This window comes from Triturus cristatus, chromosome 7 (assembly GCF_964204655.1).
Source record: "Triturus cristatus chromosome 7, aTriCri1.1, whole genome shotgun sequence".
NCBI lineage: Eukaryota > Metazoa > Chordata > Amphibia > Caudata > Salamandridae > Triturus > Triturus cristatus.
In genome coordinates this window covers 1,557,469,967-1,557,758,324 of record NC_140590.1, presented here as the reverse complement: position 1 = coordinate 1,557,758,324, position 288,358 = coordinate 1,557,469,967, and the positions used below count along the sequence as shown (strand labels likewise).

Below are 288,358 nucleotides of genomic sequence, written 5' to 3'. Positions count from 1 at the left end.
CAAAAACTTCGCAGACAAAACAACTGTTATGGGAGTCTGATGAAGAAGCTACAAAGCAATGATAATGTCATAATACGGCAATCAGACAAGGGCGGTAACATTGTTCTGTGGTCCAGGTCTTTGTACATGGAAGAGGCTTTACAGCATTTGAATGATCGGCAATGTTACAAGCGCAGTGACTGGCAAACAGTAAAATCAGCCTGGAACAGCTTCAACACCAAATTACTGTCTTGGAAAAGTCTAGGATTGTTGAGCAGTGATGAATTTAAATTCTTGAAAATCAATCACCCAGTTATTCCTGTTTTCTATCTAATACCCAAGGTGCACAAAAACCCTGAAAAACCTCCGGGTAGACCTATTATTTCCGCTAAGAACAGTATCATGGAGAATACTTCTAGGTACATAGACTTTTTTCTCCAGGAACATGTAAAGAAACTACCATCCTATTTACAGGATACGGGGGACTTCTTAAGGAAAATTGAATCAATTTCTTGGCAGGATGATTTTTTGTTGGTGACGTTAGATGTCACAGCTCTATATACCAGCATACACCACCTTGATGGTATTAGAGCTGTGGAATACTTTCTGCGTTCAAGACCCGTCAAAATGATGGAACACAACAAAATGTTGGTAGATATGATTCACACTTGTCTTTACCACAATTATTTTCTGTTTCAAAGACAGGTGTTTCAGCAGATGCGAGGTGTGGCTATGGGGGCTTGCTTCTCCCCCAGTTATGCCTGTCTGCATATGGGGCTGTGGGAGGAGCAGGTCCTCAAAGTTCAATTTCGCCACATCCTCAGCGATCATATTGTAGCATGGCATCGCTATATTGACGACCTATTCTTTATCTGGCGGGGATCAGAATCGTCAGTCAACCTGTTTATCGAGGGTATAAATAAGAACAAACTTAATCTCGAGTTCACAGGCCATGTGAGTAGGACCGCTGTGAATTTTTTGGACGTAGAAGTATATATGGACAATAACAATCTGGAAACTCGATTGCACCGTAAAACTACGGCAGGCAATACGGTTCTGCACGCCACTAGTCACCACCCTGACCATCTGATACGCAGCATCCCCTACGGGGAGATGCTGCGGATCAGACGGATCTGCAGTGTAGAATCAGAATGTACAGAGGCACAGTTGGCTAGTAAAATGAGGTTCTTGGCCAGAGGATATGCTGTGGAAACAATTGACACAGCAATCAGAAAAGCCAATTCAGTTTCCCGTCATGTAACATTGGCAAAAGCCAATGTGCATACTAGCACATCAGAGGAACCCTCAACAAGTACAGAACCTCCCAGATTGATAACCGCCTATAATCGCCAACACAGAGCATTACGCATCATTTTTAATAAAAACTGGCCAATTGTTCAAAATGACCCAATCATCGGTCATCTCCTTAAGAAAAACCCTGAGATTACTTTTCGGAGGGCTAGATCCATGAGTGATATGCTTGTTAAAAGCAGTCCTGAAATTTGCGCCAATAACACCTGGTTGCAATCCACCAAAGGCTTCATTAAATGTGCCTCATGCAAAGCCTGTAAATTTGGTAGGAACAAGACTTGCTATACAACACCATTTAGCAATATCACTGTGACCATCTGTAAAAAATTGACATGTAAATCTGACTTTGCGGTGTATGTGCTGGAGTGTACGTGTGGCCTGCAATACGTTGGCAGCACCAAGTTGCAGGTTCACAAACGTATACTCCAGCACATGCGGGCCATCAGCAACAACGATGCAACATACCCGGTCACAAGACATTTTCAAGAGGCACATGGGAGTTGTCTAGATTCTCTCAGTTATTTTGTGGTGGACATGGTTCCACCATTACGCCGAGGGGGAGACCGTGAGGTACAGCTTAGGCAACTCGAAACAAAATACATTCTCGAGTTGGATACCAAAACGCCAAACGGCTTGAACTCTAGTGAAGACCTCTTTACATGCCTCCATTAAATAGCACCACGATACTCAGTGATGGCAGATGAACAATCAAAATAAAGTAACATACATATATTGCATTATACATTTTTCTAATATATTGGTATTTAAGACAACTTAGACAATACTGCAGATATGTTATGAATTCTGGAACACTTTTTTAAAATCGTAATTTGCTTTTCCCCTTCACCATACCCCTCCCTGCACCATACACTTTATACAGGTGATCCTGTGAGCAGATTAGTCATATATGCTGGTAACAACATATGTATAAATAGTATTTTTCCTAGTGATAATATTATTATTGTGGATTGCAACTGGTCAGGGAGGCCAATTTGATTCGCAATATGTAAGAGAGCTAGCGAACTGTATAACAGTCGAAATCAGACATTTTATCTCAGCAGGTAACAGTCAAACAGTAGCTCATCTATCCCACAGCCATACTAGTCAGTGGAGCAAGTCGGCTCACTTGAGCAGTGACACAGCCTGTGTAAATCAGGTTCTTTGAGGGTCCAAATGGAGTATTAGACAAATAAATAAGCAGTGGTGATTTTATTGACACCAGTTTATCAATCTAAGGGGGTTACATGTATTTAACCTGCACTCGCGTTATTTGCACATATACAACCGCCATTTGCACATGCATAAATTTTGCACATTTTGGTCTATATCCGGCAACTGTAGTATATTATACATACAAACGAGCTGTGGTGACATTATTGAGACCACAGTATCAACCTCAGGGGGTTACATGTATGCAACTTGCACTTGCGATTTTTTGCACATATGTATCCGTCATTTGCACTTGCTCCTTTTGCACATTCAGAACTATACTGAACAATAGAAGTGTGGGTATTTCAGTAGAATCCCTTTGCATGGTACTCATTGTTCCTGAAACAATCAATTACGACCTATGATGATCATTCTGTAATCTGACTGGCTGGTGAACATTTGTTTCCCCTTTGCTCTCGCTTTTTCCATGAAAAAATCATTAATTGTGTTTTTCGATTGTATCATTAGCCATTGGTGCATCTGACCTCGTATATTGCTAAATGTGATGTTTTAATACCAGCATTTGATGTATTGATACAATGTATGTTTTTTATGTCTATTGGCTCAATGATCACCTGACTTGCACCTAAGCACTTTATAAACCTATGGGCTGCCTGAGTCAGCGTCATGTGATCAAGGCCTGTCTGAGGCCGAAACGCGTCATGGCGGTGCTTGTCGTACCTGTGGATTAAATTATTTGCACCGATAATACTGGGTCCGCTTCGTCCTTTTCCACCAGTTTGAATACTGCGGCGAAGTTCCTGTATATATATATATATATATATATATATATATATATTATCTACTGGCGGTCGCCAGTAGATAGTTATAGTTAGGACCGTGTTTCCATAGGAAATCTCAAAATTCTATTTTGAATAATTTTGGCGCCGGTTGACGAATTTTTGCGAAATTTTCAAAACTAATGGGGCGCTCCGCTCAGCTCCTACCCTGAAAGTCTCGGGGGATTCGTCAAGCGGGGGCCGAGAAAAAAGGGGGGTCCCAAAACGCATTTTCCCCATGCATTTTCCCATAGGACCTTTAGTCGAAGGTACAACCCGAACGGCTGAACAGAATTACTTGAAATTTGGCAGAGAGGTAGTCCTCAGGTCAGGGATGTGCCTTTTGCATATATGGAGTCAATCTGTTCAGTAGTTCCTGAGAAAATTGCAGTTAAAAGCACATACATATCTATAGCCGCGCACCGTGCGCGAACCGTGCGCGCACCGTGCACGCACCCTTACGTGCGCGAGCGTAATTCTGATTGGTTGTTACATGTCAGTCAACGTTCGAATCGGTCGAAATCAGGAAGTGTCGGCCGCCATTTTGTTTGTTTTCAGTGCGAGAGTGGAAAAGGAAGGTGGCGAACGTGAAAAGGGGGCAGGGTAGAGAGTTCCTGACCCCCTAGCCTTGGTCAGGGGGTCCCTGAAGGACCCCGAAGGCAGAAAAAAACATGAAAACATATTTTTTTTAAATCGCGGAGGTGCGCGTACGGTGCGCGCACGGTGAAAAACCATAACAAAAAAAAAAATGTTTTTAAAGTAGTTTATTGAAAAATAAATATATTAAAAAAATTATATTACATACATAACTTAGCATTTAAAAAAACTTACGAATTAACTGAAAAAACCATAGGTTTCACACACGTTATAGTTAGGAATTAGCATTTAAAAAACCTTGCAAATTCACTTAAAAAACCATAAGTTTCACACATGGTATAGTTAGGTGTATATTTCACTCGTAAAAAACCAATGAAATTCCCCCGTTATAGTTAGTTGAGATAACTATAACTCGCGCGACCGCCACTCTATCACAAGGATGATGTCATCAGTGATGTCATGAGTGATGCCACTGACCATGTCATGAGTGATTTAATATGTGACGTCATGAGCAGAGGATTGCGGGCGCGCGAGTTATAGTTATCTCAACTAACTATAACGGGGGAATTTCATTGGTTTTTTACGACTGAAATATCCACCTAACTATAACATGTGTGAAACCTATGGTTTTTTAAGTGAATATATATATATATATATATATATACATAGATATATATATATATATATATATATATATATCTATATATATATATATATATTTATACACACAAAGTATTTCAATTTCAGCTCCACTCGAAACAAGGTGAAGGTTACAAGCCTTTATTACAGGTACAGATGGATACGCGGGCCAGTGCCGTAAGCAGCTTTTCCTGTGCCTGACGCATTTCAGGACCATCCCTTCTTCAGAGGCATAGGGGAAAAGTTTGCGCTGCTAGTAGGCAACAACTTCCTTATTTAAAATGTCACGCCCCTTATTCACATCAATGTAATTATGGGAGTTGTAGTGCCTGCAATTCCTTCCTCAATTTCGGCGCGCTGATACCTGCTGCAGATAAGCTCCGACACGGGCCCCAGCCGTTGAGTCCATCTTACATCCTGGCACATTGCTCCACATTAGAAACGGTGAATCTGTTGCAGTGGCCCCCTCGGCATCATGGGGTGGTGCAGACTCGGCGGCTGAACAACCGCCCACAGATTTCTAAACACACGGTATTTCAATTTGAGCTGCACTCAAGACAAGGTGAAGGTTACCAGCCTTTATTACAGGTACAGATGGATATGCGGGCCAGTGCAGTAAGCAGCTTTTCCTGTGCCTGACGTGTTTCAGGACCATCCCTTCTTCAGAGGCATAGGGAAAAGTTTGCGCTGCTGGTAGGCAACAACTTCCTTATTTAATTTAAAATGTCACACCCCTTATTCACGTCAATGTAATTATGAGATTTGTAGTGCCTGCAATTCCTTCCTCAATTTCGGCGCGCTGATACCTGCCGTAGATAAGCCCCGACACGGGCCCCAGTTGTTGAGTCCAGCTTACATCTGGCACATTGCTCCACATTAGAAATGGCAAATCTACTGCAGTGGCCCCCTCGGCATCATGGGTAGGTGCTGACTCGGCAGCTGAACAACCGCTCACAGATTTCTAAACACACGGTATTTCAATTTGAGCTACACTCGAGACAAGGTGAAGGTTACCAGCCTTTATTACAGGTACAGATGGATATACAGGCCAGTGCAGTAAGCAGCATTTCCTGTGCCTGACGTGTTTCAGGACCATCCCTTCTACAGAGGCATAGGGGAAAAGTTCATGCTGCTGGAAGGCAACAACTTCCGTATTTAAAATGTCACGCCCCTTATTCACGTCAATGTAAGTATGGGAGTAGTAGTGTCTGCAATTCCTTCCTCAATTTCTGCGCGCTGATACCTGCCACAGATAAGCCCTGACACGAGCCCCAGCCGTTGAGTCCATCTTACATCCTGGCACATTGCGCCACATTAGAAACGGCAAATCCGTTGCAGTGACCCCCTCTGCATCATGGGGTGGTGCAGACTTGGTTGCTGAACAACCGCCCACAGATTTCTAAACACACGGTATTTCAATTTGAGTTGCACTCGCGACAAGGCACTACAACTCCCATAATTACATTGACGTGAATAAGGGGCGTGACATTTTAAATAAGGAAGTTGTTGCTTACCAGCAGTGCAAGCTTTTCCCCTATGCCTCTGCAGAAGGGATCGTCCTGAAACGCGTCAGGCACAGGAAAAGCTGCTTACTGCACTGGCCCGCGTATCCATCTGTACCTGTAATAAAGGTTGGTAACCTTCACCTTGTCTCGAGTGAGGGTCAAATTGAAATACCGTGTGTTTAGAAATATATATATATATATATTCTCACGAAAATGAAGGCACGGCACTCCTCTTGATGGTACGATCTTATTTATTTAAGTTGTGTCTATCTCCTACGCGTTTCGAACCGTAGTTCCTGATCACGGTAGTGTATTAACTTGGTCCTTCTTCAATTTTTACTTTTATATACTTCCAATACTGGTGCATTGTGGGTTATGTAGTAGATATTTTAGCCACATTATATATAACTTTATTCACCAGTTGGCTCGATTGGTTCTGGCATGGCCGGTGGCTGAGATGTCACATTGCAAGGGGTATGATCAGTATTACACCCATTATGCGCTCATCATTTAAATAAGAACAGCGTATAGATTCATTCTTGGCTAAGCCTCGAATTAAAGTGACCCATACTGCATATTTAAGCAGTCGATCTCCCTGGAGCGTAATTTATGGACTGAGTGTCCTATATTATAGTAGCGGGCTGAGTGCCCTTACCCCTTGCTGTGGCATCCCTATACACAGGACAGCCAGAAAGAAAAACATGCAGCAACACATTTATTCGATTGTTGTTAATTAGTGGGCTTCACCCGTTTGCAAATTTTCAAATCATTCAATGTCTATCTAATCTCATTTGAATGTTGTCTCATTTGCAACATGAGATTTTATCAAATGCGGTGATTTTATAATTGTTCCAACATATAGTTTGTTACATTTTGAAGAGTTGTATGCGAGGAGCAATGATATACCAATTGAATTCCATCAAATCAAAACCATTTCTTATCAGTTACAATTATAACCTTGTCTCCTGCATTCTGTTTGTTCTTTCAGTCTATAAATGAACGTACATTTCCTCATCTCCATTCAAACCCAGAGGATATTTGGTTTTGAATCTCATTATCATCCGAGATTCCAATCTTCGTAGCTTCTGAATACGATTCCCCCCTCGTTCATTTGGGGGGACTGATACCAATCCTGAGTATTTTATGTCCAACCAGGTTTTCCCACTATGGGTGGACATATGTTTCGCAATGGCAAATGTGTTATCCATATTTTAAATTGCACGTGTGTGTTCCAGTATACGCTTTTTTAGGGGGCATATCGTGCTTCCTATGTATTGCTTTCCGCAGAAGCATTGGAGCATGTACACCACAAATGTTGAATCACATGTTATGGTTTCTTTTATTTCAATCACTTTTCCGGTGGGGTCTATTATGTTCTTCAGATTTTTGCCAATTTTACAGGCCTTATATGTTGAACATTTTGTGAAGCCTTTGGATCTTAGCTGTAACCATGACTCTGTTTTTTTGGCTTCAAAGTGGCTCCTCACTAGATGGTCTGATAGATTCGGTGCTCTTCTGAATTATATCAAATGTCGATCTTCTATTAGTTTGCCTATTTCAGGATCTTTTTTAATACATTCCAATATTTAGTTACTGATTTTTGTATTTTGTAGCTTTCTTTACTGTAGGTAAGTATCAATCGTGGCTGACTGTCATCGGATTTTGTTGTTTCATTACTGTTTCCTATGTTGTGTTTTATACTTTTTTCTTCTTTCACTTTTCTTTCTTTATCTTTCTTGTTCACCAGTGTGTCTGCTCTGGTTTTCTGTCTCGCTTTGGTTTCCCCACGCTTGATGTCTGTATATTTGTATCCACGTTGTAGGAAGCGTGTTTTAGTTTCTTCGAATTTCCTTTCCATTTCTTGTTCTTCCGAGCAGTTTCTTTTCATCCGTAGCAGCTCTCCATACGGTATGCTTTTTTTGAGTGACTGCGGATGAAAACTTGATCCGTGAAGCAGACTATTGGTAGCTGTCTTCTTTCTATGCACTGTTGTGTGCATCTGATTGTCTTTGATATAGATCTTGGTTTCAAGAAATTCAATCTCTTTTGGACTAAGGTTGTATGTGAATTTCAGGCCAACATCATTATTGTTCAGCTCAGTGAAGAAGGCTTGGAATTCTATTTCAGTCCCCTTCCACAGCAGGAACAGATCGTCTATAAAACGCAGCCAAAGGGCTATGTTCATCATTGCGAGACCCTGTCCTGGTCTCGACGCGGGCACCGACTGGAAAGTGCTCCCACTGCCAATTGGGCGTATTGTGGAAAGATATATATCACTGAAAGTTTCTCGTCGATGCTGACACAGAAAGACGTTCCAGCCCAATTCCATATATGCAAAGAAATTTTATTCTGGCATGTAGCAAGTCAAACGCCCGACGCGTTTCGGTGCAGCCGCACCTTGGCTGCACCGAAACGCGTCGGGCGTTTGACTTGCTACATGCCAGAATAAAATTTCTTTGCGTATATGGAATTGGGCTGGAACGTCTTTGTGTGTCAGCATCGACGAGAAACTTTCAGTGATTTATGAGGACTCGCGCCCTCGTTTCAGCCCGCCGCCATTTGTGGTAGAGAGACCAGACCCGCGAATTTGCTTTTTGAAAAAAAAAAAAATATATATATATATATATATATATATATATATATATATATATATATATATATATATTACCTACTGGCGGTCGCCAGTAGGTAGTTATAGTTAGGACCACGTTTCCATAGGAAAACCTCAACATTCTATTTTGAATAACTTTGGCGCCGGTCGACGAATCCTCGCGAATTTCTCAAAATAGGTGGGGCGCTACGCTCCGCTCCTACCCTGAAAGTCTCGGGGGGATCTGTCAAGCGGGGGCTGAGATAAAAGGGGGGTCCCAAAACGCGTTTTTCCCATGCATTTTTCCATAGGACCTTTAGAACGAGCTACAGCCCGAACGGCTGAACAGAATTACTCAAAATTTGGCACAGAGGTAGTTCCTAGGTCAAGGAAGTGCCTTTTGTAGGTTTGGTGTAAATCTGTTCAGTAGATTCTGAGAAAATAGCCTTTAAATCAATATATATATCTGAGCCCGCTTACGGTACGCTTACCGTACGCTTACGGTAAGCGTACGGTGGCGAGCGCGATTCTGATTGGCTCTTAGATCTTAGTAAACATTCGAATCGGCCGAAACCAGGAAGCGGCGGCCGCCATTTTGTGTATTTCACTCTGAAAAAAAAGAGTGAAAACAAGGAAAGGGGGCAATGAGGAGAGTTACAGACCCCCTAACATTTGTAAGGGGGTCAAAGAAGGACAGAAAAGTACAAAAAAAACATTTATTGATTTTAAAAAAAATCACGGGGTACGCGTACGGTAAGCTTACGGTAAGCGTACGGTAGAAAAAAAAAAAAAAAAAATGAAAATCAGATTTAAGTGTTTAGATATTAGGGGGCTCTAAAAAGAGCCGTTGTGTTTATGAAATGATTTTTTAGTGGTACCTACAAGTAAGTACCGATGCAGAGTCTAAGGTTCAAGAGGAAGACTCTGTTCCCTTCATCATTGAAGTGCACACCATCTCCTCTATAAATGTCTTGCATGTCATAACGCAAGTTGTTGTGGTAAATGGCACCCATACCATAGTCACGGAGGAAAGCAGAAACAGATTTGTTGACGTGCTTTCTTGCTTTGTCATCGCACCGCGTGCCCACCGTGCGTGCACGGCACTAACTGCGTAAAGTGGGCGCGCGGTGCGCGAAGCGCACCGCGTGCTCACTGTGGCGCACGGAACGAACTGCGTTAAGTGGGCGCGCACGCCACGAATGGCGTAAAGTAACTTAGCATTTAAAAAACCGTACAAATTCACTGAAAAAACCATAGGTTTCACACACGTTATAGTTAGGAATTAGCATTTAAAAAACCTTGCAAATTCACTGAAAAAACCATAGGTTTCACACATGTTATAGTTAGTGGAAATTTTACTGATAAAAAACCAATGAAATTCCCCCGTTATAGTTAGTGCAGGCAACTATAACTCACGCGACCGCAATCTTCTGCTGATGACATATGTGTCTTTATGAAAAAAAAATATTTGTAATATATGTATAGCTAAAAATGTATGGAAGAAGACATGGGCAAATAAGTGTCTAAATACAGTATTAGCATCAGCAGAGGATTGCGGTCGCGTGAGTTATAGTTGCCTGCACTAACTATAACGGGGGAATTTCATTGGTTTTTTATCAGTAAAATTTCCACTAACTATAACATGTGTGAAACCTATGGTTTTTTCAGTGAATATATATATATATATATATATGGCACCTGCAAGAGATATATATATATATATATATATATATATTACCTACTGGCGGTCGCCAGTAGGTAGTTATAGATAGGACCACGTTTCCATAGGAAATCCGCAACATTCTATTTTGAATAACTTTTGCGCCGGTCGACGAATCCTTGCGAATTTTTCAAAATAGGTGGGGCGCTACGCTCCGCTCCTACCCTGAAAGTCTCGGGGGGATTCGTCAAGCGGGGGCTGAGATAAAAGGGGGGTCCCAAAACGCGTTTTTCCCATGCATTTTTCCATAGGACCTTTAGACACAGCTACAGCCCGAACGGCTGAACAGAATTACTTGAAATTTGGCAGAGAGGTAGTCCTCAGGTCAAGGAAGTGCCTTTTGTAGGTTTGGTGTAAATCTGTTCAGTAGATTCTGAGAAAATAGCCTTTAAATCAATATATATATCTGAGCCAGCTTACGGTGCGCTTACCGTACGCGTACGGTGGCGTGCGCGAGCGCGATTCTGATTGGCCCTTAGATCTTAGTAAACATTCGAATCGGTCGAAACCAGGAAGCGGCGGCCGCCATTTTCTCTCTTGCACTCTGAGGGGGGAGCTGATAAACAAATGCCAAAAACATATAAAGGGGCTGTTTAGACAGCGCCCATGCACATAACCATGTTAGTTGAGTCTTCAAAGATCCCCCAAGGCAAAAAACGGTAATTTTTTATTTTTTGAAAATTTCGCCGATTACGCTTACCGTACGCTTACCGTACGTGTACGGTAAATAATTATTAAAAAAAAAAAACCCCACTCTCTCCACCCCGTGTGCAAATGTTGGCCGAAGGCCACCATTTGTGCATGGCATATAAGAGCACAGCATTTCCCCAAAAAATTTTAACAGATTACCTATCACAAGGAAGCGCATAATATGTCCTCCATGTGCGCACGGTGCGCGAAGCGCATCGTGCGTACATGGCCCATCTAGCGTAACGTGGGCACGGCACGAACTGCGTAAAGTGGTCGCGCGGTGCGCGAAGCGCACCGCGTGCTCACTGTGCGCGCACGGTGCGCGAAGCGCACCGTGCGCACACGGAACGAACTGCGTTAAGTGGGCGCGCACGCCACGAATGGCGTAAAGTAACTTAGCATTTAAAAAAACGTACAAATTCACTGAAAAAACCATAGGTTTCACACACGTTATAGTTAGGAATTAGCATTTAAAAAACCTTGCAAATTCACTGAAAAAAACCATAGGTTTCACACATGTTATAGTTAGCGGAAATTTTACTGATAAAAAACCAATGAAATTCCCCCGTTATAGTTAGTGCAGGAAACTATAACTCACGCGACCGCAATCTTCTGCTGATGACATATGTGTCTTTATGAAAAAAAAATATTTGTAATATATGTATAGCTAAAAATTTATGGAAGAAGACATGGGCAAATAAGTGTCTAAATACAGTATTAGCATCAGCAGAGGATTGCGGTCGCGTGAGTTATAGTTTCCTACACTAACTATAACGGGGGAATTTCATTGGTTTTTTATCAGTAAAATTTCCGCTAACTATAACATGTGTGAAACCTATGGTTTTTTCAGTGAATATATATATATATATATATATATCTCTTGCAGGTGCCAGTAGGTAGTTCTAGTAAGGACCATGTTTCCATAGGAAAAGTGTTTTTTGACTTGCCTATATCTTTGGTGCTGTTTCTCTAATCTTCACAAACGTTTCCATAAAAAGTGTGCCAGTGATTCTATTCGTGCATGGAAAGTTTTGGGGTGATCTGTCAAGCAGGTACTGAGATAAAGGGGGTTTTCCATGGGCTTTGAACATGACTACAGCCCAATACGCTGGACTGAATTACACTGAATTTTGCAGAAAGGTAGCTTTTGGTTCACAGATGACGCTTTCAGTTATTTGGTGTAAATCCATTCAGTACTTTGTGAGAAATTAAAAGAAATTCCAATATTTACATCCACTACAGCGAAGCCTTTGCGAATAATAACGAGCGTGTGCAGAGATCTGCAGAGCTCTGGTTGGCTGCCAGCGCTTCAACAAGGAAGTGTTGGCAGCCATCTTGGGACTCGGCTTCAGCCGACTACCAAAATGAAAAACAACAAGCATTCAAAATGCAATAGGTCTCGCCTTTGATTAAGTTAAAGCCATTTGCTTTGCTAATGGTATTGTATAGCAAAGCAAATGGCTTTAACTTAATGAAAGGTGAGACCTAATGCATTTTTAATGCTTGTTAATATAGCACATTCTTTAGCACATGCGTGTTCGAAGCATCCTCTCTGTGTACCTCATAAAATGGATTATGTGGCAAGTCTCTGCGGCGTCACCTCGGATCTCTGCCCACTGCCCTGAAGCAGGCTCACTGAAGCCCACGCTCTCTACTGGGCTTCGGGGAGAGGGTCGGCGAAAGTTTAACCTCGACACCGCCGGCTAGTTTATGAAATGCCTGCTCATGGCCTGTGTGCGCCCTAATAGAGCAAACTTCTCTCTTCACATAGTTTTACGAACATTTAGCTGCAGCGCCATTACATTGTTTACGATATGCGCATTAAAAGCATTCTTTCTGTATACGTCAATGAATAGGCTGTTGGTAGGGTCTTTGCGTTTCTGGTTCGTGCCCTCCCTCCATTCCTCGTTCGCGGGAAGTTCGCGAACCTTCAGTCCTTTAACAAAAATTGTAATATTTTGACAGAGCTCGCTGTGCTGTGTCGTTCATCGAGTCACCTTCACTTTCGAGGTATACACCGGAAAGTTGTCAAACGTTGAGAACGTATATTTTTTAAAGAAGTGCCTCAGAAGAAGAAGTTAGTGTGACAATTAAACATGGGGTGGTGGATAAAACTACTCTGAAAGGGCGTTATTTTGATTTTTTATTTCAAATACCTAATCAAGTGGTACCTAGTAACACCAAGTGGCGAGTAGGTGCGAATATGACAAAGCTGTAGCCGGAAGATGCTCGTTATTTTCAATTAGGTGTTTTTGTATATACTGAGTGTGTGAGCACATTGTAGAAATCACGAAAATTAAAATAATGCTTTACAATTGTTCTGACGAGTGGAAGGGGATACAGGGCTATTGCAGTAATCATTCCGAACCTTCCATTTTTAGAGACAGCACTACTTGGTATTCGTTTACGTGGAATTAGCAGTACAACGCTCCGAAGGTCCGATTTAGATTTTTTTTTTCAAAGTATAGCTTAGAAAGTAAATGTTTTTGAGTTCTGTAAAAATGTCAATTTTCTCATTGCCTCAAGATGCCAAAACAGATGAAATGCCTTTGGACTGCTAAACTCCATTCAAACCCCAGAAGATTATTTTGTGAGTGGGTACGTAATAAATAATTTCACTAGTGAGGAAGCCAGGCTTGATGGTAACACAGAGAGAAGCTTTCAACCCTGAACGGCTGATCTGCACTGGTTAGGCAAATAGCGCCCTCTAGAGGCCAGTTACAGAGAACGAATTTGAGAACGAGCGGGACTTCACCGTCAGGAGACGTGCAGCCGAGCCACAAAAAAGTCCCCAGAGTATCACGCCACCAGTAATGCGTCCAGTCCCCAAGTGCACATCTTCTTTCCCACCGTATGCACGCTTGGAATCCGTATTGATTCCAAAAGGCCCTCGCCATAGCGAGATCAGCACATGCGCGCTGCTAACGCCAGGCGAGACCTAATAAAAAAAGAAAAGGGGCAGGTTACGAATACCCTAACCTCGTAGCCTTGGTTCGGGAGTCCCAGAAAGGCCCCGGCATGGCAAAAAAACATTTTTTTTTATTTACTTCAAAATTTGCTGAAAAAAAGCACGGTCTCCTGCGCTGCTTTTTAAAATTGCCCCCTAGTGGGCCAAGCCCAGGAGCATGTGGACTTTAAAGTGTAAGGAGGGGGTGCACGGGTCCCCCTCTTAGGGCTTATTTATGTCCCGGGGAACACCATCTTACTGGAGCTACATACAAAAACTCATATGTTAGAGCGTGTAGACCCCCCACAGCCCTAGGGACCACCACCTTCCCAGGTCTAAAATGCACCTTAAAAAGGGGGCCCTCATGGACCTCAAGCCCAGGGGACCACCACCTCCCCTGGGCTTTCTACTTTTTTTTTTTAGAAAGACTGTTGCCCCCCTCCCGGGCCATTCTTGACCCTGGGGACCAACATTCTCTGGGACAGGCCCTTGAAAATCAAAGGAGGGGAACAGCGCAGCACCCCTCCTGGAGGCCAGTCCCCTGCTATGTCCTGGTGTGACCACCCCTCGAACATAGCTGTTTGCTTTATCTTGGCGGGAGCTGGTCAAAGGTCTTCCTGCCTTTTTGGTGACGCATTCTTGATGCCGAGGAAGATGAGGACATCTCCACCAAAGAAAGAAGCACTTTATATAGTTGAGGATAAGGACCCAAATTTGGTGGAGATTTACCTCTTTGTAGTCTCATTGTCTTCTCTATAAAAGGATTCATGTTATCACAGATTTCAAGATAAAGACGCACCAGGAACAATCACATTGCCAAAATGCACACAAGGTCACTGCTCCATTTTCAGCTGTAGTGTAGAATATGTACTGGACATTTACCCAAGGAGGTAGCACTTAGTAATAAACCAGTAGAAAGTACTCCACTTGGGTAGCTATTTTGTGCGCAACTGTGGACGGTTGTTAGATAAAAGGGCATGTGTATTTCCTTTGTGGCTGAGTCACTGACACACCCACACGGACACTCAGACACCCAGTCAGGTACTCACATACCCACTCACAGTCGCATTCAGACATTCACTCAGACACTCATGTGCCCATTCACAGACCCATACACCCATTCGCACAGCTATTTACAGACCCATTCAGACACTCACGTACCCACACACAGATCCACTCAGACACATACACCCACTCACAGGCCCAATCAGAAACTCATGCACCTACTCACAGACCCATACAGTCACTCACAGATACACTCAGAGACTAACATACCCACTCACAGACCCACTCACACTCATGCACTCATTCACAGACTGCCTCACATACTCATAAAGGCACTCAGAAAACCAATTCAGACACTCTCACCCACTGAGAAACTGACCCAGACACTCATACACCCACTGAGACACCCATTCAGGCACTTATGCATCCCCTCACAGACCTAATCAGACACTCACGCACCCACTCACACACACAGTTAGACACCTATGCAGCTACTCTCAGACCCACACAGACACTTGTACACCCACTGAGACACTCATGCACTCACTCACACACCCACTGAGACACCCATTCAGACACTCATGAATCCACTCACAGACCTACCCACACATCCAGTTAGACACATATGCAGCCACTCCCAGACCCACACAGAAACTCACACACCCATTGACACTGACACACTCACTCACACACCCACCGAGACACTCATGCACTCACTCACTCACTCACTCTCAAATGTTATAGGCTATAGTTAGGAAATACAATTTTAAAAACCTTAGAAATTCACTTAAAAAACAAAGGTTACAGAGAAGTTATAGTTAGGAATCGACATTAAAAAAAAACTTAGAAATTCACTGAAAAGACCAATGGTTACAGGGATGTTATAGTAAGGAAATAGAATTAAAAAGAAATAGCAATTCACTGGAAAAACCAAAGGTTACATGTATGTTATAGTTATGCTCAAATCTCACTTGTACAAAACCAGTGAAATTCAGCAGTTATAGTTACCTGAACTAACAATAACTTACACCCCAGTAAAGCACTGCTCATAACCTCACATTACATCACTCTTGACATGTACTCACACAACCACTCACTCATCCATAGAGACACTCACACACCCAATCACTCACTTATCAACCACTTACACATTGAGTCACTCACCTGTACAGCTATTCATACAACCAGTCACTCACCCATACAACCAAATACGGACCACACTGCGCACAGACTTAAAGTTGCTCCTTCCAAAGTAATTTTTATTCCAAATCGTGAACCTCAGTGTTGATCAGGCTTAGTGCCCGCCATGACGTATTTCGATCGCACGAACGCGATCTTGATCACATGACTCGCCACATGACATTAGACCAATACATAGTGTGTGTGCCCAATTGGTTACAGAAACTTTCAGGCAAGTGCATCAAAATAGACAACAGACTGGATTTATAAATAATGACAGCGTCAAAATTCAAATTGATTCATATACATAGTGCAATATTATGTTTAACTACTAGGGGCCAGATGTAGGTAAATTCAATTTTTCGAGTCCTTAATAGCAATTTTTACCGAATCGCTATTAAGGACTCGCAAATTGAATGTAGGTAGGAATCGCAAAAATATTTGCGATTCCTTATGATTCTTTAACTGCGAATCGCAAATTGAGATTCGCAATCAAGGAATCCCATCCCATTCATTACTATGGGCCACGAGGCCCATAGGAATGAATAGGATTTGCGCCCGCAATTTGCGAGTCACCAAGAGACACTCGCAAATTGCGGGCGCAATTTCAAGGGTGCAAGGGTTCCAAAAGTACACCCTGTTGCACCCCTGAAATGTGCATGTGTGCACATGTGGCGCACATACATGTACTAAGGGCATTTATGTGTGCCACATGGCACTTTGTAAAAAGCCAAAAAGTGGTTTTTGAAATGAAATCACAAAATACCACCAACTTGAAGTTGGTGGTATTTTGCGATTCCTTACGGCAAAATCGCAATTTGCGATGCCTACCAGCATAGCATTTAGTGAATCACAAATTGCGATTCTCTAAATGCTTGAGCAAAATAAGGAATCGCAATTTTGCGATTCCTTATTTTGCGAGTAGGTTTAAACTTACCTACATTGCAAGCAGCCAAATAGCGATCGCAACAGGTGAGATTCTGGGGATTTCAGCGTTTGCACTCGCTATTTGGCTTCCTACATCTGGCCCTAGGTCACATAAAAACATTATTTAGTTTGTATACACAAGTTGAATCATTCTGTAAAATACGACCACTCTGTTCTAACCACAATAAGTACCCAAACTGTTGTCCAATGGAATACGCTCAATGTATTTCATCATTATGGGTGACGTTACATATTTATCCTTTCTTCTTCCAAATAAAGTGCTAGTGCTTATTTGAATTAATGTATTTGAATATTTAAAAGACTCCTATATGTACACTTCTATTAAATGGGGCGCGGTTCTGATGTATTATATAAACCTCTACGAACTAATTACTTGTCCTGATTCGTTCTAATGAACATTGGATTTCTTTTCATAAACCAATACAGTCTGTTATGTCAAAAAAGTGCAGTGCAAATGTGCAAATAGCAAACCTAGTGCAACCAAGAGTATTATAAATATAATACCCATAATTGATAAACAACCTAACAGTTGAGGCTGCCCAGAGGTGAGATCTAAATACCGTAATTGAATATAAATAAAGTGCAAGTGCAATGTAATCTGCAACAAAGATATTGATAGTATAGAGTTGTGGATACAGTTACTGATTCTATGGCAATAGCAGGCCAGTGTCCATATATCACCATATACACATAATTAGTGTGACTCAAAACGATGATAAGATGTAAACATAGGACTCCAATGTGCAAAATTGCTCGAAGAACCAATTTGATATTTACATACAACTATATATAGAAATAAATATTAGTCATCAATACAAAAGTAGCAGCCATCTAGAATTATCTGCACATGGATAAAGACTCTCAAGGTAAAACAACTAGTGAATTCAGATTATCTAGAGGAAATTTTGTAAATCTTCGCTCGTGTTTAGGCCATTGGGTATCTTAGTATCTAAGGCTAAAATGAAATGGGATTCGAGTTGGCGAGGACTTTTCTCTTGATTACCACCCCAACTTGCCACTGGGACAGCCCCCAATACAGAGTATTTTAGATCATTCAAATTGTTTTGATGCACCAACTTAAAGTGCCGGGCAACGGGATAGGTAGAATCTGAATTAGCTACAGCTCTCAAGTGCTGCAGAATTCTTTTATAAAGCGGGAGCTTCATACTTCCTATATATTTGAGCCCGCAAGTGCATTGTAAAACATATAAGGCGAACTCTGTACGACATGTCAAGTGGTCTTTAATAGGAATAGGTGTCAAACTGAAAGCTGTCAAATATTCAGGTACATTGGTGCCAAATTTACAGGCACGACAAGTGCTGCATTTGTAAAACCTGGTTTGGCTAACCAAGTAGGAGTCGCAGTGCATTCTGGACTTGTTTTCACTAGGGCATCCCTCATCAACGGAGCTCTCCTAAATGTTAACAAGGGTAATGGTGGCAGAATAGATTTGAGAATGATGTCAGTCAACACAATTGGCCCCTGAGAATATATGATGCGCCGAACCTTATGATGTTGTCTACTGAGTGCGTTTACCAATCTAACAACATGTGTGTCGTTCTTTTCAGCATCTACTGCCGATGTTAGAACCGCCATTTTGTCACTTTTAGGTATCAAGCATGCCTCTCCAGTGTGAACATTAGCTGTATTGAGGGCTTGATTTAACAAAGACCTCCTGCAACCCTGGCCAAGAAATCGATCAAATGTTTCCTGTTGGCATTGTATGGATATAGCTATATATATATATATATATATGTATGTATATATATATATATTCACTGAAAAAACCATAGGTTTCACACATGTTATAGTTAGCTGGACATTTTACTGATAAAAAACCAATGAAATTCTCCTGTTATAGTTACTGTAGGCAACTATAACTCACGCGACCGTAATCCTCTGCTGATGCTAATACTGTATTTAGACACTTATTTGCCCATGTCTTCTTCCATTAAATTTTAGCTATACATATATTACAAATATTTTTTTTTCATAAAGACACATATGTCATCAGCAGAGGATTACGGTCGCGTGAGTTATAGTTGCCTACAGTAACTATAACGGGGGAATTTCATTGGTTTTTTATCAGTAAAATGTCCAGCTAACTATAACATGTGTGAAACCTATGGTTTTTTCAGTGAATTTGCAAGGTTTTTTAAATGCTAATTCCTAACTATAACGTGTGTGAAACCTATGGTTTTTTCAGTGAATTTGTACGGTTTTTTAAATGCTAAGTTACTTTACGCCATTCGTGGCGTGCGCGCCCACTTAACGCAGTTCGTTCCGTGCGCGCACGGTGCGCTTCGCGCACCCTGCGCGCACAGTGATCACGCGGTGCGCTTCGCGCACCGCGTGCCCACGTTACGCTAGATGGGCCATGAACGCACGATGCGCTTCGCGCACCGTGCGCACATGGAGGACATATGATGAGCATCGTTGTGACAGGTAAAATATATGTTTTGCTTTAAAGTTATATGCCATGCACAAATGGTGCCATTCGGGCACCGTTTGCACATGGGGTGGTGAGAGTGTATATATTTTTTTATTTTTTTAATTATTTATTACCGTACGAGTACGGTAAGCGTAATCGGTGAAATTTTCGAAAAAAATAAAATTGCCTTTTTTCACTTGGGGGATCGTTGGGGACTCCCTCAATATGGCTAGGTGCTTGGGAGCTGTCTAAACAGCCCCTTTACATGTTTTTGCCCTTTGTTTTTCAATCCCCTGTCAGAGTGCGAGAGAGAAAATGGCGGCCGCCGCTTCCTGGTTTCGACCGATTCGAATGTTTACTAGGATCTATCAGCCAATCAGAATCGCGCTCGCGCACGTCACCGTACGCGTACGGTAAGCGCACCGTAAGCGCACCGTAAGCTGGCTCAGATATATATATTGATTTAAAGGCTATTTTCTCAGGAACTACTGAACAGATTTACACCAGACCTACAAAAGGCACTTCCTTGACCTGAGGACTACCTCTCTGCCAAATTTCAAGGAACTCTGTTCAGCCGTTCGGGCTGTAGCTGTTTCTAAAGGTCCTATGGAAAAATGCATAGGAAAAACGCGTTTTGGGACCCCCCTTTTATCTCAGCCCCCGCTTGACGAATCCCCCCGAGACTTTCAGGGTAGGAGCGGAGCTCAGCGCCCCACCTATTTTGAAAATTTGGCGAGGATTCGTCGACCGGCGCCAAAGTTATTCAAAATAGAATGTTGCGCTTTTCCTATGGAAACAGGGTCCTAACTATAACTACCTACTGGCGACCGCCAGTAGGTAATATATATATATATATATATATATATATTCAATGAAAAAACCATAGGTTTCACACATGTTATAGTTAGCGGAAATTTTACTGATAAAAACCAGTGAAATTCCCCCGTTATAGTTAGTGCAGGCAACTATAACTCACGCGACCGCAATCTTCTGCTGATGCTAATACTGTATTTAGACACTTATTTGCCCATGTCTTCTTCCATACATTTTTAGCTATACATATATTACAAATATTTTTTTTTCATAAAGACACATATGTCATCAGCAGAAGATTGCGGTCGCGTGAGTTATAGTTGCCTGCACTAACTATAACGGGGGAATTTCACTGGTTTTTTATCAGTAAAATTTCCTCTAACTATAACATGTGTGAAACCTATGGTTTTTTCATTGAATTTGCAAGGTTTTTTAAATGCTAATTCCTAACTATAACGTGTGTGAAACCTATGGTTTTTTCAGTGAATTTGTACGGTTTTTTAAATGCTAAGTTACTTTACGCCATTCGTGGCGTGCGCGCCCACTTAACGCAGTTCGTTTTGTGCGCGCACGGTGCGCTTCGTGCACCGTGCGCGCACAGTAAGCACGCGGTGCGCTTCGCGCACCGTGCGCCCACTTTACGCAGTTAGTGCCGTGCACGCACGGTGGGCACGCGGTGCGCTACGCGCACCGCGTGCCCACGTTACACTAGATGGGCCATATACGCACGATGCGCTTCGCGCACCGTGCGCACATGGAGGACATATGATGCACTTCGTTTTGAAAGGTAATATTTTAATTTTTCGTAATTTTTATAAGCCGTGCACAAATGGTGCCCTTCGGGCACCATTTGCACACGGGGTGGAGAGAGTGTGGATAATTTTTTCTTTTATTATTTTTTTGAAAAATATTATAGTTTATCACACTTCTTATAAGGCATGCACAATTGGTGGGCTTCGGCCACCAATTGCACACGGGGTGGGGAGAGTGTGGATATTTTTTTATTTTTTTATTTTTTACCGTACGCGTACGGTAAGCGTAATCGGCGAAATTAGCGAAAAAATAAAAATTACATTTTTGGCCTTGGGGGATCTTTGGGGACGCCCTCAACATGGCTATGTGTGTGGGAGCTGTCTAAACAGCCCCTTTACATGTTTTTGGGCTTTATTTTAAAACCTAACTCTCAGTGCGAGAGAGAAAATGGCGGCCGCCGCTTCCTGGTTTCGGCCGATTCGAATGTTTACTAAGATCTAAGAGCCAATCAGAATCGCGCTCGCGCACGCCACCGTACGCGTACGGTAAGCGTACCGTAAGAGCACCGTAAGCTGGCTCAGATATATATATTGATTTAAAGGCTATTTTCTCAGAATCTACTGAACAGATTTACACCAAACCTACAAAAGGCACTTCCTTGACCTGAGGACTACCTCTCTGCCAAATTTCTAGTAATTCCGTTCAGCCGTTCGGGCTGTAGCCCTGTCTAAAGGTCCTATGGAAAAATGCATGGGAAAAACGCGTTTTGGGACCCCCCTTTTATCTCAGCCCCCGCTTGACGAATCCCCCCGAGACTTTCAGGGTAGGAGCGGAGCATAGCGCCCCACCTATTTTGAAAAATTCGCGAGGATTCGTCGACCGGCGCCAAAGTTATTCAAAATAGAATGTTGAGGATTTCCTATGGAAACGTGGTCCTAACTATAACTACCTACTGGCGACCGCCAGTAGGTAATATGTATATATATATATATATCTATATATATATATATATATACATATATATATATATATTTAGAGAGAGAGAGAGAGAGAGCGAGAGAGAGAGAGAGAGAGAGAGCAAGAGGGAGAGAGAGATATTCACAGATAGAAACAAAGGTTAAAGCGGTGTTACAGTTTTTGGTGACAATGTCAATTGCAACATACCATTTTAAAGTAAATAAACTGCTGACATTCACCAATTATAGTTAACTGAAGTACCTATAACTTGAGGCTAAAGATGGAAAGATGGAAGCCTTAATGTTAGTTAAATTGAACTGGAGAAATGGAAAAAAAACTGTTGGATGTCGGGATTTCCAAACAGTCTGTTTGTTTTGTCCTATGGCTAGTGTGGATAGTACCAGAGAGTTGGTTTTTTGAGCATTCGGGTGGAGAGCGTTTCTGTTCATCCACTTGTGCAGGCAAGAGGCAGACAATTTCTGAGGAGGATGATGTCTGGAATATTTGAGGTTTTAGATAGACTGTATTGTCAGCATATTGGTGTAAATTGACTCCAGAATCTCTCATGATCAGGAAAAATGATTCCATATGGATTTTGAAGAATGTTAGAGCTAAAATCGACCCTTGATGTACTGCACAATTCTTTTTTACCACCTTTGATATGTGCTCACCAGTTTTTTGTTTTTTTTATTAGGAGCTGCATGTTAATTTGAAAGAAGTAAAGAACCTCTGTAAAATTCCCCTGAAGGCGATGTAGTGGTCAAGAACTGAGACGATCTGTCTGTGGTCGTGTCAAAGGACGCGGGTATGGCGATCAAAACTGCTATGCATGTGTCACCACTGTTCAGGATCTGATGTGCATAGCTCAATTTGTTTATGGCTGATTTCGAGATGAAACTGCCTGTATGCGAGATTGACAACAGGCTATCAAGATCTCCTTTTCAATTATAGTGTTTAACTGATTAGCAACAGAGCTTTTAATGGCTTTCCTGAATTAGACCAGTTTAGATATTGGCCAAGAATTGGCAAGGCCTGAAGAACACAGGTTATATTTATTGAATAGCAGTGAGGTCTGATTTGTTTTTAGTGAGGAAGGAAAGATTGCTTTGTTGAGGGATGTGTTTATTCACTTAGCCCGAATGTTCTGAAATATGGCAAAGTGTCCTACATATTCTTGGCAGGGAGGGTTTACTGTAATAACTGTTATGGGTGAAGGAAGGAAAATGTGCCTCAACTTTCACTCCACTAGGAGGATTCCGCTATGAAAGTAACAAGGACCAGAATATGATAGTTTGACCAACCTGACATGAGACGAAGTCAGGGACCAGGAGGTTGAGATGTTGTTCCTCTGTCTGTAATTTTGCAGAAAAGAGGTCACTAGGAACTAATATATACGACTCCATCTTAAATGTCCTTCCTACTTCCACCAATAAAGTAGGCTACAGAATTGGGCTGTCTGTTCAATTTGGGGCGGTTGAAGCCGTTCCTGTAGTGTCCAGATCCTGTGTTAGTCAATAAGTATATACGGTTTAGGGTTTATAGACAACAAATTGACCACACATAACCATGTCCTTTCTCCTGCAAAAGTGAGCTACTCTTGATGGAACAGGTACAGGTTGCAGTGTTTCCACCTATTTAGCATAGGGAGCAATATCCTATAAGGAAGGTGTCATTGCACTCAGATACCACATGAGAGAGTCCAAGGACTACACTTAATAACATCAGCTGTGGAATGGTGGTGAGGAATGTATACTCTCAAGTGGATTCTGGGGGCAGAGGAGACTGTTAGAATAGCTTTAAGTGTCTCTCAATATTTCATACTGGAACCCTTTTGGCTCCTAACGGACACCGTAGGGTTTTGAAGCAGGTGTCAAAGCGTAATGCCATGAAAGCTTGTTTTAGAAAGTTGAGTTTGCAGTTACATGCAGTAAAAAATAAAGATGTGTAATACTAAGCTCCATGTGTGGCATGGTCATTGGCAGGTACCTAGGCTGGGAAGAAGCTATATAGTTGACTCTTTATTTCAGAGAGAAGGAAGGCAATGTGTGGTGCACTGCACCTGAGCACTTACTCTGAACAAGGAACCTTTAATCATCAGTCCAGTGAGAATCAATAGGTAATTCTAGCCCTAGCTCCCCTGCACCTAAGAAAATTGTTGAGCAACTCCCGGCTTGCAACATCTTAGGAAAAAAATCTATTTATCCCTCTGGGGAAGAACATATCCATTCTTGTGGATATCATTTGTACCCTGTGAGCTTGTACTGGGGCTCTCACCATGAACATTGATGCAGCAGGTTTGCACTGTACTGATCTTTGGTGCAAACTCAAGCAAAAGCTGTACTCAAGCGGATGGACCTTTAGTCCTGGACTGAGGCGTGTCTCAACAAATCAAATACATTAAATACAATGCAGCAAATTGGCCTCTCCATTAAGGCAGAGAGTGGTAGATTTCCAAACCATGAAGGTTTATTGGCAGATAAGCAAAGTTCCCAACTCAAATCAGTCAATTAGTCATAATCAGTAATCAATAAATTAATGCATTAGTCAGTACTATTCATATCAATTCAAAATTGCAGATACATATACAAACTGTCGTCATTAAAGTTGTCAGAAATCAAATCAAAGCAAGGTCATTTTCCATGAAGGAAAGTTCTCCAATATGCTAGGTTACAGGAATTGGGAAGTTTGTGAGAAGCCAGATAGAAGGTGTCATCAATTTCAGTTTCACAATTGAGAATGGATTTGCCCAAGATGCTCTTTTGTGCATGAGCAAAGAAAGTGGATAGGGCATCCAAATCTAACCAACTAACACAGTAGTGCACAATTAAAGCATTTCTTCTACAATAAATACAATTCTCTATGATTCCCATTGTACAGAACCAATCAAAATCTAATATTTAGAGATAACACAGAGGATGTGTCACACAACCAAGGCAGTATGTTGCTTCTGAGGAGCTGTGAGGATGATTTGCAAGTACCTGCATTGCCCTCAAGTCTCTTGTCAACAAGAGGTTTGCGATGTGAGGGCCTGTATCACGGATGCATCGTGCAGCGGGGGTTCCAAGGTCCTTAGAGAGCCCTTGCGCTGGGAGAATCCTTGCAGCAGAGGAAATGCATTGGTTCTGCTGGATCCACAGATGGGCTGGCAGAGCACATGCAGGCCCACATTAAAAGGGTCTTGGACTGGGGTGGCAACACTCGGCAGGGTAGTACTCACAGTTGCAGAGTCCAGATGCTGAATACAAGAGTCTTCCCCTTGGAGTCACTCTGGTGGTCCTGAGTTCAGGTTGCAGGTCCAGTCGTTCTCACCCAGACAAGAAGGCAGCTGGAAGCAGATCAGCATAGCAGGCAGCAGTCCTTCATGGCAGCAGTCCAGCCGAGTGGCAGTCCTTTTAGCAGCACAGCAGTCCTTCTGCCTGGCAGAGTCTTCCACAGATCCAGAAGTGTACTGAAGAGTTGGTGCCAGAGGAGGTCCAATATTTATACAAGGTGTCTCCATTGAAGTGGGAGAACCTTATAGAGATTTCCCTTTGAAGTGTACAGTTTGCCTGCCTCCCCTACCCTGGTTGCAGACTAACTACAGGGGGTATGCATTACTTAGTGTGGAGACAAGACACTGCCTATTCAAGTGCACGAAGGGCTGCACACTGCTCCGCCCTCCCATACTGCCAGTGATGGCCCATCCAGGCACACCTAAGCTCTCTATTGTGAGTGGCTGTCTAGGAGTAATATACAAAGCACAACTGTCAGTTACACCCAGCCATGTGACCTAAAGACAGGCTACAGATACTAAATGGCTAAGGCAGGAAATTGCAAACACCAACCATTAACTGGTTACCTGTCCCTATTTGGAAAACACAGTTTATTAAAGGTAAAAAAGGTAACTCCAATGTTATCCTATGGGAGGGGTAGGCGTTGCAGTAGTGAAAAACAAATGCATTCGTTTTTTACTACCAGGCTATGTAAAATATTAAAGTACATGTCCATCTTTTTAAATATACTGCACTCTGCTCTCTGGGCTGTCCAAGGCCTAACCTAGGGATGACTTATTTGTATTAAAAAGGAAATTTTGGGCCTGGCAAAAGGTTTATTTTGCCAGGTCGACATGTAATTTACAAACACTGCACACACAGGCTGCAATGGAAGGTCTGAGACATGTTTAAAGGGTCTACTAAAGTAGGTGGCACAATAAGTGCTGCAGGCCCACTAGTCGCATTTCATTTACAGGCCCTGAGTACATGTAGTACCACTTTACTAGGGGCTTATAAGTAAATTAAATATGCCAATTGGGGGTAAGCCAGTGTTACCATGTTTTAAGGAGTGAGCACATGCACTTTAGCACTGGTTAGCAGTGGTAAAGAGCACAGAGTTCTAAGGACAGCAAAAACAAGATCTGCAAAAATAGAGGAGTAGGGCAAAACACAGAAGACCACACTAAGACTGGCAGGTCTAACAAATCTGATACATTTTAACGAACGTGGACATGAGCAGGTTTGCTCTTGAAATGGGAAAGAAGAAAACAGAGAAGCATTGCAACCTAGCATGAGGCATTTTAAATTGATGTCTACATAAACTACGGTCAACTTAACGTGAACATCACACCCAATATAAGAATTTGTTTTGCAGATTAATGTAAATGTTTGTGCAAAGCATAAAATAATGAAAAAGCACCATCCACATCTTTCACTCACAGTTGACATTCAATAAAATGCCTGAGCATTTATGGTAGGACCATGGGTGAATTTCTACTGCACTATTTCAATAGCTGCAACAAGCTTTCTCAACTCTTAAAAAACATGAGCCCAATTAATGCTTTATGGTAATGATGGAGCTTAGATTTCACCTATAAAATGTATGCATTATTATATGACAAAGAGCTGCAGACATGAGTTCTAAAATGGAACGCAGATTGTGGCGCAAGCAAGATGAAAACAGGCCTGATCAGAATGCTTCAGTTTGGAGGTGCTTTCATGTGAAAACATGCTTAATTAGTTGAACAGCCATGTTTATATGTGATTAATCCATATGTAATCTCACTATAGAATGCACATTAATTTAGAAAATGTATTTGTACTTTTAAAATGACATCATGTATTTTTGCAAGAGTCGAAATGTGCTGAATTGTGTTTCACAGTGTAGAAAACCACGTGATTTCAGTTTGCTTTAGTGGACTCAGCTAACTGCAGTTTTGTCCTTGGACACTCAGAATGGAATATACTCCTCTTTCCCTACCAACTTTCAATGAAAGGGCTTTGTTAAAAAATCCTGCCTCCGGTTTTCGTTCGACCTTCACTATGTTGCATATTTTTGTAGCCTGTTTAAACGTGGAGAGAAGAGCACACTTTTTTTTTCATAAATCACAAGACTGAAATTTGAACAAGAACACAACTGATTAATGACGTACCAGTCACCCCATGGGGAGATGATGTGTCTTGAAGTTCTGATTGGACCAGCTATGAGGATGGAGCACGTGAACTGTTACTTAAAATATGGCTTACAAGTGGGAGGAGTGCCTCTTCTTTTTTAGGTCTCGCCTGGCGAACACAGCGCGAAAGCGCTGTCGCCAGCGAGATCTATTGTTGCTGACTTGCCTCGGAAGTGGGACAGGAGATGGGCACGCGCAAGGCTTTTGGCGGATTTGAGCCGGTGTACGCGCACGTGAACACGCACGTCAACACACGCGATGTGCACATGTCCTGACCCCCTTCCGACCACATGCCAGCCCCGTTGGAGCGGCCCACTGCAAGACGGGGCGACTCAGAATGCCAAAAGGACACTTTGCACCAACAATAGCCCACACGGAGCCCCCTAGCCCTTCTTTACTCACCGGGCTGCTCTTCTGGGGGGGGGGGCTCCTTCTCGCGGCTGCAGCACTTCTCTTGCGAGGCTTCCCTGCACTCCTGGGAGCACTGCGCTGCTGTGGGCAGCCTCGGCCGCCGCACTCTTCACCCGGGCCCCCTCCTGGGACCCGGGGCTTCACTCCACTCCTGCCGCCACCGCAGGGCTCTCCCTTCAGTATGGGAGCCCCGCGTTAGCACGGCACGAAGGTTTCTGTTTTTGCCGGAGCAGGCCCCGCCCAAGTCCCGGGCAAGGGCGCCTGACTTCCGGCTTGTTTAAACTGTAGTTTACTGGAACGATTCAGGAGACAGTTGTTGAGAGAATCTGTCCACCATCTAAGTAGATCTTTGGGTTGTAGCTGTGTCTTAATAAAAGGAAATCATCCAGATGTCTTTTAATATAACGTTTTTAAAAAGTCCTTCGTTGAAAGTGAGCCCATTACATAACATTTATCCAATAATATCCTGGAGCCATCTGGAGCTCAAGATGCAGCAGATGAGCTCTTTCTACAGCTGACAACTTTGTACATATCTGGACAATAGACACATACTCCATGATAAACACGGCAAATTCGTTTAAAAGGATAGTACAGACGGGGTAAAAGCTGGAGCGTCTGGCTGCTTGCTGTCTCAGAGCTCACGCAATGACCGTCACCTACGTCTCACGCAATGACCGTCACCCACGTGAGAGTGACTAGGAAGCAGTGAGAAGGCGCAATAACCGTCACCCACGTGAGAGCGCCTCGGAAGCAGTGAGAAGGCGCAATGAAAGAAGAGTGGCCGTGCTATTCACGCGCATCCTTGTTATCCTCCGTAGTCCAGACACTTAAGGGCATCATCTATAAATAGCGCCTCAAACAAAGAGCGGCACAGTGTTCCTTTTGAGACGCTCCCTTGTGCCAGGACAAAGGGTCCCAGAAGGCAGTTGTTTATGAGAAGTGTGTCAGGGAAGGGGCCGGAGCCCGTAAATAACTCGCCTCATTAGCATCCAGACGCTTTCTGGAAAGGAATGTTGGCTTTTGCCTTTCCTCCCGGGCACCAATCTCTTCCCTGCGTGACCCGAAGCCTTGGGCAACCACGATAGCATGGGTGTTAATTCTGTGATGTCATCTGGGTCAAAGGGTGTTTGATTTCCCTTCTACTCCTTTGTGAATCGATGTTCATGTCTGCTCCAGCATCTCGTTGCTCTATCCTGTGACTAGCACCCGTCCGAAGGCACGATACTTTTTATAGTATTGATGCAAAGCACTAAGGGTATGTTTCCTTATAAAATGAGAAAGATTAAACTTAGGGGCATGTTTACTAGAAAATGACGTAGCGCGACGCTGCAAGCCATCTTGGTGCACCGAGCTGTGTCATTAGTAAAGTGCTGGGTTGCGTCATATTTACAGCAGTATGACGCATCCCTGTGCTCTCCTCTGCGCTGGCGCACAATTAGCTGCCATGCGCCAATGCAGGCACCCTTGCACCATGGCGCAAGTGCAAGGGTGTCGGTGCAGGGATAATTTTTTTTGTGCAGTAAGAGACACCTTCCAGCACAAAAACAGTAATTGATGTCGTTTTCCTCCTATGTGTGCTGCAATAGAAAAAACAACAAGCATTTGCAATGCAATAGGTCTCGCATTTGCGAGAGTTTGAGCAATTGGGATTGTAAATGACAATGCCTTTTATTTATGCATTTGAAAACCTGCAAGCTGTGCGTAAACAAGCACTTTGTACTTATAGTCCTTGCTTATGAGAAGCAAGGCTGGCAGTCTCTTTTACTGCCAGCCTTGCTTCTCATAAGCAAGGACTATACGTTCAAAGTGCGTGTTTATGCACCGCTTGCAGATTTTCAAAACAAAGGAATAAAAGGCATTGTCATTATCAATGCCAATAGCTCCTACTCTCGCAAATGCGAGACCTATTGCATTGCAAATGCTTGTCTTAGTATCCGTGCCACCTCAATCTACACCTTCAGACACTTCAATTCTCAGTTTCGCTCACCTTCGTTTTCCAAGATTGCCTCTCCTCTGAATACCTTCATTTCTTTCTCTTGCCTCAGTCTCTCAGTTTCCTTCTTATCGTCCCTATATTTTTGTTCCTTCTCACTACTTATCCACCTCTTTGCATATTTCTCTTTGCACTCTTATCTCAGTCTTTGCCATTTGCCTTGTCTTCTATTTTCATTCCCGTAGACCTCCTTCTCACTCTTCCTCCACCATCACTCCACTTCCCCACTTCTCAATATTGTTTCCCAATCCACCCTTCTCGGTATGCCCGGATGTCTACCTTGAATTATTTTCTGTTTTCTTTAATTTATTAGGTTCTCCAAACCTCCTTCTTTCTTTCCTTTTTTCCTTTCTCAACTTGCCTTTGTAATTTTCTCTTTTCTTTACTTCATTTTTTCTTTTTTCACCATTTGTTGATTCACAACACATCTTTCTCTCTGCCCTGCTCTTCCTCCTATCTATTCATTCTTTGTACATATATCTTAACTTCTTATGCTTGTCTTCTTCTTTTTTTCCTTTTCTGTCATCTTTTCTTCATTTCTACCCATTATGGTTCTTTCGTGTTTCTTACTTTATTTTTCTCTGGCTTTTCTTTCATTGTCTGTTTACTGTTTGACTGCGTCCCACTTTAAACTTTGTTTCCATACTCTTGTACTCTTTTCTCTTTGGTTTCTTTCTCTTTTATTCCTTTTTCCATATTTTACTTTTTGTTTGCCTCCTTTTTTTCCCTTTTACTTTACTTTTTCCTACTCTTCAGCCGTTTTCACCTTTTGTCTACTTGGTCGATGTGAGGGGAGTAAAGCTGTTATCATTGCCTTTATGAGGATATGATCTTGTATGAGGTCCACTTCAGTATATTGCATAGATGGAGGGGAGAGATAGCAATAGTTTATGGCAGAGTTAGATCAGGTCTTGCTGTGGGTAATAATTGATTGATGGCATTGCAGTTACAATTTGAGTGCAGTATTGTGAGGATCTGGGATCACATCCTTGCAATGCTCAGTGGTTTTGATGATTGCCTTGCTGACTATGAAGATGAAGCATAATGGTTGAGTTTTTTATAGGTTGCTTTAGCTGTGGACATGATATTTCTTTGTGTGGCGAAGCATTATTTCAGCCTTAGAGTTGGGTCTTTTTCTGTTTCTTTTCTCGCATGTGTTTGTCAGTGATCCCCTGGGTTCAGAATGATGTGCAGAGCTTTGTTTGTATATAGTTTCATTTTAGAGGACTGAGTGTCCATGTTGTCTTTTAGGATAATTGTGACTATGTTTTTTCATATCTAGGGGTGGTGTTTGCTGCAGCCCTGAATTGGCGCCCCGGGACTAGTCGAAAGAAAGGGGAGTTTGCAAGGGCTATTGCGTCCGTCCTTAATTTTGCCTCCAGACTGGGAAGTAGACCGATCTGGGCTCTTTTGCAGATTTACAAAGCTAAATGTATATCGAAGGACACCTATGGAATGACATTTGGGGTTATATCGAGCACAACATATTGCAATCTGTTGAAAACACTTTTCTGAGATGGATTCTCTGCTTACCCCAGTGTATTCATCGTTTATAGCCCACAAAGAACTTGGGCTGGCCTTTCTCGCAGATGTGCTGGCCTATAGTCCATTGTCATTATGGATGAAAATCTGGATGAAGAAGGGGGCCGACCTAAGTAATGAAATTCTGAGGGATTGTCTTTCCCTTGATTACTCTAACCATATTTGCTGGTTAAGGATTATCAGAGAAAGTCCTTCCAGCATGGTAAGTGCTGATCTATTTGAGAATCAAAAGGGAATATGTAGAAAGTATGTCTTGGGTAAAGAAGAACTTCTTCAAATGGGCACATGGGCCATGGAAGAAGAGGAGTTGAGGAAGCCCAGCATTCATAGGTATTCCCTGTTGAAGACAATGCCATTCACTGAGCCCTATCTCTTATGGTTCAAAAGTGCCCACGACCTCTTTTTACTGACTTGATTTCGTCTCGACCTTTTTCATTATCTCTTAGCTCATCCCTGTAGTGCATAGAGAGGGCAGTGTCTCTTACCCTGTGGCTGCGACGGAAAGTCTCCACAGGATATAATTCACTTTTTAATGTTCTGTAGTTTTTATGAGGTCTCAAAAAAGTCTTTTATCATTCCTATTCTTTAGAAAGTAAGTTTTAGGCAGGTTAGACCGGCTTTTATCTTTTTACAACTGCTTTCAAGCAACTATGTATTATACACTCTTAGATTTTTAAGGGCTGAAATTAAGCTTAGGTCCAGCTGCGATTAATTTTTATGGTTAATCTGGGTTACGATGGTAATATGAATTTGTTTTTATTATGGATCACTCAAAAGTGTTTGCTATTTAACTCAGTATTATGTACTGTTCGTGTTAAATTATTTGATGGAGTCTTTTTTTAAGGTGTTGTTTGACTTTTATGGTTTTCTTGTAAAAACATAATAAAGTTGATTATGATGATGAGTGTGACTGAGTGCAAAAGGGAATTCAGTTTGGCCTTGGAGTCAGTTGTGGGTGCAAGGGTGATGGGATCTTGCTTGAGAGTTTTTAGGATTAGGCCATGAAGGGGAGTACAGTGTTTTGGTGTGGGTGGTTGGTGTTGGAACGATGTTTATCAGCATGGCAGTACAGCCTGAGATTTTCTGTGTCAACTAGAAGACAGCCTAGCTGCAAAGTCCAGATCGACATGGTTGACTGTGGCATGGTATGCTTCAGGTGGTTGTTAGATGTTTGTGGTGTTCAGAAGGTCGAATAGTGCTTCTTTCAAAGGCATCCTGGAGTTATTGTGTTGGGGTCCGAAACCAAAGAAAAGGATATTGTTAGAAGATGAGGTGCTTCCTTGAAGGTTCTGCTGGGATCAGGTGTGCATATTTAGTAAGAAGTGGTGGTCTTGGAGTCTGAGAGTGAGAAATCATGGTGATGAGTTGCTCTACAGAGTTATTTGCAGTGGGCTCATAGAAAGTAGAAGGCCAGGATGATGTATGGAAGACCATGAGGTAATGATATCTAAATGTTCCAATTCACAATGAGGGCCCACAATGTACCTGGCCTCAGGGATCCCTTATAAAGGCCCTGACATTGATACTGGACACCCAGGAATGAAAAAGTTAATTAGTGCACAAACTATATCCATGACATTGAGTCATGTCCTTATTTGTTTTGGGGTCCAGTTGTTAATGTGTAGAAGTACTTGTTGTTCATGATGTGTGTTTCAGGTCAATTGCAATGGGAGGGAGGGTATCAGGTGGTGGCTCGGGCCATACTATCCCATTCCCTCTCAAGACAATGTTTATTTTGGTACTGAAGTGCTTTGTAAGACTTTATCTGCTTGAATAAATGCATTGCCAAGCTTTACGAAACCAAGTTATACTACTAGGTTTTACTCTGAGCTTAGAACCATGAACATTATGTAACTTTAGTTTGAGGCAGGGGCATACCTTCAAGGGTCGGAAGGGAGGTTGTTGTGTTCCACCCCCCTAAAAAATGTATTCTGTAACAAATAGTAGGGTACAAGATCTTTCAGTCGGGTATTGCAAGGTGTCTGTTGTATTTCACCTGATTGTTTTACATAAACACAGACAAAATCACACCCACTCACTCTCTCATCTCTTTTTTGAAGGCCTTAAAAAATGTTGGTTTGGTTGAAAATATTATTTAAGTACTCCCAGTAATATGCACTTCCCCTTAAGTCCCCACCATCACACCCTGATTCTCATATAATGTATTTTCACAAGCTATACCAGAGTGCTTGTTGGGAAATCTGAAGTTCACCCCCCCCCCCAATCATATTGACCACGCTACTCCCCTGGTTTGAGGTCCATGCTAACTGAAAATGTAATTACCTCTTAGCTGCAAATGTTAGTTGAAGAGCCCTGCACCACCCAACTTTCATCATGGAGAATCATTCTTGCCACTGCTATGGACGTTAGCTGTGGGTTTCAATATTGGACTGAAGACCGAAACGTCTTTGGTTGGAAAGAATCTCAGGAGAAGAATGAATGTGTGACTGAGTAACCTTGACAGTTCAAGTGCACCCTTTCCGATGGTGAGGGCAAGGGTGTCTTCGCCATCATGCAGGCAAGGAAAACTGGCACAGTAGCCACAGTTTGGTAGGAAAATACAGCTATAATTGGGGTCCAGAGGGAACTCTTAAAGAAGAGTTCACTAAGGTTATAGCCTGGCAGCTGCCTGGCAAGATATCCCCGCAAACTCTCCCTCCTCAAACTGCACAACTCCTCCATTGTCATGAACACCCACCTTTACCCTCTCCTTCATTAGGTTGAGCCTGGGCAGCGCATGTGATGCTCTGCGAGGCATGCTGTATTCTAGTATAGACTTGAAGCCCTGCCCACTCTCCACCCATATTTGTCATTGGCTTGTGTCAATGTCCTTCGTAAATGCTGGCTTCTGATTAGTTAATAGGCTTGTTTATCCCTTCTTAGTACCGCCTTGTCTATATTTGTAACCTCCCATGAGGACTGGCCCTTTTACTTCTGTTGTTATACAGTGCGTCTTATAAGCACTATTTTGTTTAATGAGTTTCTCCTACTGCAGGCACAACATGCTTTCCTGCAACATTCAGCGCGCCATGCGAGCTTTCACTTTCCAAACAGCCCTAGACAATGGCGGCTGCTTCTTTGAAATGAAATAGGTCTCGCATTTACAAGAGTTTGAGCTATTGGCATTGCAAATGACAATATCTTTTATTTATGTGTTAATTATCAAAACAAATAAATAAAAGGCATTGTCATTTACAATGCCAATAGCTTAAACTCTCTCAAATGCGAGACCTATTGCATTGCAAATGCTTGTTTTCATTTTTTCTGAGGGCCAGGCCCAGTTTCTGTGCTGGGCACAGAGACTGGGAGGGGCTGCATTCTGTTGGGGCTATTGCGCAGCTTGAGACAGAGACACAGACTAGCAGGCGAAGCAGAGAGAGAAAGAGCTGAAAGGATCAGAACACATTTAGATTTTAGGTGCTAAACTGCATTTATTTCTTTTTATGGGATATTTTTGCCATTATTAATTATTGATTAACCTTGTAAGACTTACTCTTTTTCTTAGAAACTCTTTAAGAGTTTTGACTGACAATTTGCACCACATTTCCCGTCCTATATGTGATGCTTATATGCAGACTGTAATATGTTCTGTATTAATGCTATTTTTCAATTCTGTAACCTGATTGATATTTGACTAATGAATAAAGAGCCAGAGAACCTTAACTTTTGACTTAAAATAAAACCATTTAAAATAACTTACCACTCTCATTATTGCCTCTAATATTGTTTGCATTTAATTTTCATATTTATGTAAAGTCTCCAGTTTGGTGAAACACGGTCATCAAAAGGACCATCAATTTCACCCTCTTCAGCGGTAAACCATAGGTAATGAGGTTTTGAATAAGGAAATTACCAGGTAATTACCGCTGGATCCGTTTTTGGTAGCAGAGTTAAGGTTAGTGCCATCACCAAAAGCAGCATAGTTAGGTTAATGCCTAGTGCAAGAAAATAATTGCCCAAGTTAGATAACGTCCTGATTCCTGATTCATGTGCTCAGAACCTGAAGACTGGCAAAGCAGTAATGGAAAGGTGATACAAGAAGGAGATTGCTGGAGTGGTGTAAGTATTAATAGGGTTGTGAAATGTTAATGTACTTGCAGGTATGTTTTTGTGGTGTTGAAAAATAGTAAGAGTTTTGACTGTGGATGAAAGTTTGCTCATTTTGACTTGATGTTTTTATTTTTTTATTGATTGAATTGGTAATTTCATAGGACAGATTTATTGATTATTGATTTATGTACTAATATTCTATGTTGAGTCGCGTCACGTTTTATGTTGTTTTGAAGACTTCTGGGATGTAGGAAGTCGGATGTTTGTAATGATTCCGTAGTAGGGCAGAGGTAAGCGCTGCTCTCGGAAAAGACGGAATTGTTGCCCTGTAGGTACACAGGGAAAACGTGTAACGATTGAAGTTGCACGACGCATTGTCTGGGTTCGATTGGTAACATCGTCGCGTGTTACTGTTAGGAACTTTTCTGTATGAAAGGGGTGTTTAGGTAGCGAAGGTCACCTGTGAAATTTTGGCCTTAGGTATCAGGAGTCCAAAAGGCACTCTGAATATGCTTATCACTGGAAAGGTAATAGGTGTTCCCTAAGCTTGTTAGAAGGATAAAGTAGAGGGAAGTGCTACTTTATTAACAAATGAAATAATTCTGTAGTAGGGCAGAGGTAAGCGCTGCTCTCGGGAAAGACAGGATTCTGTGTGAATGAACTACATTTTCCGTATGAATGTGTGTAAATGAAATAGCATTCAGGCTTATTGTGAAACTCTGGTTTTATTTCTCAGGAGCAGAGCGTCTCCAACAGGTGTCTTAATTCTAGAGAAATGGTTAGCTAATGCTTGTTAGAAGGGTAAGGTAGAGGGATGTGCTACTTTATCAACTGATGTAACGATTCCATAGTAGGGCAGAGGTAAGCGCTGCTCTCGGGAAAGACGGAATTCTTGTGAAAAGGTCATTAACTATACTTTGGTTAGCGAAACAGATAATGGTGGCGTTTTTATGTCGTTACTAACAGATTTTGAGTAAAAGAGAACGTAAGAAAAAGATTGCAGTAAGATTTTGTAAAGGGAGGGCTAGTAGCAGGAGGAAAACTGACGTCCCAAAGGGCCACGCTGGCACTGGACAAGACAGTGGGTGTGTAGTGAGCCCTGTCAGTAGCAGTAGTTAAACAGACTGAAACTGTCAATTGTGGCAGGATTGGTGAAAATAAATTGCATTAAAATACTGCAGAAATGGGATTGTTTAAAGGTTTAAAGAAGCTGTTTGGTGAAAAATGTGTTTTTTATTGGTGATGCTCCTGAAGGAACACCTGTGCATTTTATGTCTACCAATTTGGGACAAAATTCATGTATGTGGGTTCACCAATAGTGCAAGATTACTGAAAAAGAGGGTCCTTTGAGGTTTCCAAAAGATGGTACTTTTGAATTGCAAGTTATTGACAAATTAAGGGAAGTGTTATGTGAAAGAAAGACACCATCTAGAGCTGCACAATTTGAGGCCTTAAGCATCAGGGAAAAAGCAGCAGGAGACAAAGCAAGTGAGGATAAAAAGGTAAAGCACCAGATGCAAGAGAAGGCAATTAATGATGATAAAAAGCTTCAAATAAATAATGATGCAAGGAATGAAATAATGGATGCATTGTAAACGGAGTGTCCACCACTTTATGTGGTTCCCATTAAAAATACTGAAAATAGTGTACCAGTAAGTACTACAGTGGCTACTGCTTCTGTTGAACAGAGAGAACCACAGATTGAGAGAAATGTGCAGACATTTCATATTGACCCACTACCTGTTGATTCAGCACTGACAGTGATACCTCCAGGTGTTACTGCTTTAAATGTGATTGATTCAGTGAAAAAACTACAAGCTGCAGATGCACAGACAGTGCCTAGACAAATTGTGACTGTCCAAATTAATATGGACCCTACTCAAAAGGTTCAAAGGAATTGTAGAAGGAGTAAATATGTCAGGGTTTATTTCAGAAACTCAGAATACACAGATTATTGAACAGAAATTACCCCAGACAGTCCAAGCATTGAAAGATGGGGAAAAATGGTGTTTACAGCACCCACAGCCCAGGATAAAATGAATATATTTGAAGATGGGATTTTTCAAACCTGCTTTGAGGAAGCAGCAGTAATTAAAAAGATAGAAAGCATGGGGGAACAGATTAACCCAGACCCTGAAAAAGAGAAACAGCTTAGTGTTTTAAATTCAACTTTTGAGCATGAAGAAATTAACAGTCCTTGCTATTTAAATCATGAAAATATGAACCAGTGTGAGGAAAAATAATTAATTTCCCTGAGTAAGGAAATAAATACATGTGCAGTAACTACACATGGTAGACTGACCGATTTGGCTCAAAAATATGAAATTAATGTTTCAGGAAGTTTTCCATTTCAGAAAAGCTTCAGGGTACACATGAATGAAGAGGCAAATGAGACAATGTGTTCTTCAGGAATGCAATTGCACAGTGCAGAAACAAAATATATTTTTAAATGCAATGGGTTGGAGAAATTAGGAGACAAGTGCACAAGAAAACATGAGGAGAATAAGAAACCACCAGACCTAGCAAGGAAACTGGATAAGAAAAAGAAACCACCAGATTTAGTTGAGGAAAATAATAAGCAGAATGAGGGAGAAGCTTTTGCTTGCTCATTGAGAAAAATGGTGGGAGAAGTGCATGTTCATGTGCCACGGAACAAAAGTGAACTTGCAGAATTTCTGAACACCTTCCCGAAATTGAGAGACAAACTTATGCTGTGGTACCCACACGTTGATGGATTTATCGAAATTTTAAAGGAGTTGTGTATTAATTTGGAAATGATTTTTGACACTGTCATGCAAACTGAATTATGGTTTGAATCTAAAGTTGCAGTGCAAAGGCCAGGTGAGGAGACAGTGAAAAAAGTTTGCATGAATGCACCATCATTTTCTCTTGTTGTTGAGAAAAATGAAGCAGTGATTACTTTTCTGAAGGGCAGAGTGCCAGCAAAATATGTTAATTGAGTACAGACTTAAAGAACAAAACAGGAGCTAAAATTGTGTGTTTAATGTTTCAGCAACACAGTGGTAGAGTATGTCCAGATGCCACTAGCATAAGATCCTTTGTGACACAGTTGGTTATTGGTTTAATATTTTCTGATCAGATCAGTGTGCACAGACAGCAAAAGCTGATAAAATGGCATCTGAAGGATGAAGGTTACTATTGTGCGGGACAGGGAATGAAGCCAAAAGAGTTTGAAGAAAAACCTATGATGGTACAGAAAAGGTTTGCACAGAAACATTTTCAGAATAAGGTTTGCAGAGAATAAAATTGTGGTACAGGGTGATGTTTCACAAGCAGAGGTAAAAAGTGCTCAAGAAAGATTTGGTGTTCCACAGGATGGAAATAAAGGTGTTTTGGTTTTTTGCAAATTCAGGTATTGGGTGTTGTACTGCTGGAAAAAGTGTCCTTTTGCCATCTTTGTGACAGATTTGAGCACTGGAAGAAAACATTTAAATTTAAACATGATGCAGCAGTAGGAAATGTGCAAAAACAGAGAGAAATGCAGGTGCAAGAGGTGCCAGCTAAACAAATGCAAATGTCAGTTCAGAAACAGGTACCAATGGCAGGAATTTTTCAAGCTCAAATGGTCCCACAAAATATGGAAAATGCTAAAATGTATTTAAATAAGTTGTCCAGAGCAAATGTGAATTATTTCCAGAAACAAGGCCCGACAGGAAAACAATTGTTTTGCAAATTAAACAGCACAGATTACTGTACACCAGATAATGTTAATTTTCAGATTCCTGATGAGGATGTACATTTTAAAATGGCCCAACAAGAGACAGCTGTAGCATTGTTTTCAGAAAAGACAGTTGAAAAATGACCTTCTGATTTGAAAGCAATAATAAACACAGAAATAAGAGAGTTCACAGAGAAGGATGTGAGATTAATAAAATGTGGAGAGCTTGTCTTATTCAAATTAGAATCATATGACATGTATTCAAGAACCAATAAACAATACAGTTCAAAGCGAGGGGGTCTAAGGGAATTTTTTACCGACCACAACAAGATTTATTCCCCATAACATATATCAAAAAACAGTACGAAATCTTGGGGTCAATGAACAAAATATTATGACAAGTGTGTCCAAGCACTACTAAAGCTTAATCAGCCTCACAGCTCCGAACCAATGACTATACCTCACAGCATAAAACTGTGGGCATATCCCTATAGAGGACGAAATCCCTCACTCACCATAGGTGACATGCTTCATCATTTGGGAATCTCCTCCCAGAGGAAAAACCTAGTTCCTTTGGGGGCTACAACTTCCTCTCTACGAGGAAGGAGCTCAGGGATGTTTTTCAAATGTAGGTGGAGTTGACTAAGTCCACAAATGATGGGCAACGAAAATGTGAGGGAGGGTGCAGCGCAAAGCATAAATGAATGTGAAGAAAGTGCAATTAAAACTAGCTAGAGAGCGTAAATCATGTGCTTTATTCTAATACATTCTCTGCCAGAGTTAAAAAACAGTGCACCAGCGGTATAGATTTAAACCGCTTGGGTAGAGTGAAAAATAATGGTCGACATGTTTCAGCCTGCAGCCCAGTCGTGGGCAAAGCTTTCATCAGGACCTCTAATGGTGCTGCTGCATAAGTGTGTAAGTGATGTAAACAAAAAAGGATACAAGAACAGGAACTTGAGTCAGTCTATCTGTTCTTCTAGGAAACATTACCCGCAGTCAGCTGGGTAAGTAACCCACCTCAACCTGGCAACAGCTCAGGATGGGGCACCGCTCTCTCCGTCGGTACTCCGGGCTTGAAATGAGCTAGTTTTAATTGCACTTTCTTCACATTCATTTATGCTTTGCGCTGCGCCCTCCCTCACATTTTCGTTGCCCATCATTTGTGGACTTAGTCAACTCAACCTACATTTGAAAAACATCCCTGAGCTCCTTCCTCGTAGAGAGGAAGTTGTAGCCCCCAAAGGAACTAGGTTTTTCCTCTGGAAGGAGATTCCCAAATGATGAAGCATGTCACCTATGGTGAGTGAGGGATTTCGTCCTCTAAAGGGATATGCCCACAGTTTTATGCTGTGAGGTATAGTCATTGGTTCGGAGCTGTGAGGCTGATTAAGCTTTAGTAGTGCATGGATTCAAGAACAGCATCAGTTGCAGGAATGTTACCAATAAAAGGATTTTTCATGGAATTGATTGGAAGTTTATGTAAGTTTCTGATCACAGGTTCGCAGAAACTAAATGAAAAGAACAGATTAGAGCAGGAGATTAATAGCATAATTTTTCCATGTTGTCCTGTGGTACCAAATCCAGCCAATATATTTTTTCACATTCCATGTGCTGAAGAATGGCTTACTGTTATTGATTTTTGCCAAGTTCATGTCACAGTGCCATTGCATGAAACTAGTGAGGAGTACTGTCAGAAAGAAAATGAATGTCTGGGACACATAATGGGAAAGGGAGGTAGGAAGGTGTCACCAGAGAGAGTGCAAATAATTTACCAGATGAATCCACCTCAAATTCAGAAAGAAGTCAGGAAGTTTTTGGGAATGGTTAGCTGCGGTAGAGAGTGGTTGCTAAACCTTTCCCTAGTGGCTAAGCCTTTACTGAGGCTGACACACATGGATGTGTCTGATCCGCTTCCATTGGACAACAATTGCACAAAAACATTCCTAGAGTTGAAAGAGAAAAGGTATCGCACACCCCGGCACTAGGAATGCAAGTTTATTTAAAAGAAAATACACTGATGTGGAGTGAGAGGGAGGGCTGCGCTCTCTCAGTGCCTGTTTAAAAACATGAATTTGTTCAAAGGTCTGTGACGTATTTCCCAATGACCCTTAACCCCAACGTCACAGAAATGCCCAGCTGCCTTAATTTAGTAGCTGTGGTAGATGTCAGTCATAAAAAGAGTTAGTTTATAATAATGGCATTTCCAATTATTGTAATGGTCGCTTCCTTTGTGGAGTTGTTTTGGAAAAATACTGTGACCAAGAAATGTCTAAATTCAAATGTATTTAGCTTACTGCCAGCAAATGAAATTGTTTGTCATTAAACTGAACCTAAATGTTTAAATATCATGAATTTCTGCCTGAAACCAAAATTAGACTTTAATGATGAACAACTGATTCAGCCAAACCATTTTGTAGATGGACCATATTTGAAAGGTAACAATGACACATTAAGAGCAGCACAAGCTGTGCTTCCTATACATTATGTTGTCAAAGTTTCATGGCTGTCAGCAGTTACCTCAGCCCAAAATTCTGGATTGATTGCCCTTACCATAACATGCAATATAATTTCTCAATTGGGAGTCACTGTTGTCCTGGGAAAGAGAAATGCTAATTCAGTTGCACAATATTGTATCCTGTTAGTCTCAAATGTGTTATCGCAAAAGCTGATTCCCAGGTATAGATTGCCAGTTTCTCTGAAATCAGATCATAATGAGGTCTCAAAGATAATGAGTGCAGAACCACAGACTGGACAAGGAGTGGATTGTAGCTATCTGCCTGAAGTTTCAAGCATAATAAAGCAACACAAAGGCAGCACAGAGTTACACTTTGCAAAAGACTGTGTTTCAACATCACCAAAGTTACTTGAGTATTTACATGCAAATGCACTTGTGAAAAACACAGATGAAAAGACTAGCCATTGCTGTGAAGGTCTGACTGATGTGGAGTGTGCAGTTTCTCAACAGATTGCAGCTGCTACACAAGATCTACATAATGAATGGTGCCAAAACTTTGATCTGAGAGATGCTGTGAAATGGAAAGGCCTGTTCCAAATGGACACTGACTCAGATGAAAGCGGTTTCCAAAGGGTGAAAGAGTCAGATGCAGCCTCTGAAGAAGAAATTAGTGCTGTGGGCCTACGAGTGGAGGTAGGAAAAAGCTGGCTGAAAGGGAATCTAAAACGTTTGCAGTGGTCCCTTGAAAAATCATTTGCACCCATTGCTGAAACATCTGAATCGGATCAAAGTGAAAATAAAAGTGAAATGCTTGGATTGGAAAAGTGCAAGGATTTGATGGTGGTCTGTCAGAGTTTTTCAGCACCCGAGTGGTCAAAACGCATGGAAAAGGTACAGGATGCCACACTGTTTGAGCCACCCTGAAGACAAGCCAGGTGACAAGGAGCCAAAATTTGCTGAAACAATAAATGAGAACTGTCAAACTGTCCCAAGAAGCTACTTACAGAAATCTGCACAACAACTTTTGAGCTTGGCTATATATGATCTGCTTACAGACCAAATTTGTGTGGCCTTAGAAATAAAGGTAACATTGTTATATGCTCAACGAGTGATAAAGAACATACTAATTTAGTAGGGTTTTCTTTTAGACACCTGTGTACTAAAGATGAGTAGTAATATTTTAGGTAGAGAAAAACATATATTTGACTCAACTAATGATGTGTTGTTTTTTTAAAACAAATGTAACATGTGAAATTAAATAAGTGTGATAAATTTCGAAATCATTTGAGGTACAATGATTTGATATTTATCAAAAGGGTGAATTGATGGAGCTTAGATTTCACCTATAAAATGTATGCATTATTATATGACAAAGAGCTGCAGACATGAGTTCTAAAATGGCACGCAGATTGTGGCGCAAGCAAGATGAAAACATAGGCCTAATCAGAATGCTTCAGTTTGAAGGTGCTTTCATGTGAAAACATGCTTAATTAGTTGAACAGCCACGTTTATATGTGATTAATCCATATGTAATCTCACTATAGAATGCACATTAATTTAGAAAATGTATTTGTACTTTTAAAAATGGCATCATGTATTTTTGCAAGAGTAGAAATGTGCTGAATTGTGTTTCACAGTGTAGAAAACCACGTTATTTCAGTTTGCTTTAGTGGACTCAGCTAACTGCAGTTTTGCCCTTTGACACTCAGAATGGAATGTACTCCTCTTTCCCTACCAACTTTCAATGAAAGGGCTTTGTTAAAAAATCCTGCCTCCAGTTTCCGTTCGACCTTCACTATGTTGCATATTTTTGTAGCCTGTTTAAATGTGGAGAGAAGAGCACACTTTTTTTTTCATAAATCTCAAGACTGAAATTTGAACAAGAACACGCCTGATTAATGACGTACCAGTCACCCCATGGGGAGATGATGTGTCTTGAAGTTCTGATTGGACCAGCTATGAGGACCAAGCACGTGAACTTTTACTTGAAATATGGCTTACAAGTGGGAGGATTGCCTCTTCTTTTTTTTCATTTTTTCTGAGGGCCAGGCCCAGTTTCTGTGCTGGACCCAGAGACGGGGAGGGGCTGCATTCTGTGGGGGCTATTGTGCAGCTTGAGACAGAGACACAGACTAGCACAGCGAAGCAGAGAGAGAGAGAAAGAGCTGAAAGGATCAGAACAGATTTCGATTTTAGGTGCTAAACTGCATTTATTACTCTTTATGGGATATTTTTGCCGTTATTAATTATTGATTAACCTTGTAAGACTTACTCTTTTTCTTAGAAACTCTTTAAGAGTTTTGACTGACAATTTGTGACACATTTCCTTTCCTATATGTGATGCTTATATGCAGACTGTAATATGTTCTGTATTAATGCTATTTTTCCTATTTTTCAATTCTGTAACCTGATTGATATTTGACTAATGAATAAAGAGCCAGAGAACCTTAACTTTTGACTTAAAATAAAACCCTTTAAAATAACTCACCACTCTCATTATTGCCTCTAATATTGTTTGCATTTAATTTTCATATTTATGTAAAGTCTCCTGTTTGGTGAAACACGGTCATCAAAAGGTCCATCATTTTCACCCTTTACAGCGGTAAACCATAGGTAATGAGGTTTTGAATAGGGAAATTACCAGGTAATTACCGCTGGATCAGTAACATGGTCTCATCTCATGGGCCCAATGCTTTCCTACATGACTCCCTGACAGCAGCAGACAGGCATTCAGATTTCTATTCTTATTGCATGAGGTCCACCAGCGGAAAATGAATTGTACATCCCCTACAGAGGTATAAAGGTAGAATTCACAAACTTGTTGTTGAACCATTCTATTACCTGACTATGTAAGGAGGCCGAGGTTACCCATGTACACAAAAGGTGAGGTACATTATTACAGGACCACCTCTTTGCCTATTTCTGCTTCCTCTGCCACTACTGGACAGTTAAGCAGTTCAATGGCAAGAATATAATTTATTCAAACAAGTGTACATACCAACTTCTGATGCATTCTGAAAATATATTTCACTTGCCCCCCTTAGGTCATATGAAGATGTGATCCAAACGGAAGGAAGGAGAGAACAATCTCTAATGTTTTAGTAGAGAATAGATAATAATCTCCATCAATAGATAGAACCTAACACATTAGTATACCCAATGCCCATAGGCCATCTTTGTTACTACCAGGAACAATTTTTTAGTTTTTTTTAGACCCTCACACACTCTAATATTGTCATGTTTTATCCTCGGATCTTATCCTGGTCCCTGAAAACCATGATGGGCTTAAATATATTCCAGGAAGCAGTTTATGATATTGTAGAACGGGGATTAAAAAGATAAAAATACATTGAGATCTCCACTATTATTGGGTGTCTCAAGTAAGATTAAAACACATGAATTGTAGGTGCCTGAACTAATTTCCCTTTCAGATACCTATAATTCACATGTTTAAAAGAGGTACAATTCTTTTCTCTCTGTTTGTGTCTCCTCTTTTCCCATTCTTGCTCTGCCCTTCCATTTCTTGTCTCCTCACACTCTCTCCTCCACATTTCTACTCACTCTCACCATAGTCTTCCATTTTGCTCATCCCTTCTCCCATCCTTTTCACGCTTTTTCCCCTCCCGCTCATTCCTTTCATATTTTGTCCAGCTGTTGTGCTAGCTCAGTCAGTTAAGCACTCACTGCTGAGATCTGCTAGCAACCTGAAGGTCAGAAGATTGAATTCCAGCGCCATTACACCATTCTCCTCCTGTTGATAACTGAGTGCCATTATGTGGGTCACAGAAACACTTGCAAGGAATAGCCATGTGAAGTGAACAACTCTGATAGGACGTTTTACATTAAAAATAAATTATTCATTTTGCTACTTCAGTTTCTTCCTTTCCTCACTGACTTGCCCTCACCTCTCACCTTCTTTTCCATCCTTCGCCTCCCACCTCCTCATTAGGTTTTTATGTCGACTCCCCCTTTCCACCTCCCAATCTTTCCTACCTTCTGTTTTTTGTTTTTTTCTCAATCAGTTCATGGTATTCTTTCTTTTGCAACCCTTCTCCCCTTTCATTATCCATCGTTTCTAAAGAAAATTCCTTCTCATATGATACCCATTCCCTCCCTTCTCATGCTCCAATCCTTTATTCGTGCCCTCTTTTCCTTTTCTTGCCCCCACTCCTTAGTCATAATCTTCTACCCTTTCTTATGTTCTCACAATCTACATTTTCCTCTGTCTGAATCTCCTTTCCCATGCTCCTCTGTTAGTAATCCATATTGCATGCTCTCACTCGCATTGCCTACCTCCCAACTCTCTTGCCCCTTAATTTTCCATCCCATAATTATTGTCTCTCTTCCTCTCCTTCATTCTTCCACTGCCTGTTGCTCTTCTCCCATCTCGCACATTCCTCTTTGGTTCTTCTTGCTCCAAAAAGACCCTCACTGTTGCACTTTGCTTGCCTTACTCTGACATCCTGTCCAAGACCAAGAGGCCTATCTGGTGAATGTGTGCTTTGTAAGTACCTAACTCAACTCAACTCAACTCAACTCAGCTTAACCGGGCTCAACTCACCTCAATTCCCCTCAACTCAACGCAACTCCCCTCAACTCAACACAGCTCACCTCATCTCATCTCAACGCAACTCAACTCATAGCAACTCAACTCAAAGCAACTCAACTCAACTAAACTCAACGCAACTTAACGCAACCCATCCTCTTATATGCAGATTCTCTTTTGCTCCTCTGTGCATGATAGGGTACACAGAAGGGGATAGATCAGGCCTTGGACTCAATCATTATCTATATAACTGGTTCCCTGTGTCTGCCTCCTATGTGCCCTGTCTCAGACGTGCTTTTTTGATGGCTAAAATCAAGTTATGCCCACTTCAGGAGTCTACTTCATGACTATTATCTCTTATCAATTTACATGGTTATTAATTCTTATAGTTATTTGTCAGCCATGCCGGCCCACCAACAAACCATTTTATCTGACTCTAAAGTGCTCCATGGTAACCAACCGATTTATAATATTTTCCTTGCAGGGACAAGATTTTGCATTGCATTCTGAAAGTCTGCTGGCAAAATGACTGTTAAGTTAGATACCCACAAATACTAAATTCTGAGAGTATTACAGATGCCAACCCTTAATTGAATTTTTTTGTTAATTTTATTTTCTATAACACGTATCCCTAACCGTATTACGAGTCAGTAAGCCCAGAAGCACCAAATGCGATTTTCCAGAGGTCGCGATTTTGAATACCAGCAAGGCAAAGTAATCTTTTATCTTTCCAGGGTTGATAAATCGAGAAGTAGAAATTGGTGATTATAACATGGTATTTACAGAACTTAGAAATTAGTGCAATATAAAACATGCATTATTAATAGTAGTATTAAAAGAGGAGTACAAATGTACAAACACAATCAGGATACCTACAAATATTTTTTTTCAAGAATCAAGAATTGCTACATGAAGCAAATGTGATTGGACTTGAGTGGAGACTGAAAGAGATCCAGGGAAGGAGGGTACTACTGTGAACAGAGAGTTCCACGGTTTAAGAGCTGGAAAACTAAATCCAGCCTGCACCCATCTCCCGTGTTTACTGAGGAAACAGGGCCTTGGAGAATTAGGGAACATAATAAATGCAGTTCGTTGACTACTTTCATCCAGCTACACTTTTATTTTTTAAACCTTTATTTTTTAGTTTTACTAAACAACAGACAGCAACATTATGCATGATACACAGCAAGTCATGATGAAAAGTTTCATTGTTCAAATAACAAACGCTCAGGTGGCATTTCGCCATCTCTCCATGTTGCCATGCCACACACCGAAAAAGCAGCATAGCATTGTTGCGGTTAGACCTCCACCCAGTATCATCACCCACGCTTTCACTCATGTCATTGCTGTCAGCAGACTCTCTGTCTTAGCGCTGACCTAGAAAGGTGCCGCATGCATCCCTCCATACCAGGATGTCATTCATGAATGAATTAATCAATGAGTCAATCAGGGAATTGTAAGTGCGCTACTCACATGTAAAGGTCTCAAGGCGCTGAGGGGGTGGGGTCTGCAGATCTGTTTAGCCGAAGAGCCAGGTCTTGAGGGACTTCCTGAAGGTGTTCAGGGAGGGGGCGCATCTGCCGGTAGCTTGTTCCAGGTCTTGGCTGCAATGTTAGAGAAGGATCTTCCGCCGGCTCTGGCTCTGTGGATGCGCCGGTTTCGGCCAGTGCGAGGTTGGAAGATCGGAGGTTTATTTTGGGTACGTGGAAGTTGATTTTGTCTTTGAGGTATTTGGGTCGGTTGTTGTGTAGGCATTTGTACGCGTGAGTGAGGATTTTGAAAGTGACTCTTTTCTCGACGGGGAGCCAGTGGAGACTTCATAGGTGTTGGCTGATGTGTTTGGGTCGGGGGATGCCGAGGACGAGTCTGGCGGCAGTGTTCTGTATTGTCTGGAGTTTGCAGAGTAGGGACTTGTTGATGCCGGCGTAGAGTGAGTTTCCATAGTCCAGTCTGCTGGTGATGAGTGCGTGTCTTCCTTGACTCAGGGGGGAACCACTTGAAGGTCTTGCGGAGGATGTGGAGGGTGTTGAAGCAGCTGGAGGTGACGGCGTTGACATTTTGGTTCATGGTGAATAATGAGTTGAGCACGATGCCGAGGTTCTTGGCGTGGTCGAAGGGGGTAGGTGGGCTTCCGAGGGTGGTCGGCCACGAGGTGCTGCCCCATGCAGAAGGGGTGGTACAGAGGACGATGACTTCTGTCTTTCGGTGTTGAGCTTCAGGCAGCTGTTGGTCATCCAGACTGCGACGTCTTGCATTCCTTTCTGGAAGTTCAGTTTGGCAGTGGGGGGGTCTTTGGTGAGGGAGAGGATGAGCTGGGTGTTGTTGGCGTAGGATACGATGTTAAGGCCGTGTTGTCGGACGATGGCTGCGAGGGGGCCCATGTAGATGTTGAAGAGGGTGGGGGTTCAGTGATGAACCCTGTGGGACTCCGCAGGTGATTTTCGTGGGGTCGGAGAGGAAGGGTGGGAGTCTGATCTTTTGGCTTCTTCTGGTGAGGAATGATCGGATCCAGTGCAGGGCGGTTCCTTCTATGCCTGCGTCGTGTAGTCTGGTGAGTAGTGTGCAGTGGGAGACGGTGTCGAAGGCCGCTGATAGGTCGAGTAGGATGAGGGCTGTGGAGTGGCCTTGGTTCAGGAGGGTGCGGATGTCGTCTGTTGCGGCTAGTAGGGCGGTCTCTGTGCTGTGGTTGCTTTGGAATCCGGATTGGGACAGGTCGAGGATGGTGTTCTCTTCAATGAATCGTGTCAGTTTCCTGTTGACTGTTTTCTCTGCAACTTTGGCTGCGAAAGGGAAGAGCGAGATGGGCCAATAGTTCTTGAGGTCAGTGGGGTCAGCTATGGGCTTCTTGAGCAGGGGTCTGAGTTCTGTGCGCTTCCAGTCATCTGGGAAGGTGCCTGTTTTGAAGGTGGTGTTGATGGTGCGTTGTAGTTCGGGTACGATGGCGGCCGTGGCTCTGTGGTAGATGTGAGGGGGCAGGGGTCGGTGAAGGCCCCTGAGTGGATGCTTTTCAAGGCAAAGGCGGTGTCTTCGGCAGTGATCGGTGTCCAGTCGGAGATGGTGGGATGGCTGGTGTCTCTGGGGGGCGGGGAGCCGAAGTTGAATGATACAACTTATTAAGCGCACAACTACCCAGTGGCGTCTTGGTGCTATAAAGAGCAAAAAGGAGCAACCGAGAACCAAGTAATATCAGCTTAGATCATTGTTTAAATAACCAGGTTTTGAGGCTCTTCCTAAAAACTGTGAGTGAAGGTGCTGTTTTCAGTACAAGTGGCAAACGGAAGTCTTGCTATGGGTGGGTAATTGTTGGGGTCTAAAATTTTGAGAATGGGTTTCTTTGTAAGAGTAAGCATTAATGCTGCTTTCCAGGTGGTGGGGGAAATGCCAGTGTTGAACATGGTGAAACAAATAACATAAAAATGATGTGCTATGACTTCTGTGATAGTTATTATGTAATTTTAAATTTCGCATTATGGCATGATGATCAGCCCAGATTAATGGCAGAGCATGAGTAAAATTAATGTTGGGCTTATTAGTATAAATCCCATCTAGTAGATGGCCCGCAATATGAGTGGGCCCCTTCACAATCTGGGCTAGGCCAAAACCTGACAGTGTGTCTAAAAGATGTTCTGTTTCAGTGTCGGACCGATTTTCAAAATGGAAGTTAAAGTCCCCTATGAGAGTAAAATCAGTTTTCGGAAGAAGTGTTCCCGATACTTGGCTGATTTTTTCTGCAAACAATGCTTTTATCCCAGGCGGGCGATAAATAAGCAGGTAATTAGGTGATTGGGTCTTTGAGACTTCGATATTGAAAATCACGTCCTCTATGCCTTCAATGATGACTGGAGTGAACCGAGCTTACAAATATTCTTTATAAAATATCACCAGCCCCCACCCCTTTTAATGGGTCTATCAAGATGGAACACAATATAGCCAACAGGCTTCGCTGCAATGATTTCAGGGCCTGAATGGTCATCTGCCCATGTTTCTGTCACAAATAGCAGATCTACGTACTGATCAGAAATAAAGTCAGAAACCTCCACTTGGTGCTTTACTAGTGATCTGGAATTGATAAAGGCACAGAGAAAGGTTGAGTGATCAACTAAAGGGTCAAGGCTATTGGCAGAAGTTTTACAAATAGAGCATAACCTAGGTGAGTTCACCTTTTGTAAGATTTTGTTACAAGTAAAGCAAGAAATAGATTATGATTTTGATAGGTCTGAAAAGCTTAGTGGAGGACATGTGGCTAACTCATTCACGGTATTTAGGTTGAGTAAAACTTCTCGTGAGTATCTCAGCTGTTGAGGAAAATCTGGGCAAGAACAGCCACTGGGACCGGCACTGGGAACGGTCCAGGTGTGGATGGGCACAGATGGGTTTGCCTGTGGCACACCCACTGGCAACATCTGCTGTGTGACGGCACCATCATTGGGATTTTTTCCGAGAGGAAGTAGGTCACAGGAACAACTAGATCGCCGCCCTCCCAAGACGTTGTCGCTGGATCGAAGGACGGAAAAGATTAAAAATACTAACCCTACCTCCACTCAATCAGCACGCGAGTGCTGCAGTGGACCGGAGAGACTTTGTGTCTTCACGCTGGCCTAGAAAGGTGCCACAAGCATCCCTCCATAACAGGATGTCATTCTCCGGTTTATCATGCCTTTGATTCAGCTTCATATTCACCTCCACAGCCAATGCTGCCTCCTGTACATCCCTATGCCACTGTTCAACTAAGGGGGCACGCTGACCCATCCAAGTGATGGCCATTCTGCGCCTCGCCAGAACTAGCATCAGTTGCAGGAATTTGTAGATCATCTTACGACCCTTCGGTCTCCTAACATAGCCAGCAGACAGTGTAGTGGTATATGGTCAATACCTGTGCCCAGACGTCTTCCACCACACAGCATCTCCATGCCAGGTGCATGAAGTCTACCACACTGGTGATACAGCATGGGCAACTGTCTGAGCAGGTGGAAGATATATGGCGTAGACTCTTGGGGGTCATGTACGTCCTAAGAAAGAAATTGTGGTGCACCAGCTTGAAGCGGGTGTTGTAAGACATTGAGTGTGTAAGTTCACAGATACTTGTCCATGCACTGTCATCCAACTGAGTGTCCAGGTCAGACATCCATGCAGCTCGCTCCATGGGCAGTGGGCTAGTCGCGTCCTCCCTAATTTCCTTATAGAGATGTGTGATCAGATGTCTACCCACACCGCAGGAAAATAAGATGTCCAGAGTACAACTTGGACCAGGTCAGTTTGGCCATCTTTGCCAGTCCAGCGTAATGTAGGAAATGTCCCGGCCCTTGTGTAAAGTCTTCATAAGCTTGTTCTAATATGATGAAAGTGCTGGAGCAGAGTTTTCAGTTTGAAAATTCTGGGGCTTTTGAAGCTCTGGCATGTCTATTCGTTATACTAAAGTAATAATAATTAATAATTAATTATTTGTCTTGTGCAAGTGCGTTTATATTAATCAATCCGTTTGTTTTAACAAGAAAGAGTTACACGTGAATGTGCTTAAATGTGCTGACTGATAATAACACGTGTGTTAAATGTGTTTTCATGTTTAAACGTTGCAATGTGCTGTTTATTTTTGAGCACAAAACGCTTTTTGAATTAATGCTTTTCTATGTTGCAAATGCTAGATAAATGCATACACATAAGGGTATTAGTGGGGTTAACACTGTTTAATCATTATGCTGTAGTAACGTTGTTTTTATTTCTTTTAATTGAGATGGTCTATTGTGGCCTATGGAGGCCTAGTCCATGATGGCAGATTTTGTGAGCCTGGCCTCGAGTGAATATGTGAAAACTGAGACGAGGGAGACCCCTGCTGGAAATGGTCCTGAAGCTAACTGACCATGGTCCTTGTTGAGAAACTTTCCATGAGGACAGCAGCAGTTTTTGGGAGTTCTCCAAGAGAAGTGAAAGTGTCCTTGGCAATCTTGAAAAACAAAGGAGCCTTAGAGGGAAACTCTGAACTGTGGCTCGATAGCCGAGGAGAAGCCGGATTAATGTGATACATGTTTTATTTTCTTGGTTCCTGTTCCGTAGTTTTCGCTATGTGTATTTTTCCTGAGCGGAGATTCATAAATGTTGCAATGTTACATCCTTTCCTTCTCGCTCTGCTCAGCAAGTCCGGCGGACATTATGATTTTTCCTATGTTCCAATGTATCTTTCCTTTGTTCAATTTATTATAAGAACTGTTAGCTTAGAGAGGGTTTTTGCCACCCCATTTGCCACTTACCATTTTGCCTTTGCTGCGTGATGAACTTGCGTTGCTGAGGATTGATGCTGACGGGACTTCGTCTTGAGAGACATTTACCGGGAGACTTGTCCTGACCCGTTCTGACATTTAGCTAGAATAGGTAACTATGAGAAATGATTTACTCTGATTGATTTTCTTTGACTAATTTAAGATAAAGCAATATAATTTTAAACATGGAGTTGGATATTCATTTTTGTCAATTATTGGGTTTGCATTATTGATTATTGTTGTATATATTGTATAGACTATACTTAGGGACAGTCACAAAACCAGGTCTTATCGGCCTCGATATAGATGCAGGGTGTTTAGGAGTGTTTTCTTTCCACAGGTTTGTTGCTGGTAGAGTATTTGAGCGTATGTTAGTGAAATGGGCCCTAGCGTATGATGTATGCATGTGCGTGTAACTGTGAGATTACTCTATCCGTGGTAGTGGGAATATTATATACACTCTGATCTCTATCAATTTCCTGGTAGCAGAGGATGGTTTTGATGATTGTCTTGATTAGAGAAGATTGTTTTTATTGATTATTGATTATTGGTTCATGTTGGTATATGTACTAATACTATATGTTGAAGTCGTCATGTTGAGTTATATGTAGTGCTTCTGGAACTTGGAAGCTGTTGTAGCAGTTCCGTAGTAGGGCAGAGGGAAGTATATGCTGCTCTCGGGAAAGACGGAATTGTAAGGAATAACGTGTGACAATTGAAGTTGCGCGTCACATTGTCTGGGTTCGGAATCAGTGACATCGTCGTATGTTACTATTAGATATTTCTGGTATATAAGGAGTGTGTATGATAGTGAAGGTTATCTGTGAAACTCTGGTCTTAAGTCCCAGGGATCCGTAAGGATTTCCGTTAAAGCTTATCGCGGGAGGAGTAATAGGTATTCTCTGAGCTTGTTTGGGGAACTGGGCAAAGTTGCTTAGTTAATGTATGTTATAATTCTGTAGTGGGACAGATTGTGCGCTGTTCTCTGGAAGCAGGATTCTGTGTGCATGTACTATATTTTTCTTGCATGAATGTGCGTGAATGTATATACATTTATTGATTGTAAGACTCTTTGGATAAGTCCTAGAGGAAACAGTTATGAGATGTATGAAAGTTTGTTGACTCTTGAAAAATAGACTCTCTTTTACTATTCTGTGGTTGGCGAAGCAGACAATGGAGATGTTTTTATGTTGTAACTAATAGATTTTGTAGAAATCTTGACACGAAGTCTACTGAGAGATTTTGTAAAGGAGGGGTAGACGAGTGACAGAAGACAGGAGACAAGTGACTGCAACGACTGTTGACGTCAGAAAGTCCGCGCTCTGATTGGATAGTGGATCAGAATAGGGTTCGCGCTAGGATTGGTGCGTTAGTGTGAGTCGCGCAGGGATTGGAAGAGCTGTTTAGTGACGTAGACGCTCCAGGATTGGTGCGTTAGTGTGAGTCGCGCTGCTATTGGTTGAGAAGCTCGTATTGTATATTTATAATACGGAGAGAGTAGAGAGTTTTGGTAAGCGCCAAAATGTATTACCAAGAAGAGAAAAAGAAAAAAACATTCTTTGGGAAAGTTAAAAAGTGGTTTAGCAAGGATAAAGAGGTTAAAACGAGAGAGGGTGAGTTATTACCTCCAGCGAAAACACCTGCATCCTTCATGGCTGCGAAATATGGATTACATACCTGTATATGGTTGCAGAATTGGGTTAGGTATACTAAAGAAGATGGTGTTCTAGCATTTCCAGAACATGGTTCATTTAATTTGGCCGTGTTGAGAAATTTACGGGAAAAGATGGTATGTCTGGACCCGAAGCCAAGACCTACACAGTTCGAGGCTTTAGTGGAATGGGAAGAGGAAGTTCATGAGCGAGAAAAGCAAAGATCTGGAGGGTACTACAGGCATTTGTTTGGGAGGAGACATGATCGTGAAACACATCATGATCGGATGAAAAGATGGCGAGATGTTAATATGTCAGAGGGATTATATCCTATGAGAACAATTGAAGAAGGAGCAGTTGGAGTTAATGAGTATGATGATGAGGTCTTAAATGACATGATTTACAAGAGACCACCTCCATATAGACCAGAACCAGATGAGAGTACACCAGTTGTTTCTCCGATAAGAGATACAGTCTGTATTATTGAGAAAGAAAAAGTGACACCTGAATCAAGAAGTAGTAGTTCTTTCAGGGAGAGAGAGAATCGAAGTAGTGAGGAAAATGCCAGAAAATTAGCAAAAACGACAACAGAACTGACTGAGAAAATTAGGGAGTTAACGAAGAATCTAGAAGCTGTTACGGTGCCTGTAACAATAGGTCCAGTTATGCCTGTGTTTGACAAACAGAGAGCAGGTGAGAATGGACTAGTGATTCCATATGTTGGGAATAATCTGACAAATTCAGTTGGTCCTTCAGGAGATTCAGGCAAAAGAGCAGGAAGAAATGACCTGAGACAATCAAGACATGACACATGTAGTGAAATATTGGATGCTAGTGAAGCTAGTTGTTCAGGGATGCCGATTTTAGAACCGCAAAAGAGAGCGGTTCCAGTGAGAAAAACTGCTGAAATAACAGTTGATGATTTGAATGATTGGATGAAGGTTCTACAGAAAAAGGATAAAGATTCACAAGTAATTGATGTAGCTAAGTTACGTGTAGAACTAGAAGAGCTTGTTACAGGAACAGTTCCAACAGAGATTCTGAAGAGTCATCATGATGGTGAACTAATGTTTATGTGCAAGAGTGTTACCTGGAGAGCAAGGAATACACATGACAGGCTAAGAGCAATAGCAAATGAACAAGGAGTTGACATTGATAAAGTAAAGGCTTTACAGAAAACCTACAGGATGGATTTTACAGAGAAGGACATTGAAAATTTGAATGCTTCTGGTAGAACAGGACAGATTAAGGAAATGGTAGCATTATTGCGAAGATGGGGTGATGTTGAAAAGTGGAAGGATAGGTGGTATAAGAAAAGAGATGAGACTGAAGATAGAACAACTTATTCAGCATTTCCAGTGAGAGAAAAAGAGAAACCAGTGGATAATTATCCTATGAGAGAAATACCTGGAGGAGGATATGTACATGTTCCATGGACCAGACAGGATATTTTATCATTTACGAATGATTTCCCTCGATTGAGAGAAAAGCCCGTCGAGTGGTATAGGCAGGTAGATAGGTTTGTGAAATTGTCAAAAGTGCTGTGGGTTGACCTGAATAGTCTGTTTGATGTAATTGTTCCAGCAGACTTGTGGACTGAGTGTAAAATAGTTGTGAGTTGGCCTACTGAGGAGTATCCAAGAGATCCAAGAACAGGGGCACCAGATCCAGAAGTAATGAGAAAATATGATCAGGTGATGGTATACCTGAAGAGTAAAGTTCCTCCAAAAGAGACAGACTGGGTTAAGATAGATCGAACACAACAGGAAGCAAAAGAATCAGTTCATGCTTTTTACGAGAGGCTGATACTGGCATTTAAACAATTCAGTGGAGATGAACACCTGGGTGACAAAGATTTGAGTCACTTTGTATACAGATTTGTATATGGCCTTAGACCTGAAATTGGTGAGAGAATTCGTGAACACACAGTGGATTGGCAGAGTAAGAAAGTAGATGAGATTCTGAGACATGCAAAATACTTCAGTGATGAAATTGAAGCAAAACAAAGAAAGCTGAAAGAGAAAGCAATGTGGGCACAAGTGAAAGTTGCGGAGAGACAGGAAGCACAGTTAGTGGAACAGGCGAATAATCCAGGAAATAATGCAGGAAATAGACCAAGATATGCAGGAAAAGGAAAAGGAAGTCTTGAGGAAGCGAAGACAAAGTTCCCTTGTCACAACTGTGGCCAGTTGGGGCATTGGAGATCAGAGTGTCCTAATCCACCATTAGTGAGTAATGAGAGTAAACCTTTAAATCAACAGGTGCAGAACCAGAACGAAGGAAATAATCAACAACAGCAACAACAGAAAGTTGTGAGACAGCAGAGTCAAGAGCCAAAACCGCCCTTGCCGCAGAATAGAGGGGTACAAAAGTATAATCAGGATTCAGGATTCTACAATGATGAACAGGTAAACAAACCAAGACGTTCTAACAAGGTACAACAGTACTTGTTAAAGAGTGAAGGGAGTGAGTCTGAGGGTGATTATTGACGGTGCCGAAGAGAGGAAGAAGAGTGCATACTTGGTGCAACTCTAGAAATAGACCAGGCAGGACCATTTGTGGATGGGAAAATAAATGAGGAGAGTGTTACTTTTTTGGTAGACACAGGTGCGACAAGATCAACTGTCAGGTCAACAGATGTTAGAAATCTTCCTCTCTCGGATGAAGCAATCCAAGTAGTTGGTGTAGCCAATACACAAATCAGAACACGTCTTACTGAACCAGTAAGAGTACAGATAGGGAAATTTTCAGACATGCACAGATTTATTGTCTGTGACACGAGTCCAGTGAACCTGTTAGGTAGGGACCTATTGTGTAAGATGAACTGCACAATTTTTTGTACACCAGATGGAATAGCTTTTGAGACACCAGATGATGATGTTTTCTACCGAATGACTCTAGAAAATAGAGAAAGTGAGTTAATTGGTGCATTTGCTGTGTTTAATCCGGAGGATTTGCCTCAAGGGCTGAGAGACACAGTGAAAAGAGCAGTTTGGGATTTTACAGGAGAGGATGTGGGATTGATGAATAATGTAGATCCAGTGAAAATTGCAGTGAAAGAGGGAATTACATATCCTAATATTCCTCAGTACAAAATGACACCAGAAATAATTGAAGGGATAACTACTATAATTGAGAAAATGATTCAGCAAGGAGTCCTGAGAGAATTACTGAGTAGTCCGTGTAATTCACCGATAATGGGACTGAAAAAGCCCAATGGGAAATTTAGGATCGTACAGGATTTGAGAAAAGTTAATCAAATTGTGGTGGCATGTTGTCCTATTGTGCCAAATCCATCAGTGATCCTGTATCAAATTCCACATGATGCTGAGTGGTATACAGTGATTGATTTGTGTCATGCGTTCTTTTCAATTCCATTGCATCATGACAGCCAGCCGATTTTTGCATTTAGGTTTGGCCAGCGTATCTTAGCATGGTGTCGAATCCCACAGGGGTATACGGAGAGTCCTTCGATATTCAATCAGTTATTGAAGAAATCGTTGGAGAGTTTGATCATGCCCGAAAGTTCAGTGCTAGTGCAGTACATTGATGACCTACTGGTGGCATCAAAGACACGTGAAGCTTGTGAAGTAGATACCATAGCTTTACTGAATCATCTGGCAGATGGAGGGTTAAAGGTATCTCCAGCCAAATTGCAATTTTGCAAGAAAGAGGTGCATTATCTTGGACACAATATTGAAAAAGGTCTGAGAAAAGTGACTACTGACAGGATCAGAATAATCAGAGAAATGAAAGCTCCAAAGACCCAGAGAGAAGTGAGAATGTTCCTGGGTATGGTGGGTTATTGTCGTCAGTGGATAATTAATTTTTCCCTGATAGCAAAGCCACTGATTAAACTGACAAAAAGTGAAATGACAGATCCATTGGATCTGGATGCAGAACAAATGGCAGCATTTGAAGAGCTCAAGAATAAAATGTGTGAGGCTCCAGCTTTGGGTATGCCTGACTATGAGAAAGAATTTGAGCTGTACTGTAGTGAGAGAAATGGATGTGCACTTTCAGTGTTAATTCAGAAACATGGATTACTGAGAAGGCCTATTGCATACTTTTCATCGACACTTGACCCTGTAGCTGTGGGTTTACCAGGTTGTCTGAAATCTGTGGCTGCAACATGCAGGAGTCTGGAACAGAGTGAAGGAATCATAATGGGATATCCTGTAAGGGTATTCGTACCTCACAATGTGGCAATTCTTTTGACAAGAAGCAGAACTCAGTACATGTCACATAGTCGTTTGACCAAATATGAAAAAGTGATTCTGGGAGCATCAAATGTGACTCTCGAGAGATGTGTGAATGTGAATCCAGCGACGCTTTTGCCAGACATTGAAAATGTGGGTGTGAAAATGGAAGATGATCATGATTGTTTGGATGTGCTTGAGTACTGTACAAAACCAAGACCAGACATAAGGGATTTACCCTTGAATGAGAGTGATCATGTGTTGTTTGTGGATGGATCATGTCTGAGAAATGATGATGGTGTGCTATGTGCAGCATATGCGGTGTGCAAAGTTTCAGAGGTCATGGAAGCATCACCATTGAAAGGAGTGAAATCTGCGCAAGTTGCTGAATTGATAGCATTGACAAAAGCTTGTGAAATTGGGAAAGATTTGAGGACGACTGTGTTGACTGATAGTCAGTATGGATTTGGAGTGGTGCATGATTTTGGCCAACTTTGGCTACAAAGAGGTTTCTTGACATCGAGTGGAACTCCAATAAAGAATGCTGAAATGATTGGTAAATTGCTTGAGGCGATACAGCTGCCTAAGGAGTTAGCAGTTGTAAAATGTGCTGCCCATGGTCTAGGGGAGGATTTTATAACGGTTGGAAACCGTTATGCCAACGATGTTGCGCAATATTGTGCCAAAACGAATCAGTCCATTAACAGGGACAGAGAAAGGGAAATGTCTTTTCTATCTGTGATGTTTACTAATGTCCTAGAGACCTGGGATGAAGTGAAACAGTTGCAAGATGAGGCAGGAGAGGAAGAGAAAAGAGATTGGATTAAGGCAGGATGTGCTCCAAGAGAAACAGACCATGTTTGGGTCTACAGAGATGGCAGACCAGTGATGCCGAACTCCATCTTGTCATCAATGGCAAGGATGTATCATGGCCAGGGACATTTGGGGAGGGACGCGATGGTTAGGTCGTTCAAGCAGACCTGGTACAATGCAAAGTTCAGGACAATTGCAGAAAGCATCTGTCAGAGGTGTTTAGTTTGTCAGCAATTTAACACTGGGAAAAAGACAGTGGTGAGTCTGGGAACAATAGGCAGAGAAGGAGGTCCTTTTACAAGAATGCAGATTGATTTCATTGAAATGCCCCAAGTAAACAGACTGAGGTATGTTCTAGTGGTAGTCTGTTTGTTTTCAAGGTGGGTGGAAGCTTACCCGACTAGAAGAAATGATGGATTAACAGTGGCAAAGTTACTGTTAAGGGAGTTGATTCCTAGGTACGGGTTTCCAGTAACAGTTGAGTCTGATAGAGGTAGACCTTTTCAAAATGAGCTCATGGGTTTGATTTGTGAAGCATTGAAAATACAGCAGAAGCTACATTGTGCATACCGACCAGAGGCTTCTGGTGTGGTTGAGCAGATTAATGGCACAATCAAGAACAGGATTGGAAAAATGTGCTTAGCCACTGGCATGAAATGGCCAGATGTTTTGCCTCTAGTTCCGATGACAATGAGATCTACTCCAGATAGAACTACTGGTTTGAGTCCGCACGAGATAATCATGGGACGTGCTATGCGCCATGCATTCGTGCCTGTCAATAAGTTGGTGACAATAACTGATGACATGATTTTGGATTACTGTAAAGGCCTGGCTGACGCAGTTCATTCTGTGTTTCACCAGGTTGGAGAAGAAGCTACCACACTTGAGAAGAAGCAAGCCCATGATCTGAGTCCAGGAGACTGGGTGAGGATAAAAGTTCACAGAAGAAGAAATTGCTTGATTCCAAGGTGGGGAAGGCCAAGACAAGTTATTCTGACTACGACGACTGCAGTAAAGTGTGCTGGAGTGAAGCACTGGGTACATGCAAGTCATACTCTGAGAGTTCCAAACCCGAAAGAAGGGACTGGTAAAGAGTATTTTGAAGAGTCAGATTCTAGTGATGATGAAGATACAGAATCAGTGGGGAAAGAAGTAGGAAGAGCTTCGAATGAACCACTGCGAGTATCAGAGAGGAGATCAAATTCTGTAAGAGAGCCTGAAGTTTCAAACAGCAGTGAAGGAAAAAGAAAAGAAAAGAGAAATCACACAGAGATTACTCCTGAATCAGAAGAGGAGGAGATTGAAGAACCACTTGAGATTATACTTGAAGAAGTAGGGTCAGAAAAAGATAGAGAGGGACAGATTGCGGAAGACCCCCGAGGAGGTGTAGGGAACATTCTTGATGAGTCAGGTGAAGGGACAAGTAGACAGCAAGAAGATTGCGTGTCGGAGACCCGAGGAGGGACAGGAGTAGGGAAGTCTCAAACAGTGGTGAAAAAATCTGTGGAGAAGAAGAAGGCTGCTGGAAAACGGAAACAAGAGGCACTTGAAACAGATGATGAAGATGAACAAACAGAGGGTCGAGTTCTGAGAAAGAGAACTTGGATTGGAGAAAGAAGTAATAAAGAAATAAAACCGAAAAAGGTGTTAAGAGGAGATCGTTGGCCTAACAACAGAGTTAAGAGGCTGAGATACAAAGTGATAAGAGCAAATACATCGAAAGCTGAACAAGTGAATGAAGTTTCGAGTCAAAGTTTAAAAGCTGAAGGAGAAGAATCAAAGGAGTCAAATGAACCAGTGGAAATAAAAAGAGTAAGAAGACCCAACCAAAAGTACAGATCACCGGAATGGTCTTATGTGGCACTGTCTGAAGGAGGAAAAGAAGAAACAGTGACTCGAGATAATCCGGAAGTGGTCTTGAGAGAAGTGGTTGAGGAAGATACTGGTGAAATTCTGAAAGTACTCTTGACTGACATTGGAGAAGAGTCGAGTACTGAGGATTTTGATGTTGGAGATCTGATACAATTTGATGTTGAAGAAATTGAAGTGAAGAATGACAAGTATCCAAACTGAGTGAAAGAAGGATTCACTTGGATCAAGTGAACGGAGAGATCATTTGGATAAACTGAAAGCTGAAGAATTATTGAAGAATTGAAGAAGTTCAAACAGTAGTGGAGTAGTAGAGGCTAAACTAAAATGGCTAACATAGAGGATAATAGAAATAGATGTGCCTTCTTTAAGAGGTGGTGTAGGATGTGCTGCTGTTGTACTGGATTATTAATGCTTCTATGGGGTGTTTTAGTTTTATTAGTTACTTTTAAAGTAGAGTTTGGAATGCATATAGAAAATGTGACAAATGTAGGGAAAATTTCACAAAAAGTAGTTCCAATTAGAATTAGTAATGCTTACACACACAAAGATAGGTCAATTAATAACTTTTCTAGTAATGTTTTTTCGAAACTGTTATATGAATATGTGAAGACAATGGAAGTAAGGGATTGCTACGTTTGTATGCAATTACCTGCATCCGTCTCAGAGGGTGTTACTTATCATCATTTACCAGCTACATATGGTATTTCCTGTAGTATTTTAAGTAGTGTTTTTTATTTGTTAGGGAAAGTAGATTATAAGATGTCTAACAGAGATAGTATTTTTGGGCACTTACCAATGAACAAAGAGCTGAATCCAGCTAAAGAAGCTAACACTTTTGGTGAGATTTTTATTGAAGAAAAAGGATTAACATTAGATTACATTTTTAAGAATAATTTAACTTGCAGTTTGAAAGGAGAGGAGAAAGCTTTCCTGGATATGGTAGAAGAAAGGAGATTGAACAGGTATGAGAAAGCAGGGAAATATAAAGTGAGTGAGACAATTTGGGACATTGAGATGGGAAAAGAGTTGAAGAATGGGGCTAGTCCAACTTTAGCTCTAGATGCACCACAGAAGGGTAAACTTTGTATTACCAGAAGGAAATCCCAATATGATACATATTTTGTCGGGACTAGTGAGTGCCATGATACATACTTCATTGCAACAGGTTGGGGTTTCAGAGGTGGAGAAGATACGATTTTTCCAGGAGTATATTATGTTTGTGGGAATAAGGCTTATTACAAGTTGCCTGACCATTGGTATGGCACGTGTTATGTGGGCCTAGTTTTTCCAAAGATTTTTCATATAGATAAAGTAACAGATGTAGAAGATGTTAACTTACTAATGCGTTTTAAGAGAGAAACTTGGTCTGAAATAGTGGGTGATATTTTTGGGGTTTTGATTCCAGCAGTGGGAATTTCTTTGAATGCTTATGGAATTCGGAAGCTGTCTACAGTGGTTGATCGCTTATCGACAAATACCTCTGGAGGGTTTCTTTTGGTGAATACGGAATTAAGTGCCGTACGTGCCATGTCTATGCAAAATCGACTTGCCCTTGATATTCTATTGGCCAAGGAGGGTGGAGTCTGTGGAATGCTGAAAGTTCAACATTGTTGCACTTACATTCCAGACGAAAGCAGAGACCTAAAGGTCTATATCAAAAATATTACTGATTTGCATGAAGAATTAGTACCACTTGAAGCTGAGAGTTTGTGGACTAAAATAGCTAATAAAATGATAGCTGTTAAGGATTTTATTGCAAAAATAGGTAGTACTATTATAGGTAGAATATTGTTTCCCTTGTCTTGTATAATTGTGGCTTTATTAATAATAAGATTGGTGTGTGTGTGTTGTAAAAACAGGGGCGGGAGGAAGAAATTGAATAAGGAAAAGAAAAATAAGAGGTTGAAGAGAGAACCTCAAGAAATTGAATTAGAAGTATTGAGGGAGAGTGTTTACTTAGAGACAAAAAGGGATGATGAAAGAGTGACTGGTGTTTAATGTTGTGTAAAGGGGAAAAGACATTTCTGATTTCTCCTAAAATGGGACTAAATTTTCACTAATTTTTCTCCTAAAATGGGACTAAATTTTCACTAATTTTTTTTTTTTTGGGTTTATTTGGCAATACCCAAAGGGGGTATTGCTGGAGCAGAGTTTTCAGTTTGAAAATTCTGGGGCTTTTGAAGCTCTGGCATGTCTATTCATTATACTAAAGTAATAATAATTAATAATTAATTATTTGTCTTGTGCAAGTGCGTTTATATTAATCAATCCGTTTGTTTTAACAAGAAAGAGTTACACGTGAATGTGCTTAAATGTGCTGACTGATAATAACACGTGTGTTAAATGTGTTTTCATGTTTAAACGTTGCAATGTGCTGTTTATTTTTGAGCACAAAACGCTTTTTGAATTAATGCTTTTCTATGTTGCAAATGCTAGATAAATGCATACACATAAGGGTATTAGTGGGGTTAACACTGTTTAATCATTATGCTGTAGTAACGTTGTTTTTATTTCTTTTAATTGAGATGGTCTATTGAGCCTATGGAGGCCTAGTCCATGATGGCTGATATTGTGAGCCTGGCCTCGAGTGAATATGTGAAAACTGAGACGAGGGAGACCCCTGCTGGAAATGGTCCTGAAGCTAACTGACCATGGTCCTTGTTGAGAAACTTTCCATGAGGACAGCAGCAGTTTTTGGGAGTTCTCCAAGAGAAGTGAAAGTGTCCTTGGCAATCTTGAAAAACAAAGGAGCCTTAGAGGGAAACTCTGAACTGTGGCTCGATAGCCGAGGAGAAGCCGGATTAATGTGATACATGTTTTATTTTCTTGGTTCCTGTTCCGTAGTTTTCGCTATGTGTATTTTTCCTGAGCGGAGATTCATAAATGTTGCAATGTTACATCCTTTCCTTCTCGCTCTGCTCAGCAAGTCCGGCGGACATTATGATTTTTCCTATGTTCCAATGTATCTTTCCTTTGTTCAATTTATTATAAGAACTGTTAGCTTAGAGAGGGTTTTTGCCACCCCATTTGCCACTTACCATTTTGCCTTTGCTGCGTGATGAACTTGCGTTGCTGAGGATTGATGCTGACGGGACTTCGTCTTGAGAGACATTTACCGGGAGACTTGTCCTGACCCGTTCTGACATTTAGCTAGAATAGGTAACTATGAGAAATGATTTACTCTGATTGATTTTCTTTGACTAATTTAAGATAAAGCAATATAATTTTAAACATGGAGTTGGATATTCATTTTTGTCAATTATTGGGTTTGCATTATTGATTATTGTTGTATATATTGTATAGACTATACTTAGGGACAGTCACAAAACCAGGTCTTATCGGCCTCGATATAGATGCAGGGTGTTTAGGAGTGTTTTCTTTCCACAGGTTTGTTGCTGGTAGAGTATTTGAGCGTATGTTAGTGAAATGGGCCCTAGCGTATGATGTATGCATGTGCGTGTAACTGTGAGATTACTCTATCCGTGGTAGTGGGAATATTATATACACTCTGATCTCTATCAAAAGACTCACCAGGTACAGGTCCCCAAACAGTGCACACCCACTGTCCCTCCAGGCCTGAAAGGACAAACTGGCCATCATCTGCCAGACCGGCTCCAGGATGCATAGAGGGAGTTATCAATGAAAAGTGGCATGCCTCAGAACCACTACTACGTAGCGCTGCCATAGGTACGATGTCTGGCCAACAACATAGGGAAGGTCCCTAGTGACTTCCGCCCTCTCAATTAATGCCACGGGGAGGCGCCCAGTGGCCGCCGAATCTGCCAGTAGATGCTTCTCCCAATTGTCCTCCTCGGCCAGCCACCGGACCAGATGTTTTAGATGTGCAGAGTAATAGTACAGATCAAGCCTTGGACTGCAAAGCCCCCTTCCTCATACCATTGGGTCAATGTAGCTGGGGCCACTCTACTGTGGCGGCCTACCCAAAATAAGGATATAAGTACCTAATTCAACTGTTTATAGGTCTTCTGGGGTATGGGGCAGAGCGAGTTCTGAAATGTATATAGGAACACTTTGGACACTGTCAGTCTGGCCATCAGTGACAGCGGAAATGTGTTCCAGAAGGCCACCGATTTCCATGGGGCATCGACAGTCTTGTCCACATTAAGGCGTGGCTGTCTCTGATCAGTTGACTGGGGGTAAGTGCTTACAATGTTCAACACTCCGTCCATCATCCCCTTTGGTTTTGCTTTGTTCGCCCTAAGTTGGCAGGCTATGCCCAGACGTGGGTCCTTTGCTCACGTTGCCACTCGATTCACGCTAGCCTGGCTGATGACGGTTGATTAGCTAGAAGAGGGGTGAAACCCCGAAACCGGTCCCAGGATGCTTGTTTCTGGTCCAGGGAAGACATGGCTTGGCAGTTCGGGCTGGACTGTTCCCATGAGGCACAGGGTCAGACTGATTTGCATATGGATATGTCTGAACTGGGGTGGCAGAGTGAGCTAAAGAACGGTGATGGATTAAACCCAGATCAGTTGACTGGGGGTGAGTGCTTGCAATGTTCAACACTCCGTCCATCATTTCCTTTGGTTTTTGCTTTCTTCGCCATAAGTTGGCAGGGTATGCTCAGACGTGAGTCCCTTGCTCACTTTGCCACTGGATTCAAACAAACCTGGCTGAAGACGGCTGGAATGCCAGAAACCGGTCCTAGGAAGCTTGTTTCTGGTCCAGAGAAGACATGGCTTGGCAGTTCGGGCTGGACTGTTCCCATGAGGCACAGGGTCAGACTGATTTGCATATGGCCATGTCTGAACTGGGGTGGCAGAGTGGGCTAAAGAACGGTGATGGATTAAACCCAGATCAGTTGACTGGGGGTGAGTGCTTGCAATGTTCAACACTCCGTCCATCATTTCCTTTGGTTTTTGCTTTCTTGGCCATAAGTTGGCTGGGTATGCTCAGACGTGAGTCCCTTGCTCACTTTGCCACTGGATTCAAGCAAGCCTGGCTGAAGACGGCTGAAATGCCAGAAACCGGTCCTAGGAAGCTTGTTTCCGGTCCAGGGAAGACATGGCTTGGCAGTTCGGGCTGGACTGTTCCCATGAGTCACAGGGTCGGACTGATTTGCATATGGCCATGTCTGAACTGGGGTGGCAGAGTGGGCTAAAGAACGGTGATGGATTAAACCCAGATCAGTTGACTGGGGGTGAGTGCTTGCAATGTTCAACACTCTGTCCATCATTTCCTTTGGTTTTTGCTTTCTTCGCCATAAGTTGGCAGGGTATGCTCAGACGTGAGTCCCTTGCTCACTTTGCCACTGGATTCAAGCAAGCCTGACTGAAGACGGCTGAAATGCCAGAAACCGGTCCTAGGAAGCTTGTTTCCGGTCCAGGGAAGACATGGCTTGGCAGTTCGGGCTGGACTGTTCCCATGAGGCACAGGGTCAGACTGATTTGCATATGGCCATGTCTGAACTGGGGTGGCAGAGTGGGCTAAAGCACGGTGATGGATTAAACCCAGATCAGTTGACTGGGGGTGAGTGCTTGCAATGTTCAACACTCCGTCCATCCTTTCCTTTGGTTTTTGCTTTCCAATGACTTTGAGCCAGATTCACGCTATACAAAACTATAACAAAAAATAACCAGCCAGATTCCAGTGAGATGAACCAGATGGTGATCCATGAAAGGGATGATCAGGGAATGTGGGACACATTTTTGGGAGTGGCCGGGCCTAATTGTGATCCCAATCTGACCCTGCCGGGTGGTGACTTGCACCCCTGCCCCGGGTGCCCCTTCACTGCTGATGGTGGTGTGGGTCCCTCGGCTGGTGCGTCAATGCAACTGGACCGCAGCTCCGGCCCAGGGCTCCTGGCAGACCCCCAGTGGGGGTTCCACCCAATCCGGGTCTCCTCACAACCTTGCTCAGCACCGGCAGTGCATTTGGGGCAGCCTCTGATCCCTGCGGGGTGTCAAACAGTCTCCATGATGAATTAGGGGATCCAAGCGCGGACCTTGCGCTAGATAATTGAAACTACGGGAGGCCACGCCTCCATGTCTCCCACAGGCCCTACATGCATAACCACACAGCCCGCTCCTCTCACTTGGTCATGGTCCCTCGCAGGTGGTCGCTCCTCAGCTTACAGCAGGGCTTGGGCACTGTGCTCCGTAGGCTTCATAGGGATGGTTGTATTAGGTTGCCTTAGAGCAACGTTAGGCAGGATTGAACAGGATTTAGATGAAAACCTGGCTGGGAACTCAGGGGCTCACGTCCTGTCGGTCATGTTGCTTGGCCACGCCCCCCAGCTGCCCTTAACATATGCAAATCGACCACATGGCCCTCAATCGCAGTTTCAGATCCATAAGTGTGAATTTTCTGGAAATTACAAAAAAAATCAGAAACTACTATGTATTCACTGAAAACATGAAAAAGAAAGGGTTGCATCAGCACACAAGAGGGGCAGTCGGTTCCATGTGTAGCAGAGAATGGAAAAAAAACTTTTGCACTTAAACAATATCCAAAATATAGGCTACCAACGTCTCTTCTAAAGTAAATACATCTCTTCAAAAATCTCGACCTGCGCTTAATTCCTAAACTCAGCTGAACTCAAGTCCCAAGTTTTAGTGCTGGGGTTAATTTATCATTCCTACTCCTGCTAGGTATATCTGAGGCAAGCGCTTGATGGTGGGGTGAGGTGCAGGTTTACATTTTCGCAGATTTGTTTGTAAGGTCGAGAGTTTAGTATTTTGGAGTTAAAGTTTTTGCAAAATATTTTTGGGAGGGATTGTTTTCCAAAGCGGTCTGCTTAATTTGCGCTGGTCCTTCCTGTGTTTCCTCAATCTTCTTCCAGGCTCCTATCCTCTCCCAGCTAGTGTGAAAACCCCAGAAAGGAGCACAAACTGAGTGAAGGGACAATGGCTACAAAAGTGGTATCAACATCATTAGCATAACCAGTGTGCCATGGGCCCTAGTGCAAGGAAGGCAATGACCCAGGCTGTTGTATGTATTATAAAATACGGCAATAACAAGGGATTTGTGCCCCCCCCCCCCCCACAAGACTCTGGGCCCTGGTGCCACAGCACCTGCTGCACCAATGGAAGCTACACCACTGATCTTCAGCCACAGCCCTGTCCGAGGGCTATTGTCCCTGGATTCTCAAAGCGCAGACTTGTTCTCTGATCTTAAGCTCGCTTTCTTGTCCTCCTTTGATCCTTCTGTCCAGTGCTTTATCTGTAAAAATATAAGTGCCAAGGCCCAAGGTGTTCCACTGCATCCAGCACCACCCACAACTGCTGCCAAACTGCAGTGGCAACATTTCCTACTAGCTATCACACATAAACAAGTGGGCCATTTTGACTATTGCCCCAAGTTGTAGGCATGGCCTGGAACGCGAGTTTTATTATTTCGTAAATCATTGAATTGCTAAGTACTCGCGCTGTGCCTAAAAAATGGGCTGAGAGAGCCATCCTGTGGTGAACTCTCATAAATTAGAGCTGGTTTAAAAAAATAAATTGCCTGCAGAGCACCAGAAAACACCTCCACAAATTAAGCACTGCTTCTGCCCACTTCTTCTTCAGTCTCTCTATATTCCTCACTTTCCCAAAATGTCCTATGCCAGAGTCTGTCTCCTTACGTGATACACATTTTCTCTGTTGTCTCTCTCTTCTCTCATTCTCATAACTTAAGCAAGGAAAATGACCACTCGAGTACCATGCTAGGTAATAAAAGCCATAATTGGTTCCAGTGGGACTCTCATGTCCTTGTGCTCCGGTGCCACGGCATCAGCTGCACTAAGGTTAGCGAAATCTCTTTTCTATCTGACCTCCTTTCTTCCTCCTGTAGTGTTCCACAAAGTCAAAAACCTGTCTCCAAGTCATAGCTCCCCTAACGTGCTTGGGAAGTGATAAGCTATGTGCTTTTGTTTTCCTTCAATTGCATTGGCATCTAGTTGTTAGACTCCGGATGGCTCCCAGCTGGATAATGCTTGAAAAAAAGGATTGATGGCCCTTTAAATCAGGCCTTTGTTGGCGCCCAGCTAGAAGTGAAAATAAAAAAGACCCCTCGCTGCCTGCAGGTTGATGCACCGGACGGTATGCAGACAACAGCCAGGACAAATTCAACATATTTCCCTGTGACTGCCAGATCCCAGAACTGCTGGAACTGGGACCCGGCATGATCACCCAACTTTCCACCACTGTTAATACCACATAAACAAAAACTGGAAAACCCAAACCCTGCTGCATCATAACCTCCCATACCCTATTACAGCATAGTTCCCCATGTCTCGTGGAATGAGACTCTAAGGGGCTTTCCTTTGCCTGTCGATTGAGTCCTCCACTCTTGATACGCAGATCATGGTTTACTCCCACACAAGCTCTTCAGAAACCATCTGTTTCCTCATTTCTTCACATGACTTAACAAGCCTAACTGAAATCGGTCTTTGGATACCTGAGGACTGCAATGCAGCGAGGTAAAGCTGAGCCAGACCTCAAAAAGAGGAAGAGACACAGGCGTGTTTACAGCCTTGGGTGTACTTAAAAGGGAACATACAGTTATATCGAAAATAAAAATAAAACAATTGTTACCCCACTTGGGCTAGCATGAGAGTTGGTGACTGTAAATTAAAATATCGAGTTCTTTATTAGTGACCTGCAAAAATATTGTGTTCAGAATATCCATTGGCACCGAATATCATATCATATCAATATATATTAGGTAAATTTAAATTTACTATTCTTAACTGCACTTCTACCTGCCTTAGTAGTATACTGACATTAAGAGAGAGAGAGAGAAAGAGAGAGAGAGAGAGAGAGAGCGAGCGAGCGAGAGAGAGAGAGAGAGAGAGAGAGAGAGAGAGACTGACTTCCTGCTGACAAGTGTGTGCATTGAGCAAGATAAGTTCACTTCTTTAGAGGTAAAAAAAAAGTTCTGTTAAGTTGGTTAATAATAGTATTCAAAGAACTTCCATCAAGGACTGTGGCCACGTGACGTCAAGTTTTACCACGGCAAGTCTTACCGAAGAGAAAGGTGGCAGGATTGGAAAAATGCTTCAAATGTTTCTTTTCAGGCCTGGTGGTATGGTATCTGTTATAACCACAGATTAGATAGGGCTTATGTTCACCCGATTGCACTTGCCATTAAACGTGACTTATTATGGCTACCCGTTACCAATTTTCTGAATATGTCTGCTCAGTCGTTACCGTTACATATTCCAACCATAGAGGAAGTTTCCAAACCTCCTTGAATTACTGTTAATCAAATACTATTTATATTCTGTACTTATCCTCAATATATACTTAAGTTTGTAGTAGTGAGATAATTATGATATGCATGCTATATTTTTGAATAATGTTTCAGTTGTATCAGTATAGGATATATATATTTTTCTACTTTCCCTCCCCTCCCCACCTATCCTACTTTCTTTATTGTATACAGCATATTTCCATTTTGTTGTTATTATATACTGTATTGTATTACTGTTTTATCTTGCATATATACCCAATAAACTTTTCTTTAAACTTAAAAAAAGAAAGGTGGCAGAATAGCTCATTGAATTGAATACGCGCTGCTAAAATGCGTGGTGATCATCAGGGCACAGCTAGAATCACAGCAAAGTGACTCAAGCCTTCCATCCTTCCACAGGTAAGTAAAGTGAGTACCATTAAGCTTGGTAACAAAAACACTTGTCATTTAAAGCTCTTAGAAACGTTATGTGTCGCGTGAAACAAGATTTTATAAGATCACCTGCTATTTGCATGGTTGCTGGAATTATTGAGCAGGGTTGACTAAATTATGCGGCATGACAAGGCAAATTATGCAGCATAATGCGGCTGATTTTATAATGCTATTACTTTATTATTTTGTCATTTTTACACATGACATTACTGTGTGGGGATAGATTTCACTTCATTAGTGCCAGTTCAACAGCCAAATACAGAAAAAAGCAACCAAAAGATGACCAGTTAATCTTTCCAAAGGGCCTTCCACTGCGTGTTAATCCATGTCGCCATATTTTTAGTAACTTTTCATCTGTTTGAGCTACAAATATTTTTTTTGTTAAAATCTGCAGCTTATGCAGCAGCTGATGAATTATGTAGCAAATGCTGCAAAACCATAATTATTGCGAAAAAAGCCATGGACGCAGAATCGCATAATTCCAGTGGTCCTTACTATATTCAGACCCATTCTCCTGTACCTTTGTGAAGTCAAAACTTTTCATCACACCATTATATCTGTAACACTAATATGCACTCACCATTTGTATAGTTATAAAATACTTCCTATTATATTGGAATTGTAAAATGAATTGCTTCTTCCTGCAACTATAGCTTGCATAACACGTCTTCTTAAACATTGGACCTACCCATTCAAAACAGCAAAAACCTGTTTTATATGTATTTTTTTCATTATATTCGTGTTTACTCCAACAAATCATGGCTTTTTTATTTTAGCTAGCTTTCCCATTGGAAGTAAGGGCTAGATGTATCAAGCTCCTGGTCTTATCAAGTGCCCACAAATGATAACCATTTTTTTGTGATCAGTATCTAATTTTGTGAACTGACCTATATACTGATAGTTTCAAGTTTATTTATTCAAGTGTTCGGTCTTGGAAAGACCATTACACCAAGCAGCAGGGCCGGCTCTAGGGCGGTGCGATCAGTGCCACCGCACCGGGCGCTGACTTGGGGTGGGGGCGCCATGTTCATCGCTTTGAAAGCACCTGATGCCCCGTACTTTGTCCCGCAATAAAAATGACAACTCCAGTGATTAATGTTCTTCCTGGAGAGAGTCCGGAGCTTTGTCTAGTGAAAGTTTTGACTGATCAGAGGGCAGAGGGTTAAAATGCTTGTTGCAAAGAACTTGTCCCATTAACATCACACAGTGCATATAATATAAATAGGTCAATGGGTTACCGGTTTTGTCAGAGATCCTTTTCTTACTTGCAGTTTGTAAGTTAAAATCTTAATATAGCGCAGTGAGCTATTAACTGCCATCAAAGAGCTGCATGCAAACTGCAAGGAAAATATTAGAGCTATATATTTTTTGCCCAGACTTTTGTTGTCCTAATATTGCAAAAGGGGTTCATTTGGGTAGAAATCAATTCTTATTATTAAAGAAAATCCCTAACTATGGTGTTACATTTTGGGTTACATTTTAAATTCTGAATTTGTGCTTTTCCTGCCCAAGGACTCTTAAACTATACTGCCTACCAGTTTGGATGACATGTGACTCCTACCCCTTGTAGGCCTCTATCTTATGTAACATTTCCTATATACTGATTTTCACAGCGATGATTGTGTCTATGCAATGCGTGTGTGATGTAAAGTTTTCTGACATCTTAAACTGGCATGAGTGGAGCTATAAAACAAAATGAATCTAAGAGACAGTGGCTTTGGAGACCGGAGGGGCACTGTCAAATGGTGGTAGTGAGGGAATCAGTGGTGGATGTGGTCATTGGGGGGCGCCAACAAACATTATCGCACAGGGCGCCACTAGTGCTAAAGCCGGCCCTGCCAACCAGCATGTTTTGCAGCACATAGACATCCTAATAACAAGCATTGGCATAGCCAATAGGTCTCGCCCATGGGACCTTATAAGTGTTTAGCCATGCAACAGTTGCATAACTAAATACTTATGAGGTCCCAAAAGCGAGACCTATTGGCTAAAGTGAAAGTGATCGCGATCAAACATCAAAGCGGCCGTGCGGCCGCGAAAGTGAAAGTAATCGCGGTCAAGCGCGGCGCGCGTGCCCGCGCACTTGCACTGTAGCTCTAGGCTGGCCTGGTAGCACTTTATGGAGCCCTCTCAATAAGTCTCGCCAGATCAGCGCATGCGCTGGGTCAGGCGAGACCTAAAAAATCATCAATACAGTTTTTAAACAATTAGTCCTTGTTTCACAATCATCTGACCTGAAATATTATTCCTGTTAAAAATTGAGAAAACCACATCATAATAAAAACCTTGTGTATTAACAGTTAATTTTCTTTACAAGTTTTTTGTTGTTGTTTTCCAGTATTTCTAAGAATCAATTTGGGTATATACTGATAGGTTGGTTCACAAACTTCTGATTTGTAGTGGGTTGCGGTCTGATGGATGCAATGAATATTCATTAGGCAAGTCGCAAATTGTGACCCACACCGATTGACCAGAATCACAGCGATGGTGGCCTGCAAGGATCAGTAGAACACCATTCCTGTAACTGCCTAGGAAAAGTGACAACTTTTTTTTTAAGCAGCCAGATTTCCTTAACCCCTTGCATGCTCATGACGGAACCACTCCGTCATGAGCCACGGGCGCCGTGTGCTCATGACGGAGTGGTTCCGTCATGCTGCGGCCGTTGGCGGCCGCTCCGCCCACGCAGCGCTGTTTCCCCGCCTGTGCGGGCGATCAGCGCAAGTGGGTGGAGTCATGACGGAACCACTCCATCATGAGCACAGCTCGCCCGTGACTCATGACGGCGTGGTTCCGTCATGAGCATGGCGGCGCCGCGCTCACCCCAAACCCCCCCAGCGCTGCGGCGGAATTCGCGCCGCAGCGAAGGGGTTAAAGGAAACTGGGTCTTTATTTTTTATTTTTTTAAAGTTAATTCCAAATGACAAAGGGCAGTGGGTTCAAAGGACAGTGGGTTCAAAGGGCAGTGGGTTCGAAAGAGAACTCTTCCCTTTAAGAACAGGTTAGCACCCCAAAGTGACAGTTTTAACGTTTTAATGGTTTACAATCGAAATTCTGATAACAAACCATTGATGCATCTGGCACTTATTTTTTTTTTTTAGTTTGAAATGCTTTATTGAATACGTAGTTAATACAGAAACATATTAGCATGTACAGATAATAAAATGAGAATACAAAATTAAAACAAAGGTGAGGCTAACATCATGTATAGAAAAGCAAAAGCATTTTGTAAAGTTTTACAAATGGGAAGGGAGGGAGAAAGGGGATAAATAAAGGAAAAGAAGGGGGATATTAACATTACTATATATACATAAACAAAAAATAAGTTATACCGGCAAGCAAAAGCAAGAGAATCAAAACATCCTATTTATCATTAGAATATATATACTGTAAGAACCATGAGGAAAGAAAGGAAAGGAGGACAGAGCAAATATCGTTCAAGGAGGTTTAAAATTTTCGGAGGTGGTATGAGACTTTTTCTTCAAGGCCATGCGATCAAGGTATATGGTAAGGGGTAACCAGAAGAGATCCCTATTCAGAGTGGGAGTACAGGAAGAGGCAAATGAAACATCAAGTCTATGAAAATGACAGAGGGAATTCCACCAACAATGTATAGAGAGATTAGTGAGGGATTTCCAGTTGAAAGATATATGTTGGAATGCGAGAGCAAGCATGAGATCAAATAAGCCGTGACAGTGTTTGGGCAAGTTTAAAGAGTCAGAGAGGCTACCTGTAAAGAGAAGAGATGCAGAAAGGGGAATAGAAATAGTAAAAAGACGAGAGATGTAGGACCAAACATCATTCCAGAATTTAGCAACAGGAGGAGATAGAAAAAAGAGATGAAGAAGATCAGAATCAGGAAGACCACAAGTCCAACAATTAGAATCAGGAGAAATAGAGAAACGAAATAAAGAAGATGGAGAAAAGAAGAGTCTATGATATAAAAAGAACAAAGATTGGGTAAGAGAAGCGGAGCGGGAGATTTTTAGAGATCTAGACCACATTTTATCCCAAAGAGCAACAGACCATTCACATCCCAAATCCGACTCCCAAGCACGTTCTTTTTTAGTCTTTGTGCGATCTGGATTGGGAGAAAAGAAAAATTTATAGATAAGAGAAGCTTTAGGAAAAGTAGAAAGAATTTTAAGGAGGGGAGATTGAGAAATAGGAGAGGATGAAGAAGGGAGAGAGTAATAAACATCGAGAATAAGTGCCATAAGAATGGTGAATTTGTGAGAAAAAGAGCGGGGACAGCGAAATAAGAGTTGAAATTGAGGAAATGAGCAGGGTGAGAGACCATCAAAAAGCTGATTGACCCATATGAGACCTTTCAATTTCCAAGAGTTCCAACAAATGGGTCTATTGTTTAGGAGAATAAGTGAATTGTACCAAATGGGGGATTCCAAAAAAGATTCACGGGTAATGGGAATGGAGTGGAATAAAGGTTTCAAGAGAGAAGAGGTGTGTTTAAATAAGGGAGGGGAAGTATAAGAATTTTTGGCGGAAAAACGTATAACTTCACTAAAGGAAAAGGGTAACAACAGTGTTTGTTCTATAGAGAACCAAAGGGGAGTAAAAGGAGAGGATTCTGATGAGAGCCATCTAGAGGCCTGACATTGCGAGAAAGATTTGTGATAGAGACGAAAGTCTGGGAAATTGACTCCACCATTCGATTTTGGCCTACGAAGAGAGGCTAAAGCAATTCTAGGTTTTTTATTTTTCCAAAGAAATTTGGAAAGACAGGAATCTAGACGTTTAAAATGAATATTGGGGATATGGGCGGGAAACATGGAAAAGATGTAAATTAGAATGGGAGCTATCATCATTTTAATAGAGTCCAACCGTCCCCACCAGGAAAGAAAGAGAGGATTCCAAGAAGAAAGTGACTTGTCAATACGGGAAAGAACAGCAGACATATTTAACTGAACGGAAGAGGCAATGGAGTTGGAGAACCATATACCCAGTTATTTAATTTTCAAGCTATTCCAGGCAAACCCAGTTGAGGAAAATAGATGAGGGAGGCAGAATTTTGTAAGAGGGAGAATCTCAGTCTTATCAGAATTAATCTTATACCCAGAAACCTGTGAGAAAGAGTCAAATTCAAGTAATAAGGCAGGAATAGATGTTTCCGGAGCAGAAATAAATAAAAGAATATCATCTGCATAAGCAGAAAGTTTCAACTGAGAATCCCCATAAGGAAAACCAGAGATGGAAACATTGTTACGAATAGCGGTCAAGAAGGGTTCAAGAGCTAAAACAAAGAGAAGTGGGGATAGAGGACATCTTCGACGAACACCACGCTGAAGAGAAAAATAAGAAGAAACATGACCATTAACTAGAACCGAAGCTTTAGGAGAAGAATATAGGAGGGAAATAAGAGATATGAATTTGGGGCCAAAGCCATGCCAACGTAAAGAAGCAAACAGAAAAGACCAGTCGACTCTGTCGAATGCCTTTTCCGCATCAACAGAGATAGCAGCAAGAGGCATGGAGAGGGAGGAGGCTTTATTTAAAACATTGAGGAAAAGACGCGAGTTATCAGAAGTGAGCCTACCTTTGACAAAGCCACATTGCTCCTTACCAATAAGATGGGGCATAAGAGGATCCAGGCGTAGAGCAAGCAATTTAGCGAATAGTTTATAATCCACATAGACTAAAGATATTGGTCTATAATTTTTACAGAATTGGGGATCACGGCCTTCTTTGGGAATGAGACATATGGTAGCTTCTTGGAAAGTCCCAGCTGTCTTACCGGATAAGAAGAATGATTGAAAGATGACTAAGAGTCTAGGAAGTAAGAGATCTGAAAAGTGCATATAAAATTCAACCGAAAACCCATCGGGCCCAGGTGATTTCCCTTTAGTGAGAGTGTTCAAGGTTTTAGAAAGTTCAACAAGAGAAAGATCATGTTCAAGTTCAAGAAAGTTAAGATGAGAGGTGGAGGGAATGGGAAGCTTCTCAAAGTATGTTTGAATAAGAGAAGGGGTGGGAGGAGATTCTGGAGTATAGAGGGACTGATAAAAAAGTTTAAATTGATCAAGAATATCTTGATCTTTGTGTAAAAGAGAATTATCGGAAGAATAGATAGTATCTATAAAAGTACGCTCTTTACGCGACTTTAGGTAATTGGCCAAGAGCTTGCCTGACTTATTACGACCACCATAATAACGAGCGCTACTTCGAAGAAGTATTGAAGAAGCATTATCAGTAGTGGATTTATTAAATTCAAGTGTAGCTCGTATGAGATCAGGTGAAATGGAGTTGGTGGAAGAGGTGTAAAATTCATGTTCTAAAGATTTTATATGAGTTAATAAGGTTTTCCGTTTGTGAAGAAAGCGTTTCTTTTTCTTAGAAACAAAATCAATAACAAACCCTCTTGCCGTAGCTTTAAAGGAATCCCAAAGAATATAAGGGGACAAAGTAGGGTCATCATTGAGCAAAAAGAATTTGTTAACAAAAGAGCGAAAAGAAGAAGAAAAAGAAGGGTCAGCAAGAAGAGAATTATTAAACCGCCAGCGTGAAGGTTTAGGATGCGGAGGGAGTAAATCAAGGTCTGTTACAATTGGAGCGTGGTCTGAAATAACTATGGGTTCAATAGAAGAAGATAAAGGATTTTGGGATAGGGATTGAGAGAGAAAAATATAGTCAAGACGAGAAAGAGAGATGCATGAGGGGGAGAGAAAAAAGAGTAATCAAGGACATCAGGATGTGAGAGTCTCCATGAGTCAATGAGATGTGATTGGGAGATAGTGTCAAGAAATTGTTTGTGGGACTTGTGGGGAGTAAAACGAACAGATGACTTGCGGTCAAGAAAAGGATCAACAATCTGGTTACAATCACCACCTAAAATAAACATGGTATTACGATATTGCATACATTTTGATGTGATTAAAGGCCAAAAAGAATAATCAGGTTGCGTAGGCTCATAAACATTAAAGACAGTTAAAGGTACATTATTAATTAATAATTGAGCTAATACCCATCGACCATCAGTGTCATTATCTTGGAAAACAGTCTTACACTTTAGTTTCTTGTGACATAGAATAGCAACACCATTTTTTTTATTGGAGGATGGGGAGAATAAAACTGTGCCCACCCAGCTTCTCTTTAACTTAAGCGATTCAGCTTCAGTGAGATGAGTTTCTTGTAAAAGAACTATATCTGGGTTATACGAAGCTAGATGGGAGAGTATTCTCTGTCGCTTAATAGGATTAATAAAACCTTTTACATTCCAGGAGATAACTTTGAATGTGAAAACAGTAAAAATATAGATGAAACAATAGCCATAATTACAAGGAGAAAGAAAAGAATGCTAATAAATAAAAGGAAAAGAGGATGAGAAAGTAGAGCAAACGTGGAGGAAATGCTGAAAAGATACAAGGAAAAGTTAAAAAAAAGTATATATAGAGTGAGAAAAAATTGATAGGGACAAGAGAAAAGAAAAGGGTATAACTAATAAATAAGAGGGAAAAAGAAGGAAAAGAGGAAAGGAAAAAGGAAGAAGAATTACAAGAAGAGACAGCACATATCCAGAAAGGATGACTGAGGACAACATACCTGAGGGGGAGACAGAAAAGGAGGACAATGGGACAATGGTGACACTCAACAGGATGTGCCTCCCATAATTGGGAGTCCGAACCGAACCAGGACTTGAGAAGGTAGGAGAAGAACCAAACGAATTGAGGAGAAGTAAACCAATCAATCTATATGCAAAAATAAAGAAAGGAATTGACCAAGGGACACTATGAATAAAAAAGAGAAAAAACAGACAACTGCCATATAATAAGAGAAATAACAACTCATAAAGTTGGTAATAGCCAAAGAGCAAACATGGAAAAGAGGAAGACTATATTAAAACAATTCTATAAAACATCAAATATCTAATACTGCAACGTAACAAAGAATAAGAAGTGCGAACATAAGAACACAAAACCTGTAGGGAAAAAAGAAAGTTAAATGATCAGCCATTAGAAGAAGAGGAGGTCTCCATGCCATTGGGAGAGTGAATATGAATAAAGTTTCTAAGTTCCGCAGGGTTTTGAAAAGTCCATGTTTGATTTTGATAAGTAACTTTGAAGAGGCATGGATGGAATAAACCATATCTAGCACCAAGAGAGCGCAAGGGAGGACGAAGGTTAAGGAATTCTTTTCGCCTGGCTGCAGTAGCATTGGAGACATCTTGTGAAAGATACACCCTCTCACCCATCCATAAAATTTGACGTTTAGATCTGTCTGCAGAGAGGATTGAGAGAAGATCTGTAAATTTGAGGAAAAGAATAATGACTCCCTGTGGTTTAGTGGTAGTAGTTGTGCGAGGACCAAGTCTGTGAGCTCTCTGGATGCTTAGAGAAGTGGTAGATGGCATGTCTAAGAGTTTCGGAAGAAAGGAGGTGAAGAATGAGACAGGGTCATCTCCCTCCAGGGATTCTGGCAAACCATAAATACGTAAGTTATTCCTCCTGTTCCTATTTTCTAAATCCTCAGCGTGTTGCTGAAGGGCGAGAACTGATTTCTCCAAGGAAGCAATTCGTTGAGAGTTAGCTGGAATCTCTGAAACCTGTTGTTCCACAGACGACACTCTGTTTTCTATTGCGGACCATTTCTCCTCAAGAACTTGCATCTTGTTGTTGGTTTCCTCTACAAACGGTCGCAAAGCGCGTATCTCATCCAGAAGGATTTCCATAGAAATGGGAGAAGGAGTCTTATCAGGAGAGGGAGGATCCTGCTTCAGGCGCTTAGAGGATTCAGCAGGCGAAGAGGATTTGCCACCGGAGGGCTGCGCTGAAGAGGAACGGTTAGAAGAAACTCCCACCATATGACCTGTGTTAGTGGGAGAGTCCGATGCTGAGAAGGATGAAGATGGTGCTAAAGGAACACGCTTGGAGGGAATAAAAACAAACTTTGGACTGCGCAGTTTTCCCATAAATATGCAACCTCTGGGCGTCAGATACATGGTATCACAGCTAATGGTGTGGAGCGTGGACGTAATTTATGCAGTCAAGGGAACGTACCATTCACAGTTAGAATCTCCTATATAGCAAACAGGGCAGTTGCAGAAAATGAAGTAAATGTCCCATACATATGCACCCTTCTGAGAAACTACGCAGCGTTCCCATAACATGCAGCCACTGGGCATCAGACACACGGAGTCACAGTTGATGGTGTATAGCTTGAACACAATTTATGTAGTCAAGGGGGCAAATTATGCACTACAAGAATGTCCCATATAGCAAGCAGGGCAGTTGAAGGAAATGAAGTAAATGTCCCACACATATGCAACTCTCCGAGAGCCAGATGTACAAATCCTCAGGTAATGGTGTAAGGCATGGACACAGAGTGTGCAATCCAGGGAATATTCTATTCATAGGTAGAGTCTCCCATGTAGCGAGCAGGTGAGATAAATGTTTATGTAATGCTCAGCAGTTGAGGAGAATTATACAGCAAATAGCAAGCTTGAGACGAAAAGAGTAGGTATTTATCCACTTTGGCAGCAGTAGTTAAATAGACACTGAGAAGAGGGGCATGAAAATGTTGTCGAGAGCATCCCACAAAAATTATCTCCAAAGAAACGGCAGTTCCGAGTGTAAGGCACGCATATTCAAAATGGCAGCCGCTTCAGGGAACAATTGCAGCGAAGTAAAGAGTATGAAGCGCGACGCGCTGAAATGTAAAAATAGGCTCACCGGATGCGCGAGGCATTCCGGGACAGAATGCGGGCTGTCAACAGGTTAAGACTGACGAGAAACCGCGTCGGCATCGTCGAAGAAGGTCCCGGTACGACGGAGCGGAATCCCTAGGCGGCCATTATGTGCGGCGCCTTAGCCACGCCCCCCTGGCACTTATTTTTAATTTGGAAAGGACACCTACAACATGCTCGTTCCAAACCACAATTCGGTATCCTGCTGCAATCCCATTTTAGGAGCTGGAAAAAACTTTGCCTCTCTGTGTATGTACAGACACGCGCACACAGACCTAAAATTCACACTAAACATACAAACCATCACCTCATCATAGAATATACATGAAAGTACCAGACAGTTTCACAGTCTCAAACTGTGCAAGTAAAACACACAAAATAAACAAATTTGGGATAACAAAAAGCGGAAACAAGCACAGCCCACAAATATTTACATGTTTAATGCTGTAATAGTGTTGTGGGTTCATATAGTCTGTGCAACATAGGCATGAATTCAAGAATCTAATCTTATTAAAAAAGTGTGTTTTGAGATCATAGAGGCAAATTCTGAAATAAAGTGAAACAACTAATAGTCAATCACTGTTTAAGACTTGGTTCAAATTGAAACAAATATGGGATGACCCATCACAGAGTCAGGTTTATGTAAACTCAGAGGGGAGATGTAGATTGAGTTCTTCATGAATAAGAACAAACGCGGATTTTCAAATGTCAGACACATGAACGTTGATTGAATTTAGGGATAGACTTGTTGTAGCAAGTTCCGAAACACTGGGAATAACACTGATCTCATATCTGATTTTCACATCTATAAATAGTCTGTCCATTAGACAATAATACAACGAGGCCACAGTGTTGATGTGAGCTGCCACCAGGCTGGGTTTATCTGCTCCACAAAGGGAAATTGATTTCTGAGAGGAATCTCTGGCTCACCCTTGGTAGTTTGGCACAAGCAGCAAGCCTTCTTGAAAGTAAATGCATGATGCATATATGCGCAACAGCTACACAAATAACAATACAGTTAGTAAGTAAAGAACAGAATGTTAACATGTAAGAAGAAAAGACATTGATTAAATAAGAAGAATGTCACACAAATGAAGAGAATAGGAAGTCTGGATCAAAAGTTAGAGGAAAAACAAAATGCTCTCATGGGAGAGTACAGGAAAAATACATTCAGTGTAACCCAAACTGTAGGAAGCCGGCTCTTTATGTGGTATACCAAAAAGAGGTATACGGTGCATAGAGTCCAGGTATTCCATTATAAGTGGACAGGGGCTTGCTCTAGCAATCCTAAGGTGTTCTTCTGGGGGCAGTGTGGTCGAGCAGCTTTAGACTTATCAGAGAGGAGTGTTAGACATCCTCTGCGCACACACAGCCAATAAATGATACACACAACTCAATAAGGAGATCCACACCTATTTATCAAAATAACACTTATCTTTATATAACTTTAGGCACCAAAATCAGTTAAGCACTTTTGAAACTAGCAGGTTTGAAGAAAGTAGGTTTTTGATATTTTAAATTGGACATGAAGCACTTCGCTGCAATGTTAACTTTGGAAGAACACATACGCTTCATACGATCACTAACAATAAATTATGGGATTCAGATAAGTATGGGGTAAGGTCCCAGGCACCACCAGCAGGTCACCTCGGGAAGCTCTGGTGCATCCGGGTGCAGAGGTGTGTTTTTCAGCGTTGGGTGGCTGTGAGACTTTAAACTGTACTTGAAGCACTTTGTGGTAATGTGGAGGAAACATGTATTGCCTTTGAGCCTTCAACAGTGATTTATGGGACCATTATTCTGGATTATGAGGCAAGGTCCACGCCAGCACCAACAGTTCACTTCAAGCAGCACTGGGGTGGCCAGGGGCAGAGGTGCGTTACAGCATCGGGTGCCGCATTGAAGTCCATGGAGATTGGTCCATCGGAAAAAAGGCTGCAGGCTCAGACTAGAGAACCAGTCGGGCTGAACCAACAAGGGGGCTCAACCCTTGCAATGCTCAGGGACGCTTTGGTCCTCTTCTCCAGGGGCGACAGGTGTCGAGGTGTCTTTAGGCGTGGGATTTTCATCACCTGGAGCACTCACGTTTGAGGGAGCCTGCAAACAGAGGCCCCACGCGGCATCAAGAAATCTACAGTGGGCAAGTCCAAGGAGGGCTTTGTCTCTGGAGGGCTGGGGGATCACGTTGGCACTGTTGGCCCCCTTCAGCTCAGGCTAAAAATTGCAGGTGCAGAGATGCTTTATGGTATTGCGTTTTTGAGGTTCTGGAGCCTCACAGTCCTCTCTGGCGTGCCTGCAGGAGTTCCTGAGTCTTTGGAGAAATGCTGGCAGTCCTTCTAGGCTTTGGAGGATCAGTAACTTGCAGGGCAAGATGACTATGGAGCAACCGTCGAGAATAGGTGAACAGACCATCAGGGCTGGTGCCAAGTCAGTTTCTTCTTCAGCAGTTCTTGCTTTCATGGCTCTTTGCCCCATTTTCTTCAATGGGCTACTTACCCCTGGGGTCCATACATCCCCTATATGACCACTTGCCAGGGGAAGTGGGCATAATCCTGTCCCAGAGATCCTAAATTTGCCATCACCAAGATGATCACTTCTGAAAAGTTGCATCCACTTCAGGTAGCCCAGTTCAGGCGTGGGGCTCGCCTGAGGGTGGACAAGCCTGCCATGCCTAGCTAATTTGCGCACCTGTCCATGTGCCAAAGGGCTGGACAAAGGGGGTCAGTTTCTCTCCTGTGACAGAAGCCAGATTTGCATACCAAAGGTGGAGAGCCTCTTTGAAGCTCCTCAGCCTTGGTATGCTAATCCACAGGTCATCCTGTGGGTGAGGGTGCAAAGCACTCTCTGTCTGAGCAGTCTTGGTTTATGGCCTCCGGAGAGCAAAGGCCTTCACCCTTGGGGGTCAGCAACTCATCTCTGGTGGCTGGCTGGCGAGAAACAGTCAGTCAGCACACCAGTGGCTGGTAGGGTTTCAGGGGGCACCTCTAAGGTGCCCTCTGGGTGCATGTATTACTAAATCAGACACTGGCATCAGTGTGGTTTATTAATGCGAGATGGTTGATGCCAAACATCCCTATCTTCAGTGAAGCCATCATAGAGCTGGGGAACACATGTTCACCAGTGTCCAGCACATGCTTTTTAAATGGCTTGCCTGATCACTTGTACTAGCAGTAATGGAACTGGCCAGTATGGGGCAAATCTTTCAGGCAGTTAGACCCTCACATGTAGTATAGTGCACCCTGCCTTAGAGTGGTAAGGCCAGGTGTAGTGGTGACTTATTTACAGTGGCGGCTGGTGACATTTGAAAGTGGTGAGGCGTAAAATTTGTGTAGTAGGGCAGGTGTATAATCGTTACATCCTACTGATAAAATCTTCACTGCCAGCATGTGTTTTGCCGAAATCCAGCTTTATCAAGACTGATAAAGAAGAAATATTGGGATAGAATGCAAAATGTGAATAAAAGCATGGGAAATAACACATTGTGATGTCACAATTTACATTTTGTGTTATCAGTATAAGAATTGCACCACCAACTAATAGCTATCATCTGTTGACTACCTTCAGTCATTTATGGAGAAAGGTCGTGCTTCCTTAGAAACATAATAAATCATAGATAATTATTGCACGTTTTTTTACAAGGTTATCTCAAATGATATGCGTGTATTTTTAATCTGCAGTTAGTAACAGAAAGAACAAAAAAATGCCAACATTTACTTCAATACAACTATTCCTATTTTGACAAAAGTGAATGCGCCTACCTACATGTCAAAACAAACGGACGGAAACAAACAACCGGTAATTAATTATGTGGGTCGGCTCCACTTATTAATACCGGTTGTTTGTAGAAAACGTGCAATAATTCTATAATTGAAAGAATTGTTGCGTGTATCCTGGGCTCGGCTCCAGAAGTTACACTGCTTTCTGAGAAGAGCCCTGGGAGGCACTGCTCTTAGTGCTGTACTATGTAAAAGCCTTGTTAAAGCACAGTCCGCGAGCCAAATGAGCGCTAAATTGAAGAGAAGAATGCAATCTGCTGCCGGGCGGCGCTTCTGTTTGTTAAGTGTATCAGGTCAGTTGTCATTGTCAACACGCACCCCCTTCCCCTCTCCATCGCGCATGGACTGCAGAGCTGCTGGTTTTACATTTTGAAGCCGTGCGCAGTAATGGATTCAGTGACTTTAGTTTCCGAACCATCATGTCAGCCTCAGATGCAGTGGGTTCAGCTAGGGCTTCTAGAGGCCTCTAATGATATACCAAGGACAGTCCACCACATACTGACGCAGTCTGTCATATTTTGAGATGAGCACAATAACAGTGTTTAATAATAAAAACGTGCCAGACCCTTCATCCGGTCCTCTCATTCGAGTCTCGTTCATTACGAAGAACTGAATCCGTATAAGCACACAACTTGGCTCTCGTGACTGTTCTGAGATGACTAAATGCGCGGAGTCTCATCTCACATGACCAGATGCGCGGCTGTCAATGGTGCAGAAGGTGCACTGGCACCGAGTTTCACAGGCCTTAGGGACCCACTGAACCTTAATTTTGGCAGTATTTCATAACCCAGAGAGTTGTGCGCGGGTTCACTTTCCTTGCTTTCACCAGAGCCCGTTCCATCCTTGCTGAGCTACTGAACTAGACTGTAGGAGGTGGCGGGAGACAGCGAGGCCTTTTTTGGAACCCTGTAAACTACCGGAAGATGCAATATCATATGGCCACTTCTAACTAAGCTCCTACTACATGAACTCTAGCAAGTAGAGAAACCTCCCATACAGGAGGCTCGTGTGGAAACGCGTGGTTGCTGTCAGAGTGTACGTGTAATACTGCCGTAACAGTAAGGCACAGCTCCTGTGCACACAAACCGAGCATTCATTCATTCAGTGGCGCCTCGTGCACATTAAGGACTTCCCACATTGCACTTGTTTCTTCTCACATGTGCGTGTGACAGTTTGGACCTACAAGTCACGCGAAGAAGGCAAGGGATGCACGCACTACACACGAATGGCGAGAATAATCTTCTGTCCCGCCTCTGCTACACCCTTCCACTGTGGCGTTAAAACCACGGTGTCAGGAGGCTGCGGTGGGGGAGGACGAGCTGACCTGGAATCCTTTAGATTAGCAGAAAACCATGAAGCATGTTTTACCAGGCTTGCCACAGTTTTCACAGGGAGGAAAACAGCAATGTTTTCTGGCAATTTCAAATAATAATCCCATCGGTGACGAAACGAAAGAAATGAAAGGAATTACTTTCTTGTACCTCAGTATTTACCCAATACAAATAATTCACAGAGCAAATAGGTTTGGTTTTTGCTGAGCGCATGCATACCGACGACAAACAACATGTAAGCAGAAAACCCTTTATACAGGCACGCACGTAAACACACACAGGCAGAGCAACACTCTGACAAACGTCAATGCACACTTTCAGACCACAAAACACCAGTTGCGGCTCGCAATACTCGCGGGGGGGCGGGGGGATGGGAGTTTAAAAATAAAGTTAAACATCTTCTGCATGAGGGGCTGGCAATCCAGACGCTGCTCCAGCAGCGCCAGGATTGGCGGAGGGCAGGCATACTCCCTGCCCATTAGGAGACCGGGGGCTGCGCATGAAGCAACCCTCGGTCTCTTAAGGGGAAGGCTAGTGCGCATGTTCGGGCTGATCATAAAAATGATCAGCCCAAAAACGAACATGCGCACCATTGCGCTGTCACTCAACGGCTGAGATTGCTGCAGCAGCCCCACCCCCTTCAGCATCACGCTGAAGGGGGTGGGGCTAGGGCAGCACTCTCAGCCGCTGAGTGACAGCGCAATAGACAGCGTCTGTGTTCTACTTCTGACGCTAATTCCAATCAGGAGTGATTGCTGCATTTAGCGTCAGAAGTAGAACGATTTCTGTTGTGGCATTAGTGGGGCGATGCCCCCAATGGACGCACTGCCACTGCCTATTTATACAGCATGCAGTGTCGGCAGGCAACACACATAGGCTGTGTGCCATGTCATGTTTTCACTTTTTTCTGCACCAAGACATGCAGCCTGCAGCTGCCGTTTGCATGAGCTTGGTGAGGAGTCCCTTAGGGTGGCACATTTCATGCTGTCACCTTTTGGGACCCTCTTTACTACCTAAGGCACTTGGCACCAGGGGCACCATTTACAAGGAACTTTCAGAGGATACCAAAAGTATTGCCAATTGGGTAAGTAAATGCACAGTTTTGACAAAGATCAGGCATTGGGGGCCTGGTTAGCAGGAACCCATTGCGTTTCCAGTCAACATCACATCATATACCAGGACAAAGTGGGGGTGACCATGTTGAAAAAGGTATTGTCCTACATAACCCCCTACTAAACAAAAGCGAATGAGACTAACCTTTTCCAAGATATTCTTCATTTTTTAAGTGGTAAAACCTGGAAAGGCTATCTGCATTGGTATGGTCAGTCCCAGGTCTGTGTTCCACCTTAAACTCCAACCCCTGGAGGGAAATGGACCATCTCTAGAGTTTGGGGTTTTCATCTTTTATTTGCATCAGCCATCTGAGAAGCCTGTGGTCAGTTTGAACAAGAAAGCGAGAGCCAAACAAGTATGACCTCAATTTCTTCAGGAACCAAACCATAACAAATACTTCCATATCAATGGCACTCCAACCCTTCCCTCTGGGGAGTAACCTCCTGCTAATGAAAGCAACAGGTTGGTCATGGCCATCATCATTAGTTTGGGACAGGGCCACTCCTATCCCGTGTTCAGAGGCATCTGTCTGAACAATGAACTGCTTCAAATATTCTGGAGCTTTTAGAATGGGTGCTTAGCACATCCTTTCCTTCAGTGACAAACGCACAGCTCTCAGTCCAGTTTACTTGCTTTGGCATTTTTCTAGAGGTCAGTTCCGTGAGGGTGGCCACAACAGACTCATATCCCTTCAAAAACCTACAGTAGTACCCAGTCAAGCCAAGGAACACCCTGACTGGAGTCTGGGTGGTTGGAGCCACCCCGTCCACAATTGTCTGGATCTTGGGTTGTAAGGGTTTGACTTGGCATCCACCTACAAGGAACCCTACTGTATCTGGCACTTGCTTGCCTTGATAGTGAAGACTGAATTATGCAGAGCCTCCAGTACCTTACCAAGGTGGATCAGGTGATCCTGCCAAGTGGAGCTAAAGACAGCAATATCGTCATGATAGGCTGTACTAAAGGACTCCGGCCTGGCAAGAACTTTGTTCACCAACCTTTGAAAGATGGCAGGGGCATTCTTAAGTCCAAATGGCATAAAAATGAACTGATAATGCCCATCTGGGGTTGAGAATGCAGATTTCTCTTTTGCTCCAGGGGTCAGCCCAATCTGCCATTACCCTGATGTCAGATCAAAAGTACTGAGAAACTTGGCTGCCCCTATTGGTCAATCAATTCGTGAGCTATAGGAATTGGGTGTGCATCTACCTTGGTAACTACATTGAGGACCCTGTAGTCCACACAAAACCTCAGCTCTGTTTTACCACCCTGGGGACTAAGACAAATGGGTTGGCCCCGGGGCTCTTAGAGGGTTCAACAGCTCCCAATTCCAGCATCTTGCTCACTTCAGTTTGATGCTTTCTTTAACATGATCAGGCTGCCTGTAGATTTTATTTTGGACAGCTAGGCTGTCCCTAGTGTCCATGTCATGTTTACACCAGTTGGTCTGACCAGGAATCAAAGAGAAGAGCTCAGCATACTGGTGCAGGACTCACCTGCAGTCAGCCTGCTGTTGGGTAGAGAGTGTGTCTGAAAATACAACTCGTTCCACTGACCCTTCTTTAGGGTTGTGAGAGAGGAGGTCAGGGAGAGGTTTGCTCTCTTTTTCCTAATCCTCACCAGTGACCATCAGCATGGCCACCTCAGCCCTGTTATGATAGGGTTGAAGGCAGTTTACATGGATGATCCTTTTGGGGTTCCTGCAAGTGCCCAGTTCCACCACATATGTGACCTCCCCTTTACTTTCTAGGATAGGTTGGCGCCCATTCCACTTGTCATGGAGGGCCCTAGAAGCCACCAGCTCCAAAACCCACACCTTCTGCCCTGGTTGGTACTCCACCAGTGCAGCCTTTTGGTAAGCCTGGGCGGAGTTCTTAGAGTTCAGCTACACAGAACACCGCAAAGTGCAAAAAAACTCATCTGCGCTAAGCTGAGTTCCGTAGGCGGCGGAGTGCATTAGATAAATGCCGTTCGCCGTAATTTTCAGCACCGGGAGTTTATCCACACTGTGCCATCATTGCGAATTGCACCATGCACAGCACAAGATGCTTCCTTTCTGCTGCTTGAGTAGATTTTTTTCTCAACGCAAACAGAGGGTTTCTCAACAGGAGCGGTCATGAGCGTACATAACCACTCGCAATGAGAAATCTGACCGCCCGTGTTGAGAAATCTCGCAGAGAGGTTGATTTTCCACGCTTGCCAAGTTGACAATTGCAAACAAAGAAAAATCTCGCAGGGAGGTGGATTTTCCTTGCTTGCAGTCGCCAACTTGACGTTGACGAATGCAAGGAGGGAAAAAACTCCGCTCCGCAGAGCAGAGTTTTCCAAACTCCGAGAGCTTTGTGTAACACAGAGTGTGGAAAACTCTGCAAACTCCGCGAGCGGAGCAGAGTTCACCACCCAGACTTATCTTTTGGCCATACCAGAGCTTTCAAAGCTATTGGCTGGCATCAACATTTTTGATGCTTCTTCCATGCATTCAGCCATTCTGGAAAATAAGCCAAGCACATAGTCCACTATGTCTTGCTTCGGCTCTTTAAGAGGTCTCTCCCAGCCTTCGTTCACTAGACACAACAGCTTGTAAGTCGCTCATTCGGCTGACATGTGTTTCAGGTAGCCAGACATGAAGTTCGTACCTCTGTCTGACACCACTTTCTTAAGGAAACCAAGCCTGATAAAGAAACCAATGAGGACCCGAGCCACTGCAGTAGCAGTAGTAGTTCTCAGGGGTCTTGCTTCAGGGTAACTGGTGGCATGATCCACAACCATCAGTATAAATCAGTTCCCTCATGCTTTTGGATGGTCTGGGGGGCCAACAACGTCAACCCCTACCCTTTCAAACTGAACCCCAACCACTGGAAGAGGGATTAAGGGAACCTTTGGGCAGCCACATGATTTGCCACTGGCTTGGTAGATAGCACAGGAGTTGCAAAACTCCTTCATCCTCTGGGACATACTTGGCCAGTAGAAAAGGGTAACTAACCTACTCCAAGTTTTGGCCTGGCCAAGATGCCCAGCTAAGGGAATGTCATGAGCCAAAGTGGGTCAGAACATCTGAGGCACTACCACTCTCCTAGTGGCACCAGGTTTAGAGTTTCTGGCCTCAGTGTAAAGGAGTCCCTCCTCCCAAAATGTTCTGTGGGAGCCACTGATATCTCCTGTTTCCTGATTAGCCACTTGCTGTCTCAGGCTTTCAAAAGCAGGACAGGTCCTCTGCCCCTGGCACAGCTCTTCCCTAGAGGGTCCCCTTGAACCTAGGAGCTCTGCAATGTAAGGTCCATGTTTCGAGGGCCCAGTTCCCTCTGAGGCTGGCAAGTCTTCTCCCTGAGGAGAGGGGACCTGAGCTTGTGGCTGATTTGAAGCTGGTTTCCCAGTCTTCCTGCCTTTTCTTTTGGAGGGTTGTGCCATTATTCCTGGCTCCAATCCTCTTTTTCATTCTGTGAGTTGCACTGTGCTCGGGTTTCCACACATACACATTCAGGTATACCCAGCATAGCTGTGTGGGCTTTTCTTTTAACCTCAGCCCAAGCTGAGGACTCCAGATCATTGCCTAGCAGACATTCTACAGGAGTTGTCGAGGATACTATCACCTTCTTTTGGCCAATAACCCCTCCCCATTCCAAGTACACCATCATCATGGGATGGACCTTAGCCTGATTATAAGCATTGAGGACTGTGAATGTTTCACCAGTCAGGTATTGTCCGGGGAATACAGGTTTTTCAGTCACCATGGCGACACTTGCACCTTAATCCCTCAGGGCTATAACTTTAGCCCCATTTATATGAGGCTGTTATCTGTATTTTTTCATGTTAATGGGCCAGACAGCCAGGACAGCTACATTACCCCACCCTCTGAGACTAAAGTTTCTTTGCTGAGCTCTCTGACATGGTCAGCGCTCACTTGCGATCCCCTTTGGAGACTTAGCAGTGCATTTACTGCAGGTCCACTAGGGGGGACACTTTCATTTTGAACAGCTAGGGTCTTTAGTGTGGTGCCCATTTGCTTTGCAATTAATGCACCACTCCTTTTTGAGATTCCAGGTCTTACCCTGGTACCCACCCTTAGACTGTGTATTGGCTTGGGGCACACCCTCCTGAACAGGTGTTTGGGGCCTTGAAAAAACTTTGTTTTTGCCTTCGTATGGTCACCATCTTTACCTTGGGCTGGCTTAGCAACCCCTTTCTTTTGGTAAACACCACCATGTGTTGTTTTGGCTGCTCTTGTCTTGACCCAGTGGTCTGCTTTCTTCCCTAGCTCAGGAGGGGAAAGTGGATCTAGGTCTACCAGGTACTGATGCAATTTCTAAGGAACACAATTGCTCAACAGATCGTCTTTCATAATAAGATTATAAATCCCATCATAGTCTTGCACATTGTTCCTTTTTAAACAGACACATAGTGTTTTCACAGAAAAGTTTACAAAATCTACCCAGGTCTCAGGACTCTGGGTTTTTAGAGTCTACCCTAACCTGATCCTGCATTCTTCAGTGGTGAGTCCAAAGCCAATAACCAGGGTGTCCTTCATGACGTCATAAGACTCAGCATCCGCCTCATTCAGTGTCAGGAGCCTATCCCTGCACTTTCCAGAGAAGAGCTCCCCGAGAAGAGAGTTACAATATTTTTGGTTGAGTTGCCTCATTATTGAAGCCCTTTTGAAGGCTGTAAACCATTTGGTGATACCATCACCCTCTGTGTATTTGGGGACAACCAATTTAGGGATTTAGGGTCGAAAGCTTCATCTTTCTCCCTCTTTATTGTTTTGCTGCCACAAGAGATGGGTCCTAAGCCCATCTCAGCTCTTTCTTTCTCTATAGCTAGGAGTTTAGCCTCTAGGGCTATCCTCTTGGCTAGTTTTTGAAGATCTGCATCTTCACTGTTTATTTCTCCTGATGTACCGTCAGTACTCCCAGTGTTGCTTTTGGTAGGTGTGAGAAGTTGGCCTGGTACATGCTGATCAGTAATTAAAGTGGGTACCTTGTACCAGTCCAAACAACCCTTATTTATGATTAGGTTAAAGACAACATTTATTGAAAGCTATCCTAGTTGTAGCTATGGAGAGCAGCCTTCAGGCTAAGTCTAGAAGGAATGTAAAGCAGCTTGGTTTACCAGATTATAACCTCCTGAATGACCAAATGAAAGATAACAACTATCTGTATACTGAAATATTCGACGCAAGCAAATAAAATAAAAAGCATCATGAACAAACATTGGATGTTAATACGAAATGAACCTGAATTACAAAATCTGTACGATGAAAAAATCACTTTCCCTTTCAAACGTGCAAAAACATTAAAGAATTTTTGTCGCAAAGGAAAGACCAAAGTCAAAAACACAAGTTTAAGGGCATGCAGAGATGTGAGAACTGTACACACTGTAATAAAGTCATGGTGGGAAATTAATTCTCACATCCGACGAAAGGCACGAAAATTGCATTAAGGCACACAAGTACATGTGACACCAAGAACGTCATCTATGTGATTAAATGCCCCTGTGGCAAAACATATGTAGGCCTTACAGAACGCAAAATGAAAGTTCGTATAACAGAACGTAAAAGCAACATTCAATAAAAAAAAAAAAATTCTACAGTGGCAGCACACTGGCAAGAAGCAAATCATCAAATTTCTCAACTAAGATTTGCGATTTTGGAGGCAATACAATCACGTCCAGACATGGACCCACAGAAACAATTATTACGAGCGGAATTTTTTTGGATCAGAAAATTACAATCAATGCAACCGACTGGAATGAATGATCGAATTGAACTTTCATGTTTTCTATAAATATGTATGACCATATGTTACCATTTGCATTGTTCAAACTTCCATTGGCTAAAAAATGGTGTAGTGTATATACAATTTTTCTAGAACAGGCTACGATGAACATCTCACATAAAGCGGTGACTATCTTAGGCTGAGTACATTAACGATTTACATTTTATTATTTATGCACACTAAGACATAGCATTTTACTTTAGTATACGAATAGAGAATTATGGTGAATGTAATCTCTAGAATCACCACTCTAAAGAGGTTCAGACTAAGGCATCACACTGATGTAATTTGTGTGATACGAGGAGAGTAAATGTTACGGTGAAGGTCCTTCCTTATTGAAGGATAAACCGCAAACATATTTCTTAAGCAGAGCACATCATCAAACTTTTGATTTATACGGAGGGTCATTTTGCTCACTACCACCGTATAAAAATAGAGACTTATGGTTAAGGTAGTATTGTAATTCATTAACTATGAGTTAGTGTTGCGGACGCTTTAAGAATTATCACACTTGAAAGACGTAAATCACGTAGCACGTCATGATATTGCGAGAGCAGTGGTTAACGAGAAAGGTTCCTCGCGCGTCCCTCGCGAAGGTAGCAGCGTTCTTTGAAGTAAGTGTATCAATGAAATTTTAAAACAATGTAACCAGGATGTTTCAAAGCTTGATGTGAAAGACTCCTCGCGCATCCCCCGCGAAAGTAGCCGTGGTCTTTGAAACAATGTAACCAGAATGTTTCAAATCTTGAACAGCATTGAAAAGTTTGTCGCGCTTTTCCGGCGTTAGTTTGGCCCGCGTTCTTTTAAGATTGCATGTCGCACATAATGTAACCGTGATGCTGTAGATTCGAAACATGAGCTCTTTCAAGTTATGCTAATAGTTGGTATTTACAAACCATGTTACATAGTTGAAACACCATGATGTAAAAACGAATATTATGATACGTAGGAAGATCGATTTGAATCATTCAACTTGCCAGCTCAATTAGAAACGTTCACCGATCAAATTCAGAGAATGTTAATACTGTGGAACAGATTAATTTTAATCTGCTTGGTGCAGGGTCACCACTCTTGCCACGGGTCCTTATCAAGTAAGGAGGAATCAACAGTGGAGCGAAGTACAAACCATAGGTAATTTATTAAGCATTCAGAATGGGTCTCCATCCAATGAGCACCATGGAGTTACTCAAGGAAAGGAGCACACTTGAACAATGGCTACATGGGTTTTTATAGGGAAGATCACAAACAAGGAACGCCCAGAGGTAAATAGAACTTTGGAAAGAACACACAAATGAACTAAGGCAAGAATCTGACAGCCTCGGTGTCTTGTGCAATTTCTACTTTTTAAGACTGAACAACAAAATGTGCTATTCTGAGTAGACTTTAATTAAGTATTAACTATTGCCTGAAAACCTTTGAGCAAGCTGACTCTGCATGTTTACACAGCCTACAATGTCCCAACCTGAAATTATTTACCTAATGTTTATACAGATGCGGTGTCAAAAAGAGAACCAGACTGAAAGTAGGGCAGGGGTGAAGAATGGATGAAGCATAGCTTAATCAAACAAGCATTGGCATAGCCAATAGGTCTCGCCTTTGGGACCTTATAAGTGTTTAGCCATGCAACAGTTGATGTTTTGCACCAAGGATATTGTGCTGCATAGCTAAATAATAATAAGGTCCCAAAAGTCGAGACCTATTGGCTATGCCAATGCTTGTTTCTTCTACACAGGTGTGCCCTGAGGCAACAGCAAGATTTAACAACTATGTTAAATATAGATTCAGGACATGCACAATCCACCTCAAGACTTTTCTTAGATCAAGCCTAAAACAAAAGTAGGAGGCATTAGAGTTGGTCCATGAAATGAAACAAAACCTCTACATTAAGTGTTCTCCAATGTGATTCTTACTTCACTTTATAAGTGTAAGTGTGTGTGTGTGTGTGTGTGTGTGTGAAAGTGTGAAAGTGTGTGTGTGAGAGAAAGAGTGTATGAGAGAGTGTGTAAAAGTGTGTGTGTGAGAGTGTGAGAAAGTGTGTGTGTGAGAAAGTGTGTGAGGGTGTGAAAAAGTGAGTGTGTGTCAAAAAATGAAAGAATCAGATTTTATATTTTCACAGCCCTTACTTTTCAGCTATGCTGAACCCATTTTAAAAGTACATATATAAATCTTGTACATTTAATATTCATCAATTCATAAATTTCAGTATGCATCATCATTTCTCTACTTAATTCATGAACATTAATTGGGGAAGGCGTGATACTGTTACAGCTAGCTATATAAGCTGTACATATCACAGGGAGACGCTGAATGCAGCAACTGCAAGTGAGAGAGATGGCCCCTATAATCACTATTCCCATTAATAATTTCCAGCCCCAAGCAGAAACAAGACCTCAAAACCAGTCTGACCAAATCCATGTTCCTTTTTCCTGGTGTATTTCTGCAGTTATTTTGGTGAAGCTTTTGTGTGGCTCAATTAACATTAAGGGCGTTTAATGTATTTGACATTGTGAATCCTCAAGGTGAAGTGATAATGTTCAGATGCGGTAGAAGTAGGGGGCACTAGACTATGACCAGGGTAATATGGTTCAAGTCTCCAAAATAGACCCAAAAATCCCATTACTAACAATAGAAAACATACAAATATCCCTATTTTTCTCTTTCTAATCCCAAATGGTCAGCTTTTAGCGGGGGCATTCGGGGCAAGTACTTCTATTCCTCCTAATAGGTCAAAAACACCTTCTCAAAGGGCCTTAATGACAGATCGACAACTCTACCCATTTCAACCTAATCTATATACAAATACCTATTTCAGAAGAACACCTAACACTATTCCCTATACTGATCTTTTATATCCAACCTGTATGTTTCTTAACCTTCCTTCCTCTTACTGTAGTATTTGTTGTTTGATTGCCAAGGTAACAAAGAGTAGCGTAACGATCAGCCAGAAACAGATCAATGTAATCTCAATTCTCCTAAAATTCCCTCACTAAACTATCAAAGAGCATTAAGTCCCAAGTGCCTTTTGCTTCAAAGCCTCACTTGCAAGCTTATGTACTGGTCCGGATGTTGGCGGTCTTGACCACCGGTATGGGTTGCCACCTGTCCAGAGATAGTTTCTTCAATCAAAGTCTATAGTTTTTTCAGCCCTTGCCACACTTGGTATCAAGGCTGAACAATGTCAGGATGCTCAAACAGAATCTGTTCATCTTGGTCAGGCATGATAAATCAGGTATTCCTCTTGATATCCACTGAACATATGGCAAAGGAAGTGGCGCTTGCTTTCTCCACATCACTGGCATGGATCTGGTATCTGTGCCCTGTGCTCTTAACAGCAGTCTGGGTGGCGAAGAAAACATGCACTGGCCTCTGAAACTGTTGGGTAAAGACACCGTCTCTAGGCCTCAGCTTGGGATGTATGACGTTACAACGCATGCTGTTACAACGCATGCTGTTACAACGAAAGTTTTACAACGCCATCTAGTGCAAGTCGATGTAAAGACTTGCGTTGTAATGTCCTGCGTTGTCAATGCACTCGCGTTGTAACAGTTTCGTTGTAATGGTAGTGCGTTGTAAAAGTTGCGTTATAAAGGTTGTTCCCCTCAGCTTGTGACCTGGACCTTCAAGACTGGGAGAGAGACTGGCCTTCACCTGTGACTGGATCAAATGCAGATCTTTAGTCAACATAGTAATCAACAATAATGGTAAATTCAATGTCAGATTGTCCTTGATCTTGGTACACCCTATACATTTGCTGACCTCCCCATACCACCTCAACTGGTTGCAAGACCTTCAAAGGGCAGGCCGGGGGGTGCAAAATATCCTGTTGAAACGGGGTACCTTTTCCTGTGCTATAAGTATGGCACATCATGCACCTCTTGACATAGAACTCTGCCACCCTGGGAATCAGATTATTGAACCATACATGATCTGACGTGGCCACTATTCCTTTAGCACTGATATGGGCTGAACTGTGGGCCATGGTAACAATAACATTCACATAACAATTTGGAAGCATTCATCTTTGCTTTCCTGACAGATCTATCCAACATCCTGTCGCATCCCGACACCCATGTCTTTTCCACTGTTCCTTCTGTGTTCCTTAGCTTCTTCCTGTACTTCCCTAATGAAATCTAGAGTCTGATTAAACATAGTTACTTCTGGTGTCCATCTAACTGTCCCTACAATATACATTAAACTATACTCTAAATAGGCTGTTCATTTAACTGGTTCATTGGCAAAAGTATTTCCCTGTATTACCTCATCTATAATTTTCTTGTGGACAAAATATTTAACTATAGCAACTTTTTTTGTTAACATCAATGCATCCAGTATCTTTACTATTCATTCCCCATACTATAACTTATCACTATGCAAAATTAAAAAAAAAAACTCTTTTTTTTTTTCTTTTCAAAGTCATCCGAATGAGGGGGCAACTCCAAAGGTATATATATTGATATTTACAGTCAAATCTTTACTTAATTCACATGCTCTAGTCAAAGCTGTCAGCTCCACATATTGCTCTGACATTTGTTGTATTTTACATAACTCAACCACAGATTTCAAGGGAGTAACTATATAGGCCGCTGTACTAAAGCCATCAGGTAGTTTGTAACATGCACCATCCACGGACAGTTCCCCTCGTGGGTCAGATATAGGGGTATCTGTCAGGTCTACCCGTCCCTTAGTCTCCTTCTCAGTAATAAATATGCAATCATGCTTCTCATCTTGTTGGGACTCAGAAAGGGGTAGTACAGTGGCTGGATTCAAAATGTTACAGCATTTCAGAGTGATGTTTTGGAGCAAAAGTATCAACTTATACCCTGTTAATATCGCACTGGTCAGGTGCTGGGTCTGAATTATTATTTTTTAGATATCCACTAAATGTCGTACCATAACTGTCAAATTGTGACCTTAAATATACATTTCAGATTGCTTTATTGCAGTGGGGTCCAATGTGGAGGAGAAATATGCGCATGACCTATTCCTTCCTACATGGGACCGTGCCAAGCTGCAACCATATTTTACATGCAAAAATTTGTAATAATCAGGTTTTACCTGAAGCAGGAGCATTACATAAAGCATTTTTTTCAATTACAAAAAGACAGCTTCACACTGATTAGTCCAAGGAAGCAGCATGCATACGTGCTTTAATGTTAAAGCAAGCAGGGGCTTTGTAATTAGTGAAAAATTTGGTAATAAACGCACAGATATTATATTGAGTCAGCGGTTTATGCAAATTCTGCACCAATTATATCCTATGTTGGTGTAGCGTCTTACCCCCTTCGACAGGAGGAGACCTAAATAGGTAACCTTCTGTTGACAATACTGTAATTGGAAAAGAGATACTTTGTCCCAAGAAGGCTAAGTGATGCAATAATTTCACTGTAACTTGTTTCAAACCTTCTGCTGTATTGCTATGTCTCCAATGAGTAGCTTATAAACTACCAGCAGCTCACCAGTGTACGGTCCAACCTGTATTTTAAAAAATAAAACTCAGGCATTCAAGACAACATTTATTTTGTATTGTCACAACTCATAAACGGATGCCTACAGAGAAAATAGGTGACATTTTGAAAATGTGTTTAAACTTATTATTTCAGTTGGAGATATTTATTACTCCTTTTTATACCTTGGTGCAAGGGAGTATTGCAGCGATTGTTTGCATCTAGTACCCTTGTAATATTTCAGTTCAAATTGCCAAAGCCTTTTTTTTTCCTCTTTTTTTTTTTCATTACTGCTGAAAACCCTGGCTAATGCACCAATGTGATCACTACTAATACTCTTGGATGGGGTGCTCATTTTACATTACTAGTAACTTTTGTTACAGAAAATATTGGAGACCCTTGTACTAACATTCAGTTGTTGTGAAATAGGGCTTTGCACGGGGAGGCCAGAAAATCCCACAGGTGTATTCACTTTACCTGAGAAACAACAAGATATTGAGGGACTACTATCTTGTTACTTTTCTCTCAAATCAATCACAAATTTATAAACTTTTATCCTGAATTCCATCCCCCCGTTTAAGGACAGGAAAAATAGGGCTATTACATACATTAGAGGAAACTTCCTCAAAGCGAGTAAAGAAATAAGGGACGGCCTCTTCCTGTTTTTGTTTACAAGCAGTAAGGAGTGCCCAATCTATTTTCCTAGCTGGAACCATCGTTTTTCTATAAGTAAGTATGTTACCAGGAAGATCCAAAATGAGCTGACTAAGTTTCTGACCAGGTTTCCTATCCCTATCAGCTATTATTATGGCAGCCCAATCTCCTCCCAAATAGACAGCATGATCCTGTTTCCGGGTAAGTCGCCACATATCTGGTGGCAGGATCATACCAAAAAAAACATATCAATATCTGCTAAGGTCATGATACAAGAATTAATGGCTGCCTGTACATCATCATACAATCCCCTAGGATTTTTCCTTCTGTCTGGTAAGGAGGCTTTTAAAGTAAGTACATCCATCCTTTTCCAGGGCGTATATATCCAATTGTATAAAATGGGCTCTAGCATTGGGACCATTAGGGTCATCATTATCTGCATTCCCTCTTTCAGTAATGAACTGTGGCGCAGCTTCCCTCATAGATCTTATTCGGGGAGAGGAAGAGAGTTCATTCCGGAATCCAATTATTGTTGCTTTGGCAGCATTAACTCTACGTACAAAGAAGGCCCCTATCTGACATTTTCGATTAATAGCTCTAACATCATCTGGGCCATTTCACCCTGTAGTCATCTCCCATTGAATCATAAGTTGATGAAAAAGCTTACTTATAAGACAAAGAAGCTCACCCTCAGAGAAATCCTGTATTTGATCTATCATTTCTCCTACCTCCATTTCTAGATTACTCAACCAATTTAATACCATCAATCTTATCGTGTCCTAACGAAACTGAAGTACAGTAGAGTGAAGAACTCGAGGGGTCTGGACAGATGCAGGAAGCACAGAATCATTAGTCATTTCAAATGCAGTGGCCTGAGGTGGAGGCGCAGAGGCTTGGGATGGGTGTGCAGTAGCCTGGGTTGGAGGGGGTAAGGAATGTACCGGTACTGGTTGGAAAATTGGGAGCTGGAGAACCACGGGCAAAGAAGGGGGAGCCGGGGGTACAAGGGGGGCGATATTTAGGGGTCCAGGGGGAAGAGTGTTAAAGGTACATATGGGGGTGGGGGTCGTTCTATCAACAACCCATCAATATCTGAATCCACATCTTCTTGGTGGACCTGAACTGCTACAGTTCGTCTAACTATATATTCCTCATATATTAATAAACAATGCTCTCTATCTAAACATTCCTTTTTCTCCTGAACTTCCTTATCCTTCAATTCCTTATACTTCTGAACTCTGTTTTCCTTTCCTGTTTCCTTTGTATCTGCTCTGCTTTGAGCTGCCGCTCCTTCACTTCTTTCCTCCACATACGCAAACTGTCAAACATAGCTGGCCTAACTTTCTTTAAAAACAATTGTTTCTCTAAATACTCGAGTTTGTGAGGGTCCATGGTTCCCTCTAATGGCCATTCTAACTGGGGATCCCCTTTTGTATATTTGTTCCACAATGCATTATAAATGATGGGACAAATACCATATTTGATGTACATCTCAAAATTTGGCATACCTTCTGGTGGCGCTGGCTAACTTGCTTCCAAAATGCTCTGCTTATCGCAGCAGCAACAACAAAACTTCCAAAGAGTGCTAATCACAGGCATGTTATATAAGATAAAAAAACGTATAAACAGAGAGAAATAAAAAATATTCTCACATTACCTGTAAGAAACAATGTTAGCAAAAACCAATAGCAGGTTTCAAAACAGAGTCTAAGTTTCAAAATACCAAACAGATCCTAGGTTTCAAAATTCCAAACAGATTCCAAACGGAATACCAATTCCGAACGGATTACCAAACAAATACCAAGTCAAGGCGAATATCAAGTCAAGCAAATACCAAACAAATCCTAACCAAATGAACAAATGAACCGGTTCAATACAGATTTACCTCATGCTTAGTCTTCGCCTCCCACCTGTCAATCCTCCCTGATCCAAAAATGACCGTCCGAAGGTCCCAGTCAAGGCCAGCAGCCGCCCGGAAGATCCGAGTCGGAGAGCTGAAAAATCACCTTGGCCCACGAGCAACACTAATCTCATCAGGTGGTGTGCTCCTCAGCGAAGTTCGTCTTACCGACCTGATCTCCTCCCCAGTCCAACTGCAGGCCTCTGATGGGGCCCGCGTTCGGGCGCCAATTTGTGGAGCAGATTAATTTCAATCTGCTTGGTGCATGGTCACCACTCTTGCCACGGGTCCTTATCAAGTAAGGAGGAATCAACAGTGGAGCGAAGTACAAACCATAGGTAATTTATTAAGCATTCAGAATGGGTCTCCATCCAACGAACACCATGGAGTTACTCAAGGAAAGGAGCACACTTGAACAATGGCTACATGGGTTTTGATAGGGAAGATCACAAACAAGGAACGCCCAGAGGTAAATAGAACTTTGGAAAGAACACACAAATGAGCTAAGGCAAGAATCTGACAGCCTCGGTGTCTTGTGCAATTTCTACTTTTAAGACTGAACAACAAAATTTGCTATTCTGAGTAGACTTTTCTTAAGGATTAACTATTGCCTGAAAACCTTCGAGCAAGCTGACTCTACATGTTTACACAGCCTACAATGTCCCAACCTGCAATTCTTTAACTAATGTTTATACAGATGCGGTGTCAAGAAGAGAAACAGACTGAAAGTAGGGAAGGGGTGAAGAATGGATGAAGCATAGCTTAATCAAGCAAGCATTGGCATAGCCAATAGGTCTCGCCTTTGGGACCTTATAAGTGTTTAGCCATGCAACAGTTGATGTTGTTGCACCAAGGATATTGTGCTGCATAGCTAAATAATTATAAGGTCCCAAAAGTCGAGACCTATTGACTATGCCAATGCTTGTTTCTTTTACACAGGTGTGCCCTGAGGCAACAGCAAGATTTAACAACAATGTTAAATATAGATTCAGGACATGCACAATCCACCTCAAGACTTGTCTTAGATCAAGCCTAAAACAAGAGTAGGAGGCATTAGAGTTGGTCCACGAGATGAAACAAAACCTCTGCATTAAGTGTTCTCCAATGTGACTCTTACTTCACTTTATAAGTGTGTGTGTGTGAGAGAGAAATTGTGTGTGTGTGTGAGAAAGTGTGTGTGAGAGAAAGAGTGTGTGAGAGAGTGTGAAAAAGTGTGTGTGTGTGAGAGTGTGAGAAAATGTGTGTGTGAGAAAGTGTGTGAGTGTGAAAAAGTGAGTGTGTGTGTGAAAAAAGTGTGTATGTGAGAGAGTGTGAAAAAGTGTGTGTGTGTGTGTGTGTGAGTGTGAAAAAGTGTGTGTGAGAGTGTGAAAAAGTGTGTGTGTGTGAAAAATTGTGTGTGAGAGAGAGTGTGAAAAGGTATGTGTGCACGAGAGAGTGTGTGTGAGAGTGTGAGAAAGTGTGCGTGCGAGAAAGTTTGCATGCGAGAAAGTGTGCGTGCGAGAAAGTGTGCGTGCGAGAAAGTGCATGTGAGAAAGTGTGCGAGAAAGTGTGCGTGTGCAAGAAAGTGTGCGTGTTCAAGAAAGTGTGCGTGAGAAAGTGTGCGAGAGAGTGTGTGTGAGAGAGTGCGTGTGAGAGAGTGCGTGTGAGAGTGTGAGTGAGAGTGTGAGTGTGAGAGAGCGCGAGAGCATGTGTGTGTGTGAGTGTGCCTCCAATATCATGTTTCAATATAGGACACTGGCAATGCAGCCATTGGTCCAATAAAATACATTCTAGATTAACCAGGAAGAGAAGAACATTTTAGGTCTACAATGGATAAAAAGTGAAAGCATGCGAGCTTCAATGGCAGAAGATACCTTCAGTTCCTAGGAAACCTCAGAAGCCTGCTTTCCACTGGAAGCAGACCTGTCCCAGTGCAAAGAATCGCGCTCCAAGCCTATCCCTTACAGCGTTGAGTAACAGAGTGCAGTGAAGGAAACGTTCAAGGCTAGCTGGTGTCCATACGTAACTGGAGGGGCATGCTTTAAAAATACAGATTTCTCTTGAGGTTCTGTCTGCTAAAATGTTTTCTAATCTTTATTTAATGTAATATTGGCTTGAGGAGAGAAGCCAGGGTAAAGTTCTCTAGGTATAGTCTGGAAACTTACCTACACTCAGCAGTCTTTTCCGCCTGACTCCAGAATGAAGCTGTCGCTCTTTCCTTACAAAATGGCAACCCCTGGCTTGCTATCTCCATCTGATGCCCATGTGTACAGCGGTTGAAATCCACAGAAGTAGTCAGTACTACACCCTGCACCGCCCTGTGTGTGCTGGAGCAGACCGCTCTTATCACAGCAGGACACTCTGCACAGTCCAAGCAGGGCATGCAGGGAAACTCTGGAGTAGGGATCACACGCCCTTCTTCAGCACGTAGCAGAAAACGTTTATAGGGCTTTTCTGTAACTACCTCTTATATTAACCCAGGTGGTTTGGGAAGTGTAACACCAACCAAAATAATTGTAGTTGTGCTGGTGACTTCCTGTGCAAAAAAAATTATTTTGTACAAAGAAAAACATTTGGCAATAGCTTTGAAATGATTTTTGCCCAATCCAAGATGGCTGCCAGATGTCAACATTGTGACGTTACAGGTCACGTGACCAGTGTGAGAGACCTCAAGCTGTGAGCACGAGGAGGTTACAGACAATGGAATGCAGTATGTATAACAGTTAAATGACACTGGTTGGGGCGTGGCGCGATATTCACAGCAAGCACCTGAGCATGTCCATACTATGTGCGGGCGGTCCCCACTACCTCAAATCCGCCGCTATGTGCTCCAAGCGGTATCATGAAAGGGCATGCAGTCTGCCCATGCACAGTGCTACACGGCTCCAATGAATCCTGCTATTTCTGCGCCCTGGAGGGGGTCCAGGCTCTGGTGATCCAAACTACAGAAAAAAGCCAGAATTGTCAGTGAGCTCCTGCAGCACCTCAAGCTCGTTGCCAAATGTGAAGAGGTCGATAATAAGGATCACAAGCACAGTGAGTTCCTTGAAGACATTTATTAGCAGAGGCAGGAGCCCATGGGTTTGCCTCCAAATACTGTGATTTCCAGCCGCAGCCTGCTAGGCAGTAGCATTTGGAACTCACAGGGCGAGAGAGCAGCCAGAGCCATAGTCAAGTCATAACAATTCCAATAACAGCATTGCTTGTGCGGATGTATAAGCATGAGCGTAAAGTTAAATGTAAACAATACTGTTACACTGACAAAGAACAGTTCATGAACTTTGAGTCATCCATTTGCAATTGCACCATTTATTCACCCCCCTCAAGTGTGATCTCCTTAAGTAACATCCCACTACTGCATGGCCCCACTCCCAAGAGCAATGCTTAATATTTGTATGTAGTACTTGAAGTTTAACTTAGTTGTTTTCATCTCCACATTTATGCTGTCCTGTTCATTCTTTCTAACCCTTCATAATAGTTATAGACAGTTTTTAATGTCGTTTCATCTGTTGTTTATCTAGATTCATATCAGGAAGAATCAGTAACGTTTTGTAGTAATGGACGAAATGTGTTTTATGGCCGCTGAGTCAAGTGTAAAATAATGGGCATTTCAGTTCATCTATCACCGAAATCTGTGCCTGTGCTCGCGCTATGTGCCCGATAGCCATAATGAGGACCCTTGGTAATGGTGTCCTGGGTGATTGATTGTATGGAACTTGGGCAGTTCCCTTCACGCACTGGTGATGCACTGCAACACTGTAAGCGCGTGCACTGCAACACTGTAAGCGTGAAGGTGGGGGGAGGGGCAGGGAGCAAGCAAGAGGAAAGACAGATGGCGCTGAAGGCTGGCGGTTTGCGCGTGCACGCTCGCGTGAACACAAGCTTGTTGCCAGCCAGCAGCACTTTGAAAACTCACCTACTAAAGTCTCTCCATGCAGCACATGTGCGCTGACTCAGCGAGACCTAAAAATGAAAGAATCAGATTTTACATTTTCACAATACTGTGCTTCATTAATTAGCATTAGGAATGTCTTTGAGTTTCTTCATTACGACAGTTAAGATCACTATGAGGTTGTTTTGAACTAGACAATGAGTTTTTTTTTAATTAGACAATGATATTCACACATAATGATTGATCTGTGCTATTTATGTATTTGTTTTCAGACCCCTGAAGAAGGGTCAAATATGACCCGAAATGCATTGGGTGTAAATGAAACTGCAACTAAATGTTTGTGCATCTGAGAACATAAGATGCTGGAAAAGAAAAAAACTGTCTATACAAGAAAGAAATTGAAGAATAAAATAAATGATGAAAAATCAAAAAATGCATTAAAGACTGATATTGAAGTTATTTGATTAATAGTAAGAGGAGAAACATTTAGTTTCAACTTAAATGTCCACACATCTAAGGGAAAGGAGTTGCTGCCCCACATAGTTTTGCAAATGAAAGGAAAACCACACAAGGAATATATAAAATGTATGTATTTATTACTAAACACTCTACTACGCTCTTTATGAGATTAGAGAACAAAGCACACAATATGAAATCACTAGAATGACAGTAAATAGCACAATACACAGTGGGCTCCAGGGGGAGACCAAACCATATACTAAGAAAGTGGTATAACAACCACGACTTGACTAGACACAGTGCCTAGAGCACGTAGAATCGCTGGGACCCCAAGGAACCACCCAAGGTAGTGACACAGGGGACCCACGGAGGATGGGTGCAGTGTGAAAACACAGACGCGAGTTCCGTACAACTCTATGGGAAAGTCACAGTTGGAATTTTAAAGATTAAGGACACTTGGGAGAGGACTTTAAGCAAACCCAGTTAAACATAGAAGGTTCTAAGGCCAGCACCCTTGAGAGTACCGAGATACCCGTGTTACCTGTTCCAGAGGAGCCGGGTGCATAGGGGTCAAGTGATGTCGGAAACCTTCGTAGTTTTCAATGGCGTGATGCGGAAAAGTGCTGCTGCCGTGAAGATGAAAAGTGTCCGGTATGATCCAAGCCTGAATCGGAGCTGAGAAGAACCTGAAAGCAGAGGGGACAGAGTCTGGGTCACTTCAGGGTGACCAGGGGCTCCGTTGACGAATGCCCACCGATGTCGGGTGCTTCAGGTGAGAAGAGGTGAAGCTTGACTCTGCAGCCACGGGGACCAGGAGATGTCGACGATAACCAAAATCCGGAGGTGAGCTGTCCCACAAAGGATGTTGAGTGTTGGGAGTCAGTGTCCAGATTGAACACCAACAAGGCTTGGCAACTGCAACCCACACGGTCAGAGGAAAGATGCTTCGGTGAGGACCAGCAAGGTCCTGGGGACTCTCCAAGCTATGGAGAGTCAGGGCACGTCTGGAGCAACCAGGAAAGCCCATGGAAAGTATAAGTTACCGTCACAGGGACCCACAGGTCGACGGACCAGGGATCAAGAAGGGTCCTCGAGCTGAATCACAAAATACTAGCCCACGGAACTCTCGTGGAGTGTAGGTCGGAAATCTTCAGTGCAATTACTGCTCGGGTTAGGACTACAAGTAGCCCAAAGCACAGCCTCAGGGGTCACCAAAAAGCATATGCTGCTGCAAATGTACACAGTGCACAGGGGTTCGGGTTGCACGGTCCCCACAAGGGATACGAGCCTCAGAATTGCTGAGAGCGCAGATCAACCTCAGAGACCATGGGAACCCACCTCCTGTGTTGCAGAAATCTTCGGAGTCCTTGGGAGCTTCATAGATGCAAACCGGTCAGATGCCTTTAGGTGCCTGCCTTGCAGGGGAGTAACTCATTTACTTCAAGGGAGATTCTTCAGTCATCCAGCGTCGTGCAGATAGTCAAAGTACTTGGTTTCTGTAGCAGAGTTTAGTCCAGGTAAAATCTAAAGTCCTGTAGTCAGGGGTTCCTACTTTATACCCAAGGAAGGGGTGGAACAAACTTTGGGGCCCCACCTATGGGAGGGTCAGGACAGAGGGGTGGCTACACCTATGTCCTTTGTCCAGTTTCGCGCCAGAGCAGGAGCAAATGGCTCCTGCAACCGGTTTGAGCTGGACTATGCACAGGGACACCAAATGTGCCCCCAGTGCAGACATCAAAGCACTCCCAGAGTGCACCCACTCAGCCCCAATACACTAAAGCCTGTCTGGGAGGTGGTCACACCTCCCTGTGACAGGAAGCCTATTGTCAAGCCTTCCCATGCTCGAGCTTGGCTCAGCAGCAGGAGGGCAGACTCGTGTCTGTGGCTGGCAGCATCCATTTTGTGATGCCAGGGTCGACAAAGCTGGTACCGGGTAGCCCGTTATGTCATATTTCTCCCTCCAGGAGGGTGGAATCATACCTATTATTCCAAGGTGTTTGACACCAAACACAACATGTTTCAATGCAGCCGTTTTAAAGTTAGCGTTAACCGTGACGTTATAATGCACTTAAGAGTAAATGGTTGCCTGCATCACAATCAACCCCGAGAATAGGTTCCGAAGGCTGCAGAGGGGCTCTGCTCATGCAGGAGCACCCTCTCACATAAAACCCAGCACCCTGCCTTCAGGATTGATAAGGCCTGCCATAGGGGAGACTGATAGGTTTATATGTGCAATGATATAAGGTAGATATAGTGAACCTATATCTAAGTAAGGGGTGCATGCACCACCGTACACAGGCTGCTGTAGCAGACCTGTGGTGTCAGTTTGAGTGGTCTCGCAGGGGTGGCATAATGCATGCTGCAGCCCCTGGGAGGCCTCCGGGAAACCTAGGCCCAGAGTACATAGTATACCATATACTAGGGACTTATAAGGGTATCCCAAAATCCAAACTGGAGTGTACCTAAAGTACTTGCAATCAATTTAAAGGAGAAAGCAGCTAGGTTGGGGTCCTGGATAGCAGGATCCAAGCCAGTCTAAGTTGAAAACAGTGAAACATCAGCAAAAAGTGGGGATAACTATAAGAAGCAGATCCTACTCTCCTACAGTAGGATTGCTGTGGGGATCATCATCATCGTCATCCACCTCAGCATCCTCTACCGCTTCTCCAATAGGGGTTTCTTCCTTGGCAGGGACCTAGCATTTTCTGCAAGCAGTCTATGGTGAGGTTCCATGCTTGGCAGAGGAACTTAAGTTGGGACAACTTAAGGTTCCTCTATGGCCCCAGCTTGAGTTCCTGGGAAGGACCTGCCTCATACATGGGATTAAAGTAATTAGGCCCTTCTTAGAAAAGTACAAAAAATTTTATGTACTTTCTAAAGGCCTAACTAACTTAAATACTTTTAAAATGCTAAACAGTTTAACTCAAGGCCCTAACAGTTAGGTTTTAAACAATTTAGAAAAAGTCAAAATCGGGAAAAAATGTTTTTGGACTTCAGAGTGAAATCACTCATTAACCATGTAGTACAGCAGATGTCAAGTCTTGTATCCCACCGCTGCACCACAAATGTAGGAAGCTGGCTCATTATGTGGTATACCAAAAAGTGGTATACTGTGCAAACAGTCCAGGTTTTCCCTTACAAGTGGATGGGGCTTCCTCTAGTAATCCCAAGGTGCTTTTCTAGGGGGTAGTGTGGTCGAACAGCCATAGGCTTATCAGAGAAGAGTGTTAGACATCCGCTGCACACAAACAGCAAATAAATGATACACACGACTCGATAAGGTGATCCACACCAATCTATAAAAAAACACTTATCTTTACATAACATTAGGCACCAAGATCATCAAAATCAGGTGAGTACTTTTCAATATAGCAGGTTTGAAGAAAACAGGTTTTTGATACTTTAAATCTGACTTGAAGCACTTTGCTGCAATGTTAACTTAGGAAGAAAATTTACAATGCATATGCTCACTTAACAATGACTTACATCACTCTTCCCCGGGTCTTAAGATGAGTATGGGGCAAGGTCCCAGGCAACACCAGCATGTCAACTCGGGAGACACTGGGGTGTCTGGGTGCAGAGGTGTATTTTTCAGCGTCAGGTGACTTTGATACTTTAAGTTGCACATGAAGCACTTTGTGGTAATGATAACCCCTGGAGAAAAAAATGTATTGCATTCAAGCACTCAATAGAGACTTATGGCACAAATCTTCTGGACTTAAGGTGAGTATGGGGCAAGGTCCAAGACAGCACCATTAGTTCACTTCGGGCGGCACTGGGGCCAAGGGAAGAGGTGCCTTACAGCATTGGGTGTCCTATTCAAGTCTATGCAGATCGATCTGTCGGAAAAAAAGACTGCAGACTTGGAATGGAGGACCAGTCGGGCTGAACCAACAATTGGGCTCAACTTGCAATGCTCAGAGATGTGGGTTTGCCTTTGGTCCTTTTCTCCAAGGGCCAGGGGCGTCAAGTGCAGAGGTGTCTTTCGGAGCAGGAATTTTGTCACCAAGAGCATTCGCCTGTGAACAGTGTGAACAGAGGCTGCAGGCGGCATCAGGAAGTCCACAGTGGGCAAGTCCAAGGTGGAATTTGTCTCTGGAGGGCCAGGGGACCATGAGGGCACCATTGGCCCACTTCAGCTTTGGCTAGAAAGCAAGGGTGCAGTGGTGCTTTGCAGTGTCGGTTTTTGTGGTTCTGGAGTCTCACAGTCTTCTTTGGGGTGCCTGCAGGATTCAGGAAAGCAGCTCCGCTGTTCCATGGGAGTTCATGTGTCTTTGGAGAAGTACTGGCAGTCCTCCCAGATTTTGGAGGATCAGCAGCTTGCAGAGCGAAACACCTTTGGCCAATTGTCGAGAATAGGCGAACACGCCAGCAGGAATGGTGCCAACTCAGTTGCTTCTTCTGCAGGCCGGATCTGATTTTCTTGTGCCAGGGCTGCCCTAAATACTGAATTCAGGGGTGTTAGAGGAGCATAGGTTAGTAACCAATGGGATACCTACCCCTGGGGTCACTACACCCTATATGACCACTTCCTGGGGGAAGTGGGCATAACCCTGTCCCAGAGATCATAAGTTTGCCATCACCAAGATGGTCACTTCTGAAAAGCAGCGTCCACTTCAGGTTGCCCAGTTCAGTGGTGGTGCTCACCTGAAAGTGGACACGCCTGTCTTGCCTAGCTAATTTTCCCACCTGTCCAGGTGCCAAAGGGCTCTGGACAAAGGAAGTCAGTGTCCTTTCTTATGAGAGAAGCCAGATTGGCATACCAAAGGAGGTGGGCCCCTTTAAAGCTCCCCGGCCTTGGAATGTTAATCCGCAGGTCATTCTGTGGGCGGGGTGCAAAGTACTCTCTGCCTGAGCAGGCTTGGTTTATGACCTCCAAGAGCAAAGGCCATCACCCTTGGGGGTCAGCAACTCATCTCTGTTGGCAGGCTGGCGAGATCCGGTCAGTCATTACACCAGGCAGCACCTCTAACGTGACCTCTGGGTGCATGTATTACTAAATCTTACACTGGCATCAGTGTGGGTTCATTAAGACGAGATCCCTCGTATTAATCCCTATTTTCAGTGAAGCCATCATTGAGCTAGGAAACATGTTTTCACCAGTGTCCAGCAAATGCTTTTTAAATGGCAGTAAAGGAACTGAGCAGTATGGGGCATATCTGCTCAGGCAGTTAGGCCCTCACATGAAGTACAGTGCGCCTTTGAAGAAGAAGTTGCAAAAGAAGTAGAAGAACTCCAACCCCGGAAGAACACCTTTAACAACTTAAGCAACAGAGAACGCACAGCCCATGCGAAACTGAAGAACAGGTCAGAATTAATAGTTAAACCCGCTGACAAAGGGGGAGCAACAGTAATTCAAATTACAAATGCCTACAGGTCAGCATGTCTCACTCTTTTGGCTGACAACAAATTTTACAAAAAAAATCAATCGAGACCCGACGCAATGACTTAAGAAAGTCCTATCTACACTGACAACAGATGCCCTAGGGAGGGAATGGATCACGAAGAAAGAACATGGGTTTCTAAATCAAGAGGACCCACGAACACCTCTGTTCTATACCATTCCTAAAATCCATAAAGGCAAAACACCACCTCCAGGAAGACCCATTGTCTCCGGGATAAGGTCAGTCCTCGAACCTCTGTCCCAATACACTGACTGGTTTTTACGCCTGTTGGTCAGACGGATAACATCGTATGTACAGGACACTAAACCTCTTCTCAACCTCCTGATTAACATCGAGTATGATCCAACTGAATATTGTTTGGTATGTCTAGATGTTGAGGCGTTATATACCAGTATACCCCAGGTGGAAAGCATTGAAGTCATTGAGGAACTTCTCAAAAATGAAGATTGGCAGTGGACTGCCCCCATTCACTGGGTTATCACTCTGATGTGATTGGCACTTACAGAAAAAAAAATTAAATTAGAAAACCAACTATATCTACAAGTGCACGGTACATCAGTGGACAGCACATTTGCTCCACGCATTTCATGCCTGTATATGAGCCATTTTGAGGACCAACACATATGGACCACGAATCCATATACCAACAACATCTGTAAGTGGTACCGATACATTGACGATATCTTTGTGGTCTGGAAGGGTGATGATCAGAGTATTTTGAACTTCACTAACTGGATCAACGGGTTAAATCCATACCTACGATTCACTATGAACAAAGACAGAGAAACAATTCCATTTCTAGACGTCAATATTACTGCAAGGGACGGTACATTGAGTAGTTCCCTGTATACCAAATCGACCGACAGAAATAGCCTGCTGAGTTTCGACAGCGCACACACACGGGCCCTTAGGGAAAACTTACCGGTGGGACAATTCCTACGAATACGTAGGAACTGTTCCGAACTCCGAGATTACAAAAAAGAAACACAAGTACTCACAGACAAACTAAAAGAAAAGTTTTACCCTGTCAAAATCATTGAAAAAGCTTAAAAGAATAAGTTCCGCACCATGGTATTTAATTGCTATAAGCATCCTTCAGCGTCGGTGCGGGTAAACGGGTGTAGCTCTGGTGGCTTCGCCATCGAGCGCGGCACGCGGCAGGGCTGCCCTCTCTCGCCGCTCCTGTTTGCCCTCTACATGGAGCCGTTTGCTCAGAGGATCCGTAATAATCCGGATGCTGTCGGGGTCCGGATGGGCCAGTACGTCCACACCGTCAGTCTCTACGCGGATGATGTCCTGCTGACTTTGGACGACCCTAGGAGGTCGCTGCCTGCTTGCCTCCGAGAGTTGGACGCCTTTGCGGGGGTGGCCGGCTTCAAAATGAATATGAGCAAGTCGATGGCATTAGACGTATCCCTGGCTGCGGAAACCAGGAGGGATCTTCAACGGCTCTTCCCCATGCAGTGGTCCTCGTCCACGGTGCCGTATCTGGGGATTCTGCTGGCGCCTACATTATCGGAGATGGTTACGGCCAATTATGCCTCCCTCAGCAGGAAGATCAAGGACGAGCTTGGCCGATGGAACAAAGGCTTGCTGTCCTGGCTGGGGCGAATCGCGGCGGTCAAAATGACGGTGCTGCCCCAGATACTATATCTTTTCCGAGCCCTTCCGCTCCAACCCCCGGTGGGCTGGATCCGACAAATGCAGGCTGACATCTCCCGCTTTGTCTGGCAAGGCCGCAGGCCACGCATGAAGAGGGTCCTCTCCACGCTTGCTCCGGAAGCGGGGGGCCTCGGCATTCCGGACCTCCGTAAGTACTTTCAGGCGGCACAGCTTCGCTATCTGGTGGAGTGGAGCAGGTGGGAGTCCGACAAACATTGGCTCTTCCAAGACCAGGCAGTGGCGGGCCGCACCTTACAAGAGGTTCCATTCTTGCGCCGCACGCATCGCCCCCCTAATCTTTACGCTTCCTTTGTTACGCGGGTCCCCCTGCGTGTGTGGGACGCGGTCTGCGAGACCCGGGGCCTCACCACCTTCCCTTCGCCGCTCACGCCCATTACGGGCAACCCGGACTTCTCCCCAGGGATGGAGCCGGGGGTTTTCTCCCACTGGGTACGGGCGGGCTGCAGGGCACTCTTCCAGATCTATGGCCCGGAAGGCGTGGTTCCTTTTCAGCAACTCCGCCAGGAGTTCGGCCTGACGGAGCTGGACAGATTGCGCTACATGCAGGTTCGGCATTGGGCCCTCCAGCCTCAGGTGCGTGCCGCCGCTGCCCGTCCAATTACACCGTACGAGCGGTGGTTGGCTACTCGGACCTCCGACGCTAAACTGATCACTGATCTGTACAAACACCTACAACCCCCGCCGTTTCACTACTACAACCCGGGGAGGGAGCGCTGGCACAGGGAATTGGGTAGGACACTCAGCCACAGGGAATGGGACAAAATTGCGTATCGGGCTCGGCACTCTGCATATCACACGGGCCTTACGGAGACATTCACTAAGGTGTCCACATACTGGTACTACACCCCGGAGAGACTGTATGAAATGCATAAACACACTGACAAGGGGTGCTGGCGGAGCTGCGGGCAGGAAGGTACCCTTACACACATTCTATGGGATTGCCCAGTGCTGACCGCCTACTGGAAAGAAGTCTTGGACGAGGTGGATGAGCACTTTGGGATAGAGCTGCCGCGACTCCCGGCGTATGTCCTGCTGGGCCTCCCCAATGACCTAATGTACCCACTGAAGTCCCGCAGGGGTAGGCAGATTGCAATAGCGCTGGGGTCTGCGGTTCAGAACATTCTGATCCACTGGCGCACATCCACCGTCCCCTCCATCACCGGTTGGCTGCATAGGCTCTGGCATGTGCTGGGGATGGAGAAGCTGTCGCTTGCGGTTGCGGGGGAGATAGACCAATTTGAAGAGCTATGGCAACCCTTTCTAGCGCTGCTGTCCACTGAGTTCCGGGAGCTCACCTGCCCGAGGTACCTTAGGCTTCTCAGGCTGAGGCCGCCGGTGACCCCGGCGGACTAGCTTACATGTGAGATGGGGACCCCCGGGGAGGGGGGGGGGAGCGGGGCCTCCTGGTTAGGGCTGCATTGATGCGGGACCATAGGACGGGGGGGAGGGGGGAGTGTTGTTGTTTTGTTACTGGGAGGGGGGGGGATGGGAGGGGGGGGATTATGTTCTGTTAAGGTGTTGATGGGGGGGATGCTCTTGCTCAGCTTTGGGGTGTCGGATACGCGCGTGGGACTCCACAGCTTGTAATTCTAGCGCTCAGTTACTGTGTTCTTCCCTCTGAGCCACCGCGCCACCTATTGCCAACCCTCTGGAGATGCATCCCTTCTTCTTTGACTGTATTCCATGTATCCTGCCTCCTATCCCCCTCCCCCATGGTTTGTTTTGTCTCAATAAAAAACGTTTTAAACCAAAAAGCTAAAAAGAGGGCACGAAATACTCTCCGAGAAGCTCTCCTCGAAACTCAAGAAAGGACACAACCACAACAAATGATTTGTGTCACCACATTCAATTCATCCTCAAATGATTTGAAGAAAATAATTAATAAAAAGTGGCCCATACTCACTTCAAACAAGTTAACATATGAAAAACCTATGTTTTCCTTTAAAAGAAATCAAAGTCTGAGAGACGCTCTTGTCCACACAAACATATACAGACCGAAAGGTGACAATCAATTGACACTGTGGAACACTCCGCCTGTAACTGGACATTATCCATGTGGGACATGAGTAGCTTGTGAATTCACTGAACACACTAAGACTCTTGAATTGGGCTTACGTACTCCTTGGGAACAAAGGTCGCATACAAACTGTAATTCAGAAGCAGTGATCTATCTCATTAAGTGCCCCACTGAACAATCTTATGTGGGCATGACCAGCCGTAAAGTTAAGATACGGATAAGTGAGCACAGAAGCACAATCAGACGTGAAGTCACAGCCACTAGATTAACATCACATTACATGGAGAAGCAGCACAGAGACACAGATATTCGATGGACAGTGATTGAGAAAGTTCAAGGTACCGGGAACCTGCAGAAGTGACTCCTAGACAGGGAACAACGCTGGGTATACCATTTGAAAACCCATGAGAACGGACTCAATGACGGTATACCATGGAGCCAACTCAACAAATGAACATAGAGCATATCCGTTTCTTGATAGTTATAATGGCCTTTATCAATGACTAAGCCCTGGCCATGATGACATAGAGTATAAACGGCATCTCATATCCCTGCCAAAATCAATATTTTTCAATTCTGCCACAATATATCTGCACACTTGAGATAACAATCCTTTATATTATATCTCGCTTTAGGCCCGTTTTCTTACATGTATTAAATGATTTTTACCGCTCCCCAGGATGGGCTTGTGGAACCCAGTTTTAAATCACTCAATTAAACAACCAACAGCAACATACTTTATTTCATCACATCCACTGGGACCTGTAATCTCTGTACCTTTGTTCTTGTGCCCCATTGAAATATGTATCATCTATAGGTCCCTAATTTTTTTTATGCACGCTTACAAACGCACGCATATCATTGTTATGCACTACTTTCGGGCCTTTTTACACACGCCCGTAGGAGTCTACAGTGATCATATTTCACACATGAGTGTCCCACTCTAAAACTACCAACTCCTTTGTCAAAAAACTACAACCCCCAACTTTTCCACGCTGACAACGTCTATCTGGTGGTTACGCAACACGTCATTTCCTTTGGGGGCCGGGGGCGGGACTTATTCCCTGCCGGGTTTCAGCGCGAACACCTAATTTAAACTCTTGACCGGCAACTCAGGCTGCACAAGCCGAGGACCAGAACCTGAATAGGTGTGCATGCTGGGTCATTGCTCTAATTGAAGTAAGTACCTTTTCCCGATGCTGGCGCTCGGTTCCCTTCTCGTTTCTCTCCTAAAGTTAATGGGGACGTTTCATGATTTAGAATGCATTATGATGACATCACTAGCAACTCTAGATGTCTCTTCCTTCATTTCCATAATGTGGGGCGTTTTTACAGTTTTTACCTCTTTCGGTCACCTTAGCTGATATTCTGTGCGCATTTCGCCCCCAAGTAGATACATCATTTCCTTTCACACCACCCCCAGGATCGCCCTCATTGTTATTCTGGTCCTGTGTGAAACAGCCAACCTCCCAAAATTGGGTAAAGTATGATTATAGCAGACAGTGTGCGTGAGATGCATGTATGCCTGTATGTTAATACCCACAGTTTTTTACATTTATTAGTAGATACACTTTGAGGAGTTGTGATGCTATATGGTGCAATTGAGATCGACTTCACATGGTGCACGCTGTTTTTAGAAATCAGACGTTCACGCTGATAACGCTAGCATGCGATTAAATTCGCCACTTTATCACTATACCTGTCACATACAGCCTATATGTTACAGTGATATTAATTTGAGTGCCACATTGAGGGGAGATTCCTCTATACAAAAGCATGCACAAAATTTAGGTATGCTCACCAAAGCGGATTCCACTATACCCTAATGGGCAGTATGCACGGCAGCAATTCTGCTTGTGATGTTTTACATGTTGTTTGTCGCTGTTTTTCTTTTCAGATGGAGTCTGGCAGATGACACACACTTTTAACAATTCACGAGGAGCAGCTACTCTGCCCCCACTTTACTGACAGGATAGGGACCTCCCACCCTGTTTATTTCACTCACATAGGGGATTAGCCTTGCCCTGAAGAAAGTCCTGGACCTTACGGCCACTACGGACTGAAACATGTCGGCACTAGGGTCTTAGGACCATAACACTCCAACAAAGACCCAATTTTAGATTTTTTAAATTACCCAGACAGATCCAAGAATAAAGGGAAACCGGGGATCTGCCTGAGGTATTTTATCTATAACCCCCCTTGTCTGTTATATATCAAAAGAGCTCCCAACATTGTGGTTGAGCCCACCCTGACTTATAGGGGTCGGGGTGACCCAATGATGAAGCATGACACCACTAGGGTGTGTGAGGGTAATTAAAAGAAAAACAGTTTTTTTCCCCACATTCATGCTTGGGTCAGGTACAACCTTTCACTAGAGAGTCCCCTTCCCTTCCCCTCACTCTTTTGATCCCCTACCTCGGGTATAGCTAGTTCATTAGCACTACCGACCACTTGGTGGTCTATTGGAGTATTTTTTTGTGATTGTACAGTGCACCCTGCCTTAGGGCGGTAAGGCCGGCTGTAGGGGTGACTTACTTATGCTGCATGCAGGGACAGCAGGCATAGCACACAGGCTGAGTTCCATGTTGTGTTTTCACTTTTGATTGCACCAAGACACGTATTCTGCAGCTGCAATTTACATCAGCTTGGTGAGAGGTCCTTTAGGGTGGCTCAATTTGTGCTGCTCTTTAGTACATCATGCCCTAGGTACCTGGGGCACCATTTACTAAGGACTTTCAGAGGATACCAAAGGTATTTCCAATTGTGTAAGCAATTGCACAGTTTTGGGAAATAGATCAGGCACTAAGTACCTGGTTAGCAGAAATCCAGTGAACTTCCAGTCCAGATCCCATCATATACCAGGCTAAATGTATAGGTAATCATGCCAAAAAGGGCACTTTCCTACACTAACAGAAATAAAATCAATGTGAAAAAGATGACAGTGTCCTCAATCTGGGTGTTTTTTGGTCAACGTTCTAGTTTTTCACAGGTTCTGGTATGAGTACAACTTTGAACTTAATTGTCAAATCATCAAGGCCTGCTTCTAAAATCATACTTTGGAGCAATTCTTTTAGTTGCAGAGAAAGCGGGGAGGGGGGGCTCCTTACACGTGAGATTTCATGCCACAAAAAGTGTTAATTTCAAAAGTGATAATAGGAATTTTTCCAGGAAGTCAACAGAGGCCCGTATCTTAGCTCTTTTCTCATCCTTCTGTCTCTCACAGGCAGGCAGGCTTCAAAGACTGGACTTTGACACACTCTAGAACTGTGAATCAAGAATTGACTGGTGCCACAACTCCTGTACCAAAATTCTGGAAGCACATGTTCAGGTGGTGTGGCACATACTCATTTCCAATTGTGTCTAGCAGACAGAATCCTTCAATGCAGCAGGCAGAGAAGTCTCATCTGTCTCCTTGGAGTATGTCAAGCAAGGTGTTTTAAAGAGTAAACCAATCAGTGATCATTGGTGAGATCTAGTCAATTCTCATACTGTTCTGGGATTTTCCATTAGTAGATTGGTAGAAAAGTCATGCATTTCTTTTTCCTGCTCACAGCAGCATGTTTAGTGGCATAAAAGTTTCAAGCACCAACGTGCTGCCATGGTGAACCTTGTATTAACTGTGTGGGATTCAAATGATGATTCCTCCCCTGAGCCTACACGTGACCAGGGCTTCTTGTTGGGACTATTCTCCATTGTTGAGTGAGACACGGGCTACAGTTCTATAGAACCATGAATGTCATCTTTCGACGGGCACACAGGTTTCCAATTTCCATCCTGGCCTTTTGAGTTCCCGTTCATTGAAATAGCAGCCTGATAACAAGGCCAAGAAAATTTGTGAATGGATGTGACAGTATGTTTAATAACTCCTAACTCATTAACTGCTATAACGTAGTAGTTAACAGGACAATAATTTCACCAATGGCCTTTCCAGCCCAGGTAATACACATAATGAAAGCAATAACGCCATTGCTTTAACCAAAATACTTTTTTTGCTTGATCGTCCAAACTCTAGTCATTGCACACTTGAGTCCACCTTGGTTCCCTTGAAATCCCTGATGAATTCTGCTGCCAGGCTAGTTTCTGAAGCAAAGAAATTCAACATCACCACCCAAATCAATTTTGATATACAATCGCTCCATGCTGAAGCCAGAATTAAATTTAAACTTGCCGGCATCACATTTAAATCAAATACAATGCACAATTAGCCTTCCAGTCATCTGCCAAGTGTGGAAGACAGTCGGACACATTTTAGTGCATTTCACACAGATGTTCGTACAATGAGCAAATACACACTAGAGCTATACAGATGGAGGCAAAATGGACAAAATGTGTGCACTGTGGAGATAATAAAATGTAATTTCTGAAGTAATAAATCAACAACTCTTATAAACAACTCAGTCTCAAGTCTTTGTGACTAATGTCTAAGGTGCTAATTCTTAAAGGACAAAAGCCTTCACCCAACTAGAGGTGGCATGCTTCCCCAGAGGGCCCTCCTCACATTGGTCGGGCTCCTGGCAGTGCTTAATTTGTAAAGAAAGGGCATGGGACCTTCTCAGGAGGCCAGTCCAGTGGCGGCTCCTTCTCTGAGGCAGAGGAGCTTCGCCCCACTGCTTTTTAGTTGTGAAATATAGGGAAAATAAAATGATAATAACTTGCATTATTATCATTTTATTTTGTCCTGCTTCCGACAGCTTTGAGTTATGGGGCGGGCACGGCTGCTATGCTCTCGGAGCAGGGGAGGAGTGGTAGAACCCTTCTAAGGGATGCAATGACTGTTTGTCCGGCCCACTTGGGCCGTCCAAACTGTTATGCGCACTTCGCATGTTCTCCATGCAGGCTGCATTACAGCCTACATGGAGAATATACCCAGGCTCCCAGTCAGTGTCTGAGCGCTGAACCACAGTGCTCAGACCATTCACAACGTTGCTAAGACAGCTTTGTGATTGTGCTTCCTGTTCAGGCCAAGCGAGGGATTTTGGAGGAGAGACGCGCCGAGGAAATGGCAAGAAGGTAAGTTTTTCCTTTTTCTTTTCTTTTTAATACCCCCTTCCCCCCACGTCCAACCCCCCTTCCGCTCCCGCCCCCGACCTCCGATCTGTGCCGGCCGCCGCTGAAGGCCACTGCAGCTTGCACCATCCATTGCCCCTGCCACCACTGTCAATGACAGTACCAACACAACACCTACAGGTGTGATAATTTAGACTACTCCGGAACACTCAAGGCATAAGAAAAGAATGGCAATGCGGCAGGTATTATTTAATGTATATTGAAATATTAAACACTTTGTTGTGCTCATCTGAAAATTAGAAAAGCAGCCCAACTGTGTGGTAGATTGTCATAGTTGCCAATGTTGAGAATTAAGTCCTGGAGGCGAGCACCGGAGACCACCAGCTCAAATTAACACTGTCACTGCATCAGAAGAGAAGCAGCAAAAGTGTCACGATCAGGTATTAATTTGTCAGCATTTTGGTACTCATTATGCTAGCACCAATTTTATGATACTGCTGAGACGTAATAGAATCTTTTCAGTGTTCAAAAGACTTTATTAAAGGTTTTAGGACATAGTAACAATGGCAAACAAAAAACCATATAAAAAGCCAATAGCAACCTTAAACCATATATAGAAAACTAATGTCTTTATAATTTTGGGTAAGGAGGGAGAGAGGGAGAAAAAGGGGTGGGGAGGGAAATCGGTTACATTTCTGTATATAAAGATAATAACATGTGAAATATATACCTTTTTACCATGTCAATGGACAAACAAAAATAAAATTTACGTCTAGAGGTTACAACATTTCCATCAAATACAAAAATAAAATAATTATGGAAGATCAAAGTTTTCAGACAATGTAGAATCTGTACAGGACACATTAACATCTTTTTGCATAAGAAATATAGGGGAAGATGGCGGCCGTGCTGATGGCCGAGTAAGCTGGCTGTCACCCTCTGAGTAAACTCTTCCCCTCTTATCTTGGTCTGTATGGAACCGGACTACGCGTGTTATTGGGCATGATTTGGAGGCTCTGGCTGAGGTGCAACGAACCGCCGGCGCCTTCACGACTTTTCAACGATGATCCCTTCTTTCTCCGGACGTGGTTGGCTCGCACAACACGCCCGATGCCTCCGAAGACGACGAGAGCCGCAAAGAGCCGCGGACCACCCACAGTAGCGAATCCCACAAAGGTTACTGGTGGTGGGACCAGAGCAGGCCTTGGAGTAGGAGCGTGGCTGATGGTGTGTTTCAAGATCCTGGTGAACAGATTGTGAAAAAGCGCAGACAGTGAGAACCAAGCATGCAAGTGAGATGGCTGCTGATGGCAGGACTGCAGTCAAAGCCTCTGTGGTGGCCGACCCTTCGCTGCACCAGGAAGCACTCACCCAGGCCATCTCTCCAACTTCTTTCAATGGCAAAGAGGTGAGTGCTGGAAGCGGGGTGACTGGGTACGATTGCAGGGAGAGCTTAGAGTCTGGGGAAATCTCTAACATGGTTGTGGGACCACATGCTCGAGGGGGTGCAATGCCAGTAAATCTCAAAAGGACCCCTAAAGAGGCTGAATGCCTCCAAAATATCCGGGTAGAAAAGGGGGTAATTGACAAAACCCATGGCGGCAGATCCAAGGGGAAAGATAAAACAGGGGGCTCTAATCCCCTGTTGGGGGATCAAGGTGAAGGCTGGGACAATTCAGGGCCTATAGAGGAGGGGGACACTGGGGAGAAGTTTTTTATTCAATGTCGGACCCCTCTAACTCCTCTGGTGACGAGAACCTGGGAATGGGCTGGGCAGAAGAAGATTTAAGCCATGGCGATGAGAGTGATACAAGCAGCCTGCAAGTGGAAGAGGGGGACACAGGTGGCAATACCACAAGCACTCCATCAACGGTTCGTAAGCATAGAGAGCAAGGGAAGATCTCCACAAATAAGCCTAAGGAGCCTGTTGCGTCATTAGTATGAGACTACTCTTTCTCCCCTAATCTGGGAGAAAGCAGAGATGTGGTTGCTGGAGGAACGCCCACGGGGGTCGGGATGTTGGAAAATCCAGAAGAAATCTTGCTCTCCATTATTTATCTGAGTATTATGGCCCACAGGCAGGAGACGCGGATAGAGAGCCTAAGGACCCAACCCGCATGTTATAAACTGCAAAACTCTATCCGTAGAGTTGCGAAGTCCTGTTCGGAGTTCACAGTAAGGATTGGGGAGGCAGAAGCCCGGATTTCGACATTGGAGTATGAGCTTGTTATGCAAAGAACCCTCACTGACTCTCTATAAGCACAAAAAGAAGATACTATTTGGATATAAGCCGATTTGGAAAATCATGCTAGAAGGAATAAAATGTGAGTTCTTGGTGTTTCTGAAGGCATGGAGGGAGCTGATGCCCGGAACTTCAGGGTAGAACTTTTTATGGAGGAATTCCCGGAACTCACACAGTGGGACTGGAAGGTGGAGATGCAGAGGGCCCATAGATTTCACTTCAATCAGCATAAAAGACCGGGACAGTCCACAACCAAACCCAGAGCTATTTTGGTATGTTTGAACAATGTTTTGGCCCGGGAAGCAATTTATGATTTGGCTAGACCAGATAGGAAAAGGGCAGGAAAGGGATGTGAATTTTTGTAAGTCCCGACTTCTGTCATGCGACAGTAGAGAAAAGATGGCAGTTGCGGCAATTGATCCTAATGCTCCAGGCAAAGGGAGTGCAAGTTTTTTTGCTCAACCCAGCCAAACTAAAAGTTATGTGTAAGGGCCAGATGCAGTTTTTTACTTCCGAAGTACAAGCAAAATAATTTTTGCAATCAATTTCGAGTAGATATGTACATATAATACTGGTTTCGCATATGAACTGACTGGTTGATATCTACTTCGAAAGTCAAGTGTGTTTTTTTTGTTTCCCTTTTTCTGCCTTTCTAAGGGAGGGGTACCAGGGAGTGTGGGGACTGCCAGTTTCTCATCACTGAGGACCTTTGGTCCTTATGCCTCATCAAGTGGGGGGGAGGGCGGTGTGGGGTGGAGGGTGGTCTGGGGTAGAGGTGGGTGGTGGGGCTCCGGGGAGGAAGGGGGGACAAAAAATAATAAAAAAAGAAATATTGTGGAAGAAGGAGGAGCATCACACAATGAGTGAGTACGTAGAGAGGAAGGGAAATTTTGAGAAAATGTGTAGCATGGTGGATGAAAAGACACAGATGGAGAAGGGACCTGAGAGAATCTGGCGGGATAGTCTTTGCTTCAGGAATGGGTAAGGTGAATATATGTACTATCAATGTGGGGGGCCTAAATGATAGGGATAAACAAGCAAGGGTTGCTGCAGCTCTGAAAATGCAAGGGCCCGATATAATTTGTCAGCAGGAAACACACATCCCATAGGAAAAGCAGGATATTTTGATGATCAGCGGCTACCATGGCTGCATGCTCCACCCAAACTTCCAATATATGGGGTTGCTATACATGTTAAAAATGGTATGTGGCCTGTCACTCAGGTAATGGAGGATAAATGGGGTAGATAGGCGATTGTGTTATTACCGATGGGTCTGACAATTTGGACTATCTACGGGTCAAACCTGGACAAACCAATTTTCATGATCTAGAGGTTGAGTTGGCATCCTGGTCAGAACCATTAGTTATCTGAGGGGATCTGAACATTAATATCGATGTGCGTTGGGCCTTTAGGTTAAAATATAATGGCAGGAACCCATTGGCATATAAAGCTTTGGTTGCACTAAAGACAAGCTATGACTTAGTGAACGTGTGGGATGAGAAGCACCCTTCAGACCCAGGCTACAAGTATTTTTCATATCCTCACAGTAAATATGTTAGGCTACATTATTTTTTTGTATTGTCATCTATGGGTAATGATGTGGAAATTAAGAAATCACCTAAACTACTATCTGACCATAGCCCATTAATTTTGGAATGTGTAACACAGTCGGGTGTACAAGCTCAGTCCAAGTGAACATTTGATATAAAACAGCTCTATAATGCCTCCTTTATGCAACACATTCGGCAATATATTGTACAATATTTTAATGTGAACCGCTATATCACTTCTCGAAGCATGGTCTGAGATAGCTTTAAGGCTGGTATGCGGGGGGAAGTTATCAGCTTGTTGGGAAGAACAGGCGATTGGAAAAGGAGGAAATAGAGGGTCTGATTGGTAGACTAACTGTTTTGGAAAAGGACCATACCTTAGCGATCAGCCAAAGCAACATGTGACAGTATCATCCTTGCAGCAAGAAATTGCAATGACTAAAGCTGAAATTAGTAGTTATTATAATAGGAGGAGTGCAGCAGCCTACCAGGCACATAAAGAATATAGCTATGATTACGGAGAATCTGTGGGTAAACTACTGGTGCTCCGTACAAAACAGAAGTCAGAAAGGAATAATATTTCGGGAATTAAAGGGCAGGTTGGGTATTTGAATGCTTTTATCAGGATTTATATCGGCAGGGGGATATACATCCCTCCTTCCCTAATTGGATAGATAGTATGAAGAGTCTTCAAGTGATTGATCGTGAGACGCGACAAGAGTTAGAGGTAGAGATTACATTTGAGGAGGTGATAAATGCCTTACAATCTATGGCCTCAGGAAACGCGGCGGGTCCTGATCGAATTCCCTTAGAAGTATATAAGCTATTTCAGGCGGAGCTTGCGCCTTTACTTCTAGACCTGTCTATTGGGGTACAATATAGTGGTTCACCACTGACTTCATGGCAAGGGACGGATATAGTTATCTTTTTGAGAAAAGATAAGCCACCAGACAGTCCGGCCACATATTGGCCGATCTCTCATTAATGCTGATGCTAAGCTTTATTCTAAAATGTTTGCCTCACGGCTAAGTAGGATTATAGCCCATGTTGTCTCTCCCTGGCAACATCGCTTCATTTTGGGGAGGGGCACCACTGACCATATTAGGCAAACTATCACCTTATTTGATGCAACAGAAGTATTAGGGGAGAAGATAGCCTTGATTCTCCTAGATGCAGAAAAGGCCTTTGATCGTGTGCCCTGGCAGTATTTATGGGGAATTCTGGAACGTAAGGGGTTCGGTCCGGGTCTCATTACAGCAATGTATTTAGGCCCTATGTTAGGCTGCAGATCTTGGGCCAAGAGTCAGACTGTATTCAGGTTGCCAGGGGAACAAGGCAGGGTTGCCCCTGCTTCCCAATTTTGTTTGCCTTATATATAGATCCGTTTATTCAGCAATTACTCAAATATCGGTGTATAAAGCCAGTATCCATCAATGGTTTTTGACACCAAAGTAATGGCACATGCGATTGATATCGGTATCGCGAATTCAGATCCTGAGATGGCGGTGACAGAAATAGAGAAGTTGGTCAAGGATTATGGTAAGACTTCAGGATATCTCCTTAATGCAGGGAAAACGCTGATTGTCTGCAACTCTAATACTTTGTGTACAGATATTCATAGGTTGGATGTAGCAGTGTATCTTGGGGTTAGAGTGAGCAGTAGTGTTAGTGAAGTGTGGTCAATAAATCTTTGCCCCATGGTTAATAAGATCAGTACAGACTTAAAACGCCTGGATAGGCTACATCTCACGATAATATGTAGATGTACCATTCTTAAGATGATGATTTTCCCTTAGTTTTTGTATTTATTTTGCTCCATTCCCTTGGATATTGATGAGCATTTGTTAAAGAGACTGGATTCTCTCTTCATCGATTTCATTTGGCGGTATATGAAAATCTGCCGATCTTTAAGGCTTTTAACTCAACCAGAAGAACGTGGAGGATGGGCGGCTCCAAATATGCTTTGTTATTATTATGCTCCTTTTCTACAACAGATGGCGGAACTGTTTTCAGTGGTCAATGCAGGTGTTAATATCAGAGGCCACCAGTATGATACAGCTATTCCTTCTATTTATGAGCTGGTTATGGGAAGATCTGCCCGCAGAATGCTTCTTAGACAATTTGAAGCCAGTTATTACAAGAAAACACGATTGAAGTGTGTGATCACAGTATGGAAAGTGTGGTTTAAAGTGGTGAAATTTATGAAGATACCTATGTATAATAGATATTCGCCATTGTGGCAGTCCTCCTTGTTTCCTGCAGTGTCCTCCGATGCTATGGGCAAACAGTGGGAACAAAAAGGTATAACCAGAATTGAGGATTTATGTAGGGCTAATCAAACCTGATCATTTTCTGATCTTCAGGAGCGGTATGGTGTAACGGCTGGATCATATTTTAAATATATTCAGATTATCAGCTATCTCTACCTAGTCCGAAATAAGACGCTCTCTTTAATTAAAATTCCACTATTGGAGGCAGTTAAGTGCCCTGGCTCTAGGATCAAACACATTTATAACATTTTATTGGATACAGTTCCTGACAATCTAGAGCAAGGTTAAAGTCAATTGGAAACCGAAGCTGGGCGATTGCGATGTAGATTTATACAGGTCAATTGCATAAGGATCGGAATTTTTTTTTGCTGCTAAACTAAAAGCCCAACACTATCAAACGATTTTTAATCTGTACTTTACTCCGGCCAAACGTTTTAGTTGGGTGAGAGGGAGGATGATCTATGCCCTAGATGTGCTCAGGGACCAGCTGACTTGATGCATATGTATTTTTTGTGTGGGAAACTGATACATTTAATAGAAGGGATTGAGTTGTTTCTGTATGAAACATTAGCAGGAGAGTTGTTATAACCCCACTACTGATGTTATTGGGCCATGATAGTAGGGTGCAATTGGATAATCGCCAGGTGAATTTTACATTCATTGTGATCGCCGTTGCTCGGCTACTTATTGCCACTCAGTGGAAAGATGTGGAGCCCCCTACTTAACAGGCTTGGCAAGGCTGCTTCCTCGCTATCTATAATCTTGAACGAAGACTACAGAATTGTAAAGTCTTAGTAAGAAAGGGAGGAAGATCTGGGTACCAATGGGTAAATGGCTTAGAAAGCATAGTGGTGGTAGAGATTGGTTAGATTCTGGTCTGTAAGAGAGGGCTGACTACCCCAGAAGGATGGGGTGGACTGGCGGGTATTTGATTTTCAGGAAAAGTGTTCTTTATCATTTGCTGTTCGCCACCTGAATTATTAATTTTGGATGTGTTCCCTTCCTCTTGTGTAATGAAAAGTTCAAGAAGAGCATATCTTATTTATTTACGAAGAAATATCTGTACATATTAATTTATGATGCTTCAATGATTGGTTTATAATTGATCAATAAAGAAAAAAATATATAGTAAGAAGTAACCGTAACTTTTGAACATTAGGAGAAAAGGAAGATTGCATCATATACATAGTATCCAGTTTGTGATGGGACTACATGGAGTCCCACCATACTTTAAATGATAAATTAGCTGAGGATTTCCAATTAAAGAGAATCAGTTGGAATGCAATAGCTAATAGGATATCCAGTAATGTATCACTATTATCACTAGGAAATGAGGAATAGATAGAATGGGATAAAGTACCTAGAAATAAATAAAGAATATTAAAAGGGAGGCTTATTTGGAATATCTTTTGAATTTGTAGCCATATTCTATACCAAAATGAAAGTGTATCTAAATAGCATATGAGGGAAATTACAGGAACAATACTTCGCAGATATACCTGAGGAAAACTTAGAACATTGTATAGGTGTGTAATATAATCTATGGTAATTAAAAAAGAGCTTTTGAGTAACACTAGCTGATCTAGAGATTTTATATATATGTGCCCAAATTTTATTCCAAAATGCAACTGGCCACTTTACACCCAAATCAGTTTCCCATAAAAGTTTGACCTTGGATTTGGCTCGAGAAGGATACGGCAACAAAAGGCATTTGCAGATTGTTGCTACTTTTGGAGCAGTTTTGAGAAAATCAGTCAATCCTGAGGAAAGAGGAAACACTTCAGAAGAAGCATTGTTAAGAGCAAAATATTTATCAAGTACTGCATTCATTGATAAGTGAAACGCTAATAAAAGGACTTAGGACAATGATAAGTTTCACAAAATTGGGGAAAGGAAATAGGAACAGTATTAGAAAAAAGAAGATGAATCCACATAAGACAGCTGTCTTTCCATGTGTGCCAAAAAAGAGGTCTATTATTAATCTGAATTAAGGAATTATATCATAGAGGCAACTGAAAGAATATGGAAGAAGTCAAATGGGTCTGGATAAAGGTAGACTGAAGTAGTAAAATAGAATGTTTTAAAACAGGAGATTGAAGGATTGAGGTTGTAGAGGAAATAGATAAAATCTCCTTAAAAGAGAAGGGTGTCACAAAAGCCCACTCAAGCTTTAACCACAGAGGAGAGAATGGGGAATTAACATCTAAAGTCCAAAGAGCAGCTTGGCGTAAGGTATAGGCTCTATGATATGCATAAAAATCGGGAAAGTAACCCCCTCCCACACTTTGGGTTTTTGTAAAGTATATAGTGCCACACACGCTCTCTTTTGACGTCACTAAAAGCAATTAAGTAACTAATTAAATTTTTTAAATAGGATCTAGGGATATGGAATGATAACATAGAGAGAAGATATAAAAAGATTGGGGACACCATCATTTTAATCGCATCTAGGTGACCCCACCAAGAAAGAAACAAGGGATTCCAGGAAGAAAGAAGAAAGAAGGTTTTCAATCTTTGAATTGAGATCTTGAAAATTAACTCTGAATGTATCAACAAAAGAGGTTGCGATTCATATCCCTAAATGCTTTATTTTTGCAGAAGCTGACCATTGAAAACCAGTTATTCGATAAGGATGACTGGATGTATATCTATTAAGAGGAAGAATTTCCATTTTATCTTTATCTTTTTTATAGCTAGATACCTCAGAAAAAAAGAGATAGCTCCATCAAAAGAGAGGGCAAAGAAGTGTCCAAAGAGGATATAAACAAGAGAATATCATCCGCATAAGCTGCAAACTTCAAATGATGATGATCCATATAGGAAAAGCCGGTAATTGACGAGTTAAGACGAATGCTGGAAAATAAATGTTCCTGCGCCAACACAAATAATAGGGGGGAGAGCGGACATCCCTGCTTTACTACTCTGTGAGGAGAGAAATATGAAGAAAAGTTACCATTAACTAGAACAGAAGCTTTACGGGAATGATACAGAAGGGATACTGAAGGGATACTAAAGACACACATTTAGGCCCAAATCCATGCCAAGATAGAGATTTAAGCATACATTCCCAACTAATCTAATCAAAGGCCATCTCTGCATCAATTGTTATAGCCGTAAGCGAGGATCTAAACAAGGGAGCTTTACCAAGTACATTAAATAATAGACGAGTATTATCAGAAATAAGTCTACCCTTAATAAATGCTGATTGTTCATTACCAATAAGATGCAGAAGGAAGGACTCCAGACTAAGAGCGAGCAACTTAGCAAAGATCTTATAATCCACATTTAACAATATCGGGGGTCTTTACCATCCTTCGGAATTAAACAAACAATTGCTTCCTGAAAGGTTCCACACGTGTAAGAGGAATCTACAAAACCAGTAAAAAGGCGAAATAGATACGGAAGAAGAACATTAGAGAAGTGGTGATAAAACTCTACTGTGAATCCATCAGGGCCTGGTGTTTTCCCCAATTTCAACTTCTGTAACGCACCAGAGATTTCTTCCAAGGTAACATCCCTTTCAAGAGCTTGAAAGTCCAAATCATGGGAAATATAATCAGAAATTTGGTCCAAATAATCAACAATAGTGGAAGACTGAGACGGTAATTTTGGAGTATACAGGGATTTGTAGAATGTAACAAACTCCTCTAAGATAGTCTCATGCTTAGTTACAGCATCTCCATAAGATTTAATAATTGAATCAATAACACGCCATTCCTTTCTATCTTTTAAATAATTTCCCAACAATCAACCAGCCTTGTTTCTTCCATCATACTACAGAGCATAATGCCTAAGAAGAATACAATTCGCTTCATTTGTAGAAATGGTATTGAACTTTAGCTTTGCCTGAATTAACTCAAGATCAGAGGGCAATTTAGAAGAAAATAACTTTTGCTCCAAGGATTTAATTAAAGAAAGTAAAATTTCTTTAGCACGGCGTCTCTTAGCTCCAGAAACAAACCTTAATATAAAATTCCGTGCAGATGCATTAAACGTATCCCATTACAAAAAAGGAGAAATGGAGGAGTTATCATTAAACGAAAAGAATTCAGAAGTGAGGGATACGAAGATATGAGAGAACTGAACATCCCTTAAAAAAGAGTTATTAAATCTACATCTATGCGAAGGAGGATAAGGTGGAATCACATCCAAGTCAGTAATAACCACAGCATGGTTAGAAAGTATTATTGGGGAAATATATGATTGTATCATATGTTGTGGAAGAGACTTAGAGAGAAAATGTGGTCTGAACATAAATGTGTACCATGAGGGGGTGAGTAAAAGGAATAGTCCCGAACAGTAGGATTAAAGAGCCTCCAAGAATCAACCATAGCGCCATGAGCAATAGTTGAATGAGACTGTTTATGCATTTTGTGGGCTAAAAACTAGGACGAAGAGCATATATCTAAAAAAGGGTCCATAATTTGGCTACAATCACCCCCCAGAATAAAATAAGAATCATGATATTGTGCACATTTCTTAGCAATACAAGGCTAAAAATTGAAATCAGGAAGCGTAAGAGCATAAACATTCAACACTGTAAGAGGCATATCATCAATAAGACAGCTAACAATAATCCATCTACCTGCATCATCCATGTCTTGTGAAATAAAAGTAAAGTTAAGTGATTTCCTACACAACATGACAACACCATTCTTTTTATTCAGGGACTGGGAAACAAATACATTCTCCACCCAATTACGCTTAATTTTTAGTGCTTCCAATTCATTCAGGTGGTTGCCTCTTTTAATGCTGCAGTTTTGGTCCATCGGGATGGCGTCAGCCGATGCCGAAACACCGAGACTTGACAAAAGCGCGGCGGACCTCTTCCGTTTGGTGGCCATCTTGAGTGGCACCGAAGCCACGCCCTCCATAACAGAATCTTAAGAGGAGTATAATTATTATTGCTGTGTTCACTCCTAGTCCTTGATACTATTAACACAAAGTGTTATTAACAAAGACCTGGCCTCGAGATACTACGACTCTCACGACTAAAAGACAAGTCCTTAAATGTCTTCCAAGTGAAGTAACTGAAGGGGGTGCCTGGACCTTTCCTGCATCTCTCCATTACCTCCCACCATCTCCCAAAGAAGTATATGTGTAATAAATCAACAAACCAAGTGAAAGAGGTGCTTGAGCCCACTTTGGGTGAAGAATAATGGCCCAGAGATCCACCACTCATTAGAGCAGCAGGAGCAGTGGCTTCGGGCTGTGAGGGTCCACTGCAGCCCAAGTTAAACTGTCCTGAATACACAGCCCCTAGATGAGGGAAGCCATTTTCCTTGCTTCCATTGTTGCTCATGGCACCCTAGCTAAACCACTCTTATAACCTGTAGCTGTTGTTGCAAAGTGACACTCAAGTGGATTTCAAGTGCAGTGAAACAGGAATGGAAGAAAGGACTACACAAGAGCACAACAACGAAGCAGAGACTGCGCACAACCAAATGCACAAAAAATGTGCATTACTCATGGAGAGGCAGAGGACACGTGCAAATGACTAGGACAGCCTACAGTCTTGTGAACTGTTAGATTCGCTAAAACGAATAATAAAAGGATAAAAAATAAATTCTGTCATTTTTTTTAATGACTCAGGAACAAGTATATATATATATATGTTGGACTAGTATGAAGACATTCATGCTTTTATAGAGGCAAGTGTGTTTAAATTAATCTTTTACCACAGCTACATATGTCAAATTTACAACAATATTTCCATTAAGCGTACATACCAGTTTGAGGCATTATGGGACATGTGATCCCTAGTGTGCACCCAATAATCTTATTACACATACCAGGTGTGACATTTCTGAATAGGGTGTAAGGGCTTCTCTTGGTGGATGGGAAATGCCAATGATTGATTTATACAAGCCATGAACATTGTGGTCACATGACTTTGAGAACACCTGTCTCAGTGGATGCAGGTGAAACCTTGACAAAGAAGAAGCCTTTTGCCACTGTGTGCTTTTCTGACTGCGTTTTTGCAGTTTATGGATGAATAAACAAGTTTGCATTTTGCATACCAGTTTGAATTGAGCCTTTTGGCTGGCTTGTACATTATAAAGTAACAGGACTTAAAATAATTGTCTTTGTTAAAAATAATAAAATTGCTTTGTTTTTGCGTAATGACCTTTCAGACGCCATTTTAGACACAGAGTAATATTAGAGAGGGCCACAGAAGACTGCAGCTTTGCAAGGATGCTATAGGCCCTATTGCAAGCAAGGAATATCGCCCCTTTGACTGCTGTTGGGGTAGTAAAATACAGCATTGTCAGGGTTCAAAGGGCCCTTCAGGGATCTTGGCACCAGTGCTCGTCGGTGGACTTTGACAGGGACGAGGACTCTCGTTGTAAGTGTGACGAATAGATCACGGTCCCACGATGGTCCCAGGTTCAGGAACTTGCTGTGAAACTCGGCAATTAACTTCCTCTATGTAAACGGCGTAGAAGGAAATTGGAGACTATCCTACTCGATTGATTTGGAGACCCAATTGAGGACTAAGACCACTATCCAAAAAGGGATCACCACCCTGACGAAGGACGCTGTGACCCTTGGGGGCATTCCAATAGGCCAAAACATGTTGGTATTTGCAAATTGGATATAGGGGTACTGATCTCCCCGGTATATCGTATTCATCTTTTAATCCTGTCGGGGGTGACCAAGAATGAAGGTAAACCGCTGGTTTTCCCTCAGATAGTTTTAAATTTAAATTTTTGCTTTGCATTCAACGATCCCTTCTTGTTGGAACAATTTTCCTCTTTTTCTGTTTATTCTTCACTCTCCTCACCACTGTATTTGTTCTAAAAATAATTTTGCGCTCCGTCCAGAGTGTTGGTCTGCACCTGGACGTTAGATGCGGCCCTATGATGAAGCATGACACTGCAAAGTGTGAGAGGGCAGTATTAAGAAAATAATCTTTTTTCCTTCTTCCCCCTTTTTTTGGCCGACCAGTGATTATAGGAATTAATAGTGTTCATTTGCGAAATTAGAGCAGGTATTCAGAAGCGCATGAGCTTTTTAGTCCTTCTCTTTATAGTGAGTTATAACCAGTGCCACTGCACCTGCTGCACAATGGTAGCTACCTCCTCCAGTAGGAAGGACTGACAACTAAAGAAGTAAGTGATGAACCCAATCCTTCATATACAATGTAAAATCAAGAAAGCGGCATTCAAAGTGGGAAGTGCGACAAGAAAAAATTTCCCCAAGTAGGAACAAGATTATCATTTATTTTTTTATCAATTAGATTAGTACTACATATTAAACAAAGCAGCCGTTAAAATGGAATAGATAAAAGTATATAGTAATGGTGACAGCGAGAGGCGGTCAGTTCCAGGGTTACAAAAAGGATATAATTTACTGAAAAGTACTGAAAGTATTAACAAGCATTAACAAAGCCAATAGGTTTCGCCTCGCCGAATTCTATTGGTTTTGCCAATGGTTTGTAAGACATGTTGCACAGCAGCGTGAGCATGGCTGAAAGTAAAAAATAAAAGCCCGGTTAGACCTGGTATCATTGGCGTGAGTCTCCCTTCCATTTTTTCTGATTGCCTCCTCTGTTTAGGTCTCGGCTGCGCTTGCGCAGTCTCGCTCCGAGATTTAACATTTTTCTCCCCTCTTCTCCATTGGCTGGCCTCTTAAATGCTGGTCAGCCATTGGAGAAGAGCTTTGTCTCTCCAAAGAAGCCCCGTCTTTTTCGGATTCGGGGGCGTGTTTTTTACTTTCTTTCTCTCCTCTGGAATGTAAACATTCCAGCCAATGGCAAGAGCAGAGAAAGATAAACACGCCCCCGAATCCGAAAATGCTGCTGCGTTTCTCCGAGGCATTTCTGCTTGACCTCGGAGAAAGGCGGTGGTGTTCATGGCATCATATGGCGTATAATGAGGCTTGTTATGTTGTGGTTCGTATCTTTTGCTTTCCCCAGAGTCCTTCATGTTTGCTTTGCCCATGTCCCTCGGTGTTGCTGTGCCTGAACATGTTTTTTGCTGTTCTTCGAGTCTGTGTCTATTTACCGTTCCTATGCGTTTATATTTTCCATGCCTGGGTTAATTTGTGTCGTTTTCGTGTGCGTTTGCGTGTGCTCGTTGGACCCTTCGTCTTTGCCGTGCTTGAGTTTCACTGTGCTTCGTGTGCTTGAGTCCATGTGTTTGCTTTTCCTGGGTAATGGTGTTTGCTCGCAGACCGGTTTTCTTGTGTGTTTGCAGTGCCTGGCTTCCTGTCTTCAGGGACCCATTTCTGTTTGTTGTGTGGCGCGATCATGTGTTTCCTGTTCCCCACTCCTTATGCGTTTACCGTTTCTGAGTTGTTGCCCCCACCCAAACACACACACACAGTAGACCACACAACTTATATCTGATTAACCAAGCATAAATGTACCCTTGAACATGTGTTGAGAAGGGCGTGTTCGGGCACAAAGTAAACGTCACAAAGTATAGAGAAATGAAGGGGAAGGCTGGGAAGTAATTTTTGTAACTTTATTTACTGCCTCGGTAAAGCATTTTGAATTAAAATCAAGGTAAAAGGACCCGTAAAAGGTAAATAATTAAATGGTTTAAAAAATGCTGACTGGATTGGCACCTGTTGTGGCGAGTGTTAATATATATTTTAGTCCAAGTCAGAAAATGTGCTGCCCAACTCGAGCGTGGCTGTGTTTTTTTTGTGAATCGCGTTCCCGCCTCTTGTTTTGTCTGGGAAGGGTTGACTTATTCCTGTCAGGTTGGCGCCGACAGATCCGCGATGAATCCCTCTTTATTCTATTTTCTCGCTGAAGTTTTACCATGAAACATAGGGGTGCTCCCGGTGGAATCCTGGGCCTGTCTTCGGACTGACCTGTTTATTAGTTTGGGTTAAGCTGCCACGAAACAGCACATGCCACAATTAATAAAATCTTCATTCTAAATCTGCAAGTGGAGACTTCTTAATAAAAGGACATTAACGTTGTGAACTTGGTATTCAGTGGGTAGATGAAGTTCGGGGGCTGGTTAAAATTTGAAGGCGCATTTACATTTTACTGCACGGGCCTTCATCTACGGCGGGGGCACCGAGCTCAGTGGGCGAATGCATCCACCGGGAATTGAAATCCTGACGGGGCCTCTCAGCCGCTCATCCTTCCGGGCTCTGGGTAGCAATGAAGTTCTATAGCGCCGTGAGGTCCCAGCGCTCTTTATATGGTTTACACATACACCAATTGGGTAGTAAGTAGCGGCATGGAGCATTTTTATTACGTGTATGTGAAGTTGCATTTCGGAAGAGTTGACTGTGGCCCTTTTTAGGTCTCGGCTAGCGTAGGTGGCTCTGTGTGGGTGGCTCTGTGTGTGTGGGTGGCTTTGTGTGTGGCTCTGTGTGTGGGTGCAAATGCAATAGGTCTCGCATTTGAGAGAGATTAAGCTATTGACATTGTAAATAACAATGCCGTTTCTTTAAATGTTTAAAAAACAAAAACATAAACAAAAATAATTTCATGAGCAATGCCAATAGCTCTAACTTTAACAATGCAGAGACCGTTGCATTGTAAATGCTTGTTTTGATATGTTTTGCTGGTTTAGATGCTTTTGGCACTGTGCCACTGCTATTCAGTGCCACAGTGCAAGTGCTTCCTATGTTAAATTGATGTATTAATTAGTGACTAAATGATTGGGTTATTTGATTTAATTGTCAGACCAGTACAGTGCACCATGTGTGCCCAGGGCCTGTAAATCAAATGCTGCTGGTGGGCTTGCAGCACTGGTTGTGCCACCCACAGAAGCAGCTTGTAAAGTGTGTCTCAGGTCTGCCATTGCAGAGCCTATGTGCAGTCTGGTACTGCCATGCTGACTGACCAAGTGCACCCACTTGCCAGTCCATAAACCTTCCCTTATCTTCATATCAGACACCCCTATGGTAGGCCCATGGGCAGGGTGCATTGTAAGTGTAAGGTAGGACATGCCCTGGTGCGTGTGGCATGTCCTAATAGTGAATTACAGCCATTTTCGTTTTTCACTATTGCAAGGCTACCTTTTCCCCATAGGCCAGAATGGGCAGTTTGATTATTACATCTTATAACCCTAACTGACTCAGGGAACATGGTAGAAATACAAATTTAGTATGCCTGAACTCAGAATGATAAAATACATATTTTAGTAAAGTTGGTTTTAACATTCTGTGTTTGAAAATACCACTTTTAGAAAGTAGGTATTTTCTTGCTTAACTGTCCAAGCCTGCCTCTGCTAGGTTGTGTATTGTGTGTCTGGTTCTGTGAGTGCAAAGGACAACAAAGTATCTCAACCGGTTTCATTTAAAAAGGACAGTTAGAGATGCATGTATAGAGCATTGCAATCAAGAAAGAGAGACTCTCAGTCGGTAATTTTCGTAAAAATGTACATGGCATCATGTATTGAGCAAAACGAAATGGCAAGGGACAAGTAACATAAATGAAATGGACAATATTACAGTTGTAACAGCACCGCAAACAAAATAAATTAGCGAGAAAACCCGAATTGTACTTGGTGCTCAGGTGTGGCGACGCAAGTGACAAAGTGAGATCAGCAGGGGACGGCGCAAAGTGAAGTGAAGTGAATAATTGTACAGTGAAATCAAAGGTTCTGGTAACAAATTTATACAATTACCAGGCCTCTCAGCCTTCAGAGAACAAAGAGAAAAGTAGTATAAATATGGGGACCCAGTCCCCAAGACTTTAGATCACTTCTGGAACAACAAGAAGAAACCTCTGCCAAGGAGAAGAACCAAAGGAAGCTGTAGAGGTGGACTGCCCCCCTGCCAGTGTGCTGTGTTGCTGGGTTGGCCTACAGTGGTGTCTTCAGTGCCAAGGAGAGGACAAGGAACTTTGTGTGTACTTCATCATCTTGCAGATTATTTCTCCAAGGACTTCTGAAGTCTCAGGGACAACAGACTTCACCACCAGCTCCCTTCTGAATTTCCTTGTTGGGAATTCTATCTGCAGAAACCTGCGTGTCGCTGGGAACTGGAAGCGTGATGCAACGAGAAGAAGCATGCCTTTGTCGCAGCTGTCTGCTGTCGCATCACCGAAGAAACGTGTCGCAACCGTGAGGGTCGTTGTCGCATCATCGGAGAAGCGTGTCGCAGGGACTGTCGCGGCTCCAAAGTACAGAGTCGCCGCAAGGCTGCCAGGGTGTGTCGCATCATCTCAACATCGTCGCATCAAGGGCGCCATCTTATCGCGTCGCACCGGATTGTCGCATCGCCTCTGAGATAAGCCTGTCTGCTCGTGCCAAGCTACCAAGGGGGTGAGCAGGGGTTATCCAGTAGTGTAATCCACTTTCCCTGACTAAGAAGCAAGGGTCCCTATTTGGTCAAAGGTACCTACCTCTGCCAACTAGAGACCCCCAGTTCTAACAAGCCCTATAATGGCTGCGTGCTAGCAGTTCTTTTTTCAAACTTTATGCCATGCTGAACAACGCATTCCCTAAAAATGAAAGTTTCCCTGTGTTATGTAAGTAGTGCTCATGTAAAGCCCTCAAATACCTTCGGGTCAAGTTTGAGCTACACAGAAGCGCCCGAAAAAATAATTCAGTAAAAATGAATGTCCTTGAATGGAAATGAAAAGGATATGAGGGAGCAGGGTGGGGTAAACGAGAGAGGAGGGTTGTAGCCACAGAGGAGGTCACAGGAGCATGGAGGAGGATGTGGTTGGTTAAACCCCTGGTGGGGTGGGTCATTCTGAACAAGGTGGAGGGTGGTGTGTTTACATGCCGCAGTGGAGAAAAGATGGCACCGCATTAAAGAGCATAGTGATTTAAAAAAATACTTGTCTAATATACTCAGCTTTTATAACAATTTCTCAGATAGATAATGTTAATTATTTATCTACAGCGAGATAATTTTAAGTCCCAGTCCCATATTTTTATATGAATATAAATTAAGCACACTCATAATAAGGCAGCCTTATTATGAGTGTGCTTAATTTATATTCACTATGCTCTTTAATGCGGTAAAGAGACCTATGTATATTAGATTGTGATGTTTATGGATATGAGTAGTTACATACTCAATGCTGTTTGTTTCAATGGATAGATAACTACTGATTGAGGGATGGCTGATATTGAATAATTTAACGAACTGTGAAAATAAAGAATACGAAGCATCTAATCGCCATAACTCCCCCTCAGGTACGGATAGTGAACTTTACCAAATATCCATGAGGAAAAAAAAGTAAAAAACTAATAATATTCTTTGACAATATGTCACTCAAGCCATATATGTGTTGTGCTCTAAAAAAATAAATGATTTTTTTGATAGATATCGTAAGAGTACACAAAAAGACCATAAAGAAAGAATTCTGCAATTTTAATCGGTAGAGCACAGACCACAGAAAAATAAAGTCACTAACTAATGGTAAGCGATATGGAATTGATACTACTGTGTTAATGGCTAAAGGTTTTGTGATGCTCCAGTATGACTAAAAATATTCATGCAAAAAATATACATAAATGTAAGAAAATGATATGCCTTAGGAATGTAGTATAAAACTGTTCCTTTTTAACATTGAAATCAGCAGAGTGATCAAGATCCTATATAAGACGAATAAGAATGGGCGAAAGAAGGAGCTATATTAGAAGCCTTTTGCCTTATTTTACATGTTAAAAGAATTGTTGAATTATTGCTTTGTTAGAAAGAATTAAGAAACTCGAAACAACATGGTTTGCTTATTTTATAAAACAAGATGTAATGACTGTTTGTAGTGTATAAAGTGTATTATAAAAATAATTTTTTGTAAATAATGTATATTAATTTTATAAATATATATGTATTGTTTATAGCCCTGAAGAAGTCCGCGAGGATGAAACGCGTTGGCTATGGTCTGTTTTAACATGCACTTGTATGGAGTGCACGTTTAGAAATGATAAAAAGTGCCTTCTGAGTGAGTATCCAGTGATGAGACACAGGCGAGTACCCAGTAGCCAGTGAACAGAAGCTATACTTGAGCCAAGCTCCACAGTATGGACGGTAGAGCAGGAAGTGAAAGCAGACAGCGTGCAGACAACGTGCTGGCCAATCAAAAGCATGTAAATTAGAACAACATTGGAATGAACGAATGGTAACTTCAGGTAAGTATTGAGTGGGTTCTAATTCCCTTTTACGAATTTTTTTTTTTGTAATTTAAGAGACTCTGTAGGCACAGCGCATGTGCTGTGCAGAAGGAACCTAAACATGGGAGCAAGCCAGTGTACTGTTTCTGGGGACTGTGGTGTATTTAGCTACATATATGTCCACTGACAATATTCATTAGATGTTGAGTTTCTGGGGGAATCTGGTACAATTTTAGCTACATATATGTCAATTGACACCATACATAAGTTTGGAGTTAAGAATAGCAAATCTAAACTTAAACTAATAGTACTACCATCACAATATTGAGATAGGTTCTATTCTGTCTACGATATTTTGCAGCACAAATTCTTTTGTATTCTGACATACAACTCTTTGGTGTGGCATATAATAGTGGCAAAGTATATTTTGCTTGTCAATGTAGAGTTTCACTACAAATACGTGTGATTTATTGGCCAGAAAGAGGGGTACACGTGAGTATTTAAGCCCTACATACTGTGTATTACCTATAATGTTTTTCTAAAATGCTTTTCTACCGAATTTGGTGTGGTGCAAGTTTCACTCTGGTTAGGAAGGTAGGGCCTACTACTCCTCGTAATTGCAAAGTGGGAAAGGGTACAGAGTTCTTATTTCCTAGTATACACTTTTGCCTACAATTGGACTACTCCTAGGATTTAAGTATTGTGCGTTTTTATTTATTAGTTACTCTTTCTCAAATTCTTTGGTACACATTATTCCAGGTGACAAATATTAAAGAGATGAATTTCCTCATTCAAGTGGTTGTTTCTTTTCCTTGTAATACTGTTTTTTCCGTCTTTCTTTGTGAAGCGAGCAAGAAAACAATGAGCAGAAAACTGACGACACGTGTTTTGCCCCTGTCTAGGACTAGGATCGCAGTGACCATTCAACTGAGACTGCAGAGAATGGAACAAAGCCTGATTTCAATAATGATACTCTCCTTGGAGATTGCCTCAGAAGAAACTAATATACAAGAATGATCATTATCAAGACCTACCTACACTTGGAACCCACACTGGCACCAATGTTGGGGTTAAGAGCATTGATCTCATGAGGCGGGGGCACCCCCGTGAACTAGAGCATCGGAAAAGCCCCGGCCTGCATGCAAAAAGGGGTGGAACACGTTGGCGGTTTTTCTTGGAGTCCTCTTTCTGAAGTCCAGGGTTCAGGAGGTGCAGTCTGTCTTCTGTCTTCCACGGCCCGTGAGGTGTTCTGAAGATGGTTTCCAGGAGTGCCACTTTTATGTCGGACACTAGCTTGTGGTTGGGGGAAACTCCCTGTCCATTAGCGAAAACATTCCCACAAGCAACCCTTCCCCCTTTGACATTATTTCTTGGCCCTAACATTCCAACAGTGCCATGCTCTGACAACATCCAACATGGGATCATCTTTCTTCCCTTGGTCAGAGCTCTGGGCACACCACTGAGGGTATTTTAGGAAAATTAGGAACTCCCACAGCAAACCAGTTGAAGAACAGGTTTTCCTCCTACTGGGATTGGTGTCACTCTGTTTACCAGGCTACTTGGACAATGGTAGGGGCAGGCCTAAGTGTGCATTAAATCTGCCTCCGACAGAGGATGCTTTTTGAAGTTTGTGCAGTTGGTGTGCACATCCACCAAGCCACCTGTCAGAAGGAGGTCTCACCTCCTCCGAGCAAAGGCCCTTTTGTTCCTTTTCCTGGATGACATTCACACCTCCCAGCAGGCTGCCAGGTGACAGGTGGGGATTAACTCCGAAAAGACTACTAAAGTTGTTAGCAAGAAATTGGCAACTCTCTAAAAGTGGTGCTTAAAAATAGTATTTTTATCCAACTTGATTGTTACATTGGATTTTAAATTCCTATTAATTTGAGTCTATAAACCATGGTTCTAGCTATTCTCAAACTGAAGGCATGCATTATAAGGTGTTATTATGTAAGCCATTGATTTTCTATGAGAGAGCAAGCCTTGCCAATGGGAAAAACAACTTTTTCACTGCCAAGACATATAAAACTTAAGAATGCATGTGACACTTTTTAAATACCATGCGCCCAGCCGTATGGTCACTTACGGCCTACCTTAGGGGTGACCCAGCAGTATTAAAAAGTACAGTTTTGGCGTCGCAAAATGTTTAATTTCCTAGGTTATATTTGCAATTTTAAAACTGCACACTAAGGTTGCAGGGACAGGCCTGAAGACATGCTTTACTTGGTCACTTCAATGGTGGCACAATAGGTGCTGCAGTCTACTAGAGACATATGACTTACAGGCCTGGGTACACAGAGTACCATATACTAGGAGCTTAGTGGTAAATTAAATATGCCAACCAGGGATTAGCCAAGTCTACATGTTTGTATGGGTCAGTGCACATACACTGGGTGCTGTACAGCAGAAGCCCAATGTTTAGAGACCATACACCAGCAATAAAATGTCAAAGTTAGGGGTGCCAAAAAAGTGCATTTTCTTAGAAACCCATGATAGGATAGCAGCCTCTAGACTCTTAATGTTAAGAAGCAATGCCTTGATCAGTAATGGAGCAATTATTGCTTTCTTCAGTGGTCATAGTTCTTCCTCTTCCAAGTAAAGGCTAATGAATGCCTGAGTAAACTTTGATGGTCCACCCCACTGCAGCATCATAAGTACAAGGTGTAGGTTTGACTTTTTCAGGAACCCTATGACTTCTTGCAAGATTGCTGGCTGAAACCGAGCATTGCAGGTTAATGATGAGAGTGGAATTGTCGTCTGACATTGAGCTGCATAACAGGGCTATGCAATGCTTTATTTGAGACAGTGGATGTAGGTGGAGCCCACTGCCCACATTTTTCAGGACCAGGACTTTTTCTACTCACTGGATTCTGACCCAGGACAGTAGAGAGAAAGGAAGAAAAGGGGGGAATAAGGTTCAAAAGAAAGGTGGGAAATAGCATAAAAAATAGAAGGCAGGATGAAAAAGAATCCCCAAGAATGAGATGAAGGACAGGGAGTATTTGCTAGTGGATGAAAGAGGAATGAGTTGATATCAAGAGTAGATAGCCTTGGTATTCAGCAACCCCCAACCTTCGTCCAGAGCTGGCCTTTGCTCAGAGAGTGCCCTGAGTAAAACCAGATGTGGCGCCTCCTCCTATTTATCCTCTTTAACTGTCTGTGGGATGATGAGGGGGCAAGGTAAATGAGAGGCATGCGAAGAAAAGCAATCCAAATGCAGACACTGACTCCAGCAGCCTCCAGAAACAGTGTTTAAATGCACTTTTCTTTGAAGCCACGTTGGAAGACGATTGCTGCGGCCCTCTAAGGGTCTGCGTCCTGGGCATGAGCTCAGCTCACACATACTAAAGGCAGGCCCTGCCTTTGGCCACCCCGGTGGCCTGCTCCAGAGGAAACATTTGAGCCCAGGCACCAAGGGCCAGATGTACAAAGCTTAATTTTTGCAATCACCAAATTGCTAATTTTTTGTGATTCGCTATTTGGTAAGCACAAACACTATTGTACAAAAGCGTGTTTTACACTTTCTGTGATCCCCAGTGGGTCGAAAATCGACTGACCTCATGAATTAATGAGGTAGGTCTCAGTTTGTGACCCAATGGGAATTGTAAAATTCACACGGTTGGTGGTCTGCTGGGGTTAGCAGACCACTATGTATGTGATTGCTTTTATATAAAGCATTTTTTTTTTATGCAGCCTGCTTTCACGAATGAAAACGTGATGCATTAAAAAAAAAAACGTTCTTGTTTAATTTTTTAAGAGTAGGCAGGAGTCTGTGGGACCATTACCTGGACTTAAAACATTTTTTTTTTTTATTCTCAAACGGGAAGGGTTCCACAGGGACCCTTTCCTTTTTGCCACTAACTTCAAGTTGGTTGTAAAATGCAAATGTTTGGAGACCGCGTTTCAGTCACAAAACATTTGTACATACCAATGCGAAACGGTATTAGGAAGGGAAGCCCTAAACATGCCCCTTCCAAATACCAATTCGGAATCCCAAAGTGTGATTCAATGACAGGTTACAGAATCACAATTTGGGGTTTGTACATTTAAAAATGGCTATTTGCATTCACAAACAGCCCAATTCTATGAATAGGGCTGTTTGCAAATGCAAATAAGCTTTGCACATCTGGTCCTTATTTTTGTACAAATTAAGAACTGCGGCTGTGTTTGCTTTCAGTTATGTTACGTAGCTGACTTTGGACTTAACTGTCACAACTCTTAACTCACCTGTTTTGGGAGATTGACACATGCCATGTGGCCTCTTACTCTAGCTGACATTACCAGACTCCCGTCTTTACCCATCTTGCTGCTGTGTTATAGACTTTGGCTACAGTTCGGAAGATTTGACACTAAAGAGGGCTCTGTAAGAATCTGGCCCTCTATATAGTGTACCAAAATGACGTGCACTGTGTAGAGAGTCCGAGCATCCCTTACTAGTATACAGGGGGTTGCTTTAACAATCCCAAGGTGCTGTATTTGTGGTAGTGGGGTCACTGGTGTAACGAACCTTGAGGGGGCCTCCCTGCAAGGCACCTGGGGGGGCCCCCTCCGGGCTCAATTAGGAGCCCTGCAGCCAGAGTGCTGGGCTGAGGGGGCCCCCTGGAGCTTTGGGCCGCCCCGCACCGCAGGGGGCTGCGGGGGCCTGTGTTACGCCCCTGAGTGGGGTTGAGCAACCGTAAGATTATCAGAGGGGAGTTTTAGGCATTTGTTGTACACACAGATTCAAACCTGACATCAATTTGTAGAAATAGCACATTTTTATATAATTTATATAATTTTAGACACCAAGAAATTTGATCTCAGGTAAGTACTTTTCATGTTAGTGATTATCAGAAACAGAGAAAATACAGCTGTCAGATTTGAGACATGAGCCTCGAACGCTGTAATGTTGTTCTATTGGAGAAACATACACTGCATAGGGTCATTTGTAATTGACATACAGGACTGTCCTTCTGGACTTAAGGTAAGTAGGGTCCAAGGCCAAAGAAAGCCCAAATAGTTCACGTTTCCCTGCCCCTGGGTGTCTGGGAGAAGAGGTGTTTTTCGGGTTGGTAGCCTCGAACGCTACACGTTGAAGTCAATAGGGGAACAGTGCCTGCAAAGAAAGGCTGCAAGCGGGTACTGGGGGACCAGTCTGGCAGAACCCAAATGGGGGCTCAGCCCTTGAGGGCCTCAGGTTCACAGAGATGCTGTCGGTTTTAATGACCTCAGGCTGGGGGACTTGGGTGCATAGGTGTTTTGTCTGATGGGTCGGCGAGTTCGAGGCTTTCATAGTTCTCTGTGCACCTGGAGAAGAGGGAAAAGAAACACAGCAAGACAACTTCTGGTATGGAGCTGGCCTCATTCAAAGTCCCTCGATGTAAAGGTAAGTTTTGGTGGTGGTGGTGTTCGGACTGAACACAAACAAACCTTGGTGCTAGCAGCAGGCTCTGGTACCCCGGGTATTGGTGCAGGGAGCCTCCGGGGTGGATCAGCATCTCAAAGACTGGATGGATCAACGGGGCTGACCTCTTGGACACTCTGTGACCTCCAGCTGGGCTGCTGCGCTGGTGGACCCTGTGGCCAGCAGATCGGTGAACCAGACTCTGCGGTTGGTGCCTTCAGGCTGCAGGGATGTGGCTCCTCCACTTCAAGGGAGATGTTGGCTAGTTGGCGAAGTGCTGGCAGCCCTCAGAGGCTTTAGGAGGATGCACAGCTGCTGGACGAGTCAGTCTTTGAAATTATCAGGACAGGAACAGGCAGGCAGGATTTGGCACCAAGTTCACAGCTAGTCCCAGGTTCTCACGTTGTTCGGCTTTTCTTTGTCCTCATTTTTCTTTACTCAATCGAATCTAAGTTTCTGGTGTCAGGGGGCGACCAAAATACTAAGTTTAGTGGAGTTAAAGGGAGTGAAGGGTAGTAGCCAACGGCTACTTACCCTTGGGGTCACTACACCCCTTATATGACTGCTTCCTGTGGGGAGTGGGCATAACCATGTCCCAGAGTTCCTAATTCCACCAAAAACAAGATGGTGGAACCCTTCTTTCGTGAACCACATCAGGTAGCCCACCTTAAGGATATCACTAGCCTGGTGGTGCAACATCCCTACTTGCATAGCTAATTTCCCTCCTGTCCTGGTGCCAAATGGGCCTCAGGGCAAGGGGTGGCATCTGCCAGGTCTGTGGGGAAGCTGGGTCCATTATCAAAGGTGCCAGGGGCTTTAAAGCCCCTGGCCGTGATATGCTAAAACATTAGCCATCCTGCTGGAGGAGGGGTGAACACCTTCCTCTGGAGAAGGCATTGTTTCTCCCCACAGAGAGCGTGGGCTCTCAACTGCAGGGGGTCAGAACATTTTATGTTGTGGCAGGCTGGACGATATCAGTCAGCCAGCACACTAGACACTGGTAGATTTTTCAGGGGACACCTCTAAGTTGCCCTCTGGGCACGTGTCATAACAAATCTAGTAGTGGCAACATTACAGATTTATTTTAGACAAGGTATTTGATACCAAACACCAGAGGTTTCAGTAAAGCCTATGTTGTAGCTAGGGAACTCATTCTAACCAGTGCCCAGTACATATACTTAAGACGGTTTCCCTGTTCACTTGTACCATCTAGTAATTGAACTGGACAGCACATGGTCATATCTGCTCATGCAATTATGCCACTATGTAATAATATACCTTGCCTTAGGGCTACATGGCCTGCTGTAGGGGGTAACTTACATATATTACATGCATTGACTTTGGCATGGCACACAGTGAGTGTGCCATGTTCTATTTTCACTCATGGTTGCACCATGATAAGCAGTCTGCAATGGCATTCTGCATGCAATTTGTATGGGGGTCCCTTAGAGTGGCATACAGCGGTGGTTCGTACACATCAGTGGAGGAGCATTGCGCTGCCTGCTGCATATGCAGCAGGCATAAATCCAAATAAAATTACTTAATAATGCCAATTTTATTATGCCACCAGCTCAAGCTGTGTACAGTGCAAAAGTGAGGCAGGGATGAATCCTGCTATTGCAGGATTTCTGCTGCCCCTTTCAGTGTGCATGTCTGGTTTGCCAACTGGCTACCTATGGCCAGCCCGACATGCACACTGTAGACCTAGCAATTCCCAGCAGGGGGTTGCTAGCACTGGCCTCCAGCCTCAAAATGAGTGCTGGGTTAGCCTGCTCCCACCACTCCTAGAATTGCTGTCATGCTGATGAGAGCAGTTCCAGGATTGGTTGGATTTGTGTTCTACTGAGCAGGAAGGAAGTCCTTCCATTCCTGCTTGTGAACGCGGGAGAGAGAAGTGCCATGCCGAAGAGAAGAAGAAGTGCGGCATATATGGTGAGTTTGGCACCATCGCTCCCCACCATATATTATAACCGGTAGCCTTCACTGATGGCACAATACATGCTGCAGCCTTTAGGGACCCATTTCAGTCCCCATGCGCTAGGTACCAGGGGTACCACTTACTAGGAGGGAGTTACCGGGGTGCTAAAGTGTGTGCCAATTTTGTTGCAGCTAGACCATTTTACCTTGCTTTAGGGAAAGAGCACTGGCACTGGGGCCAGGTTAGAAGGGACCATCAGTCGAGAAACATCAGTACCAGTGGCAAAAAGTGGGGGTGACCATGACAAAAAGGGACACTTTCTTAATGATCTGACCACACAGCCAAACAACAGTTTTTCTAGCCGAGAAAAGAGTCCAGCGTGATAGAGTCCATCCTTTTAGAAGTGATAATCTAAACTAGGGAAATACGCACAGGAAGGTGACACAGTGTATTTATTTGTGCTTTAAAAAAATCTGTCTAGAGTGAGTGTTGGCATGAACAGGACTACTTCTTGAAATCACACTTTTAAGCTGCTGCAAAAGTTTTAGAGGTATCTAACAGTACTGAAAGAATTATGGGGGCTTGAGTGGTGGGGATAAAAGGATAAAAAGAGAAAGAAAAAGAAAGTGTGATAGACTGGGTGAGTACCGCAGGGAGTGTGACAGTATAAGCAGGAGAAGGAAGAAGGCTGAGCGAGATAGAGGAATAAAGAATAACCAGGGCCACTGGAAATATGCGGTTCATCGGCTGCAGCATTTTTCACATATTAATGGATTTCCTACAGAAGCCATCTTCTGCTGCATACTTTGCAAAGTTTAACAAAAACAAATTTGTTTCTACCTCAAAAGGACCAAACATAGCTAAACATTTAGCAACATGTTTTGTCGAGCGATGGAAGGCCATTTGCACAGGCTGAGTTGTCACTTTTGAGTTGCTTATTGCTATATTTGGGTGTTAAACTGGTACTAATGAGGTGAAACCTTTGTCAAGGTCGTTTTAACACGTGTAAAAAAGACAAATTAATTCAGTAAAGAGTTTCATGCGGCACGGTTTCGTCAACCCTGCCGCATAATTTGGTTTTCCTTCGCATCAAAATTCCAGAGGCCCTTCTTATAACTTAGAAGGTGAACATGATAAGTGGGGACTGATCACTGACAAGAACTGAGGGAATAAATGGAGAGGAACAAAGGGTGTGTGAGACGAAGGGAGAGGGGAGAGGCGTGTCGATTTAGAGAGAGGGAAGCGCTTTAAATGAGCTGGAAGTAACTAATAGGAACTAAGTACCCTTCACTTCTTTAATTGAGAGGGTGACCATCTGCACTTCTCAGCTGGTGCTCAGTACTTTTAATGGGAGAGTACCGGCACGTCTAGTGGACAGGGACTCTGGAAAGGTGAGTACCCACTTCAGAAATTACATTTCAACCACTGGAGACAGGAGCGACATTTGAGTACCAAAAAGTGCGGAAAGAAAGGCAGAAGAAGAGTGGAAAAGTTAAGCGGGAGAGAGAAAGAGTGGGGGTTGGAAAAGAGAGCGAGTGGGCGCGTTCTTTTGTAGGAGGAGGGGAGAAAAGCAAACGGAGGGTGGAGAGAGTGCGAAGTTGTAAACTCTCTCCCGGTGGCGGTTGTGCGTTCGGAAATGCTATCCGTAAACACCCCCCGAATATCAATCGTGCCGGGAAAACACTTGGCTGCGGTGACGTTTTGCCTGTAAGGGAAGTAGGCGAGCTTGGGATTTCTGTTGGAAACTCCCCGCTGTTTTCTTTGGGATGCTTCGAGGCAGCAGTTTCGGTTTCGTTTTCCGGGCAATAGGGATATTTCACAGAAGCGAGGGAAAGAAGAGGGGGGAGCAGTGAAATCACGAGGATGGCAATCTGTACGTACACTGTGTCAGGTTCAATATCCCGGTGTTCTAACCGTCAGACGGGGAGCTCAAAACGACGGAACACCTGCAAGTAATTGTCAATCGCAGAGCCTGTGCACTGCAGACACACTACTGTGCAACAACCTGGCCTAAAATAAACATACGCAGATTGCTCCAGAGTCTCTTCAAAGTAGGGTGTGGGGGCAGAAAAGGAATACCGAACTTTGAGGTTTATTTTATTTTATTTAATGCATTTTTATATTGCGCGGACTTTACCCGAAGGTGTCAGAGCGCTTCACAATAGGAACAGCAATGATACGTGAGGAGAAAATTACAAGTGAGCATGTTACAAAAGCAAACGTTACGTTACATGAGGCAATAGTGACAATTGTGCAGGTATCAAGAGCAAACAAAATACAAGAGGTAGCAAACGATACATTATAAGAGGAAAAAGTGACATGTGTGCATGTTACAAAGGCGTACAAAGTACAAGTATAGGTATAATACTGCAATAAATGGCAGACACTCAAAACACAAGAACAAACGTTACGTTAAATGAGGCAATGGTGACAATTGTGCATGTATCAAAAGCAAACAAAATACAAGAGGTAGCAAACGATACCTTACAAGAGGAAAAGTGACGTGTGCAAGTTACAAAAGAGTACAAAATACAAGTAGAAGTATAATACTGCAATAAATGGCAGACACTCAAACCACAAGAACACACTGGGAAGGCACTTCAATAGTCATGGAGAACTGAATTTCCTATAATGGAAGGACTTCCTTCAGATAATAGAAAGGGTGTGAAATTAAGTTTGGAAGTGTCTTTGAAGGAGGAGAACTTTGAGGTCAGTTTTGAAGGCCTGGGAAGAGGTGGTGGTCCGGAGCTGAGGCGGAAGTGAGTTCCAGATTCTCACAGCGTTGCCTGAAAAGGATTAGGCCATCGATCTTTCATTCTTGAAAGTGGAAGGTTCAAGCAATACATTTTCCGCATTACGTGATGGTCTCAAGCCTCCAGAGAGATTCCGTTTATTCGCCAGGTAGCGAGGAGAGGAGGAGTGCAAGGCTTTGTGGGTGATACAGGCAGTCTTGTAGATAGCTCTTGCCTCGATGGGAAGCCAACGGAGGGTGGATAAAATGGGTGTGATGTGGTCAGGGCCGGACTGGCCGTAGCGGGCACCGGGCAATCCCCCGGTGTGCCGCACGGGTGGGGGCCGGTTTTGGGACCCTGGGGGCCGTTTTTGTTACAGGGCCGTTTTTGCAGCAGATCTGCAAAATCGTCCCTGTAACAAAATCGGCCAAAAACCGGCCCTGGCAAAGACCTCAGTGGCACCACCAACCCCCCGCGGGAGGGGGGGGGGGGGGCGGCCGAGAACTTTGCCAGGGCCGGTTTTGGTTCCCAGTCCGGCCCTGGATGTGGTCGCTTCTTTTGGCACCTTTTATGAAACGAGCTGCTGAATGGAGAACAGATTTAAGGGGGGACATGTGGGATTTGGGGAGGCCAGTAAGAAGAGAATTGCAGTAGTCCAGTCTGGAGAGAACCAGCGATTGGACCAGGGTTTTAAGGTCTTGCTCCGGGAAGAAGCGACGAATACCCCAAAGAAGGCGCAGTTGGTATCGAGCAGACTTTGTAATGGAATTGATGTGGGAGAGTAGATTGAGTTTTCTGTCGAGTATGACACCAAGGGATTTTGCGCTGTCGACAATGATGGGTTTAATGTTAAGTAGATTCATCTGATCCATCCATGGTTGAACTGGAGGAGGAGAAAGTGCGGAGGAGAGGAGGAGGAATTCAGTTTTAGAGGGATTCAGAATCAGTTGATGAGTTAACATCCAGTTTTGAATGGGGTCCAGAGTAGAGCTTAGGAGGGAGAGATCGTGAGTGGAGGCCACCTTAAGGGAGATTTGAGTGTCGTCCGCATAGAGATGATAGTGGATCCCGGATTTACTTAGGAGATTTTCCAGTGGTTCTAAATAGAGATTGAACAATGTGGGTGCAAGTATAGAGCCTTGAGGAACACCTTGACCTACTGCCAAAGGAGATGAAAGACCGTTCTCTATTTTGATCATTTGGGATCTATCAGAGAGGAAGGAAGCAAACCATTTAAGCACAGTGCCCTCCATGCCCATTCTCTGTTGAAGAGTGTTAAGGAGAGTGTTGTGATTGACAGTGTCAAAGGCTGCAGAAAGGTCAAGGAGAATTAGAAGACAAGACTCCCCTGAATCGAGTATCCACAGCGCGTCATCAATAACTTGCAGCAGGGCTGTTTCAGTGCTGCAGTTTTGAATGAAGCCGGACTGAAAATTGTCAAGAAGATCATTGTCCTTGATATGACGAGAGAGTTGTTTCGCTACACATCTTTCTGTGATTTTTGCAAGAAAAGGTAGGTTAGTGATGGGGCGGAAGTTGTTGAGGATGTTCGCATCAGCAGTGGGTTTTTTAAGCAGAGGGGGTGACCTGCCCAGTTTTGAAAGAAACAGGAAGGGAGCCTTGACAGAGGGAGAAGTTAACCAGAGTGGTCAAATAGGAAAGAAAATGGGTATAGAAGTCAATGGCAATGGCACTAGGGATGGGGTCAAGATAATGGTTGGAGGGCATTGTTTCGAGGATGCATTTGAGGAGGGCATCTTCAGAGATGGGGTCAAAGTTCTGCCAAATGGCTAAGGATTTGCGCTCCACTGGAGGGGTAGGATGAATGACCAGATCCACAAGTGATTTCAATTTTTCATCAAAGAATATAGCGAATTCCGCTGCTTTCTTTGTAGAATCCTCCAACTTGGAGGTTGGGGGAGAGCAGTTTGGATTCTTGATGAGATTGAATAGTTTTTTGGGTCTGTTTTTGGCTGAGTCAAGGAGGGTTCTGAAGTGCGACGCTTTTCCAAGGAAGATGTACTTGTGGTAATTGGATCTTGCTGAACGAAGCGTGGCCAAATTATCGGTGGAGGGCACTTGTCTCCATTTTTTCTCCAGGAATCTTAGGTACTTCCTTTCTTCATAGAGGGATTTGTTGAACCAGGGAGCTTAGGGAGTGGGCCTTTTCTTTTTGCATTGGTGAGGAGCGACGTTATTGATTTCGACTGCAAGGACTGTGAGGCATTGGGAGGTGAGTTCGTTAACATCTAGGTTCGGGTCTAGCCTTGGAAGTGATAGCAAAGATGATTCACAGAGGGTACCGAGGTCAATATTTTTAGTGTCACGGAACCAGGAGGTAGCCCTCTTAGGTTGGCCGAGAGTTATAGAGTGCGATAGGTGAAGAGAGAATGGGATGAGGAGGTGGTCAGACCTGTCTACATGAATAGGGGTAGCGATAGTAAGCATGCCTGCTTTAGAAATAACAAGGTCCAGGATTGAGCCCTTAGAGTGTGTTGTTTCTGTGCAGTGTTGGATAAGATGGTTTGCAGAGAGGAAGGTGGCCAGCAAATTCGCAGAAGAGTCTTGAGGCGAGCCCCAGTGGAGATTGAAGTCACCCACGAAAATCTGATTGTCACTTTGCGAGTGTTGGTCGCTGATGAAGTCAGTGAGTTCCTCCATAAATGAAGGGCCACTACCAGGCGGGTGGTAAATGGCATGGAATCTGAGGGGTGAGCGGTGGTGCAATTGAAGCTCAAGAGATAGGCATTCAAAAGTGCGGAAGGAGCTGTTAGGAAAAGCCTTAAGTTGAAGGGAGTTTCTAAAGATGACTGCAACACCTCCCCCAACTTTGTCAATTCTGTCATTTCTAAATATAGAATAGCCTGTGGGTAATAGGAGATCAAACATAGAGTGAGAGGTATCGTTGAACCATGTCTCTGTGAGGAAGAGCATGTCAATATTGTGAAGGATGATGGTATCGGAGATTTCAAGTTTGTGTTTTATTGCAGATCTGCAGTTGTGGAGCAGACAGCGCAGCTCTGTTGAGACTGTTTTGGTGATGGAGCACTTGGGCTATGAGGGGTAATAGGGATATTGTACTTATACGAGGGTGCTCGGAAGGGTTTAGGTGGAGGAGTGGTTCTGACAGAGGAGATGGTCGGAATAGTGTAGATAGTAGGGTTACTAGGAGATGAAAGTGGAAGAAGGGTGGCGTTTGAGTGCTTGTGTGCATTTGCGATGTTTGCAGACGACAGGTTATGCTTGGCTATTATAGGTTGTGGGGGCAAGGTGCATCTCGTGGGAAGGTGAGTGTTTTCCAAAGGAATTGAGGTGTATGGAAAAGTGGAAATCTTGGAGCTTAAAAGTGAAATGGTAGCTTCGAGTTGGGAGATGGAGGTGATAAGAGAGCCTAGCTTATCTTCCAGAGAGAGTAGGGCAGAGCACGGCATGTTGGGTGGCTCAATGGAAACAGGAGGGGGTGCAGTTGGCAGTGGAAGACAGGGAGAGGTGGGGGAACGGGAGGGGAGTTGGGGTACAAGGTTCAGTGGTGGGGAAAGGTGGTGGTTGAAGCGGGCGTTGGTGCATCAGAGGTGAAAGGAGAATTGTCTTTGTTCGCGTTGCAAGACGGATAGTAACTAAGGCCATATATAGGGGGAGATAGGTGAGGAGCGAGGTGGTGGGGCGGAAGGAGAGGGGAGGAATGTGTGGAGTCATAGGAATGAAGGAGGTTTAGGGGGAAAACAGGGGAGGGGGTTGGATGGTTTGAGAGGTCCTGTCAGCTAGGTGAGGTCGCTGTGAGGGAATGGGCATCTGGCAGAGTGAGGGGGGTTGGGAGATAGGGAAGTTGAAGAAAGGAAGTGGTTCTACTAAGCCCGAGGGAGGGAAAGGGAAAGGGTTACCAAGGGGGGAAAGGGGGTAGCACAGCATTGCTGGAGGAGTGGGGGGAAGGAGAGAGATGCTCTCTCCTTCCCCCACTCCTCCAGCAATGCTGTGTTCTTGGGGCAATGAATTGGGTGTGGGGCCATTTGTTGTGCCAGAATATTAATTTCACAATATTGTGTGACATAAAATTTGTGTCCTAAATACAGTCTATCAAAAATAATTTGAGTTAATAATAGAAAATCGACACTGAATTGAGGCAAATTTTTGTAAACTATATTTAGCACAATATTTATGTCAGATACGATTTCTGTATCTGATATTCTGACATACAACTAGTGTTGTGTGAGGTAGCATTACATATTTGCCTCAAGGATCTCTACCCCAGGGTTGACAAATTCACATAGTCCTATGATTACTCACATCCTGCATTATCATAGGATAAGCAAAAACACAGAATACAAAACAAATCTGATTGATGCGAAACTCCTCAAATCTGACATAAGACAACTTGAGACTGATGGTGTGTGCAGGGATCCCCATATTCCAAGGACCACCCTACACAGTAGTGTCCTCCACAGACTACCCTAGGGTCTCAGCAATGCCTGCCTTGTCACTGCAGGGCAAGAGAACCCAAGATACCCCCACGCACTTCCATGCTGAGCTTTAGGGGTCAACACAGGCAATGCATAGCCAGTACTCAAAGGTCAAGCTAAGAACTGCCTGTCTTAGACTCCTGGGGTCACGCCGGACTGGCCATAATGGGCACAGGGTGTTTGCCCGGTGGACCGTAAGGGTGGGCCGGTTTTTGACCCATGGGGGCCAGTTTTGCAGCAGTGCTGCAATATCGGCTCCCTGTAAAACAAGCATTGGCATAGCCAATAGGTTTCACCTTTGGGACCTTATAAGTGTTTAGTTATCCAGCACAATATCCTTGGTGCAACAACATCAACTGTTGCAAGGCTAAACACTTATAAGGTTTCAAAGGCAAGACCTATTGGCTATGCCAATGCTTGTTAAACTTGGCTGGTGTTCCAGCAAAGCGACCATAAATTAAGAAAGAATAGCCGCTAATGGTCAACAAGGTGTTAAGTGTGTGCAGCAAGGTAAATTCTTACTATAAGGATTTAAAACCTCACTGCACAAATCTGGCATTAGTCAAAACATTACATGCTACGTGTTTGGGCTTGTTTTAATCCTGCACTCAAGATTCAAAAGAGGTTAGTGGGAGCCAGACGGCTTTGCATTCTCCAACATGTTAAGGATGCCAAAACATATTTACCTCTCTGCTTCCTACCCTGGTGATGGTGTCATTAAACTCCTGGTAAATCATATGGTATTGTGCCGCCATGTGACAGGATTACGCAGCGCAAAAATTGAGAGAATTGTGGGCCTCTGGCTTGAGACAGCACAGAGTCACGCTCGCATACATTGCCCATCCCCCACCCCTCACCCCAAACCCCAGCAGCTTTGAAGGCTCACGCGGGTCCTGACCAGCCTCCTGGGATCCCAGGTATGGCACCTTCAAGGCTATTCCAGTGATAACCTTCCACGGACATGGGGGAGAGAAAAGATCGGATCCTAAAATGGAGTGCCTGATGGAGGATTCGAACTGAGAAGTATTTAAGAGCACTGCTGCTCTCAGTGAACACTGAAAGCATTTCATTTGAGATTCAAATCACATAAGACTCACGTGCCCTGAAGAAAAGGGATCATAAACAGTCAACGGCACCTCCAGATCTCATCCACAGCTGGCCCTGGCTCGTGGCCGGCTCCCACATGTAGCCCACACCGCCCTGGCTCGTATGAGGAGCTGAAACGTGTTACTGTTGTGCCTTTGAAGTCAGACTAGGTCGATGGGCAGGATGCCGATAATGTGCAGTGAAATGTGGCGCAAGGAGGCCCGGGACTAGGAGAACAAGCAAAAGGAAAGTGATCGCGATCGCGCGAAAAGCATAAAAGCAGGGATGCGCGCCGGCAAACAAGCGAACGGCAAAAGTGAAAGCAGAGGTGCGCGCGCGACGGCAGAAAAAGTGAAAGCTCCAGATGGCGCCTTGGGCGCTGAAAGCTGCCGGCTGCGCGCGTGCACGCTCGCGTGAATGCAAGTGCTAGGCCAGCCAGCAGCACTTTGAAAACTCACCTACTAAATGTCTCTCTGAGCAGCGCATGCACGCTGACTCAGCAAGACCTAAAAAGTGGCAGCGGTGCTTGACAGTAGCACCCCCATCCCCTTCCGTGGGGACGGAGCTTCTCAGTAGCATCCCCCTTTGGCCCGGTCGAGCGGAATTTCCAGGGATGGTTTCTGTTCCCTGTCCGGCCGAGTCTGGGGTAAGCCTAGGAAAATTGTGGCTTGAGCTACATAGTCACCATAGGCACTGCCCAGATTCAACCGGGGTCCATGCAGGTAACAGCGGTGGGGCCAGGTGGGGGGTATTTCGAGGGACGATGCCGAAGGAAAATTAAATAAATAATAAATAAATAATTCATTGTCCCTCGGCATCGGCTCTCGAAATACCCTCCCAACCCGGCCCCACCGCTGTTACCTGCATGAACCGCCGCTGCCCAGTTTGTCCCACAGACCAACCAAGGCACTTTTATAGCTACTCCAGAACGTGTACTGGGGCACCAAACATGTCACTTCTTGTAATGGGATCTCTTGATAAACCTGGTCACTTTTTGATTTGAGCTCAAGGGTCTCCATAGGCACTGTCAGGCCATGGCACTAGGAGCACCGTGGACACCCAAGTCCTGAGCTCCAGGGTAACCCTGGGCAATACATGGTTTGAGCTCTAGGGTCACCCTGTGCACTGCCTGGCTTGGGTGTAAGGTTTCTCTGGGTGCTGCTTGGAGTTGTTTAACCACAAAAGAGCTGCTCCTAAAGTGATAACCACTATAAGGTTTGAGTTATATTGTGAGTGGGGACATCTCACAAAAAGTAACGGACTGGTCTCACACACCACCTGGTGTCATGCTTCATCATTGATCAGTCCTCGCCCTCTAAAACCTTGGTTTGATAGAGGGCGGGCATACACCTGACGACAGGGATGCACTTCTAAACTAAGTGGGGGCCCGTGTATGAGTGAGTGAGATTAAAAATCATTATAGTTATCCTCATTGTGTTTTTCAATGTGAAAGGTAACTATATGATGTTTAAAAGCAGGTGACGGTATGTGGGGGAATTAGTGTCCCCTAACCGTTGTGTTTAGAGGTCGACGTGTTTCTGCCGTCTTGGCCCAGGAGGGTCCAGGGCATTCATCAGGATCCTATATCCTTATAGTGGTTATCACTTTAGGAGCAGCTCTTTTGTGGTTAAACATTCATAGTTGGAGGCTGCTAGCTCCTAAAACCCTGTGCCTCTTGTTCCCTCCTCCACACAGTGTGGAGCTCATGTGTTTTTGATTTGCTGCTTGGATTTACCTCTAGCATCAACTTAGGCTGTGCCTACGATGTTTCTAGAGAGATTGCGTCAAGTAATGACTAGCTAGTACTACCTGGCATGTCCTGTTGTTATTTACACTGAAACTCAAGGACGTCAGTAACCCCCCACTTGAGCAGCTTAAGCGGGGGTGGATGCTACTAGGGAGTATTTGTAGCAGAAAACCTTTAATAACTTGTTTCTTGCTCCTATGCATTAGATGGCACAGACCTCCAAAAAAAACAAATAAAAACCGCTGTAAGAAAATAGAGTGGGAGAGATGTGGAGTGGAGGAGCACATGCAACATAGAAGCAGGATACGAAAAATGGAAAGGATGACCTAAGGATGAAGAAACCGATGAAAAGAAACACAGAAAATAGGATGAAGGATGGATGGCGAGTAGGAAGGGTGATGGATGGATGGATCAAAGGAGAAAAGTAAGAATGATTGAAAGATGGCAGGAAGACGAGGAAGCATACATAAGAGAGGGATGGAAGAGTGGATTTAGACATGAAGGTTGGATAGAGAGAATGGATGGATGGAGAAAGGAAGCATGGAAGGGGTGAAGGATGGATGGGCAGGTGGATGACATGGAAAGAAGTATGGTTAAATTAATTGAGAACGGAGGTGTAAAAGACACCATATGGCAAGACTGTTTTCAGAGTTCTGTCTGCAGACGATTAAGTAAGTGTTGGTCTCGCTCGCCTCACGTGCTCACTCATTGCTATTCGACCTATGGTTCAAACTAAAATGGGGAGTATTTTGTTACTCCCTTGCTGACACTGTCATCCGTTGCCTTGGGTGGTGGAGGGGTACTGGCTGCCAAGACCTCTTTGGTTCCGTATACTATTAGATGCATACGGCCACTGCTAGGCATTGCTTCTTCAGCGATGGGCTGCACGTACAGCTGGTGGTGTCAGAGTACAAAAGGCGTGGCGTATCAACTCCCGCCCGCCCTCTGTCATGAGAATGCTAGGTGATTGGCAGAGGCTGTTGCGAGTCAGCCCCCTTGTGGGCGGTGCCCAGTGGTTTCGTTTTAACGTGCTGCTCCCATGACAAGGGGCTGGGCAGTCCGCGCTGTAAACTTCCCGTGCATGCAGCTTGCTCCCGTAGGATTGAATCTGTGCGTCTTTGCCCAGCTATGAAGACCCACGCGGTGCACACTCTGCTGCCCCTCTTGTATGTGCTCCAGGTAGGTGGACAAAGATTTCCCAGAGAATGACTTCTGCTTGTCTGCTGCGCTGTTATGAGAGGAAGGCTGGCTCCCTGCCAGGGAATCAAGAGAGAAAGGTGTGAGGAAAAGGCGCTGAAAGCGAGCTCGGGAGACATTAAGGGGCAGACAGTTGTTTTCTCTTCTTATTTAAATCCCCTGATTTCTTGCACATATAAACTCAGCCATACTGTATTGAACAGAAAGACGAGAAAAACGTATACCAGCTCATTGGTACACATACTCCCTCACTGTGCCAGCGGTAAGAGAAGTGTTCCCGCCCTGCCATGCTGAGGTCGAGTTTGACAGCGTACAGTACACATACCTTTTCTGATCATCAGAAAAATAACTGTAAGAAGCATTACTAAGAGAGGGGCGTTGACTCCACCCACATGTTGAATATTTTGATAACAGATTTGATTGGGCAGAAGCTGTGTTAGTCCACTTTCCCTGCAACTTCTGTGCCATCAGGCCATGTGTCAGGTGTCCCTCTGACACCTGTGAGCAAGAACACAGACCCTTGGTCATTGCAGTATAGGCCAGGCCTTTTTTTATTTTCATTTTATGATCGTGATATGTGTGTTTGTTAGAATAAAAGTAAATTATAGAGAGCGTGTTTAATCTAGGAGTCTTGGCATGTCTGAGAGTGAGAGAGAAATATATTCGTATCACTTCCCCTTTGCTCTGTACCCCAGCCAGATGTTCTAGTGCCAACCTGGATCATTTAGTACGTCTGCCTGGCTCCATTTCTGTAATACCACCACCACCTGTCGCAATACCACCAACGTAAAATGTAAATTTGATACTTGTATAGCGCACTACTCACCCGCAAGGGTCTCAAGGCGCTTGTACGAATACCGCTGTGGAACCCATCCTGGCTTTCCCTGTGAGGCGTCCACTCCTGGGCACCCCCAAGGTGGAGGCCAGGCATCCTTAGCGTTGTGGGGGCCGTTGTGGAGATTAAGCAAGCTATTGCCCCGAGTTGCAGAGTGGGACTCCATGATTGGAATAGGCACCGAGGCGAGAATTATCAGGTCCGTAGAATTTTTTAGCCCAAGACCCGCCGAGGCGGGGAATTGAACCCTGGTCCCGGGCTAGACCTGTGCATCAGGGTCTGCCGCTCTAATCATTGAGCCACACTTCTCCACACGTCACCAGTACTATCACCACCATAAATGCCAAGTTTTCTGGGTCCACGCGTGTGATGCTGCCACTTTTCAGTCTTTATTACATTGAATTCTGAGACTTGTAGTCTTGTTTAAAAATGCTTAAAGTCCAGGAATTCAAAGAAGAAACCTTGCATGGAGCAGCACATCACGCATGGACCTGGGAGACTTGGCATAGCTGCATCCATAATACCACTACCACCACCACAGTACCACTCTTTCAACAGACCCATCAGTACTGTACTACCACCATTGACCTCATCCGTACCGCTACCAGTATCATCATTACTATCCCCATCAGTATGACCACCACAGTACTGCGCCATCAGTCCCATCACCAATAACACCACCACTATCACCCTTACTATCACCACTGGTACTAGTCGGACTAGCATCAACACAACTACAACCATTAGTACCTCACATCCACTAGTACAACCATCAGCTGTACCACAAGTGCCACTATCAGTACCACAACCATCAGTACCACCACCAGAGCCAGTACCAGTACCACCACAAGTATCACCAGTAACCCCACCACCAGTACCACCCCAACAGTGACCCCTCCACCCTCACCAGTATCACCATCTCCAGTCTGTGTGTACTGCCCTGGCAGCGAGGCCCTGGCAGTGACCCTACTATGTGGCGGGGGGTAAACGGTCTAAGTATGTATCATACACCAGCATGGAGCTCCTCTAACTGGCTCCATACCTGTACCACCACCACCACCTTTAGCATCACCTAACCCCACCACCCCATCAGTACTACAACCAATGTCACCAGTACTACCACCAATACCAGTACCACCGCCACCATCACTACTGCAAGTACCAAAGCCATGGTCAGTACCAGAACCACCACCCAGTACCACAGGTATCACCCCACTAGTACCACTACCAGTACTGCTACCACAAGGGCCACCAATATGAGAAACACCACCACAATTACTAACACTACCAGTACGACCAACGCAAATCCAGGACAGCCATTATCCCCAGTACCACCACCACCAGCTCCACATCCACCAGTAACACTATCACGAGTAACATTACTATCACAAATATCACAATTCCATCATTACCACCACCACTACTATGTGTATATTGCCTACGCAGTGAGGCACTGCAAGTGACTCCCTCTTTGGTAGTGAGGAGGGGGTTTAAATGTGTTTCATATACAAACATGGAATCAGACAGAGGTGTTTCCTTCATTACTATCACATTTAATTTACTCAGTGCCCCAGCTGGATGTTCCAGTGTTAACAGGGGATCATTTAGCACATCTTTCCTGCTCTAACACCAGTACATCCACCACCATCACAGTATCACACCAACTACTTTCAGGACCACTTCCACCACCGTCATTACCCACAGTACTACGTACTAGTACGACCATTATCACCCCACTAGTACCCCGACTACCATTATTTATAACACCCCATCACCAGTACCACCACCAGTATCGCCACTTCTACTACCAGTACCTTCACCACCAGTACCAGCAGCACTAGTGTCAACACCAGTACACCATCACCAGAAAAACTACCTGTAACACTGCCACCACTACCACTAACAGAACTATCACTACCACCTGTCCGAAGAGCACCAGTAGCAAGACCACCACCATCATCATCACTACCACCACTACTATCAGTTTTGCGTGGTGGGGCTGGGCTGCCCACGGAGCAGGGGGAGAAGTGGTTGGGGCACTTTCTAAGTGTGCATGGCGGTTTGGCCGGCCGTCTTTGGCAGGCCAAACAGTCATGCGCCCTTAGCATGTTCTACGCCAAGGCTGTAATACACAGCCTGGGTGGAGAACATGGCCAGGCTCCCAGTCCCTGTCTGAGTGCCAAACAACAGTTCTCAGACAAATCATGAAGCTGCTATCATGGTGACAGCAGAGTCGTGATTGGCTTAGGGGAGCCTGGGTGCTTTCTGGTTCACACAGGAGAGGACGGAGGCGAGGAGGCGGCTGGCCAGCTGGCCGGCCGACAGGTAAGCGATCTTTTCTTTTTTTTAAACCCTCTCTCCCTGCCACACTACTACTGCCCAGTTGCAGCCGTCACTGGAAGTTGCCTTTGGAAGATTAAGGTGCATGATAGAAGCATTCGGCGAAAATTCCTGCTCAAATTTGTGGCTTTCAGCCTTGCTCTGGACCTACCTGCACCCTCTCTGTCCACATGTTCCATAGTCACTAACCCTCTTCATGGGGAACCCTTCTTTTGCAGGAGTAGTTCAAATGTGTGCATTTAAAGAGTGAGAGTTTCGGCTCTGGTTGCCAAAATGATTGTTCTTTCACTTATTTGGTAATTTGTGAGGTATATTTGTACAGGAGTGGGCATTTATTCCCCCTTCATAGAGGCCATTGAAACAACAGCGGTTACAGTGAGTGACACAAAGAAACAAAAAAGCATTTGGGTGCCCAAATGCTGCTTTAATTTTCTCCCAAATATCAACTTTAAATATAATCTGAAATATAGTTCTGAAATGCTATAATTTTGAGTGAAGTTTTAACTTGTCAGTTTCTGAAAATTCATACATTTCAAAAGAAATACGAAAGTTTTACTTTGGACCAGCAGCGTAGCTTGGTTTGCCAGTGCCCAGGCAGGCAAGTATCCTTGCACTTTTCTTATAAAAAAGTTGTGCCCCTAGTAATGCCCCTCTGCCCCTAAGAATGCCTCTAAGAATTTTGCACCAGGGACAACCTCCCTGTGGCCCTGCCTATGCTATGCCACTGCTTTGGACGAATTAGCTCTATTCCACTACTGCCCTCTACACACACATAAAAGTAAGTTGTTTGTTTTAGCCCATCCATCTTGTCTCTGTCCCTGCTTCTTCTATTCTTTCAAGAGTGCATTCTTTTCAGGAACAATTTGTTCAAATTTTCATAAAGCACTCCATGAGAGTACATGCGTTTTCCAGCCATTTTGTTTTCTCTCCCCCACCGGCCCTTTGTTACACTTTGCTTTCCCCCCTCCTTCCACCCTGTTTTCGGTTGCATTCCCCACCCTCCATTGTCATTATGCTTTCTCCCCTGCCTTCCCACCCATCATGCCCGTTGTGATTTTGCAACCCGCTCCCTGCTCCCATTTTTCTCTTGCCCATGTCCTTTTCGACAGCCTGCCCACTCTCCATGTGGCTTTGTCCCTCACGGGTTCCTCCGTTTTATTGTTTTTTTTTAAGTGCTTTTGTCCAAGATTTACAAAAGGTGCTTTTGGTGCTACATTTTATTTACCATTCTATCTTAGCCTGGTAAATAAAAAGAAAAAACATGCTCACCTTATTTTGTAAATGAGCACATGCGTGTTGCTCGGGGCCTAGAAAATGATGCAGCAGCTGCATCATAGGGCTTTTCTTGTTTTTATTTTTTACCCATGCTGCACAGCAGCCGCTGTGCTGTACAGCATGGCTAAAAATCATTGGCAAAGCAAATGGGTCTCATAGGCAAGACTTATTTGCTTTAACACTACTTATTATTATATACTGCCAACTAGCAATAACTATGCTACAGAAATGTGACCTGCAATTCTAGAACATGGAAGGCGACACCCAGAGTTGGGATGGAACAGTCCTGTTTATCATAATGGACGTGTACCCCAACCCTAAATGTCCCAGATGGAGTAATATCTGGATCCATGGTAGCAACTTTTTGGCCACATACTAACATAGATCATGCGTGTGCGCCATGATCTTGGCCTATCGCATGGATTGCAGTCTTGTTAAGATGGGGAGAGGTGCCCAACGGGCTACCCTCGAGTGGTGAAAGGCTGCCGCAATAGCACAAGTGCGGTGGTTGCAGCATACCGAGTTATCAATAATAACAATTAGTAGAGTGAACGGGCCTCTTTACCTGTGTCACTGGAGTGGTGCCTTCTAGCTCACTCTTGTAAACTTCCACTGCCATGCGCATAACTCACCCAAGGCCTACACTGGGTTGTATGCAGTGTTGGACAGTGCACATGGTTGCGTGTGGGCACCAGAATGAATGTGTGACTGTGAAGTGGTACAGTACATAAATATCAGTGTGCATAGTTGTTTGTGCACACTGGGATTTATGTGTGTGTTTGAAGTGGTACTTACGGTACATGACAGTCAGCGCACGCTGTTGCATGTATGAGCTGAAATGTATATATGATTGTGAAAGGGTACCTTACATGAGAGTCAGCGGGTGAGGTTGTGTGCAAGTGCTGGGTTTAGGTGTTCCTATGAAGGGCACGGCACATGGAAGTCTCTGGATTCTATTTTGGGAGTCGCAGGGCTTGCTGGAGGAGCTTGTGGAGGGAAAAAAGTCCCCACCCCCAGACAGGTTTGTCGATTGGTACTTTCCTGAGAACTGGATGGGACACACATACTTGGGGAAGTAAGAGCCAGGCGACTTTTCAGTATAGTTCAAAATGTGATCTTTGATTCTAAAGAGAGGCCACTGGTCAAAGGGGCCTGGGCACATCTCAGGAAGGAAACGGGGCTGATAAGAGAATCATAGAGAGTAGGGCTGGGGGGCTTTGCAGCCCTTTGATTCACATTTCACTAGTGCTTAATTTGTGAAAAAATAAGTGAAGGACCCTCATCAGGAGATCACTACAGCTTGCACCTCCTATTGCAACAATGTGTCACATTTGGATTCCGCTCCTTTGATCAGTGAGCACCGCCTGGAGGAATTTCCACTGATTGATCTCAAGTCATTGGGAACTACCTCAGCTCTTATAAAATCCGGCTCACCCAGAGACCCTGCTCCCCCTAATATTTTGAACCAAGTGGCTGGAACTGTCTCTCCAATGATACTCGATCTGATCAACGCTTCTATTGCCACTGGAGTGGTCCCTCCTTTGTGGAAATGCGCTATGGTGAAGGTGCTGCTAAAGAAGCTGAGTCTTAACCCTGGTCTCCTAGGGAATTGTCACCCTATTTCCCTCCTTCCAGGGATCAGAAAGATTGTTGAGAAACATATCAATTTTGTCCTTTCTACATTTTTGGAATCTCACAACCTGCTTCACCCCTTACAGACCGGCTTTCGTCCCCAACAGGGTACAGACACTGCCCTCTTAGCAATAGTTGAAGAGTCCAGGAAAGTCCTGGATCAAGTAGGCACTGCGGCTATCATTCTTTTGGATCTCAGTGCAGCCTTCGACACTGTTAACCACCAAACCTTAGTCTCTAGAGATTTGGGGGTGACGGGGGGGCCATTGCGTGGTTGCAGTCTTTCCTGGAAGATAGATCCTTTCAGGTTTTTGAGGGAGATGTCAGCTCGAAACTGATGCATCTCAGCTGCGGTGTTACACAGGGATCATCTCTGAGCCCGACCCTTTTTAACGTATATATGAGCCCGCTTGCTGAGATAGTTCATCCATTTGGTGTTAAGATTGTTACCTATGCTGACGACTCACAACTTGTTGTGGCCCTAAACCACCCCTATAATCACTGCGATAACCTCTCTTCCGGTCTTGGCCCATGTATGGAGAAGGTGACCAAGCGGATGGAGCTCTCATTTTTAAAATTAAATGGAGGCAAGACGCAGTTGATGCTTTTAGGTAATTCCCCTAATTGCAAAACAGGACTGCGGTGGCCAGCCTGTCTTGGCCCCGTTCCCAAAATCCAGATTAAAAGTCTGAGTTTTTAGCTTGATTGTGAGTTGAATTTCAAGCATCAGGCTTGGAAATTAGCGGCCACGTGTTATGGAATCCTTAGGATGCTTCGGAAGGTTCTTCCTCTTCTACCGTTCCTTGCAAAGAGACTCATGGTCCAAACTTTAATTCTCTCTCGCCTGGATTATGGGAATGCTCTCTATTTAGGAGCTCCTCTTGCCAATATAGTGAAATTACAGGCTGTGCAAAACTGTGCAGCGCGTATGCTTCTGCGGATTCCTAGGCACCAATCTGCTAAACCAGCACTCAATTCCCTTCATTGGCTTCCTGTACAGGAGACAATTAAATTCAAGGCACTCTGTATTGTCCGCAACTCCTTAGCAGGAAAGGGTACGCACATTAATCGTTCCATTGTCCTACCCTATCGTCCGAACAGGTGTTTACGCTCAGACAGTCTCCACCTCGAAGTAGTTCCTAGAATAAAAAAGGCGAGAAGCGGTGGTCGTCTGTTCTCCTATAATGTGGCCAGGACGTGGAACACTCTCCGTCTCCACATGCGGTACGAGTCTAATCATTTAGCCTTTCGTAAACTCCTCAAAACTTGGCTTTTTACTACTCTAGCTCGCTAGCTCTGGTATTATCTGTGCATAATTGATATTAGCACTGGGATGCCCTAAGGTTGCTACGCTCTCATTGCCCCTGCCAGCACTGCTAAGGATAGTCCCTACACAACTACTAATCACCACACTCCTACCAGTGTGACAAGTCAGACTATTCAAGGCCACCCTAAGCTTTAAGAATGGCTTGGAATGCAGGTATTGGTCATTTTTAAGGTATATTGCATTAACAAACAACTGTTATGCTTGTCTTTAACCCCTTCAGCGCGGATTTCAGCGCTGTGCTGAAGGTTCGGTGCGCGGGCGGGGCCATGATGGAGCGGTTCCATCATGCGCACAGCGCAACCGACGCGCATGACGGAACCGCTCCGTCATGCGCATCGAAAGGGTTAAATTAGACAAACACCACCACCATGTGGCAGACTGTTATACAAGCCGTTGTTGTCAATTTGATGCTGGTGCCGAGTACCAACACCACCGGCTTAAATTAAGCACTGCTCACTGAGGCTGACATCAAGGTGTGATGTGATCCTTTAAGCACTCCCATGGTCTGTGTTTGGGAGACACTCCTGCTGTGATTGACTACTCTCTGGAGGAAAAGCAAGACAGTGGTATGGGCACGTCAAAGTGGAAATTCAAGACAGAGACATTAAATCACATTTGTGCCTGGAAAAGATTTTTAAAAATTGGGAGTTTGAAATTCTCAAATTGTCAAACTGAAGATGTACATCAGCGTGGAGAAGCTCAGCACGAGTTCTGCAAGTTGTGACCAGGACCGGGGACTGACAGTCTGTCGGTAAGCCATGTTGGGTGAGGGGACATCACCCAGGAGAATCAAGAACACTAGCCTGGAATCTGGAGCACTAGAGTCTGCCGGACGTAAGACTAGTGGGCCCTGTGAGGAGAAGGAGAAGGAGATCACATGGAGGGAGCAAAGTTCACTGGGGATTTGAATGAGAGCTGTATCCACACTGAAAAAAAACCTATGTGAAATTCTAGATTCCTGCCTTTCAGTGGTACCGTAGCACCATGAATGTGTATGAAGTTTTTTGTCTTCAAACCTTGAAGATGTTCCTCTATATTCTTCACCGCAAGTGGCAACAGCACCGACACTTGTCACATTACTGGCTTCTACAAGAGGCCAGAGCAGGTGCAATTAAAGGCATGACCTATGGCCCTGTTGTAAGGGGAGGTGGAGCTCCAAAACTCACATTTTTAATTTTGCTTGAGAGTTAAATATTTCATGCTACTGGGAACGTTAAGACTGTAGGTTGTTTAAAATGGAGAGGCATCAATGTGAGGTTTTCATAGATGCACCTCATTGCTCCAGCTCTGACAACCATGTATTTGCGGGTTGCATACAGTGCTACAGAAAAGCAGAACAGCTTATTAGCGGTTAAATTGACACACTATATCTCAAACTGACTTCGTGGCTCAGGGGAGCATAGCACGCCAGACTGGTTCTCAACTAAAACATGCATTTGTCAACAGAGACGTGTTTGCCCGGGGAGAACGCCTTTTGAAATAACCTCGCAGGCCCGGCTCCAGGAATTTTTATTTGGGTGAGCCAAGGGTGCATTTGGGTGGGCCACTGCGGGCTTGATATGTCGCATATATGTCTATCCAGGCCATCTCCATGGCCCTCCTTTATCTCTTCTTAGTCTTACAAGGCCCATTAAAACGCACTCTTTTTCAGATCTCTTTCTAAATGTTATCACTCTGAAAAAGTGTTTTTTCCATGTAATGTTCCTTTGATGGGAAGAGGAGGTCTCTAAGGTGGGAGTATCAGGCAAGTGACACTTTTCGGGCTCCCTCTGTGCGAACCCTCAGGGAGAATCCCTCTCCATTACTACCTCCACCTGACCCCGGACTCTGCAACACACCCCTCTTACAGGCTTGATTATCCACTACTCCTCTCCAGTGCACCTTATCTCACAGCTGACCCTGTACCCCAGCCCCATATCAGGCACCATCGGGCCCCACTTTCATCTTTCCCGGTAAAAACATTAGTAAAATCACCTTCAAACCTAAAACATTGAATATAGCAGTAAATATATTTAGCACGCACTTTATTGTTCCATAGTAGCCCTTATGACCCGACTGCTAATTAAATAAACAAAAACAGAAAGGCCATGACAGGGCCGGCTTCAGCGCTGATGCGAAAGTCTTTTTTGGCGCCGCATCAATAACCTCTTTCTCCGTAAATACCTTTACTACCACCTTCCAACAGTGCCCCTGACCTCCTCCTCAGATTCCCTCACTGCCACACGCCACAAGTGCCCCTCATCTCGCTGTAGCCCCTCCCGCTCATGACCTCCTCCTCAGACTCCTCACTACCACCCTCCAACAGTGCCCCACATCTCTCCCTAGCTCCCCCCTCCACCTCATGACCTCCTCCTCGGATTCTCTCACTGCAACCCTCCAACAGTGCCCCTCATCGCTCCATAGCCCCTCCCACTACCTCCTCCTCGGATTCCCTCACTGCCACCCTCCAACAGTGCTCCTCATCTTTACGTAGCCCCTCTCTCATATGCATTTCATTTGTTGTATAGCGCTACTCATATCAGTGTAGTGTGTGTCAGTACTTTACACCACGCACACTTTATACAGAGACAATGAATCATACAAGTATGTAAATCAGTATACAGGGAATGTGTCATAAGCCAATGAGGATTAGAAGGTGTATGAATCACATGTCATCCATACTGGTGGGCAGTATATGTTAAGAGGGTTTGGTCTGGGGAAACACAACCTTACGATTTAAAGAGTATTCCATGGGGGTCAGCTTTACTGATAAAAATGTATATCTGTCCAAACACTCATTTTAGCAACATTAGAATGATGAAAGACTGAGGAAGTTCTAACTATATCAAAAAACAAAAAAAAGCGAAGTTCTAACTATACCATTCATGTTTGTATGCAGCTCTTTGGTGGCAGTTCATTGGTCACTGTCCTATGTTAGGATTGTAACTTCTGATCTGCAAGTAACACAAGGATCTCTGTGACAAAGGCAGTAACCCACTGAGCTTCCACATAAAATACAGTTCATCTGCATTTAAAAACTACTAACAGACAAATGATTGCTCTCCAGCAGGATCATTAATCACCAGCGTTATCAGGGCATTTTTTATTGTTTTATTGTCCTGCATCGGCCATGATAATGTTAAAAACTGTTTTAAATGAAGCACACACGAAGTATGTGTCCTGCTGGGCCTGTGCAGATTTTAAAAAGAAAACCAAATAGTAACACATTCTCTTACCTACTCCATTAGTCAAGCTTTGTGTCACAGCCTGATGTGATAAATTGCTACAGGGGTCAGGAAAGGTGAATCGGAATAAACAAACTTATTTTCTACTGCGCTGCATAGAAAAAGAAATATCCACGCAGCAGAACAGTAGGCAAAGGTTACCTGTGCCAAAGAAAGGATTTTGCCTTTCGTCATGTGGAGATGAAGAGGTGAAAAAATAAACAAAGCCTCTTTAACATATAAATGGTCTTATAAAGACCTGTGAAGTACTCGGGTGCGTCTGTGATAATCTCAAAAACTGTCTGTGAGCGCCGGGAAGCTGTCTCGGCCCGGGCGCACACACACACAGACAGCCCTTTGAGCGCCTGCCTTCAAGCCCTCACTGCGAGGGCCAAGACTCCTGTTTGGGTGGGCCGGGCTCATGTTTGGGTGGGCCTGGCCCACCCGCTAGAACCGGGCCTGTAGCCTCGCCCTAGTTTTTGGAACTGGGTGCTACCTGTGTAGGAGAATTGCATGAAAATTATATCTCTGTGGTGCCCAGAAGCCATACAAGAGTTGAGAGGTAAGTTCACTGCATAAATATAAACTGACATTATGTAGTGCTTGCAAAGGTTGAAGTGGGTGGAATCAATTGATACCCACAATTCCAAGCTTTTGTAATTGTACCAAAAGGAAAATTCCCATACTTTTGTTAAAAATACAAGCGTTCCTGCCGACCTTGAGTTGCCTTGGTTTGAAAGGGAAGGAGGTGGCCTCCTGTACAGTTAAAGAAGAGAATATACAGACAGCTGAAGAAGAAACAGGCCTTCTCTCCAGGGTGTCTGCTACCTGCAAGAAGCGTGCACGTGAATAGTTGGTCAATCAGCAGGTATAGGCTTTAATTAATAGAAATATTCCACCCATCATGGTACCAGAATAATTCTTTTTGAGAGGATCTGTAAGGGTGTTACCAGTTCTTGAATGGTCCTTTTAATGGAAACCCATAAAGGTGGATTGCACTAGGTAGGATACAGTATTTCTGCGTATAACTAAGAATGTCACTTTTGGAACAGTGAAAGCTCATGAATGCTGAAGCTTTTTGTACGTTTTGCAGCAGCCTATCTCATACTGTGTGCAGCATGTTTTATACCGTATGTAATAGATTTTTTTCAAAATATTCTTGAATATTTAGCTTTATGTCACAGGCTATAGCACTGATGGACCTGGGGAATGTGGCAGCTATAGGGCCACACTTACACCTGTAGCAGAATTGTGAGCGTTTACAAAGTTTATCATCCATGCTGAGTAATATTTACTTACATAAAAACAATTGGTATTGTTAGGTCAGCTGCTACTCGGAATCACGCGGTATTTCTCTTTTAAACCTCACGCAGGTGTTTTTTCGGCTTGCGGCGGGAGATAGTGGGAACCTACCTCACCACCACCAGTGTCTGCGCTGTCATCTGTTATGTAGTGGCGGCTCTCCCCGGCCAGCGGTGACCTCACCACGGCTCACCGCCTGCTCTTCGCGCAGGGGGGCGGGGCTGGTGTGTGTGTTGCGACGTTTGTAGCTTTAGTTCCTCATTCTCGCGCGGGGGATTTCCTGGCACCTGGAGCTCTGGCCAGGGGCTTTCCAGAAGATTGGTAGCTGGGGAGCACGTGAGGAGGACAACCCATCACCGGAGAGCTGCTGCTGACCCCAGGTCCCGCGAGGAGGGGAGGGGGATAGTAGAGGCCTGAGAGCAGCGCGAAGCCTTGAACGACGCTGCTGGCAGTATAAAGAGACCGTAGGAGGGGGGGTAGTAAATGAACACTTTAATCATTCCGTTCCGTCAGCATTATGGAGTAGGCCTGGGCGTGTAAAGAGTGCACTTTAATATATGCAAAAAAGATTGGGAAGAAAATACAAATAAATAAGCTGCTCTGGCATCGAAGTGCACACTTTTTCAGGTGGCTGTGTACGTCATCTAGACAATGCTGCCACTTGCATTGCGACTGCAGGCGAGCCAATGGCCTCCTTGGAAATGCCTTTTTGAGCGAATACAATGAATGGGTCGCAACTGAAATTGGTGGAGCCACCTGTAAAGGGCTTTTGCTAAGTGTGCGTGCATCTGTTTGTGTATTTATACATGCAGGACATTGAGTGGAATGGGTCTCTCAAAGGGACATGGCCGATGTAATTAAGGGCATAGCTTAAAAATACGCTAGGTAAAAATCTGTGCTGAGCATAGTGTGCCGCCGGATTGGTATTTTGCTGCTTCTGTCATTGCATACTGATATATAATACAACAAGTAACATTACACCAACAAGTCCGGCCTATTGGCTTTGCCAATGGGTGTTAGTTGTGTAAGCTAAATAAGCAACAACTATGGCTTTGTTGTATAGCATATTGAAAATGCTTTTTTTCTGAAATAAGACTGTTAAAGAACTGAAACGAGTCTCTTTGAAGTTACCTCAAAGGCAGTGAAGGGCAGTACTGCTGCAGAGTTAAGATTTTTTTTTTTCCACCTTGTGGGCAAAAATGGAGAGGCTATTAGGGACTCATCTCAGCACCTGCTGTTTAGAACTGCTGGTGCTGAGCACCGGAAGGACCCGGCCCACCTAAAGACCTGTATGTATGTACAAATGCGTGTCTTAAAGTACAAAATCTCTTTTACAAGTCGGAAAATTCTTTTTGCCTTGCCTAAGTTTTTAAAAAATTCTTTCTAAATCGTGAATAGACGCGTGCATGAATGGGGCGTCCCTCTCCTATTTGCGATTTGGAACCGAATTTATCAAGGTTTTATGCCTGCATGTCTGATTGCAAATCATTGATGATTTACTGAACCCCAAGTTGGGGTGATTACTAATTTGCAGATGTAAAAATGGTATTTAGAACAATTGCACTAATAAACACACATTCACTCATATATTACTGCACTGTAAATTTCAAAATAAAGTTTATTAACAAAGTGCAGCAACATTTACATTAGAAAAGCGTTGTTTACAGTTGTTGAAGGAAGCAGACTCCCTTGAGGATTCGCCTCGTGAGTTATGACTCCTCCCCACACCCATCAGTGGTACTAAACAGAATATTGCACTGTCATATGCATATCAATCAATTCGATTTATTGCATAATTAATAAAAATTATTACAATCCACATTTGATATAAAAACAATTATAAAACTTGCGTTCATAAATTACTTATTTCGTCTTATTATTATTTTTTTGTTGATTTTTTTTTTTTTTTTTTAAACCATGTCACAAAGTCCCCGGAAGAATATACTTATAGTTTTTGAGTTCTTAGTCTAACACGTTTTAAGATGTAGTCACGTGGTAGAATGTCCGGCCTTAATCACTGTGTTCCTCTTTAATTGTAGTGTAGGGCTGCTCATTTGCCCGGGAGTAGTTTTTTAGCTTCTGTCATAAATTTGAGTCCCCGACATGCAAAAATGGGAGAGGAACCACTCAGCCAAGTTATTATCGCTTGCCGGCATGTTTTTATGTTCAGATTGAGACAAATAGCACGTAGGTATTTCCTTCTCAATGTCATTAGCGCTGGGCACACGCAAAACAGATGAATTAAAGTTTCGTTATGGTATCCGCATAGTCTACAATGGAGACTTTCATTCTGGTGTTTCCAAGACGGTCTTAGATCTTTTGAATAGTGCAGACCCAGTCTGTAGTCGATGAAGGTTTTTTTAAAATGTTGACTAAAGTGGGTTGCTAACTAGGTCTGCTGTTTCTGATAAGAGTAGGAAGAAATTACGGTCCAAGCATGGCGTCGAGTAGCCAATATTGTTTTGTCCTCTAGTAAAGATTTCATTTTTGCCACTCTGTTGGCTATTTTACAGAAAGAAATATGTTCAATTTCTTTGTTCCAAGTTTCTAGGAGATCTAGTTCGTACAAGCAGGAGTTCAAGTAAGTTGCCCAAGAGTTTCCGGTAGACTCTCTGTCTTGGGTGCTTATCTCTTGCCAACAAACGTGGTCCATGGACTTGGGTTGGGCTAGCCGAAGTTTGTGACACCATTTTACAAACCTTGACATGGAACGTAGGTGTTGGTTTTGTAAACCAAATTCTAGACGGATTTGAGCCGCAGATGCTGATTTAGGCAGATTGAACACAGATTTGTAGATTTTGTTCTGTAATTCGTTTAAGATTTTGGCCTCGCCTCCGAGCCAAGTGACTAGTCCATATGATAGTGTAGGTTGAATTTGGGCAGACATTACCCTAAGGAGGTGCGTGTAATTGGGACCCCCCATTTTTTGTTGAAGCTGTCTATATGCATAAATCAATGTTTGGGACTTCGCTTTTATAGTCGGAGTGTGTTCTTTTTTTGAATTGCCTTTCCCAATCGTCACGCCTAGCTACCGGTAATAGTTCTGTTCTTCCAGTACTGACTTATCAATCGTCCATGTAAATTTGATCTTCTTGTGCTCAACTAGTGGCAGTATTTTTGTTTTTTCCCTATTTAATTCCAATTTTTCTTGTACTAAATAGGATTGAAGATTGGTTATTAAGCGTTGTAAACCTATTGGGGTTTTACTTAGTAAAACAATATCGTCAGCAAACTGTAGGATTGGAATATAATTGTTCCCAAGTTTGGGTGCGTGGCTGTTTATTTGTCCTAGGTTGCTACCTAAGTCTGCCAAAAACAGGTTAAATAGGCACGGGGCCAGGACACAGCCTTGTTTTAAGCCGTCCTGAGTTTTGATTTTTGATGTTAAGCTCGATCCCTGGCCTAATTTAACCCTTGCCCATGAGTCGGTGTATAGGCGGATTATTGCGTTTAGCAGCATCCTGGGCATCCCCCAGTCTTTGAGCTTTTCCCATAGTCTTGACCGGCTCACTCGGTCGAAGGCTGCGCTTATGTCTATAAAACACCCGTACAGTCGTTGGTTCTTTTTCTCAGCTCTCTCCATTAGCAGTGCCAGTGTCGTCAGGTTTGTTGTTGTCCCCATCCCCTGTCTAAAGCCGATTTGGAAAATGGGAAGTAAGTTGTTGTTTTCTACCCATTCTTGAACCTGCTCTAAATGACATGAAGCATACAGTTTTCCTTCTACATCTATAAGAGAGATCAGCCTATAGTTACCTGGGTTTCTTCTGTTCCCCTTCTTGTAGATGGTGTGGATGATGTTTCCTTTCCACGATGTTGGCATACGGCCAAAGATAAAGATTTGATTGAACAAAGCTGTTAGGTGGTTGGACCAGAAGTCCTTATTTAATTTAAATACGGCTGTCGGTAGTCCGTTTGGACCAGGTGCACCCTCGGGTTTTAGTTTCTGTAAAAGTTTTATAACACTTTTGCAGGATGTCAGTACTGGCTGGTCGCGTCCCCGTTTTTCCTTGTCCAGGTCGATAAGCTTATTTAAACTTTCCTGGGGGCCCACTTGGTTACCTGAATCCGTTGCGTTGGTTGCCCGTAGCATTTTGTTGCATAGAGGTTCCTTACATGGGCTTCCCAGTCATCGGCATTGATGCCGGGATCTTGAAACATCTCTTCACCTTTGTTCAAATTATTAATAATCCCCCAGAAATCCCGAGAGTTTTGCTGTTTGCTGGCTGATAGAAGTTTTAGCCATATTGATTCTTTGTATTTGGCCTTTGCCGCCCACAGCATTTTACGGTAATTCTTCCTCAAACTCCTTAACAGACTATGGTTTGAATTAATTCCATGGTTATTGGACGTGTGATCGTTCCGTTGCTCCCTAGATATTTTTTCCAGTCTTAGTTCTTCAGTTAACCAGGGTTCTTTTAAGATTTTTGAGTTTTTTTGTATGGTTGGGAGAGCAGAATACTTTTGAATTAAGGTCTCAACCAGGTTTTCCCAGTGTTTTACAAGGTCTCCGTCCTCTAGTTGTTCACATTCTGACATAAATTTGCTTGCTGTTGCCTGGATTTCTTCGATTTATTTTTTAATTTTTTATTTATTTATTTTTTCCCCCCTCTCCATCTGATTTTTCGCAAGTTAAATTTCTCCGGTAAGTGAGACAGGGAGATTATCTTATTAAACCTGGTGACTGCTGTTTTCAACCTGATGATTTGGGGAAAGTGATCACTTTCTGTACGCTGGACTATGTCATAGTCTGCAATGCTATCTATTATGCTCTTACTTATTATTGTAAAGTCTATGGTGGACTTGACTTTCCCACTCGTGTAAGTTGGTCCTGTTGTTGAGTTTCCCCTTTTTTCCCTTCTGAGGATTGTCAAGCCCTGTGTTTCTAGTTTATTCAAGAAGGTTGCTATGTAACCTGATCCGAGTTTTGTCATCTGGTTACGACTAGATGTTCCGTCTCTCGTTAGGTTAGAATTAAAATCCCCTGAAATTATCAGTGGACATTGCTCGTTTAATTTCTGTAGGACTTTAATGAGTTTAGCTAGTGTTTCCATTTTTTCTTCCTTGTTTGACCGTTCAGGGTGAATGTAGACATTTATTTTTACTACTTGAACCCAGCTTAACCCCACGTCCAACATCTCTAGCCCTCCACGTGGATGTCCAAATTTGGACCGCTTCTTTGCCAGAATGTGGTGTTCTGCGAAACCTGGAATTGCAGGATGTGTCAGGTTCCAGGTCTCTTGGAGGAGGAGTATGTCGTGTTTTTGTAGAAAGTGTTGGGTCTCGTGGTCCTGATCCATACTACTAAAGCCATGTGTGTTCCATGAACACAAATTAATTATTTCCGAAAAAGCTTTTTCGGTATGTTGGTTTAGTGTGTGTTTATTAAAAAATGGTGTTGCTTCTGTTTTAGGAACTCTGTTGGTTTAGTGTCGAAGGGATCCACGACCAATCCTGGTCTAGACTAAGAGGTCCTTTGTTGCGAGGCTGGATTGGGTAAGTATGCGTTGTTCCAGGGGTTTTCTCCTGGGTAATAGAGCGGACACCACGGAGACATGATTTATACTTGTGGCCAATTGATTAATTCCCTTTTGCTGAGAAAGTGCCTCCGGTTAGGGGATATGGATATCTGGGGCGTCTATGTTGGATCAAAGTTATACCCCAGCACTCGAATGATCCTTTATTGGCAAAGATTTTAGCTGCTGTGTCCTTTGAGGCCCAGGTGGTGACTGAGTCTTCTATGTCTGGAGAGTGTTTATTTTGCCGAAATTCCACTGCCACCAAGTCTTGGGAAACTATTCCACTTAGCTCTGGAATTGTATTGATTAATTTTATTATGTTCCCTCTGTTGAGTGTGTCATGCCTGCCTCTTGTTACGTATTCTGGTATAAATGATAAAATTGGTTCCATGTCTTCCTTGCAGATTGTTTGGCTTTCTCGGGAATCCGGCTTAAGAGATTCGCCTTTGCTTGTTGGCCTGGTTGGAGCCTGTCTTGAGCTTCCCTCCTTTTTCTTGTCCCTGGAGAAAGCCTGTTCTCCATTTATGTTTTGAATGATTTTGACTTGATCTTGATTTTTGCTGTGAATTGTACATTGGCGTTCGTGTTCAATTTTTATGATCTTAATTGGGGTCTTGTCCCTAGTGAGTCCCCACGCTCCTGTTTGATATATTTTGGATTCCACTTGCGCTCGGGTAGTACTATAAACCGAACAATGCCTAGTGGAGCCCTTCGTCGTGATCTTCAATGGGGTCCGATCGAACTTTTGATTAACAAGCCTAGTTTTGTGTCGTGAGTGCTTGGAGTTTTTATCGTGTACTCCGCCACCCCTTTTTTGTATTGTCTCTATGCTCCGATACTTTAGAGGCGGACTGGCCTCGGTGGAAGTGGTTGAGTCAATTGAGAGTGAGTGGTGGTTTACTAAGTGCTTATATCGTACGTCCTCAACTAGTGTGGCTGCTAGGCCTTTCTGTAATATTTCCGGATGTTAATAGTGACAAACCCTGGTTTAAACTCCCGGTTGGTGTTAAGCCTGGTTCGTGAGGTGACTCAAGTGTCGTAGATTTCTTATTCGGAAGGCTTAACCGTTCAAGCTCTAGGTCCTCCGCTCTGTTAATCAAAGTGTTCGGAGGATTATGTAACTTTACTGGTTCTCCTCTTGAGTTGTTTCTGAATATCGGAAAGAGGAGGTCTGAGGCAGTTGGTTGGTTGCTTTTTGCCTTTGATCTTCCCTTCCTAGCTCGTTTCCTTTGCCTTTTTGTCAGATTGACTTGGGGTTGGGGGTGGAGAGTGACCGGGGGTTTAGTTGGGTGAAGTTCAAGAATGTCAGGTTCCTTTGACTGGTGCTCTGTACAGACTGTTTGGTTGAGTAACCTGTCCTCCCCTTTACTGGACTTTGTGCTTTGAGAACTTAAAATGATACTTTTTTCTTTTCTAGGATTGTTTTTTTATTGACTGGCAGGTCTTGGTTGGTTTTGCGATTGTTTGATAATTTTACTACTCCTAGTATTTCTTTTAGGATTTCTGGAAGAGATGCTAGTTTCTCAATGATACTCCCACATTCACAAATGGTTGGTGAAGGGTGTGTGTCCTTTGTTGGATAAAAATTTGTTCGGAGTATTGTTTGGGGGGCCCTCCACCCTTGATCTACTTACCAATGTAGATATTATTGTATCGATCTTGGAGCTAATGAGTGCAATGTGCTCTGCAATTACGTTTATGAGGTCAATTTGGACCTCCATTTTGTCAGACTGGTAGTTGAGCGCGTTTATAGCCTGGTCAAGTGTATTTATTAGTGCGTTCCCCCAGTGTACATTGGGGTCTTGGCTACCTGTATGTCCGTCCTGTTTGTCTGTAGGTGAGATCTTGCTTCCTGATGAGATGGAAATAGGCAGCTGCGTGTTTTCTTTGCTTGTTGCACCTCCATAACTAATGCTGTCTTCTATCCAGATTCTTTGGTTATCGGTGTTTTCTGCCAAATTGGATGGTGTGGAGGCAACAGGGCCCAGTGTAGGCTCCTTGAAGGGTGGGTCTTGTGATGGAGTAGACCCTGGCGCCGGTGTTTTTAATATACTTGTTCTTGTTGTTTTTTGTCGATTTTAAACCGTTTAATACATGGGGGGACTGTAACCGGGCGTCCTCCCCTCCTGTCATCTGTTTTGGTGATTCGTTAGTTTCACCCTGAAGGGGCTCTTTTGACAAGTCTCCGTTGTTTCTGTGGCCATTTGAGTTCGTTTTTTACAGACTATGAAAGATGTTCTCTAGAGATTCATTTCCTGCACAGTTACCAGGCGATATCCTGGAGGTTGATTACCCAAGTGTTAGGAGGGTAAAAGTGGGAGAGGTCGTACTATTTCGCTAGATGTTAGGTCGGGTGGCCAGTTGCCCGAAAGAGAGCTTGCCAAAGGTTTAGAAGGTTTAGGCTTGGCTGGTTGGATGGGGCTCGGCAGGTTTTGTGCCTCTTTGTTGTCGCAAAGAGTGCGGAAACTGGGTCTTTTAGAAAGAAGAATTTGTTGATCTTGTGCTGGCTTCCTGGATTGTGACCAGTTTTGGCAGGTGTCCCAACAGGTCCAGCCGTCGATGTCCTCAAGACAGCTGGCCCTCCTGTTTGTACTGTTACTAGGATGTGGTTTTCGTGGGGGGTTGTGTCAGAGTTTTTTTTTTTTTTTGCCTTTTTACCCCGTGAAGCTTTACTCGGTGGCACTTGCCTGTTTGTTCCTGATCTCATGTCCTTATTGCCTTGTTGCCCGCTTTTGGCTGGTTGTAGGCTCTGAATTTAGTGCTGGCCACTGGCACTCGGAAACGCCTGCACTCTCCTGGGCACTGCATTCGCCAATTTACTGCAGTGCAGGGTCAGTGCAGGGTTAATGGGGCGGTGGGTCAGCAACAACAGCAACTCAGCGGTGAAGGCGTGAGAGAGGCCGTAAGAGGCCGGGAGAGGGAGGAACCTACTCAATCGGTCACTCGCACGGTGTCTGACTTCTGGCCTCCGGCAGACCACAAAACCAGGCCTGGACTAGGGCCACTCGTTCATCAAATGAGGTGAGAGCCTGCAGGAAGTTTTTCAGCTATATCATGCCCGACAGGTTCTGCTAGCACTGGGTACTGGCTAATAGAAGGGTAAGGTGGGGCAGGGTGCAGTGGTTGCGGTTGTTTTCAAAGTTAGAAGAGAACTCCACCTCTCACCCCTCACCTCTGTTATCTTCTGCTCTCCTCGATGCACTCTTCCGTTGATTCAACTGGTGCACTGGAGCTACTGCTGCTGATGGCGGTGCCAGGGGGCGCAGAAGGTCGGGGCAAGGCTCCGGTTCCGAGTCCGGCTCTTGAGGCTCCGAGTCCGGCTCTTGAGGCTCTCTTGGATCACTTGCCGCCGCAGGAACCACTCGAACGGAAAGGCACCCGCTCCCGCTTCCCGCTGCCGCCACCGGACTCTCGCCCTGTCAGCAAGGTCCAAGCCCGAGGCCAACTCGGCTAGGGCGGCGGGCTCCGCTGGAGTGGAGTCGCGGGAAGTCGCGGGAAGCCTGCGGCCAATCGAAAGGCCCCCAGTCCAAGTGGCACTCGGTGGATCCCCGAGCAACGGCTGGGCGTCTGGGCGGCGGGGCAAGCAGAGAGAAGCTGAAAGCTGGAAGAGAGCTGCGGAGAGCGGCTTCCGCTCGGTCGCCTGCACAGCTCTGCTCAGCACAGCCCCGGCAAACCGCAAAACCTGGACCAGACTCTCCGTCGCTTGGTGGGATTCAATTCGATTTGGGGGCCATATGCATATGTGCAAATATGTTTTTACCTTTATTGAAAAAGTGAGTTATGGTTCTGGCTCAAACTTCTCAAATTACTGAATTTTGCCATTTATTGTTAGTAGTGTACACAACGCACACCAAAACGCACGTCACATATCATGGTTCTGGTTTGGTCTCTTGGTCACTTTTTTATTTATTAATGCCCCTCTGCCAAATTGGTGTTTTAAGCATGGTGGATGGGGCAAGTTATTGTGTGTCTTGTGTGCACTGCATTCCATAACTGGCGAATTCAGTGGTTTGATGATTTTGAGACACACTCTTAAGTCATTTTATTACTGCGTTTTTTTCAGTGAGCTTCTTTTTTTTTTTTTTTTTTACGAATTACAAAATTTTCAATCCCTGCTGGGGCCAGATCCTGCTCTTAACCCGCCAAAGTCGTCCGACCCCTGCTTTGCATAGCCCTTGGCTGTGGGTCAGGAGGTGGCTGCAGGACCAGGCCCTGTGCTCAACCCGCTGTGGCCAACCAACCTCCACTGTGCACAAATTATGAGTGAATGAACCTTAAAAAGCCCTTCAATGTATCTTTGCAACTTCTGAACTGTCTGCTCAAAATTTAATCTATACTACATAAATCTAAACCTGCTAAATTTGTTAGCAAATTAACACTACTTTCCCCGCCCACCCTTGAAATTCACAGGACTGCAAGAAATTGAGGAAACCAAGAGTAGACTCAGCATGCTATGTCTCTGCCAAATTTTGTGTAGATACATTAGACTGCCAAAAATATGTCAAGGAAATAATGTTTGGACCCCCCCACTTTAACTCTCCCCTCATTGGATCTGCACAAATCTGGAAATACCTGTACTGTGTGTAACATGCTAACTGCTTGCCAAAGTTTATGACCACTTGACCGACCAATGAAAATCCAAACCTTCCAAACTCCTGCCAAATGTTGTGCTGATTCATCACACAGTTTCATTGTGATTAGCATTGTTTTGTCCCCTCGTTTTTGACTTGTGTTGCAATGTATCTGCACAAACTAAAGAAAGTTAAAGATGCCGTCCTTGTATAATTTCATGCAGATTCATCAAAGTGTGCCAAAGTTATTAGTAATTCAAGAGTATTTTTGACCCCCCTTTTTGATTTGCCCCCCATTGGATCATCACAAAACCGAATATACTTGCATTGGGCGCCACATTCTTCAGAACTTGATTAAACAGCTCCAAAGTTATAAGCAAATACAAATTCTACTGACCCCCCCCCGCCTTAGTTATGCACCCCCATTTATGACACATGACATACTAATAGAAAATAACTCCTTCAAAGTTTAGTCCAAATTCTGTGGCAGTTCATCACACAGGGCCAAACGTATTAGCAAATGATTGCATCCCCTTTTATCGGTCCCCTTTTATGGAGGAGCAAATATACGAAAATACCAAGAGTAATATGAATGTTCAAAGTGCCAAATGTTTTACATATTCGCCAAATGGTGCCAAAGTTTTAAGCAAATCAACAAATAGCTTTTTATCTGACAAGATATACAAAAATGTTAACCCTTTAAATTCTGCCCACCACCTTCTTTTAAAACATGAATATCTCGAAATTTGGCATCTTAAAATTCAGGTGACTGGGTAAGTCGATTGACAAGTTTCATGCAAATCCAAAAAGGGTGTCAAGACCTATAAGCAAATCAAAAAAATGCTTTTTAAATTCAGTGTGGATGAACCGTAGCTACACAGTGGTGACCTCCACTGTGTAATACATATATCTATGTAGATAGATCCTGTTATATGCAGGCATCTATATTGATAAATGGAGATGTATTCACACGATATAGAAAGTCCTAATCAAACAATTGCTGCTGGCAATGAAAGGTGTTGCTACCCAGCAGTGGGTGCATTCAACATCTCTGGTGGTGGGGGCCAGGACTAGTGGAACAAGGGCATGGATCCAGCTCACCCCTTTCTAGAGACACCAGTGAGAGTGGCTGAAGTGAGCTAACAAATTGTCCCAGGCTGTATGCTTTAGTTGGTGGAAGCAAAATGTGAACAAGCCAATGGATAACAAGCATTTTAATGCAATAGGTCTTGCATTTACGAGGGTTTGAGCTATTGACATTGCCTTTTATTTATGTGTTGTTTTAAACAGATACATAAAAGGCATTGTCCCTTACAATGCCAATAGCTTAAATTCTCGCGAATGCAAGGCCTATTGCTATTTTAGAAAATAGTGCTTGGAGGCTGTAATTAAAGCCTACAGAGTAACAATACTGGTAACAGGGTGTGTTGCCATGGGAGGTTACAAAATGAGACACGGAGGGACTACTAAGCCTATTGACCAATGACCAGCCACAGGTTAGTGACACAAGCCAATGAAAAATATGGGCGGAGTGTGGGTGGAGCTTGAAGTCCTTACCTGAATACAGCATGCCTCGCAGAGCAGCGCATGCGCTGCCCAGGCTCAACCTAAAATGGTGTTTTAAAGCCTATCTGTGCATGCATATGTGTCTGTATTGTTATGTTTTTCTACTGCACAAAAATATTAGAATTTTCCATCCAAAGTCAAATGAACCGGAGGCTGCTTTTTAACAAGTAAAACACATAAATTACTTCTGCTTTTTTCAGTGTTGCCTAGTTAAAACTATTAAACATGCAGGGAATGATGCAGGGGTGTTTTGTCCCGCAGTAGCTATTTTGCCGTCCCAAAAATTTAATTATTCTTCATTTTCAGTATTTTTAATGTCTAGCTGTACATTTTAGTCTCTTCTGTATTCATTTAGGAGCTATATTATTGTAAAAGGAGGTGGGGATTGGCTGAGACTGTGAGGAGGCAAATGTAGACAGCATAGCCTGTTAGACAAGCAGCCACGCAGGACATGGATTTTTAGAGTAGAAATCGAATAGGGGCTTCCAACCTTTTCTGTAGCGAAAGCTACTTATGTTCAATAAAATCATACCAAGGTATTAATATTATTATTGTTGTATAGACAACATTACATTCGAGGCCACCCCATGCAGGACTGCCAAGGTGATTACCTCAGTGCATCAGGCAGGTTTTATCAACTTGGAATGTAGATAGATTTTGGAAATCCAGCCATTTTGGAGATGTCTGTGTTAAAAGTTTCCCCCCGAGGGGCATGAAAATACTGCAGGAATTGTTATTAGCACGCTGATTTCTGCTGATTGATTTTCATACATTCAGGGCACTATTCCCTGGACATATTATCCCAGGTTTTATTGACAAAATGTGTCTTGAACATTTAGGGGCTGTGGTATTACATCATATCTGGTAATCCTGGTTCTGGCAGAAACTTGCATTTCTGTCTAAATTGTGGTTGCTGACATAACTTTAATAAAGCCCTTACATGAGCTTGGGAGAGTATTAACTGTGGAAATAGAATGATGACCATGGCTAGTAGCCACTCTGGCAAAGCTTGCCCTGTAGATATGCTTTTCCCAGTTCAACTATGAGTCCTTCCCAGAATGCTTAATCTTTGACACATCCATATTATTACTACTGAAATTTACACAGTTAGATATAGCAATTCAAATAAAATTAATAAGAATAGAATACACTGAAATTGTGAAAATGATGATTGAAATGAACTGTTGTGTAGATGTTGTTGCAGAGGTATTCACCTTGCCAGGCTGGCATAAAGAAATGATTCTGTGAAACCTCAGACAATACTTCATGGTCAATAGCAGGTTACCCTACTATGATAAGAGCACTTTCTAGTTGATGTCTACCATAACAACTCTATCAAGAAGAATTCAGTCAACAGCAAATCAGATTTCTCACCTAATTGCAAGGAAAGTGAAAGCATGTTTTTTAGCCTCTTGTCAAATAAAACTATTGCTTATCACTGTTGGAGCTAACAACTTGGTTGCCTGAAAGAACCATGCAAGAAAAAGATACTAGAATGGAAGGGAGACTGCGGACAACATTGTGTGGATTTGCAAACCTGAAAAAAAAATACAGTTCTAAGGAGAAATCTTAAAACAAAAAAAAAAACAGGACAAATAATGTATGCAGTACAAACAACTAAAGCACCGAAGTTGCAGAACTTAGACCTCTGCTGGGAATAATTCCCACCCAGAGACTCTGTCTGGTTTCAGTGGTGTTTCAGGTTGGCCCGCGGAGCGCAGTCGTGGGGCTGTCGATGCACTGGTCCTCCTGATGTATGAGTGCTTCCTCAGACAAAGCCAAAGTACCAAAGGTTGTTACTCCATCGCTTCTACAAGAGCTCTTTTGGCCAGCTCCATGCTCACTGCTCGTCCCAGTCACATCCATAATTTTGGATTTTAATTTTTTTTTGCCTGTGTATTAATTAGTGGCCCACCTATGGCTGTCTTCCCTTTCGGAACTGCATCATTTTATATCCCATTTGGATTAATATAGAACATAAATGCTTATTATAGTAATATGGAACATTCTTCTTCTTGGGCTTTTCTAAATTTTTTAGACTTTGACTTTAGTAAAATGCTATTTTTTTTCATTTAAGTTGGATTGTGGAGACCCTGATTATTCTCTTTTGCTGCATTCACTATATTGCTTATTACATTCTTTCTGTGCACCATATCCATCTAGTATTGGCACATGCAATGGCCTGGGTTTACTGCTTCAGTGCTTATAAACAAAGGCGTTCACATATGCTGTTTATATGTGTTGTATGCACATACTCTGTTTCTATAATTAAATCCTGTCTTATTGCCTTTCACAGTTCTGGGAAAAGGGAAAGAAGTAACAGTAAATGTTTTCGTTCTGTAAAGAATGTATATACGAATAAATGAATATGACAAATAGTGTGGTGTTTGGGTGTACTCTTCTGATGTAAAAAAGCTCCTCACACGTTCCAATGGAAGCACGTCTCCAAAGGTGGAGTGATACACCAAACAGCAATAGCATGAGTTAGAGAGTGATCATTTTTGTGGGTGGAGCCAAAGTCCCTGTAGTATCCATGAGTCTGCAGACAGCAGCACTATTAAGCCAGACCTAAAAAGAAATGACATTACCCATGGCTTGCTTCCAAATAGAGGGCCAGTGTGCATTTTTGGAGCCATTGTCACCTCTTTGTGGCAGTCTCATCCACTCTGAATTGGCAGCAACTATGTGTCTACTTCTTTTAGGGAACTAGGCCAACCATTGCCGGTAGCGTGGGTCTATCATGAGTCTGCCCCTCTCACTAGTCAATAGGAATACCTGGTTATGGGATTGTATTGTGTTTGCGATTAATGTGGTACATTGATAGAACTTGTGTGGCCCTCAGATACACAGCAATCCTTGCCTGATTTGTTACAAGCATAGGGTTGTGTGAATGGATGGTAAAGTGTATGATTGCTTTGAGGCCTTTGTGGGACCCCCCTTTTCAAGGAGAGCATAATGCAAATTCTCTTCGCGCAGTGTGGCCATCACAGGTTGAGTGACCTTGTAACATACAGCAATTATTTTGGGATGGCTTCTCCGTGAATCCCATAGTCATTTCAATAACTTTGTATCACTTGACAAGCTAATCATGCTCATACTTATATGCCTATTACTGCTGCTTCCCTTACCTATCCAAAACAAGGAGACTCAATTATCGGAAGCAAAGAGCAGACCTCTCGGATTAAGCAATATATACACCTAGTTTCCTGGTATAGGGTTAGGGGGGGTCCTTATCTGGTCAGATAGTAATTCCTAAAATCTTAAACGTTTATGCAGAACTCAGGAAGTGGATTTTGCGGTGGGACGGGGTGTACTTGGGCACTCTTGACCTTTCTCCACCTACCCGACAGAATGTGAATAGATGCAAGCTCATCGTAATACTAGTATTGACACCGTTCATTACATATTACAGGCTAAATCCATATATTTGGCTTGAAAGGCCACAACCAATATTAAAATACACGTAGTTTGATATTTGTATAAATGTTGATACTGGAAAGAGCAGTGCCAACTCACATCCATACTTGGATTAGTAAATGCTAGAGGGTGGTGTAATCATTGTCGGAGGTTGTTGAGGAGATTGTTAACCTCAACTTTTCTAAAATTGGCATCTTTACTAGGTTTTAAATAAGAATCAATTCACCTATTTGGAAAAAGACAGTCCATGACCTTTAAAAGATACATTTGTTGATAAATGAAAGTAGAAAGATCCTTCTTGCTTACCGGCTTCAAAGGGTAAAGTAGAAATGGGATCACCACTTTTACCGGCAAACATGGTGAAAAACCTGGGCGTCAAATGTGATACGGACCTTTCTTTCTCTGCCCAAGTCCGTCATATATCAGCCTCATGCTTTGGGAAGTTGAGAAGTTTAAGGAAAATTCTTGCATCTATTGCCTTAGGATAGTCGAAGAGTCAAAGTCCACGCTACTGTGACATCTTGACTTGACTATGCAAACTGTCTTTACCTGGGGCTGCCTTTCTATCTGATCAATAGATTACAGATGGTACAGAATGCGGCTGTGAGACTAATTCGTCGAGTCCCGTTCTGTCACGCCATATCCCCGCACATCAGACCACTTCACTGGCTACCTGTAGCTAAAAGAGAGAGTTCAAGTCCCTCAATCAATCAATCAATCGAGGGTTTATAAAGCGCGCTACTCACCCGTGAGGGTTTTGAGGCGCTAGGGGGAGTGGGGCAGCTCCGGATCAGTCGAAGAGCCATGTCTTGAGGTCCTTCCTGAAGGTGTGCAAGGTTGGCGAGCATCTGATGTTCACGGGGAGCTCGTTCCAGGTCTTGGCTGCAATGTAGGAGAATGCTCTCCCGCCCATTCTGTTTCTGCGGATGCGGGGGACCTCTGCCAGGGCGAGGTCGGCAGAGCGGAGGCTTCTCTTGGCTACGTGGAAGGATACTCTCTCGTTGAGGTATTTGGGTCCGATGTTGTAGAGGGATTTGTAGGCGTGGATGAGGAGTCTGAACGTGACCCTTTTCTCGACGGGAGCCAGTGGAGGTCTCGCAGGTGTTGGGTCATGTGTTCCTGATGGGAGTTCCGAGGACGAGTCTGGCAGCGGCGTCCTGGATGGTCTGGAGTCTACGTAGTAGGGTTTTGTTGATTCCGGCGTACAAGGCGTTGCCGTAGTCCAGTCTGCTGGTTATGAGTGCGTGGGTGACGGTCTTTCTGCAGTTGGGGGGGATCCACTTGAAGGTTTTGCGGAGGATGCATAGGCAGTTGAAGTTGGTGGAGGCGACGGCTTGATCTGTCGGTTCATGGAGAGGGAGGAGTCGAGGATGATGCCAAGGTTGCGTGCGTGGTCAGTAGGAGTGGGTGTATTTCGGAGGGCCACCAGGTGTTGTGCCAGGCGGAGTTGCAGGATCCGAGAATGAGGACCTCGGTCTTCTTTGAGTTGAGCTTCAAGCAGCTGTCTTTCATCCAGGCTGCCACGTTCTTCATTGCTTCCTGGAAGCAGAGTCTGGTGTCTTCGGGACTCTTCGTGAGTGAGAGGATGAGCTGGGTGTCGTCGGCGTAGGATACAATGCTTAGACCATGCTGCCTGATGATGACGGCGAGGGGGGCCATTTAGACGTTCAAAAGCGTGGGGCTGAGAGACGAGCCTTGGGGTCCCTGATTCTGGCCTTTTGTGCTTTGCAAGATAGTGGCCCGGGATATCTTAAGCGTAGGCTTTGCCTGTATCAGCAAAAACGCACGCTGAGATCCAACTCAAAGCACCTGCTCTGTGTACCTCGTTATGCTAAGTCTCTTATGGGAGGCAGGTCTCTCACAGTGGGGACGGCCAGACTGTGGAACTCCCTGCCTTCCCATATGCGCTTGATCAAGTCTGATCGTGAGTTCAGGAAGACCTTGAAGACTTGGCTCTTCAGCCAATGCTGACACCTCGGTTGGACCTCCCCAACCTGCAGTGACTGCAAAGTGCCAGGACACCTCTGCTTGAGGTAGCTGTTTGCGCTCTACAAATGCTATTATTATTATTATCATTATTAATAGGAGAAGTGAGGAGCATTAGCAGTCACTGCGGAGGGCTGTAACGAGCAATCCATGATCTTGGATGACATGATTGGGCATTGGGTAAAGTTAGGACTTGACTTGGCCTTTATTCTCACACGAGAACTGGGTCAGCAGTGATTCTCAGCCACCGACCTCTACTTCCTGTGTCCAGTGCCAACTAACACATTCAAAAGTACACATTCCATGTGGACCACCCAATGCCCATCAAATCCACGGATCACACCAACAGAACATACCTTGTCTCAGCAAGACGATGCCAAAAACTTCATAAATGTGAACACACTAATAACTAATTATAGTATATATAATGATTAGAAACTTAATAGAAGAACACTATACCCAAGTTACAACTCACTGCAGTATGCAAAATATTTAATGTACCCCCCAAAACATAGGACAAGACGTGTAAAGCAAAGTGTATATAGGTCAACTAATGAGAAGAATGGTTCAGATGGTGAAGTTGAACAATCACAATCATAGGCACGACCATTCACATCACAAAATGAGTGGGATGATATTTTTGTAACTGATATTTAGTACACCATATTTATGCCAGACGATATTTTTGTATACCATATTCTGACAATAGCAGTAAATTGTGAGACTTTGCTACTGAGGGCCCTCTTTATTCAGGCATGGTACAGTAAACTCATCTGGCCATCATGAGTGACAAATTATTTTTTCTCAGACTCTGCATGACTTTCCTTTTCGCCCAATACTCCGACACCCTCCGCAATATCTCCTTACAATCAGTTTCGTCTTGTTCTCGTTTTGAATCCCTCCCTGGATCATGCTTATCTCATGTTGGCCGTCTGGTGGCTCTGTTAAGTCGAAGGAGATAATGTTCAATCTAAAGGTCGTGCATGTTAGCTTCAATAATAGTGCTGTTACAACCGCCTTCCTGCATTCCTCAAGCTTTGGGATATGATGTCACTTGCCTTAGTCCAATGAGAATCCTCTGCCCAAGTGTCAAAGCATGATTCAATAAATACTCCTAGGTGGGGGATTCTTTGAGATTGAGGTGTTTTTTTTCAGCTTACAGGACATCTTAAGTCAGCCTCAGCTACCACTAGTGTCTAAAAATTCATCACTAAGCATGAGCAGATATACCCTCCTAAAGGCAATGGAAATTCCTAGACATTGTATACAGAGAAAGGATAATCATTCATTAGTAAGAAGCAATATCTCATTCTTGTACAGATGATAAGACTAAAGGGACAAAAGCGTTCTCCCGACCACCTTGAGATCTAGCTGCAGTTCTTAGACCGTAACACCATGGGCATCCACCCTTACCCTTTTCACAGTACAGGAAAGTCAGGCTCTGCAAAATACCAGTTTACAAATCCTAATGTTAAACAAGCTTTCTGCGTGTATACTGTGGTGCTGAGGGATCATGATTTTAACAAGATGGAGTTGATTAGGTTTCTTCAATGCGGCCTAGAAAGTCACACAACACCAACACTGGGAACTGCCCCCCTCCAAAATATCTATTGGTGCCACCAGCTGATAGACTAGGTACATTCACAAATGTCCTGCTAACACAAACCTGTTATATGTGCTGCTGCTTTAAGAAGCAGGTAGGCAGCGTGCCCATGCTGATATACTGTGTGTGAAGTTCTCCGTGGCACAGATGTATAGGTTATAATGCCAGCTACATCATCACATGAAGGCATTACTTTAGCATGCTGACGCTGCGGCAGCCTTTATATTATATGCAGCTTGCAAAGGACATCTCCACTGCCGTACCGCCCTATAGTCCACACAACAACCCACCTAGGGCATACAATTCATCCGGTGAAGGAGGCAATTCTCATCACGAGGGTTCTACCAAATCCATCTTGAGCTTGGAATAACCATCAACATAGTTAGAAAGGCCGAGCCCACATGTAAGTCTGGAAAAGGGAGCACAAAACTAAGGAGATGACAATATTCAGTAACTTTGGAGGGAACTGGTCGGCATTGATATCATTTCACCAAACCTTGGGTATAGAGATATTGGCAGTAAATCCTCCTTGACCTCCAATGACCGTGTAGGAAGTGGCATCACACAACCTTTGACCCAGCAATGGCAATTCTATTTTGCATTCAATCAGCACTTTAGAAAAAGCTTGAGGTTGCAACAAATGAATAAATAGTGATTGATAATTAGCACCCGTAACCAGTTGTTAAAACTAGCTAAAGCTACTTGTGGGTTAGCGCTAGGCAATAACCACTGTTACTGCCTGGCCGTGAGTACATAAAGCTGCGTTGACTGCCCGTTACTCTCTGCAGGATTTCCCTACTATTAGAGAATAATGCTAAGCTCCCAGAAGAGAGGACATCATCTACATAAGGCATTTCCAAAACAGATGCAGGAATCCAGTGATTCCACCCTTCTGGGTATCAAGGCCATATACCACACATTATATCCCTATGGGGTTTTACATGGACTGTAAAAAACTTGAAAAGCCACTTCATTGTGAAACCCTTATTTATTTACAATTTATCTAATCTCATAATTTTCGCCAAGTAGATTACTTAGTGATTTTATAGTACTTCTCGCTTTATAAAAGAAAAAATCCCCAATGGATTTCGAACTGGTGGCTCTTCGGGTAGAAAACACTTTAACACATCAGATCTGCATACAAAATAATTTTAGCTGTTAACTAAGGAAGCTATTTTCTATACATTTTGCTGAAATTAGAAGTTTATCTATCTTCAAGTATACTTTGACTCAGAGGCCACCATGTTGTATAGTCGTATACGGAAGCCTAGTGAGAAAATGATATAAAAATGTAGACTCAAAACATGTTCGTCAAGTTTCAAACTATCTATACTAAACTATACACACAAACTATACTATCATGGCCAGTGGGTGAGCATTTACTTGGTGTGGTGAATTTCACACAAGCAGTATGGATACAAAATATCTCCTTGATAAACAAATGTCATATTGAGTTTTATGCAGTTTCACTTGTCAATTTCGCCACTTTGGATCTCTATGAAATAACACAGAGCAGATTAAGAGAGGCCCTAGTGTCAGAGCCCACTCAGATAAGGGAACTGGTCCTAATCTGGCATGCCCTGGTCTCACTCATTGTAGAAGCCACTGTTTAAACAAAGATTATTGTGAAAGCTCAGTTTTGAGTGGTCTCCTAAATTGGCAGTAGTTGGTTCTCGCTGGTCTAATAGACATGTTATGTTATATCAATCAGATCTGTATAGTGCACTATCACCTGAGAGGGTTTCCTGGCGCTAAGCAGGTGTGAGCCTAGCCAATCCTATGGCCTGGTGAGCTTACTCCAAAAGCCAGATCTTCAGCTTCATGAAGAACTCAAGAAGTGAAGAGGAGGCTCTTAATTTGTAGTGGCAGTTTGTTCCAGGCTTTAGGCGAGATGTAGGAGAAGGTTTAACCGCCGGATCTGGTTTTCTGAATAGGTGCGATGTGTGCAAGTAGGAGTCCAGACTAGCAGAGGTGTCTGGAAGTTTTGTGAAAGCAGATGCGATTGTTGGCATGCTGGGCCTGTGTTATGTAGTGCCTTGAAACTGTAGGCGAGGAGTCTGAGTTATGTTCGTTTGTGTATGAGGAGCAGTGGAGCTCCTTCAGGTGTGTTGTGATGTGAGTGTGGCGTGGGAGGTTGAGAGTGATTCTGTACGCCAGGTTCTGAAGAGGTTGCAGCATACTGATGAGTTTTTGTTGATCCTGGCATGGAGGGTGTTCCTGTAGTCCAGCATGCTTGTGACCAGGGTGTGCATGACGGTTTTCCAGGTGCTGATTAGGAGCCTTTTAAAAATCTTGATCAGCATCTTCGGGGTAGGGAAGCATGAGGCAGTGACTGGGTTGACTCAAGCTGTCATGTCGAGTTTGCTGTTGATGACAATCCTGAGGGTCTCGGTGTTGGCCATGGTGGTGGGTGTCAGTCCTAGATCTGCTGGCTTCCAGGTCGAGTCCCACAGTGAAATGCTGTTCCTGAAGATCACAATTTCGATCTCGTCAGTGTTCAGCTTTAAACAGTTGGTCTTCATCCAGTGGGCGATTTCAGTCATGAAGGTATTGAGGTTGAGCAAGGTTACTGGGCATTTTGTCCCTGAGGGAGAAAGCAAGTTGTGTCATCGGTGTAAGTGAGTACATTGATGTTGCGAGAGCAGGTGATGCTGGCTACAGGAATCATATATGGGTTAAAGAGGGTTGGGCTCAGGGAGTATCCTTGCGGAACTCTGCAGATGAGGTCGCTTGTGTCCTAGGTGTACGGTGGAAGGCTGACTGACTGGGTCCTTGGAGTCAAGAAGGAACAGATCCATCAGAGAGTATTTCCTTGGATTCTGATGTCGTATAGGCATTGGATGAGAATGAGGTGGGAGGCTGTGTTCAAATGCTGTGGAGAGGTGCAGGAGGATGAGGGCTGCCGTGTCTCCTCTGTCCAGAGTCATGCAGATGTCATGCGTGGTGGTGATGAGGGCAGTTTATGTGCTGTGGCTGGGTCTGAAATCAGACTTAGTGTTGAGGAGTTGGTGGTCGTTGAGGTATTCAGTGATGCATCTTTTAATGATTGTTTTCTAAGATCTTGTCCGGGAATGGTAGCATGGAGTTCTAGAGGTCCTGACCCTGGACCATCAACGATCATCCTCAGGGGTTAATCCTTGCAAGGTTTGTTGTTTAATATGATGTGAGAAGGTGGAGAGTATGATTCTGGCTGGGATATATGTATCACACACATGCCTTCATTTAAAAACACTCAATAGAGACAATTGGAAGAAAATTAGACCATTTCTAATTGCTTTAGATTGGCAAAAATTAAAATAGGAAGACCTCAAAATATTTTGTGTTGAAGAAATCCTGACTCTCCCGCTCAGATGAGGAGTGTTGTCATTTATGGCATGTATATGAATATATCAGTATTTAAATAGCACACACCTAGCTAATGAGCAACACAGTAGTAGACAGTGGCTTACTGGTAGCCATGAATACATTCCAATGTTTACAGTGAGGCAGATACTGTTTATTCTCTTAGCATTTAGGGTGGTAGTGTTCTTGCAAGAGAGGTGGCTTGAATGTTTTGTTAAACTGCAGGATTGCAGGAGCCATTATGATATTTTTCCAGGTTCTGTATGCGTAGGTGATGACCTGCATTTTGGCCTTTGACTTCGTGCATTTCTCTGTCTCCAGCCTGGCAGTGTTGTAGCTCCTGGTGTGGCACTGTCTGCCTTTGATGGGTAATTTCTCAGTCACGTATTCAGGGGTGTTGTTTCTTCTGGCCTGCGAGATGGAGCAGCTGGTCCTGAACATAATGGTAGCCTGAAGGGCAAGCCAGTGTTGGTCCACTGGTGCTGGGGTGATATAGTTGAACATTTAGAGTTGGAAATATGGCGCCAGGTGGCCAATAAGTAGGGTTTATCTCTGTTCAGATGGGAGAGTACATGGTCACTGTTATGAGTTTGTTCTGCTTGGTGTATGTTACTTTAGACAACTAGGATCTTTAATACATTAGACATCCAGGACTTATTCACCAGGACACTTTGTTCACAACGCAGGGAGTTTTCAATTTGGTTTTGTATTACACCGGCATCCAGGTGACTGTGTTCAGAACTGGCTAGAATGTTAAGTTTAAGTGCAGGCACATTTTGCTACTGGATTTGTATTCTTTATAACCAGGAGATTAGTTTATTTGGGGAGGCAAGTGTAGATCATGTTACAATATTCCACAAGAGCCGTCACCTCAGCTTGTGCCAATTCTACTCAGTAGTTGGTATGCAGGAAGGGGCAGATTTTCCATAGGTGGGAAAGGTAAAAGGTGACACCATACACACCAATGATAATTTGTGTGTTGAAGGAGAGATTTGAATCAAACGTATTCTATTATTTCTCACTCATTGTGTTAGTATGTCTAGTACCTAATCTTGCAAGCCTATTTGATAGATAGCACATCAATGTCACATCCCATTGGTGCACATATAAGTGTAAGGTATTGTATTCTAGAATTTTGCATGGGGCCGGGTAACACTAACCTACGCCTCCAATGAATTCAGAATACTGCAGCCCAGGCGCTGTTGGCACTTCCTAAGTCCTGCTCGGTATCGAATCTTTTACCAAAGTTGCATTGGCTGCTTATAGCCAAAAGAATTCAGTTTAAGTCTGTGTTCAGCCCATAAAATTCTGACACAACAAGGCCCTCCGATTTTAAGGGACCTGTTAGTTCAGTATATCCCGAATCGCCCCCTTCGCTCTGCCAACTTGGGTTTGGCAAGTACCCCTAGTTTTCAAAGAGTCAGAGCTGGTAGACGTTCTTTTAAGGTCCAGGCAGCCCACCTGTGGAATTCCCTCCCGATTTCTATCAGAGGATCGCAGAATCATTTGATATTTCGAAAGGCCTTAAAGACCTGGCTTTTCCCGGCGTAATCTGGTTTGTGTCAGTTGGAGTAGTCTTTTGGCACCTGTTCTTTGGGAAGCGCTGGGACGCCCCGTGACTGGGGCAGCTATGCGCTGTATAAACCGTAAATGGATAAATAATAAATATTTCCAAAAAGCAAATTGGGTAAAATCTCTCTTTTTTTTAAATTTGAGTTTGCTTGCATAGCAAAAGCAGCTGAAAAAAATAGAGATGGGAGTGAATTTTTTACCAGAATTCAGAAAATGATCTTTACTTGTCAACCAGGGCTGAAAAATGCAGTCTAACAAGGTGTGGGCTGTCTATATGATTCGGAACAGCTGCCAGAAGCCAGTCAGAATGACTATTCTGATTGGTGGAATGGGTGGTGTTAGACTTGGCCCCCTCTGCAGGGTCACTCCTATTTTGCCCTCGCTCCTCTGATTTTTCTGAATTTGTTTTTGTTGGCATTAGGACTCTGTGCTCTTTCCGACTGCTAACCAGTGCTAAAGTGCTTGTGCTCACTCTCCTAAACATGGTAAAACTGGTGTACACCCAATTGACACATTTAATTTACTTATAGGTCCCTAGCAAAGTGGTACTACATGTACCTAGGGCATGTAAATTAAATGCTACTAGTGGGTCTGCAGCACTTATTGTGCCACCCACTTAAATAGCCTTATAAGCATGTCTCAGTCCTGCCATTGCAGAATATGTGCAGTTTTAAACTGCCAATTCGACCTGGAAAAATAAACCCCTTGCCAGACCTAAAACTCCCTTTTTACTACATTTAAGTCACCCCTAGGGTTGGCCACAAATCACCCATATGGCAGGTGGCATTGAATTTAAAAAGTTGGACATGTACTTTTAAGTTTTACATGGCTTGGTACTGAAAAAGTCACAGATTCATTTTTTACTACTGTGAGCTCTACCCCTCTCATAGGATAACATTGGGTTACCTTATTACATTTAATAAGTGATAACTTTTGTTTGGGAGCAGGTATAAATGTTTGGTGTCTAAGGAATAGTAGTTTACGATCCTCTTGCTAAAGTTGGATTTTAAGCCACAATTCTGAACATGCCGCTTTTAGAAAGTTGGCATTTTCTTCGCCTAACTGTTCGGTGTCTGCAGCCTGTCTCCTGGGTCACATGACCAGGCGTGAGTGGCATTTAGCTTTTGTGTATTCCTCCCAGGCAGCCATACAATAGGGGGAATGGGTGTTGGCAGGTCGCACCATCTTGGTAGGATGGGGCAGAGCTGTGCACTGTCCCTCAACACACACAAAGATCTTCACACTAGCCTTTTGTGACCCCCAGAACAATGGAACCTGAGCAGTGAGGCAGGAAATTCCAGAACCATCTGTGGGGGGCAGGTGGACTCCAGACATTTCTTTCACTTTGAAGCTGGCACCAGGTATAAAAATAGGACACTCAGACCCACTCTTTAGTTCACTTCTGGACCTGTGGAGGACTCTCAGAGGACTGCCCTGCTGCTTGTGGCCTGTAGTATACTTCAAAGGACTGCCCTGCTGCACCAAGAGGACTGCTCTTCTGTCTGAAGCCTTCCTTGTGCCCAGAGGACTTCCGTGCTCCTTGAGACCTGCTTTTCTGCTTAGGCCCAGGACTGCCAGAGTGACTTCACGGGCTGGCCTCCTGTTTAAAGCCTCTGGGACAAAAATGGCTACAGCCATCTGGAACCTGTACCTAGACACGGCCTGAGTGATTCCTTTCCCTCCCAGTGGTGCCCGTCTAGTCCTGGACTCTTGGAAGTGATGCTAAATGTGCCCAGATGGCACAAATTCAAAGCTTAGGACTTAAAAGATTCTCCGCCAAAAATTGTTCTGAGAACCTAGAGGAGACCAAGACCTACTTACCCGCCGATCTGCCAAAGGTTCATCTCTGGTGGACCTGACTTTGCTGTAGCTCCCTCTGTGTTCTTCTACGCAGCAACAAATCCTGTTCACTGCTCCTCCCCGATGATGCTTCCTGCTCCTCCTCAGACGCCGCTGGTTGACTTGCCTCACTGAACTTTATCTTCTCAAAACACTTTTTCTCAAAATTTCTTCGAAGTTTGAAGGTAAGCAGAGACTGGGCCTGATCCACTTTGTGTATCTGAACAGCGCTTGTAGGAAGGTGGAATCTGACTGCATGGTTGCCCCCACTTTTTTCCTGGTGTTTAAATGGTTTTTGACTAGTCTGGCTGGGATTCTGCTATCCAGGACCCCAGCCTATCGGCTTACTCCCTTAAATGACTGGTGTGCATATTAGATGCACTAGTGATTGGATACTGTGGTACCTTATGAGCCCCTAGTATATGGTACCTTAGGTACCAAGTGCATAGGTACTTCACAGACCTACCAGGGGCTGAAGCATGTATTATGCCACCCCTGGGAAGCAGACTGAATCTGACACCACAGGCCAGCTACTGCAGCCTGGGTGAGGTAGTGTTAGCACTCCTCACTGAGGTATAGGTTCCTATATCTCACCATACACACACACATATAAACCTATCAGTCACTCCTAAAGCAGGCCCTATCAATCCTGAGGGCAGGGTGCTTGGTTTACAATGTGAGGGGGTGCCTCTGCATGAGCAGGGCCCCTCTGCAGCTGGCAGAGTCTATTCTCTGTGGCTGTTTGTGGATGCGGTTAAACCATATACTCTTCAGTGCATTACAACCAACCTGTAAATGCTAACTTTGGAATGACTGCATCAAAACCTGTCATGTTTGGTGTCAAATAACTTGGAATCATACCACCACACCAGTCACTGGTGTGGGAGTATGATCCCACCCTTCTAGAGGGGACAACATGTACCTACTGTGGAAACACGGTAGAAATCTGAAAGAGCCCTGGCATCACAAAATGGATGCCACCAGCACAGACACTGGGCTGCCCTCCTGCTGCTGACTGAAACTCGCAGTGGAGGAGGCCCAACAATAGGCATCCTGTCGCAGGGAGGTGTCACCACCTTCCAGACAGGATTTAGTGTATTGGGGCTGGGTGGGTGCACTCCTAGAGTGCTTTGAAGTCTTGCACTGGGGGAGCAGTAGGCTCCTCTGTGCATATGCCAGCTCAAACCGGTTCAGGGGCTACCTGCCCCTGCTCTGGTGCAAAACTGGACAAAGGGAAGTGGGTGTAATCACCCACGCCCCTGACCCTCCCAGAGGAGTGGTCCTAGACCTAGTCCCTCCCTTTCCTTTAGTATAAGATAGGGAAACCTTGCCATTGCAAATCAGATATCCCTGGACGACGCTCTACAAGAAGAATCCTGGCCCTTCGACGTTCCACTACCTTTGGAAGACGGAAGAATCTCCCTTGGAGTCAAAGAGTGACTCCCCTGCTTGGCAGGCACCAAAAACTTGAATCCACGGTTGCAAACTTTCCCGCTTCCGCTGGAGTCCGAAGTCCCTGCAGCCCCGGAAGTGGATTTCCTGACTTCTCGACGGCCATTGTGAGTCCCCAGCAGAGCTGAGGCGAGTGGACCCCACGAGTGACGAGGAACAGCAATACCTGAGTACCGTGCACTATTGTCGAGTGCAACCCCTTCACGATGTTCTACAAAGTTGTGCATTGGACCACGTGTGGTCGAAGCCTCCAGCAGGATTTCCCTCGAAAATCAGAGGCCTACCTCGTCCCGAGTGACCGTGGGCTCCTGTGAAGCAAATCCTCACGAGGCGTCTTCGCGATCCCTTGCCGGATGACTTGTGGGTCCCCTGAAGACTTTCTCATCAAACCAAAGGGCTCCCCTGTTTGCTCCAGGCCTGCCCCGACTTACACTCGCTGGGTGAGTCCCTCAGACCTTGCTGGTCTGCATCGCTGACTTTCTTCAATTTCCACGAGACTTGCTGTTGCCAAGGCTTGTTGGCTCGAATCTGGTTGCTGACACCTCAGTAAGCTGCAGACTTCGTGGGACACTCCGAATCCAGCTCCTGGTCGTCATCGACGCCTCCTGGACCACGTGGCTGAGGAGACAAAACACCCTTGATCACCTGAAATCACCCGACTTCCGTGGGCATCCATCTTCCTGGCCCGGGTCACTGGCAAGTGATTGTGAACACTGTCCCTTCTGCTTCCAGGTCTTCTTCATCTTGAATCCAGCCTTGGATTCCACCGGACACTTCTCCAGTCTTCACAAGCAGCAAAACTTCTTCGGCTTCCATTGAAAACGACGCCTCGACCCCACACCAAAAGACACCTATGCACCCGGCTTCCCTGGGTGAGGTAACTCGTGCACTCTGGTGTTCCTGTGGGTGTTGGCCCTCGAACTACTTACCTTGTAAGTGGCTTGCTTGTAGACTCTCTAGAAGTACCCTTAAACTTTAAAAATCCAACCGCGACTTGCTCCATTGAAATCAATATGGAACCCGCGGCTGTGTTCTCACACTGCATGCGTCTCCTGTTGGTCCTTTACTTACCTGCCTTGGATGAATTAGTGAGGCCCAGCGATTCTACAGGCCCTAGGCCTTGTCCCCTTGCAAGTCGACTTTCCTAAACCTCTTTTTTAGTATATGGTCTGGTACGCCCCTAGGGCCCCAGCCATATTTGTGCTTAACTTATTGTGAAACGTTGATATTTGCATATGTTCCTGACTTCTAATCTCATAAAGAGATTAGTAGAGTGTGTCTAGTAATAAATACATATATATTTGATATATATACCTGTGTGGTGTCCTTTCATTTGGTAATTCAAGAGATTATGAGGTAAAACAAGCTGCTTTACATTCCTCTGAGACTTAGCCTGAAGGCTGCTCTCCACAGCTACCACTAGGATAGCTTTCTTTAAAAGGTTGTCTTAAACCTATCTACCATAAGAGTCGAATTAGACTGGTGCAAGGTGGCCACTTTAACTAGTGACCAGCATATGCCAGGCCAACTTCTCACAGCGCTCCATCGCGATAGACCATAACTTTCGACTTTGCCTCGGTCTCGCTCGACTAGATGTCCACAGCTTGTATTTTGATCTTTAGACACTAGATTGGACTAAAAACTATTCTAACTCCTGATCTATTCATTGGATTTTTGTTGTTTTACTGTGAAATATTTTATGAAATAATTTATTACATTGTATTCATTTCTAAATTAGTGTGAGATTTTGTTTGTGTGGTGTTTCAGTTTATTACTGTTAGGTACTCCACAAATACTTTCCACATTGCCTATAAGGTAAGCCTAACTGCTGTTGTATTAAGCTACCAGAGGGTTAAGCACAGGTTAATTTAATGACTGGGGTTCACCCTGACGAGCATTGTGGCTGTTGCTTGAGAAGGGCTCACTTCCCCAAGGAGTTACATTTTTCAGCAATCCGAATACTGCCTTGTATTGGATCCACTGTGGACACTAGCAGCCAATCAGAAAGGCCCTTGCACAAAATAGTAACAGTGTAGGTGGATTTGACTATTTCCCACACAAATAGGTGATATTTTTCCCATTTGTGCAGCGACAAAACTCTCCTGACGGATTGAACAAATGTGGCCTTTATTTGGCCGTTTGTGCACAAGATTTGCTCCAGGCAGGCTCCAAAGCTCTGTGCTACCCACAGACCAGCATAGCAGGGACGCCAATCAGTAATTGCAAGCCCCCCATGACAACCCTGCTTCATGCAGTTAGCCTGTCCCCAGAGTGACTGGACAATTTGGTCAAGATGGGCAGGCTGTCACCATTTTTAGGTCGAGCCTGGGCAGCGCGTGCGTTGCTCTGCGAGGTATCTGTATTCAGGTAGGGACTCTAAGCTCCTTTCATTTTCTGCCCATATTTTTCATTGGCTTGTTTCATTGTCCACTGTAAACTGTGGCTGTTCATTGGTCAAAAGGCTTAGACGTCCCTCCTTAGTACCGCCTTGTCTCATTTTGTAACCTCCCATTGCGACACCCGTTACATGTTGTTACTCGGTAGGCTTCAATTACAGCCTCCGAGCAATATTATCTCAAATAGCTTAGAACCACCTCTCTCCTAACTCTTGTTAAAATGTTTTATAGCACACACACATTTGCAATGCAATAGGTCTCACATTTGCCAGAGTTTAACTATTGCCATTGTAAATGACAATGCCTTTTATGTATCTGTTTTAAAAACAACACATACATACAAGGCATTGTCATTTACAATGCCAATAGCTCAAACTCATAAATGCGAGACCTATCGCATTGCAAATGCTTGTTTATGACTTCCTCATGGTCTTGACTGTGTGCCCAGTCATTGTCGGGAGTTAAGAACAACAGTAAGGTAACTCTTTTGAATAAGGAGCTTCATGCAAACTGCAAGACATAGGTTTAGAATGCCGTTTTTTGCCTCAATCTTTCGTTATTTCGATGTTGCTTAAAAAGGTTGCTTTTGGGTAGTAATACATTATAACAGACAACTACTGCTTTATGTTTTAAATCCCTACTTTGAGTTTTTCCAGACCAAGTGCTGTTAACATATGCGCACTAGCATGAATCCTGTGTAAATCTGTCACCATGTAACCACCATTGCCGTATCTAAAATCCCATGCACATTCATTTCTACATTTGTATACTTTATTTTGTCTGATACGTTTGTGTAATTTAAAGCGCTTTGACGCTGCATTAGGATGAATAGTGTTATAAACAAGCATTGGCAGAGCCAATAGGTCTCGCCTTTGGGACCTTATAAGTGTTTAGTTATCCAGCACAATATCCTTGGTGCAACAACATCAACTGCTGCATGGCTAAACACTTATAAGGTCCCAAAGGCGAGACCTATTGGCTATGCCAATGCTTGTTTCTTATGTTTGCAGTGGTTGTGTTGGCGTGGGGTGGTCCTCGAGTACCGGAAGAAGATAGCACTACTTAACAAGAATTGTCAAGGCCAATATATCCGACATGGTTTTGTATTGTGATTATTTTTTGTAAAACTTTATTGTTGGGTAGCTGACAGGCCCTCACTGTTTACAAACATCAAAAATATATTTTTGGTCTCAAAAAGCATGAATTGCAATAGTAGTGCCTGGCACTGAATTTAACTACTTTGAGTGTGGATGTGCTTCTAGTGAAAGTGCAGAATGCCGCCGGTCACACGGAATTTTGGCAATGGCTGAAGTGGGCTGACCCACTGCCCCAAGCTGTATTCTGTAGCTGGCGGAAGCAAAATACGAATGACATAGCAACAGGCCAATAGATGAAGAGGGCTGGCTGAAAGCCCCAATAAGTACATTTGCTATACCTATACTTTTAGTAAAATCAAAAGGTCGAACACCAGACCTAATGAGAGAATGTGTCCTCATCACACAACCTTAAATCTAGGTCACGAGTGAGAAACATGCCAGGTCTAAATAGCAAGTGCATGTGCTAAAATGAAGACATTAAATAGCTTTTTTATCAATACTGAAAATGTTACTAATGTACCACACACCTTGAGCGTTAGGACGCCATAAATTAAACATGCCAAGTATGGATAACCTCTGTCCAATGTAAGAGCAAGAGTGAAATGTTATCTTAATCTGACAATGGTGAGTCGGCTGTTGTTATAGTTGTTTGAAATGCAAAAATAATAAAAAGATTAAAAACGGTCGCTCACAACCCAAAGGCAAACTTTGGCAACCAGTCAAGGAAAATAAAAGGGAACCGCACAAAAATTTGCACTTTCCTATAAGCACTATAAACAACGTGGATGTATCGTACATCAACGTATTATGCCTATGTACAGCATTATATTGAAGTTATTTTCATTGCTAATTCTACCACTACCAATTCACTCTTTAGGGTTCATTTGCCAAGTGCTAATGTTAGGATGTGACCTACCATGCCACATAAAGACTTCGCACTTTCTTTGTGGTCAAATCCATCCATCCATTAATCAGCAGCCCATTCACCCCTAACTATTGATTCAGCTTCAAGGGCTTAAATATATTCCCAGCGGTCTAGATTCTGGAAAGTATAAATGTGTCTATCAAACTCGCAGAGTAAACCTGTGACCTCACTGTAGACTTTGGCCTGTGGGGCAGAGTGGGTGATGCTTCACAAGGAAATAATGTCCAGGATTCTTCCATGAACTTTTAAGGGTAATAGTCGCGAGATGCCAAGCGCCCTTTCAGAATCTTTGCACAAGGATGGGGGCCATGTTTACATTTGTCCTGACTCCACGAGCGGGGAAGAGAACAAAATGGCGGTAGAAACAATGAAAAACATGAGAAAATCATCAAAAAGCATAGAAAACGACAGACGCCCCTGAGCAAGCGCAAGGAATGAGTAACAGACTGTAATACAAATCCCCCTCGCCGTGGTCCTTGTGTGGGAATAAAGGGTTGCACATTCAGCCGTGTGGCGGAACTAAGTAAAAAACATCAGCTTTGTGCTGCTTCCAGTTCAGCAAATCTTCTGGTTGACCGAGATTCTCTGATTTTAAAGCAGACTTTCATATCCTGTGTACGCCATCATGTTTTCATACAAATATTCATAATTATTTTTACTTAAATTTAAATCAAGAAAAGCAACCACCTCAACCTGTGTGCTAAATATGTTGTGCTCAATTCCTAAGCTGAATGACTGAATCATTATGTTTTTTTTACTAAATATTCTGCCCTGTCACGTTCCCTGGGGCATCAGACACTGGCGAGCGTAGAGTGTCTTTCACTATTATAGGGGCACTTGTGTTCTTTGAAGATGTGCACTGCTTTTATCCTACCTGAAGAATGTCCTTTGGCGGGAAACGCAACAGCCACACTGCGGCGGCTCCCACTTGGCTCCATTCCACTGGGTTACCCCATTATCTTTAATGGCTATCTAGTGCAGGTTCCCACCTGCGAGGGTTTTGATACATTTACTGAGACTCTATAAGTATTATACTATGTCAGAGAGGGAAACATTGTCCTACAGCGAGGACTATATTAACAAATTAATCCAAGAACAAGCAGAATTTGATTATCTGGGTACTGGTCTAACCCCCATAGACACTACCTTGAACGATAAACTATCACGTTTAGAGAGACTTGAGAAGAAACTTATACGTACATGCTTGCATGGCCATCTACTAACCAAGTATCTACAAGCAAACATCATTCCAAAAGGACTACAGGTCCGAAACGATCCGTCCATCTTCATAGATCTGCCCAAATTCCGTGAAGGGTTCAGCTTTGTGGCCAATAACTGCTCCCGGCACTGGATGGTGCTGGGGGTGGAAACAGCCCTTGAATACGTGAAAAAACTGATCCAAGAAATAGCAGACCTCAAAAGAGAGATCTTAGAGAATAGAGGTATAAAAAACGCAAAATAAGCTCTAGAGAAAGCAGATAGAGCTACAGCAGAGTTCAATAACATAACATACATACCCTTACACCTGTGACGACTACTGCACCCAAGACTCACATGGTTATTTCACTAATCGCAACAGACAAAATTCGAGGATATTTGCCACCTTCTCCAACTCCTCCTTTGGTAGTGGATCTGAGAACGAATCCGAAAGATCTAGCACCAGCTCCGACCCTTGTACATACCCACAGGGGACCACTTTTCAACCACAGGGACTCACGTTCCAACAAGGTCCATCATATCAATCCGGTGCCCACTACCAAGATAACTTTGGACCGTCTACTTCGTCTTTTTTCGGCGAACCTTCCTGTACAAACCAAGATCAGAATTGGGGGAGACCACCTAGATGGAATCAAGCGAAGGGCAATCAACGAGGGAACACCAGGGTGCATTTCCAAACACAGCCTCAACAGAACCATGGCGACATTCGGACCAGACGCCAGACCTATCGGTGGTAATTTCCACACCTACCAATGATTCTACGATAAGAAGGGAGTCCCCTACAGTAGGACAAGGAAGCACAGCTGTGGTCACGAACATAAAAGACCCCATACTCAACATCTCTCAATACACCCTAAGCAAGGCTGAACATGATGTCCTATCAAGAGGATTGTCCTTTGTACCTACTTCTCCTCCTAATTCCTTTAACATCAAACTGGAACTGCAGCAATTTTTCAGAAAGATCCGTTTAAAGTACTTCTTTGTGAACAATGACGGCAACAACAGAAAAACTGCAGCAACAGAATTTCGCCCAACATCCACCTTTACACCAGCCTCACATCTCATGAGTGAAAAAATCATTGCCTACGAGAAAATAGTGATGAGCGAAGTCATGAAGCTGCTACAAAATACCAAATATATCAGACACAATATTACGAAAGAAGAAAGACTAGCCCTACATTCATTAAATGATAACAAATCCATCGTGATCAAGACTGCGGACAAAGGTGGCGCTGTTGTGGAACAGAACACGGAAGACTATATAGAAGAGATCAACCAACAACGCATTCAACGTGATCCCACCAAGGAAATTGCCAAATTGATTAGAGACCTTACCAGCCATGGCATAGAGAAAGGATTCCTCTCAGAACCTGAATGTAAGTTCCTCAACAAAACGAACCCAAGGATCCCCACGATTTACACTATCCCAAAAGTACACAAGAACCTACAAAAACCCCCAGGAAGACCAATCGTGTCTGGTTGTGGATCAGTTTTGGAACCTCTGAACCAATACCTAGACAGTTTTCTACAGCCATTTGTCCTGGAAACCAGATCATTTCTCCGCGACACAATGCATACCATCCAATTGTTTGAAGATCAACCCTTTGACAGATCTACACAACTACTTGTCACACTTGACGTGTGCTCGCTCTATACCAGCATACCGCAAGAGGAGGCCATCGAAGTTATCAGGAACGCGTTGGGTACTCGCCCTACACCCCAATGGATCCCCACGGAATTCCTAGTACAACTACTACAAATTGCAATGACAAAAAAACTACTTTGTCTTTCAAAACGTGTTCTTCTACCAATGCAGAGGAGTAGCCATGGGAGCTGGGTTCGCGCCGAGCCTGGCGAATCTATTCATGGACCACTTCGAGGACAGGAACATCTACTCTGATCAAAACCCCTACATTGACAACATCACTGCCTGGAAGCGATAGATCGATGACATTTTAATGCTGTGGAATGGCACAGTAGATCAATTAACGGCATTTCTATCATGGCTGAATTCTCGCAGCTTTTACATTCAATTTACCTTCGCCCATAGTAGTGACTCATTTCCATTTCTGGACCTCACACTAGAAGTAGAGGAAGGAAGAATAGTTATGAACCTATATAAAAAACCTACAGACAGAAACACCTTGCTACAGTACAATTCCCACCATCCAAGGAACCTTAGGGACAACTTGCCATATGGACAATTCTTGCGACTGCGTCGCAATTGCACTAGAAGAAAGGATTACTTCAAAGAAACAGACATGCTAATCACCAAACTAAGGGAAAGGGGGTACCCCAAGGGACTCCTCAACAGAGCCAGAAAAAGAGCTTGGTATAGACCACGGGGGACTCTACTGGAAGTACAACCAAGAGATCAAAAAATGGACAAGCTGATATGTGTAACGGCCTTCAATACCAGAGGCAATGAAATAAAAAAGGTGATAATACCGGAACTTGGTTGGATCGGAAATCTGTAGGACAGATTATGTTTTCATTCAAACGTGCCAAAAATATTAAGGACTATGTAGTATCCTCATACTTAGAACCACCACCAATACAGGATATCAGATCACAACTTAGTTTGCCACCTATCATAGGACACCACAGATGTAGTTACTGCAAGGCTTGCCAGTACACTATATCTGGGACCACGTTCACACACCGGGGAAAGACATATGCCTTCACTCAGTTTACTAACTGTAACAGTCAGAATGTTATTTACGCTATTAGATGCCCATGCCAACTGATCTATGTGGGTCAGACGACACAGAAAGTCAAGAACAGTATTCCGCAGCACCACAGTAGACTTAAATGTAAGACCCAAGGGGCTCCCCTAGTAGAACACTACACAAGTGCAGGACACACCCATGAACACCTGGAATGGTGGGTCCTTGAAAAAATCATACTACATCCAAGGGGAGGAGATATCTCCACCTCCCTCAATTACAAAGAGTGCCGTTGGACACACACTCTTTAGGCTGTTAGCCATGGTCTCAATGAGCATGAAGAGACACATATACAAATGAGTAAATTATGAGATTTCTAAGGGGTGGATTCTTCTCATCTAGATATGTTAAAACACCCATATTTCCTGAGTGCTGTGAATCTTTAACCTTGCATGAACTAATGTGAAGCATATGAGTTCAGGTGTATATTGTATAATAGATATTGTACTTGGTAACATCACACAATTACAATATGTTTAATTTGTGGTATCGACGAACAATTTTATTGGGTATTTACACATGCTAGAAATCAATTTGGAAAGGAATGTCCATGTACCCTCTGTATTTAGAAATATACTGAGTTTCACTTTTTACATAATCAATACACTTTTTAAACCTTGCACGTAGGACCAGTCCGTAGATGTGCTCCATTGAGCACCTTTCTTGCGTCACGGTCCTTAATAGAAGCCATGCATAGGCCACATCCAGTTTACACCGCATTTTGAAAAAACAAGAGGCGTGTTCGCTAACTCACATGTGCCAACCCACACGTACATGCTCCGGGAGGATACGTCAAATAGCGATCATCACGTTCACTCGCTGTCATTAGTTGCCGAGTTACAGACGGACGCGGACGTCTTCTCCAGATAATACCAAGTAAGCTCCCCGGCCCATTTACAACGTTTGCTCCCCTTCGAGGCACTGGGTTTACTTTGGAGACCGTTAATCTTGTATCAGCACGGCTCTCTTTTCCGCTCACGATAGACCCGTCACGATGGTGATCTGCTTTTTGTGATCGCATAATCACACCGCACCCCTTTTAAATCCCTATTGCCGCTAAAGATCCTTGTGCTACCACGAAATGTAAAAATACCGCGTTCTAGCGCGTAACCCCTGTTTACAATAAAGCATATTGTCCCATTTCAACGGGTTTGTTGGCCCCCTACCGGGTTCATTACAACGGACACGCCTGCGCCCGCACTGAATAACCTCGCGGTTGTTCACTTCCTCTCACGGGTGACAAACTAAGACTTGCCTATCCCTGTTCTTGGCCTTGTGCATGGTTTTCAATTATTTATATGCACATCAGCCTTCTTCCTTAGTGGCTAAATTTTATGCCCTTCCCTTCACAGTTCGTGGCGATCGTTACGACGGCACCAAATCGTTTCCATTGGATAAAATAACTCCCAAGGTATGTGCAGAGCCATTAACAGTCCTTCGTACCATACGACACTGGATAGGCATACAGTGAAGCCTATGTGGCATCTCATTCTCCCTTATCTGTTTCAGAACAGACAACTCAGAGGAGTGTCGGCTGACACCTCCTTGAATAAGATACAAGGAAGCCAAATAATACACTTCCTTGACCCCAGGTGAGCAGCTTGCCGCGAATTGCATCTCCTAGTTTTATTTCTATTTATAAACACACACATAGTTCTGATTCAATTTTTTAATTTGCAGGCTGTCATATCCCTTCTTGTCCTGATGAAGACCCGTTTTAGATGCTTACAAATCTGCACTACATCCTAGGGTCGAAACGTCGACGTTGCTTGCCTAACTTGTCCACGCAACCCCACAACTAGAATAAGGAATATTATTTCCTGTTGTGGTCTATGTATTTTATGTTGGACTTCCTTTGTAAAACCGCGTCCATCTTTGTAAATATGTGTTATATGTGTTAATCTGTGTTCAGCACCATGTCACTAAGCACGATCAGTCACTAATTGTTTCACGGTCCATGTGTTTTATTTTTGGACAGCCCTGTAAATATTTCCTTGATTTACACAAAGAGTAAAAAGGAATTCATTTTCAGAATCTCTTGTATTGGTATGTGTGTGCTTTTGTCCCCTTCATTAAAAGATCATTGAAACATTGATTACATGTAGTAAGTACTTTATAAACAAAGTTTACGTGACTCCCAACAGAACCATTGTTTTTGTTTCACATATACACCCAGGTTCTGAGGGTTACTGGGTTACTCCATTATCTTTAATGAATGTTCATTCCTTAGCAAGCACGAGCACTTGAGAACTCCAGATAACAAGCGCTCGCCAGGCAGCCGCGGCACCCGCGCTTTACTTATAAAATTAAAAGTAAAGCGCGGGTGCCGCGACTATACCAAAAGTAAAGAAATAGATGTTTTTTCTATTTCTTTACTTTTGGTATAATTGCGGCACCCGCGCTTTACGTGTAATGTTAAAAGTAAAGCACGGGGGCGCGATTATACCAATAGTAAAGAAATAGATGTTTTTTCTATGTCTTTACTTTTGGTATAATCGTGATTATACCCAAAGTTAAGGAAAAACAAGCATTGGCCGCGCACGAGGCGGGAGAAGCGGGAGTTGTGTGCGCGCACGGCCAATGCTTTCCAAAAAAACAAGCATAGGCCACGAAAGTCATCGTGATCACGATCGCTGTGAAAGCGAAAGTGATCACGATGACGCGCTAAAGGCGTTCCTGAGTGCTGCTGGCTGGCCTAGCGCATAGCGGCTGCGCGCGTGCACGCTCACGTGCACGCAAGCGCTAGGCCAGCCAGTAGCACTTAAAAAACAAACATACAAAAAGTCTCTCCGAGCCAGCGCATGTGCTGGGCTCAGCGAGACCTAAAAACGAAAAGGAATTTGTTAGTGGTATTTACAGTATTAGCCTAATTACTCATACAGACACATATTTGAAATAACATGCTGCCCAGTGATTTAACTGATTCAGCCACCCCCCCCACCCATTGGTTAGTGAGGGCTATGTGAATATTGAAATACACGACTATACAAATATCCCCCTATTTTAAACTCACATCAATCTCTTTTCGATTTCTTCTCCACTGGGACATTGGTGGAACCTGCATGAGTTTCTCTTGGTTTAGTTCTTTTCTACTTGGCTATGTCTTTGCAGCGCTTGATTTCCTCTCACTAGCCATGGGAAGATGTTAATTGTTTCTAACATGCCCCTCATATTGTACTGTCTGGTCTTGGTGGCATCCCGTTGCATCTATAGCTTCTCATAGGGGATTTCCTATCTTTTTCAATAGTCCGCTTTTTATTCTTTGTTACCTTTCTACTCAGCAACTGTTCTATTCAGCTATGGATGCTTGTCTGTGACACCACAGTCTAGGTCTTGATGCTGTGAGAATTGCCATGATAGAGAAAGACAAGGGAATTGTTAGTGTGAGACTCTTCCCAGGAGCAACATGATTCTGTAGCACCTCTACGCTGGACTGAACCTGAGGACCACAGGAGTCACCTACATCTTCAAAGAGTTGAAGACCCGCTTCATCTTGTGGTGTACCTACGGGAAACAACCATTACAACACAGTCATTACAACGCACTACATTTGCAACGCAGTCATTACAATGCAACTGCCTATACATTGCATGCCATTACAATGCATGTCACTACAACACATGCCATTACACCCCAAGTCACTACAACGCATGCCATTACAACGGATTATAAGGTAAGTAATGGGGAATAGTAATTGTTAGCCCTACACTATCCAACACTTACCCTACTGTTGCACTCACTGGAGTGGGATTAGTAATTTTTACCCCTACCCTATCCAACACTTACCCTACTGTTGCACTCACTGGAGTGGGAATAGTGTTTTTTACCCCTACACCATCCAACACTACTGTTGCCCTAAAAGTATCATGCGTTGTAATGGTATGCATTGTAATGGTATGCGTTGGAATGGAATGCATTGTAAATGTAGTTTCTAAAAATGTGTTGTGATGGCATGCGTTTTAAAATTGTACGTTGTAATGGATGTTGCGATGTAAAAACCACTTTGTAAAGGCTTGCATTGGAAGTGTTTGCGTTGTAACCTGTCCTATTCGCACATACGTTACTTTACTTACCCATTTATACCTGCACTATTTTCATATCATGTGCACCTTGACCCGCAGTTCATTAGGCATGGCTTAAAGAATGTTGTTTGTAACACAGCATGTTTTTGTGGGAGCCCGTGGCACCCATTCTGCAACCAAGAGGAACTGAAGTGTTTCTCCTTTTAAGCCTAAACACATGGTAACAGAATTCTGCCCAATCATTTGGCTAGTTTCAGAATCAATCAATCAATCAATCACTTATTTATAGAGCGCACTAATCACCCGTGAGGTTCTCAAGGTAGTGAGCGGGGGTGGGGGTGCAGCTACTGCTCAAACAGCCAGGAGTGGAGAAGTCTTCTGAAGGTCAGCAGGTCCTGGGTCTGTCGCAGCTGTGTGGGGAGGATGTTCCACATTTTGGCCGTGAGGTAGGAGAAGGATCTGCCGCCGGTGGAGGTCCTGTGGATGCATGGGACGGCGGTAAGGGCGAGGTCGGCAGAGCGCAGCTGGCGATTCGGTGTGTAGAAGGTGAGACCCTTGTTGAAGTATGCTGGACCGGTGTTGTGTAGTACTTTGTGGGCGTGGGTGAGGAGCTTGAAGGTGATCCTCTCCTTGACTGGGAGCCAGTGCAGGTCCTTCAGGTGGGCAGTGATGTGGGTGTGGCGGGGTATGTCGAGGATGAGGCGTTCTGTATGCGTTGGAGTCTCTTCTGGAATTTGGCCGTGGTTCCTGCATAGAGGGCGTTGCCGTAGTCCAGCCTGCTGCTGACGAGGGCCTGTGTGACTGTCCTGGTTTCGGTGGGGATCCATCTCCAGATCTTGCGGAGCATGCGAAGGATGTTGAAGCAGGAGGAGGAGACAGCGTTGACTTGCAGGCTCATTGAGAGCGATGAGTCCAGGATGACTCCCAGGTTGCGTGCATGGCCGGTGGGTGTGGGTGCGGCTCCAATGCGGCTGGCCACCAAGAGTCGTCCCAGGCTGAGGGGGTGGATCCAAAGATGAGGACTTCTGTCTTGTCCGAGTTAAGTTTCAGGCGGCTGGTCTGCATCCAGCTGACGACTGCCTTCATTCCTTCGTGGAGGTTGGTTTTGGTGGTGGCAGGGTTTTTGGTGAGTCAGAGGATCAGTTGAGTGTCGTCGGCGTAGGAAACGATGTTGAGGTTGTGCGAGCGGACGATGTTGGCGAGTGGAGCCATGTAGACGTTATAGAGGGATGATCCTTTGGGTACGCCGCAGATGATCTTGGTGGCTTCGGAACGGAATGGCAGGAGGCGGACCCTCTGGGTTCTGTTGGTGAGGAAGGAGGTGATCCAGTTCAGGGTTTTGTCGCGTAGTCCTACGTCGTGTAGGCGTGTGCGTAGGATGTGGTGGCAGACGGTGTCGAAGGCGGCCGAGAGGTCCAGGAGGATGAAGGCCGCAGTTTCGTCGTTGTCCAGTAGGGTCCTGATGTCGTCTGTGGCAGCTATGAGGGTGGTTTTGGTGCTGTGGTTGTTGCGGAAACCCGATTGGGACTGGTCCAGGATGTTGTTCTCCTCGAGGAAGTGGGTCTGTTGCTTGTTGATCTTTTCGATGACTTTCGCCAGGAACGGGAGGAGGGAGATGAGCTGGAAGTTCTTGAGGTCCTTTGGATCCGCTGTGAGTTTCTTGAGTAGGGCGTTGATCTCTACGTGCTTCCAGCTTCCCGGGAAGGTGGCGGTCTTGAAGGAGCTGTTGATGATCTTCCGAAGTTGGGGGGCGATGATGCGTTTGCTTTTTTGAAAATGTGGTGAGGGCAGGGGTCGGTTGGTGAGCCGGAGTGGATGGTGTTCATGGTCTTGATGGTGTTGTCGTCGTTGACGTGGGTCCAGGAGAGCAGGTGGTTGGTGAGGCTGGGGGGCGGGGGTTCTGCAGTGTTGGCAGCTGTTGGAAGGGTCTGGGTGTTGAAGCTGTCGTGGATGTCTGCGAACTTGCGGTGAAAGAAGGTGGCTAGGGAGTCGCAGAGGTCTTGTGACGGCGGGATGTCGTTAGAGTTGGAGCTGGGGTTGGAGAGCTCCTTCACGAATTTGAAGAGTGTAACATTTAACAAAATAAAAGATGACTCCTTGTGTTGCTGCATCCAGATGTGGGTTTATTCTTAGTAATCAGGAATTGATGTACAGGATACAAGCAAGAATGTAATTCAGTAAAGGCCCCAGTTAAGGCCCCACCGGCAGCAGCTGCCCTGCTGCTCAGCCTCAGATATAACTGACAATAGAATCAAACATACCCAAAAGGAACTCTAGGTGACATCACAGATACAGGCTGAGCAGCAGAGAACAAAACACTAAAGAAGGACAGAGAGGGAGGAAAAGCAGGATGTAACAAAGAGCTCTTTGCTGTTGTGTGCGTTGTTGTCCTTGAACTACCTTCCTGTGACATAGTCTTCTGGTGCGTATATGGTTTAAACATCACTGGCACACTCACCCAAATGTAGAATGCCCATTGTTGACAGTACATGCCAACCAATTTCTTTCACTGTGTTCGATACCCAGGATAGTGGGTTTGTCTGAATCCATAATACAACTGCCACTGAAAAGACTGCGACCAACTGTTCTTGTTATGCATGTCTCTAAAAACTGACATACTTGGGTGGTAACTTCTAGCTTTTATTCCATTTTCATGTGCCATTTGGCCTCATGAGCCTTGCTGGGGCGTGCAGATGGAGCAAATTTGATAACAGCAAAACTGATGGGTGTTAGAGGTAATAGCGCTCATATGGTAATCACCAATTCTATTTCTCTACTCCAATGAGACCTTCTGGTGCTTCCAAAAAGATTCTTGGGGAAGGGAACACCCTACTTCCCTAAACTCAATCCAAAGGATTGATAAAACAAATTAACTATACTTTTCAGAGCACACAGTTTATGAAACGCGTTGGCACAAGGGATTGGAATTAACAGGATTAAATGAAGATGTTTACCGGAATCTAAATTGTGTTTGGATTGATATTTTGTTGACATTGATTGTATAAGCTGTGTGCTCTGAAAAGTATAGTTAATTCAAATTTGATAACAGACTGGACAACATTAAAACGCCAAGACCAAGTAAACAGAATGCTTTTCAGTTTCTGCTCCCACTCAGCAATCCCTTTCTAGACTGTTTTATTTTCATAGTGTACTTTTCTAGTGGGTTTTGTTTTGCTTGCCATAATTAAATCACTATTAAAATAGGTCTCCAATGAAAAGCAGTGGCGAAACTAAGGCAAGGACCAGATATTTCATATTCATGAAAGATGCTCTGTTACATTCCGTCTGGCACCTACACACCAATGGAACATTGTATTTAAATCTGGCTAGACTCAAGGGGATCCGAGGATTGCAGGGGCTTCATAATCCCTTCCCTCAGGATACCCTTAAACTAGCATATTATTTAGACTTACATGCTAAACCCTGTACAGGATCTAAATCTGTAAACTTTACAATGTCGTCTGTGGTCATGTGTCATGTATATCATAATATTAACTAATTAGCAATTTGTAGTAAATAAAGACTTCTGCTCGAGAAACTGGTATGTGAATCTGATGTTTCTGGTTTATGTACTTTAAGTTGTTAATGGGTACATTACATTAATACTGAATTTTCTCTACGAAGTTTTTAATGTAAAGTTTTCATTTCTTTGAGTTCATTCTTTTTTTTCTATCTGTTGGAAGCAATATTTAAGGAAGCTTAACTGTAATTTTCTTTCAATATCAAATCAGTTTTATTTTGATCTGTTGTTGCGGGCCCCTAAAAGGAGTGGGGCTTATAGGCCGGTGCCAACTTTGCCAATTTTGTAATCCGGCACTGCTATAAAAATAATCGTATTAAATGAATTCTGTGGTTTGCTGTTGGGGACAGACAGTGACAGGCCAGAGGACCTTGGGTTTAGGGCTGTACTAAGGTTTTATTATGTGTCCATTGTCTTGTGGGGTATTCATTTGTTGTCCTACCCCTTTGCTCTTGGAGTTTTCTGATTTTCCTACGTATGTACTTACTAAGTTTCTCTTGAGAGTTTTAAGTGGCAGCGATCTACTTGCATGCGTTTGTCTTGGGAGTGCTCCGAAACCCTGTACCAGTACCAGGTTTTTTGGGGAACCATGAAGTTCTCTTGGCCCGAAAACACCTTCCCCATCCCTCACCTTCTCCACCCATGCACTTCCACACCTTCCCACATGACTACCACCTGCTTAGAGCATGTGGTAAATGTGAGTGATAAACCCCACAGAATTTTGTATTGACTGCGGTATTACAACCAGAAAAATCGTTCCTACACAGTGATTCCCCATTCCATTCCATGGGGTTTAACTTGTCGTATATTGGTAATAGTGTGTGTGTGTGTGTGTGTGTGTGGGGGTGGGGGGGGGGGGGTATTACACGGCAACATAAAAAGAATATACTATTTTACCATGCTCCAGTATTGTGCATCTTTGAACGAGGGCCTTAAAGACGAAACATCTTTTTTTTTTTACGGTGCAGCACAGATACCCTTGGTGTAAGGTGCCACCATGATTGCATTTCTGCCGGCATTTGCACTGCACTCCTGAGTCATTCGGGACGGCCCCGTTTTAGCTGTGGGGATGCTTGGAATGGTGTTCTAATTCCCCTTTCAGCAGCTCCTGAGGACAGAGTGACGATGAGGGTCTTCTAAATCTCCACGGTGGGCAGATGCTGCTTAGCAGTGAAGCTGTCACTCCAGTTGATTGACGGATGAGAAGAAGCAGAGCCTCTGCAGGCGGCCACAGGCACTCCACCGAGGCAGTCGGGTGTGATTGACTGGATCATTAGCTCTGCTAATCAGTCACTCCAAGTGTAAGGCACACCTGCATCAGCACCTGTACTTGCATTGAGAGACTCTTGTATAGACACACACACAACTTACGTAAACACACAAGTACCTACGTAAACAGACACACAAACACACACACAAACACACAAGTACCTACATAAACAGATACACACAAGTACCTACGTAAACACACACACAAGTACCTTCGTAAACACAAAAACACACAAGAACCTACGTAAACACACACACACACACAAGCACCTTCGTAAAGTTTTAACACACACACGACTACCTAGGTAACCAAACGCACACACGCGCACACACACGTACCTACGTAAACACTCGTACCTACGTAAACACTCATACAGTCACAAACACACAAGTACCTACGTAAACACAAGCACACAAAACTACACAAAAGTACCTACGTAAACACACACGCGCACACACACACACTCTCAAATGCAGTCTGAAAGGTAATATGTAGGCAAGATACAACCATCATAATAGACAAATAAGTAAATAGTGTGGTTGCCTATTGCCAGTCCACTCCGAGCTGACGCTCCGGGCAAACCATAAAAGCACAACACAGCCTCTGCATTTACATTCGAATGTCCTCATTTCCACCGGGCTGGTAATAAAAGCAGTTAACCCATCTGGGGGAATTTTGTTAGCACTCCTTGCGGTTTTTTTGTCCTGTGAGGTTTAAACAGCTGATGTCGAGTTTCGCGTTTCAGAATGCGGGATCATACGCGAAATTAGGATTTCCCCGCTCGTTCCGATCTGTTTTCCGTGAGCAAATTTTGTTTGTATTACCCGCCAAAAAATCAAATTGAAAAGTCAAACCGCTTTGAGAAAATACTGGCCCACCCAAAAAAGGGGTTAAATAATTTATTTGCAAACTTCCCCATCAAATAACATTTTTACCATACAAATCTATATGCAGTAAATTATCTTTGCACCAGTAAAAACGTTACTTTCTGGATTCGGGGTCACTTGGCTTCTCTGCTACAAGGAGTGATGTAGCTGCCAGGCCTTGTTGGCTCGCACGGTTCTGTTAAATATTGGTTTAGTTATTTGTGGTAAGAAATTGTGCAGCTTCTCAAAATCGAATTAATTTTTGAGGATTTCCGGACACATCCGAGTGTATATGGACGTTGTTTTCATGCATGCAGTTGTGGAGGGAGTTGCCTCTGGATCTTTCTAGTCGGGGGTTTCCAGGATTATGAAGGCACAGGGAAATTCCTAGTTTGGGGCCCAGTTCCCTGAGCAACTTTAAATTTATACCTATTTCAGCTGTTTCAAGCCCTTGTGATGCCAAACGATTTTAAATGACTTTTTGTTAAACTTTCAGAAGTGGGGGCACCCGAAAACTAGAGAACGTTCAGTCTGTTTGGGGTTCGCATCCAGATTGCATCAAAAGAAAGCGAGAACTTTGAACATTGAGATGTAGGCTTTTTGTCTTTCAGTAATAGTGCTTAATATGTAAAAAAAAAAAGAAAATAAATAAAGGCTACGGGTTGTTCAGTGGATGGTAGACTAGTTCTTAATGTTGAACTAAAACGTAAGCAGATGGTGCTTGAAACGGTAGCCTTAATTTCCAGATATTTGTGGTCACAAGTGAATTGCCCTCTTCATCTGACATTACTGCTGCAACAGTGAAAGTCAAGTCACTGCTTTAGGGATGTTCACCATTCTGTAAGATGGAATGTGATTTCACCTTGATACTCGTCACCTGCTATGTCCCTTCTCACCTCTTTCTGTGTGTGCACATCTATGGCTAGACAATTCCATATGACTCTGCCAAGTAAGAGAATCCGCGGGCTGCAGGAGATGGGGGAAGAACAAAGAGGTGAGCAGAACAGAATAGTGGAAGTAGTGAAGTAGAGGGAAAAGGGAAGTAAAGAAAATTATGAGATTGAGAGCTAGATGAGAAAGGAACAAATATAAGATAAAGAGAAAGGCGAGGTAGAAAAATACTAAAGAGAGGTAGAATGATGAAGAAATAGGTAGAGAAAGAAAGACAGTGATAGACAAGATTTTAGAGTGGCACAATCAACACACGCCAAAGACCACATCCTCGACATTGTCTTCTAAACATCATCAACAACCTAATGCAAGCCCTCATACCTCTGGACTGACCACTTTTCCAACCCTAGCTCCACCATTAGCATCCTGCCAACAAAGCCAAGGTCAAGACAAAAGAGAAGACCAAACCTTCAGATCTTCCAAAGACTTCTCCAGAGACAACCTAATTCATGAACTCTTCTCACAGCCTACCAACTCCATCTCCAATTCCAACACACTCCTAAACAACTTCAACCAATTTTTAGAAAGCTTTGTGAACATCCACACACTAATTACAACACAAAAGAGCAAGCCAAAGCCTTCAGCACGCTGGTACTCTAAAGACCTTGCTAACAAGAATTGATCCATCCACAGGCAGGAACTAAAATGGAAGAACAATAGAACTTCAAAGGACCTCTTAATACTGAAGTTTCTCCACTCAACATGTACACAGCTTATTACCAAGGCTCCCTGTTTTCTGTTTTTACTGACGTTTACAGACAAATACAGACAGAAAACAAAGTGTTTTCTGCCTGCATTTTTTTAAAAAAGTGGATGAATACAGAAAATGGTGCTTCTTTTAAGTGACTCCGTACTGTCTTTTATGAATTGTAGCCCAACAGCTGAGCAGATGGACAGCATGGGAAATTGAAAAGCAGACTAAAATTTCTTTAAATAATGGCATATGTCATACATTTGTGGTCTAATGCTAATATTTAGTGCATGTATTATGTAATATGTGGCAGCTTAAATAGCTAAATCACGACAGACATCAAAGTATGAGTGTGTGTCCTATCAGTTAAATAATGAACTAAAAACCACAAAGGCAGCCTGGTACCAGCTCTGTCTTCTAGAGAAAGTCAAACCATTTCTTCCAGAAAGCAACTTCAAGCCCCTGTACTCTTGCATCTGGATGGTGGGAATACCCTACTGCATGACTTCCCAGATGCCACACAAGCGCCCCTTTGGGCCATTCTACATGCTGAAAACGTCTCATCCAGGGCCTGAATAAATATGATCTCATTAGCCCCATTTAGATGGAACTCCTTTGTTGACTCCCCTTGATGGCCTGTACCATCTTCAGAACCAGCTGCATCAATTTACAAAGCTATCACGACCAGCACCCTTGCTTCTCTTGCAGACAAGCTCACCGTCTGAGTGGATTTCTGCACACCTGCGGCCAGGACACCATCAGACTGCAGACTAAGAAGTGGAAGAAAGAAAAAACACAAGACAGCAGGCATTTTCCATCTATGCACCCAGGATCTGGAACAACGTTCCTGTATCCATCAAGATAACCCCCAACGCTACTCCAGTTTAGAAAAGAGTTCTTTAAAGAACAGTACATCACAATGCATTAACATCCCCAACCCAGCTCCATCTCATTTTACCTCGTTCACTGCTTGCCTTTGACCATTTACAGTGTACTGCTGCCCAGAGGCGCAACTAGAGCCAAATTTAAGGGGGGGGGGGGGGGGGAAGGGGGGAAGAAAAAAATTCGGGGGGCGGGGGCTGAATCTTTAAGCAATAGGCAGAGTGGAGCTGATTTCGTAGGGGGGCTGAATCTTTAAGCAATAGGCAGAGTGGAGCTGCAGGGGCTCTTAGAAGGGGTGAAACAACAGCAAGGCCTCATTACATGCAAATGGTCTTTTAAAGACCTGTGAAGTGCTCGGGTGCAGCTGTGTGTGTGCCCGGGAAGCGGTCTCATCCCGGGCTGCCATACACGACGGGGGGGAGGGGGGGCTGAGGCCCTTTGAGTCCAATGGGTGTTGCGCGCCTGCTGCTGCCTTTTAGTTAGGTTTGTCTTCTAGAAATTCTATATACATACATACATACATACATACATACATACATACATACATACAACTAGAAAGGGGGAGTAGGAAATGTACAGAGTGATAGGGAAGGGAAGAACCAGAGGGGGAGGTACAGAGAGAGATAAAATGGTGAAAGAGAAGAGGGTTAGAGAGAGGTAGACTGGTAGAGAGGTGAGGTGGTGAGATAGGTTTCAAGAGATGCAGGATGAAAAGAGAATGGTTTGGCAGAGTGCAGGGAAAATTTAGAGTTTAGAAAAATATGTCAGATAAAGAGAGGAGTGAGGCAGAGAGAAAGGTAGGGAGAAGGGCAAATGATAGAAAGAGGCAAAATGTAGAGAAAAAAAGGGAGTAGAGAGACAGATAAGATATTGAAAGAGTGGTGAGGTAGATTCAGATTTAGAGAGAAGAGATATAGGTGGCAAGTTAGAGTTGTAGAAACAGAAATGAGAAAGTGATGTATAAAGGGAGAAAGGTAAAAAGAGATGATGGACAAGTAGGTGGGTTGAAATAGAATCGGAGTTGCTGAGAGACATGAGAAAGAAAGTCACAGGACATATAATGGTCAAGATAAATAGGAAGAGAAAGAGACATACCTAGAAGGAGCAATGGAGTGAGAGAGGCGAGGGACCGGACAAACAATGAAGTATGTTGAGAGATTAGGTAGTGTGAGAAAGAGTGCTGGGGTGGAGAAAACGGGTAGTTAGAGAGATGCGAGTTAGAGACGGGAAAGGTAGAGAGCGGTGCGGAATGAAGTAGATTGCGGGGGTAGAGATGCAGAGGTGTAGTAAGTAGATTATATTGTATTTGCTAATGTGTTGTGTATCTTTATGGAATGTATCTAGGTAAGCTGTAGGTAGAATGTTACTGGGGATCTAGAATCTCTGTGGGAAGGCAGATGAAGACTGGATCTTGTTGGGATATGTCGTGGGTTCTTTCCTCTGAGAATAAACTCTACTTTTAATGAATATACAGTTCCTGTGACTTCTTTATATGCTCCGAAGGTGAAGAGAGCATACTACATATTTTGGCGACGAGGATGGGATCTGTGTAACTTCGTAAGATTTTGTTCTGTTTTGAACTGTGGAAAAGTGGCAGTTGGTCACAGCTGGAAAGGAAAAACCCACCGACGCTGATATCCTGCTTAAAATTCGCATGCGAGGCTGTGAGTACATCGACAATATCTATTTAGGTTGGTTTTGCCAGATGCCTTACCCGTTACGCCTCAGCATCATTCAAACAGCGCGTTGATTCTTTTGGAGGTCCGCGCTCGTGTTTCAACTGCTGACAGCTCAATCGGAAGCGGCAACAAAGAAGTGACGTCTATGCGCGATTGCATCATCACGTTTTGGCGGCCATTTTGTAAGGTTGGGATCGCTTGCCTTGCAAATCATCACGGACACGTTATTCGGTTCGTGTATTTCATCAAAACATCGTTTTTTCTCGTTAAAAAAAAAAAAAAAAAAATTATTTCTCTCATCATCACTATCAGCATTGGCCACAAAACGGATTAACTCTCAGGTGTGTTTTGTCTTCAAGTTTTTTCTTTTTTCTTTCTGTGTTTTGAGTTCTGCACTATGGCAAGATCTAATGAAAGTATTGTGGCTCCTCCGTGTTTTTTAAAGGTTGTGGGTAAGCCACCCATTCCTTGGCCAAAGTGGTTAAGAGTCTTTACTAACTATTTGGAAGCCATTGATGCACTTGAATATTCTGCTTCTAGGAAAAGAGCCATATTATTTAATCATCTTGGTGATGCTGGTCAACAAGTGTTTGATAGTCTTCCTACTGTCACGAATCCTTCAGCTGACGATTCTTGGAATGTTTACTCAGAAGCTTTAGCTCGTTTGGGTAAACAATATAAAGATGAGCCATCAATAATGATCGAAAGACATGTTTTTTTTAAACAAAAACAGTCTGCAGAAGAATCCATTGAAGATTATTTAGCTACTTTGAGGGTGTTGGCTACAAAGTGTGAATTTGGGTCCTATTTAGAGACAGCGCTTCGAGACCAACTTGTTTTTAATTGTTACAACAAAAAAATACAGGAACGCATACTAACTTGCAAAAATCCTACTTTAGACGAAGTGATTACTATTGCTAAGAGTATTGAATGTTCTGTCACATCATCCAAGATTTTAGCAGAGACTTCTAACGCTTCTTGTAGCCCTAAGGTCATGAATGTTGATATGGAGCAGAGTAACCAAATAGAAGTCAACGTGGTTGCAAATCGTTTAAAGAACACAAAAGTTTTTGAACGTAAAAATAACATTTTTTGTTACAGGTGTGGTTCCAAGTTTCATGTTGGTAACAATCCAAAATGTCCGGCCCAAGGAAAAAGGTGCAATAATTGTAAAAGAATTGGTCATTTCTTCACTATGTGTAGGTTGCCTAAAGACAAGAGTAAGGTGAACTATATTTACAATGAGGACGAAATATGTGATGCGTTAAATGTGTCTTCATTATCTATTCATATTAATTCTCTTGAAGGGAACAAGATTAAAGGGCCTAATTGTGCTGTGTTAATTGGTCAAGTTGAAATGGAAGTAATGGCTGATTCAGGTTCTCCCATTACGATTTTAGATGAAAAAACATTTTACAGGTTATGGACAAACGTAGAATTGTTACCTACTGATGTTAATCCAAAAGCCTTCGGGGAGTATGACATAGTAATGAGAGGGTATTTCAATGACACTATTAATTTTAAAGGTAGGGTGATCAATACTAAAATTTACGTGGCTTTGGATGGCAGAGACATTTTGGGTTGGCGTGACCAGGCCAGTTTGGGTATTTTCTTGAAACCGGGTCATCCGGAGCCTGTGGTTCTGGGTGACTTTCCAGTTCTATTAGTCAATGGCGATAATTCACATGACCCTGTTCTGGACAAATTGTTTAACAAATATAAATTGGTGTTCAGCAATGAAATTGGGTTGGTTAAGAATTTTGAACATACCATCAAACTTAAAGAGAAAGTTTTCCCTGTTGTTCAGAAAGTTCGTCCCGTTCCACTCTCTGTAAGGGATGATCTAAAAAAACACTTAGATCAATTGTGTGCACAAAATATCATTTGTCCCGTAGAATCATCAGAGTGGGTTTCTGCTGCTGTGGTAGCTCGTAAACCCTCTGGCGATATTCGTCTATGTGCGGATTTGAGGATGCTGAACCGCAATATTGTTGTAGATGCCCACCCGTTACCCAAGATTCATGATATGCTTGCCAAATTAGGTCGCAGCAAATTCTTTTCCACCATCGACTTACGCTCGGCGTATCATCAAATTCCACTTTCTGTTAAGTCTCAACCTTTGACTACGTTTGTTACACCATTTGGTGTTTTTATGTACAAGAGACTTCCTTTTGGTTTAGCGTCTGCTGCCAGTATATTCCAGAGGTTAATGGATAAAATGTTTGATAATTGTGATGGCATTCAAGCCTTTCAGGATGATATCTTGGTACATTCTGAAACGTTGGAACAGCATTACACTCGTCTTGAAGAAGTTTTATGTAAATTGCAAGATAATGGTATGACAGTGAATATCGACAAATGTAAATTCTTGACACAAGATGTTGACTATTTAGGTCACAATTTATCTAAGGAAGGTATTAAACCTAAGAATTCTTTACTGGATGCTATAAAAAATGCACCAGCCCCACTAGATAAGGACTCACTAAGGGCATTCCTTGGGTTAAGTGAGTACTATGCTCGCTTTGTTCAGGGGTATGCTCTGGTGGTACAACCTCTTCGCAACTTGTTAAAAAAACATGCTAGGTTCGAGTGGTCTGTGGAGGTTGAGGAGGCATTTAAATCGGTTAAACAATTAATAGTCTGTGCTCCTGCAATTAAGCCATTTACTTATGGTGTTCAAAGCATAATTACGGTTGATGCCAGTGCGAAGGGTTTAGGTGCTGTGTTGAGCCAGATAATCAATGGTCAAGAGTGTACAATAGCCTTTGCTTCTCGTACTCTAACTAGTGCTGAGATCAATTATAGTACCATAGAGCGAGAAGCTTTAGCGTGTTCTTGGTCTGTAGAGAAATTTCGCACATATATTTGGGGGACTCGATTTCAGCTCTACACTGATCATAAACCTTTGATGTATATGCTTGCGGATAGTTCTTCCAATAAAGCATCTTCTCGTCTAGTTAGGTTGTTAGCTAGACTCCAAGAGTTTAACTTTGACATTAAATATCTTCCTGGTGGCCAAAATGTTCGTGCGGATTGCCTTTCGCGTATTCCGCTTCCTCATACTCAAGAAACTTTTCATGCGGATGATGAGTTTGAGTGTGTGTTCTCGGTAGAGGATGTCATACAAACTCACAAAATCACGCATGATGACTGGGTGCAATGTTTCCAACAAGATGATTGTTTGCAAAATGTCAAAAAGTTTCTTGTTAAGGGTTGGCCACTGGATCGGAGTTTATCATTAGAAGAGAAGAATTTTGCACAAGTTGCCTCAGAGTTATCTTGTTGTAATGATATTTTAATGCGACAAGATAAATTTGTTCCTCCTAGAGGTATCAGGGATAAAATTATTTTGCTTGCTCATGAGGGGCATCCTGGTTCTACGGCTACAGTTAATAAAATTAAAATGTCGTATTGGTGGCCTGGCATTGACAATCAAGTGAAAACTCATGTGAATCAGTGTGCTCAGTGTTTGTGCTCTGACAAACATTGGAAGTCATCTAATTCTCCGTTATGTCCTGTTGAATGGCCCTCTGCAGCATGGAAGAAAATTGGCTTGGATTATTCTGGTCCGTTTTCGGTTTTCAATTCAGAAAAGAAATATCTTATTGTAGCCGTTGATTACTTTTCTAAGTGGATTTATTTTTCTATTGTCAAAAATGCAGATTCTGACACTGCTATTTTATTTTTGCAACATTTGTTTTACACTGAAGGTACACCTGATGATATTGTAACTGACAATGGATCTCATTTTGTTAGCCATGATTTTGAATTGTTTCTAAAAAAGTTAGATGTCAAACACACTCTTGCTCCTTTATATAGTCCCTCTACAAATGGGTTGGTTGAGCGTGCCAACAGAGTGTTGAAAGATGCAGTACAAACTGCAGTCAGCAATGGCTTAAATATTCCTTCTTTCTTGTTTCAGAGAATTTGGAATTATAATACTACTCCACACACTACCACTGGTGTTTCACCTTTCACATTATTAAGGGGCAGAATACCAACTTCCAAACTTAATCCTTCATGGTTGCTTGAAAAACAATCTCAAGTTCCTCTTGATTTGAGTAAAATTAGAGATTGTGTGATGAAAAAACAATGTAGTTACAAACGAAACTATGACAAAAGGTTTCATGTTGTTGAGAAACCTTTGTTTGTTGGTGATTGGGTTTTGATTCGGAAACCCATTAAAGTTTCTAAGGGTCACTCAAAGTTTTCATCTCCTGTTCAAGTGGTTGCTGTTTCTCGGGGGTCTGCTATGCTGCAAGATAGAGGTTGGTGGAATAAGAATGCACTTATAAAAATCACTGATAAACAAGCAGCTATCATTTTGGAAAGTAAGAATACTCCTGTTATCACAGATATTTCGAATCAGGATTGGTTTGGTGTTTGTGACAATATTGGTACTCGTTCAGGTTCCTCCCTTCATTCTCGTTCTGATTTGTGTCAGGGTGATTCTAGGGAGATTGTTCCATGTCCAGTTTCTCCTCGTGTAATTCCTGAAAGGGGAGAAGGTGAGGGTAGTGGTAGAAATATTGGTGGTTCAAGATTACGTTCTGCACCTTATCGCTTTCGTGATTATGTCATGACTTGAGTTATTTTATTTTTGTTGTGTTTTATTTCTTTTATGTATCTTCTGTAATGTTTGTGAATTATTTAAATTTCTGTTATGTATAAAGGGGAGGGTGTGTAGTAAGTAGATTATATTGTATTTGCTAATGTGTTGTGTATCTTTATGGAATGTATCTAGGTAAGCTGTAGGTAGAATGTTACTGGGGATCTAGAATCTCTGTGGGAAGGCAGATGAAGACTGGATCTTGTTGGGATATGTCGTGGGTTCTTTCCTCTGAGAATAAACTCTACTTTTAATGAATATACAGTTCCTGTGACTTCTTTATATGCTCCGAAGGTGAAGAGAGCATACTACAAGAGGCAAGCACGGAATGGTAGAGAGAGGTAGGGTCAGGAAAGAAAGGTAGTGGTAGAGCTGTATTGGGAGATAAATGAGGTAGACATGGGTGAGGTCGAGAGAACTGAGAGAGGGAGAGGGGTTAGGTGCTAGAGATGTAGAGATAACGAGAGATGTTAAGAGAGGGGTAGAGTAAAAGGGGTGTGGGGAGGTGAATAGAAAGCCACGAGACTGCACTTTTTAATTGTAAATGACACCACCTGCCTAAATGAATGTGGGGGGTTAAGGCTGGTCAGGTGCACTACATTTCATTCAAGCAGTTATGTCCTGCTGTCAGAAGAGGTTTTTTTTCTTCATGGCCTCCATTATTACTTCCAGACGTCTGATTGTCCAGTCCACTTTACCGGGTGTGGCCCTGAAAGGTGGGGGCCTTTCCCGTGCGTTAACATGTCTATGTCCGTAGGTATGCATTTGTACAGAGTTTTAATTGCGGCCATCTCCCTATGTGTACTTTGTGCAAGGACTCCCCGGGACGCTTGCAGAAGTGCTTTTGTGTAGAGCGCGACCTAGAAGAAGTGAAAGCTGCACGTGATTGTGCTTAATTTCCCGTAAAGGCTTGTTATGCGGAAGTTCCACTATTGCACTACGTCACGCATTTACGTGCCTTTCACTGCAAAAATGTAGCTCGAGCACGGAGGCACAGCGCGAACAACCAGAGTGCACGTGGCTGCTGTTATCTGCACTTACGTTTTTTGTGCTTTTTTTAATTCCTTTTTAGGCCTCCAAAATAGACACAAGGACGCGTTTCACGCTACAGCAAAGTGACACATGTCAGTTTTGAACAACAGTAACCCTATATCCTGGGGTATACAAATTCTACAATCCATGACCAGAGAACAATACCAACACGACCCAACTCCCCATGGCAGCACCATTATCTATTTTAGGCCAAGCTATCAATTAGCCACTATCGTAAAGTCGGCACCAATATGCTGATGACAATAGTGTATTTTGCTGTGTATAAAAGCAACACAACCAAACTTTGTCGTGACGTGCTGACGACCGTGAATTGGTGCATGAGCTGGAAAAGGCTCTTACGAGCACGCACTGCCTTCTGGTGTCAGAGACAGGGTTATTTTTGAGTCTGATGATTGTGAAAAGGCGAAAGATTCAGTATGGTGTTTTATCTTGGAAAGCATGCATTTTTGCATTGGTGGTGATTGCTCGCTATTGGCATGTACTCCTTTTGTGTCCATGTATCGCTTTAAATTGTATACATTACTGTAAGGTGGTCAGGGTGCATGTTATTTGGGTGGGCAATGGGCCTGTTTACGCCTAGAACTGTGTATTCATTGGTTTAAGGGTATAGCTGTGTGCTACGGTCATTCACAGTTGTATACAAATGTTGGCCATTGATGATAACACAAGCAACACATCACACTGGCAGTGAGCAACAGCGAAGAGTGTTTTCTGGTTACAATGGCTCATTGTGTCACAGAGGGAAACAATCATACGTGTTACCCTAGAAAGTTTTGACTAGGGTCATCAGAACGGTGCAACCAGCTGCCATGGGTGGAATGTGTTACAAGGGAGTACATGTGTATTGGTGGCGGATGTTATCAGACAGTGTTTACAGGTGTATGATGGGGTGGGTTGGTGGGGTTGTGTGGGTAGGTGGGTTAGTACTCTTGTGGGGAATGGTTTAGAATTCACAAGGGCACCTTTTTGGAAATCGTCACCAGGCATTTTTCAGGAGTGCATTAGTTTAGTTTGTTACCAAAGGGCACTTGTAGGTATTTGTTGATGTAGCTGCTGTCAGGTTTTTTCCCCCGTAATAAATGTATTTTGTAGATTGTTTCCAGCAGGTGTTTGCAGGTGTGTCTAGTTCAGGCTGTTCCCAGAGGGGAGCACATTGGTGCAGATTCCAGTTGCCCAGTTGCAAACCGTCTCATTTGAAAAGAATAGTGGGTTTGCGTTACATGGCAAGCCGAAACAAGCATTGGCATAGCCAATAGGTCTCGCCCTTGGGACCTTATAAGTGTTTAGCCATGCAACAGTTGCATAACTAAATACTTGTAAGGTCCCAAAAGCGAGACCTATTGGCTATGCCAAACGGCCGTGCAGCCGCCAAAAGTGAAAGTGATCGCGATCAAACATCAAAGCGGCCGTGCGGCCACGAAAGTGAAAGTAATCGCGGTAAAGAGCGGTAAAGCGCGGCGCACGCTCCCGCGCACATGCACTGTAGCTCTAGGCTGGCCTGGTAGCACTTTTTAGTTAGCCCTCTCAATAAGTCTCGCCAGACCAGCGCATGCGCTGGGTCAGGCGAGACCTAAAAAAAACAGTGATAATTCCTCCGATTTAACAGCAGCAGAAAGCTTTAGAAACCATTCTCCAGACGGTACTGGAATCAAGAGGCTTTTTGTAGGTGAGAGTTCAGGCGAATGCAAGAGACAGAGGGCAGCGAGTTGCCTGAGTAGAAACCGTCTGCATCTGGTTGAGTGGACTGTGCACCAGTATAGGGGGAGCCAGGGGAAGAAACCATGTTTACGTTGTATCCGGTTGGTTGAGGGAGGTCATGTTTGCCACTGAACATTGACTGTGTTTTTACTTTCACTTCCAGGTGGGTGTGGTTCTGTCTTGGGCCTGTCCGAAGCAATACCAGAAGAGTGAGTCATGCTGCGAGATGTGCCCTCCAGGTATACAGCAGCATCTCTACTCTGACGTCACAGTCTGTGCGTGCGCTTGTAAAGACTGCCCTCATTGGACTTCCAAGGAGGAACCATGAGCTGACTGCTAATCCTCCTTCACAAGCTTTACAGCTCCCCTAGAACCAGTTGTACATCATCCGCACAGCTCATGCACAGCTTCCTCGAAGCCAGCCTTATATTACCCCACAGCTCTGTCACAACTCCGTGTATGCCAACATGGTGTCCCACAAGAGGCTGTCCTACCTCATGGCCACAGCTTCCCCCCACCCCCCACAACCAACCACCCCAACAGTGCCTTCTCATCCGAAAGGCCGCCTTATATCATCCTTCAGAGCCAACTTCATCTGATCTCCCTGAGAGACTACCTCGCATCCGCCCCAAAGCCTCTGCTTGATGTGTCATATTTAAATCATCCCTGCAGAGCCAGGCTTACACCTCCCTCAAGCTCCTTTCCAGCTCCCTGTAGGCCAGCATTACTTCTTCTCCTCTTGCCCCACCCTTACATCATTCCCATAGTTCCTTAAAAAAGCGACCAGGCCCACGGCTCCAATACAGCCATCCTCACATTACCCTCACAGCCTCCTGACAGCCACCAGACACTGTCCCCCTAGAGCTAGCCTTAAATCCATCCCACAAGCCCTCTCCAGCTTACTGTTGCTTATATCACTCGCCAGAGCCAGACTTTTATCATTCCCAGAGCTCCACTAAGGCGATTCTTACATCCGCTTCCCAGCCCCTGTAACTTGCTAGTGGCAAGTCCTACATCATCCCCCGGAGCCAGCCTTAAATTATCTGAACGCTCCACCACCCACAGTAGTCGCCCACAAATTAACCCCATTGCTCCACCCAGAATCATCTTTCATCGTTTCGTTATATCGGCGCGTAGCAAGATTGCCCTGGGTACTAATGCAAACTTGAAGAATAGGCCTGCTAAGCCACTCCCCAATGTTGGAATGCAATAATGTATGCTTTTTCTCCTAGGCCCGGTGTCACTGCACCTTCTGTGTCAATCATAACTAAGTTGCTGTTTTAGCTTCTTTCAATCTGCCTTACATCAACCAGACAGCCCCTTGATCCCTTATTATATCATTCCTGCATCTCATCTACAGGTTCCTTTAAATCACACCTACACCGCACCAAGAGAAGGCCTCATGTCATCACTGGCACAAAGGGTGATGGATGGAATGCTTGAATTAAACTCAGCCACTGGCAACGCCCTGCCCACATTCCAGTCCATCGTCTTTCCCCACCATGCCTCTATAGACAAAGACCCCTCTTATGCAAATCTGTACCTACCCAGCTCCTCGCGGCAAAGCCCCCTCCAGAATGGACCTAAAGCAACCCAGGATCTAATGGCTGGGCCCAAACTGAGGTTGCATAGTGAGCAAAAGAACGATGGGTTGGAATGGTATTGGATGTTCAACCCATAGGAGAGGTTCAACCAAATAGGAGAACAGGCAGCACTATCCGACAGCGCCTCAAGACCCTCACGGGATGAGGCAGCTGCACTCTGCAAATCATAATTAATTGATTGATTGATTGATGGTACCCAGAGCGATTGCTAGTGATTATGTTTACTGCAGGCGTTCCTCTCATCACTTTTTGTGTGTTTTCTCCAAGAGCCTTGGAGGAACCAGGGTTTCTTCTTTATACATGCATCTGCACTTGAGTGTGCTATCATAGTCACTCAAGAACTCCTGTAGAGCCACATTTCCTGGTGACAAGATGGCTCAGCGAGTTACACGCTCATCATTGACATCTGATGTGACCTGTAGGTCATGTGTTGGAATCCCGTCAAGGCCAACTCGCCTTTCTATTTTTTCAAGGTTGACAAATTGAGCACCAATAATTACGGTAGGGGCAGCACCTGTTAATTGCAGTGCTTAGTGACCGGAATGCCATGTGAAGTGCCAGGTTGAAAAAGCACACGTTATCATTTGTATGATCTGCCAGGCTCCCAGGCCCACAGAATCAGTATTCCTACCTGTAGTGAAGATATAGTGCCACTGATGCTAAAGCACGCAAAGGGAATGAGACAGCCCGCCTCATGTTTTAGTAAATGATGGCCATGTTTTGTTATCCCTCCTCCATAACCCCCTACACTCCTCTCACACTCAGCACACCTATCACTACCCGCATTACTGCTACATTCCCGGCAGTTTCCCAAGGCCCTTACACCTTTCCTGCTAACTGCTTTAAACCCCATCTTGGTTGTATGACGGAGGCACGCATGGCTAAACCGTGCGTGCCTCTACTATGCGGCCCTAATCATGAATGCATCTTTACCACGCATGCCTTTACCACGCATGCCTTTACCACGCATGCCTTTACCACGCATGCCTTTACCACGCATGCCTTCACCACGCATGCCTTCACCACGCATGCCTTCACCACGCATGCCTTTACCTTGCACTGCTTTACCATGCAAATTCATGGTAAAGGCATGGTTGGTAAAGGGATATGTGTGGTAAAGATTACCACTACCCTGACCCCCCTCTCCGCCCTAAGCCCTAAAATCTTATCCCCCTACCGCAACCACCCGCACCCTGAGGCCTAAACCTGCCCTGCCCTTAAAACAACCCCTTTGTCGCCCTGAGGCCTAAAACCATGCCCCCTACCATAAACTACCCCGACCCTTGCCCCCCGACCTGACCCCTAAAACGTACCTTGCGCTGTCCATAAAACTATCCCTTCCACTGTCCTGAGGCCTAAAACCCTTCCCCAATTTAAAAAAAAGACTCCGACCCCCCCCACCTTGAGCCCTAAAACCACCCCCACTCCTAACAACTTTTTCCCAACCCAGCCTCAGCCCTTAAAAGTACCCCAAACCCCTCTTCCTGCCCTGAGCCCAAAAAGTGACCCCCCCCACCCATAAAATCTACCTCCCAAAACTGGCCCCAGCCCACTTACCTGTCCACATCTGGAGCTTTCCGTTCTGACGCTTCCTCTTCTTCTCGACGCCCATCTTGAACCCTAGACCCCTATCTGCCTTAACCACGCATATGCGTGGTTAAGGTAGATGCGTGGTTCAGGCAAGCGTGGTTACGCTTGCGGGGAAATGGCGTGCGTGGTTCAGTCCGTGTTGTAAAGGCAGCTTCCCGCCCATCTTTTATGCCCTGTGTGGTTGTGGGTTGGTGGAGCGAATGATCTGGAAGAGCGTGATAAATGTGTTGTGTCCTTACTATAGTCTCCTTTTCTAACATTGCTGCTCAATCTCTTTCAGGACAGAAGTTTGTATCTGACTGTACAGGTGAATCGACAATACAATGTGAGGACTGTGCACGCGGCGAGTTTCAAGACAAGTGGAATAGGCAGAGGCACTGCAAGCCCACGAGCCAATGCGATCATAGTAAGAAGCCTTATCTTAGCTTATGTTATTGTCTGTCTACAAAGACCAACAAACACCTACAAAGACTACTGTAAAGAGATCACCCAACACCTCCAGCGATCTCCAGAAACCACCCACCAGTTAAAGAAACAACCATACCTCTACTGAGACCACCTTACTGGTACAGAGACATCCTACATAAAAAGAGACCCCTGCAACTAAAGAGACCACCTCTACACTTACATAACTACCTTACAGCAGCTTACACCCCACTCACGGAGATCATCAACAGAGATCACTGTCTATCCGACATGTCAGACGTTTTTGCGGGGCCTTGGCCATGAAATTGACACTGGGCCCTTAATAAGATGAGGACTGTTTTAAAATGTTAAAATGTACCCTGTAGGGAAAAAGAAAACTTGACCGATCCGTCACCTGTGCCATCTAGTGGTGTTACCTGCCTCGTCATTTAGAGCTTTGCTATAAAATCTATCCGTGAGTATGTGGCAGCACAAGTGCGGGCCCTCAGAAAGCGTGGGACCAGGGGAATGATGCTCCTCCTCTGTAGAACTTCTAATGGGGCTGCCGAGCATAACTGAGACCACCCTTTGGAGAGCACCTACATAGACCACCCTTCAGCTAACCCTCTGTGATCACTATAAAACCACTGAGATCAAGTCATGCCAACAAATAAGTAATCGTCATCAAAGATTACCTTGCAACTTCAAATTGCCTTAAACCAGGGTTCGCCCTGAACCTTTAGGGATCATCCTAAATTCCTAGCAACAGTTTTAATTGTGTATGGATCCCCCTAAACCCCTAGTGAATGTTAGGCCTAAGCGTAAAATTCCACCCTCATTCGTCCCCGTTAAGTTGGCGAGTACGAGCGTGGAAAATCTTACTCCAGATCACCTCTCGGTGAGATTTCTCAATGCGGGCGGAGTGACCACCCGTGTCGAGAAAACTTCCTTTTGCTTTGAGGAAGCTGCCGCTCAAGTGGAACATCTACTCGAACTGCAGAAAGATCCAGTGCCCTCTTGCACTGTGCGTGGTGCAGTTCGTGCTGATTTTACAGTGTGGAATAAACACCGGGCGCTAAAAATCCGCATTAATGGCAGGTAATGTGTGTTCTCAAAAACCAAAAGAGTGTATTTTGCCTAAAGAGATTCCCTTAAACAACTGAAGGTCCAACCCCTACAGAGATCAGCCCACAACCACAAAGTTTAATACACTTCATCAGCAATCACCTTAAGCAGAAATGTCTCTATACTTCCAGATATTGCCATTTATCCGCAGAGATTGGCATAAACCCTCAGACGTAGACCCTAGACAAAAAAAAATCTAAAGAATTCATAACAATCTGACACAGGGGACCCTAAACACACACAAATCATCCGCTCTGCAGAAATTGCCATGCAGTGGAGCGCGTAGCAGCTGTGAATGATCCTGGTAGATCGCTTTGGATTCTCTGCTCGACCAAGATACTCCGCATATTTCGATATTTTAAAAGTCACAAATTTGGAGGCACCATTCTTGTATATCCAAAACCTGTCTTTATTTAATCCTTCAAACGATTCATTGTAAGCTTCCAGCTCACACGTCTGAGCCTTGTTGTTTGTGTAAAAAAAATCCTGCTGTTGCCTTTTCTTTTAGGTGATATGTGATCTAAACGTAAAATCCTCTGTTTATAAATCTGCCCTTTTCAACATGTCTGATTGAAGTGAACAGCCAGTGGATGTTGACTGTCTTTATTTTTAACTTCTGTAATATTCTCTGGGCCATTTAGATTATGCGATTCTGTAACTGTGGCGATTTCCGCATAACTATGCACTTGCCACATTGTCCATCATCTGCTGCATAATTTGCAGATTTTTACCAACCCAAAATGTGTTTGAAGCTCAAACGGATCAAAAGTTGCTAAGAACGGAGCAACACGTTACAGCACAGGGAAGGAAAAAGGTGATTGGTCACTTTTCAATTTTCTATTGCTGTATTTGAGTGTTAAACTGTAACTAATGAGCTGCACATTTGACCCAGCCAGTGTTATCACGTGTAAAAATACAACATAATGCAGTAATCCCGTCACAAGAAGTGCCATATTATGCCACATATTTTGGCCAAATAATTTAGTCAATGCTGCCAGTTAATCTGATTCTCCTGTCATATAATTCTAGTTGCCCTTTATATAATCTTGCCAGCGCTGTTTTAATCATTTTTATAGAATATATTCGCCCTCTGAAGTCCTTCAATGTTATCTAGGGGTGCCGCAACACCTCTGGAATCCCATAGGTCCCGCGCCATCGGCTGAATACTTGCTTTTCTGCCCTTAGATGCTGGCTTCGAGCAGACACGACCAGGGACAGCGGAGGAGGATGCCGAGTGCACGTGCACAGAGGGGCGACATTGTTCTAGCGAACAGTGCGAGACGTGTGTGCACGACAGCGCGTGCGAACCTGGCTTTGGGGTCACAAGAAAAGGTGAGGATGAAAATGTGACTCGAGGGTGGATGCGGCCTACTTAAATCGTACAGCTTTGAACCGAAAATGCATTGGCACTTTTTCTTGTGGAATAATGGCGCCATCTTGAGTCCATTCTGCAGATTTCTTTTGTTAACGAATGCATCCATAGTTATTTAATCTCATTTGCCACATTTTCTCTAATTTGCCATTCATTTTTCCTGGCGTCTCATTTATCCGTTCTCCTTCTGGTTGTCTCCTTTACCCTTTGTTCATTATCCTTTCTGGGTGGCTTTTTTACCTCGTACTGTCCTCTTTCCTCCACCACTTCTCTGTCTCTTTTACCATCATTGGTCCTCTGGTATTCTCCCTTTCTCGGTATCTCTTTTCCTCATTTCTGTATCTTTCATTCATTTTGTAGGTATTTCTTGTTTCTTCTGTTTGTGGCGTAGCAGGGTTCTATGAGCCCTGTAGAGAGATGGAATAGGGTACAAACTACCCTAGTTGGATTGTAAAAGACCACTATAATTGGTGTTCCGTTGGCCCCTGAAACCTCTGTGTGCCCTGGTATCACTGCACCCGCTGCTCCATCTACAGCCCTGCTTCCTGTGGATTTAACTCGTTATCTTTGCACATTTTACCCCACACTTATTTCTGCTCTGGGTCCATTTATTCCTTCCCTTCTTGTGATTCTTTCTTTCCATGTTCCTTTTTGTTGAGTACAGCTTTACTTTCGTCCTTTGTGCATCTCTTTCAGTTACATTTCCCTTCGTTCTCTTTTTTACCATTTCTCTCTTACACACATCTGAAATGTTATGTTGGTGTCATTTACCTCCTCATATTTCCATCTTGTTGATCCGGGTTCAAGGATGGGGCTAAATTCGGAATTATAAGCAGAGGAGCAAGAACAGGACTCTCCAAAAGTTTCAGAAGGTTAAACCTGCAGAATTTTACCAGGGAACAATGCTCGATGTGTTCGGGTGGATGCAGAATTTGGTGCAGAATGTGCCAAGTTTGCTTGCATGTAAACACATCATTTTTCTTGGGAATATTTGGAATATGAAGTTTTTCTTCAAGCTTTAAATACCTCGTGCTGGGCTGATGGCATTCAACTCGTGTGTTAAACATTGCTCCCCTTTCGAACTCACTCATAATTGTGCTTTTGTGTTTTTTGTGGGTGTTTATGCTCCTTTTAGTTAGCCTTTTTTTGATCTTATTCTCTAGTCGTCTTTTTTTTGTCCTTTCTGCTGGTCTGATTTACCTTTCCTTTAATGTTGAATTCCATTTTAACCGCTCTTTCTTACTGTATGGCACTCCTCTTTTTTATGGGTCTCGCATTCCCCCTATTCTTTTACTCTTTTTTTGTATGCCCCTCGTTTACCTTTTCTTTTGGTCTATTTTAGCCTTTACAGTTAGTCTTTTTTATCCTTTACTTTCTAGAGCTCTCTTTTCATATTTTTTTCTGTGGGTCTGTTTTACACTCTATCTCTCCTTTACCCTTTCTACTTTTTCAAGTGTCTTGTTTACTATTTCTCTCACTGTTGGCCCCTTTTGAGTGTTTTTTATGTGTCCTTTCTTTATGTTAACGCATCTTTTGCTCTCTCTCGTTTTCTTTCCCTCTTTCAACCTTTCTTGTCAGCAAGTGAGATGTATGTTACACTATCAAGTGCCAAAATATTTACCTGCAAAAATATTGAGTGCAGTATGTTGTCTATATGTGTATAAGGTATGTATAAATAAGTAAGTATAGATTTACTATTCTTGATTTCAGATCCAGATGCCTCTAAGATACGTATATCATCAAGGTAGATAAATGAGTAGACGAGAGTAGCAAATCTGTACTTAAATATATACATGCTTACCTTCACGATATAGTGGTAGTCGATATCTTTGTCATTATATTTGGAGGATGATACCCTGCACTCAATATTGTGGTAGAACACCATTCAAAGAAGACATCTAAGAGGTAACCTACTGCGGAAAAAAGAAACTGCTGATTTGGCATCCGACTGCTGAGCTATTGACACCCGCTTGAAGACTACAGCAAGATCACTGAACAAAAAAAAAATCAAATATCTGAATGCACGTGAAACATCAAACAATGAAACTCTCACATATACTCAAAGCCAAACAATGAAAACGCACAAACACACATACAAAGTCAAATACTGTAACAAAAGAATACCAACATTCATTCAAATTGTAAATTTTTTTAATAATGGTTTTTGTTTCGATGGTTTGATGGGAATGGATTCGACTTTAGGTCTCTGTTCATTTTAACATAAATCTCTAAAAGGTAATCGAGAGGTGAAGAAGGTTCCGACAATGCCCCCGCCAGTGCAAGTGCCAGTGCACATAGGGTGACCAGATTTTGAAACTAAAAACTGGGACATTTAGCAACCATAAAAGAAGGAAAACACATTTACATCAACTGAGGAGCACAAAATGACTTAAATGTCAGCACACATCAACATAGAAAGAAAATGGAGTTCTTATACTGCTGGTACCACATATGTTGTGCAGCAATGACCGTTTATGTCTAGAAATCCATTGGAAGTGTTTCAACCACATAGTACTGAATATGTACCTACTATTCATGTATGTCAATAAAAACTATGTTTAAATACCATCCATTTCACAGAGACTCTCCCTCTAGGCCTTGTAACCTCTTATATTTTTCTTGCTCCCTCCCCCACCTTGTTTGTCCATCCAGCTCAGTTGTGATTCTTTTGCTTCCTTTCTCCACAGCTAATAAAGTGGATGACACAAGATGTGAGCCGTGTCCACCAGAGTTCTTCTCCAATGAGACATCCCTCACTGAACCTTGTCGCCCCTGGACCAGGTATGCTGACATTCCGATGGGCCATAGGAAACCCATATTCCCCATCTCATGCCCACATTTTGGATTCGCCCTGTCCCAACAGACCTCATGCATAGGATGACTGAAAGAATGTCACTTTTGACCATGGTGGAGCAGGTCTTCAGCTCCTTCTACACATGTCCCTCCTTTACAGTTCATGAAGGAGAGGGTAAAAGTGTTGCTGGTTGTCCCACTAGAAATGAATGATGAATAAAGTTTGTATACAGACGTTCACCCTCTGTTCCAACCCTTAAACTGCCTTCTCTTCTTGCAGGTGTAAGAAGCAGAATCAGATGGAGATGGTGCCTGGGTCGGCGGTCTCTGATGTTACCTGTGGTAAGTTCTTACTAGTAGGGCATGCTCTAAATTGTGCAGCAAATCTCGAGGTTCCTACTCTGTGCGACATACTGTATGTGTATTGCTGTTGTGTTCTGTTTCACCTTTTGGAAGGCTGGTTTATCACTGAAGCTTCGGTGTTCATTTGTTGCACTACATTAGCCTTATCCTCTTGGGCGCGCTCATGTGTCGTCTCCTGTGTGGCATGTACCATCTGCCATACCGTCTTACCAGCCAATCGCCTGTGTTTGTCATGCTCAGTGGACCATATTTAGGTGCCACTTTCATGGTCATATCAGGCTTTATCTTCAGATGCTGTTGGTTGTTTTGAGGATTTAAAAAGTGACACTACATGACTAAGAGCTCAACGTTCCCAGTGATCAATCAGTATTCAGTAGCTTCCTTGACAGTGCTACCTTGTAGCTGTAGTTGAACAATCACAATGGGTAACAGATCCAGAGTTAAAACAATATTAGTACAATGTTAACACATTTAATTAGATTATTGTCCAGCCAAAAGTATCTCCTCTTAAAGGAATACTTCTGTATTATATAGTTAGATGATAGAACCTTTAAAATCATGATCTCTAGCTCTAAAAATGTCTGTCGCCCCAGATGGTTAACAATTTTGGACACAAACCGTTTTACCATAACATTTCTTTGAATGAATCGGTGTTCGGAAGGGAGATCGAGTTCTCCAGTAGATGGCGAGTATTTTGACTTAACTCAAGAAGTAGGCAAAAGAGGAGGAGCCTGCCAGAAGGGGAGCAGGGCCTCAACTGACTCTAAAAGGATATTGCAAACACCCAACCCTTAGTGGAATATGACCTGACATAATGTGACAACAACACAAACACACCACTATAATTTCCTAACACAGTCACTACTCCACCTCCGACCACCCTTGAGCACTTAACAAGTAGATCTAGCATTTTTAACTGTCTTGGTTACAAAATGCTTAGATCGGCCACCAGGGGTTTGCCATGGAAACGGAACCTTCACCGACTTGGGTACACCAATGGTGCACTCCTTTACATCATTACGAAGCTAACACCTCTTTTCATCCACTTTGCTTGTCCTCATCACATTGTTCATCTCTAAATTGATCCAAACTACTCAGAATCAAACTTCCACGTGTCTTCCTACATTTCATGACCACACATGAAATCTGTATCTACCTCCATTTGCAGACAACCTGGAGGCCGCGGCCATCTCACCCGCCACCATTCTCCGTTTGAGTTAGTTTCCTTTCTCAATGGTAGCTGAATGCTCTTCTCTGCTATCCCTTTTGCACACTCCAACACACCATTACTCTTCGAGTCACACACTGTGGCCTCCTTATGATCAATAAAAGATCTTCTAAAAGGAATTTGCATTCATCTGGACACTAACTTAACTCTCTTATCTGTAACAACACTTTCGTGGAACCTTCCAAGAATCTAGTAACTGCATCAGTTGTTTAATCCACACATCCTACTTCTGGCTACCTAATGCAATACTCTCTTACCACCATTAAATAGTTGTTGCTAACTCATTACACTACACCAACAGCAGTTTTAACCCTTTTTGAAGTCAGGTCTTTGCAGTCCTTCTTAGGATTCCAAACACCTCTTGAGGGCAGAAGGACAATATGAAGACACAACATTGCACTCTCTTCCTCTTAAAGAGTTTCAGAAAAGAAAAGATAAACCTCACAGGGTAGAGGTGCCAGAATGATAGGAGACCTCTTGTGATTACATGGACAGAGTAAGAGGTAAAATACACATCAACCAGAACGCCTAAAGAAAGCAGGGACACAGGTCATCAGGCATTACTGCAATAGCTCTCCATCCTCAGTTGCCAGACCAAGAACACAACTGAAAAACACACACTCCTGGGTCAGCTCTTCCTCCTACTCACTGGCTTATATTGTAATCTTACAATATCGATTGCTAACAAATTGCATACGCAGTCTTTAAGGGTCAAAGTGAACAAGTGTAGGGTGTGAAAGCAGTGTTATACAACTCTTGAATCTCTTCCATACATTAGGTGTTCCAACGTGCATAAAGTTACATATTATTTTCATGCAAAAAACCGAAACTTCCTTGTACAAAAAGACTTTGCATTTCACAAACATACTTGCTAGTTGATCAACATTGCTATTCTTGCAAGTTGTAATGGAAAAGGTACAATAAAAAAGGCATTCACCCATTCCTTGCAACAAACAAGAAAATATATAAGTGATTAAAGTAATTAAAAAGGGGGGTTGGGAGGTTCCCCTAATAAAGAAAAACTTTTAAATTACATTTTTTTTTAAAAGTGGGATATATAGGTAAAGGTTTACTTCCCTTGTGTGGTAAAGTCATGCATGATAAAGGCATATGCATGATAAAGGCATGCCTGGTAAGGCATTGCGTGGTACAGGATGTGTGATATAAGCATGCGTTGTAAAGTCATACAACCAAGTCCAAAGGATTGCTTGTCAGCCTTTCAGATTGTGCTTTTTTTTTAAAATATTGTACCACCTGACTCTTCAAAGATTGTGTGTCACAATGCAACCACATAGCAAAATTCAATGAAGAAAGAGATAGCCCTTGTAGGTCTCTATCTCAGCATCTTGCAATTAGTCGCACAGAGTTGCAATTCACACCCTACCTCATGATCCCTAATGTGATTGTGTGGCTCCCCCAAGCGAATAGCTGTGGAAATACAGCACAGCACTGCACTGCAATCTGGTCAGGTGACTTATCTGGTGTTATATATCGTTTATACCATAATTGTATTGTTCCCCACACTGAGCACCTGCATGGATGCCTGAGTTTATCTGGAGTAACCCAGCACACCTCATCTCATTGATGTGTTTCAACAATACCCATTGATTTACCTTTGCTACCACTAGTTGTAAGCACTTTCATGTATGTAATCCAATATTGAGACCATAGCAATAGATTAAAAAAATGTGTACTGTCATTCCTGATGTGTGACTGACTGGATTCTACACTGTGTTGGCCAGTGTGTGAGTTGACATCTGCAGAAGGCTTTTAGAAAATTGTGGATTCTCTGTAGCAAGAGATATTCTCAGCAGACTTGGATCCTTGAGACACGGATGGCAAATTCAGCATGACGAAGGCTGATGGTAGACTGTCTGCACTAGGAAGTGGTGAATGACTATTTACGGTTTGTAAAACGTCCCTAAACAAGCGAGGCCATAGCATGGGATGCTGCACAGATCCTATGGTGAGGTTAGTCTAACATATAATTTCCATTTTTAGGAGACAACGTCAAAGAGTCCAGTCAGTTGGTGAAAGTGCTTATTCCGGTGGGGGTTCTGGTTGCCCTGATCATGATAATTGGATTGGCTCTTCTGTTTTGTGCTCCTGCTACAGGTACCACTTACTATACAATTTTTCTTTCTCCCATTATGTAATGCTGCATCATACATTTTTATAGAGCACAGCAATTACCCCAATATTGTCCTTGTGTTAGGTATATAAAAATGATGATTAACCAGGTATATAAAAATCTGTCAATTATTCGTTACAAAGAAAACTTTTAATGCTTTCCTAAATGGCATGTGATTATGAAGGACTCCTAACTGAGAGAGCTAGAGATTCCATTGTATGGGAGTGACATCAAAGGAGGCTCATTCTCCTAACCTAGATATTTTAAATCATGGAACCTTAGTCTGAGACGTCACTCCAGATCAATGAGATAGAGTTGGGAGATGGGGAATACAATTATGCTGAACATCTGCAGTCCCATGTTCTAAAAAACACAAAATGACAGATGCATCTTGAAAGTAATGTTTAATAATAGGGAGGCATTGTGGATCAGTTAAAAACTGGAGTTAAAACTGTAGACATTTGTGTAAACCTGTTTAATCCAAGCAGAGAATGATCTGCCAGGCTCTGCGACACCTGAAGTTTGTAGAGATCACCTCTAGGAAAGCTTTGGTACAGCCCACTACAATAATCTACATGCCAAAGGATTATGACCTGAGAAACAGCCTTCTAGCAGCACATTGGCATTTTAAAAATAGTTTAAGGCAATAGAAGCAAGAATAAATGCACCTGTTAATTTGGGAATCTCAATGAATTATCCGTTATAAACCGAAATCTACAGAGGCAGCTGGTGTAGGTGGAACGCCCTCCCCCAAAGGCCACCTGGTTGTAGTCCAATCCAGCTCGGGGTCACCAAAGATCAAAATATTGGTCTTTTCTGTATTGAGGTCAAGTTATGTTTTGCTCAACCTTGAGACTACTTCAATGCAACAGGTTTTAAACTTGAATTTTGTGTCTTTGTGTTTGTCATCCAGCCTTAGGGTTTACGGTTTAGATGTGTATCATTAGCACGCGTCATAAAAGTGATTCCAGAGATTCTATTGAGCCGAGCCAAAGGTGCAACATTAATGTTGAAGAGGGTGGGCTCAGTGAAGACCACTGTGATTTCTCTGATTTATTGGTTTAAAATTAGACTGCAAAGATGATATTTTGACCACTAGGCTTCTATCCATAAAATATGTCTGAATCCAATCCAGGTCTGAGCTCAAAGTTCCACTGTGATGTAATCTGATGGCAAGAATATCATGAGAGATGGTATTAAAAGCGGCAGAGAGGGTCAATAGAATAAGTCTTGCACTGCCACCTTCATTCAGCACCCAACTGACCCTAAACTATCTCTGTGCTATGCATAGATCTAAAGCCGGGTTGAGTGGGCTGCTTTCTTCCTCAGGAAGGTAGTAATTTGGCCATTAATGTGCTCCTCCAAAACTTTTACTGCCATAGGCAATTGAGGGATAGGACTGTTATTGATCAATATATTGGGATCTGTAGCCGATTTTTACAAGTTAATCGAAAATGTACAGAACCACAGAAAAATACAAACCACACAACAAGACAGGGAACAGTCTGCCATTGGTTTCACTTCATGCAGTGTCATCTTGTTGTCTCAGTGCTGTGCAGGGGCAAGAGGACAAAGGCTCCACTCATTTAATTCATTATTTATTTACTTGTTAATAGGTTTTGTAAATTGCTACTTGTCTCTTTTCGGTTATTTCAGGGCCCTTGACAGGTGAGTGAATGGATACACAGAAAGACAGGTGGCGAGGGGCAGATAACCATGTCGAACATTCTCCGATCAAAACCGCTACTCTGTATTGGCCTCCGTTAAATTCAAGTTTCGGTAGTTCAGTTTTCAAAGTCAAGTAATTGGTTTCTAACTTTAGGCTTCATCAAGGCGCTATGGTACGACATGACAATCATCAAGAGTCCAACCACTACTCAAAAAACCCTCCGCCGACCCCAGCGGACTCAAAAACTACTGGCCAATCTGTCTGCTCCCATTCCCTGTGAAGGTACTGGAAAAGATCATCAACAATAAACCTAGAACAGAAACAGCTACTCGACCATTCCCATCCGGCTTCCACGGCAATCACAGCACCGAAACTGCCCAGATCACAGCCACTGATGACATCCGAACCCTCCTCGATGGAGAAGAAATAGCAGCTTTGAACCTCCTCGACCTCTCAGCAGCCTTCAACACCGTATCCCACCACACGCTGATCGAAAGACTCCACCATATCGGCATGCACGGGGACACACTCAAATGCATCATCTCCTTCCTCACCGGAAGAAACAAGAGGATCCACCTCCCACCTCGGAACACAAGGAGATCACCTGCGGTGTCCCCCAGAGGTCATTTCTCAACCCCTCAACACATATATAACCCCACTGGCCAACATTGTCAGATCCCACGGTCTCAACATAATTTCCTATTAGACAACACCCATCTCATCCTCATTCACCGACGACAGCATCACCAGAACCACCTTCCAGATGCATGACAAACATCACCGACTGGAAGAAGAACAACTGCCTGCAGCTGAACATAGACAAGAATGGAAGTACTGATCTTTGGCAACAGCAGCAACACATGGAATGACTCCTGGTGGCCATCGGACCTCTGACCCTCACCCACTCCTCCGACCACCCCAGAAACCTTGGAATCATCATTGACAATAAACTCACCATGAACATAAAGATCAACGTCATCTCCTCCGCCTGCTTTCTCACTCTGTGCATGATCTTCAAGTGGCGACCCCCGTACCGTGACGTATCATGAAGCAGGTCATCCAACGTCCTTTATGTAGGAATCACCCCACATCTCCTACAGAGACTTCAAACCATACTGAACGCCATAGTCAGACTCATCCTTGGCCTTCCCCGATGAAACCACATCACTCCCCACCTCCAGCAACTTCATTGGCTCCCCATACAGAAGAGATGCCAATTCAAGCTGCTGACCCACACACGCAAGGCTCTACACAACCAAGGACCCGCATACATTAACCATCGCCTGAACTTACACCAATCATCGAGAAGAGCACACTCTGTCTCCCTTTCACTTGCCTCTACCCCCACATATACCAAAGCAGAAGTGGAGGATACTCCTTCTCCCTCATCACAGCAAAGACCTGGAACAGCCTCCCCATGCACCTCCAGACCACCACTTCACTTCCAGAATTCCAAATTGCACTTAAGACATGGCTGCTCGAATAAGCCTCCGGGACTTGCAAGCACCTGGTTACCCTATCGGGTGATTAGCTGCACTTTAAAAATCCTAATTGAGTTATATGGGGTCCAGGACTGGACACGAAGGGATTGAGCAAAAAGGTGATCCAAGGAGATGAAGAATAATGGGAGTAGTTGAAGGGAAGTAGAAGTTTGTACAGCACCTAACACCACTCCTTGATGACATCTAACTCTTGGTAGTGCAGAAAAGGTAGGGATAAATTGGAGGCGAAGATGGAACAAAACATGAGTCTGGGTCGTTTCCCTTCCTCTTTAAGAGTTAGACTTTGGTACATACAGTTTCCAGGAAAGAAGAAATATATATAAATGAGGCCGTTCAAATGAAATGTTTTTGGTGCAAATTTCCCAAAGGTCTGTGAAACTTTGGAATAGATGCTAAGTTTAAAAACTTACCATTTACATATGAAAACCTTGATGTTTATATCACACGCATACTTATCTAAAAAATAGTTCTTTACAAGGCATATATCACAGAAAACTGTTGGTGTTCCTTTCTGCACAATAACATAGTGCATAAAAATGTTTGCAAAAGGTAAAATTGCAGCAAAAAAATCTGCAAACATATTCAGTTGTCTACAGGAAAGCTTTGCAAAATGCACATTTGTAAATAAATATTCTACACACGTTTTCCAGCTTGAAAAGGGGCCATTGGAATTAAAAATGATCTCACTGTGCTTTAAAAATTGTGATGCCATGCAGCAAAAAACGTTGCTCTGGGATGGTATATCTGGAAACTTCACAACCTTTGCAAAATGCGAAAATCAGGAAATTAAATATTTTTACGCCCTTAGTGTAAACCACAACACACATGGGGGCTTATTAGGATGGTGGGTGGACTTCAGTCCGCCCGCCACCCTAGTGGTGCTGGGACTGGCCGCCAGCGGTGCGGCGGTCCCGCACCGTTAATTAGGATGCAACCGCCACCCTGGCGGTCGCATTCCGCATCGTTAACATTGCGGCGGGTGCTGCTGTAAGTCAGAGCCAGAGGCTTGCTGTGCATTGCCATGCACAACGTGACAGAGACTGCGTGGTGCCTGCCAGCTTGTGCATACCATAGGTACCCCCCAAGTGCAGCCTCCCCACCCTCCCGGGGACCCGCAACGGGCCCCCAAAGCAATTCCCACCAGCCTTTCCAAGGCGGGATCGCCGCCATGGAATGGCCTTGACAACCCGGCATCATGATATTGAAGGCACCGCCACCATATCATGCGCCCGGCCTGTAATGGTAAAATGGTAACGATTGCCGATCGGTGGAAAAGTGGCGGACGGACTTTCCGTCCGCCGCGGTACCCCCCGCCATGGTACCCCCTGCCATGGTAATATAGCGGGGGGTAAATCATATTGTGATGACGGGCGGACCGCCACTGCCGGCTGGGCGGCGGTGGCGATCCGCCCGCCATCATAATGACCCCCTTAGTTTGTGTCTAAGTTTGGTCGTTGTTTACAACTATGTTAGATATTGACACTGATTCCCATGTACATGGTTCTGAAAAGTGAGTGTTTTTTCCATCACCACTTGTATGACACCAGACGTTTCATAAAATACACATGGAAAAGGTGACTAGAGTTGTGAAGATCTCCGATCTCCCCTCCCCACCCCTTCCCATGTACTTGTTTTTTCATTTTAATATTTTCCTATTAAATGTCTCCATTCTTTACATGTGCCCTGTGAACATTTTGTGCATATTGACACCCGGGCTGTACTCCTTGCAATCTGCAGCTGTGTGTCACATGCACTAAAAAGTGCTTGTGAACACCCACAGTTAGAGATCTTTGTGGGTGTTCACCTGATTTGAGGTGCATTTATGTAACACTCCACTAGGAATGTATTTAAAAAATGCATGTCCCATGTACTTGGGTTTATGTGCACCAAGCAAGTAAATCTCATTTGAATGTGCCCATTATACGTGTTTCATGCGTTGCGAATCACGCTTACTGTATGCAGGCACGCACTATAACTGGAGGTTCTGGTTTTATGGTATTAATTTTTGAAACATTTTATCTGTAACTATCCGTATTTATTGTTTGCTCTTCCTATCTGCTTATATCTGTATTTATTTTGTGTTTTGTAAAAAGATTTACCTGATATTTCCACATTTAACATTTGCAGCTGGATTCCTTATGCTTTTTAGTCCTATAAGAAGCCATATATAATATGTCATTCGTATGCAATACACTCATACATTATTATTGTAGTACACAAGCATAAAGAACAGTTTAAAGCTTCAATGATAACATTTACCCCCTTTTTAACTACCCTGCCTGTCAGTCTGCACAGTTATTGGTCTACCAGTCATTTGACAGCATCAAAGACCACTCCAAGGAAAACCTATTTTCCGTCTTTGTTTAAAAATACTTATAGTTGGATAAATAGATGATTTTGTGTGTCTATTTTTCTGAAAAAATCATTAAAACACAAAACTGGAAGCCTCAATTAAAACCATTTCGTGGCTTAAGTCTAATTCATACATGAAAACACTCTTGTGAGTTGGCCCCTACGTGTGTGCCTAATGCAGTGTTCAGAGTTCCACATGCTTGCAGGCAGGACTTTAAGTGGGCCGGGTCTTGCCGGTGCTCAGCATCAGCAGTTCTAAAAAGCGGGTGCTGAGAGGGGTCCCTATCAGGCTCCCCATTCTTGCACTTACCCTCTGTAGGAAACTGGCTCTATATATACTACACCAAAGTGAGGTACAGTGTGTATTGAGTCCAGGTGACCCCAGAGGTAGGCAGATGTTAAAGTTACTCTCTATTTATGGTGGAGTGGTCGAGCAGTAAGGCAGTATCAGAGGACAGTGTTAAGCATTTGATGTACACACTCAGTCAGCAAATGAATTTACACACTCAAGAACTGAACTCTAGGCCAATTGTTTTTGTATAAAAAAATACAGTTGTTTTATTTTAGAAGCCTGGCACAGGTAAGCATAAAATACTTTGCAATAATAAGTTGCTGAATATAGAACAGTTTGAAAATGCAATAGAAATTGTACTTTGTTCGATTTACAGGGGATGCAGTAGGTTGCATAACTTAGCAAATATAGTACATTGAAATGAATAGGCTTTTTCAGTAAATTACAGGTAAGTACTTTTTACGTTACTTTTCTAACTGAGGTCTGGATACCTAGTTTCAGCACTGGGACATTTCCTGCAAACAGGTAAGTAAACAGGTTTTGGTTATTCCTCCAATTTTTAAAGAATATTTTTAGATTTCAAAACTCCACACTTAGAAACTTTTTGGAGAAAAAGTGTCCATGTTATTCTATGAAGGAAAAACAGGTTATCGGTTTGTTGGTAAGTAATCGACAGTGGGAGTTAAGGTTCTTGGGTTAGACTCAGGGACCCCCAGGGTCAGTGATGCACTGTTGTGCACCCTCAGCGGCACTAGGGCGGCCGGGTGCAGAGTGTTGAGGCCCAATGTTATCCTATGGCGGATAGGGGGTCTCCGGTAGGTGGCTGCTGGCAAGCAGGCCCCTGGGTTGTGGGAGCAAAGCTCCTAGGGTTTAGGTCCGGGCAAATAGAGAACCAAATTAGCACCAAAGGTGCACCCTCAGCGGCACTAGGGCGGTCAGGTGCAGGGCGCTGTTTTGAGGTCGAGTGCCGTGTTGTTTTCAATGTTGCACCTCCGGTTAGAAGAAACACTGCAGGCTAGGGGACGAGGATCTTCTGGGTGCGGCCACTACTTCGAGGGGTAAGTTGGGATTCCTTGGGTTGGTTAGGCACAGTTGGTTTGGACACACAAGGCCGTAGGGCGTCGGGTGCAGGGGTGGCTTGGGACGTCGGAAAGTCTTACCCGCTCTGATCGCGGTAGAGTGGATCCTCTGGATTGAGGCTGCAGGCGTCGACTGGAGGCTTGAGGCAGGTTAGGAGTCGCCGGATCTCAGGTTAGACCATTTTGCTGTTATCTTGAAATAATATTTTAGTTGCAAAGAAGAATAAATATTCTTTCAGACGCAATTTAAAACACTTCCAGAAAATGTTTAATGGAGCCTTAAAAGGTATGGGTTGTGGTCATATGAGAAGGTCTACTTCCGGATTCTGATGTCAGTTTTCATGGTGAAACACAAAACCAATTAATTTAAATAAACAATTGCAAAATTTAGATTTCAGTTGCTAACAAACACAATATATCTAGAACTATATTTTCAAGACGAGTCCAGCCAGATTCAATTCAGTTCAATTAAATGTTACCTTTAGGGGTATTTTACATTTGTTAGTAAATTCATAAAATCACCCCTGTGTCTTGTAGAATGGGGAAATGTCTCGCCGCGTATTTAATCCTGTTTGTCTCCTGTGCAATTTGCAAAGTCTGGCCATGTCGAAATATTGACTTCAGAAACATCTTACTACCAAACTATTGTGACCCAAATCTCAAGCATCAAAGTATTAAGGAGGCAAGGGCACGTAAGTAAGAAAAGATGTATTATTCTTAACTCCACATCTACTTACCATGAATATATATATATATATATATATATATATATATATATATATATATGATCAAGGCCCCCTCACTGATATTGCACCGATATTGTGCTCCGTGCCCGTTTGTGAGAGGAACAAGAAAAAGCAACAGAGTATTTCGATACATAGAGGGCAGGCATTTGCCTGGTTCAGACTTGTCGTTGATGGCACTATTAAAGCACTTTATTGAGAAAACCAGTTCTCCGCGTCGAGTGGTCCGTACCAGGAAGGTCTCATCAGTAAAGTGGTGTGTCAGGATTGTGACTGTATTGTAAAGGCACGTATATGTGTAGTCGAATAAATCAACACATATCTATTTAATCTTAGTTTGTTGATATTTTTGTCTATGAAATTTTGGTAGCATGATATTCCATAGTCCATATTAAGGTGGTATACCCACTTCCATTTTGGAAAAATAAACCAATTTCTCCATAGTCCTTCCCGCCTCTCTAATATTACCCTCTGTCTAAGAATAAACTCTGCTCTTAGCTTCAAATGCCTTATACCATGCATCAGAATTTTCTGATTAACATCAGTGCGCCATGCCCTGATTTTAAGTATGTTGACACATGCATGTAATCACGACAGGACCCAGAGGCCTCCTGTGCATTGCACTTGAGTACTTAGTCGATGTTCTGCTTGCTCAGTCGATTCCCATGGGTGGTCCTGATTATCCTGCTGCTCATCCTCTCTCGTCGCCATGTGCAAATGCAACGAGCTGTAAAACACTTGTAAAATAATAATGTCATCACTTGGAATGCTGCCCAACATGTTTTCTGGAAGGGAAGATTAAAAGAGAAAGACTATGGAGAACAAAGTAGAGGGAAACTAGAGGACATGTGAGTGTGAGTGAGAAAACCCACAGTGCATGAGGTAACAGGAGACCTTCCTCCAAAATCCATACTTTAGTCAACGTTGATGGGTCCATTCCTTACCCCTGTAGCCTAAACTCTTAAACTTTGCACCCTTGATCAGAAATATGTTCATGGTGTAAGTGCTCTGGCCCAGATACGCTGTATAAAAGGAGTTAATTACCATCTGGACAGTAGCATTACACTCCATATATAGTACGATTTGGTCCCCAAAATTGTATGATATCATGAGTGGCTCTGCCTAAACATGAAAAGTATACTTGGTGTAAAAATGTAATAAAAAAAAATGATAAGCTCACACTTGGTCGTCAAAATTATATTCTATAATGAGTGTAATGCTGTTGTCCAGATGGCAAATAACTCCTTTTATACAACACTGCCCGCCCGAGCAGTCAGAGCATATCTGGGCCAGAGCACTTGCATTGTGAAAGTACATATCTTGCTTTTGAACAATCCGGCCTGTCTTATATGTGTGACTTGTATTAAATCTACATTTTTCCTATTATTTTATTTTTTTATTTTTTTTTTTGAAAACCTTTATTTCGAAATTCAGGACACAGCTATTCAGCCGACAGCCCGAAGGTTCGGCAGCATTGCAAGTTAGATACAGTGATGTGTCCCCAATACAGTTCAAAGAGTAATGCAAAGGTCCAATTTTAAATAAACACAGAAAAAACACACAACAAACCCCAGCAAGGCAGAACATTGAAAGCCCATGGCGAAAGCCCCCAGGGGAGGCCGGACCCCACTCATCTACTAAGTATAAGACTGTGTGCGGAGGAAGAAGGGGAACAGCAGAGGCCCAGAACGGTTACTAAAACCAAACTGTGCTGGAAAGTAGGTCAGGGGGAAAGCTGTTCCTCGGGAGGTTCCAGTTCCGGGGCAAGACATATTCCCCCCCTGTATTGGTTCCACCGCCCCCAGATGGCATGCCACTTCCGGGGGCGACCTCTAGAGCAGTAGACCGTCTTCTCCCTAAACATGCTCCAATCCATGTTCTCCTTCCACGCGGTCAGTGTAGGGGGTCCCGAGGAGCCCCATAATCGCGCGATATCCCTTTTAGCTACCATGTTACCCAGAGTCACCCATTGGGTCTGCGCCTCATCGAGGTCAGTGGGCCCCCAGACGTTCAGGGGGCAGCACCGCGCCTCCGGCTGCACCACAATGCCCGTCACCTCCCCCATAACTGCATGGACTCTCCTCCAGAACTCCACAATGACACCACATTCCCAAATGATGTGCAGGAAAGTACCCACCATACCACATCCCCTTCTGCACAGGCCGTCCTCCGAGAATCCCATGTGGACCAGCCTTGGCCCCGTCACATAAACCCGGTGCAGTATTTTAAGCTGCACCAGCCTCAGACGCGACGGGATCGCAACCTCCTTAGGCGAAGAAACCGCTGACTGCCAGTCCTCATTATCCAACTCAAGGCCATCCCTGGTCCACTGTTCTCTCAGCCCCAATAGCAAGTCTGCCCGGACGTTTATCAACTTCTTATATATGAGCGAAATCGTGCTCTCGGGCATATGACCATCAAGGACTCGGTCCTCAAGGGGAGAGGACTCCGGCACCTTCTCACCCTCCACGAGGACTGATCGGAGGGCGTGACGCAGCTGGATATACCTAAAATACTCTGAGGGCCCTAGCTCAAACTCAGTCTGCAACTCCTCGAAGGACTTCACCCTCCCCTTATGCAGCACATCTCCCACCTTGGATATACCTATCAGATCCCACTTCTCAAAGCCCTTCGTATGCCAGAGTCTTCCCAATCTTTCCGATTCAAACAATGGGGTAGCGAGGGTTAGCCTATCCTTCCAGCCCAGCGAGTCGGTCGCCATCTTCCATAAGCGCACCGCCACACCTGTGGGCCCCGTGAGGGACGAGTCTAAGGACCGCGAATACAACGCCCTGTAGTAGTTGCCGCCGCGCAGCAGCCACCTATCCATGGCATACCCAGGGCTGAGGGCAGGGCCATAAAACCCATGGTTGATCGCGCTCAGCTGCGTGGCCCAATAGTACCGTCGGATGTCCGGGAGCGCAATGCCCCCATCGTACCATGGGAGCGTCAACTTTGAAATAGCTATTCGCGGCCGCCCATCCCACAGCAACGTCCGTTGGAGGCCTTCGACCTCCCGAAAGTATTTGGCCGGTACCCAGTCCAAGGTGTTCTGGAGGGCGTAGAGGAAGCGGGGAAGAGACATCATTTTGAACAGGGCCGCACGCCCAACAAGGGAGAGCGGCAGCCTCCGCCAACCTTCAACATCTCGCCTCAAGCGTGCCAAGGGGGGGAGCAGATTCCTCTCATAGCGCACAGCAGGATCCATGGATATAAAAATCCCCAAATACACGAAGCCCTGCTGGGCAACCTGTATCGAACATGTTCTAGGGATCGGTGGGACCTCGCCACTAAGAACATACAAGTACGATTTGCCCCAATTAATCACCAGCCCCGAGTTCCTGCCGAACGATGTGAGTACGTCACAGACCACTATAAGTGACTTCTTAGGTGAGGCAAGATACAGCAGGATATCATCGGCATAAAGCGAAATACGGTCCTCGTGATCAGGCGACCACCGAAGGCCCCGTATATCCGGGTGCCAACGTATCCACGCAGCCAACGGTTCGAGGGCGAGGGCGAACAACAGAGGCGACAGGGGGCAGCCCTGCCGAGTACCCCTACCAAGCTGAAACGGAGTAGATGCCCGACCATTCACCACAACATTCGCTAGTGGCCCATCGTACAACAACCGAACCCAACTCACAAACCCGCGACCGAAACCAAACTTGGCCAGCACGGCCCATAAATATTCCCACTCCACCGTGTCAAAGGCCATCGTGGCATCAAGAGATGCCACAACAGCCGGTTCACGCAGCGTGTCCGCCCTGGCGATGACGCCATGTAGCCGCCTAAGGTTCAATGCTGTGTTTCGGTGCGGGATAAAGCCAGATTGATCCGGATGGACCAAATCGCCAAGTACCCTAATCAAACGGGTAGCCAGGAGTTTGGCCAGAATTTTCGGCTCAGCGTTGAGGAGTGAAATGGGCCGATAGGAGGCGCATCTATCTCGGGGTTTACCCTCTTTATGTATGACCACGATCGACGCCAGCCGCTGATCCAACGGAAGGATCCCATCCCCCCGCGCCTCCAAAAACATGGCGCGCAGGTGAGGGGCGACCCTATCCGGGAACAATTTGTACAGGTCGATCGGCAGTCCGTTCGGTCCAGAGGCCTTACCCGAGTTCAACGCGCGAATCGCCCCCGCCACCTCGTCAATCGTGATGTCACCATCCAAATCGTCCCTATCTATGTCAGAGAGGCAGGGCAACTCGATATCACGGAGGAGATCAGACGAGTCCTCGGGCGGCCTGTCCGACACAGAGGAATAAACCCTATGAAAATACTCCGCGAAACACTCCACAATCCCCTCAGGTTCCACGATCGCCTCTCCCCCCTCTCCAATCAACTCTGGCACCACTCTATTGACCCGTTCTTTCCTGTCCAACCACGCCAGGAGTTTCCCTGCCTTATCCCCAACGTCATAAAGGCGGCCCTGTTGTTCCCTGCTGAGGGTCTTGGCGGCGTTCGTCACCAGGTCCCTATACTCCGCCTGCTTCAGGCAAAGCTCATGCAATGAGGACTCTGTAACATCCTCCTCCATATTCACCTCAAGGGCCGCAATCTCCTCCTCCACTTGCCGCACCTCGCAATCCCTCTGGTTTTTGGCAGCCACCACCAGGGAGAGGGCCTCCCCCCGAAGCACGGTCTTAAAAGCTTCCCACAGCGACACCGCCGAGTCCACGGTTCCCAGATTGTCCTTAAAGTAATTATCTACCTTCTTTACCAGGGCGCTGCGCATCTTGGGGTCTCGGAAATACCATGGGTTGATGGGGCCACCCTCCCTCCTCCCTCCCGACCTAGATCCAGCCGGATCCACACTGGCGAGTGATCAGAGATACCACGTGCCATGTGCCTCGCCTCGGATATCAACGAGGCATGTGCGGCCAGAGTGAGCAGGTAGTCAATCCTGGAGAGGCTACCATGCGCCCCGGAGTGAAACGTGTATTGACTCTGTGTGGGGTGCCGGAGCCTCCAGCAGTCTATCAGACCAAACGTATCCAGGAAGTCTGGAAGCCATTTCTGAGCCCCCCCTGTGTCCCTGGGCGGGTATCTATCCAACAGTCCGGAACCCACAGCGTTGAAATCCCCTCCCACTACCAGCAGTCCCCCCGGGAGAGTCAGCAAAGCCCTGCCCAGTTCAGCAAATGTGGAGGCCTGCAGGGCCGGCGGGACATAAACCGAAACCAAAACCAAAGTCCTTCCTTCCCACCTCCCCGCCACCGCCACAAACCTCCCCCTATCGTCAACAATGGTGGAGTCCACCTCAAAAGGCAACGATGCTCTAACGAGGATGCCCACACCCCTGGACCCAGAAGAGAATCCCGAGTGTGCAATGAATTTATACCCCTTCCTATTCAGGGCATAGCACGTATTGCCTATGAGATGCGTCTCCTGCAGCAGGACAACGTCTGGCATTGAACGTTTCAGAAATTGCAAAACAATCCCCCTCTTGATGCGATCCCCCAAACCATTAACATTCCAGCTTATAACACTTAAGCCTCAACCCCCCATCCTCAAACGGAAAGAGGCCCACCCCACACCCGAGGCGCCACCATGGAACAGTCCTGAGGATAATCATCATGCCTTGCAGAAATAAACCCCCCAACAACAAACTCAAAATCCCCATACCTCCCCCCACCCTGCACCCCTGCTGCAGCTTAAAAAGCCCCCCCAACTTGCAGTGTGCCTGTCGCCCTACAAAAACAAAAATCTACAAAAAGTACCCTAAGGGAGGAAAAGAGCACCCCTCGTCCTCCCGCAACCCTCCACAGTTACTGCACTCTGTTCAAATCTTCACGTATGGTCAAATCAAGTCAGGCCGGCTTTGAGATTTCAGCCCTGTCCATCCCGGCCACTGTCTCCATGCTCGGCTGTATCGTCCCCGGTCCGTCGCCGGGGCAAAGCGTCCAGCCATTCGTCGGCCATAACAGGAGAGTCCAAAAAAGAATGTCCGATCTTCATGCACCACCCGTAGTCTGGCGGGGAAAAGCATGGCATACTTCAGGTCCAGTTCCCGAAGTCTCCGCTTCACCCCCAGGAAGCTCTGTCTCTGCACCTGCTGGGTGAAGTCCGGATAAAAATTCACCGACGCATTCTCGAAGGGGACTGGGCCCGTCACCCTCGAAGCTTGCAGGATAGCGTCCCGATCTCGAAAATGAAAGAGCCGGGCGACAATCGGCCGCGGCGGGGCACCCGCCTTGGGCCGTCCGCCCGGCACCCTATGGGCCCTTTCCACCGCAAAAAACTTTCCAAGGCCCTTAGGCTTCAGATGATTGAGGACCAAATCTTCCACAAGCAGGTCCGTCGAAGCCTCATCCGAGGACTCCGGGACCCCGATGACGCGCACGTTGTTGCGCCTGGACCGGCTCTCGAAGTCCTCCAGCCGGCGGGCGGCTAGGTCACTCTCGGCCCTCAGCTTCCGGACCTCGTTCTGCAAATCCGCAACATCATCAGTGAGGCCCGTGGTCTTGTGGTCCAGGTCCTTAACGCGTTCGTTTGTCTTGCCCAGGTCCGAGCGGATCAAGTTGACATCCACCAGGATGGCATCCACCTTATGCGCCAGGGCCTCGAATTGCCTCCCCATCGAGGTCTGCATCCCATCAAGCGCGCCCATGACATCCTGCAGGGAGAGCTCCGGTGTCCCAGGCGAGTCCTCCTTCTGGGCATCCGGCGCCTGGCTCGATCCACTCGGCGATGTCTTCAGGAGGGCGTAGCGGTCCATACTGTTGACTTGGGAATACGTTCCCCGCCTGGTGGACTTAGTCTTCAGCCGATCCCCTTCTGCTTTGCCCGACATAATGGACTCCAGGCAGTCCAATGCAGTGAAGACCGTTCCCTCTCAGAGAGAGGAATAAGGAGTGAGCAGGTCCGCCTTGTGCTGCCAGAGTAGCCCGCCGAGCGTCCTTGGGGTTATAAAGCCACCCAGAGCTCTACAGTGTCCGGGCAGACAAAGGGAACGAAATCGAAAGTGAAAGAGCGAGGGCCTCCGTCCGACAGTTCACACCTCACCAGGCCGTTGTTGATCAACTAGGAGTCGGGCATCCTGCCAACTCTAGCCCCTGGCATCTCCGGGAGTTAGGCCGCAATCTTTCGCCAGTCATAAGTCCGGTTCCCGATGGGCGATCCGACCGCGGGTAGCATCAATCGCCTCCCTGACAACTCAGCAACACGGTGCCATGCATACCAGCAGGATTAGAGACAGGATAGTCGACGGAGGGCGCGAGGGTCTCGGGAGCTCTAAGCTCACGCGGCCATCTTGGTCAAGCGCTAGGCTCCTCCCCCATTTTTCCTATTATTGAACAATGTAGCTGCTTTTCTGAAGAAGTTTGTGACTTTGAAACTGTCTGAGCTCCTCCCACACCAATGCACAAACATTAAGGGTCCGATTTCGATTGTTAGGCGGAAAGCCTCCGACAGCCCGACATAGAGGGTTTCCCTCCGACCCCCGTATTACAATGACGGCGATCGGAGGGAAACCCGCAGAGGAATACTGCTCCTCTTCCAATCGGATCGCAGAGCCTGTCGGAAGAGGAGTGGAATTGTATTCCCTTGAATGACAGTGGAGTCAGCCTCGGCTCCGCAGTCGGGATTACGATGTCGGTTTCCGACAGCCGTTCCAAATCGGCCTTTCTGACATGGAAAGGCTGTCGGAATGTGACTTTGGGGGCCCCTAGCAGGACCCCCTTTCCCCCTGTCCCAACGCTATGAGACCTGTGGGGCAGGGCTGGACTGGGATCTCAAACCAGCCCTGGCAACTATGTCCGACCGGCCCGGGGGGGGGGGGGTGGGGGGGGGGGGGGTTCTCGGACATAATTGCCAGGGCTGGAACACTGCTGCTGTACTGCTGCTGCGCTTTTGTTACAAGGGGCCAATTTTACTGAACTGCAAAAACAGCCCCCACCGGTACAAAACCGCCCCCACCTTTCCGGCCCACCTAGGAAACGCTCGGTGCCCGCTACAGCCAGTCCGGCCCTGCTGGGGGGCACCTAGGGTTCCCCCTAAACATCCCTGCACCGTATGCCACAGGGATGTTCCCAAGCATCATTTTACTGTGGCAGCTTCTGCTGCTGGCCTTTTCCGCCAACCGTACAAGCTGCCATAGTAAAATGGACGTTTCCTACCGCCCTGTGGGTGGTCGCATCCAAATTGTTCTGTAGAAACTGCCAACCAATGTTTGGGCGGTTCCAGAACGATACGGTGTCGCCCGACATCATAATGAGGCCCTAACTTCTTTAAAAATTTCTAACAGATGTTTTATTTACTTTAGACCACGAAATACAGCGAACACATGCAAAATGTTTTATGGCTCAAGGTGACAACGTCTTTCACTTGAAGTCATGTTCGTCCTATGTTCACCCACATCTAAAAGATCTATCTCATTGAATCAGTTGCATAACAGAGTATACTTTCCGACAAACTGTTGGTTCTACCGCTCTATTTAGAGTCAGGCCTCACGTTGTGTTTCTGGCAGTCCAGCCCCTGGCTCCACCGCAGGAGTTTTTAGACCGACAGTCGCATGGACCAACACCCTATTTAGGGTAGACATATTGGCAAATATTCCTCTTGCTCTGGACCACCAAAAAAAGCCTGTCTCTCCTGTACAGAAAAATATAAAAATGACCCTCACATCCTCCTGCCACTCTTTTTCTTGCAGTCCTAAACAGGAAGAACAGTATGTCAGAATGTGCTCCATATTTAGGACGGACAGTCTTGGTGAGCTATACTGGCAGCCCGATGTCTGTGCAGCTGTTGGTCTGCATTTTCTGACAGTAGAGCCATCACTGCTGCAGTGAGAAAATCTTTCACACTCTATTGCTTAACAGATGCCAATTTGATTGCCCGTTTCCTGGCTTTGGTGATTTACATTACCTTGCCGACTGGTGCATGCGTTCAGGAACCCAAGCTTCCATTCCCACCTCTCATCGAAAATAGATCTGGTACCAGATATGTACCCGGCTCTTCAACCGACAATACATGCCTGATTGAAGCTAGATTCTTGTTCAAATTTAGGACATGGTCATGTCGGACGCCTCCACCAAGCTGAAATGAGTTTCCTTTTTATTCAAAACTTCAAACCTGTGCACTTATATACCCAGTACTGGTATTATCCTTGGAGCATATTTAATATATGTATTTGTCAGTTGTGGGTCATAACAAGTAAGGGAAAGTCATAGGGACATTAATATCTACTTTAACAACCAATTGGCTGAAGCCGATTGAGCGCCGAAGGTGCGCCAAAGGTAAGCCCGTCTGCGCCCGTCCGCGCCTGGACCGCGCCGAGTGCCAGGACCTCTGGCCCCCGCAGACACCAGCCCACCCGCCGGACCTACGACGCCACCGAGCTCAACGCACTCAACGCCGGCTGGATCCCGGGGTGCTACCGAGCCACCCCGAGACGCACCCACGGACCTTTCTGCTGCCACTCCTGCAAGTTCACCTGCATCCGGACCTGCACTACACCAGCACCGACCAAGACGAGCACCAGCAGCAGCCACCTGAAGTGCATCCTGCTCAACACCCGCTCCGTCCACAGACACGCCGTCGAGCTCTGGAACCTGCTCGATACCACAGCCCCTGACGTCGCCTTCCTCACGGAAACCTGGATGAACGCCTCCTCAGCGCCCGACATCGCCATCGCCATCCCGGACGGCTACAAGATCATCCGGAGGGACCGCATCAACCAGACAGGAGGAGGCATCGCCATCATCCACAGGAACACCATCCGCATCACGACCAAAACCGACGACACCCTCGCACCCGCCGAACACCTGCACTTCCAGATCCACATCAACCCCAAGACCACCCTCAGAGGCACCCTCATCTACAGACCCCCGGGACCACGCACACAATTCAGCGAAGACATCGCCGACTTCATCAGCCCACACGCTCTCCCCTCCGCTGACTACATCCTCCTCGGGGACCTCAACTTTCACCTGGAGAACAACAACGACCGCAACACCACCACCCTGCTGGATAACCTCGCAAACCTCGGACTCAAGCAACTGGTGACCACCCCCACCCACTACGCCGGCCACACGCTTGACCCAGTCTTCTCCTCCAGCAAGGACATCACCTTCAGCCACGCCTCCGGACTCCACTGGACGGACCACAGCTGCGTCCACTTCAGCTTCAGAAGGACCACGACCCACCACCACCAGCAACAGGTTGCACGCAGAAGCTGGAACAAGATCACAGCCGACCAGCTCGCGACTTCCCTGAGCAAGAACCCTCCCACCGGCGCAACGAACCCCAGCCAGGTGGCCACCAACCTCACTAAGTGGATCAGCAACTGCGCAGATGACCTCGCCCCTCTGAGGACCCCGCCTAGCAGACCCGGCAGCAAGAAAGCCCCATGGTTCACCGACGAACTCAAGAGCTCTAAGAGGAACTGCCGAGCCTTCGAGAAAGCCTGGCGCAGAGACCCAACACCGGACAACATGACTGCCCTCAAGCTCGCCACCCGAAAACACCACCAACTGATTCACGCCACCAAGAAAACTGCATTCAAGGAACGACTGGACAACAACGCACACCACAGCAAGGAACTCTTCAACATCGTTAAAGAGCTCTCCAACCCCAACGCCGGAAACAACAACATCACCCCTTCACAAGTCCTCTGCAACTCCCTTGCCTCCTACTTCTACAACAAGATCGCGGACATACACAACAGCTTCAACACTCAACCGACGCACGCCACGACCGAACCACCGCCCCCCACCACCACCCTCCGCGCCTGGACCCCGATCAGCACCGAAGACACCGTCCGCACGATGAACTCCATCCACTCCGGATCTCCGACCGACCCCTGCCCTCACCACGTCTTCAACAAGGCCGACGCTGTCATGGCACCCCACCTGCGGGACATCATCAACACCTCCTTCGACACCGCTACCTTCCCGGAGAGCTGGAAGCACGCCGAACTCAGCGCTCTACTTAAAAAAACCATCAGCCGACCCCACCAACCTCAAGAACTACCGCCCCATCTCGCTGCTCCCGTTTCCTGCAAAAGTCATCAAGAAGACCGTCAACAAGCAGCTGGCCGCCTTCCTTGAGACGAACGGATCCCTCGACCTCTCGCAGTCTGGCTTCCGGGCCAACCGCAGCACCGAGACCGCCCTGATCGCAGCCACCGATGACATCCGAGCCCTGCTCGACAACGGAGAAACAGCGGCCCTCATCCTCCTAGACCTCTCCGCGGCTTTCGACACTGTCTGCCACCGTACCCTAGTGCAGCGCCTCAGCAACGTCGGAATCCAGGAGAAGGCACTGGAGTGGATCATCTCCTTCCTCACCGGAAGGACACAGAGAGTCCGCCTCCCCCCGTTTAGATCAGAAGCCACCGAAGTCATCTGCGGCGTTCCTCAAGGCTCCTCGCTTAGCCCAACCCTCTTCAACGTCTACATGAGCCCCCTCGCAGCCATCGCACCCTCAACATCATCTCCTACGCCGACGACACCCAGCTGATCCTCTCCCTCACCAACGACCCCGCCACCGCCAGAGCCAACCTACACGAAGGGATGACAGACGTAGCCAAGTGGATGATGAACAGCCGCCTGAAACTGAACTCGGACAAGACGGAAGTCCTCATCCTGGGATCTTCTCCCTCCGCCTGGGACGACTCCTGGTGGCCCCCCGCCCTGGGCAGCGCACCCAAACCAACAGACCACGCACGCAACCTGGGCTTCATCCTGGACTCCTCCCTCTCCATGACCAGACAAATCAACGCCGTCTCCTCGTCGTGCTTCAACATCCTGCGCATGCTACGTAAGATCTTCCGGTGGATCCCCACCGAGACCAGGAAGACGGTCACCCAGGCCCTCGTCACCAGCCGTCTGGACTACGGCAACTCCCTCTACGCCGGTACCACCGCCAAACTCCAGAAGAGACTCCAGCGGATCCAGAACGCCTCAGCACGACTCATCCTGGACATCCCCCGTCGCAGCCACATCTCCGGACACCTGAGAGACCTGCACTGGCTCCCGGTCAACAAGAGAATCACCTTCCGCCTCCTCACCCACGCACACAAAGCCCTACACAACCAAGGCCCAGGATACCTCCACAGCCGCCTCAACTTCTACGCTCCCACATGCCAGCTTCGATCGACCGGACACGCCCTCGCCGCCGTCCCCTGCTTCCGAAGAGCCACCAGAGGGGGAAGGTCCTTCTCCTACCTGGCCGCCAAGACCTGGAACTCCCTCCCGACCCACCTCCGCCTGACCCAGGACCATCTCGCCTTCAGGAAGCAGCTCAAGACCTGGCTGTTCGAGCAGTACCGGACCCCCCCCTCCCCTAGCGCCTTGAGACCCTCCGGGTAAGTAGTGCGCTATATAAATGCTTGATTGATTGATTGATTGAATTCTCTCCTTTGTTGCACTGCTTAGTACCAGTTTTGTTGAAGTTATCTTGGTGCTGTTAGCTGTCGGCAAGTTCTTCTTTTAATACACTCAACATACAGGATTTCTTACATTGTAATGTCACCAATGCAGGCATGGAGTGAGAAATTCTTATTAGATGGACCTATGTTTAGATACTCTTGACAACCATCTGAATTGTACAGGGAAGCAAAAATCAGGGCAAGTAATTCTCTTTTCCCAAATTGAGAGTTAAATATTCAAGATAAGTTCTTTGTTAAATTTGGATTAAAAGTAGGAGGTTCAAGGATTCAAATTAGAACCTTCAAAGTTTGAATTAGCTATTACCCTTTAATATCTAATTTTATACCCATTACTTACTGTTAGAAACCGGGTCTCTAGTTGGCAGAGGTATGCACCCTTGTCCAAGTAGGGACCACAATCCTAGTCAGGGTAAGTCACAACACCACCTAAATGACCCTGCACTCACCCTCCGTAGCTTGGCACTGAGCACTCAGTCTTAACTTAGAAGGCAGTGTGTGAAGTATTTGTGCAATGGCTTGTACCATCTCACAATAAAGCACCACAAGAAGACTGCACACCGTGTTAGAAAAATAAACTTGGGGTTTGTATAAATGACTCAAGACCAAAGACGATAAGAATCATTTCAGTTGATGTTGCAGTGTAAAGTTGTGTGGATTCAAAAGATTGCTTGGAAGTGGCAAGCACTTTGTTGAGTTTTTGGGTCGCACTGAACCAGGACAAAGTCGAGAGTTCAGGCCAACCGCAAGGGAGTGCGGACTGGCAACAAGGACTCCGTGGATTCATTTAACAAAAGTACCTTGATCCGAGCAATGTCGTTACGAAGCTGCGTAGAAAATGCTATGGCTGAGATGCGTAGGCGACTCCCACTTAGCTGTGATGAGGCGCAGAGTCCACTACACGCAATAGCTAGAGGGCGCATTTTCCGACGTACACTGCGGCAGAGATATGCAGAATCTGATGCGGATGTGTGAGTTCAGGAGTTTGAGCTCTTTAAGGATTCAATTCCAAGGGTCCAAGACTGGGATGGCACCACTTGGCAGGGCATACTTCCAATGCATAGAGTCCAAGCACATATCCAGGTGATTCAAGCCTTTGATGTCCCTGACACTTGGGAACAGGAGGCAAGCTAGCAAGCCCTTGGAGTCACCCTGAGTTCAAGTGATGCATTCCAGTCTGTCTCACCCAGTCAGTAGAACAGCAGGCAGCTGGGTGGCTCAGCACGGCAAGAGCACAGCAAGACAGAGTTCAGCAAAGCAGTGGTCAGGCAGCATAACTGTCCTTTTGGCAGCACAGCAGCGCTTCTTCCTGGTATAGTGATCACAGGTGCAGAAGTGTACTGAACTGGTAGGGTCAGAGACTCAGTACTTATCTCTAAATGTGTCTTTGAAATGGGGGTGACTTAAAAGAAGGGTCTTTGAAGTGCATCAGGTCCTTTATTCCCAGCAAAGGCTCCAAACTATCAATAGGGGGTAGTCAGCCCTTTGTGTGAGGTCAGGCCACTACCTATTGAAGTGTAAGTGTCAGCCCTTCCCTCACTTCCTGCCCAGGAAGAGCCATCAGAATGTGATGTATGTAGATGTGTACCCAGACACACCTTGCCTTTCATTACCATTTCAAATATATAAAACATAATGCAACTACTCCTTTCTGATCAGCAATTACAGTTTAAAAGTGTATTAAGGAATTCCCAATCTTACCCTATGAGAGGAGCAGACCTCACAGAAGTGAAATGGAATCGAGCGGTTTGTCACAACCAGGACATGTAAACTTTAGAGTATATGTCATTCCTTTTTCTTACACAGCACACTGCCACTAGGGATAACTAGGGCCTACCTTAGGGGTAACATAGGTGTAATAAAGGAGGAGTTTAATGCTCAGCAAGTAGCTTTAACTAGCAAGTCGAAGCAGCAGTAAACTGCAAACACAGGCCCTGCAATGGCAGGCCTGAGACATGGCTAAGGAGCTACCTATGTGGGTGGCACAATCAGTGTTGCAGGCCCACTCGTAACATTTAATATACAGGCCCTAGGTACAAGTAGTGCAATTTACAAGGGACTTATAAGTAAATTAAACATGCCAAGTGGGGATGAACCTATATTACCATGTTTGGAGGTGAGAGCACAAGTACTTTAGCGCTGTTAAGGAGTGGTGTTACTATTCCCACTCCAGTCAATACAACAGTAGGGAAAGTGTTGGATTGCGGAGGGGTAACATTTACTATTCCCACTCGAATCAGTGCAACAACAAAAACAAAAAAAATCTCAAAATAAAATTACTTCAAAAACAAAGTAAATTAAAAAAAAATCTATATGTTGTAAATATATTAAAAAAATAACATATTATAATGTTAAATACATAATTCAAATCCCTTTAAATATTATTCTAAATAAAATACAAAAATAATGTTCATACTAATAAACTTTTTTATTAAAAAAATATAAAAAAATAAAATATTTATTACATACATTTTATTTAGCTACTTCCCACCCTATAACCCCACAAAATTCAAAATCTGTGCCTAAAACTTAACTTACACTATTATTATAAATATATATCAACAAACCAATTATCATTAATTAAATATTAATGGGATATTATTAATGTACTTCCTACAGTTGGCCAAAGGTAATTCTTTTGAGGCTCTAAAACAAGTCATCATCGCATTGGTCATGTCTAGAGTGGACTATGCTAATTCACTCTACTTGGGCCTTCCTAAGTGCCTAGTTGGCAGGCATCAATTCGTTCAAAATCACACTGCAAGGCTCTTGTATCAATTACGCCGCAGATGTCCTATTACGCCCCTTTTCCAGGAGTTGCACTGGCTACCAACGGAGCAACGCTCAGTCTTCAAGGTCTGCTGCATTGTCTTCAAACCCTTACAGGGTTGCAGCCCAGCCTTTACTTCAACCTGCTTCCACAAATAAGCACCTGGTCGGAATCTAAGATCCTCTCATTTGAATCTTCTGTCTATTCCTTCCTTTAAGAAGTAGTAGTTGGGTGGCTTCAGTTTCTCCGCACTTGCTCCTCGTATCTGGAATACTCTACCTTCCGATATCAGGTCTGCTTCTTGCTTTTCCAAATTTAGGAAACTCTTGAAGCCTCAGTTCTATAGGGTGGCTAATGATTGATCTGTCAGAGTGCATGGCTGGATAGTGCTTCTGTAGCTCTAGTGCCAAGAGATCTTATGGTGGATGTGCACTCAATATACCCCCACAAAACACACAACACACTCATAACATTTTACAGAAAATTATTTACACAATTTTCATGATTAATTATCAGATTATTAATTAATATTAATTAAAAAATAATTAATTACTTACAATTAATATAAATCCCACCCTATACCCCTACAAAACCCACAGCCCACATATAAATAAAAAATGGGCAATTAACATAATTATCAATTAAACAAATATTATTTATCACAAATTAAATATTAATTCATTATTAACATTAATTAACTTCCCACCTTTTACTCCTCTAAACCCCGCAACAATTTTATTTTTATTTTCTACTTGTGAAGAACTTTTTCCTTTCTTTTGTTCTTATTGGAAACAATGGCAGTCCATTTCCCGTAGACATGTGGGCCTCTTGCCCATAACGTCAGTGACATCTGTGAGTTTTCATCTACATTTGAACATCTACCAGCTGTTACCTTTGTTGGAGCCCGAGGTGTAGGCAAATTGCTTTTTCCAGTATTAATCACATCTTCATTAGTTGCAGCCTGTAGTCCGCTTTTGCTGTCTCACCAGCTTCATCTAATATGACAATCCATAAATGAAAAACACATATGCATAGAGGGGTTTTGGGTCAGTTCTCTTCATTCATTAGTCTGTTCAACTCTCATTCACATTTTGCTTCCGACGACCACAGCACACAGCCTGAGGGAGTGAGTCAGCCCACTTTAGCCATTGGCTGTCTTGTTCTTTGAGCGATGGCCTGAATAAACGTGTACTTCTGCCTAAAGAGAAGTGCACTTAAGTGCCAGTACTGGTGGGCCAGTGCTTTACATTTTCAATGCTTTTATCTTTCTAGTCTTTCTTTTTTTAATTAGGTCTGGCATTAGCCATGACCGTCTGATTTTACTAAAGTTGTATTTTTAAAACTTTACTTATAGGAGCTTTCAGCCTGTCCTCTTTATGCATTGGTCTGTTATTGTGTCATTCACATTTTTTTTAACCCACCGCAGCATACAGCATGGGGTAGTGAATCAGCCCACTTCAGCGATTGGCTAATTTTACTATGAGTGATGGCATTTTGCCTTTCCACGAGGAGCGAATCCACACACCAAGTACATCCCTTAAGTGCCAGGGGCTGCCAGGCAATGTGTGCTTTTTGATACCAAAAATAATTTTTCCTTTAAATCCTTTTTTTTAATGGTGAAGGCCGAGCATCATTGGCACCAATAAAGTTTAGCGAAAACCACGATATAACAAAACAAGCATCGACAAAAGCAAAAGTCTGGCAGCCAATGCCAAGCTTATTGCTTTGCCAATATTTGTTTTTAAGTCTTCCTTGTTTGTTTACACAATGTCCAATCTCAAAACCAATAGTACTTTTTCGTTGTGAAAATAATTATATTTCCCTGTGGTGTGCATTACAACTAATAAAGGTTTCAGGGCACCTGTCTTCTAGGTAGCACCAATTCTTTTATATTAAAATTATACGCTATGGTTATTTTTTAATTTACATTTTTACTGCAAGCAGTGCTCTCAAGTTTAGGTAGAGACACTTTTGTGTGGCTTTTCCTGCAAGCAATGCTCTCATGTTTAGGTTAGTTTTATTTTTGTGGCTTATACTTGCAGGTAAAAAATAATATTACAGCTCCAACTTGATAATTCCTGGCCTACTGGCTTTGTCAATGCTTGTGTTGCTTGTTTCCACTAAACTGGGATTGGGTCAGCCCAAGAGAATTTTCTACAATATTTATCTCAGTACTGTGACCAGGAAGCATATGTGTACAACACACCCTCATCAGTATCTCAGTATTAATAGCTAAATTATTCAAGTTATCACCTCTCTCTTCTAAGCTGAACTGGATATTAGGAGACCGTGATTTAACTTTGTTACTCTATCTAAAAGCATCACACAGTGGTGTGTGATAATGTTATATGGTCTTGGTTTTGTTAACAGCCAAATCAGCCAAATGCATCTTTAATCTTCGGTACATGCTGTGCTATATGAAGCAGTGGGGCCGGGTGGTGGGGGATTTTGATGGACGAGGGAAAATTAAATAAATAAATATTTTTTCCTTGTCATCGTCCGTCGAAACCCCCCCAACCCGGCCCCACCGCTCTTACCTGCATGGGCTGTGGCTGGCTATATGCTGTAATATGTTCACCATTGAGGCCAATTAAGTCAATTGCCACCACATATTGGCTACCATTGACGTCATTGTGTTGGTTAGGGTGGCAATTACAGGTAAAAGGGACCACGGAGCCTCTGGTTTTGGTTGATCGTTATTTGCAATTCCCTGGGCTGGTTCTTGCCCTGGCCTGCAGAAAGCTCTGTGCCCCAGAAAAGCCAGAGCACATTTAGAACAGATCTCTTTTTGTCTCCTTAATTCTGACTACATCCATGTTTCTCAGTTTGTTCTCTTCCCATCTTGATGTCATCATAAAGTGTTTACCCTTTGATGAAATGTAAGATGCCTTCATACCAACCGGTCCAGGTGCACCTTATAAATGGTCAAGTAAGTAAATAGATAACTCCACAGGGGCCCAGAGCCTGGCTGATTATAATAGCAGTTTGAGGTGACAAGTGCTGAGTCTTGGCAGAGTTCATTTAGGTAAAGCCTGACTAGATACCTAGTGGGTAATGGGCTATGATAGGCTAGGAAACCCTATCAGTGTGTCCTTCGATTTAATCAGAAACAGGCAGGAGTATTCTAGAACTGGATGGATTCAAATTCAGCAAGTGTCAAATGGGCACAAACAGGTAAGGGTTGCATGAGAAGTCTTGCTGGGGACTGGGAGGAAAGATCTGGACATGCAATTCTCATCCCTCTTTGAAGGAACAAGAGGGGAGCGAGGTGTGAAAAAAAAGGTCATGATGGTGCAGAAAACAGGAGTATGGGGACTCGGGCACAAGACTTTTAGAGCAGTTCCTTAAGCCACTCACAAGGTCTTGAATACCGGGAGCGGCTCGTGGTGGGAGTGCTGCCGGGCGCTGATGTGGGGCGGTGGAGGGGCAGGGTGGGGTATAGTAAACTGCGGAATACGGCCGCACAGAGGTAAGTACACAAACAAATAAATAAAACGAATTTCGTTGCGTGTGCTGCTTCGCCAAATGCGATGCAGCGCGAGTACTGTGGGACTGATTCACAAAGGGCCTCCAACACTCGTGGCGAAACCTCCGCATGAGTGCGGGTCCCCCACTTCAAGTGAAGGCCCCCCGCCATGACTGGGAGACGTTTGCAACAAGAACGGAGGCCCTTTGTGAATCGGGTCCTGACTGTGTATAGCGATTTAAGTTATAGCAAGGACCTGGAATATTGTGGACATTGATTTCCTTTGGGTTGAACAATAATGGGTTTGTGAATTGGGTGAAGAAGACATTGCCCGTGCCGGAATGTTTGAATTAAGTGAAGTGGAGGCAAATAGAACAAGCACTGGTAAATGCATTAAGTTTTGCCTATGTGATTAATAATAAGCAATCTTTTGTTGTAAGTTGTGGCTTGCTGAGTAGTTGTACAATATAAGTTACGGAAAGTCTGTTAAAGTGTTATGACTACAAAAAGGCAGTATATTGTGCTGTTACTAGGGGAATAGTGCTGGCAAGTAATAGCAAAATTTTGAAAAAATGAAAGAGGGAAATAGAATTAATTGATGTAATAGCAATATGATGTGTTTAGATTATGCCAACTTTTGGGTCTGGAGCCACTGCACCTGGTGCACCATTCATATCATGCCCCCACTTTCCTGCAAGAGAACTGCACTTGTGACTGCCAGTATAGTAGTATAATATTGCCATATTTGGTGTTTAGAGGGGTTCCTAGAGCTTTGAGCCCCGGTGTCACTGCACCTGCTGCCCCATTGAAATCATGACCATAGTGCCTGCAAGGTAACTGCACTTGTGACTGCTTATTTAGTAGTTAAATATAACAATTTAGTGTTTGGAGGAGTTCTGACAACTTTTGGCCCTCGTGCCACTGCACCTGCCGCACCACTGAAATCATGGCCTTAGTGCCTGCTAGATAACTGCACTTGTGACTACCTGCTTAGTAGTAAAATGTAGCAATATTCTGCGTTTAGCAGCGTCCCTAGAGCTTTTGGCCCTGGTGCCACTGCACCAACTGCACCATTCCAATCAAGCCCCTTTTAACTGCAATGGTGTCTGCCTGTATAGTAGTAAAATATTGCAGTATTGGGTGTTTGCAGGAGTTCTGACAACTTTTGGGCCCGGTGCCACTGCACCTGCTGTGCCAAATCAAATCATGACCCTGCTGTCTGCAAGGTATCTTGCACTTGTGACGACCTGTTTAGTAGTAAAATATAGCATAGCTCTTGTATATTAACTTTATTTTTAACACACAATGTTTATTACAACATTTAGAATTTGAACATAATGACCAAATAGATTACGTTGAATAAATCAATCCGATAATGCCTACAAAGTGCAAAGAAAGGTACTGAGGCAGGAATAGGATATGCCACAAACGCTCTAAGGCTAAAGCAACTGCTTTACACAACTAAGTAAAAAAAAAGCAAGCATTCCAGCAAACTGTTAGAAGCTGTCTGCCTTTCCCGTGGGAAGAGATCTTATCTTGAAAGTGAATGTGGCTTAAACAGTGTGAACAGCTTTAGTTGAAATAGCTTAAATGCTTGCAGACAGGGGAAGTTAATAGAAAAGTTCCACACAGTAGTGAATGAACACAGTATTTTGGCAGTGGGAACCAATAAGAGCCCCCTTTTAAGATATATTAAATACAAGAGATTTCACAAGCGCTGTGCAGGCGAAACCTAAAAAGATCACCAAGATGACAATTCATGATCATTCAGTCACCCAGGCCGTGAGTATTTCAGTGCATAAAAGCAATCAGGTTCAGGTCCCAACTTATGTAGGAATGTAAGAAACCCTCTTTTGTTTAACTGAAACTGTGCCATGTCGAGTTTATCGCTTAGGTGAAAACCGCCAGTGCTTTGGCATGTCATGTGACTGGGTAAATTGCCATACTGCTCACTTTGACGATTCTTGGTATCAAGGGCGAGCACTCTAGGAAGTGTCTGGTCTTAGAAACTGCTGTAGCATTCACTGGGCCCTTACTTTACTTATTATTATTTAAATTTCAATTGGTCCTTCGATGGATCTTGCTCTGCGCTGAGAGGGGTTAGATATTTGGAGAAACTGGCAGTTACCCAACGAGGACCAGGAATACGATAGCTGCATTTACAAATTCCACATTAAGCTCATGTGGATTATTCTTAGGAAAATACCATAGACCTAAAATATGATCACTGCAAACTCAAATCTCCTAAAGAAACGTAGGTGGGCAAGGCATACAAACCAGGAGTTCTGTTACAGCAATAAAGAATATGAGCATCCAGATTTGATGTTCAGAAACTTCCCTCTTGCATTTCCCTCTTGCATTTCCCTTTAGTTATAGGGTAACCCAGAATGAATGCACATTCGCAAAGGACAATGAATCAGAACAGCAGAGTCAAGGCAAATTTGTTAATTTGGTTTATCAGATTAATGGAAACAATTGCATTAAGAAATGTGGCATTCAGATTTTGTATTCAGATTAAATGTATTAAATCAAATAACCAAAATCGAGATTTCAGGAAAGTAAGAAGATTCAGAAAAGGGCAGTCTCACTCAGCTGAGGTAGACCCCTAGGCACACACAGCAATGTGCATCAGTATGGATAGGTAGCCTGTTAAGTCTTTAGCAAAGACTTATTCAAGGAAGTTCAGCAAAGTTCCAAGTCGCCTCTCCAGTCCGATTAGACAGAGATATGTCTATGTCCACTACTGTAACTCCAAGGGTCACAGCGGCTCGAATGGAACTCTCGGCTCTCGCTTCACTCGAAAAACTTGCAGAAAAGGCAGCAGATGAAGCTCGGAAAAGCATCTTCCTCAAAAAAGCAGCGGCTCTCCAGATTCCCTTAGGATAGGCAATTATACTCAGTTAGTTCTGGGGTGACACCTCCTGGCATCACTTCAGTTTGTCAGACCACTTAGTCCATTGGTCAGTTCATATAGGATGAGTGTGATGTGACAGTAAAAATGACACAAAATCCAGAAAAAACAGGTGGATCGATCACGCAGTTCCTTAAGTTATTCAACATGCAACACAGTGAACAAAGGCACATTGAGGAAAGGACATAGCAAGTTGAAAGGGGCACTTTCCCAGGCAGCAGTTCTGAACTGTTGCAATAAAAGTAATAAGTGCTCTACGTGTACATGAGAAGTCAAAGGAAACAGTTATTAATTCATTACTACTGGCAATAGTATGGAATGTTCCCATAGACTTTGGTTTTCCCAGTCAACAAATTCACTCTAAGAACAAGACCTACATGATATTAAGCTAATATACAGCAAAGTCATATTAATAGTGAATCATACATTTAAAAGAAAATCAAAGCATATAAGTTCAAATATATCATTAATGCACTAATAATCATTTCAATATGGTTGGAATTAATTTATATAGGGTATCCATGATTTTTTTATTATACCAACGTGTACATATAACTAATATTTCATCCAAACATTTTTGTTTATAATCTTAATCATTAATGTACATATGAAATACATTTCTAGAGACGTTTCATGAAAGCATGGTTAATGATTGTGCAACACCTATTTTTCTTTTGTAATTTTCAGTGTACACGGTATTGCATGCAATGTCACCATGTATTCATTTTTCACATAAAAAACAAGCTAATTCATATTGTTTTCAATTTAGTCTTATTGATGTTCACACTCGCATATGAATATCCAGTTGATTAGCGATAAACTGTGATGTGAGAATTTACCATTTTACATATATCTAGCACATGTTAAGAAAATTATATATTTGTATTAATACATTCACACTATATTATTTCAACAAGTAATATATATCTAATCTACCTTACTTCTGCATGCTTTTACGATGCAGTAACTATGTTTCATATTATTTGTGTCATTTTTCACAATGTGTAACCTGCACAGGTTTGCTACTTTCTCACAAAAAGGTGTCATAGATCCTTTCTTTGTCATAAAATCCCTTTGATGTAATCTCTGCTCTAGCAAAACCTTAGATGCAGTGTGCCATAAACAAGAATCAGTGTTATCTTTAGGAGTACCCTGGCATATATAATCCACATTATTACTCCTTGCTGGAGAGCTTTAATGCCAGATATGCGCCCCATGTCTTCAAATCGGGCAGTGCTTAATGTAAGCCGGTGGTTTCTGGTGCTCGGCACCGGCACTTAATTGGCAACATCGGCACTTGTGCAGTCTGCCATAAGGTGGCGCTGTCTGGCTAATTTAGAGATGGCTACAACAACAGTTAATTATTAATTTAATATACATTACAAATGTCTGTTACCTGCAGCCCAAGTCATTCTTATAGCTTTGGGGGCCTGAAATAGTCCGAATTGCCACACTTGTAGAAGTGTGATGGTTAGTAGTTGTGTTGTTGCTATCATTAGCAGCAGGGCAGGGTCAATGTGTGGTGCTAGCTGCAGTGGCCTCCTGATGAGAGACCAGGCACTTAATCTTTTACAAATTACGCACTGAAATCAGGCCTGTAATGTACAAGTGTGTAACTAACAGTTGGTAAAGCCTGCAGCAGTAGGCAAAATGAATGAGCTAGTATGGAAAGTAGAATGCTCGGATCTACCCTAAAATCAGAAGGTTTAGTTTGCAAACAATATATCTTTGGAACCAAACAATGGGCCCGGTTCACAGAACTAACTTAAGACAAAATCCTAAACTTACTAATTTTGAGTAACTTACTCATTTTGGTATTCACAGAAGGCACTTACTCTTTGATGAGTAAGTGCCTTCTGTGAATACCAAAATGGTAGTAAGTTACTAAAAATGAGTAAGTTACTCATTTTGGGATTCACAGAGGGCACTTACTCACCAATGAGTAAGTGCCTTATGTGAATGCCAAAATGAGTAAGTACCTTCATTGAATACCAAAATGAGTAAGTGTCTTCTGTGAATACCAAAATGGTAGTAAGTTACTAAAAATGAGTAAGTTACTCATTTTGGGATTCACAGAGGGCACTTACTCACCAATGAGTAAGTGCCTTATGTGAATGCCAAAATGAGTAAGTACCTTCATTGAATACCAAAATGAGTAAGTGTCTTCTGTGAATACCTAAATGGTAGTGAGTTTAGGATTTAGTTTTAAGTTAGTTCTGTGAATCGGGCCCAATGTATTCTGCAACCATATTTGTTTTGTTAGCAAAAATAAGAACATCAGGGAGGCAAATTCACCATCCGCTATGTAAATGCAGGATATTTTCTGGAGAGTGGAAACGTGTTAAAAACAGCTCTACAATTTTAATTAAGTCCGAGATGAGTTATCAAATAATTCTGTTTTAGGGAGCATGATCTTAAGTGGAAATATTTGTGTATTAGTTATGCAGAAGCTGACAAGCCAGAAAAAAAATGCTTTTGAACAGAACGTGCTGCACTTCCCGCCTCCTCCTCCCTCCTATGAATCTTATCGGAACAATTTTCGCAGTTTTTCACAAATATGGATTGCGTTTGACCCTCCGGCATGTGTTACCCCCTTTAGTTGAGCATGATGTGCGCGCATCAAGATTGTGTCATTGAGCACAAATTATTTTCTTCAGGCGTTTCCTTTCCCTCGCATCCTGATAAATTACAGTGCTTGCCTAAGCTAAATAAATCTAATTTCAAATGTTTATCTCTGGCTAACAAATGGAAGTTGACTGAAAATGTAATTGCTGCGTGGTGGATGCAGAAAGGCAATTGCAGCAACAACAAAAAAACACACGAATCAGGACTGGAGTTTGAGGCTGAGAAACCTGTTGAAACAAATATAAAACACAGTCTTGGTGACAGGGCTATCAGGGGCGCCAGAGATTCAGGGATTCAAAATGGAGAAAACCGGCGCCATACCATGGGCCTGAATTAATGTCTGATTACAAGTTGCGAGTAATTTTGGGAGGTTACCCAGTGCTTGAAATAGAAAAATAGAGCTGCAGATACCCTGTACCAGAGTACCTGCTTGTTGCCGAGAAGTGTCGGTACTCTCCAATTTAAAGAATTACTCCTCTCTTGAAAAGTGCAGGCACTCTCGCTCTCAAAATAAAAAAGTGCCGGTACGCAGTACGGCTTATTTAAAGCATTGGTAATAACACATCAGGTAAATACTGATCCCACTAGGTGCAGTATTTACTATGAGAGTAATACCACGTGTTTTCCGCCATTCCCCGCTGCAAAACTCTGACTGTGGGGCAAGTTCCCCTGCACTAATTCAGGCTGTTTTTTCCTGGCACGATTTGACTGGGGGTGGAGAGGACCTGCAGTTTTGCCCACACATAATGTAATTGTGATTGAGTGAAAATTCCTGTAGGTTCCTGATTGCAACGAGGGCTTTAAGGTTGAGTGTTAACAAAAGTCCTCAGATTCTGGAGGAAATGCAGAATTGGGAATGGAAAGTACTGTTATGATGAAGGAAACGCCATTAATGGATTCTCCTCTAGACAGCGGCAGGGCTGGGCCGGCTGGGGCCGGTTTTGTCACTGGGGGCCGGTTTTGCAGCAGTGCTGCAATATCTGCCCCTTGTAACAAAAGCGGGAGCGGTGCTTCTTGCTAGCCACAACCCCCTCCCTAGGGCTGGTCCAGCAGCAATCTGCCAGGGCTGGTTGCTGTTCCCAGTCCGGCCCTGGACAGTGACATAGCTAGACCTTTTGCCACCCATGGCGGTCAGGATGTTTGCAGCCCAGCGCCGGCTGCAGTGAGTGGGGGGGCGATGGTCCATGCGATTGCTTCCTGCAATGCCCGTAGGTAAGGGGGACACCCCCCTCTGTTGCTATGCCACTGCCTCCAGATTACGTTTGATCTTCTTTTGGGGGGCAAACACGGGACACACACACACACACCCCACACACACACACGCACACACACACACACACACACACACACACATGCGTTGCATTGAATCATGCACTAATTTGATTTATTCCTTTTGAGAAGAAATTGAAGTTTTAGATGCTGATGTGGAAAGACTCACATTTGATTGGTTAATACCTACACCAGCAAGTATGTCTTTGCCAAATTGATTTACAAATAAGTGGTGCAACGCAGAGCAGCAAGCAAAGTTGCAGCACTGCACTCTGTTGCATCACCTGGAGACAGCAGAACTGCCCTATATCTTGAAGGAAATTGTGCAGTTCTGCACTCTCCATGCACTGGCACACTTTGTGCTGCAAAGCCAACACAGGAACCATTGTACCATAGTGCTGGGGTATCAGCGTTGCGGTCAGGATAGTTTTTGTGAAGGAAGAGGTACTTTCCTCCACAAAAACTATCCTTTGAAGCGATTTCCGTTTTGTATGCTGCAGAATGCAGCATGCATTGAAAAAGCAAATAATCGGTCAATTAGGATATTTCTGCTTGTTATGCCAGCCTTAGGCAGGTGCACCATTTCGGCCCAAATCCATGTCTAAAAGTCTTTGTAGATATGGGTTTGCGTCCAAATCCGTGGATTGGTGCACTGAGTGATCATGCACCACTCATGGAACGCCTTCCTAGTGCAAGGTTACGCAAGGCGTTGCGTTGATACTTAAAAAAAAAAAAAAAAAAAAAGAGCACAAATAGCCACTTGCATTTCTTTGTAAATGCCAAAACCATTTTGTGGTGGTGTGCGTTAAAAAGTAATGTAACCCCAATACAAAACCTTTGCGAAATAGCGCCATAGTTTTTTGGTTTGTGAATGTGAAATCGATTCCATATTAAAGTGAGGTTAAACTGCAGTCAATCAATGACTACCATTAATTACCTAAAACCCAGTTGGTTTGCTTGCGCTCTCTTAATTACTTATACCCCTGGATAAGTCAGTAGCCCAATTGCCAAATTAGTTTACCTATAAACCCCATGCCCTAATGAATCTGGGCTACAGGATGTTATCCCACAATGGTGGGATTTATTCATTGTTAGGGAATGTAATCAAAGTGTTCTTTGTGGTGACATTTAACTATTTTTCTTTTTCAGTCCGATCGAAGTGCGTGGCGTTATTCGGGAAGAACCCGGTAAGTGGTCTTAAGAAGTGTCACTAATCATCAATACCTCATTTTCTCACCAGCCAGTGCCAAGTCCTGCCAACCAGTAAGTGCTGTGACAATCATTAGCAAGTACCCCACCAAAATGCACCCTCAACATTGTCAGTCATTAACAGGCTTATTTACAATCATCAGTCTGATCGGTGCAAGTCAATAACAGCATCCACCGGCCAGAAGCATTCCCCCTGCCAGTCAATAATAATTGCCAGTCAATATTAATTGTACCATTTATTGGCACCACCCAAGCTAATCAATAATAAGCACCCTTTCAAAATTAGTGGCAAAATCATATTAAATTGGCGTGCACCCTGTCTGTCTGCAAAAAGTCTTCTTCCAACAGATAAGTTATCAAACATCAATATGAACCCTTCAATCAATATCATTTGTCACGTTTGTCCGGCCTATCCCGCCAATCAGCAGCACCTAGTTCTGGATGATAAGTAGCTTAGATTCACTCTGTGAATGAAGGTGCTGTACTTCCTTAGCCTTGCTCTCTTTTACAATCCGATTGTTCAATTCTCTTCCTCTTTTTTACCCTATCATTTTTCTGACCAATAGCAGCAAGAACCATAGGTGCCCCCTTTTAAAACATTTTTTTTTTATATAGCGCAAACTCAACCAGAAGGTATCGGAGCACTTTACATGAGCACCGGTTGCGTTACAGATGGACACATTCATTGTGGGGAGATTAAGTGATTTGCCCAGAATCACAGGATGTTGAGCGTCCCTGCTGAGACTTGAATCTGGGTCGGTCCCCAGGTTCGAGGTCGACCACTGTAGCCTTGAGACCACATCCGCTCCTTCAGTAACTAAGGCATTTACTTCTCTTTGTGCCTCACCAGCTATGTTCAGCATCACTTAATCATAGATGACAACAATCAGTTTTTCTGCCTACTGATTTCCAAAGCCGGCTCATTGTGAATCAGGTTGAAGACACTTGGTTGGCCTCACTTTGTCTTATCTTCGGAATAGGACATTTTGTATGTTCCCAAGAGAGACCTGCTATCTCCTGAAATCCGTGTGCTCGAAATCTAGCCGTCAGAGGGGACTCAGACACTTTCGGCCTCAACTAGTGTAATTACATGCTGACGCTCATTTGTATCGTTCATCCTTTACCTGGCTTTAAGGTCATTCTTCAGGATCTTCCTGATTTGTTGTCTGTTCCTCCATTACTTACTCTAACCATTTGTATCTGGTAGGGATTGTGTTGCAGGTTTGTGAAAATATCACGCAGCACAATGCAGCAAGACAACTTTTTGCACTGCGTGATGGGGAGAGAGCAGGAGTGTGCCATATCTACTAGGGTATAATGCATTCCTTCTTTCTCCCTGCGCTGTCGCACTGAGAGCTGCCTAGCGCCAACGCAGGCACCTATGCACCATGGTGCAAGGGTGACTGCGCTACAGGCAGGATTGTTTTTGTGCAGGAAGGGAGGCTTTTCCACTTTCTATGTGTGCTGCAGATTTCAGCATATGTAGAAAGAGGAAATAACGAGGGGAAATTAAGATATTTCCTCTTCTTACGCCTCTGGTGGGAAGGCATATCGTTTTGCCTCAATCCCAGGTTTCTTTCCCTTAGCAAATCTGGGATTGCATCGAAATCCACCAATGGAACGCCTTTTTAATGCAATGTAACGCAGGGCAGCAATTTGCGTTACCTTTCGTTACTCTGGATTTGCTAAGCCATGCAGAGCACACACACTGGCTTTGCATGGCCTAGTAAATCTCACCTAAGCCCTTGAGTTGCCTTCTGTGACACATGGGCAATGCAAGAGCTTAGTAAATCTGGCCAAAGGTTTGCAGCACACTATACATAATTCAATTTTAACTCTGCCACTCAGTAACAAAATGTCTGCCAAGCATCACCAAGTGAACTGCCCAGCAACACTGATTCTTCACTCTGAGCTCTGTTCTATCTCCTGCGTCCCCACTAGCTGGTTGTCTCTCTGTCTTATGACATTTGATCTCCCTGTTGTTCCACCTTCCTTTCTCTTTCATCACTCTCCACCCTCATTAGACCCCTCCTTTCTCGGCTGTAATTACAGCTCTCTGTTGGAGACATGCTCATACTTTCACAAGTCCATGCTTGGTTTTATATAATGCTCCTGTTGTCTTCCCAGTGACTTCTTAACTTATCTACTACCCCTTGCTTCATCTCCTGTTGCCCTTGTTTTTTTTCTCCTGTGACTCCTTTTCTTTCTGCCACTTATATTCTTCTTTTTCCTCTTCTTATCCTTTATTTGTAGGCCTTCGCTCTGGTGTTACCTTTTGATTTTATTAAACGTATATGTAAATTATACTTACAGGTTCTTTCAGTCAGCCCACTTCATCCCTTAGTCTGCAACTGTGTTATTCACACTTTTGTATCCACCTACTACAGCATACAGTATGGGGCAGTGGGTCAGCCCACTTGCGACATTGGCTAAGTTTACTGTGCACGCTGGAATTCTGCCCCCTCACCAGGAGCGCATCCACACACAAAGTATTTCCCTTAAGAGCCTGGGACTACTATGGCAATGTGTGTGTTTTTGAGACATAGAAAATGCTTTAACTTTTAGCCAATGTTTTATTTTCCAGCAGCGTCCACAACAATAAAGTTTTGCAAAACCCATGACAAAAACAAACAAGCATTGGCAATGCCAAAAGACTGGCAGAGAACAACAAACCCGCTGGCTTTACCAATGCTTCTGTTCCTGTGACCCCTTGATTTATGCCCTTAAGCCGCTGCATTCCATGCTCTAACCCCTTGCTTTATCTTTTTTGAAACTTTACTTTATCTCTGGTAGCTTCCTGTTTCTTTGCTCATGCTTTCTCTTGCTCCATAGCTCTACCATACTCTCTATCCCGGGTGCCAGCTCACTCTTATTTGATCTCTGCTTTCTCTCATGTGACCCCTCAGACTCTTGTGAGCTCTCTTTCACCTGTTGCCTTTATGATTACTCCCTGCCCCCTTACTTCTGTGCACACTGCTTTCTGTCCTGTGATCTCAGCTTGTTTACCTGTGAACAGTGCCTCTGTTCTATCCCTTACTCAAGACCCTTTGTAATTCTGTGTCTATCTTCATATTACACAGGAGAATCCAAATGACAAAGTGCTGGAGATTCCTCAGGTAAATATTTATTTGATATCTTCTATTTCATAGCCCATTTACTCTTCTCTTTACGTTACTGTGACCCTTGCGAGTTGTAGCCCCAAGTCTCTCCGTTTTGCTTTCAGCTCTGGTGACCTTGCGCCCTATGCTGTATTATTTCCCATTGACCTTGAGCATACTCTGCTATGATACTGTACTGTGTCCTCTGGACCAAGTGCTCTTTGTCCTGGGATGCTGTGCTGTTCCTCTTTATCTGGTGCACTTGTTCAGTGATGCTATGCTGTTATTTCTTTAGCTTGTGCCCCTTTACCTGGGATGCTCTATTTCCTCTTGCCTTGTGCCCTCTCCCCTGTCATAATACCCTTTCCTATTGACCTCGTGCCTTTTCCTCTGTGACTCTGTGCTCTTTCTTTATGCCACTGCTCTTTTTTGTCACCTTGTATCTTGTCTTGTCTCATAAACGTTTTTCTCGTGGCACTTCCCTTTTTCTAGTGTTCATTTCACCCTTGGTCCTTTGAATTTGTCTGCGATTGTATAGGTCAGGTTTTTGACAGCTCAGTTGTCAAGCAGATCTTTTGTTTACAATATGTTTCTTTGCTCATGCTTTCTCTTGCTCCATATCTCTGCCATACTCTCTATCCTGTGAGCCAGCTCACTCTTATTTGATCTCTGCTTTCTCTCATGTGACCCCTCAGACTCTCTTGTGAGCTCTCTTTCACCTGTGGCCTTTATGATTTCTCCCTGCCCCCTTACTTCTGTGCACACTGCTTTCTGTCCTGTGAACTCAGCTTGTTTACCTGTGTACAGTGCCTCTGTTCTTTCCCTTACTCAAGACCCTTTGTAATTCTGTGTTTATTTTCATATTACACAGGATAATCCAAATGGCACAGTGCTGGAGATTCCTCAGGTAAATATTTATTTGATATCCTCTATTTCATAGCCCATTTCCTCTTCTCTTTACATTACTGTGACCCTTCAAGTTGTAACCCCAAGTCTCTATTTTGCTGTTAGCTCTGGTGACCTTGCGCCATATGCTGTATTATTTCCCATTGACCTTGAGCATACTCTGCTATGATACTGTACTGTGTCCTCTGGACCAAGTGCTCTTTGTCCTGGGATGCTGTGCTGTTCCTCTTTATCTGGTGCACTTGTTCAGTGTTGCTGTGCTGTTATTTCTTTAGCTTGTGCCCCTTTACCTGGGATGCTCTATTTCCTCTTGCCTTGTGCCCTCTCCCCTGTGATAATACCCTTTCCTATTGACCTTGTGCCTTTTCCTCTGTGACTCTGTGCTCTGTCTTTATGCCTCTGCTCTTTTTGTCACCTTGTATCTTGTCTAGTGTCTCATAAACTTTTTTCTCGTGGCACTTCCCTTTTTCTAGTGTTCATTTCACCCTTGGTCCTTTGAATTTGTCTGTGATTGTGTAGGTCAGGTTGTAGAACAGCTCAGTTGTCAAGTAGATCTTTTGTTTACAATATATTTAAAGTAGGCTTCGACTCCACCCCTATCAAGCATTGGCTTTTTTTGACCAGCCTCTTTCACCAATTGGCTTGATACTTTGTCATTCACATCTTGGGTGAGGTCACTAGAGTATTCCTCTCCTACCTAATATGATTGAGTTTATCTTTTTTTCCGCCACTCAAGTGTTTGCATTGATATGCATGAGGGACTACTTTACAACTATAGCCATCTGTCTTCACTTCCGTTGGCTCCCTCTCATGTGTCCCACTCTAATGTGCCAATCCCTAAAGCATTAGCACATTAAACCCCTGCCCATTGGCTTTGCAGTGCTACTTTGCTCTTTTTCCTGTGCACCGTTTCACTGTTAACTACATGGCACTTTCCCTGCAAACCTTGCCTTTACATTTAACATTTAACCACTCACTCACTTTCTTTTGTCATATTCGGCTATGGGCATTGCGCTGTATTCTTGTGATGCCACACGTTTCTTATGACTCCATCCTGTTTCCTGTGACACAACACTTTTCTCTCTGATTCTACTCTCACATCTTATGACTCCATGCTTTATCATTTCTTAAGCAATGTCATTTTTCAGTAATCTCCTTTCTATTGCTGCTCTGCTGTTTCCAAATTTAGTTGATGAACTTTGCTCACTCCCCTCCTAGTTGTTGCTGTGATCTAACCTTTTTACTAATCCTTCCTTATCCGAATACAGGAAATAAATAAGACGCCACCAGAGGAGGAAGATGAGAGAACAATATTCATCCACCAAGGAAATCCTGTCCAAGAGAGCCATGGGGAGCAGGAAGTTGGGAAAGACAGTCACTTACCCGAGCAAGAGGACTCAGGATGCTGATGAGGAGCACCACCTCACAGTGCCCAGGAGGCGGAACATATGAATGTTGCTTGCCTGCTCTGCTTCATTGAGTCAGGCGTATAGAAGGAGGCGTCCAGGTGGATCTTCTCACAAGTTTGTATTGGCATAGTGGTCATTAACCAAATGAAAGAGTGGTTCATTGGCCACCTGTGCCCCATCCTCTAGGCTGTACTGGCTTACTTAGAGCTAGAGCTTGCATGGGTCCACCAACTCTTCCTCTTTCCACTATCAAGCCAAAGATTTACCAGTCACAAACAGTTCAGTGCAATAATGCTTTTAGCATGGATGAAGATGAAAGCATTGCTAGGGCTCAGTTGTGCATGACACCTCTTCTGTGGCACTTATCTCCCAAAGTTACAGATGGAAACGAATGGTTGGATCACAGTGGTACTTCTGGAGGAGAATGGGGAATGAGATTGGAACCTGGGCTGTGGTGCAGCATGCATGGGCTGATGGTGGTATCCTAGCCTACCTTTTTAGGCATGCACCATAATCTCAGTGTGCACCACTGGACGTCTGCTCATAGCAGTCTGGAGAAAACCACAAACTGCAGTGCAGAAAGAGCAGTAAGTTTGCTCTGACCCTTGCTCAGATCTTCTTCTGTTACAAAGTCAGCACTCACTGGCCTGCTGACCCACCGATGACCCCCAGGTATAAAGGTGCAGCCCCTGCTGCACTCCAGGCAGGAGGAGAGCTGCCTCTCGTGTCGCTTTTCTCTGCCATTGTCTTCTAACACCCTTCATGTTCTCTTGTTTTGTGTTCTTGGCTTCCTTCTCGCTGCAGTTTCCTTCCACTCTTATTTAAGGCATTATGAGAACCTATTTATTAATACCAAAAGAAAATTATGTAACTAATTACCGTTAGTCATTCTCAGCATCCCCATCTTTAAAGATGTTAAACTATGTATATACTTCCTTAATTGAACAATAATGAATAATGTATGGATATGTATTTATGGCTTTGCTTGGTGGCATGCTAGGTGAATAAAATGTGTGATTATAAATGGAGGGGAATATGTAGATAATAATGTTTACACAGTTTGTTCTTCAATAAATAATACTCTTCCATTTCATAATCTGGATATTCCTTATTTTCATCTTGCAAAGCTGAAGTTTGTTAGCCACTATCTCACTTCTTAGCCACAACTGTGTGAAAAGAGCTTCCACATATGGGTGATGAACAGCCGAGAAGCCAATCTTTAACTTATGATATTACTAAACTCTACTGCTATTGTTATAGTACTGAAATATGCAGCTTTAAATCCCAGATATTAAAGTGCTCAATACAGAAGAATGACAGGACTAGGCAATCAATGGCTTTTATAGTAAATATCATAACCCTGATAATGAGATTGGAAATATTCTTCCATCATCCATTTATTTAGTAATATTATCGGTCCCTTGCTCACTGTGCCACTGGATTCAAGCTAGCCTGGCTGATGACGGATAATACCCCGAAACTGGTCCCATATCTGTGAAATCTCTTTGCTCTTCTCCAACTCTTCTATTGATATCACTTAATACCTCTTTTTAGTGCAAATCTCAAATCAGAAATATAGCAATGCTCTTCTGCTCTCAGTGCAAAAGTACCAATAATGGCTACCCTTCCCACTTTGCTCTCACTGATACTACTATACTTAACAAATCATAAGCCCCCTTTCATCCTTTTCTTTTGTTATACCAATTCTAAATGGTCAGAATTGTTTTCTCTTTCTGAGACTCTTGTAAATGAGCCTAATTTGGTAGTGGTCCTGTGCAGATCCACGGATCCATTGTGGCGCTGAATGTGACCCCCGTGTCGATCTGTGATGGATCGGCAGAGCCAAACTTAATCCATGCAAAAAAAATCACCAATCTACTCTTGATGCTTTTAGTTTATGGTTAATTTTTTTAATATTCCCAGTTTGACGAAATACACTCCTTACTACCCAATTTTTGTACACCAGTCTGCCTTGAAGTGTCAGACTGCAGTGTCCTTTCTTCCTCCCCACACACTGTTTTGGCTCTGTTTCCATAGTAACCATTGTTAAATAGCCTCTGCCAACCAGTAAGTTAAAAGTTCACAATAGCTTTCTCTGAGCAGCAGATTTAACTGTAGCAGGTGTGGTTGACTGTGCAATTTCAAGCATATCTCAAACAACATATTTTTTCAAAGCCAATCACAGAGTTAGTTACTTTTAATTTAAACAAATACATAATTTTAGTTCCCTGCACATCTCCACCATCCAATCAAATATGTTCTTTTATATTTTAGGTGATGTGCTCCAATTAAACTGCTTTTCATCTTCAAAACTGCCTCATTCTGCTGCAGCCTTTTCCTGAGAAATACTACAGCTTATCTCCAAAAAGATCAGAGTCTGGATAGTGGGCCATAGGTTTGTGTGCCAGAGAGAATTCTAGAAAGAGTTGCATTGACAGGGATCCAGGTTTACCTAATGTAGTCATTTTTGGGTTGGCCAGAGAGGGTTAAAGTGGCATCTATTGCGTCTTTGGTTGAAAGCATTGTGGTTTGCCAACATCCTGACCTCATGAATGTGCACCGTGTTGGCAATGACCTAGGCACAATTACTAAGGTAGGACTGGCAATCCTATTGAAGGATACCTTTGGTAAATTATTGTCACTTTTTTCACTTAGTGCCTCCAGCATTTGCCAAAGACAGAAGTGGCAGTGGTCAACCGAATTCTGTCCACAGATAAAGAAATCCAAGAAACATGTCAATAAAATTGTTTCTGCATTCCGCCAAGACCACAACATGGGCTCTATATACCACAACAACTTGAGCGTCGATATGGACGGAATATATTGGAAAGACTGAGTCCATTTCACAGACTGAGGCAAGAGGGTGTTCCTCGACAATTGAAAGACTGCATCCTGTTCTCTGTGTAATTATAATCTACACAATATAAACACATAATTTCAAAATCAACCCTTTTGAAAACTCTGGTTCATTTTGTTTTCAAATCCCTTTTAGAAAAAAAATCTCACTCGCATCTGCCAAACCAAAAGCACACATTCAACGAAAATCAGCAAATTAAAAATGTGTGAAAGATCCGTGAATCAGTTCCCAACCAAAATAACTCACTCAAAAGAACAACGCATTAAATACAGTGGGCATGTGAGTGGCTGTATGTGAGAGAGTGATAATCTCTATGGGTATGTAAGTGGCTGTGTGGGTGTCCGAGTTACTATGGATCTGTGTATGGGTGTGTGAGTGGTTGTGTGGGTGTGTGAGTACCTGTGTGGGTGTGTGAGTGGTTCTCTGGGCCTCTGAGAATATGTATCAGTGACTGTATGGGTGTGAGAGTGGCTGTATGCATGTGTGACTGGGTGTGTGAGTGGCTGTATGAGTGTGTAAATGGGCGTGTGAGTGGTTTTCTTGATCTCTGAATGGGTGTGTGAGAACCTCTGTGGGTCTGTGATTAAATGTGTGAGTGTTTCTCTGAGTGGATGCGTCAGTGACTGTATGGGTGAGTGGTGTGTGAGTGGGTGCATAGGTAGCTCTATGGGTGTGTGTGTGTGTGTTGCTATCTGACTGTGCATGGGTGTTTGAGTGGCTGTATGTGTCTGAGTGGGTGTATGAGTGGTTCTCTGGGTGTCTGATAAGATGTATCAGTGACTGTATGGGTGTGTGAGTGGGTATATGGATGTGTGACTGGGTTTGTGACTTGCTGTATGAGTGTGTAAATGGATGTGTGAGTGGTTTTCTGTATGTCTGACCCGGTGTGTGTGAGTGCCTAAATGGGTCTTTGATTGAATGTTTGAGTGGTTCACTGCATCTCTGAGTGGATGTTTCAGTGACTGTATGGGTGTGTGAGTGGGTGTGTGAATGGCTGTATGGGTAAGTGAGTGGGTGTGTGAGTGGCTGTATAGGTCTGTGAGTAGGCATGTGAGTGGGTATGAGAGACTGCATGGTTGTGTGAGTGGGTATATCAGTGCTTCTGTTGATGTGTGGGTGTGTGAGTGGCAGTGTGTGAGTGAGTGTTAGTATGGGTGTGTGAGTGGGTGCCTAAGTGTTTATGTAGGTCTGTGAGTGGCTGCATTTGTCTGTGAGTGGGTGAGTGAGTGGCTTTATGGGCCTGTGATTGGGTGTATGAGTGGCTGTATGAATGTGTGAGTGGGTGTATGGGTCTGTGAGTCAGTGTGTGAGTGGCTGTATAGGTCTGAGTGGGTATGTGAGCGGCTGTATGGGTGTGTGAGTGGCTGTGTGTGTGGCTGTGGGATTGGTTATCTGGCTGTGTAAGTGGGTGTGCAAGTGGCTATAGGGGTCTGTGGGTGGCTGTATGGGTGTTTGAGTGGGTGTGAGTGTTGTGGATGTGTAAGTGGGAGTCTGGGTGGGTGTGTGAGTGTGTGTGTGTAGGTGATTGCAGGTGTGGCCATGTAAGGGAATTTGTGAGTGGATGTGGGTGAGTGCTGGTATGGATGTGTGAGTGGCTGTGTAGGTCTGTGAGTGATTGTGTGAGTGGCTCTATGGTGTGTGAGTGGTTGTGTGAATGTGTATGTGGGTGTGTGTGTGGATGAGTGAATGGCTGTGTGAGTGGGTGTATGGGTGTATGAGTGGCTGTATGGGTGTGTGTGTGACTGTATGAATAAGTGTGTTGTTATCTGGGTGTGAGTAGCTGTATGTGTCTGAGTGGCTGCATAGGTTGATAAGTGGCTTTGTGAAGGACTATGAGTCTGTGAGTGGCACTATGTGTGTGTATAAGAGAGTGTGAGTGTGTCTGTGAGTGGGTGCATTATTTATATTGGGGTCTGGATCCATGGATCAGTTGCAGATTCACATGGGGGGCTACGCTAGCGGGGCAATGGATCCACAGATCCACGGATCCTTGCACCTGGAAAGAATATCATTTTTGGGCAATTTCTTGTCCCATCAGTCGTCCCTCAGTGATGCCTCTAGCACACCCATGGGTTGGATGGTACCTCTACCCTCAACCCTTCTATTACTTTCAAAGTTTAATTTTAGGCCCCAGGATCGTTTCCCGATACCTCAAATGATGGGCACACTTTCCTGTCAGGTTGCCGCCAGCCAATCAAAGTATAGCTGGTGGTGCGTGGGTTCGCAGATCCACTGCAGTGGATCATCTGCGTCCCTAGATATCTAGATAGCTTTTTTCTTTAATAACTCCAAAACTATTTAACAGATTTACACCAAATTACAAACTGAGTTATTTCTGTACCAAGATCAAGCTTTCTGCCAAATTTGGTGTAAGTGGTCGGGCCTGCAGTCGTGTCTAAAATCTCCATGGGAAATTGCATAGGGAAAACGCATTTTGGGATCCCCCCTTTTTCTCAGCTCTGTTTGATGGACCAACCCAAAACGTTCAAGATAGCAGCTGAAGAGAGTGGCAAACTAGTTTTGAAAGTTTCTTGGAGATTCATCAAACGGCGCCAAAGTTATTAGCAAAACAAAAAACACCCTGTCCTTAGAAACTATGACCTAATTATAACTACCTAATGGCAACCGCCAGTAGGTAATGATAGTTTTGCGGATGGGTAGAATTCTTCCTTTGTTTCACCTTTATCTGCACGGTTAGAACTATAAAGGCTCCCGTAGTAGGATGAAAAGGTCTTTGTTATTTCAAGCAAATGTGAGGCCAATGCTTGGGAGGTCATCTAGTGAATGAGATGATTCTCCAGACTTCTATTTGTTTAAGTTATACCCCCTTCCAATAAACCTATTTCAGGAACACAAGGGCATATTCTGCCCATGCAGTGTGAATCCCATTGAGCTCATATTTTTTCTTTTTCAGACACTGTAATAAATCTGGGGACGCTCTGGCTGTGCTTGTGACGGCAAGGTCCCTAATCTCCCTTTCTTCTGATGTTTGGTCTTTGTTTGATTTAAGTTTGGCCAAGGCAGCATCCCTCATCAAATACACCTCTTAGCCTTGCAATCCACCCACAGCATTTGTGCAGAGGACACCAACGCATATTGTGGTCAAGAAATGTCCGTAGATGTTTTCTCAGAGCAGCTGTTTAATTTTGGGCATCTATATCTGGTAATATTAACCCTCTAGCTTGTCCTTGGTGGTGCTGCATGTCCCGGTTGCCGCTCTAAGGTAATAGGACCATGATCAGACTTTACAATTAATTTGGGCCCAAGCGTGACTATTTTCCCAAATACACCTCAACCTAGGGGTCAGTCCAGGTTTTCAAGATGTTGAATTGCAGAGACTTGTGGAACCGTATAACTACTCCACAGCATTTGATGGAGGTGGATTCCAACTGGGAAACAGAATTCTCCCCCCGCAGTCGTTTTTCAATTGGTCTATTTTTGTTTATTGAAGGTGTGTCTCTTGAATTAAGGCAATGTCAGGGTGATTTGAGTGTAGGTAACAAAGTACATTTTTAGCTTATTATAATGTGTTAGTCCATTTGGATTTGAGAGTCTTATTGCTAGATTGGGAAGACATGAAATACACTCGTATTTTGAGTGAGTATCGGGGAACAAATGTGTCACAAGATGAAATTGTCTCGGGTATGTTCTATAATGATCCTTCTGCACATGTGTGTGAAGGAAGAAGTGTTGTATTCTCTCCACTGATCTGTGTTTTCCGGTCTATGAAGAAGGCAGAGAGATGCTCACTTTCCTCCCGTTCCTGGTATCAGCAGCAACAAGGACAACCACAGTATGGTGGTATAGCTTGAGTCAGTACACATGAAATACACAAGTTCTCAGGAGATTCCTATATCAACTAAGTAGTTACCATTACTAATGTTTTCAGGATATTGTTTTTACTTGCTTATTCAACTCTATGATCAGGACGCCTTCAGCATTTTAGTATACAGTTAGTATTGTGGTCTGGTCATAGACCATTCTTGCTGATCAGTTGGCTGGCCTGTAGATCTAAACCCAGTATTTATAAAGCGCAAACTACTCACCCATAAGGGTCTCAAGGCGCTGGGGGCCGATGGGGGAATAAAGTGAGCTATTGCCCAGAGTCACATGGTGCTGAGCTGAGCTGCTGCCGGCACCAGGGATCAAACCATGAGCCCTGTGCTCCGGAGTTAGCTGCCTTGGCCACTGCGCCACACCTTTCCCAGATCTACCTTCACCATTGTGATGAACTTGGTCTACATTGTCATAAGGCCTAGGACTTAGTCCATATTTTCTTGTTTGATGGACTCCAAGGAGAGAGGGAGTGAAAAAGAAGTCCCAATGGTTTGAATCCTACTCTTTCTGTAACATGGCCTACAAATGAAACATCAAGAATGGATATCTCAGTTCTTATGGGCTGTTCTGTTGTTCGGAAGCCTCTCATTGAAGCACTCCATTTACCCATTGTCTGATGATGGTGCAAAGTGGAGAACGTGTAAGTAAATCTGCATGCGTCACAAATTAGATTCATGTTTATCTACATGAAGTCAGTTTCACAGTCAGAAAATACGTCCTTGAGGCCCTCACTTAGAAAGTAATCCCATCAGATAAAGAGCTACAAGCAAGGGGACATGCTTCTCAATGGCACAGCCCTGGAGTGCACTGTGGAATGGTCCTTAATGAAAAGTAAATCATTTTTCCTCAATTGTTGGTGGTTCCTGGGGTCCGGCAATGTCCATTCCATCACTCTCAAACTGAACTCCAGACACTTTTACGTTTACCACAGGATCTTTTTATGTCCTCCCCACTTCCTAGACACCTGACAAGTTGGACAGGACATGCAGAACCTTTCATTCTGTGAACTCCTGTCAAGAAGGGAGGATACAACCACTTTGGAGTCTTTGTTCCCGACATATGAAGTGTCCAAATGCAACACAAAGGTAGTTTGGTCTACCACCCTGTTCTAGCAGACTGCTTCTGGTTCCAGGACAAGGACCTGAGGGCTCAATAAGAAGCCCAATTTCCAAGAAGACCTTAAGGTGTCCTGTTGCTTTACTACTCGACTGTGCTGAGACCATCATGCCCAATTGCTGCAGAGTAAGATACTCCATCAGGGCCATATAGAACTCTGCTTGGCCCGGGCCTGGCCACCACTTGAAAGCATCTCCTGCTGCTTTGAGTGATTCCTGTAACCAGGTATCAACTTTCCAGAGGCAGGCAGGTTCCTCCCATGTGGAAAAATACCAGCATTTGTAAAGTGCACAGCTACCTCCGGAGAGATATCCCGGCGCTGGGAGCCGTCGGGAAGATTAAGCGAGCTATTGCCCAGAGTCACATGGTGCTAGGCTAACCTGCCGCCTGCATCGGGGATCGAACCATAAACCCAGTCATCCAGAGTCAGGCACCCTGGCCGCTGCACCACACCTCTTCCACCAGAAACACTGTGAATGCCCTAGGTAAATCAGTTGGTATAGTTACACACTATGCTGTATCAGTTGCTATAGACAACCTCTCAGACATCTCCCTTAAAGGCTGGTAAATAGCCTTGCGGAGACTGGGTCAGTACAGCATATAGTATCTTTACCTGTAGGAGGTCTGTCTTCTGGAGAAAATCTCCACATAGGTTGTCTCTCACACCCTACACTAGCCCAACTCAGTTTGCAATTAGTATTGTTACAATGGCCTTTAGGAACTCCACAATCCAGTTACCCGTGACTCCTACTGCATGAACTTTCTGCCCCTTAATAATAAGAAATTTACCTCAGAATTCCAGAGAGAACTGAGCAAGAGTCCATTCATACAACCAGTTCTCAGGTGATATGGAATGTTGTGAGGAATTGGGGAGTATTTGGAAAGCTTTTTGCTAGACCTACAGTGATAACTATCACAGCTTTCAAAGCAATCAATGCTGAATCCCCATTCACAGGATAGAGTAGACTACATGGGGCTGTGGTGTTTTAGATCTCTGTGCTTGTGGATCTTGTAACTATTATCCCTACACCTAAGTATACTGTCCGTAGGCATCATTGGCACCTTTGACCAGGAACATCTGTCCCAGTTCCTATCCTTGGGTCACTTAGAATTACTTTTGAGATTATTTCTTTAGGATGTTGCTTGGAAGTTTCTCATGCATGTTAGGTTGTTCCTTCTGTCCCTCCTGATTTACCCAGTTTACAATCTATCTTTCCTCAGCCACTAACAATAACTTAAGGTCTGCAACAGTAGTGTCAAGTCAGGTGCAGATGCAGGTCAACTTGACAATATCTTAAAAGGTATTGCATTAACAAAAGGTCAAAAAGGCAATCAATGTTGAACCTTGCTTTCTTGTTTTTTTCACATCTTCATTTACTAATGTATTGTACAAAAGCATGATAATAACGTGATCAAACACAGCACTACTGTAATACCAGATTCCTCTCGGTATTCGCGGCCCACTGTGCTTACACACATTGTATGATCTATTTACAATTTAGAGGGATGGTAACAGGGTGTGCACTTGTGCTTGATCTCATCTGTAGAATCGATCCCTCTCACCGAGTCGCCTTACTACTAAGTCTGCCCCCCATTATGCACTCCCCTCCTCATTCGATGAACTATCACTCAATTGTATATGTTGGTTTTCAGGATTCTCTGTTAAAACAGTGACCATTTCCTCCCAGATACCAAATCCCTTTCTGCATTCTCATCCACCCACACCTCTCTCAAGTGATGCTCTTCAGCTATAGCCCATTCAGTCAGGTCAGTGATACATGATGGGAACCATAGTGGAGACTCAATGTAAAGCTATTCTTCTCTTAGCTAAAAGCAGTCCCAGCACAGCAAGCTTATTCCGGGTTTCTCAGCCCTTCTTAGGTCTCGGTATTAATCCCAGAAGACATTGTTTTACTAGAGCAAACAGCTTTGAAGCATTCACCTTTTGGTGACCACGGCCAGCCAGTAATCTTTTGTCTCGTCACAGAATCATGTCATGTACAAAAATGAGCAAATATAAGATGATGGACAGAGTACTGCAACTTTTCAAACACTCACTCCATTCAAGAGGTCTGGGTTAAATCCATTGTTCTTTTGCTCACCAGGCCACCCCAGTTTGGACCCAGCCATATGCAAATCAGTCTTGACTTTGCTCCCCATTGGAACAGTCCAGCCCCAACTGCCAGGCCAGGTCCTCCCTGGGCTGGAAACAAGCATCCTGGGACAGGTTCTGGAGTATCACCCCTCATAAGTCACGCTAGCTTGAATCCAGTGGCACAGCAAGCAAGAGACCTACGTCTGGGCATACCCTTGGCCACACAGGGTGAACATAGCAAACACAACAAAATGATAGATAGATTGCGGAAACTTTTCCTCAGTTAAGAGATCTAGGTTAAATTCATTGTTTTTTTGCTCACCATGCCACTGTTAAGTGGCATCTTCAGCAACCAAGTTAGACTTTTAAAATGGGGTGACTGTATGTCATCTGATATGATTCCTTGATTCGCAGAACATGCCACCAATGCCTTGTCTTTTCTTCAGATCTTGTGGAAGACAGGGGAATGACAGCATTGTGTCCTGCGTGCCCCATGGGCTCTCCAGATTTAGTTCGCTGAGCTGTCAAGGTTTACTCTGAGACAGTCATTTCCAAACTGTGGAACGCACACCCTGGGAGGGGCAGGTGCCATGCTATGGGGGAATGAATCCCTCACACCAAAATGACCACAATGTATTCACTGTAGCTTCTGCTGCATCATTGCAGACTCTGTTTCATGTTGTAAAAGGGAGCCCAGATTATTGGAAGATGTTGAGTTTCCAAACTGGGAAATGGAATGTGGACCGTTTAGGTCTGGAGAATTCTATATGGGTGGTTGGAGGAATATGTGTTGGTGGGTCTTAGTGGGGAATGAAGATAAATTAAATGTGGCACTTTGATAACCGCATCATGACTTCCTTTTATGGGTGCTAAGGAGGTCCAGGACTTATACGACCTATGTACATCATCAGCTTGCCGCTTTCGTTTTCTTTACTGATTATACCTCACTCCGCTGTTTGATCTCGATGTTGGCTCCTCTAAAGGTCAACTGCTTGCTGGGTGTTGTCAGCTAGTATCGGTTACTCCTAGTGCCTATCCTGTATTGTGGACCAATGAACTGGAGAAGAAAATAGTTGTTTTGAACTTTTCTCTAAAAGGTACTGTGTCGCATGCTTCATGCGACTCGAGCAAACTGTGTTGTGCCTTCATGGTGAGATGCACTTTGGCCATCTGAAAGAGACACGTTAGTGATAGATTCCTTACCTTAGAATATCCGCAGGCGTCAGACTGGATCCGGAAAGCTTTCGTCAGCAGTACACCTGCGCGTCGATAGGCGTCGTCATACATCTCCGCGTGCGTCGCTGGCGTCGTATTCGCCGAGATGATGTCACTGGAGCTACATGCCCACACGCACTGATGTCAGTTCTTTCTTTTTCCACACCAGCAAGCGCAGATCCAGAGAGAGCGGTACCCCGTCACTTTTTGACTAAGTATTTGTTATAATTT

At 43.8% G+C, this 288,358-nt stretch overlaps 1 protein-coding gene and 1 long non-coding RNA gene across 3 annotated transcripts; both read left to right on the top strand.

Annotated features, from left to right (window-relative positions):
- The first annotated feature begins 136,783 nt into the window (after window positions 1-136,783).
- Window positions 136,784-137,579, top strand: LOC146812362 (uncharacterized). Its single transcript, XR_014965937.1, has 3 exons — window positions 136,784-136,880; window positions 137,011-137,106; window positions 137,532-137,579. It is a non-coding gene; the product is annotated as an uncharacterized LOC146812362 (long non-coding RNA).
- An 18,579-nt stretch (window positions 137,580-156,158) lies between these two features.
- CD40 (CD40 molecule) lies at window positions 156,159-278,100 on the top strand. Of its 2 annotated transcripts, none has more exons than XM_085619355.1 (11): window positions 156,159-156,303; window positions 224,866-224,941; window positions 228,177-228,302; window positions 230,612-230,758; window positions 233,486-233,579; window positions 233,872-233,933; window positions 237,184-237,297; window positions 271,535-271,572; window positions 274,675-274,710; window positions 275,564-275,599; window positions 276,867-278,100. In XM_085619355.1, the coding sequence occupies exons 1-11, from the start codon at window positions 156,253-156,255 to the stop codon at window positions 277,005-277,007; spliced, it is 921 nt and encodes a 306-aa protein (XP_085475481.1). In that variant the 5' UTR covers window positions 156,159-156,252; the 3' UTR covers window positions 277,008-278,100. The 2 variants fall into 2 exon arrangements, with proteins under 2 accessions (XP_085475481.1, XP_085475482.1); XM_085619356.1 differs by lacking the exon at window positions 156,159-156,303 and adding an exon at window positions 168,496-168,615.
- The last annotated feature ends 10,258 nt before the right edge of the window (window positions 278,101-288,358 follow it).

Coding starts and splice junctions, on each gene's coding strand:
- CD40 (XM_085619355.1), top strand. CDS start 156,253: ATGAAGACCCACGCGGTGCACACTCTGCTGCCCCTCTTGTATGTGCTC. Junction 224,942..228,176: donor CTGCGAGATGTGCCCTCCAG/GTATACAGCAGC, acceptor AATCTCTTTCAG/GACAGAAGTTTGTATCTGAC. Junction 228,303..230,611: donor CACGAGCCAATGCGATCATA/GTAAGAAGCCTT, acceptor TTCTGCCCTTAG/ATGCTGGCTTCGAGCAGACA.